The sequence below is a fragment of the Canis lupus genome, chromosome 18 (assembly GCF_011100685.1).
Source record: "Canis lupus familiaris isolate Mischka breed German Shepherd chromosome 18, alternate assembly UU_Cfam_GSD_1.0, whole genome shotgun sequence".
Taxonomy (NCBI): domain Eukaryota; kingdom Metazoa; phylum Chordata; class Mammalia; order Carnivora; family Canidae; genus Canis; species Canis lupus.
The window spans coordinates 31,631,534-31,919,891 of NC_049239.1; the positions used below are offsets into that span (position 1 = coordinate 31,631,534).

Below are 288,358 nucleotides of genomic sequence, written 5' to 3' on the forward strand. Positions count from 1 at the left end.
TGTTCAAGTAAAAGGGAGAGTTGCATATCTCTCACTTTTAAATCAAAAGCTATAAATAATTGAACTTAGTGAAGAAGTCATGTTGAAAGCCAAGACAGGTCAAAAACTAGGCCTTTTATGCCAAGTAGTCAGCCAAGTTGTAAATGCAAAGGAAGAGTTTTTGAAGGAAAATAAAAGTGCTACTCCAGTGAACACATGAATGATAAGAAAGCAAACATTCTCTTAAACCAAGGCCTAATCCAGAGCACAGCCCTAACTCTTGAGTTCATGAAAGCTGAGGGAAATGAGGAGCTGAGAACAAAAGTTTGAAGCTAGCAGAGCTTGATTTGTGAGATTTAAGGAAAGAAGATATCTCCATGACATAAAAGCGTAAGGTGTAGCAGCAAGCATGATGCGGAAGCTACAGCAAGTTCTCCAGAAGATCTAGCTAAAATAATCTATGAATGTGGCTACATTTCACACTTCTAATGTAGACAAATAGCCTTCTATTGGAAGAAGATGCCCTAGGACTTCCATAGCTACAAAGGAAAAGTGAATGCCTGGCTTCACAGCTTCAAAGGACAGGCTGATTCTTTTGTTAGGGGCTAATGCAGCTGTGACTTTCATTTGAAGCCAGTGCTCATTTACCAGTCTGAAAATCCTAGGGCCCTTGAGAATGATGCTAAATCTACTCTGTGCTCTAGAAATGGAACAACAAGATCTGGATGGTAGCACATATGTTTACAACAGGGTTTACTGAATCTTTTAAGCCCACTGTTTAGACACACCACTCAGTTTAAAGGAATCCTTTCAAAATATGAAGGCTCATTGACAATGCACCTGGTCACCCAAGAGCTCTGATGGAGATACCCAATGAAATTAATGTTCTCATGCCTGCTAACATAACATCCATTTTGCAGCCCATGGATCAAGGGTCAAGGAGTAATTTCAACTTTCAAGTCTTATTATTTAAGAAACACATTTTGTAAAGCTATAGCTGCTATAGACAGTGGTTCCTCTGATAGATCTGAACAGAGTAAACTGAAAACATTCTGAAAAGGACTCAGTATTCTAGAGGCCGTTCAAGAACATTTGTGATGCATGGGAAGAGATCAAAATACCAACATGAACAGGACATTTCTTCCATTTGGAAGAAGTTTATTCCAATTCTCATGGACAACTTTGAGGGGTTTAAGACTTCAGGAGAGGAAGTAACTAGAGATGTGGTAGAAATAGCAAAAGAATTAGAATTACAAGTGTAGCCTGAAGATGTGACTGAATCACTGCAATCCCATGACAAAACTTGAATGGATGAGGAGTTGCTTCTTATGGACGAGCAAAGAAAGTGGTCTCTTGAGATAGGACCTACTCCTGGGGAAGATGTTATGAAGATCACTGAAATGACACCAAAGAATTTAGAATACTACATAAACTTGGTTGATAAAACAGCAGCAGGCTTTGAGTGGGTGACTACAAGTTCGAAAGAAATTCTGTGGATAAAATGCTATCAAACAACATCCATTCCTGAAAGGAAGTCAACCAATGGAGCAAACTTCACTGTTGTCTTATTTTAAGAAGTTGCCATAGCCACCCTAACCTTTAGCAACCTGCACCTGATCTCTCAGCAGACATCAACATCAGGGCAGGAGCCTCCACCAAAGATTATAACTTGTTGAAAGCTCAGATCATGACAAGCATTTTTTTTTAGCAATAAACTATTTAATTAAGGCACATTCATTGTTTTTTAGACATACTGCTATTGCACACTATATGACTACTGTATAGTATAAACTTCTATATGCATTTGAAAACCAAAAAATTCATTTGAGCTGCTTTATTGTGATATTCACTTTATTACAGCAGTCTGGAACCAAACCTACAATATCTCTAATGTACATCTGTATTAATAATATGCACATTTTTGTACAGGTCTCCAGAACTTTTTTGTCTTGCATCACTGAAATTCTGTATGTATTGAACAACTCCCCAATTCTCCCTACCCATGATTCTTAACAACCACTGCTCTACTTTCCACTTCTATGAGTTGGAATACTTTAGACACCTCATGCAGTATTTGCCTTTTTATGGCTGACTTATTTCACTTAGTATAATATCCTCGAAGTTTACCCATGTGGTAGCATATGACAGTATTTCCTTATTTTTTAAGGCTGAATATTATTCCTGTGTGTGCACGTATGCCACATTTTCCTTATCCATTCATCTCTTGATGCAATTTTAGGGTTTTTTTCGACTCTTGACTCTTGTGAATAATGTTGCAATAAACAACCGCTATGGAAAATATTATGTAGCTTCTTCAATAAATTAAAAATAGAACAACAATATGATCTAGCAATCTCACTTTTGAATATTTATCCAAAAATTTTGAAATAAGGCTCTCGAATAGATATTTGCACTCCTGTGTCCACTTAATTTTCTTTTTAGTACTCATTACTATCTGAAATTATCTTAATGGCTTGTTTCTTTATTTTTTTTTATCACCCCTGCCAAAATAAAAACCCCATGAGAGCAGAGACCCTATATGTCTTCTTTACCACTGGACTCACAGCTATAATACAATGCCTGCCACTTAGTGAGTATTCAGTAAATAATTGTTTAGCAAGCAAATGGAGATGCATTGCAAGCCTAAATAAGGGAATATCCAAGTTGCCTAGGAAGACAGAGAAGGTAGCATTCCAGATTGAGGGTATTTGGTTAGGTTCACAAGTCAGAAGGGATTCCATCCATCCTTCTATCCAGCCAACCACCTTGCTATCCATCTTCCTTACCACTGGTTCATTTGCTCAGAAGACATTGTGTAGCACTTATATGTTTTAGGCATTGTGCTAGTTGCAGAGAGATACAGAAGTGAATAAGGGTAATCTGGCTCTCATTATTAAGCAGCTTACATCCTAAATGGAAAGACCAATGGTTAGGTAATTACATAAAAAAAAATACTTAATTACAATTTTAATGAGTGTGAGGGAGTCAGAAAAGATTTGCATGGGTAAGCAGTATTTATACTAAGACCTGACAGATGAGGAGTTAGTCTGAACAAAGCCCTAGAGAGACTGGAACAAAGGGAAATTCAGAGAAACCCAAGTAATTCAGTTGTGCTGAAGCATAAATCATGTATGTGACACAGAAAAAGTGGCTAGCAGAAATGTAGGTAATTTTATAGATAGTCTATTTTAAGCTAAAGAAATAAATGTTGTTGTAGAATAAAAAATGCAACAATGACCCAAAGTTTGAAGTCAATGCCACATGCCACCAGGCCAATCATGTAGGAGTCAGATTGAAATGAACATTGACTACCTATAAGTGGAATTTTAATCACCTTAAAAATTTGATCAAATAATCAAATTTATTTTTAAAAATTCAGAAAATGTTACTAAAAGGAAGTTAAAGTTATTCCTGTTCCTACTTTCCAAAGATAAGTACCACTAAGACTTTGGTTCATCTACCTTGACTATTTTTTCTATATGTATATACACATAGATTTTACAAAATGGCCAAGTATAAATAATAATTCTTCTGTAGTTATCGGTATCTCCAAAACAAGAGTAGGAACAAGACTCTAGTAGACTTGTAACTATTATTTTTCTGGGAACATAAAGAAATTTTAGAATCTGCTTTTAAGAACTAAATTCTCCCCTAAAATTTAGAAAGTAAAATTAGTAGTTTTCACCACATTCCCACAAAGCCAGCATGTCACTGAAAGTTCTTTGATTCAAAATCAAGGAAAGATGATATTCTTCCTTTCAGATATATGGCCAGACACTTACTATGAAGTCTTACTATAAATAAGTAAGATTCCCCTAGTAAAATACATGAACCAAATATATTTATGGGATGCAGTACCTAAACTGATTATCATGTGCTTATTCCCTTACCTAATCAAGATTGGTTTGTAATTCAAAACAAATGTCACAATCTTTAGAGCAAAGGAAAATTAATGAGCATGAATAGTCTATAACTCTAACTTAAAAAAAATTTTAAACCAGGCCAATCAAACCATTCTCGATCAAATCACAATTTCCTAAAAACTGAACACTTTGGTAACCAAAATAAGAAAGGTCTTGATAATTTGCTGTGTTCTATTCTACCCAAGTATGCAAATAACACATTTTATAACCCCGAACTTTCTTTCCTTATTAACTATAACATTTCTCAGCCTGGCATCTATAGTTGATTAAGATCCCACATTTTTCACCCATCCTTGTATTCATACACTTTGCCACGTAACTTTGCAGTACTCTTCTATTCTGGATGGGATGTTCTGCTTCACCTTTTGACTCTGGCTCAGTCATGTCAACAAGCAAATGTGAATCCAGTAGAGGCTTGGAAAAGTGCTTGCTTGTTTTAGTTTGTTCTATTGCTTCTCTACAGTAGCCACAAACACATGCTTGAGCTAGCTTGTTCCATTCATCCCAGCCAAGACTATCCTAAATCAGCCAATGACCAGATGATGCCCAGGTGGACAACTGAGCCCAACCCAACCTCAAAGAACTGCCAAGCCAATTCCAGACTGAATTGCCAACCTCCAGACTTGTAAGCAAAATAAAAAATGATTAAATTGTTTTATACCACAGATCTTTGGAGAGATGATGCAAAACACAGCATTACTGAGACAACAGACAATTGACAGACACAGTAATCAAACTCTAAAGTAACAAATATCTTCCCTACTACCATTATTTTCACTCCTCAAAAGAAGTCAGAGTATATTAGAGAAGACAGTAACTAACTAAATAAATAATAATTTCCTTCTTTTTTTTCTAATTAAATTTTCTACAAAGAAATATCTTGGTCATAAATTACAACTCACTCATAGTAAAGCTTTTGTAATTGTTACTAGTGACAGTATTTTGACCATTTCCAAACTTCCATGATGAATGTACAGGAAGAGAAAAAGAGCTTATTACTCTTTTCAGACTGGTAACTGGTACTTTTAACAGTTGCTGTTCTTCCAAATTGGTTTTCTTTAAAATTAAAAAAAAAAAAAAAAAGCACTTCTGGTCAAGTGTGCTTCGTGAAATAGAATGTGAAGTCAGAATTGTCCAGACAAATGTAACAGAGAGATGTTTGGAAACAACTATTTTAACAAATTTAAAGAAAGACTTTCTAAAAAGTATTACACCATTATTGCACCCTTAAAATCTATGGGAACAATAAAGAACCTAAGTAGAATCAGCAATATGAAGGCTCTAACAAGATGAAGTTTATCAAGAATATGTGTCATATTTTGTGCTTGGGATTAATTAATCACCTACACTTATAAAGTATGGTGTGGGAGAGATGTAACTTAACATACCAATTACTTAAAATTCAATTATAGCTAATAACACAAAAAGCATGGGGGAGTAGATGAAATTAAACTGAATTGAGGTTCCAGCGTAGCCTGAGAAAAGGAGAGTACTCATTTATAACTGACAATAAGTCAAAATGCATGTTGTAAAATAGCCACTAAATGTAAGCAAAAAAAATGGGTAACTAATAAGCTAGTAAGGGGAAAATGTGGAATTAAAACATCTGATTAGTCCACAAGAAGGCAAAAGTGGAAAGAAGAATAAAGTAGGTGAGACAAATTGGAAATAAATACTAAACATTAACATAATACTAAATATGCCAATGATTGCATTACATATAAGAAAACAGAATTCTCCAATTAAAGGCAAGGATGGCAGACCAGCTATGATAAAAAAAAATGGTTTGCAAAATCGCATATTAAATATAAAGACACAGAAAAGTAAGAAATAGCTAGAAGAAGATATGCACCAAATATCTCTATATTGGGGGTATCTCTATACCCCCCAAAATAGATCACACAGCAAAACTCATAGCAAACAAAAGCGATTTTAAGGCAAGAACCATTTCTAGAAATAAAGGCAGTGAAGTCGAGGCTAGGAATGGATATTCACTGATAATAGGACCAATTCGCCATGAATATATGAATATAAATAGGTAAAAAGTATATGCAAAAAATAACAGAACAACAGCTTCCAAATACATAAATAAAAATCGAGAGAAATAAAATGAGAAATTAAATCATTTTCAATCATTGCAGGACTTTTATATATTTCAGTAACTGCTAGAAAAAGCAGACAAAATTAGTAAGAATATATATAAACCCTTGGGGCACCTGGATAGCTTAATCAGTTAAGCATCTAACTCAGGTCAGGATCTTGCAGTCCTGGGATCCAGCAGTGCATTGGGCTCTGCATGGAGCAGGGAATCTGCTTCTCTCTTTCTCTCTCCCTCTCCTCCTGCCCCTTCTCCCACTCATGCTGTCTCTCTGAAATAAATGAATCTTTTAAAAAAAGAAAAATCTATATATAAAATCTTAACAATCTGATTAACAAATCTAATATAATTAAAATTTATAGACATCACACCAAACAGTGATAGAATACACATTCTTTCCAAGTGCATATGGAACATTTGCCAAAAAGTAAAACTGCAATTCAAAAGATTTCAAGAAATTTATATCACTTGAAGTATGTTCTCCGACCAAATTGAAATTTAAGCTACAAATCTATAACATAAAGTCAACTAGAAAAATCACAGTTACTTAGGAATTATTCAAAACCTTTTAAATGATCCATGTAGCAAACAGGATATCATATAAGAAATCTAAAAATATTTGTAATTTAATGACAATGAAAATATAACAAAGCAAATCTTGAAGGATTCAGCTAAAGTAGTACATATAGGAAAATTTGTAGCCCTAAAATATACCAATAAGAAAAAAGCTTAAAAGTCAATAACCTAAAAATATATATTATAAAAAGTGATAAAATAAGAGCGAATTAACTCCAACTAAGCACAAAATAATGACATAATAAATATAAGAACATAACCTAATAATAAAGGTAAACAGGCATGTAATAGAGAAAATAAGCAAAATCAAAAGTGCTTCCATGTAAAAACTAACAAAAATGATTAACTGTTAACAAGACTAATTTTTAAAAAAGTATAAATTACCAATATCAGAAATGAAAAGGAGGTCATTACTTCAGATCTCTACACATTAAAACCAAGAATATATGATAAACAACCTTATTAGAATATTTTGTAAGCTTCCCTTTAGATATATTAAACAAAGTTTACTTTCAAAAATGAAGAAAATAAATTATTATGGTGCTCAAGCAGCACACTGCTTCCTTCCTGACCCTTAAATTCTCAAAGGCAGGTACTGTGCATTACTATTTTTCTCAAGAGCTACAAGAATAGGGAAAATATACCCTTATTAAAAAAATTTTACTGCTTCTATTTGCAGGTGACACAATCTTATATATAGAAAATTCTACACTAAAGACTCCATCAAAAAGTTGGAACTGATGAACAAATTCAGTAAAGTTGTAGGATACAAAATCAATACATAAAAATTAAGTTATAAAAAAATTAAGTTATGTTTCTAATACTAACAACAACCTATCAGAAAGATAAATTAAGAAAACAATTCCATTTACAGTTGCACCAAAGAAAATAAAAATACCTAAGCATAAATTTAACCAAGAAAGTGAAAGATGTGTACGCTGAAATCCATAAGACATTGATGAAAAAAATGAAGAAAACACAAACAAATGGACAGAAACTGGATGCTTATGAATGTGAAGAATTCATTTGTTAGAATGTCCATACTACCAAAAGGAATCTACGGATTTGATACAATTCCTATCAAAATCCCAATGGCATTTTAAAAGAAATAGAACTGGGATGCCTGGGTGACTCAGCGGTTGAGCGTCTGCCTTTGGCCCGGGGCATGGTCCTGGGATCCAGGATCAATTCCTTCATCGGGCTCCCCGCATGGAGTCTGCTTCTCCCTCTGCCTGTGTCTCTGCCTCTCTCTTGCTGTGTCTTTCATGAATAAATAAATAAAAATCTTAAAAAAAAAAAGAAATAGAACAAACAATCCTAAAATTTATATGAAACCACAAAAGACCCTAAATAGTCAAAGCAATCTTATGAAGAAAAAGAAAGCTCAAAATATCAAACTTCCTGATTTCAAACTACAGTACAAAATGTCAATAGTCAATAGTATGGACTTGGCATAAAAATACACACATAGATCAATGGAACAGATTGGAAGCCCATTAATAAACCCATGCAGATGTAGTCAACTAACTTATGACAAAGGAGCCAATAATATACAATAGAGAAAGAATAGTTTCTTCAATAAATTCTGGTAGAAAAACTGGATAAACCACATGCAAAAGAATGAAACTACACCTCTTACACTCTACACGCAGGAACTTAAGACCTAAAAACAAAAACTCCTAAAGGAAAACATAGGGAGTCAGTTCCTTGACATCAGTCTTGGCGATGACTTTTGGGCTTTGACACCAAAAGCGAAGGTAACAAAAGCAAAAATCAACAAGTGGCGCTGCCTCAAACTTCTGCACAGCAAAGGAAACCATCAGCAAAATGAAAAGGTAACCTACGGGATGGATTAAAATATCTGCAAATCATATATCTGCTGGGGGTTTATATCCAAAATAAAGAATTCATTTACAATTCTATAGCAAAAAAAAAAAACAAACAAAAAACAAAACAAAACAAAACAAATAGCCTGAATAAAAACAGACAAACAAACAAACAAACAAACAAACAAAAGGCCCTGAATAGACATTTTTCCAAACAAGTAATCGAAACGGCCAACAGACACACGAAAAGATGCTCAATATCACCGCTCATCAGGGAAATGCAAATCGAAACCACAATGAACTGTCACCTCACAACTGTTAGAATGAATAAAATCAAAATGACCCAATGATCACATGTGTTGGTGAGGATGTGGATGAAAAGGAACCTTTGTGTGCTACTGGTGGGAATGTAATTGGTCCAGCCTCTATAGAAAACAGTATAGAGCCTCCTCAAAAAAATTTTTAAAAACTACCAGGTGATCCAGTAATCACACCTCTGGTTATATAGCCAAAGGAAATGAAAATAGCATATTTAAGAACTATTTGCACCCCCATTTTCACTGCAGCCTTATTCATAATGGCCAAGATATGAAAACAACCTACATGCTCATTGACTGATGAATAAAGTTCTGATATATGTATATACAATGAAATATTATTTTGTCATGAGAAAGAAGGAAATCTTGCCATTTGTGATAATGTGGAGTATAGATGAAATTATTCTACATCACATTCCATTCATCACTCTGTCCCCACTGTCACAGTCCACAGCACAGCATTAGGATTCAACAAGTACGTACTAAATAACTAAATGTGTTGCTTTGTGTACTTACACTGTTATGTTAATTTCTAACACTGAATGTCACTATATTCATGGTAACAATTCAATTTGAAAATTATAGACCGAAACATTTTAAGAGTCACATATTTGCATACTTATTTTTATACGCCAAAAATTGCTATTCATCTAATGGTACTTAACAAAATTTCTGAATCTGTCAAATATTTAAATGATCTGGGGAAGAACAGAAACCATATCCTGCTATTACATGCAAGTTCAAGGTCAAGTTCATTTACCAATCCAATCGTGTAAATATGTAACATTCATGATGGTAGTGAGACTCCCAAAGAAAGCTAAAAATTAATTGAATAAACCTATTTTTGATAAGATTTCAAAGATTATGTGCCTATATACCTTTAGAGAAATTATTTTTGCCATCACAGTGAACACAAATAATACAGTGACTGACTCATTTTAGAAATAAGTCATATACGTATGTATATACATACACGTACATATATATGCATATCCAGGTATACAAATATATTTGCATTAAGCAAAGTTTATGCAAGGACAAAAATTAATTCATAAAACAATTTAGAGGCTGATGATTCATGTTTCTGAGCTTTACTATAAGGTTCACTTAAATACCTCTTAAATACCTCACTTAAATACCTCTTAAATAAGAGGTAGTTGCAGGTCACTTAACTTAAAGCTCTTTTGATTCAGAGTTTTCCAGAAACATTGTTCCATTACCAGAAGTGTGCAAGTGGAATGAATATTATCAGGGATAAGATTTCTTTTCTGAACTGAAAAACAGCAATTTCCCTAAGATTCTTGGATTTCATTATCATTACAGAGCTCCTTGAGGGCAAATCCTTTGTCTCATTCACTTAAGAGATTTTTATAGACTGGACACACAGTAGGACTTTAAATATTTACCTCTCAGAATCAGCAAACTATGTTTGTGTGAGTCCCCTTGTAGTTATATTTTGAGATAATGCTTTAAAATCTGTCAATGTGCTGCTTTCTTTTTGTACTATCTGCTATTCAGCAGAGACCTCCATTGCCTAGGGAAGAATTAGGATGTTAGAGGTGGAAAGCATAGAGAAAGGAAGTGTCACTATTTAGCATCTGACTTCCAAAATAGTCACTTGACGCCTGTTTCAAAGTCAGTGCTCTTGAAAGCCACAGTGTTTAAGTGAGAACTGAAATGTTAAAGAGGTTACAAAAAAAAAGTTGAAAAAGGATTTTGTGTCAAAAAGGACAGCCCTAAAGAAAGAGAACAGAGAATGTATTCACAATTACAGTTAGAAGAAACACAGATGAAAAACTAAAGGACCCCACCCAGATGGAAAAATTAAGGTTGCTCTGTCTAGGAGGATAAAGAGAGAGTGGGGCTGGCAGGACTGCCAGGAGGGGAGGGAGGATTATATGAAGAGGCAAAGTGTAGGATCTTCTAACCTATACTTTGCCTGAGACTCGAGAAAACCCAGCCAATGCCCACAGGCCACCCTTTGTCATTCTGGTGAGTGCCGAAGGGTTAGTTTTCCCCTATAATGTTTCCATCGCTCTGCCGAAGGGTAGAAGCCTCTTATCAACAATTGCCTGCATCACTGCCCAGCGGAAGTGGTGGTCCACGACTGTTGGTTTGCAGACTCGGGAGTTCTCCAGGTGAAATTCAAAATTGGTCCTCACCCAGGGAAGGCAAGAAGAGACCAAAACAGAAGGCAGAGCACTCCCGAGATTTAATGAGTAAAGGAGCTTACTTACATATGGGGTTTGACTTAGGTGGCCCCAAGATGAGTAGATCTCCATTTCTGCCCACCAGCATCTTAAGCGTTGATGTAGAAGTCTTAACATAGCTCAGTCGCGTACACAGCCCAGATGGGCTCAACAGCACATTGCCCTCTCAAGGCTGCATCCTTGAAAGAGCTCCTGAGGGGGGATCGGTGGGCAGATTCTACATTCCAAGGACAAAGATGTGAGTGGGGTGAGTGGGGTGAGTCAGGAGGCTCTAACTGTCCAGGTCCAGCACTCAGGTCAACTGGCAGTCACGTCCTCCCCAGTGAACTCCTCCAACAACTATGATGCACAATTTTGTTCAGGCCACAAAAGATCCTATGTTTATAATGGCCTCCTCCATGGCCCAAGCAATCCTAAGCCTCTACAACAGACACAGGAACTCTGAATCCTTAGAAAGAATGGTGTGAAAGAGAAATCCCCCAGCACATATGCATAGTCAGGAATCCTCAGAACCAGTTGGGAGAGTCTTCCTTGCCCCAAACCAGGACAGGGTGAAACTGACCCACACCACATTGCCAAGTCTGGAAACCTATAATTTCTGAAGATCTACAACTCTACTGTGTTTTTGTTTGTTTGTTTTAAAGAGAGATCCTTCTGTCTCTGGAGAATGAGTTCACAGATCCTGAATAAATTCATGTGTAAGTTTCTGGTTTGGGGGAGTAAGAACCCAATCACAATGCCAGCCTGTGCTGATTAGGAATCGGACCGGCAGCCCTATAGAGTAGTCAACATCACTAATCTGTCATTAACAGAGACAGGGAGCCATAGGCAGGTGGCTTAGGAACTCACTGAGGCCAGACAATAAAGGGATGGACAGGTGTCACATACACGCACACCACGGTTGGAGAGAAAAATCTCAAGGCAGGCCTTCCACCATGATAAAAGTTTGCAGAGGGGAGATGAAGCCGACTTAGGGGTGGGCCTTGGAAAGACATGGTCGGACAGGCCTGCAATCTCCTGGTTGCTTCCTCAACAGGCTCAGAGTGGATCTGAATATCAAATGGACCTTGTGGGCTTCCTGGGTGGCTCAGTCAGTCATGTGTCAGACTCTTGATTTTGGCTCAGGTCATCATCTCAGGTCCTGGATCCAGCCCAACACCAGGGCTCTGTACTCAGCGGGGAGTCTGCTTGAAGGTTTTTCTCTCTTCCTATGCTCCTCCCTTCCCTTCTCCCCTCCCACTCTCTCTCTCACACAGTGAATAAATAAATCTTCAAAAAAATAAAATAAAGGACATCTGAGTGGCTCAGTGGTTGAGCATCTGCCTTCAGCTCAGGGTGTGATCCTGGCTGGGGTCCTGGGATGGAGTCCCGCATCGGGCTCCCTATAGGGAGCCTGCTTCTCCCTCTGCCTGTGTCTCTGCCTCTCTCTCTGGGTCTCTCATAAATAAATAAGTAAAATATTAAAAAATAATAATAAAATAGATCTTGCTCTGTAAGACAGGAAATGACACTGAGAACCTGAAAGAACTGCATTTCCTGGCCTAACCAGTGACTTCAGAGAGATTAGGAAGAATGCCTGCATTGGAGGAAACACAGCAGGGAGCTGAGTGGGAGGCCTCACGCACAGCCCACATCCTGCCTGACATCTCATAGCCTGTGAACGTACCCATTGCGTGACCATCTCTGACAGGATGGAATTCAGAGGACCAATCCAGAAAGAATAAGAGGACACTTCTGTGACCTCTAATCCCATCAACTCTCTGTTCCTTCCTGAAATCTGACTTTGTATGTCCTAGTACTCAAAGGAAATAGAGAGGATACAAAAAACTACCTTTAACTAGGTAGATTCTCATTAAGGAGCGTCTGCCACCATTAATGTGGGATGGGTTTATTCCATTGGAATGATCCTGAAAGAGAGATGGTACATTCTCTTAGGCTGAACAACTGACTCGCCATTCTCACTCTGGACCTTCTGTTTTTCTCAGACCATAAGATCAAAGTGGAGTTATTAGACACCCTCAATGCATCATGGATAGAAACAAATCAAAGAGAGAAAATATTTTAAGGGGACTTAAAATCTGTTTAAATCTTAAGAGAGAAGATCTTCCTAGGCTTTGAATTAATGACTGGGCTCCCCCAACTGGAGCTTCAGAGTATTTCAAGGCTTCCTGGGCGGTTGTCATGATTTAAACCTACGTGTATAAATAAAATGTGTGATTGTTCTTTATAATCTTCATAAACAAGAAGACTTCATTAGGGGATTTCAAGGCTCTTTATTCTTCCATTCTTCTTCTTTTCTTTGATTAACTGCATGATTGATCCATTTACCCTTTAATAAGTATTTTCTGAGCACTGCTATGTACTAGGTCCTATGTGAAACTGGGTAAGAGCACAAATGGAAAATTGCAATTTTGAACATGTAATTATGAACAGGACTTTGAGAAATGAAAGGGACTCCCAAGGAAGGACTCTGGGGACCGCACCTTGAGAACAATAGTTGAACTAATTATAAATGTAATTACAAACTAATTACCGTATTTAAACAAATTACAAATGTTTAGTCTGAACAAGAAAAGGCTAAGAGACTCTAACTGTCTTTACACATCAGAGGGAGCCTTAGGCAGAAGAGGGCTTAAACTTATTTTGTATTGTTCTACAACTGGGTTTCTCAGACTTGGCACTATTGATCTCTCTTGCTGGATAATTTTTAGTTGTTGAGGGTTGTGCTGTGCATTATACGATTTTTAGCAGTATCCCTGGCCTCTACCCATTACCTACCAATGGCACCCAGTTGAGAAATTAAAAAATGTTTTCAGACAGCGCCAAATGTTTGCAGGGGGCCAATAACCCCATTGAAAGCCATGGCCCTGGGATCTCAAGTGGTGGTTTTTCCAAAGGGATTTCCAAAATGGGTATTCAATCAGCAGGATTCTACATACCCTCTTACCAAAATGGCTCCTTTAGTCTATATTTTTATATGGGAGAGGAAATGCTATAGAGATCTTTTACTCAGGTCAATTTAAAGGAGAAAAAAAAGTCCAAAAACCAACATTTGAATACAAGTGGGCTCAAGATGCAACAAGCTCTCTTTTCCTGGAGGAATTTGAGAGAAACTTGGAAATATCAGTAAGATAATCTGTAAAAAGATTCTATTCAATGAATAGGTGTTGAAAGGGGTCATTTCTAAGGTCTCCGTAATTGTGATTCCTTGTCATGATGATATATGGTTTTATAACCCAAACACAGAAATCATGGCCACACAGAATATCAGGCACTAATTAATTAGCGACAAATTTGATCAGCTATTTCCTTTAAGAATTTGAGGACAATTGTGGCCATCATTTAAACTATACCACTTATTTTTTGTATTGATCATCTAAAATGCTTAATCATTTTCAGAATCTATGATTAAAACCCACCTGCCTTCTCTTCCTGTTATGCAAAATAGTTAAGACTATTTTACACTTTTTTTTTTTTTTTCTGCCTCAGAACCACTATGCAATGGTTGTTTTGGGCCTCACTGTTCGCCTGTCCTGGTTAGAATACATTTTAATATCTTATTGTGCTATTAATTGCAATATCATTTTAGAACATTCAGTTAAGTATGTTCCCTCGACCTTCCAATGGAGAAATATCTTTGTTTGGCAACACCCCTGCGTTTTATGCAGAGAATTAATCAGTCCTTTTGGAAACCACCCTAATCCAAAAGCTATTTCCAAAAGGTGGGAAATTTTTCAACATTTCCCAGCATTTTCCCAGCTCAGAGAAGTCAACAGAAACAAAAATGTAGGGATGCCTCTAGGCCATGTGTTACTTTGAATCATGAGCATAGTTAGAAGGCTTTTCAGAATGGTCTAAAAATGAGCCATTTTAAACTGGTAATTAGAAGATTATCTGCATACCAGTATTTTTTTTTAATTATTTTTAAGCCCCAGAGGGCTTTTGAATGGTTGAGTAGCCCCATTACTGAGTTTTTTAATGCTTCAGTTATTAGATAATTTTTTAAATTAAAAAGACAGTGGAGAGCTCCACTGATCAAACCTATATTAGTTCCCCAGATTGTTTCTAAGCCTCAAAGGTTACTCATTTAAGTTGGCTTTCCTCAAGTCCAAAATGGCCATTTCTAAAAAAAAAATAAAAATAAGATTTTTTAAAAGGTCATTCCTTGGAAATCAGAGATGAAGTCTCAATGGTGCCTTTGGAGTCTGTCTGCTTATTGCCACCCCTAAACCACAATGTCCCCGTGAAAGCCACTACCCAAAGTGTCAATCCCATTGGTTTATTTAATAAGGCTTCACTTATTTCCAAGATACCTAATATACTGGGAATACTCAAATTAAACTTAATACCTTGCAAAATAGGTTCTGAATATAAAAAGCACTGAATAGAAATTAAAGTCACGGCACCTTGATTTTCTTTCCTCTTCTCTCATTAGTGAGTTGTGTGATTCTGAACAAACCATGCCCTCCTCCATGGCTAAGACTTAGCCTCTCCACCTTAATATTATCAGAAAGTCCTTATTTTTATTTGTTTGTTTGTTTTTAAAGGAGACAGAAGTTTATTGAATACATTGCAAGAGAGTGGCAAGCAGGATGGCAAAGCAGAAACTGTCTCTCAGATAGTCCTTATGTCTATTTTTGTTACTTTTTTCTTTTTTAAGTAGGTTCCATGCCCAGTATGGAGCCCAATGTGGGTTTTCAACTCACAACCCTGCAATCAAGACCTGAGCTGAGGTCATGAGTCCGATGCTTAACTTAACTGAGTCATCCAGATGCCCCTCAGATAGTCCTCACTTTTAAATGAAGTTCTAGGATTCCATATTCTACAAGTGAACTAGGAGATAGAAAAAAAAAATGTTTGTTTGAACAAAGTACCAAAATTATATCTCCATTCTAAAGAAATTTGCTGTGGTTAACTCGTTCACTGAACTCACATTGTCTTCCATTGACTCAAGATATGGAAAAAGCATTTGGAACTCAAAAAAAAGTCAAGAAAAAACAGAGTTGAAACTCTGTTTGAAATTAGTTCATTGTTATTTGGCTTAGGTTGTTGGATGACAGTTTTAGATAAAGATGGTTGTACTTATGCAGAGCTGGGCTTTACACATACACACACACACACCCTCTTCTCCAAACCTGCTTTTGCATCCTTATAAATGTGTTGCTGAAAGCCTGAGGTAAAAATAAGCTCATTCTCTGATAAAAGCAGATAGAAGTTTGAATAAAATTAAGTAATGGCAAGTTCATCAAAATTGATGTAGCTGTTATAAAACTGTTTTGGCTCCACAGAAAGCTCACTGGGTTTTGTGTCTTTTCCCTAAACTCAGCTGTGCATCTTCATAGGCAAAGGGGTAAAACTTCTGAGTTACTAAAATTTAATTTTAAGAAAAAAGGCTTGAGTAGGAAAGATGCTTGATGTGTTCTGACTCCCCCTGTAAGAGAACCACTCATTCTTTGGGCACATTCCTCCCACCAAACCCAAAGTCCACCTCAAAGCTTGACAGGGCATGACACGATAATTAATACTGAGTATGTACTGTGCACATATGTCTAAGCACTTTTCACGTATTAATTCATTTAATCTGAACAACTACTGTGATGGTTAATTTTATGTGTCCACTTGACCAGTCTAAGGGATGCCCAAATAGTTAGTAAAACATTATTTCTGGGTGTGTCTGTGAGGGTATGTCTAGAAGAGATTAGCTTTGAATCAATAGACTGAATAAAGATTGTCCTCACCAACGTGGGCATCATCTGATCTTGACAGAACAGAAACATGGAGAAAGGGTAAATTCTCTCTGCTGGAGGTGACACATCAATCTTCTACTGTCCTTAGAAAATGCCATTCTTGGTCTTGGGTGTCTAGACTCAGACCAGAATTTATATGATCAGCCCCTCAATTCTCAGGCCTTTTGACTTGGACTGAATCATACCACCCTCGTTTTCCAGCTTTTGGATGGCTGATCGCAGATCATGGAACTCGTTGGCCTCCATAACCACATGAGAAATTCCAATAATCTCCTCTTATTTCTATCTATATATCCTATTGGTTCTATTTCTCTGAAGAACTCGGACTAACACAACTTTATGAAGTAAAATCAATTATTAACTTCAATTCATAAATGAAGAAATACAAGTACATGTAAGTTCAATAAGGTGCCTTTGGTTATACAATAAATTTCAGAAAAAGAAGGATTCAAGTTTAGGCATTCTTACTCCATATTCCCTCCTTCTTAACCAGTGACAATAATAACAAACCAACAATAACAATTAATACTATGATTAACCATTATTGTTTGTTTATTACATGGCATACCCTATGTTATATTTTTTCTCATTCAATCTTCACTTTCTCCTTATAAACTAAGGGTTAGTATTCCCATTTTACAGATTCTTAGAGGTTAACTAAACAGCCTGATGTCACACAGTTGCAAATGAGAGAGCCTACGTCTAAGCCTCTGCCTTTTAAAGCACTGTCTGGGGGATCCCTGGGTGGCGCAGCAGTTTGGCGCCTGCCTTTGGCCCAGGGCGCGATCCTGGAGACCCGGGATCGAATCCCACGTCGGGATCCCGGTGCATGGAGCCTGCTTCTCCCTCTGCCTATGTCTCTGCCTCTCTCTCTCTCTCTGTGACTATCATAAATAAATAAACATTTAAAAAAAAAATAAAGCACTGTCTGTCCTGTTTTAGGAAGATCTGAGAAATGCTATATTCTAGAGCTGAAAGAAAATCAAGGGATGGTAGATATAGTCCCAGGTGGCTAAGAGCTCATCCGTCGACCATCAGAGTGTGAATAGACTCAGCATAAAATAATACCAAGCTAAAAAAAGCTGCGATATAAATTCAACAACTTAATAGTTGAGAAAAAATCTGGTACTACTGTTAAAACCCTTTTCCAGCCATGCCTCACTCCATACTCCAGGGAGGACCTGACCATCAAAAGCCTCTGCCCTCTCCCTAAACCAGTTGGATTATCTAGGACTCCAGAATTCCCTACCAAATGATTTTCAGCCTGAGATCCAATCTCCCCAGGACCAGACACATGAACAAGGTTGGTCATGTACAGTGAGTTTAAGGGGTATAAATGGAGCAAGGTGGGGTGTCTGCCTCTCTATGTGGAAAGAACCTGGAGATACAAACAGAAATGTGGCAAAACCTGGGTTTCTAGGATTATATGAAGTTCTTTTTGTGGAGAGAAGAGAACAAAGCAAATTTTATGAAAACGTGTAAGTCTGATTCATACCTTGACAGACCTATGTCCTTTAGGTCTCCATTAGCACCCTTGCCCTGACTCCAGAAATGCTAAGAGCAGGTTCAAACCAGTTTATTTCTTATCTTTTCCCCTCAACAGAGGCAAATACGCTTCTATGAGCTTGTTGTAGTATTTAATTAATAGTTGTTATCAGAGTTACTCTGTAGCTCCACTGAGGAAACTTGTCAGAGTCTCATTCAATCTCAGGTAAAGATGACTTCCTGTATTTCCCTCCTCAGTCCCTGCTGGGGACAAGGAAAACAACCATTACATGGTGTTGTGTAGGAATTGCCATTTACATGCCACGTTAGTGTTTACTTCATTGGTAACAGCTGTTTCATTGATTCACTTCAATGTTCATTAGCTTGACATGTAAGATTATGGTGTGCTGTCTACGTGATGCCAGAACCACCAGATGATTTCATCAAACTCAGTCCAAAAAGCAGACAATTTATTTTGAAAGAAAAATTAGCCCATTTGTGTTCATTTGCTTGGGGTTTTTTATTGTTTATTTTTTAACTATCAATTCTGTTAAATCAACAGGGAAATCAGTCATGCTCATTCTCATTCTTTCCACTGAAGCCAATCCAATTCATGTAGCAATTAAAAAAAAAAAAATCCAGATATAAAGTCAGGCTATTAGTCAGTCAGTGTTGGTTCCAGTCCATGTCTTCATCAAGCGCCTACACTGATATTCCATACTGATGAGACGTCTGCATGGGAATGCAACAAAGCATGGGTCAGAATGCCAAAGCCAACAGACACACAGAATGCACCAGGATAGACACATACTCTAAGGAGTCCTGATGGAGGTAGCCAGGCTAGATTTACCAAGTGTTAGTGACTGCAGTCACCTCTTATTCCGGTGTGTGTAAGTTCACGAAATCCAAAATGTCTCCATATCACATTCCTATGAGCTTTCAGCCTTCCTCCACTGCTTAACACACGAAAAGGTTAAGTAATGGTGATCCCAGAACCATCTGTGCAATCATTTGATGTCCAGGGATGACTTGCCTCAATCCACTTCCTGCTTGGAGGGAAGGGGCAGGATGTCATGTAGCAGGAGATACATAAACAGACTTTGAGACCCAGGATCCAGTTGCTTGGATACTGTGTGAGAGTCCCATCACTGACAGCCACACCGTGGCTCGTTAATAAATTGAGCATCTAACTGAAACCCATGTGAGAATAAACCTGATTCATTTCCTGTGGGTGGCTGCCAAAAGCAATGCAGGGTGATGAAAAATCATTAAAGAGGTAGCCTCCACAGCCTTGAGAAAGTGCCCGCTGATTTGGGGGAAGGCACCTTAGAGGAGTGATGCCCCTCCATTTAAAAGCAGAGACTCCTCTGGCCATATGGAGCAAGTTATTTTCCAATCTAACCTGCAAGTCAGTTGGGTCATAGTACAAATTTGGAAGGCTGGGTGCAAGGAGTGAATTTTACTGATCATTTCCTCTTCCTAAGCAGCATCGCCTCCCAGGATTGCTTTGTTAGAACACAGTAGATCACAGCTTGTGGTAGGTAAGGCCGCAGCCCAAGCTAAACGATTTCATTAGGCACATGCTGACTTAGCCCAGATTGTTCCCTTCGGGTCCTGGATCCTACATGGAATTGAATCATCCTCCATCATAATTACCGGAAGCATCAGAAGCAGCTGTTGTCTCCTCCCCAGTGCTCATGCCAGACAGCAGACAGCCTGAGGGTCCCATCATCTGACAATGATACGCTTCATTTCAGCATGCATGCCTGTGCACTCCACTGCCTGGGCCAGGAGCCATTACCTGCCCACTCACTGCGGAACATGGTGTGGAAAGTTCTCTCCACAGCAAGAGAGCAGAGTGAAGACAGGGATGGTACTCCCACTAAATACAATAGGCTCACAAACACTAACCTTCACTGAGACTATGGAATACTACTGTTAATATCAGTCATTAGTTATTTATCCCCACTATGTGCTAAGGGTCACACTAAGTGTTCTGTATACATCATTTCACTTCATCCTCCAAAAATGTCTCTGAGATTAAAGGGTTATAAGGTCATTCACCAGAGAAGAAGGGAACGTGAGACAGACTCTCTTCTTTGCACGAAGTTTATGAAAATAAAAAGGAGAGAGAAGACGTGGAGCCACTGATTCAGAAGCTCTATATGGAAGGAATTACAGGCTATCTATAAACATTTATGATCATCTGCTACGTGGTAGGTCCTGCAGTGGATACTGGGGACTCAACAGGAGACAGTGACATGAGCTTTACACTAGTGGAATTTAAAGATGACTTTTAAACAGTGTTTTGAGGATGAGGAGGGACACAGCTTGGGGAGTAAGGAGGATGAAGGGTCTAGCTAGGCCCTGCAACATCCCATGGTGGGGAGGCAGGGATTTCATGTAAAGCTGAGGCGCACAAGAGTATCTACCAGATAGATAGATAGATAGATAGATAGATAGATAGATAGATCTGGAGAAAAGACTAAATTGGAAAGCTATTTTATTATATATTCTGTATATAATGCAGGAAGGAGTCTAGAAAGACCTGAAGGGACTGGAGTCTCAGAGTTTTGGGGGTTAAGTCAGCTCTATGTCCCCTAATGTAACCTCCTCCATGACTCCCACTGGAGGGTGTTGGCCAGAAGTAAACAACAAACCAATTTAGTTCTCAGGACAGACAGAATGAGATTATTACCCCAATTTTAATGATAAGGAACTAACCTGTCCAAGGCTATATCGCTAGAAAATGACAAGCTGAGAAAACCCATGTCTCTATGTCTCCAGAACCTGTCTTCAGAATCACTACACTTCATGGTCTCCCAGGCACTGAGGATTCTAGGCAAGTGAAAGACTACATGGAAAAGGTGGGACAGGAATCTTAACTCAGAAAACATCTGCTTTCCCCAGTCTTTGCCTCTCCGTGGAATAGACATGCTGGGGGCATTTTCCTTGCTCCCATGGTTCCTGTCTACCCCGCCACCAAGTGCCCTCTGGTAATATAAATCATGCTGGAAATGCTACCTTTCCCAGGACTCCTTTGTTTGTCCCTGCTGAATGTTCTTTCTTTTTCTGTACAAGGAATGCTTATCACTAATGCAGAAATTCAATTACCGTTTGGATTTACTTATTCATTAGCTTGATGCATAGCACACACCACTCAGTGCTATACTAGTAATGAAATCACCATATCTGACAGAGAGAGACAGTTTACATGTTCAGAGGAGACATAAACTAGGCTGACTCAAGCCCAACAATCTTGTATTACTGCCGCCAGCGTGCTGTGCTAATCATATGACCTGTTCTTTATGCATATGTGGTGATCAATGATAACACACACTGGGACTGCATAAGCAGAGGCTGGAGCAGAAAATGCACTTCCTGAGGCTGCCTTTCTGATTTGGCAAATGAAACAGAGATGGCCTTGCCCAGCACTCGACTAAGAGAATCCTCAAGAGAATGTGAGCCTCTGCCCAGTGGACTTATGTGATGTAGGTTATTTTACTTCCAGATAACAGGTTGACACAATCATAAATACCACAAGTTAGGCCAAAAATAAGGCTAAAATTCTGATTTTTGTCCAAGTTGCCTTCGCATTTACACAGGGCCTTGAATACTTGACTCTCTTTGCAGTTCTTGTCGGCACATAATGGTCCATTCCTGCCTGAATTCCTGGCACAAACAGACTCTGGGAAATGCCGAGTCATCAGCAAGAGTGTGCAGTTAATCAGGTGTCAGACACAGCAGGCTGGGGCGGGCAGAGGTGGCACCCAGAGTCATTTATGTAGATGCAGAACTGAGAAGAAGGGGGGAAACCCTTGTCGGGTTGACCCTTGACCCCATTGTCGGGTCAGATATACCTGGATTCAAATATCTGCTCTGCCACTAACTTACTGTGAGACTTTGAACAAGTCATTTAATTTTTTTTCTTTTATAACCTGGTGATAAAATCTACCCCAGATGGAGTGTATGTGGATTAGAGATGGACGCGGTAGGCCCTCAATCATTCATTGTGATGATGATGATTCCACAAGGAACAATCAAGAGCCACTACAGAAAGGAGACATAAATCTGAAGTCTAGGAGATGAACCAGAAATGTGAACTGAAGACCATAAATCAATGAGTAAAAAAGTAATAAACCAACAACAATTCACAGAAAGAAAAGGAAGGGCAGCTCGTTTGATTCACCATCCACGCGGAGGCTTAGAGGAGCCTGGTTGCCTCCCGGAGCCACTGGTGTTCCATCTCTCTTCTACAATGGTATCAATGACTTCTGACCACCCTGATTCCTGAAAGTTTCCCCATGGCCCCCAGTGGCAGCAGGATGGTCCTTCTCTTCTTGAAAGCAGAAGCCCTTTCTTATGCTGAAATTAGGAAGAGCAAAGAGGCACAATAAAGATGTCTCTACTCATTTGGAGTTTTCCTGCCAAGTTTGTAAGCAGGAAACTTTAAGCCATAGTTTTAAATGATGCCTGCTCTAATTGGATTTGATATCTTCCCAAATCCTTTCTGGGTCAAAATATATCATTTTATGTTCCTCCAGCAGAACACTCCATTGTCTCTAACTCGAAGGCTCTTTATTTCCTTCTTCCTATTCATATCTACACAAGACCTGACTGTAGTATATCTCATATTACATGGCAATCTTTATTTGTACCTGTAACCTGTTATCTGGAAGTAAAATAACCTCTGTCCATCCACAAGACTATGAATTCCTTGAGGGCAGAGACAGGATTTTATGGGCCTAAGACCTAGGCTGCTTCCTAGGATACAACAGTCATGCAATAATGCAATTATCATTTCCTGAGGAGGTACTATGAGACAGCACACAACAGTGTTATGAATAGAATGATTTGTGTCCTAGTTTCCTTTTCAACCCAAACTCTAATCAAGCCAAAAGGTACTCGCTAGATTATATTAGTGTGAAAATATCACCATTTGGCTATTACATCAAATGAAGCTCCAAGAATTAAAATTGTGCAAGAAGATAAAAGCTGCCATTTTTGGGGGGGACAAGGGAGCAGCCCAGGTGGCTCAGCAGTTTAGTGCCACCTTCAGCCCAGGGTGTGATCCTGGAGACCCGGCATCAAGTCCCACGTCGGGCTCCCTGCATGGAATCTGCTTCTCCCTCTGCCTGTGTCTCTGCCTCTCTCTCTCTCTCTCTCTCTCTCTCTCTCATGAATAAATAAATAAAATCTTTAAAAAAAAAAGCTGCTATTTTTATAAGCAGAGTTGTATAATATGTTTATATTAGAATAGTCCATATGAATTACCCAAAAATAACTGCACAATCCAGCATGTCCTTCTAAAATAATTTTATTTCTGGTTGCAGTTTCCCTCATTGATCCCACTGGTAGGTAACAACTCAATCTCCAGTTAAATCATATAATTCCAACCTGCTTTAAGGCTACACATTGCATCTCTAACCAAAGCTGTACTGTGCAATTATATACCAATCAACCACAAAAAGAATTAATAGTAGTAGTAGTAGTAATAGCCATCATTTATTAAGTGAATATTACCTGTATTTCATTACTTGACATGAATTACCTCCTTTCCTCTTCAAAATGACCCTCTGAAAGATCCCTACTGATATCCCCATTTTATTGATAAAGACACTGAAACACAAAGGGGCTTTGTCACTTATCCCATAGGCATGTAGATCTGTTCAGCCCAAGTCAACTGCCATCACTGCAGCTGAGGAGAAAGACTTCGAGAACAAGACTAACAATGGGGCTAGTTACTACTTTCATTTATTTTGTAGGAACTCTCTCAGCTATGACATTTGATATCATTTTGTTATGATGATCTATCTTGGAATTTGCATATCCTACAAAAAAACAACCCTCAGTTACAAGCAGAGAAATGATGCATTTTAATATAAAGCACTAGTACATCATTAGCTATCATTGCATTGGTCTAGAAGCACCATAAGACACCAAATTTCAACACTTCCAAAATTCCCACAAAATCTGCAAGAGAAACACAGTGTAAGAATGCATAAATCCCCAGACCATGCTGCAGAGACACTACTATTAAACAACCAGGGAAGGAGCACTGTACCTCATGTGGAAAGAAAACTATACTTCACACTTTGTCCTATTTTTACATGTATGAGCATCATCATTATTCCTAAGTTTATGCATTACAGTTCTAAACTTTAAAGTGATCATCTTTAATAATACTGAGCAAAGTTTGTTGTTCTGAGAATGATGATGTGTGAACCTGGTTGCGGGAATCCCATCATTTCATAGAAAGGTGACACCATTGGCTCACAGTGAATCTCAATGGTACCTTGACTGTGAAAACAACTGTTTCTTATCTATCATTAATTCCACCAGGAGACCCGGCACCTACAACTAAGAAAGAAAATTGGAGATAATGGGATTGAACCTAAAATAAAATAAAATAAAATAAAATAAAATAAAATAAAAATGGCTTTACTCACCCAAACTCTGATAATCCAGTTTCAAAAGAGATAAATATGTCAGAGTACAAGAGGAGGGACAGAAACCAAATTAGTTGTATTGAAAAACAGTATTTATTTGTTTAATCATCCCTGAGAAATCCCTTATCTTAACTTGGCTTTTTTTTTTTCTTTCAAATTTCCATAATCAACTCGAAACAAGAGAAAAATGATCTGAGAAATCCCTGAACATGAAGTTATCCTAAATTCTGCCCCTAATTAAAGAGCCCATGTCTGACTTAACCTAGTTCACAGTATAAAACACTTGGAGAAAGTGTTTCTTACTCCTTTTAGGTAAGTGCTCATCTCCTAGCACCAATTAGTACCTCATTTTTTGCCTCCTGACTTGGTAGATGCTGCTCCTTGCCTTCCTGACAGTGTCTCCCAAACTTAGATAATTCCTTAGGGCTCATCTGATTTCTCTAATCTCTTGTTCACTCACAGGGATAGGACATAAGGAATTAAAATCCTGGAAAAGCACGTAAAAATGAGGCAGATGCCCAATGTCAAAGCCAGCCCAGAAGATAATCAATGGGTTGTGTCAAATCAAAGTCATTAGTTGGACATGAGAAGGACGGACATCAAAAGATCAGTATGCTGTGCAGAAGAATTGAAAGGATAAGCCGGGGCATATGAGAAAACTAAAAATGGAAATACAGGGGAGATTTTGACAACACAAAAAATTTGGCAAATGATGTTTATTTAATAACAATAATAATGGTAACACATACTATTTATTAAGTGACTATTAGGTGCCAGATATTGTTAAACTTTTTATATAGCTATGTGATTTAATCCCATCATTAATTCTATGAAAGAGGGATTATTATCTAATTTTGCAAATGAAGGAACTGAAACTCAGAGAGATGAAGAAACTGGTCCAAAGTGAGATAGCCATTAAATGAGAAAGAAATCAAACCCAGTTCTGTTCAATTCAAAAGCCCATTATTCTTAACACCATATAAAAGCTCTTTTGCATTTTTTTTATCAGTAAGTATAAAGTGTCTCCTTTAAAAGATATATTAGTGGATTTTTCAGACAATGTTACTGTTCACCTTAAAGGTTCAAACCTGCTGTCTCAGCTGGACTCTTGGTCCACTCCTTCTGAAGGAGCCTAGTCCCATAGCAACTGTATTTTTCTGGCTTTCAGTTCTTTATTCGGAGGCTAACCCCAAATCCATATCCCCGTTAGCCAGTGCCATTTGCTCGGTGCAATGGGTCATTCCCTTTTCCCATTTCCTGGCTCCCTTCAGAATCTTTATAGTATGTTATTTCTGGACCAGTTGTTCAGTGTGACTGTGTGTAAAGATTCAGAGCATCTGCCAGCTCCCTAGCAGATGGCTGAACTCTAGTGAATGGCTACTGACCTGTGGACCACAGACAGAGCAGTAGCTGAATACATCTCTGCTTAAGCAGAAGCTCTTCCAGAATTTCACATGGGGCAAACCTGGATTTTGACTGATCTCTAGAAGATGCTAAATCTCAATGATGATGATGATGATGACAATAATACAACATTTACCAAGTATTTCTGAGTGTTTACTGCGTGCCAGGTGCTGCTCCAAGTCTTTAGATGTGTATCAGTTAATCTTCCTAACAACTGAAGAAGGCAGGTATTATCATTAGTCCCATTTTACAAGTGAAAAACCAAGGCCCAGGGGAATTAAATTACCCAAGTCCACGAAGCCAGAAAATAGCAGAGCAAGGATTTGAACCCTGGTTATCTGATTTCAGAATCCGTGACTGCACCATGTCCTGGTTAGGCAAAAGTCTGGGTTTAATTTGCTGCCTCCTATTTGTTGCACCGAAGGGATCTAGAACCCAAAGCATTAATCTGGGGAAGCAAGAGGCCTCTCATAGAAGCCAGCAAGATAATAGTCGATTCATAGTAGAAAAGAAAACAGTAGTAACAATGAGCTTATACTGAGATCCTCCTGTGTGCCAGGTACATGCATCCTGTCACACAGTCCCACACTAATCCTATTAGAGAGGCCTTAAAAGTAACATTCGCTCCAAAAGAGGAAGAAGTTTGTTATGCAAGGACACGCTTGGTAAAAGACAAAGACTGTGTCAGATATCTACTATCATAGTAATGCTGCCTGACACACCAAAATTGGCTAGCTCAAAAAAGTCACACTTATTTCACCCCCATTTTCATATTAATACTTGGCATGGTTAGGCTGCAATTTCTCTGTTCTTCCTGGGATTGATTCCTCTTGCATCTGAGGTCAGCTGTGGGTCAGGTAGGCAGCTTTGCTGATCTGGATTGGGCTCTCTAATCTCTGGGACTCAGCTGGAACGAGTGAGCTGACTCAGCTCTGTTTACACAAGAGAGGCAGAGGCCCCAGAGAACCAGAGAACTCTGATATGCGCAAGACCTATTGAAGGCTATACTTGGAACTAGGATATCATGTTTTCTATCACCTTCTGTTAGTCAAAGCAAGTCACAATGCCAGCTCCAATTCAAGGGCTGGAAAATAGATGGGAAGGGATACAAAATCATACTGTGAAGAGCACAAATCTAGGAAGGCAAGAACTCTTGTGGTCATTTTGTAATCATCTACCACAAAGGCACAATATGAACCCAGTTCTGACCAACCCCAGAGTCCTTATACGTGTGCAAAACTGCCTCCAATACAAAATTCAAGTGCATACCTTTAAATAAAACATTCAGAAAGTACATCTAGATAAAAAGATGTCATGGTATATATGTACAATGAAACACTATTCAGCCACGAGAAGGAAGGAAATCCTGCCATTTGCAACAAATGGATGGATTTTGAGGGAATTGCACTAAGTGAGATAAGCCAGATAGAGAAAGACAATATTGTATATCACTCATATGTGGAATCTAAAAAAGCTGAACTCGTAGAAACAGAGAGTAGAACGGTGGTCACCAGGGACTAGGGCATGGGGGGGATGTTGGTCAAAGGGTACAAACTTGCAATTAGAAGATAAGTTCTGTAGATCTAATGTATAGTATAGTGATTACAGCCAACAATACTGTATTACATACTTCAAGCTTGCTAAAAGATTAGATCTTAAATGGTCTCATCACCCAAAAAATGATAATCATGTGATGTGATAGAGGTGTTAACTAAAGCTATCGTGGTAATTATATTACAATGTATAAAATGTATCAGATCAATATGCTATACACTTCAAACTTCCACAGTATTATATGTCAATTATACCACAATTAAAATTAATTAATTTTTAAAACAACATTTTATATATTTCACTCCAATCTTCATGCAAACAAGAGGTAAAGTTTCCTCCCTTTCAACTTCTTGCAAGATGTTTTCTTTACCTTTGATTTTCTGCAGTTTGAATATGATACACCTATGTGTAGTTTGTTTTTGTCTTTGTTTGTTTTGCATTTATCCTGCTTCACGTTCTCTGCGCTTTCTAGATCTGTGGATTCATGACTGACATTAACTTGGGGAGATACTAAGTCATTATTGTTTCAAATATTTCTTCTCTTTTTCTTTTTTTTTTTTTCTCCTTCTGACAATTTTGAGTCACATATCTTATATCTTTTGTCACTGTCCAATAGTTCTTGGATATTCTGTTCCATTTTTTTTAAGTCATCTTTCTCCTCTTTTCAGTTTTGAAAGTCTCTGTTGACATATCTTCAAGCTCAGAGATTCTTTCTTCAGCCATGTCCAGTCTATTAATGAGCTCACCAAAGGCATTTTCATTTCTGTTACAATGTTTTTTACCTCTAACATTTCCTTTTGGTTAATTCTTAGAACTTCATTCTCTGCTTATGTCATCCATCTCTTTTTGCACATTGTCTATTGTCTACTTTTTCTGTTAGAGAGCCCTTAGCCTATTAATCACAGCTATTTTAAATTTTCTGTCTGATAATCTCAATCTCTACCATATCTGAGTCTGTTCTTATGCTTGCTCTGTCTCTTCAAACTGTGTTTTGACTTTTAATATGCCTCATAATTTTTTTGTTGAAAGCAGGATATGAGAATGGGGAAAAGAATTCCAGTAAATGGGGCTTTAGTGATATGGTGACAAGCTGTAGGGGACAGGGAAAGCATGCTGTAGTCCTTTAATTAGGTCTCAGTCTTTTAGTGAGCATGTGCCCTTGGGCTGTGAAGTTCATAAGTGCTTCTCCACTCCACTACTTCTTAGATGGGACAAGATGGCCAAAGGAGACTAGGAAATCCCTTCTCTCAGGTCAGTTAGGCTCTCATAAAACTGCAGTAGATTAGGTTTCTGGTAAAAGTTTCCCTTAAGGGTAGACCTTGTTAAGAAGAACAGAGTGCTCTAGTATATTTCCAAAATAGTTCCTTTTCCTTTCCTCCTTCTAGATGCATGAGAAAATTTTCCTCCAATATTTACTGTAAAATCCTGGTAGAGATTTGAGAGGTAAAATTCACAAAAGTGTGGGACTCTCCTTTGTCTTGACCTCCAAGGAGTTCTTAATTCTCAGACTTGTCCACATTGTCACTCCAGCAATTTGCTAGTTACAGCTTAGGTTCTCCTGGCCTGTACTGGTTCCTAAGGAGGTTTCTGCCCATGAATTTCTTCTCTGGTAACTTAAAATTCTCTGTATCACCTATCTCTCTAATTTTAGGGGGCAATAACTTGTCCTGTGACTTTACTTCTCATGAGGAGCCAAGAAGAGTTGTTAATGTATTAATTTTCTTTCAGTTTTTTCAGTTTTCTACTTGTTGTTAGGACAGACTAACAACTTCTAAGCTTTTTATATGCTTGACCAGAAACCAGAAATTATCTTTTCATTGAGGTATTACTATTGAGGTTCTTTTCATTGAGGTATTAGGTCCTACTATCTACAAGTATCTAGTGAATTGGATTTATCTTTCAGTTGACTTGTTAGAGGATTCAAAGGAAAAAGGGACATGATAGATATAAGACAATGGTAGCTTCAAGGAAGAAAGATTTCAATTGTGCTGGAATGAATCTCAAAGTGTTTTCCTATGGATTTTGCATGTTTTTTTGGAGAAATCATTTGGCTCTAGAGACACAGTGAGTAATAAGACTAAAACCAACTTTTACTTATGGGGATTTATTTCAGGTCGTAGTGGGTCTAAAATAGCACATTTGGTAGGACCCAAGAAAGTGGAAATTCCTTGAGGAAAACAAAGAAGCAACAAAAGTCTCATGGGGTTTCCAGTTTCCTGCCCCTCTCTTAGTCTCCATGTATGCCAAGCATTGAACTAGGCATTTCACATATACACTCATCATTTTAACTTATATTTCATATTCATAAAGAGCACAGTTAGATAAGAGACAGCCCAAGAACCCAACTGCCTGAGTTATATTTTAAGTTTCAATATGGTTAAATCCTCCAATCTCCCTCTGGCTTCGAATGCCTCAACTTGCACCATCCGTTGCTTGAGTATCACCCAAAACTATTTTCTCATCTTTCTCATAAAAATAAGAATTAAAGCAGCAAGCTAGTTTTGTTTGGTTCATTTCCATTTTACATTATTATTATTAATTATTATTATTATTATTATCATTAAATTAATTATGGCTTCAGTGCAGAATTCTTCAAAAGAGAAGTCAGGATATGAGAAAAAAAAACAATTTCTTAAAATTCAAATAACAAAAAAGTAACCATGAACTAAATGCAAAAATCAGCTAGCCAAGAAAATAACTTATTTTACATCTAAGTTTGCTTTTCTCTCAAGTTTGTGAAAAGTCTTCTTTAGCTGACAAATATCCTCATTCAAGGAAAGGAACATTTGTTTCAGGTAATGTTCTTATTCCTGAAGGAAAAGGAAAGGTAAATTCTAAAGTGAAGGATGTCCTGGGGAAATGATTTGGCAAATGATATGACATTTTCCTGTTCTCATTTAATATCATCCAGGAATAAATACAGATGACATGGAACCAAGTAGAAGAAAAGATTCTTAGAATAGTAGAATGTGAAATCAGAATAGTTCCTCAGAGATCAGCTAGACCAATTTCTTTATTTTCCCGATGAGATCTGAGACCAAAGAAGCAAATTTTATTGTCCAAGTCACCTAGATGGTTAGTGGCAGAACTGAAGGGAGAACCAAAACTTAGAACTCCCTGTTCACCAACTTTCCTAATCAATTTTGCAGGACTCAAAGAATCTTCTTCCAAGGAGTGGCATCTATCTGTCCACAAACTTATATTCTCTTCTGTCAAGCTACCAGGTAAGGGCCACGTTCCACTCTCTAGCAAAAAGATGATATGTGAAGTTTTGCCACGTGGGTGTATCACCTGAGGAGGTCCAGGATATAATTTAGGCTATGTTGAACTTCAATGGAAAAGTATTTTCTTCAGTAACCTGTAAATGAGACTGAGCATTTTCTTCAATTACATACAGGTACAGACAACAAACCACAGTAGCATTAGTAGTTCCTGTGACTCTTACCATAGAAATCAGATGCCTTATATCCTTCCACAGTTTTTAGTACACTTTGAAACATCATTTATGTTTATAATGATTCTGAGATTATGATACTTATCAGACTTGTTCCTAGATATTAATATTTAACGCCTCTGTAAAAAGGCACATACATTGCCATTTCATAAATGTGGTTTTTAACAGTTGGCCATTGGTTTCCTTAGTAACCATATATAATTTATTTTACAGCAGGCCTTGAACAGGCAGTCATATGAAGTTATACAATCCTCCCCCTTGAGTCTTCCATATCACAAGATACTTAAGATCACTTCTGGGTCTGGCTACGTTCCTGATTACAATGTGGTCCCATGGCCCATGGCAGGGGAGAAGATCTCTAAAAATGTATCTACAATGAGGGAATGGACCAATGTGTGACCTCCTGGGATGACTAAGCCTAAGTAATTAAGAAGTCCGCTTGAATATAACCCACTTCAACAAGGGCTGAATTTCAGGGCGGAAGGCTGGGCTTCCAAGCTCAAATTAGGACTAGGTTTACAATTCTTCCTATGCAGTCCTTCCTGCTACCTCTCTCCTCCCTTTACCTACCCTAGGATGTAGCAAATCAGTGAAATTACTGAATCTCTGGGGACCAAGTAACTCCACTGTGGGACCTCAGTGTAAAGGAAGATGCAAAAGGATCTTTCCCTATGGCAAAGAGGATGTCAGTGGCAGTGTGAGCTAAAGCCCTGAGCAACTCAGATGGGCAAGTCAGATAAAAAAAGGGAACAGCGTGGACTGTGAACCATAATTAGCAGAACATCAATTAACAACTGAGCAGAAAGAAAGCAGCAGTATCACATATCACAGCAGGGACCATGTCACGTATTATTGCAGAGTGTGCTGGTTAAGAACTCGAATGCAGGTCCCAGGCTGTCCAGGGTTGAACCAATTCAGCCTCTTCCATGATATGTGATCCAGGCAAGCTACTTCACCTTCCCATGCCTCTTTTCCCCTGTCACTAAAATATGAATAGCTATACCTTCATAGCATTTTGTGAGAACAAGATGAATAAATGTGAGAAGAGTGTATACAACAGAGCGAGGCACACTGAAAGCACTCAACGGTAAATGTTATATATTAATGATAGTAGTGATTGAATAGAGACAAAGAACAACTATGTCCTTCAGCCCATTGTACAACTAGCCTTTTTTGAATGTATAAACTGGTGTTAGCATTAGCATACTATGTAAGACCTCTTGGAATCCTGGGGGATTTTTGAGGGATGTATTTCCTAGAAATAACTTGACTCTTTATTAGTCAACTTGATGAGGCCTCAAAATATCAAATTCAAGGGTACTATTAGAAAAGTGAAGTATGAGACAGCCAATCCTTCAGAATGATTGTTATTCTATAACCCTTTAAGATCAAGAATAATGGCAATCATATGTACAATAAAAATATTTAGCAGATTCCTAAATTACTGTGATTTTAAAGACCAAATTTTAGTATTCTAAGTCTTATATTTTGGGCACTCATGCATACCAGAAGTCACCTACTACCATGTCTGATCCATTGCAAGAATGCAATAAATACCATCGAATAAATGAAGAATGAGTTTATGAGACAACTCTCTGCTGTGAAAGGTAAGTCTTGGAGAATTCACAAAACCTGGGCAATCTATATTACATTTCATTTTGAATGCTATTGATGACTTGGTATAATATACATTCTAACGATATGTTGAAAATATACATGTCTATCTGAGGTGTAAATAAGAGTGTCATTCATTTATTTGCTAATTCTTCACTCCTACAGATGTTACCTATGGCACAGTGGTCTGGGCCATGTTATTATATTTCTGGATTTTTATTCCAACCTGGCACTGTCAGATAACTTTAGTCACAAAATTTTATGGGTCAGTTTCTGGAAATAATAGCATACTTACTGTATGCAACAGGGACATGCATTCACACTCCTTTTCCCCCCAATTCCCATGGTAACTTCCATTCTTTATCCAGGCAAGAGTGACAATAGCAAGTCTAAAATAACTGTTATTCACTTCTTGGTTAGATATCCTGGGAGGCCCAAGTGTTTACAAATGCCCAGGATTGTAAATAGGATGCAGAATCTCTTCTGCTACTAGGATGTCTAAAACATTTGTAGAGTTCAGGCAAAGTTGTGGCATCCCTGAGAAAGTTATCACCTGTAATGTGCAATCTGGGATGATCCTCTAGTCTTCTCTGTTGCTCTATGTTTCCCCAAGTCATCCTATCTCTTGCTTATTGGCTCTAGCAACCCATAGCCTAAGGATCCCCATACATAGAGTCTAACCAACCCAGGCATCCAATCAATCACAAACTCTGACTCAGAACAACTTCCTTTCTCATTTTCTCTTAGGGTTCTGCTATACCTTCTTTTAAGCTTTGAAACACAAAATTTAATCCCTAATAAATAACGGAATTTAGGAAATTATGCTTGATGTCCTCAATGCCAGTATGGAATCACCATTTTTTTAGCTAACACAGCCAGAAAAAAATATGTCTGAATTTTGGTAACATATATGGCAACAAGTGGAATATTATGAAATATCCTAATTAATTCAAGAAAGCATTTATTGAGAACCAGTCTTGTAGTGGATAAGATAGAGGTTATAATGGAAGTAACTGATAACTTTGAGGGTCTCACTGTGAGTGATAAAACTAACACAAATGAAACACTCAGATGATCTTAATTAAGGGTAAGTTTGTTGGCACCGGCACAAAGCAGAGAAAGATGCATCAGTTGCTCTTGATGTAGATTAACGAACATCACAGAAATGAACTTGGATTGGACCATTAACTGAATCATCAAACTTGAATCTGCATAAAATATGGAGAAATCAAGAATTTGAAATCCTCAGTCACAACACACACACACACATAGAGCAGTATCTTAATAAACCTTACACAACTACTTTTCTTATTTGCATTCCTGATCTTTGCTAATCTGTTAAGCTGTCTTAAGGTTTCTGATAGATCTGTTGGTCTAGAAGTAATAAAGTGAGCATATATCAATTCAGTCATTTTTCTGTATGGAAATGTACAGTTATACAAATCTCCCATTGTCCCATCACACTCACCATTCCTGGAATACAGCCTTGACTACATTGTGGTCACATTCTTTCACACTGAAAAGTACACTGTCAGGAATGCAAATAAGTAATAGGCCCTTAACCAGGACTATGGTATTTTTCTTCTGATTTTCCTTTTAGAAATCCACAGGCCTAAAATCATAAGCACAAATATCCTTACCAGCCTCTTATAAATTGCAAGAGCAGAAACATTCTTCTAAGTCCTTACTATGTATTAGACTCAGTAAGTTAGGTGCTATAAATTATCCCCATTTCACAGACGAGGAACCGAGATTCAGAAACGTTAAGTCACTGTCCGAGGACATACTCCTATTAAGTTGTCAAGTCCGGATTTTGAACAAATTCTGTCTGAATAGCTGCTCTTAATTTTTACATAGTGGGACATGAGAATGCTTTTAACAAAGTTCTCCAGTTTTCACGAGGAGGGATTATCTCAAATACTACTAATTACCTAGAAGACTCATATATCTCTGTACAAATGTGGAATAAATTGCCTGATTGGAGGTGACAGTCATTGATCTGTGTTTCTCTACTGAGTAAATCTGACATATTAAATGGCTTGAGCATGAAGGAATTAATCTCTTTCTCCCTCCTTCTTCATCTGGACCAGAAGGAGGCAGTGACCTGCATCCTGAATCCAGTAGGAGGCAGTGACCTGAATCCACAGAATTCAACTTTGCTTCAGGTGGGCAAATTAAAAAGTGCAGGGTAGGTCTCAGCAAATTAACTTTAGTACTCAAACTAAGACAAATTCTCTAACCTGACCAATACTGAAAATCAAAAAAATATTTTGATTTTCCATTCTCCTGACTCTTTAGTCTTATTTTTCTATTGATTCAGAAATCTGTCCAGGAGATGCCTGCTGTTTAGTAATCTACTGCAGTATAACAAATCACTCCAAAATTTGGTGGCTTAAAATAAAAACAATCATGTTTCTGGCTCACAAATTTACAATTTGGGCAGAGTTTGGCAGGTTGGCTTATTGTGATCCCATAAAGCATCAACAGTCCAACTGGCCTGGAAGACACATTTCCAAGATGGCTCACTTACATGGCTGGCTAGTGGGTGGGGGGTTGTCAGCTGGGAGTTCATCTGGGGCTGCTGGCCAGAGGCAACTCCCTGGGGCTGGTTGGGCTTCCTCACAGCATGATGGCTGAGTTTCAAGAGCAAGTGTTCCAAGAAACCCAGATGGAAGCTGCAAGAGTTCTTATGAACCAGCCTTAGAAGTCCCAGAATATTCCTCTGTAGCATTCTATGATCAGGCATACTGTTCTGGCAAACTAAGATGCAAGAGAACTGCCATGTTTCTATAGAATGAGAAGCAAAATAAAGCTGTGCCTATTGTTAGTCTATCATAGATGTTATAGATTGAGCTTCCTCTAAAAGTCCAACTTCTTAAAAGGTAAAACCATTTGAAGAGTAAAATAAGAAACATATAAGAAAACATAAATCATAATTCAACTTGCTAGTTTTTCAGGAAATTTTAAGAACAGTACCAAAAACATAAAAATTCTGTTCCCAAATCCCAGTAATTTTCAGCTTTATGGAAATGGCTAATTCATGGAAGAATCGGCAACTAAGAATTAAATGTTCCAGGGTCTAATCAGACCTCAATATAAAGCTGATTTTCTATCATTAAACTGAAGTATTTTTGCCTGATTTCTAATTTCTAAATTGTTCCTGAGAACCATAACCAGAATGGTTTTTTAAAAGGGGCTTCTCATCTACTTAGTATTTTTCCATTCATTTACTGTTCTTTTCAAAATCCATTAGGGAAAAGAAAAATGGCACTCTAAACTTGAAGATGCCATTTCAATGCCTAAATTAAAAAGGCTGAACCAGGTAATCAAAAGATTCTCTGAACTCCTGTATTCTTAAATTAACTCCAGCACAGTTGTAAAAAATTTTCACCAGACATAATGGAATTAGAAAGACTATGTCATGCCCTACCAATGTAGGACAGGTGAATGCTCTAGGTTACTACTGCCATCTGTCTGTTTTGTTATTGAAAACATTTTCTACCACTGGTCATAAAAGTTAGACGTGCACATGTGTAGATATTAGGGTAATAAGTGGATCTTTTAAAAATAGATTTGTGAGAGAGTCAAAGTGAGACCATCATCTCAAAGGTACCTTCTGATACAGGAAAGAAAAAATATGGGTGCTTATTCTTTAACTTTATAAAGTCCAGGAACACAAAACTGCCACGTGAAGTTTATGTAGATGCTAGAGAAAGATTCTGTTCAATGACAGCTTTTTAACAGCAGAAGGGAAGTACTTTTCCAAGGGGAAATCACAAGATCTGTCTGGGAGAACTACAGCCATCCGGGAGATATCTCACATGCTCTTTACTCCCTAAAAATGTTACAACTCAAAGGCTGCAACTCTTTTACTACATTTATTATGGATGCATATTTTTTTAAAGATTTTATTTATATATTCATGAGAGATACAGAGAGGCAGAGAGACACAGGCAGAGAGAGAAGCAGGCTCCACACAGGGGAGCCTGACATGGGACTCGATCCTCGGTCTCCAGGATGACGCCCTGGGCTGAAGGCAGCACTAAACCACTGAGCCACCTGTGCTGCCATGATGCATATTTTTTATATTTTTGCCTGATTTTTTTTATTATATACTTTTATATTTTTATATATTTTTATAAAGAACTTTTTAAAGTTCATCAACTGACAATTATACCAACAATCAAAAGGAAAAAATAACACTGTAACATTTTACTGTTTATTTCATTTAAAAAGCAGATTAGCAATACATAGAATAATGAGATCTAATAAATAGCTAATCCTGTATTCCTCATTTCAAGAAATATGACACAATGGAACTTAGCTATAAATACAGAAAATGATATTAACTTGGATGCAGCTCATATCCAACTGCTTATTTGCAGGAAAAATAGAAAACAGACAAATGCAATGCTCAATTAGCATACTATACCAGGAGTATGTATTAGTAAAATCTTGATTTTGATAAATAATTCATTTTCTGAAATTGATAAAATATGAAAAAAGGAAGAAGAAACCATAGATGAGGAGACTTAAAAGACATATCAAATAAAAATAATGAAATAGGTAAGATTATGGTCTAGAAATGCAAATTGGATTGGTTAAACTATAAAGAAATTCAAGAAAGTAACAATTTTAAAATTTATGATAATGATTATTTTGGAAGGAGAGAGGGGTTTAAGGAAGAACTTCTGAGATGACTGACAAAGTGTCCTTAATGGATGCTGATTTCAGATGTGTTTGCCTTATAATATTTCATTAAGCTACATATTTGCGTGGCTTTGAATCCTTATATCATTTTCAAAAGAAAAGGCTGAAAAACAATAATTGAAGAATAATGCATTTACATTTTTTAAAAATACACTTTCTTATACTCATAGATTTAGCAAAATCAGTAAGGAAAACAACATATAGAACTGAATGACAACAAAAACACTTTGTATCATAAATTCTAATAAGAAAATAATGTGGCAAACAAAGGGAACTGTAGAGCTGTAAATAATTACTATAGAAAAGAAGGAAAGTTTACTTAATTTGTGAGTTAAATCTCCATATCAAAAGTTAGAAAAAAGAAAAACCTAAGGAATGGAGAAAATGAGTAATAAAATGTGAAATCTAAATAGAAAAATACCATATAGTATAGAAGAAAAAGCTGGCAAGACTAACCCAGAATAAAAGAGAAAAGAAAACTAAGCAATAGTGACAATTAACCGGAAGCCTAACTACACATCCAGAAGATATTAAGAGATAATAAAATATTATAACTTGATGCAAAGACTTTGAAAGTATACAAATGGAAAATTCCTGGAAAAATACAATGTACTAAAATTGAGCCAAGAAGAAATAAAATATTTGAATAGCCCCATATCTATGAAAGAAATGCAGTTAGTTATTTAAAAAAAAAAATCTTTCTACCAAGCAAACACCAGGGCCATAGATTTTTATAAGGCAGTTCTACAAAACCTTGAGAGATAATTCTAATTTTACACAAATGCTTAAGAAGAGAAGAGGTATATATAATCTTAGCACTAAAACTAATAATACATTCAGAGAAATGAAAATTTAAGTCAATCTCACACAAAAAATGTGAATGCAAAGTCGTAAAATTAGCAAGTAAAACAGAGTGATGCAAATAAGATAAAACATTATGACCAACTTCATTTTATCCGAGAAGTGAAAGGCTGATGTAACACTGGAAATATTTTCATATGCTTTAGCAAAATAAAGAACTGAGGGAGAAAACTCATGTGATCATCTAAATATATGTATTGAAAAAATCACTAGATAAAAACTGAAAACCATCCACTCATGAAAAAGAAAGAATTCCTAAGGGGCTAGGAATGAATTCTACAAAAAAGCAACATACTTAATGGTAAAGTATAATAAAGCATTCTCCATTATTGTGAAAAGACAGGAATGTCCACTATCACATCCTCTAGGTACCTTGTAAAGGTGAACTAGCCAGTGCAACTAAGAAAAATGGAGAAATAAAAAAATGTAAATCTAGAAGTTAGAAGCAAATCTGTATTGTTTCCAGACAAAACACACATACATGAACAAATTTCATCATCAGAAAACACAAGAAGAGAGTCGAAAGACAAGCCACACTCTGAAGGAAAATATTTGCAGCATATATAACCATTTTTTAAAAAGATCAGTATTGAAAATACATATAGGACTCCAATAAATCAAGAGGAGAAAGAATTTAATGGAAAAACAGGCAAAACACATAAAAGCCATTTTCTTGATGAGAAAACAAGCATAGCCAATACATTTTATGAAAATATGTGTCAGTTAATTAACAATTGGGAAAATACAAAATAAAATCACAATAAAATGCAATTTCATGCTCTAAATTGGCAAAAACAATAGTCTAACAACAGCAATGCTGTGAAGAATAAGAGGCAATGAGACCTTTCTCACATACAAACTGGTACAAGCACCATGAAAATTATTTTTCATTATTTAATACGCTTACAGATGCTAACTCTTGACTTCTCCATGCTCATTTTTCTAATCTGTAAAATGGAGATAATAAAATACACCTCACAAGGCGATTTTAAAGATTTAAATGAGATAGTACATGTAAATTGCTACCATTCTAGCACGTATGAGCACTTAATAAGTTAGTTGGTGATACGGTTATTAATATTACTGATTAGACATGGGTCTCTTTCGTTGGTGTGCATAATACAGATACCACGGATGCTAATGACATGCTATTTTTAAACATACCACAATTTCCAGAAGGAGAAAAGTCATTGTATTGGCGTTGGAAGTAGGCCATAGGGAAAGAGGGAGGCAGGAAAATGAGGTAGAAGCCTATAGAAGGGAGAAGAGCATGATTAATGAGAAGTGGGTACTGTCAGAGAAGATATATGGGTAATTAGACAGGAGGGATTCGATCCAGAGTCCTCTGAGTCAGGATTACATGAAGTGGTAAGCAGCAAAGTAAGCCAATTCAATGAGTTTATCCTCCAGCAAAGAAGAGAGAAAAATAAGCAAAGGAAAGGAGGAAAGAAAGGAAGGAAGGAAAGGAAAAAGGAGGAGAGGAAGGAAGGAAGCACATTTTGTCAGAGATCAAACAACTCCGTGAAAAGAATGTCGAACTGATGATGCCTCAAAATCTTTGCTTTCCTCCTCCATAAAGAGACGGGGTCCATGTCCCTTCCCTTGAAGCTGAATCAGCCTGCAAGTACTTTGCACAGCCGAAGTGCTGCCCTGGCAGTTGTGGGCTTATACTCTTTGAAACAACTGGCAGCTTCCCCCTTCTTCCTCTTGGAGCCCTGAGGTGCCATGAAAGGAGTCCAACCTGCTCTGCGGGAGACGGTGGGGACAGAGGAGCCCTGAGCTCCTGACACGGGTGTGAAGAAGCCATCTGGGAATATCCAGCCCTGTGGGGCCTGCACATTCCAAATCCAGCTTCTCTGAGTGTAATCCCATGAGAGCTGATAAGGAGAATTGTTCAGCTCGGTCTAATCAACCCACAGAACTGAAGGAGACAGAGACAAATGGTTGGCGAAGCCACTAAACTTCAGGGTGGTTTGTCACACAACCACAGATAAGCACGACAAGGCATATGGTGGGGAGAAAAATGGTATTGTGTTGAAAGGAAACAAGAAGTGAAGACACAGGTGAGCCCGTGTCATATGCTAAACCATAGCATCAAGGTCATAGGGCGCCCTTAACCCTTGAAGCTTCCTTAACTGCAGGATTTTAGTCCTTAGGTAGTTGAAGTAAATTTTCTTTTTTTGCACAAAGCAGAGACAGGACCCAACCAACCAACTGTCCACCAGAAACTGTGACCACCGGCTGTGAATTACTTTTCCCCGGTCTCGTGTGATGCGGTGAAAATGCTTTGGAGATTTTCTCCCCCCTTGATGTTTCCCTATAAAAGTCTAGTGTGCTCCTACAAATGCACTCATTAAAGTCTCAGGATTCAATTTACATAATTGAGGCAGTCCAGCTAATTTTAGGAAAATTACAACTTTGTGAAAAATAACTGTTATACAATAATTATGGCAAAGATGTTCTGCTTTGTGTCAGGCACAATGAAATCAGTAGGTTTAAAAATTAAGAACAAGCGCCTCTAAGCTCTCAATGTCATTTTAAAAGTGAGAGAGTGCTGTTAAGAAATAGCTTTGCATGTTAATCACAGAGCTCGGGAACATTCTCTGTTAAGATATATGATTTTCAACCTTGTTAAAAGAAATATTGAAAGAGGGAAATTGATTTTTTTTCCCAGAAAATTTGCCTGTCACACTCCAAGATAAGTTACTGTTATGTGTGTCCATTAAATAAGTTTATTATATGAAAAGTCACACTCTAGGAAAAAAAAAAGTTCAGTCAGCATTGACTTCAGTGAGGATTTATACAATCTCTTAATTCAAGGAATCAGGGTTAACTGACTTGATTCTCATTAATGTGCGACTGAACTAGTTAGGGAATGGACAGTGTATGGAATAGGAACGAGTTTTAACTGCATTTGGAAAACTGTGTTGGTTGCCTCAGAGGGGGATTCTTAAAAAATATAACTTCAGGGAAAGAGTAAATAGATGTACTGCTATTGTATGCGCTAAATATCTGGAAAATTAGCACGTAATGTTTGGTAGAGGAAATCAGTCAGAGCATGAGATAATTTTTTTAAGTGAAAGAAAACATTTATTCTTAAGGTTTTGAAACTTTTCCCAAGAAGCTCTGTGTCCCAGTAAGGTCTTTAGGGACGAGGAGGAGGGAAAGGAGGCTGAGTGGGGGGCTCGACTCCTTGATCAGTGCCACACCATTCTGTTACCCCTTTCTGGATGAAAGCAGCCCCTTCCTGGATGTTTTCTGTCCAGAGACGATTTAAATGACTTAATGATTTAAATTATTGCATTTAGAAACATAACTTAGAGCCTAAATAAAGCACCTTAGGGGAGTTACCCTCACAAGTGAACGCGGAAGTGATTCCTAAAATAGCAAAAGCCATGAAGGGAAGAAAACCAAGATGTGTGTGGAAATAAAAGGGTTTAACACTCTGTGCAACTGGGATTCCATCTTCCTGACCCTGGGGAAAAGAGGGAGGACAGACACATCACTGACCAATTTACTTCAGAAGGGTGAAAAAAGCTGGGGTATTTATTACTGAATTTCTTTGATTGTTGATTGAGGGCTGCTCTCAAGGATATTGATTTCCCAAAAATTGGGCTTGTAATGTTCACAAGCCACGACTTTACCTTTCTCTTTTCTATTCTCTTTGCCACATCCCAGTGAGCACCCTTACACATAGGCTCATTAAAAAAAAAAAAAAAAAAAGTCATTATCTAGAACACATGCTCAATATTCTCAATACTCTCCACAAGGAAAAATTTTAGAGGCCTAAAGGTTTCAGCTCTTTTTTGTGGTCTCTGGTTAAAAAGTAAAAAGTGAGGGGAAGAAAAGAGGAAAAGAAAAAGAAAAGATTTATTTAGTGATCATCTCTTCCATGATTTAGAATTCCAATATATTTTCAGAAAAAAAATATTTTAATTCACTATGGACACAACCACTTAGAACTTTTTTTTTTTTTTTAACCACTTAGAACTTATTAAGAGCCATTCATCATCATATCACACTTGGATATTTTAGGGACACATGGCTGGTCGAGTAAGTTCTCTCATGTTATAAGTTGGACAACTGGTATTTTGTTATTCAGTCAAATGTTTAGTTTTAAAAGATAAATATCTAGCGGTTATTGATCATCCTCTTTTTGATCTCCATTTGTTTGATTTTTATAGTAATTATCATGGATTGTTTAGATCTACACTGACATGCAGCATATTTTTCAGATAAATTCAACAATAAGGTAGAAGGAGGGAGCCACTAAATTACCCAAATAATTGCATTTTTCTTTCCATTTCTCAATATCATAGACATAGACATACTTCTTGCTGATGATCACGTGGGCAGAGAGGAAACGGTCAATTTTATTATCAGCTGAAAACATTTACAGAATCCTAATGCACTGGCATAACCTGGCTGCTTTCTAGCCAACCACACCTATAGGGCAAATGTGATCCTAAGTTTACAATTTGCCAAAACCACAAAGCATTTAAACTTTTTTTCAGGCTTACTTACTCTTTCATAATAAAACAAATATTCAACTACCTTTTCTAACTGGGAGGATTAATCAGTTAATATTACTACCAAATGTACCATTCAGTATAATCACCTCATTAGAATTAGAGGAAAAATGTATAGCTTCTTAGATTTACCTTTTGAATTAATTTAGTGGTACATTTCAAATCTTCCAAGACAGGAGAATTCTGAATGCGACAAGCAGAGAAGGGTCCCAAAGGGTGTCACCAAGCCATTTTTCCAAGTAAGGACATACATATAAAAAATAAATAAAATAAACTTATTACCACACTTCATCTTCATAATCTTCAACTTATAAAAGAAAGGCCATTTTATTTTTCTCCTTCCCCTATGTCCATCTGTTTTGTTTCTTAAATTCCACATATGAGTGGAATCATAGGGTATTTGTCTTTCTCTATTTTGCTTAGCATAGTATACTTCTAGCTCCATCCACATCATTGCAAATGGCAAGATTTCATTCTTTTTGATGGACAATATTTCATTATATGTGTATATATTTCATTACATATATATATACACATACATTCCATTTTGGACAGATAGAAGATTGATAGATAGGTGATAGATGATAGATAGATGATAGATAGATGATAGATATATACACCACATCTTTATCCATTCATCAGCTGATGGACATTTGGGCTCTTTCCATAGTTTGGCTATTGTTGATAGTGCTGCTATAAACATCAGGGTGCATGTATCCATGTATCCATGTATTTTTGTATCCTTTGGGTACATTTGCTGGATCATAGGGTAGTTCTATTTTTAACTTTTTAAGGAATGTCTATACTGTTTTCCAGAGTGGCTGCACCAGTTTGCATCCCCATCAACAGTGCAAGAAAGCTTCCCTCTCTCCCCATCCTTACAAACACCTGTTGTTTCTCTTGTTCATTTTAGCCATTCTGGCAGATGTGAGGTGATATCTCATTGCGGTTTTCATTTGTGTTTCCCTGATAATGAGTGGCGTTGAACATCCTTTCATGTCTGTTAGCCATCTGGATGTCTTCTTTAGAAGAATGTATGTTCATGTCTTCTGCCCATTTCTTAACTGGATTATTTGGGGTTTGGGTGTTGAGTTTGATAAGTTCTTTACAGATTTTGGATACTAATCCTTTATTGGATATGCCATTTGCAAATATCTTCTCCCATTTCATAGTTGCCCTTTATTTTTGTTGATTGTTTCCTTCACTGTGCAGAAACTTTTTATCTTGATGAAGTCCCAAAAGTTCATTTTGGCTTTTGCTTCCCTTGCCTCCAGAGATGTGTCTAATAAGAAGCCGCTATGGCCGAGGTCAAAGAGGCTGCTGCCTGGGTTTTCCTGTCTCACATTTAGGTCTTTCATCCATTTTGAATTTATTTTTGTATATGGTGTGAGAAAGTGGTCCAGTTTCATTCTTCTGCATGTTGCTGTCCGGTTTCCCAACACCATTTGTTTAAGAGACTATCCTTTTTCCATTGGATATTCTTTCCTGCTTTGTCAAAGATGAGTTGACCATATGGTCATGAATCCATTTCTGGTTTTCTATTCTGTTCCATTGATCTATGTGTTTGTTTGAGGGCCAGTACCATACTGTTTTGATGACTACAGCTTTATAATAGAGCTTTATGTTTGGTATCATGACGCCTCCAGCTTTGCTTTTCGTTCTTAGGGTTGGTTTGGCTATTCAGAGTCTTCTGTGGTTCCAGACAAATTTCAGGATTGTTTATTCTAGCTCTGTGAAAAATGCTGGTGGTATTTTGAGGGAGATTGCAATAAAAGTGTAGCTTGCTTTGGGTAGTAGAGACATTTTAACAGTATTTATTATTCCAATTCATTAGCATGGAATGCTTTTGTATATCTCTGTGTCCTCTTCAATTTCTTTCATAAGTGTTCTATAGTTTTCAGAATACAGATCTTTTTACTTGTTTGATTAGGTTTATTTCTAGGTATCTTATTGTTTGGTGTATAATTACAAATGTGATCAATTCCTTGATTTCTTTTTCTGCTGCTCTATTAATGGTGTATAGAAATGCAACAGATTTCTGTACATTGATTTTATGTCCTGCAACTTTGCTGAATTCATGTATAAGTTCTAGTAATTTTTTGGTGGAGTCCTTTGGGTTTTCTACAGTAGTATCATGTTGTCTGCAAACAGTGAAAATTTAACTTTTTCCTTGCCAGTTTGGATGCCTTTTACTTCTTTTTGCTGTCTGATTGCTGAGGCTAAGACTTCCTAGCACTATGTTAAATAGTAACGGTGAGAGTGGACATCCTTGTCTTATTCCGGAACATTAAGGAAGAGTTCTCAGGTGGGGATATTAGCTGTGGTCTTTTGTGTATGGCCTTTATGATGTTGAGGTATGTTCCATCTATACGTACTTTGTTGAAGGTTTTTATCAAGAAAGGATGCTATATTTTGTCAAATGCTTCTTCCTACATCTATTGAAAGGACCATATGGTTCTTATCCTTTCTTTAATTAATATAGTGTATCACTTCGATTTGTGAATATTGAACCACCCCTGCAGCCCAGGAATAAATCCCATTTGATTGTGGTGATTTTAATGTACTGTTGGATTCGATTTGCTTGTATTTTGTTGAGAATGTTTACATCTATGTTTATCAGGCATACTGGTCTCCATTTCTCCTTTTTACTGGGGTCATTGTCTGGTTTTGGAATTAAGATAATGCTGGCCTCATAGAATGAGTCTGGAAGTTTTCCTTCCTTTTCTATTTTTTAGGAACAGATTGAGAAGAATATTCTTTAAATATCTGGTAGTCCTCAGAGCACAGAGGTCAGTTTTCAACAACATAAGGAAAATATGGGACAACGATCGGTGGGTACGTGCAGGTGGGCCGCAAAGGTCAGGTTGATCATTGTCTAGGGTCAATCACAGGCAGGGTCTTGCTGGTTCATGACAGTCTTTACTGATTGAGTGGGTAGTTTCTTTTCTGGGGATGCTTTGCCCACAGGGTCTTTTGCCTGAGTTAAGAGATAAGCTGAAAAGAAGAAGATAATGAATTAGAACGTATAGACTGAGGTCAAAATAGAAGTAGCTGAGGTCCTTTTTCATCATAAATAGTAGTTGCTTTTCCTCCCCCGATCAGGGTACTTCTGTGGCTTTTTGATCTGCCTCCTTAGCTAGGGCGGCTTAACCAGGAGGCATATTAGAATCACCATGATGAACTTTTTCTAAAGCTTCACTTGAAACCTCCTTGTTGGTGGAAACTGTACTTCTGTGTCAAAGACCACTCAAGTTATTAAACCATAATAAAATGTCTGAACACCTTGCGCTACAGAATTTCTTCTTGCTTCTGAGAGATCAATATTTTGTTCTCTTCAGGCTTTCATCTACTTTACTCAAAGCCCACCTATTTAAGAGTTGATTTCATTTAAAAGCACCCTCACAAAAATAATGGAATAATGTTTAAGCAGGTATCTGGGCATCATGACCCAGTCAGGTTGACACATGAAATCAATCATCACATTTACAGTAAAAATCACTTGGGATTCAAAAAATTTTTAAAGATTTTATTTATTTATTCAGGAAAGACACACAGAGAGAGAGAGACAGGACATAGGCAGATGGAGAAGCAGACTCCCCAAGGGGAACCCAATACAGGATTTGATCCCAGGACCCCAGGATCAAACATGCCCAGAGCAGAAGGCAGACACTCAGCCACAGAGCCACCTAGGCATCCCTGGAATTCAGATTTTTAAGAAATAAAATAAAGAAATAAATGCCTGACAAAATTCCCCTGGAACCTATCTGGTCCTGGACTTTGGTTTGTTGGGAAAAGAAAGATCATTTTAAAACCAGCAAGGTAGCAAAAACAATCTCAAAATGAAGAACTGTTGTCTTGTGAAAGGATGTTTGAAAGAATTTAATCAAAACTTCCAAGAGCAACAATACCTTGAGTGTAGAGGAAATACTTAATTTGAGTTTTCAAACCCATTTTCCCCTTAAACATAGCAACTATATTAACTTTTGGGGTGGGGGACATTCTCATGAAGTTTCCAGGGTATATTCAGGAACACTAGGCTTATAAAATCCTGTTTGGTTAAGCCGTTCTAAATTGAGTTTACTGTTACCAAAAGCCAAACATAATCCTCAAAGATATATAATATCTCTTTCACTTGAGACGATGAATTTTAGTTTGATGATGCACTTATTTAGAACCATAATTATTTAGAGAAGCCAAAATGCAATGGAAACCGAAGATATATATAGATATAGATACAGAAATGGATGTGGATATCTATATCATCATCTTGATAGATATTTTTAAAATATCTATCTATAGATATCTACATCTAGATAGATATATATCTTAAAAAATATGTCTGCGTATTTCTAAATTCTGAGCCTCTATTCTCATCTTTAAAAAAGTGATAATACTACCTATCTTAAAGAGTTTCTGCAAAAATTACATGTGATAATGCATGCAAAACATTTTGCACAGTGCTTAGATGTAACTGTTCAATATATGATAGCTATTATTGTTGTTGTTAGCCACTATTACACAAGAATACAGGTTTTGGAGCAAACTGTGTATTAAAAGGTAATCCAATCATGAAATGGGCAAAAGACATGAAGAGAAATCTCACATAGAAAGACATAGACATGGCCAACATGCACATGAGAAAATGCTCTGCATCACTTGCCATCAGGGAAATACAAATCAAAACCACAATGAGATCCCACCTCACACCAGTGAGAATGGGGAAAATTAACAAGGCAGGAAACCACAAATGTTGGAGAGGATGCGGAGAAAAGGGGGACCCTCTTACACCGTTGGTGGGAATGTGAACCGGTGCAGCCACTCTGGAAAACTGTGTGGAGGTTCCTCAAAGAGTTAAAAATAGAGCTACCCTACGACCCAGCAATTGCACTGTTGGGGATTTACCCCAAAGATACAGATGCAATGAAACGCCGGGACACCTGCACCCCGATGTTTATAGCAGCAATGGCCACAATAGCCAAACTGTGGGAGGAGCCTCGGTGTCCAACGAAAGATGAATGGATAAAGCAGCTGTGGTCTATGTATACAAGGGAATATTCCTCAGCCATTAGAAATGACAAATACCCACCATTTGCTTCAACGTGGATGGAACTGGAGGGTATTATGCTGAGTGAAGTAAGTCAATCGGAGAAGGACAAACATTATATGTTCTCATTCATTTGGGGAATATAAATAATAGTGAAAGGGAATAGAAGAGAAGGGAGAAGAAAGGTGTGGGAAATATCAGAAAGGGAGACAGAACATAAAGACTCCTAACTCTGGGAAACGAACTAGGGGTGGAGGAAGGGGAGGAGGGCGGGGGGTGGGGGTCAATGGGTGACGGGCACTGAGGGGGGACTTGATGGGATGAGCACTGGGTGTTATTCTGTATGTTGGCAAATTGAACACCAATAAAAAATAAATTTACCATAAAAAATTTTTTAAAAAACGGTAATGAAATTTACCCATTTGTAAGTACTCTTCAATGGCAGAGATTTAATACTATCCTTGATAAAAAAAAAGTTTATGAAATATTATCTAACAGAAATGTAGACAGTTAGCTTCCCTTTAATTATATTAGATCCACATTTTCCTTATTTTTGACATTTTAGCAAACCCATGACAACCGCTATCTCTTATCCCTCCAAAACTCTAAGCAGAAAAGTCTAATAAACCAGCAGTCCTCATCAAAAAATAACAAAGACTATCTAATCCTGACATGCTTACCCTGATCCAAAATTCAGGAAGTCCATAAGAATATAAAACTGTGAGCAAAATTTTCTGTGGAGGTTTATTTAGATGAGTCTACAATTCTCAGACATTAAGAACCACTGATTCTGTCCCACTGTAATTTTATAATTGAAGGATCAAGACAAAAGAACTGAGTGACCTGCTCAAGGTCACATGCTAAGCTAGCAATAGAACTGTGAGTAGAACTGAAGATCCTTGTCACTGGTCCTTGATAACCTGGACAGAGATCCTGTGACCTGAGGCAGAGAATGGTCAAGGAAAGCATGGCGGATCCCAATAGAAACAGGCCTTGTCAAAGTTGCTGGACAGCATAGTTGCTGGACAGCAATGTCCTTCTCCATTTCCGTGTCCAGGAATGGTCAACACTAGTCCGGATTTCAATTCCACCACTCATTGGTTGACTGAATGAGGGCATGTCACTTAACCTATATGAGCCCCTGTTGCCGCACCTATAATACAGACGTAAGAATTGCTCATAGTCAAGATTTGGTGAGGAATCAAGGAGATAATATGTATATAGCCACTAGAACGATGCTTGGAAAATAATAAATGGAAGTTATTACTGTGGCTGTTTTACCCTATCTTCCTTTACTATAAAGTCTCTTTTGCCCGAGCCAATTCAGTTCCTCCAAATCCTTAAAAATCAGGATTTAAGAAGAATAGTTCCTTCTATTTTTTCCCCCTATTAACATCCAATCCATGGATATAATTCAATGAACATTTGCACAAAAATGTTTAAAGACTGAAACTCTCTTGAAGATCTCCTTTGAACTCACAAGCAAAGCCCCAAACCAGAGCATGGAGCCCAGTGACAGAGCTTTAGCTCTAGCAGTCTTGTGGGAGAGAAATTCATTTTCCTATTTTGCGATGGATGAGAGGATTCCTAAGTCTCCCTCCCCTTCCCACACCTGTGGGTGGATCCCTTCTCCTCCTACTGGTTAAGGGACTATGTGCTCAGGGACCAGTGGAAAAGAAGCAGAGTATCCCTGGCCAAAAGCCTTTTCCTGAAACCCCCCAGGAAAGCAGGAAGCATCTGAGCCCGGCTGATGAAGTCCACGCAACAGCAGATGTGACTCACGTACCTGAATCCGCCTCAGCCTAAATGATTCATTACCGCAGTAAAACAGCAATTCCCTCCACTGACACCAAATACCATAGCTATTTGCTCATTGGAAAATATTACCATCTCAAAGAAATAGCAGATGATTTGTCCTCCATATGCTTGACATCTCTGCTCAGTTTGTCTGCAAACTAAGATCTCTGCTAGTTTTACAATTCCAATCGCATTTATTTTAGTCTTCTTTTTTTGCAAATTGATTTTATCTGCCTTTTCTTATTCAAATATGACTGACTGCCGGTATGGGGACAGAACTGAAAAATGCATTTCGTACTCTCCCTTTGGTTTCAGTGTGTATCTTATCTGATGCGCAGGTATTCATGGTAATTCAATGAACAATATGCAAAAGCCACATGAATTATACAACAGTTCCTAAAAATGAGCTAGTAGCAGATTATCAGCTCCTTTTTTTTACAAAAATTCTTATTATGTATGCAGTGTGTTCTTACTGACATTAATCCGCCTCAATTCATGGGGCACAAGTTGATACAACCTTGTAACATATGGTTTTAGGCCTTTATTGATAACTTACCTTTTGCTGATGCTTTTTGAATTTAACTAGAGTCAGGAGATAAGGGGCAGAGGGAAGAGATGGGGGTTGCTAAGAACTCATTCTGGATAAGGTATGGACAGAACTAAAGTGCCGTAGTTGGATACAAATCCTCATGTTTATCCCTCGAGCATTAAACTGTTTGATTTCCTGTCTATCCAGGGTTGATTAGTGTTGGGAGTCTTTGGGGGAAGAACTCAAAATCCAGCCTCAAATGCCTGGGTTACTTGTACTAGTGCTGCACTAGCACTGCAGCCCTCATGAAAAAAAAATGAGCCTTATGCTCCTCCTCTGGGTAGAAAAGTTCAAAAAGTACTGGTGAGAGGAAACCCCGGGATTGGCATTACTCAAAAGTGTTTTCTACCTTTGAAAGAGAGATTGGGATCGCACTGATTACGGCCCTCAGAATGAATTATCTGCTGCTTATCACTTTTTTAGGAACCTGATATATTGGGTATTTTAAATAACAAGCACATTCGCATAACGACCCATCAGACACATAATATACATGTACACTAATTTTCTCATTAAAGTACCATCACTAGGAAAGGAAAGCACGATCTACTGGAACAAACAAATGCTCTGTCTGGCAATCTCTTAACCAGACGTGATAAGCGATGCTCACAGCTCACAGCCCTGAGTCACTGCAATTCCACTACTTTCTTAAGTTTAAAGGTGGCCAGGACTTTATAAGGTTTGAAAAGAAAATAAATCACCTCTGCTGGGTATTTCCTTACCTCTCTATAATGCCTTCCACCTAGGGTAAGTTTCCTGCAGGGGAAGAGCCATCCCTAATTCTCATACTGCAAATACCTCCCAAGCCCTCCCATGCCAACCTGGGTCCCCACTGTGAGCCATGTCAACAGCTTCCTACATCTCAACCTATAAAAGGGATTCATGTTTCCCAGGCCCCTTAACTAAATCCTTTACCTCTCTCCTCCTCCCTCCCCTTCACTGCCACACTCCAGTGATGCGAAATCCAAATAGTTGTGCCATTTTATGCCTTGGTGCCCATGCATGTGTCCCCTGCTCCCCTAATGCCTTTCCCAGGAAGGTCCATGCATTTCTCTAAAAGTCCTTTTTAAGTGGTGCCTGGGTGGTTCAGTCAGTTAAGCGTCTGCCTTTGGCTCAGGTCATGATCCTGGAGTCCCGGGATGGAGTCCCACATTGAGCTCCCTGCTCAGCCAAAAGCCTGCTTCTCCCTCTCCCTCCTGAGCCTCCCTCTGCTCCTCCCTCTGCTCCTTCCCTCTCTCTCTCTCTCTCTCTCTCTCTCAAATAAATAAACAAAAATCTTTTTTTAAAAGTCCTTTTTTAAAAAAATTTATTTAAGTAATTTCTACATCCAGTGTGGGGCTTGGACTCGTGACCTCAAGATAAAGAGTCATGTGATCTCCTGGGAACTGCAGCTGAAGCATCCTCTTCCCTGTGAAGACTCACTTTCCCTCCATATACTTGCCCTCTGGCTCAGCAGAGCCAGGCCCACCTCTTTTTTGTGCCACCACCGTACTTGGGGTGGTGTCTTCATCCCATGGCACATCACAAACATCGTAAGAGAAACTGCTGTCTCCCCATATTCATGTCCCCCTTTTCTTTCTGCACAAATAAGACTTGTGGAACTCCAAAGAAGAGGAAAAACGTGTTATGGGGTGAATAAATGAGGATCAAATGATATGAAGAGTGAATCAATGAAGTGCAAGAAATGAAGGGGTGAATGTGAATGACAGAGATTAAGGAAATATTTTCCACATTTGGGATGAAATTAATTCTATTCCTCTACTCAGTAATTAACCTTCCTTTTATTCCCAGATGTGGCTTACTTCATGGTAGCATATAACAAATGTTCCTTCTTCTTTTAGCAAATGTTTTCTTTAAAATATAAAGGAGGTAATTTGCGCCCGATTTCTTTCCTTAGAATTTCTGCTGCAGCATCTGAAGAAAGATTATCCTTTGCTTTGCTGTCTTGTTAGTGTTAGGTTTTAAGTGTTAAACTTCTTTCAGGAGATACATTGTGGAAGTCTTCCTCGTTGGTCTCTTTTCTGAAATGCTTTAGTTTTTGTCTTATAATGACAATGAATTTGTCTGTGACATTGTTTGGGATTGCCATTTTCTGGGAGGTTTTTAAATCTCCTCCTCTAACTTTTAGGGTTAGCAGTCTATTCTGATTTTAGGCCCTTCCTTGAATCAAGCTTGAGAGCTTTTCTTATCCTAGGAATTCATCAAATGTATAGAGGCTTTCAAATTTATTAACAAGTAGTGAGTATGAACATATAGAAAAATCAGTCTTAAAATTTTTAATTTCCTGGCTATTTACAGTGACAGTCTGTGATGATGCTCTGTGATGAGTATTTGTATTTTCTCATTCATTTTATCTTCTTTCCATTCTGGCCACAATGATAATCTTTTAGTCGAGTCCTTGTACTGGTTGTTCCAGTTGCCCCTTCACCTACTGAGTTCTTTTACTTCCTTCAATAACCCTTTCTTCACATGTTTTAATAAACTCTCTAATTAGTTCAATTCCCATTATTTTGCACTGTAATATCACATGAGTTAAAATATTACTTTCAGTTGCGTTTTTATCTAATTAATTATGTCTTCCCAACAGATACTAGTAGAGTCTATCCTGTATCTGGTTTCTAAACTTTACATACCAACACCAAACTAGTTCTTGTTCCTTTTCTAGGCGACTTTCTTTTTTTTTTTTCTGGAAGAGTGACAATAGCAATATTCTTTATCATTACAGATTTAAATTTTTAGTAATATGTATTTAAAAGTCATTGACATTTCGTAATTTTGATAGGAAGACCATGAAGCATTTTATATCTGCATGCAGTTATTTTTTTTCTTCTAATTAAAACAAATATCTTTCATTTTATCTTTAAATATTTTTCTATTCCTTTGGTCTTATCTCTGTGTATGGAAGACAAATTAGCTACACAGTATTTCTAGTGTCTGCCACTGCTATTATGTTCTCTTTTAATGATTTCCACACTGCAGGAGTGGTTCTCAATTTCAACTTCTGAGTTAATAATTAATTACATTTTCTACAGCATCACTTCTGATTTTTTTGCTGTTTCAAGGTGGATTCTAACTCTGCCATTTTATTAGTGCTTCCTTCAGAATCCTTGCTTATATAACACATCTTCTCTTGGGACACCTGGGTGGCTCAGTGTTTAGTGCTTGCCATCAGCCCAGGGCCTGAACCTGGAGTCTCAGGATCGAGTCCCACATCGGGCTCCCTGAATAGAGCCTGCTTCTCCCTCTGCCTGTGTCTCTGCCTCTCTCTCTGTGTCTCTCATGAATAAATAAATAAAATCTTAAAAAAAAAAAACACATCTCTTAACAGCTCACCTAATCATCCCTTTTTCTAAATGGCCATGCTGTCTTGTCCTCTTTTATACTGTCAATCAATTAATAAATATTTTTCTGGATCTTTGATAATGTACAGAGGTATATTATTTTATCCTGAGTCTTCTGAAATGTATACTTTTCCTATAGACCCAATGGCTACACATGAAAACCTAACTCATTCTTTATGAGGGCCTCATAATATTCCATAGTATGGATGTGCCATATTTTAATCTCTTAAATTATCTTACTAATGCATTTCAGGTTATTTGTAGGGTTTGTTTGGTCGGCTGGTTTGGTTCGTCTTTCCTCCCCCCCGCCCTTTCAAACAATGATGCAATTTCCAGAAGTGGGGAAATACCACAAGCAATGGACAATACCATCTGGTGCCCCACATCACTGCCAGGACTCAACCCTATCTAAACTTTTCATTTGGCTATTTTGATAGCTTAAAAGTGGCTTCACATTGTTTGCTTCTGACTCACAACAAGCTTAAACATCTTTTCATGTGCTTATTGGTGTTTTACATTTTCTCTCTTATAAATTGTGTGTTCATATTATTTTATTTTTTTCTTAGACATTTGTAGGACTTACCTGGACATTAGAAATACTAGCTTCTTGTCTGTTATAAAATTTGCAAAAACTTTCTTTAGTCTGCAAATTATCTTAGTTCTTGTTTATTTTTCCATTAGGAAAAATTTTATTTATATGTAGTCAGATCTGCCAATCTTTAGTTCTGGGTTTCCCACCTCATTCAGAATATGTCTCCCACTCTAAAGTTATATAAACATTTCCCTAAAGTTTTTAATGGTTTTATTGTTTTAATTTTTGCACTTGGTTCTTTAAATGATCTGGAATGGTATTTTAAATAAGCTATGAGGGGGACACCTGGGTGGCTCAGTGGTTGGGCGTCTGCCTTCAGCTCAGAGCGTGATCATGGAGTCTCAGGATCGAGTCCCACATGGGGCTCCCCGCAGGGAGCCTGCTTCTCCCTCTGCCTGTGTCTCTGCCTCTCTGTGTGTGTCTCTCATGAATAAACAAACAAACAAACAAACAAACAAACAAGCTATGAAGTAGAAATCCAACATTGTTCTTCCAGATAGGTATTTAATTATTTATCACCGCTTATTATGTGAACTATCACTTTATCACTGAATTCAAAAGGCATCCTTATTATATATTAAGGCCTCCTCATGTTTAGTTCTATTTCCAGACTCTCTTTTCTGTTCCAATGATCTATACTTCTGTTCTTCTCCCACTCTCATACCATTTTGATTTTAGGAAATTATACAAAGAATTACGTGTTCTATTCTGCACACTTATCCTGTCATGTGAACTTTAAAATGTTTTATTACAGTTTGAAAAAAAAATGAGATTCTGAATGAAATTGCATCAACCATGTGTAATTTGAGAATAATTTATTATTTTACATATTTACTTTTCCTATCTGAGAGTCTCCCTAAGATTTCTTTTCTTGAGAGCCAAAAATATTTTAAAAATATATTATTACAGCAAACATATTGTTTTGTAACTTGCTTTTTTTCATTAAATAACATATTATTTTTTTTAAAGATTTTTATTTATTGATTCATGAGAAACACAGAGAGACAGAGAGAGAGAGAGACAGAGACACCAGCAGAGGGAGAAGCAGACTCCATGCAGGGAGCCCGACGTGGGACTTGATCCTGGGTGTCCAGGATCACGCCCTGGGCTAAAAGCAGTGCTAAACCGCTGAGCCACCTGGGCTGCCCTAAACAACATATAATTAATACTTTTTATGCCTGTGAATACTTTTAAACAATTATGTGGGCTTCGGGGTATTAAAGTACCATAAATCACGATATGATATAAAAGACTACTGAATCTCTAAATTTTCATTTTGTTATTATAACTAGCATTACATTTTCTTCTTATTATTATTAGCTAACTGTATATTGAACTACTCTACAGATAAATTTCTACTTACATCTATGATTTATTTTCATAACAGCAAGCAATTTATGTCCCACACAGAAGACACGAAAAGTACAGAAAATCTCAATGGAATAAAAAATGTCCAAAGTTAGTTGTGAATCTACCTTCTACAGATAATTGCATAATGAGGATTTGTTATATGTCTTTTTAGTATTTTCTTCTTTCCCTCTCTCTCCCTTTCTTCTCATATATGTGTGTAAAGTTATAAAAATAGTGTCAAACTGCATACATAGCTTCTTTTTTCTTACCAATATACTGTGAATGTATCAAATCCTTTTTCCATTTGATTTTTATGTCTGTTTTAATGTTCATATCTTACATGCTTCTTTAGCCCCAACTGTCCCCTCACACTTCTGGCTCCTCTCAGTCCCAGCCGCTGCATTGGTGGGTCTATGGAAACCAACCAGCCGCATGCTTACTGTCTCTGGTTTCCCCTCACCATTTCCAAACCTGATGAAGCACACCCAGCATGCAGAGTGTGGCATCCATCCTGAGTGAAGAAAGAGCCAGGAATAGAACCCAGAAGTTCAGAGAATTTAACTCCTTGAGGGGTAAACTTTGACTAGGAGTAAACAGACTGATTAAGGTCAAAGGATAAATTCTAGTCTCAAGTCTGAAGGCAAATCATGGCCAGTGCTGCAGCATCACTTTGCATTAGCTGCTTATCCTTCTTTGCTTCACTCCTCTGTGCTCTACGCTTGCTGCCCTGGAAGTACACCTTCCAATATTCCAATAAGGATTAGCATGTTAACTTGATCTCAGGATCTCTTTGCTATGGACTCCAGGCTGTGTCTGCATAGTATCTGATATCACAAGGGCATTATAACTTAGTAATTAACTTCCCATTGATAAGCATTTACAGATTTTCAAATATTCCTTGTTACAAAGAAGGGCTCATATAACTATCTTTACACAAATATATTTACATGTATCTTTGATTATTTTCTTAGGATAAAGTCATATATGTCGAAACGCTGGAAAGTGGTATAAGACATCTTTAAGGGTAAAAAAACTTTTTAATCGATCACATTGAAGTCGTCTACCTCTAGATTGTATGAGTCACCAAAGAAATTAGGTGGGAATTGCTGCATATACAATTTGAAATGGGAATCTTTTTTCAGTTTAATATGTTAAAACTCAGAAACTATACAGGATAAGGAGTCAGCTCTGAGGATGGTATTTTTAAGCCTCTGTCTCATTAAGAAACAAGTAATGAGTTGTAATGTCTGTAAGAGTCTCCAATATGTTCAGTGGGGTTTCTTCATTTTCCAGATAGCTCATATCTTATGTCCACAGGAATACTTTCTTCTTCCTTCAGTAATCTGGTTTTTTTAAGCATGTAGTTTTTGCTGATGTCTTTGTTTCATTTGTATCTCCGAGTTCCTTTGGAATACTTTCAGAAAACAATAACAGCAGATAGGTTTTGCTTCTTTCCAGTATACTCAGAAAAATCTTAGATGCTACCCTACCTAATTAATGGAAATATCTGTATGGTATTACAGTTCACTATTTCTCTATAGTCCATTCCAAGAGAGCACAGAGTGACTACAAGGGTCCAAGAAGTTACATGTGCTCCTGGCACTGTCCATGATAAAGTAAATAATATACCTGTGCTATTTGGTGCCATTTTGTTATGTGTTTTCTCAGATGATAGTCACTAAAAGTATCACTCTGCCAGGAGGGTATGTGAAGTTTGGGAAGTTAGAGTGTTCTTATATTTGAAAATGAGAAGCCATTGCTCCAACTCTAGCCCTTTGTTATGTGTTTGCAGGATTTCAAATTCTACCTGTGACCAACATCGTGCATATTATACAACGAGGAGGACATTTTTAAAACTTTTTTGATCAGAATATCTGTTTTAGCTCAGTATCCAAAACTGGAAAAGATCTGCTTCAAAGCACCAGACTAGTGTGTATCTATATTGTGTACTCCAAGTACCACTTTTTGGCCATAAGTCGGGCTCCAAAGTCTAAATGCTTGTGTTCAAATTCTGGCTCTACCACTATGTGACTTTGACAAATCGCCTAGCATTGCTACTTTTTTCATCTTCTCTTCATTAAAACTGGAAAATAGCCATATCTATTTCATTGGATTATTGAGAGAATTGAATATGTTGATACATATGACCAAGAAGAGTAGCGGCAGCAAGCATGCATAGAGTAAAATGAAATAACAGCAAAAATAAAAATAAGTTTTTATTTAATCACTTTATACCTCATATCATATTGACTACCTGGATAACAGCCAACTTAAATGATGTGACTTTGTACTTCCTCCCATATTTCAAAAGAGACTTCTATGTAAAGAAATGAAGAGGAAAAGAATTAATATTACTTCAATATCTAATATGTTCTGAACACCCTTCTATTATGTTAGAGTCTCCCTAAGCCTTGTTAATTTAGAATGTTCCATATAGTACCACATTATCACAACCTAATTATTAAAATGCACCCATATTCCTTATTACTTCACTTTTGGCATTTAAAAAATTGGAAAGACTTTTGTAATTGTGGTCTTCAAATCCTTCTAAATTTTAATTTTTCAGTTTTTAAATTTATAGCTTGAAAAAAAATATTTTATATCTCAAACATCTTAAAAGGCCCTTACAAATCTTACAGGTTGTAGGTACCCTACCCATAGTATCTAATAGATGATCCGGCCCCCTTTTACACATCACATCTTTATCATCAAAATAAGAGTCTCTGTTTTGTGGATGAGAGCTGAGGAATCTTCTGCGATGTCATCTTGGAAGAGCATTAAAACCAGAGCTGCCCAAGATCAAAAGCACTCTACTCCATATTCTGTGGCATCTAGAATTCCCACCTCTCTCAGCTTCCAGTGGGTTCCTTGAAGTAAACATACAGACTTTAGGGTTCCTCCTCCCCAAGACTGCAGTAGTATGAATCAGAACTCTCCAATTCTACAGCTTTTCTGGCAGAAAGCCCAGATTTCTGGAGCTTCATTTGCTCTCTTGTCAGGCTGCCCATCAAGAATTAAAGCCCCGTGACTTCATGTGGCTGAGACCCCAGAGTCTTAACATTTCATTTTATCTATAGTTTAAGCACCCTTTTGTTTCTGTTCTTATCAGTTAGACGTGTGTTTTTTGTCTTGTCCTTTAAGTTTAAATCCCTTTTCTTTCTTGGTATCTTTTCCAGCGACTGGCAAGCCTGGCAGTGAGAAATAGCCTCCTCTCTGAGCGGTTTGAGACAAATTCTGAAATCCGAGTCTATGGCTCGGAAATTGTACAGATAAAAGTCATGTGTTATCAGTATCAAAATACATCCTGGTGAAATGTGTGTCACCTACATTTTGGTTCTCTGCCAACTTTTTCTGATATACTAAAACTATTTCTCTCAGCTCCATAAAAGTTTTAATCTGGAAAGAATATTTGTTATATGCAGACAGAGGCTATGGGTGACCCACAAATTCATAGATACAACTTAATCTTAGCTATCAGAAATGTCAGGTAGGTCTAGGCATATAATAACAACTAGTGTTTAATCACAGATTTTATAACACCACATATAATTCAAAGTATTTTGCACGTATTAATTCATTTGTTCCTCTCAACAAACCTAGGAAATCTAATCCCAGTGGTAGAGAGGAAACTGAGGCACAGAGGGATGAAGTAGGTCACCTAAAGTCACAAAGCTAGTAAATGGTAAAGCAGAAACTTGGACCCAGGAAGTCCAGCACCGCACCCACAGCCTTAACCACTGTCTCATCCAGGAGAAGGGGATCTTAATGGAGGAAGGACCTATGTGAAAGAGATGCTGATATGATGATGAAGAGGAAAATAGAAGAAAGCATTTTTTTGTGCTGTCACCCAAGTCTATGGACGCACTTACGAGCCTATAGCAAAAGCTATAGAAACCTTTTCCTAGAGGACTCAGTGTCACTTTGGGGACAAATCGTTGTGTTTAAAGGCAGACACTGATACAGAAGGAGATATGCCTCTACTTAGTGACAAAAAACAATGACTTTTGGTGGCATATGGAGCACTAGAACAAATAAATCCTTTATAGAGATGATGGTATTTTTTTAAAATATTGCATTAAAAATATCTGCAATGGCAGATATATTGCAAATGTATCATTAGACATGCTCAAGTGACTCCTCAGAGAAAGCATCAAATTTGGGGGTCAGAGCAAGAGAAGAAATATAAGTATCCCGTTCTATAGAGACTATAGTTGCCAGGCTGACGTGAATACAATGTATCCCATGACTTCAACAGGAGAGGTCATGTGGGCCTGAGCCAGGACTTTTAGATTATTATTTCTATGTAAACCATCCATAAACAAATGCTTGGGAAAACTCAGAACACTAATAAATAGATTCAATTCTATCATACAGGTAGGAATAATTTTACCAGGAGAAATTTTATATATACATATATATATAATTATATATTAATCAAATGATATAACATGAGCACACAACATAAAAAAGAAACTAAATAAAGACTTAGAAATAAGGATCATAGGCTATGTTCATATGTTTCCATTTTTTGTTATTGTTTATACCTCTAATAAGTACTATATAGATAAATATGGATGTAAAAAGTCTCAACAAAATAACTACCAAGATGAATTCAACAGCACAATAAAAGAACCGTACACCATGATCAGTACAATTCATCCCTGGAATACAAGGATAGTTCAACATAAGTAAATCAATAAATGTGATACACCGTATTAATAGAATGAAAGATAAAAATCATCTGATAGTCTCAATAGATACAGGAAAAGTTTGACAAAATCAACATACTTTCAAGATAAAATCTCTCAACAAATTAAGTATGAAGGAACATACCTCAATATATTAAAGTCATATATGACAAGCCCACAGCAAACATCATTCTCAACAGTGAAAAGTTGAAAGCTTTCTCTCTAAGATCAAGAATAAGAAAAGATGTTCATTCTTACCAGTCCTTATTTAACATGGTACTAGGAACTCTAGCCAGAGCAGTTACACACACACAAAGAAAAGAAATCAAAGCCATCCAAATAAATAAATAAATAAATAAATAAATAAAGCCATCCAAATCAGAAAAGAAGTAAAATTGTCTCTTATATATAGAAAACATAAACTTATAAGATAGAAAACCTTGGGGCACCTTGATGGCTTAATCAGTTAAGCTTCCTGAAACTCATGGTTTCAGTTCAGGTCATGACCTCTGGGTCATGCAACTGAACCCCTTGTCCAGCTCATGTGCTCAGCATGTAGTCCACTTGTCCCTCTCCCTTCTCTCTCTCCTCCTCTCCCTCTCCCTCGGCCACTCCCTCCTGCTGATCCTGGCTCTCTCTCTCTCTCTTTCTTTCTCTCTCATAAATAAATAAATAAATAAATAAATAAATAAATAAATAAATAAATAAAATCTTTCTTTAAAAAAGGGAAAGCCCTGAAGACTCCACCAAGAAATTGTTAGAACTAATATATTCAGTAGTTTCTGGATACCAAATCAACATACAAAAATCAGTTATGTATCTATACACTAGCAGTGAACTAACTGAAAAAAGAAATAAGGAAAAGAATCCTCTTTACAATAGTATCAAAACAACAAAATAGTTAGGAATAAATTTAACCAAGGAAGTAAAAGAATTATACACTGAAAACTGTAAGACACTGATTTAAAAAATTGAGAAAGACATAAATACACAACACGATAGCAGGTATTCATGAATTGGAAGAATTAACATTATTAAAACGTCCACATTACCCAGAGCAATCTACAGATTCAGTGTAATTCCTATCAAGATTCTAATGGCATTGTCTACATAAAAAAAGAAAAATCTTAAAATCCATATGGAACCACAAAGACTGAATATCCAAAGCAATCTTGAGAAAAAAGTATAAAGCTGGAAGCATCATTCTTCATGATTTCAAACTATATTACAAAGCTATAGTAATCAAAATGATACTAGCATAAAAACAAGCCATATACCAATGAAACAGAATAGAGAGCCCATATATATATATATATATATATATATATATATATATATATATAACTAATATTTAATAAGGGAGTCAAGAATACTCAATAGGGAAAAAATAATATTCCCAATAAATGGTGTTGGGAAAACTGCATATTTACATGCAAAAAAATAAATAAATAATACTGGATCCCTATATTATACAACTCACTTAAACAAACTCAAAATAAGTTAAAGATATAAATGTAAGACCTGAAACCATAGAGTATCTAGAAGAAAACAGAGGAAAAGCTCCTTGACATTGGTTTTGTGCATTAGCACAGTAGCACAAGACATTGGCAATGATTTTATGGATGTAACACCGAAAGCACAGGAAACAAATGCAAAAGTAAACATATGGACTGCATCAAACTAAACTTCTGCATAGCAAAGGAAACCATCGAGAAAATAAAAAGGCAACCTGTGGAATGGGAAAAATATTTGCAAATAATGTACCTGATAAGAGCTTACATATAAAGAACCTATTCAACTTCATAAGATAATAACAATAAAATTCAATTAAATAGTGGGCCGAGAACCTGAACATACACTTTCCAAAAAAGACATACAAATGGTCAATAACTACATGAAAAGGTCCTAAACATCACCAAGCATCATGGAAATGCAAATCAAAACCTTGATATCACCTCACACATGTTAGAATGGCTATTATCCAACAGACAAGAAACAATAAATGTTGGTAATTATATGGATAAAGGGGAACCCTTGAGCACTATTAGTGGGAACATAAACTGGTATAGTTGGTACAGAAAAGAGCATGGAGGCAACTCAAAAAATTAAAAATAGAACTATCACATGATCTATCAATTCCACTTCTTGGTATGTATCTTCAGGAAATGAAATCACAGTCTTAAAGAGATATCTATACCCCTCATTCTCATTGTTGCATTATTTCCAATAGCTAAGACATGGAAAAAACTTAAATGTCTATTTGTTAGATGAAGGAATTTAAAAATGTGGTATATAGAGATACATATCTATACACAATGAAATCTTATTCAGCCATAAAGAAAGAAAGGAAACCCTGTCATTTACAAAACATGGATGGATCTTGAAGGCATTCTGCTGAGTAAAATAATTCAGAGAAAGACAAATACTATGTGATCTCACTTACATTTAAAATCTTAAAAAACCCAACTCATAGAAACAGAGAGCAGATTGGTTGTTTCAGGTGTGAGATAATGGGGAAATGGTTGAGGATGGTCAAAAAGCACAAATTTTCAGTTATAAGATAAACAAGTTATGTAGCTCTAATGTGCAATATGGTGATTTCATTTAATATAATACTTCACCTTCACACTTGAAAATTAGATCTAAAATTTCTTATTGTCTTCCCTCAAAAAGTGGTAATTATGTGAGGCAATGGATGTGATTATTACAATAATTCACAATATGTATGTTATCCAATATTCACACCACACATATTAAACTTACATAATGTTAAGCCAATTAAGTCTTAATAAAGCTGAAAAATCTTTAGAGAAAATGGAAAGGCAAGCTACAGAAATAATAGAAAATGTTTATAAACCATGTATCTCATAAAGCGTTAATATCCAAAACACATAAGGAACTCATAATAACCAAACGGTAAAATAAAAAATAAATTACCATGGTTAAAACATGGGTAACAGATTTGAAGAGACATTTATTCAAAGAAGAAAAATAAATGGGCAACAGGTATTTGAAGATGCTGAACATCACCAACCAAAAAGGAAGTGCAAATCAAAATCACAAGGAGATAATACTTCATACTTGTTAAGATGGCTATTTAAAAAAAAATCTAAAATAACAACTAGTGGTAAGGATATGGAGAAACTGGAACCCTTGTATAAATTGCAGTTGCTATGAAAAAGGGTACAAGGGCTCTTCAAAAAATTAAAAATAGAACTACCATGTGATCCAGCAATTCCATCCTAGGTATAGCTACAAGAACTCAGAATAGGATGTGGAAGAAATATCTACACTCCCATGTTTTTTTGCAGCATTATTCACAATGGCCAAGCTATGAAAACAACCTAAATGCGCATTGATGAATAATGGCTTAGCATACATTGGAATATTATCCAGCCTTTAAAAACAGAAGAAAATCCTGTATGAGACAACATGGATTAATCTGGAGGACCATATGTTAAATGAAATAAGCCAGCCACAGAAGGCCAAATACTGTATGTTTCCACTTACATGAATTATGTAAAATAATCAAATTCATAAAAGCAGACAGTAGAATGGTGGTTGCCAGGAACAGGGGGAGGGGTAAAGGGTGACCTGTTTTTGATAGGTACAGTCTCAGTTATGCAAAATTATAAGGTGAAGAGCTTCTAGAGGTCTTCTATATAACACAGTACACTTAAAAAATTTGTTAAGAGGAGAGATCACATGTTAAGGGTTCTTATCACAGAAACAAAAACTAAAACACTGGGACAAGGAAATTTGAAGATGATAAATATAGTGATTACCTTGACTGTGGTGATGCTTTGTGTGTGTATACACATATCCAAACTCACAAAACTATTTTATGTTGAATATGTGTGGGGTTTTTGGTATGTACATTAACATCAATAAAGTTGCTAAATAGATTGAAAAATAAATTTCCCAGAAAGAGACTAATAAAATGGATAATCTGTATCAACACTTGTCAAAAGAAAATATGATGAGATACAAAAGTGTATGCAAATTCAGATAGAGCACATAATTCTGGAATAAGAGAATGATCTAAAAGCTGGCTGCCAATAAATTTAAATATTTAAAATATGCCATGAAATAAACAAAGTCCTTGAAAATATAATCTCAAAAATTGACACAAGAAGCACTAGAAAACAGAAGCCCCGAAACCATTAAAGAAATTAAAACAGTATTTTAAAATAGCATATCTAGATAGTTCTACAGGGCAATTCCTACTATTTACAGAACATATAACACTGATTTTTTTTCTTGTATTCATTTAACACATAATGCTTACCAAGTTCTGAGTATTTTGAGTCCTTTCCATATAGCATTTTCATATAGCCTTTATTTACTTCATAACAATCCTATAAGGTAGGTATTATAATTATCCATAATTTATAGGTGGAAAGATTTAGACACAGAGAAATTAAGCAATTTTCTAAAGCTCATACAATTATCCAGTGACATAGATAGGTACAAAACCAGGTAACCTAGCTCTAAAGACTGAGCTCTCAACCACCACACTACTGTTTCTTTGCTAAGAAAATCATCAAACTGTATATACAGATATAAAAAAGTACAGCATAGAATTTTTTTTTAAGATTTTATTTATTTATTCATGAGAGACCCAGGCAGAGGGAGAAGCAGGCTCCTCATAGGGAGCCCGATGTGGGACTTGATCCCGGAACCCTGGGATCACAACCTGAGCCGAAGGCTGATGCTCAACCACAGAGCCACCCGGGCGTCCCGCATAAAATTATCTATATTAGTAAAACATTGGTTACAAGCTACATTGGCAATCATAGAACGATTAAATTATGATCAATCACTATGTAACCGTTTGAAATTTTTTAAGAGAGTGCTTAAAGAAATGTAAAACACATGTCAAAGAAAGGAATCAAGATAGAAATTTTAAAATCTGAGTTATTTATATCAATTTAATTCATATACCTATGTGTATAAATATTTAAAAGGGAGGAAGAATATTTGCCAGCATGCTAAAAGAATTACCTTTGGAGGGTAGAAATATTAAATTTTATGATTTTCTTATTTCTCTTTTCCTGAAATTTTCCAAGTATTATCTACACATTTTTTGAATTAAGGGTAGTCTATGGAAATTTTCTTAATGCTTTGTACTAGATAAAAAGGACTTCACATTCTTTTCATCAATCTGAAGTACCCAGTTTAGCATTCATTCTATAATAAATATAGAATTAAGAACATTGTTGTTTTATTAACCACGATCTGGAAATGGGTATGTTATTTATTTTATTCATTCTAGTTTTAAACAATAAATAAACTCAAAATAGTCAAATAAATGAACGATATATTTTTAAAATTACATTCCCCTGCTAGTAACATCAATTCCAATGAACAGAAAACTTGGAGATATATAGTGTTAAGTTCACAGACACTACTCCTCATTAAAGAACCTCTTAGTCTTGTCAATAAAATAAATTAAGTAAATGAGATTAGCTGGCTGAACAAATATGGATCTGTGACATTTAGACACCATCATTCCAAATTATAGATGTAGGAAGAATTAGGGAAATAGATAATCAGCATCAGAACACCACAGCGACAATCACTGTGGGCAAAATCCACTAATGGATGAGAAACGTTAAAGATAAATAGGATATGTGCATGGAAAAGTACCTCCCCAAAAGTATTTATTAATAACGGGGTGGTTTTAACATATATCCACCAATTATTTGATAGTCTCTCAAGAAAACAGAGCTTATAGTCTCCTTTCTTTGAGTGTGAATTTATTGGGAACTTTGTGACTGCTTCTAATAAACAGAGTATGGAGAGGGAAAAAGAATTACTGAGATAGAGAAAACCAGCATATGCCATGTTAACCAAGCCGCATAATAAACTATGTTGTTGAGGATTTTTTTAAAGATTTTATTTATTTATTTATTTATTTATTTATTTATTTATTTATTTATTTGAGAGAGAGAGACAGAGCACGTGAGTCAGGGGGGAAGCAGAGGGAGAGGGACAAGCAGACTGTGCACAGAGCCTGATGTAATGCTTGATCCTCATGACCCTGAGATCATGACCTACCTGAGCAGAAATCAGGAGTTAGACGCTTAACCCACTGAGCCATCCAGGTGCCCCAAGCCATGCTGACATCATATATCCTTTGATATGATAGGTTGAAAAGGGTACATAATCTCTGAGGCATTTTTGCCCTATTCCATAACCCCAGCCTCATCATGAAAAAGATATCAGATAAACCCATGTGGACAATCGTTCTACAGGATACTCGACCAGAATTATACAGCAGGGTCAAGCTAATGAAAAACAAGGAAAAGACCCAGGAAGTGTTATAGATTGTGGAAAACCAAAGGCACAATGCAACTCTGTGTCCTGGGTTGGATCCTGATCAGCTATAGCACATTTGTGGAAAAACTGGTGAAATCTAAGTAAGCCCGTAGTTTAGTTGATAGCATTGTTCTGATGCTAATTTCTTAGTTTTGAAAAATGTACCATGGTTATGTAGGATGTTAACATTAGAGCAAGCTGGTGAAGTTTTCGTTACATAAGAGTTTTACATAACTTTTTACATAAGAGTTTTTAAAAAAAAAATATCCTTTAGCAATATAGAATATACTCCACATTTAAATAACTGATACCTTTACTCATCAGGCCAGAAACCTGGACCCAGGGACAACTTCAACTGTTTTGTCTCTAGATTCCAGTGGATTCTATCTTTGAAGTTAAATAAGAAAATCCTCAACTTTTCTGTGTTAACTGCTATCATCCCAAATTAATTCTCCATAATTCCTTGCCAAAATTACTACAGTAGTCTTCTTCTAGTTCTCCGTATTCTCACTTGCCCTCCTCCCCAATCCATTCTCCATATAACACTTGGTATATTCTTTATAAAGCACAAATCTGTGATGCCATAAATCTACTTAAAGCACTTCAGGTAGCCCACCATTGCTTTTAGGATGGGGTTCATTGTCTGTTGCATAATCTATGAGTGAGACTTTGCCTAAGCCTGACTTCTTCTCCGTTTCACGTCGGACCACTCTCCCTCCTTCGTAAAGCTCCTGACCACACCCTCTTCCTACCAACTTGCACAAAACTCATTCCTGACTTCGACGCTTTTCTATGCTAACCCCTGTACCCGAATGCTCCTCTGTTATCCTCCTCACTTTCCTTGCCTGGCTAACTCCATATCCCCCATGCCTATGCTTAAATATCACTTCATCAAAGAGGTCTTCAATGACAACCCTCCCCCCAATTCCTGACCTCCTACACTAGGTGATGGCCACCTACTACTAAACACCAGCCAGCTATGATTTCACAGACAAATCCCTTAAATTTTCTCTGCCTCAGTTTCTTAATCTCTAAAACAGAAACCTCAAAAAGTTGGCCAAACAGTAGTAACATGTATTGATCATTTAGGATACCCTAGGTGTGTGATTCAATCTCACAAGAGCCCTATCGGATAGGCACTGGATACCTGCCTCTCAAACTGAAGCCCAGCTCCCTCTTTCGTGTGATGTGAAGCACGTCTGAATGAGCCTCACTTGACTTACATCGCCTCGGACACCTGCACCTGAATCTCATAAATGCATGTTAACACTCATGACCTTTCAGGGCCAAATTTGACAGGTGACATAGAAACGTGGGAGAGTTCTTCTTGAGCAACTGAACATCATCATGTGTTCACTATTTCACACTGGCTACAGAGAGTGGACCTGTGAGTTAAAATTTTCAGTTTTCTTTATTTTCTGGAATATTATATTACTCCCTGTCCCACCTTACTGTGTGGCCAGCTCACCCGACGTCTTCTCCAAGGTTTCCTATCCTATTTCACTGTGAAATGTAGAACTGCTCCCTCGGTGTCACCCTGATAACCATCACAGGTGCTGTCCTAACGACCTGTAATTTCTCTCAGCTCTGCTCCAAAACTTTACCTAACTCTCCACTGGCTTTTTCCTTCCCCTTTGTATCCTCATTTATAAACAGACACTGATCTCTGGTCTTGTACATCCACCACTTCTTGCCCACTTTTGCATTTCTTTACATTCTGTTGACACGAATCTCTTGCCTTGCCCCATTTGGTCCCCTCTCTCTGTTAGTCTTTCTTGATGAACTTTGTCATGGGCCGGTCTATGTGCCACAAGTCTATGTGTTCCCCTGCATTTTCCAGCCTCTCTGGCAGTTAGGCCGTGGCAATAGGATTAGTTCTGGCTTATGGGGGAAAGGATGTGTGTGATTTCCATGCTAAGATGATGTTTCTCCTCGTGCTCACTTGTTTTCTCTCTCTCTCTCTCTCTCTCTCTCTCTCTCTCTCCCTCCCTATCTCCTTCTCTCTCTCTCTCTCCCTTTCTCCCTCCTTCTCTCTTTCTCTCCTCTTATTCTTATTTTACCTCCAGCTCCAGATCCATCTCTCTTTTCTAGCTCCAGAAATCTTGGACGCCAAGTATTTCACACTGCATATTACAAAATGGACAAGAACCACCAGAACCATATAAGATTTTGAGTAGGAAAAAAAAAAGAATCTAGGGACTCAGGGAATTGAACATCGGCCTTTGGCTCAGGGCGTGATCCCAGAGTTCCGGCATCAAGTCCCACATCGGGCTCCCCGCAGGGAGCCTGTTTCTCCCTCTGCCTGTGTCTCTGCCTCACTCTCTGTGTCTCTCATGAAAAAATAAATTTTTAAAAAAGAAAAATCTACATATGTCAAGTCAGAGAGACTTTTATGTTTGTCTGTTGCATCAGAAATTATTAATTACATCAACTGGAATAAAGCATTCCCTTCTTTTGCTCTAAAATATTGTAACAAAGGTTTGTTCTCTAGACCCAAACTATCTCATGTTTCTCAAAAGGAACCACCTTCTCCTGGTTGCTTTTTAGCATACTTCCTATTCAGCCTAAACTACTCCCTTCATTTTATCTTTCATTTTTACCAGCATTATAATTGATCATCGGAGAAGCGAGTCCCTCTTGAGCTATGCTGTCTTTGCCAGGTTCTCTACAGAACAGTAACCCACATTTAGTGTTTTATCAGGAGGAGAAATCCCAGAGCCGCAAGATTAAGGGAAAGGGGAGTGAGGCAGAAAAGTAGGGGCAACCACAGTCCACTTCTCAGCCATGTAAAGCATCTCTAGAGATGCTGTATGGAACCAGTGTCCAGGGGAACAACCTGGAATATGAAGGGTACAGAATTTATCTTCCAGCTTGTTTCTGTCCCCCATCTCTCACTGGTCAAAGTTTGCCCCATATTTTGTGCTTGTGTAAACTGCCTCCTGTAGGCAGTCTTTGGGAAAGCCAGTTCTCATGCCCCAGTGTTCAGTGTTTTATCTAAGACCAAAGGTGATGGAAGGTACCATATCTTCTGTGGGTCTGGTCAGTTTTTTTGAGGCACTGAAGCTGATGTGATCCCTGCCATGAAGAGACTGTGCTAGAGCCTATTTCTCACCCAATAAGACAACTAGTGGTATTAGGAGATGAGGAAACTAGAGCAGTGGTGGCCAAGGACATCCATCTAACAACAAAAGGACTCAAGGGACAGGTAGGGCTGAGCAGGTATGGTAGAGGAAAATAAACTAGGTTTGGTGCAAACGGCATAACTCTTGGGTCCCAACTGATGTGTCAGATACTTTCTCAACTATTTATTGGTCCCTAGATGTAAGGGTTGCCAAAACCTCAAAAAGCTACAGAGGCCCTTGTTATATATAAAAACCCAAATACCAATTGACAGGAAGATCAAGTTGAAAAATTATAAATGACCAGTGGGAAAAAAAATAAAGTGCTGCCATGTAACTAAAACCTTTTAAAACCTATTTTATTCCTATGCTCATTCGTCCTTTACTGGAAACAAAACACAAGAGCCACAAAGCCAGCTGGAAAAGCTCTTCTCAAAATATATATCCTCAATGGTATGCAATTCAGCAATCTTTTGCATAAATACAAAATCTCCAATGCAAATATAGGATCATTTCAATTACCTCCTGGAGCTGGCTAACAGTTATCAACAACTTAGACATGACATTTCATTCAAAACTATTGCAGGCCATGAGTGTCAATGAGCAGAAAAGAACCAGCCAGAGACTCAGGAAGCCCCAGAGACTCAGGAAGCTCACAATTATGCCAACAACTCCAGACTGCAGCTGAAATGCCCTTAATGACGGTGTATTTTTAAACCATCTCTACCCGGATGGCAGAGACAGAGGAAGAGACAATCAGCCTGAACAATTCATTCAGCTGCCACTGTGGGCCACGTCACGTGCTTCTCTGTAGACTAGTGAAGTGAATTGAATGAGACATGGGGTTTACTGTTCAGACTCCTGATTTAAAAATAGAAGAAAAGGCCGAGGCCCCTGATGGCCTCCCACTCTCACCCAGCAGGGTGGTGATTAGCTGTGCTTTCTCTGAGCCATTCCCTCTTAATATCTTTATTGGCCATTTTCCATATCCGTGTCTGGAGCCTTGTTATGATATAATGCTTGCATGGAGTATATGAGTTATTGCAAGGTCTGCAGCTGTATGAGCTCAGGGCTGTACAGGGCACACAGTATGACTTTAGATGTGAAAGGCATCTAGACACCTGATAGACCAGAAGCTTCTAGGAGTGTGGGTCTGCTGATATTCCACTCCAGCTTTGGGACCTCTGACAACACAAGATGTCTGTGTTCTCAGGGCATTTTCTAAAGACATAAAGAAAAAAAAGGTGCTAACTGGTCCCTGCCAAACTTGGGCTGGGAAGCAGATGCTTAGGTCCAGGGTGTCTTCCCTCTCCTGGGAATGTTGATTCAAAAATCAGTTGTCTGCCTAAAACTAGAATGTGGTGAACACTTCCTATTGTAGTATAAGTTTGGTTATCAGGAATAAAAAAAGAAAAAAGGCATCTGTGAGGGAATGAATTTATGTGACCTTGGACATGTTGCTTAGTGTCTCTGTGGCCCAGTTTTAGTAACTGTAAAACAGGTTTAGTAATAATCCCCACCTTATGAGATTGTTATTAGTATAAGTGAGTTATTATCTAGAGTATCTGCATGTACAAAGTGCCATGTAAGGGTTCAATAAGCAAATGAATGAGTACATGAACCAAGGAGCCACTGTGCCTCATTCTCCTTCCAGGCAGGAAAGACCAGTACCTCCATCTCCTCTCTAATCCCTCAATTCTTCTTACCTCTACACTGGTCCTATGCTAATAAGGGCCTTTCAATCTCCTAAATAAAGAATTATCTTTGCCCCAGAGTTGGCAGCTTTTCTGTATCATGACTTGAGTATGCAGTGATCTACCAGACATTCTATTCCCCTGCACACCTATCTTTACTTGAAACCGGGTCCACAAGATTCCCTCCTAGCGGTTCAAACTTAGAGTCTTTTGAAATACTTTTTCCCTAATAGGCATTTAGATAACCCTAATTTCTTTTTTTTTTTTTAAGATTTTATTTATTGATTCATCAGAGACATAGAGTGAGAGGCAGAAACATAGGCAGAGAGAGAAGCAGGCTCCATGCAGGGAGCCCGATGTGGGACTTGATCCTGGGACTCCAGGATCACACCCTGAGCTGAAGGTGGCGCTAAACCGCTGAGTCACTTGGGCTGCCCAACCCTAATTTCAAAGCAAACTACAGAACTAGGATAAAATCGGTAATCAATAGGTCATGATTGAATGAATGAAAGCATGTATTGACCTCAAGTTTGATTCTCATGATTGGGATTATGCTTTCCATGGAGTCTACATGCCTACCTTATACAACTTTATGATAACCAACCATTCTCCTTTCTACTGCCCACTACCATTGCCCACCTACTTTCATCCTAGGTTTTATGTGTTTCACGTACTTGAGGATTTATCTTCAGCCATCCTTTTGCAGAGTGGGGCCAACAGAATAAGACTTCATGCTCTACCTCACCAAGTTTTGTTGTATTACCAAAAAGCTATCTTTAATGTTTCTGTACATGAAGGTGGAGTGGTAACTGAGGGAAGACATTAATTTTTCTTGAAAGAGTAGTTGTGAACAGTGAATAAGAGGACTCTTATTTCAAGAGTCCTCTCCTTCTATAAAGCTAAATAAATCACTTCTTCCTTTGTGGTCAGCACAGTCCCATGATAACATTTAAATGTCCTACTGGAAATCAGATTGTGTCTCATTCAGTGTTGTATCCATAACACCTAACACATTGCTTCATACTCAAATAGTTGTTTGATGTATAGTTGAATAATGAGAGAAAATTACCTAACACATTTTCAAAATTTTATTTTTCCCTTTAGATTTTTCAGAACAATAAATATCTTCACCCCTAGACCTAAAAGTCTCTGTGTTCATTTTATTAAACTGTGGCAATATATTAATTTAAGAACCCTACTTCCTGGCTAGGTATGCACACATGCACACACACACACACACACACACACACAATTATATTTGAAGGGCAGCAGAGGAGGAGTTTGGAATGAGAAATACCTAGGTTCCCACCCCAATTTCACTATTTGTTAGCTCTGTAAACTTGAAGAAGTTATTTTATCCTTCTACTCTTTTTTTTTCTTCATCTTTAATAAAGGTGATAACTCTGGCGTGAGTTTAAGATAAAAACAGACAGTAGATTCCAATCTAGACACACATTTTAAACTCTTTACAAAAAAATGGACTCAAAATGGATCATAGACCTAAATTTAAAATCCAAAACTGAAACCCATAGATGATGATAATGAAAGAGAAATCATAAATGGTTTTGGATATAGCAATGACTTTTTAGATATAATATCAAAGGCACAATCCATGAAAGAAATAATTGATAAATCGGGCTTCACTAAATTTAAATTTTTTGCTTTGTGAGAGACAATGTTCAGAGAATGAAAAAATAAGCCAGGCTGGGAGAACTTATTTGCAAAAGATATACCCGATAAGGGACAGTTACCCAAAATATACACAGAACTCTTAAAACACAAATCAAATAAAAAATGTGTTCAAAACATCTGAACAGACACCTTCCCAAAGAAAATATACAGATGGAAAATAAGCATATGAAAAGATGCTGTGCATCATATGTCATTAGGGAAATGCAAATTAAAACAATGAGATACCAGTACATACCTATTAGGATGGCCAAAATCCAGAACACCGAAAACGCCAAATGCTGGCAAGGATGTGGAACGACAGGAACTCATTCATTGCTGGTGGTATACAAAACAGTCCAGTCATTTTGGAAGACAGTTTGGTGATTTCTTTTAAACCTAAACATACTCTTGCCATACAATCCAGTAATCACACTCTGTTGTATTTACCCAGAGGGACCAAAAATGATGTCCACAGAGAAACCTATACGTGAATGTTTATAGCAGCTTTATTCGCAATTGCCTAAATTTGATAGCAACCAAGATATACTTGAGTAGGTGAATGGATAAACTGTGGTACATCAAACAATGGAATATTATTCAGGACTAAAAAAGAAATGAGCTATGAAGCCACGAAAAGACATGGAGGGAAAAAAAGAAAAAGAAAAAAGAAAAGACATGGAGGGAGCTTAAGTGCATATTACTAAATAAAAGACCAATCTGAAAGGCTACATACCGTATGGTTTCAACGTTATGACAACGTGCAATGGGCAAAACTAGGGAGACAGTAAAGGTCAGTGATTGCTAGAAGTTAGGGAAGAAGGATGCCCATTTTTAGGGCAATGGAACTTTTCTGTTTGATCCTACAGTGGTGGATGCAGGTCATCATGCATTTGTTGAAGCCCACAGAATGTATAATAAACCCTAATGGAAACCCAAGTGAATGCTGGTGATAATGATGAGTAAGTGTAGGTAGGTTCCTGGATTGTAACAAATATGCCACGGCTGTGTGGGATGCCCACAGACGGCGGGCGAGGTTGTGCATGTTTGAGGATAGTGGGTATAGAGGAACTCTCTGTATTTAATGTTCAGTTACATTGTGAATCTAAAAATACTATAAAAATAAAATTTATTAATTAAAAAAACAAAACAGGCAACATAGGTACCATAGCCTGAGATCGTGTCAGGGACATCGTGGACAATTACTAGTGGTTGCTAGCATTTTATTTATCAATATGGTGTTATCTTACAAAAGTCTCAAAACCGTCAGATACTTCCTAAAATAAGTGCCAGGCATTGCAAAGACTTGAAAAATTTTGAAGACCAACGCACACACGCATAACTCGTTTCTGCCTTGCTAATGTGATGACGCTGGTACCGTGCAGCTGAATCCTAATATTACATACCAGGCACCAAGATTTAATTGGCATGCAGAAGCCTCTGACGGAATTACTAATTATGATCAAAAAACCATGAACAACCGATTTTAATGATCAGATAAGGAACTTATTTCCAGCCACCCACTGTGAGAAACTAATCTTCCTCCACGTCCTAATCTACTGACACACACAGTCTGGGCTGAAATAAGCTCTTAATAATGAATAATCTAGCTATGAATATAATTCTGCTGAGCAGAAAATGGAGGATTACAGAACATTTCAGAAAGAATTAGGTTTTTTTTTTCTTTTCCTCATTTCCACACCCTTTCAGTTATTTTTCCTTAAATACTGTTTTGATTGTTGCTGCCACCTTAAGGATATAAGATGTGTACACAAGTGTAAAAGAGTATTCAATATTGCCCAGAGAAAATGCCCATGGGAGGGGCATTAGGGTATAGGAACAAAAGCACACGAGACCGGCTGATATTTATATTAATAATTCTTGAAGAAAATCAATCTGTTAATGCTGATTCATCCATTCTGGAGCCTTAGGGTAAAGTGGTAAAGATAGGCCACGTGTTCATAATTTACACCAATGACCCTATGTGTGCACACAAGCACACAGATACCTACAGCACCCTGTAAGCTCAGCAATCAACAGTCTAATGATCCTGAGTATTCCACACCACCGTGCAAGGAGTAAAAGCAAAGCTTTTCTGGTGTTAAGGGATGTCTCTGCTACATTAGGCAGTTTGAGCCAAAAGTTTGAGACAAAGTCTGGGCAATTATAGCTGTGGATCCATAATGAAGACCATGAGTTAACTGAGTCACTACTGAAGGAGAAAAGACAGGAAAAGAAGTAACGGAAGAAGGGAAAAAGAGAAGAAAGGCATAAAGTAATTCGTTAATTTGCTCATTCATGAAATATTGAGCACACACTATGTGTCAGGCAGTGCATTGGTAGCTAGAGATACAAAGGTGACAGTCTCTGCCTTCAAGAAGTTCAAAATCTCATGGGAATGAGAGCCAAGCAATGAAGGGATTTGTCCCAGCCAGACTCAGAGGGAGCTCCTGCATCCCTCTCTGCTCCTTTAACCTCCTCGTTCCTACTGCAGGACCCACGAAGGTATGATAATGGAAAGGCTCAGGCTGGGGGTTTGGGAAAACCTGGGTCTAAAACCCTCTCTCCAACCATCCTCACTGTCTGATGTTGGCCAAGTGTTTTAACTTGTCTGATCTATAGTGTCAGCTTCTGGAAACGGGAAGGATAAATCTACTCAGCAGCACTGTCCTAGGGAGTAGTAACCGTAAAGAATAAGCTTGCTGGTCTTCACGGTCCTCACTTGCAAACATCCTCACTTGGATGGCCCAGCCCTCCTCTGCAACCATGGCTTCACAAGCAGCACCCCGGAACCCAGCACAGTACCAGGAAGGGGGTCCTGGATCCCAGAGCCAAGCTCAACACCAGACCTTCCCAAGGAGAACAGCAGAAGCAATCTGTCAGGCCGGCACTCTGTTTGCCCCCCTGCTTCCCCGAAGCACCAGACTCCCAGAGCGTCTAGTATCACCAGCTCCCCCCCCCCACCTCTGCTGCCCTGCACATGCCCCACCTAGGCTCACCCTTGCTCTTCTCTCTGGACACCCACTGTGCCCTCTGGGATAGCCCATCTCTGGTCAACAAGTGTCCCCACGTCCATTGGTTATTATTCCGGCTCCTTTCATCTCCTTGTTTGATGTGGCTGCCCCATAAACACTGCTTCCCTAGCAGCCTTCTCACTTTTTCTCTCGTCCTCCTTGTTCCTCAGGGTGAGAAGGGAGGGGCTGTGTGCTCCCCTTCCCCACTGCAGCTTCCTGGATCACTATGCCTGGCTTTCTCTCCATCCTGCAAGGCCCCCTGCTCCTTTAAGGCATCTCCCCCAGCTGCCTGACTCTCTTCTAACTCCATCTCGCTGTAGTTGTCTGATCACATCCCTCTGTCACTGAAGCTTTCTCTCTCCTCACACTCACACTCTTCACAAACAACTTCAGTGACTTTAATGCTGGCCTCTCAGTTGCTGCACTTGGCTTTCTGCAGTGAGGTCCTCCCTCCACCCATGAAGCTACCCCAACTCACAGTGAGACCTGGCCCTTCATCACCAGAAACTGCCCCATCTCTCACAACCTGATTCAGACTCACCTCTTCCTGGACCTGACAGCTCACTTGCTCCAACACCCACACTGCAGGATTCCTCAAGCTTAGCAATCCTGGTACATTCTCATCACCAATTAGCCTCATCCTGCTTTGACCTTCCTCCTTATCCAACTCCAAATACATGCTTTATCATTATAATCACTCGATTGCATGGACCTGCATCCTCTTTTCATTCTTGCCTTCGGCCATATTTCCAGACAAAATCCTAAACTTGCATGATGAACCCTACTATCCAGTACCCCTATACCTGCATCTGAGCAGAACAACCTTTGTTGGAGGAAAGCATGCGTCTGGACTGATTGGTGTCACCCTCCAGAAATTGAATTCTATTTCTCAGATAAGTTCACTTTCCCATTCTGTGAGACATCTATCTTTTGTTACCAGGACCGCTCTGCATAAACATCTCCCAACTCAACCTGCAGCCTCCCTTATTGCTCCTTTCTTGTCCTTTCTTACAGTTCATCAGCATGATCTTTAAAAAAAATATAATCCAAATGAAATCATTCTCTCATTTAAAACCTTTCAGTAACTTCCCATTATACTCGGAATAAATCCCAAACTCGTTGCCCATAAGTCAGATCTATCTCCTTGTCCTCAGAACCCATCAAAATCTCTCATTCATCTCCCATTATACTACCCGTCTTTGAGTTCCTCAGACACGTCACACTCTTCGCTGCTCCAGGCATGAACTCATGTTGTTCCATTTGCCTAGAAAGCTCCTCCTTGGGGAGCTCCCAACTATATCCTCTCCACTATTCAGGTCTAGCTCACAGTCATCATCTTAGAATTTCTCAGGCCAGTCCTCCCTGATGTTGTACCTTCTTCCACTTACTTCCCATCCTCTGATTCTTGTATAGAACTTATCTCACTTAATCAAGCATAATTTATTTTTATGTTGACATATTTACTTTTAATCTTCCTCATTCTCCGTAAGTTCCATAATGGCAGAGCCATATGATGGTCACATCATTATGGACAGATAGTAGTTTCTCAATAGATATTTTTTGAATAGCTGAATGAATGAATGCTGGATGAGTGACAAGAGTGCTTCAAAGAGAGGGTAACTGGGTGGCTCAGTGGTTGAGTGTCTGCCTTTGGCTCAGGTCATGATCCCAGGGTCCTGGGATGGAGTCCCGCGTTGGTCTCCCTGTGGGGAGCCTGCTTCTCCCTCTGCCTATGTTTCTGCCTCTGTGCGTCTCTTATTAATAAATAAATAAAACACTTTTCTAAAGTGATTCAAAGAGAAAATGAATCTATTTTTACAAATTTACTAATGTGATTATTAAAAAAGTTTGTTTCCATCTTAATTTTTTTTAGAAAAAGCCAGTATATAAATATACACTCGGTGCTTCTTAAACGTTCCCACTGAAGTAGTCAGAGGGAAGTAAATATGTATATGTGGGAGGTCATGACCATAAACAGCTAGATTTTGTGCTCTCCATGCTAATCCTTCACATGATGTTTTCAAGTTATCTATATTTGAAGCTGATGATTCAGAAAAAGGCAACATGACATACTGTGGTTCAGGGTGCTCTCCTGAACACAGCAATAAAACCCCAGTTGGAGAAGCATGAATACACACTGCCCCTGCTCACACCTCTTTCTTATTGAATTTAGCCCACTTTACTCTGAATCAGTGTCTAATGTATAATAGATACCCTGCCCATATTCCCTTTTTAGAAATTTCAGCTCAAGCTCCCTGCTAAAGGAGCTGCATAAATGGCTGAGTTTCCTACCTCAATATCTTGCTCCCTCTAACCACAGCAGAGTGGTCAGGACACAGAACTCTGGCACAGAAAAGAATCAACCTGGAAACTAGGCTAAGCCAATTAGATCCACCATCTTTAAAGAAACTCAGATGTTGGTGGACACATAGCTCCGAGAATTCACAGAGGATCAAGGCTGACTCTGTGCTATGGAAATTCATGGCCACCTCCAAAACACTTATGTGGTAACTAAAAAAGGAGGAAAAGCCAGCCTGCTGAGACACAGGAAATGAACAGGTGCATAAAAAGAAAGCATCCATGTGATAAAGAGGTCCATGAGAGAAAGTGGAAGCCTCACTTTCTAGGTTAATCCCAGCTGTTCTTCATTCCCAATTTTCATATCTGCGTTTCTTAACTTGGTTTCTGTAAGATCATTTATTGTCGCTTTTTGATAATCCTTTATCTTTTAATGGATTTATTTGAGAGAGCGTGCCTGTGCGTGCGTGCACATGCACATGCACACGAGTGGGGAAAGGGCAGAGGGAGAGAGAAGCAGACCCCCCTCAGAGCAGGGAGCCCCATGTGGGGCTCAATCTCACAACCTTGAGTTCATGACCTGAGACTAAATCAAGAGGCAGATGCTCAAATGACTGAGTCACTTAGGTACCCAATAAGCCTTCTTTTAAATTTAACATCTGAGTGGTTCTCCCTGATATTAAAAGTCCCTGACTGGGCTTCTAACACCCCTACCGATTTTCAAAATTGAAAAAAAATTGGAGGTAGCTTCCTTTTTTGAAAAATTTGTACTAAAAAAACCCTCTTCTTTTGTAGTAATGTAGACATAGCCTTAAATCCTTTGAAAATAAATACTTCTCTGCTCCTGGTAGGAGCCATTAGGACCTAGACCCCATGGCCAAGTCATACCATATTTCAAAACATGTGGATTAGGTAATGTGATGGATTAAATATTTGTATCACCCAGAATTCATATGTTGAAGCCCTAAACCCCAATGTGATGGTATTTGGAAGGGGGATCTTTGGGAAGTATTTAGGTCATGAGGATGGAGCCCTCACAAATGAGATCAGTGCCCTATAGAAGACTTAGAGACCTAGTTAGCTCTCTTCCCAACATATAAAGATACATTGAGAAGCCAGCAATCTGCAGACTAGAAAAGGGCTCTCACCTGGACCCAATTATGTTGGCACCCTAATTTGGGGCCTCCAGAAAGCAATACATTTCTATTTTTTTGTAAACCACCCAGTCTATAGTACTTTGCTATAGCAGACCAAACAGACTAAGACAAGGAGGAACCAGGAGTGGCAAAGTAGACTCACTTCCAATCCAACTTCCCAGATACTGCACAGAGCCTTCCAGGATCAAAGGGTTGAATTCAAATTACAAGTTGCCACAGAGCAGGAAGCACCACCTAAGAAAAAGGCACAACTATCAGGAAGAATGAATTAAGAATTTTTTAAAAAAATTTCTAAATTATCAATTTTTTAATTGATAAATCATGGTATAAGAAAAATGTGTTTTCTATTCTCATTGTAGAAATTGTTGTCATTCAAAGAAGTGATCAAAAATACACAGCCACAATATATGAAAAAAATATATTACAGATGTATTGGGTAGACACATATTATCAATAGTAATGAGATTATCTATTTTTTATTTCATGATGCTGACGGTATTACAAGCTTTGAAACTGTTTAAATATGTTAGTTATGGTTTCCTTTCTCGTTCTAAAGATATGTTCATTTTTGCAGCTAATTTTATATTCATAATTTGCTATTATTTTTCTTAAAGATGATTTCCAAAACTGCAGAGGATGTAGGCCCTGTAACACCTGAATTCACCCATGTCCACATGTTACATATTAGGAAACTGATGTACAGGAGCTGAATGTGGAGCCAGAATTTAAAGCAAGGAAGCCTGGATCTACTATATTTCATATTATATTACTCTTGATGTGTCATAAAACTTAACAACTCCAACTATAATTACTGATGTACATTTTGAATGACCTTAAAGTTGTTTTGCTTTGTTGTTGTTGTTGTTGTTGTTTTTTGTGGGTTTTTTGTTTTTTGTTTTTTGTTTGTTTGTTTGTTTGTTTGAGAGAGTGAGCCATTGGGGAAGGACAAAGGGAGAGACAAGGAGAATCTTAAGCAGGCTCCATGCCCAGTGCAGAGCCTGACATAGGGTTTGACCTCCCAACCCTGAGATCATGACCTGAACTAAAATCAACAGTTGGACACTTAACCAAGTGAGCCACCTCAGCATCCCTTGAATGACTTTAAAGTTTTTGCACACCTGTTTCCCTAGCCGGAATCTGAGCCCCTTGGGGCAGGGACTGCAAAAAAATCCTTATGCGCATCTCCAGAAGTTCCTTCAATAACATGCACTGAAAAGCTCATTTAGAATTTGATCAAAGGATAAGTGCATAAGAGGATGCATAAGTGAATGAATGAATAAACCGTTTTTATTTCCATTTTTTTAGGTGACACACTGATTCAGAGGAAAGCAAACAGTAACTGGAGGCAGCCTGGAGATAGAGACCTTTAGGTCTTTGAACCTGTGGCTCCCAGTCCTTTGGCTGAGAGCCCCTGAGGAAACAAGACATTAATGTGGAAGCTTCCTGTATGTGTCACAGCATCTGTCAATAAATGGGTGCATAATGCCCCTTCCATGAAGGTAGGCAAGTTTTCTGGAAATCAAAAAAAAAAAAATTTATGTATGGAAAACACTGAGAACCTACTACTTTGCACTACAATCCTGAACACTTTTTCCTATCATGCTGAACTGAGGGGTCAGAAGGAGACACAGCAGTTTCAGAGCCCAGGGAGAGAAGCAGACACAAAGAGTCAAGAATAAGCCATCATGTCAGGCAAAGTAGACAGTCTGAGACCAGAGAGTGGAAGCTGGTTCCTCGGAATGAAGAGAAAATCAGAATCAAAATATGAGGAAGCATAGGGACAGCAGCAGCCAGTGGATAAAACAGATAAAAGGTTACAGAATATGAGCTAATACCTAGAAACCTGTTTTTAAATGGTTAAATCTGCTGTTAAATTTTATACAGCATTCTCTCTCTCTGTATCATAAATTTAAAAAAGACTGTTTCTGTTAAAAAAAAAATTTATACAGCACTATCGGCCATGCCTGACTCCTCCACGTCCTATTTCTCAGCAGCCTTTGCTGTCACCAGAAGTATGTAGGATGTGGACAAGGGAACCACTGGCACCACTTTCTTTCCAAATAGCCATGATATCCCAGGACCGTTCTTTCAGACTCACACAAAGGCACATGGGATGGGAAGCTTGAATCAGCCAAACACAGGGCAGAGAACCAAGCTGAGCAGCACAGAGAGGAGAAGAAACCAGGTTTCTGGCACTCAGGGCCAGATCTGACTATCTTCCCATGTCAACTAGCGTTAAAGTCAATCAGCATGGAAAACTGTCAGCCCAGCATGACATTTCATCTTTATTCCCTAATGCTTTTTTTCTTTCTTTCTTTCTTTTTTGCACTTATGTGGGGAAAATAGATAGAAATATGGTTAACTTGTGGTTCTTTTTGATTTGGAGTTTGAGGGATTTTCCAAGTAATGAAAAAGCCTGGCCACCCGGGGCAAAGATATTCACTCAGTGAGCAGAAAATGTATTGTTTAGAGAAAAATGAATTGAGGGCTCCCTGAGAAACGACCTACTACTGAAGACAATTTCTCTCCTAGAACTACACAAAGCCTAGAGGATAAAGCCTCAGAGTCGTTGGGAGCCTGGGAGCCTTGGGAGACACAGGCATGGCCATTTGAGAATTACGTGAGCAGAATTTCTATGCCTGTGAAGTCTCCTCTTACCTCCAGGCCCAGGCTGGGTGCTATGGGTTGAATTCTGTCCCCCAAGAAAAGATATGTTGAATTCCCAACCCCCATGTCTCAGAATGGGACCTTATTTGGGAAGAGGATCATTGCAGACGTAATTAGTTAAGATGAGCTCATCCTGGATCTAGGTTCCCAATCCAATACGACTTGTGTCCTTATAAGAAAAAGGCTGTGTGAAGACAAGGTGAATGCCTTGTGACAACGAAGGCAGAGATCTGGAGCCACACAGCTGCTAGCCAAGGAAAGCCAAGGAATGACTTCGCTATCGGTTTAAGAGGGAGTATGGCCCTGCCAACACCTTAATTTTAATATCCAGCCTCCAGAACTGTGAGATAATAAATTTCTGTTGTTTTAAGTCACCCATTTTTGGCACTTTATTCTGGAAGCCCTAGGAAACTAATACACTGGCCATAAGGTGAACCTAAATGTCCTGGGTCAGGTGAAAAAATTAGTAAGAGAAATGTCCAACAGGAGGAATGCTAGATATTCACTCTAGATTGGAAGGGAGGGAAATAATATCACGTGTGTGTGTGTGTGTGTGTGTGTGTGTAATTTTAATAAGACCAAAATACATCATAGAAAGTCCAAATTTTTCTACCAATAAGATATTGTCTACGTTACCGAATGGTGATCACTAGTTAAAAAGAATCAGAAGTTAAACAAAATTTTCCCAAGGGCAAGTTTTTTTTTTTAAAGTCATCTCAAAGCAATTTAGCATCTTAGAATCCTGAACCTGAAGAAGCACTATCAAACAGCATCTTGTTGGTGGGCTCATGCACCAATTAGTAAAGAATATTAGTAATTATGGCTTTAGATTTAGCAGGCCCAGGCTCAAATCCTCACTGATCCAAGAACTGATGTTGTAACTTCTAAGCAAGCCGTAAACTTCCTCTATCAGTTACTTATAGTCAATAATGTATGAACAGCTATCATTTATTCTTGCTCATGCATCTGAGGGTTACCTAGTCCGGTCTAAAACAGATCGGACTAAGTTCAGCTTCAGGCTACAAGTGGGAATCATACCTCCACAGGGCTCTCATCTTCTGTGGACCAGCAGAGCAGCAGGCACATGTTCTTCTTGTGGGAGGGCAGGAGGAAACCTATGCCAGGCCTTCTTCTGGCCTTGGCTCATAAATGGCTTGTGGAGGAGCCATGCTGCTCATATCCTTGAGCCACAGCAAATCAAATGTACAACATCAATAAGTCAGGGAAATGTGCACTGTCTCTAACTGGAGAGTACAGATTGAATATTTGCTACATAATTCAAATTAGGACATTATCCCAAGTATGTTTCATTACCTGTCAAATGAAGATAATATTAGTACTTACTTCATGGAGTTGTTGGATTATTTGTCTCTATTGAAAAATCAGAAGATTTCACATAATGACCCAGATTTTTCTCATTAATTTTTTTTTAATTTTTAAATTCCACCAACCTACAGGTATATGGAGTGGGGTTATGCTAAAGCTCCCTCTAGCATGTCTCCCTAAAGAACCTCACAGATGAACTTCACACTGGGAGGCCAGAGCAAAGGACACAAATGAAGCTCAGCAGTGACTTCTCCATGAACGTCCTCTAGCTGGGCTCCTGACTTACACATTTGGAAGGATATTTTATAAGCCCTACGATCCAATAAATCTTTAGTGTCCAATTATCAAAATTCCATTAACATCTCAAAATGCAGAGCTTCTCAGGAATCTGTAGGTAAATACTGTGCACCATAACTTTCTCTTCCCCAGATGGATGTCTCGGGTTGTGACCTGCAAAGCAGGTATAAGCTGAAGGTTGAAATTCTGACAGCCAAACTTAGCTCTATATTAGAAAAATAAACAAACAGATTTGGGGGACTCCACCCCTACTGAATCTCTTAGGATGCTATGCTGAAAATCTGACTTACTTTTTCCTGTTGATTCTGATGAGCAGGTAATTTTAATAACTACAGATGAGGGTGAACCCAGGGAATGTTGTGATGCAGCAAAGAGCTCAGAGGAACAAAGGCTTCCCATCTCTGCCATGAACATCACGGACAAGCAGTGTCTCCTCTGCCTTACAGCCAAGGTCCCTTATCGAATTTCTGATGTTGACGAGAGCTGGTAGACAGAATTTGCACAGGACTTTGAGCCAACTATAATTGCAATTGCCTGGGTAGGATTTCTCAAAGAATAAATAAAAACTAAGTGATTAATTTTCAAACTGTTTGAAATCACTATCTTGAGCGCTATTCAAAGGAAACTATGCTGTGAGCTAAATAGTAGTGAATTACATGTGATAAGACCGCAGGCTGTGGCACAGGATGCTCTTGATGCATTTGGTAAAGCATTTTGCCTAGAGACTCAGCATTTGCTGGTCAGGAATCCATAAATCTGTGATTGCCTGGGTATTTGAATGTCTTGGGATGTGCATTTCTCACTGGGAAACCAGTATTCAAATTTCATTTTCATAATCGAACACTTATGACCAAGTTATATGGCAATGACTTCAACTCTGAAAAGTCAATAATACTTCATAAAAGTAGTATCAAAAGTTATTTTAATAATATAGATTCTCAGTCCCTTATCTGCAATTCCAAAACTTTTCTAAAAAGATTTCAAAAAAATCAAATTTTTTTCATAATGTCTTTGGTAGCAAAACCTGACCCAAAGTGACCTGCTTTTGTGGAAAAATGTGACAAGATGTGAGATTATTTATAGTCTCTGCATGTCTCACTGAGTATAAATATTCACACATTTCACTAAAGAATTATTAATGTGTTTGATTATGGAGTGTTTTCTTCAGACCCCACCAGGGGTGTTAGATGCTATATATTTATATTTATATTTATATATATATATATATATATAGTATTATATTTTTACCAACTGAAAATTTCTAAATTATTCAATACATCCAGCTCCAACAATTTCATGTAAGATTGAAAACCTGGGTTACTGAAATACCTTTTAATTTTACTTTTATACAGTGATGTCAAGCATGGCAGTTTGACTGCTTATATAATCACGAATACTGTCTGCACTTGCCCTTCAGTGATAAAGAGGCTAAATCCATTCATTTTCAAAGTCAATAAACCTTAATTGAGTACCTACTATGTGTAAGGAACTTTGGTCCTTATTAGCAATGAGAAGACCAAGGCTCTGTGATGTTCGGTCACTTACTCAAGGTCACACAACTGGTAAGGAGTGCAGCGAGACTTCAAACTTAAGTTACCTAGTGATAATTTCAAGATCTTTAAGGAGTTGGGCCCATAATTAGATAACCTTCATAGTACCCAGAAATGACAGAGGCAGGGGCATGTGAATTTCTGTGCTCTGCCTTTACTTATTCTCTACCCATGAAACTTCTATCTTAACATGTAGTCATCGCCCATCTAAATATCATCTGGTTTCCAACCCTCCACTCCATACCTCTGATCAAAGATGCAAGAGAATAATAATACATTGACTTTGATGAAAACCCAAGAACCTCACCGTGTACCCTGTCATCAACCACTCTTGGTTTCTTCTCACTTTAAGGGAAGAAAATTTAAAATTCAAATGACAAACCCACAGATATATTTGGAGGTGGCAATCAACCTGGATCATAACCCACTGTGCTGCAAAACCCCTTCCCTTAACCACTGCTCTCACTCAGATTAACCCATTACTATATAGAAAACTTTTATGTCAACCAATTCTGATAGGACCTCTTTGTGGGTATTACAGACTGAATTCTATCCCTCCAAAATTCATATGCTAAAGCCCTAACTCCCAATATTTGGTATTTGCAAATGGTGCCTTCTGGAGATAATCAGGTTTAGATGAAATTATGAGGATGGAGCCTTCATGATGGTAGTAGTGTCCTTATGAGACAACAGAGGGCTTGCTTGCTTTCTCTCTCCAACATGTAAAGACATAGCAAGGTGCCCATCTGCAAGCCAGGTCGGAAGCTCTCACCAGAACTGAATCATGCGGGCAGCCCAGGTGGCTCAGAGCTATTAGTGCTGCCTTCAGCCTGGGGCCTGATCCCGGAGACCCGGGATCAAGCTCTATGTCGGGCTTCCTGCATGGGGCCTGCTTCCCCCTCTGCCTGCATCTCTGCCTCTCTCTCTCTCTCTCTCATGAATGAATAAATAAATAAATAAATAAATAATTTTTTTAAAAAAGAAGCAAATCATGCTGACACTCTGATCTCAGACTTCCAGCCTCCAGAACTGTGAGAAAGTGAATTTCTATTGTTTAAGACACCCAATCTCAGGTTGTTATGGAAGCCCAAGCAGATGAAGATATGTGGGATGTCAAAAGACTAAAGTATGTTGGTTTCATTGGAATTCCTTAGATACCCATAAACATTAAAAAATGTTGCATGGGTATATGGCTCTCTAAAATAATAATGATTAATAAAATAGCAACAGTTATCAAATGCCTACAATATACCATGTAAGTCACATTATCTCCAATTTCCACCATCACCATGCGTTTTGTTCTTGCTGTGAGCCCAGAGGCTTAAAAAAGCTGTCCAACAGTGATAGCAAGTCAATGGGAGAGTGGGGGCTCAAACCCAGGTATGTTTGAATTCAAAGCCCATGTTCTCTAACCCTATCAATTTCACCTTTGTATAAAGAGAAGAAAAACACACATTAGGCTTTAACAGAAGTCAGAGGCAACCTTTACTTTAAACACAAAGTTGCTTAGCAGACATGATAAAGAATTCTACTCAGCCCCAAATATCTACATTACTCATACCTAAAATTCCATTTATATTGGTTCACTCCTTTACACTGAGAATTGTCAGTTCCTAACTTTTAACTTGCAAAACTCACCGAGGAATAATAAATGAATCTCCAGATACTTTAGGTCCAGTGCATTGTCTGTCCTGTTCAACTAACAGACATTAAACACATAAGGGGTTGGGCTCAGCTTGCTAGGAATGCAAAGGTACATCAGATCTTTTCTACAGTCCCTCATGATATACAGCTATCAGCTAACAAGAAGACGGACATGGCATTTATAGTGTTGAAACATATAAACATATAAAATTTACTTCCAAAAAAAACTAAATTCCAATGAAACCAACATACTACACTTAAAAAAAAAAAAGTGGTTTGACAAGTGGTTAAGAAAATGTCCCATCAATCTTAAGGCCCTTACAAATACGAGCACACGCATGTTAGTTCTCATTATTTGAGTTTGTGGTTTCATACATGTTCTACTTTTGAAAAAAAAATTAAAGGTGAAAAAAAAAAAACTAGTTAATTGGGGAAAGAACTGGCTAACTGAATCAGAATCTGAATCAAATCTGAATGTCTTTCAGTTGATCTTGCTGATTGCAACACAAAACTCTTCCTAATTTACTCTGTCCAGTACCTACCGAGACAACAGAACTTTGTATTTGCCCTCATCATGCATTTATTCACTTAATTCCATATTGTGCAGACCTTTCTGAACACCCAGGATGTGTAAAGCCTGAATTAGAAACTTGGTCATATTCGAGGATCATTCAAATCAATAACCTAACAGATTCACAGACAATGTGCTATGAGGTTACACAACAGAGGGAAGAAGCGAATCTGGCTAGAGTGTGACCAAGCTAGTCCCCCTGCCTGCCTGCCCACCTGTGATGCACCCCACAGCCCGCCGGCATCTGGAGGACCCCACCCCGCAGCACATCAGCACACAAGTACTGAGAGTCCCAGGGCCAGAATATTAGCAGAACATGCTACCACACGGCGCGCTGGCTCATAGGTGCAGTCACCTAGGGGACAGGAGGAGCAGTGTGATGCCCTTGGTGCACTGTTAAGACCAGGTTTCCTCTGGGAAAGGAGGAGGTAGAGATGGTTGCAAGCTGATGTGAATGGGGAAGGACTTTTCCCATTTCAAACCAGACTCATGCTTATTTAGACATCTGCTAAGGCTTAGTTTTTTTCCTCTCTCGCTAGAGCTATTCTCCTGACACTTATTACAAGTCAAGTAGCAATATAGCACTGTCCTCAAGGAGAAATATTCTCTCATTTTGGCTGTCATGTCAGGGAGAAGGCAGAGGAAGGAGGTTATTTGTTCATGGTGTGAATTTCTTCTCGATTCCTCCATGGCCAAGAAAAAAAGAGTAAGGCTGTGGAACTTGCAAGAGCCGGGCCCAGCTGGTGAAGGCAGGCAGTGTTTTCTGGACAAGCAGCCCACTACCTAGCAATTAATTTCTAAATCCATCATTTAATTATTAGTCCAAAAGAACACTGAAAATGAACAGCACTGCCCCATTTACATATTTAATCGGATTAGACTGCTGACTTTCAGATCCTGGCAATTAACTGGTCTTCGTGTCCCTTTTTCAATACTTAAATGATTAATCTCTCCTATTTGGGTGCCTGTATTCATTCCCTGAAATTTTATGTTGGAAAATTAATTGTTCTATTTCAGCATCATTATATGGGTGATTGCAGACAACTTAACCTCTTGCTGTCCTAAATAATAATGACTTCGTGAAGAAGCTGTGTAAGATTCTACTTAATGAGATATGTGTATATAATTACAAACCTCCTATTTTCCCTTAAAATATGAAATCAATTAAGGGAAATCAAATGAACCTGTTCCCTTCACAGTTACGTGAGGTAAACAAAGAAAGTATTCTAACAATTGAATACCAGATTTGATCATATGTTTGCTAAGGAAAACCAGCATCTCCCATACCCCCCTGATGAGGTTCTGTATTCCCTGGTACGGTCTAAAAGGAGGTTCAAGTTTAAACCCAGACAGGCTAAGTTAGAGATGCAAAACAACGCTGGCAACTAAAGCAAAGCAGGCCTAATGTAATCTTTATGTAAAATACCCCCTTGCTGTTGGCAAAGGCCTTCACAAAGTCTCCAAACCTTTCTGGAATGATCCCAAACCAATTCATCTTGAAACATATGACATAAGGTCACCCAACAACCAGAACGGACGAGGATTGTGCACAGGGTAGGTAGTTTCATTAATGGTGTGACTGACAAATTATAAAACAGAAAAACAAAAACTGTCTAGAATGGGGATTTCAGAGAATAGTGTCTGGAGTAGGAGAGAGCTGGCTGTGTGTCCCAGGCGTGTCATATAATATCCATACAGCTGACTTCAAGCAGGGTACTAACTGCTCCTTAAATTAGAGGTGCCTCATCCTCTAAAGTGGGTTAATAATGGCACCCATTTCAGAGGGTATGGCCCAAAAGGATTCAATGGTGTAAGACAAGTAAGGAGTGTAGCCAGTGTCTGGTACATAGAAAGAGGAGAAGTAATGTTAGTATTTATTTTAATATCTCACTGTTAAGCAATGCAGCCCACTGTCCTGAGGCCACAGATAATTGTGGTCTTTATTAGATTTTAAAATCTCCAAGCCCATGGGTATCTGGGTGGAACAGTCAGTTAAGCATCCAAATCTTGGATTCAGCTCAGGTCGTCATCTCAACATCATGAGATCAAGCCCCGAGTCAGGCTCCAAGGTCAGCACAGAGTCTGCTTAAGTTTTTCTCTCTCCCTCTACCCTTCCCTACCCCATGCTCTTGCTCTCTTTCTCACTCTCTGTCTCTCTAAAATTAATAAATATTTTTTTAGAAATTAATTAGGGGCACCTGGGTGGCTCAGTCAGTTAAGCATCTGCCTTTGACTCAGGTCATGATCCTAGGGTCCTGGGATGGAGCCCCACATTGGGCTCTCTGCTCAACAGGGAGCCTGCTTCTCCCTCTCCCTCTGCCTGCTGCTCCTCCTGCTTGTGCTCTCCTTCTGTCTCATTCTTTGTCAAATAAATCAAAAAAGTCTTTTCTTAAATTCATTCATTATTAATTTTTTAAAAAATATCCAAACTCTATTAAAACTCAGAAGACAGGGTGGGTAGCAATGGTTATCAGCTCAACCTTCAAAAGCTGTGCCATCTGGAACTCAGTCTAATTCTCTCATAAACTACGTTACTGGTTCCCACATTCAAAAGCATCAGTCTCGCCTCCCAGATCATTCTCATTCATTCCTGCCCAACCTAGAAGGGTCGGCTTTTGAACAAGTACATTTGACGGGGTAAATAAGACCTGAACTCGGGGGGAACCATCGTGATTCTCCAGGATACCACAGATCGACCTGGAGTCAAGAGGCACCACTTCAGCAGAGAACAAGCCACGTGGAAGTTTCCAGCTGTATTCATTCCTCTTAAACAACCGTGTATTGAGAGCCTACACTCTGCCAGAAGCTGGAGTTTTTCTTATTTTCCTTCTGAAGCTCCAGAAAGTTCAACCCCATACTGATCGAGCAGAAGAAATTATTTGGATACTTCTCAACAACCTCGAGTGCCCAGTTTCGATTGCCTTGGGCGGCTGGAACATATGAGAGCTGGGACACAGGCTTTGAAGGAAGGTTTTAGAAGCTCAAGACAAAACAAGGGAAGAAAAAAGACAATCTATTTTTAAAGAAAATCATCTTTACTTTTCTGATGTTTAAAGCGATTTGTGCTTCTACTTAAATTTTTCAGATAATACAAAAGGGCAAAAGAAATAAAAATCTCCCATCGACCCCCCCCCAGAGATTGTGACTGATATATGTTCTACAGATTTTTCTACACAAATATATATATATGTGTGTGTGTGTGTGTGTGTGTAACTATACCCACATACATACACGTAACTATGAGCATATGTGCAGAAGATAAACACACTGCTTTGCAACATGATTTCTTCACTGAATACATAATGTATGTGTTTCCGTGTTAATAAATAAGGACTTAAATTTGCCTTATCGTTTTTAATGGTTCCACTGTAGAAAGGTGCTGTATTGTATTTTAACAAACCGTCTCACTAGACAGACAGTGAAGTGATGTTTCTTTCTGTTCCTTTTTTGTTGTTGTTTCATTTCTTTAATCAACAACTCAGTAGAGGCACCTGCCATATGCCGAACTGTTTCCGAGACTGGGGCTACAGCCGTGAGCAAGAGGGGCAAAATCTCTGTCCTTGTCAACCTTACAATCTAGAGAGGAAGGGACTTAATAAAATAAAGCAGGAGAAGGGGATAGAGAGAGACAAAAGGTGACCATGTTTGATAGGAGATACACATATATTTAATTGCATTAAATACAATACTGCTTTGCGTTTGTCCAGTTACAAAAATCTGACAGTCTTAGCTTTATTATTAAGTTGCCATTAATTTCCTACTCTCTGATAACCTGGACAGGATGGTCCTGACATTTATAAAACGTCTTCAAGGGGGCTCTCACTGCCTGTGCCCTAGAAACCTCTCTGGATAGGGTAAAAAGAAGGGAAAATGAGTTTTCCTCAACCCCTGGCTCCTGGCTGCCCACGATGAATGTCAGTCTTTGAACCAGCAGCCGGAGGCATCGCCCCTCATTCCAGATGGAAACCCAGGGTGTTTTCATGGGCATTTTTCTCTGTGGAAACTAAAAGGTTACATAAGCAGCTAACAATTTGCATCGTACCAAACATATGCTACTATTAATGAGTTGTGGTGGTGGCTGTGGGTACCATTTGAGAGCCCCCCATCTATTGTCCTTGTCTTTTTCTATTAGTGCAGTATGCTGGGGGCCACCTCTGTTCTTCATCAGCCCAGCCAGGTTTCTGGAAAAAAAAAAAAAAAAACAGCTAACGATTTTGTGTGTTGTTGGAATCTACAGTGAATGCAAAGATGAGCAGTGATGCTGGAGATCAGCGAGGACATGAAGAAGAAAACTCTTCTCTGTTAGCTTGGATGTCACGGCTCTATAATAACTGTCACTGCTCGCTGCTTCGAAGGGCCCTTGGCCAGCAGAAAGGGCAGGGAGACCTTTAACCTGAAAACCTGAGCATCTGTGATGTGACCGAACAGCAGCTGACGTTCACCGGGTACCATCTATGTCGTAGGCATTGTTCCAAATGCCTTATGGGTAGGGGCACACTGGAAGTACCACTTGGAAGTAGGCATCCTCATTACTCTCTTTGTAGAGATAAGCAAACTAAGACACTAAGACATTAAAGATTTTGCTTACACGGTAGTACCAGTCATCGATTCAGGAGGCCTGGCTCCACAGCTAGCGCTCTGAAGCATCACAGCCCAAGTTCACAGGTGTGTGTGCACACGCCTACCCCACTCCCCACATGTACACCCCGCATCATCTAGGCTTACGCTGAGACCACACCACACAGACGTCTCTCACCCCCACCCAACACACCAACCACACACACCCCGTTCACCACACACACACCCCACAAATCTGACACACATCCCACATAGCACACACTCCCCAACTGCCACACACACACATACACTTTGCATGTACGTACACGTACCCCACACGTTCCGTGCATCGTGCACACATACAGGATGAACACACCACACACATACATCTCTCACTCACATATCCCACACACACAGTCACAATACATTGCCCCTACATCCCCAAACTGAGCTAATAACTAAGGAGTAAACACCAAGGACAAACTGTTTATAAGAGAATTTCAAGGTATGTGAAGGTCCATTTCTTCTCCTATGAAGTGAAGGTGGTAGCACACATGCTTCACAGGCGGAGTCTGGGAAGTATCCGTGGTGTATGGGAAAGGTTTGGTTGTGTGTCAAGGGAGCTCTGCAATGGTGCTATTCTGCTGCTGTGGAGCTCAGAGGAGACCAGGGTTCAGGGGCACTGGTTGCAAGCACACACTCGGCCCTGGAGACTAAGAGCTCACAGCACATCCAGGGGCCCCTTCCCTGGGACTAGGAATGTGGTCCTAACTCTTCAGCCTGCCATTCAAAGCCTTCAGCTATTCCATGTCCCTGGGACTTTCCCTCACAGACACCCTCCTCAGGCATCCTGAAGGACGCCTCCTGCTTGCTCCCTTGCATGCTCCTACTCCTGCCTGACATTACATCCCTCTTGTTTTTTCCTACTTGAACCCAACCGTCCACCCTGGCTAGCTTAGTCCTTCCAAAACCATGAAGGTTCCTTTAACTCTGCATCTCCCACCAACCTCTCTATCCTCTAAACTCCTACAGCCTATATTATCTGTATGTACCACCTGCTTGGCATTTTGATCCATGTTGTACCACATTGTTAGCTATGTCAAAAGAGTTTTAAAATGCTGTATTATATTCCTTGCCCGGAGACCCCACTACCCATTTATTATTCAGTGGCTGTCATTGCTTTAGAAGGATAGCAAAACAGCCTTTATTGGCTTTGAGGTTCAAAATAGGATTTTGAAACTTGGAAATAAATGGAATCTTAAAAGAAAGGTGCTTCTGATTTGTGAGAAACCAGCTTTTTGAGAGAGAAAAGATTTGTTAAATTCTAAAAGCTTGCCTGCAGCTATTAAAAACTAAGACCCGGGAGATATATAAAGTTTATTTGATAAACACAGTCTTAGGATGAATGTATAATGACATAAAAGCAAGTTTTCCCATCCCCAAAAAAGTAAAATGCAATGACTGAGAAAGGAGAGGAAAGTAGAGAGGAGAAGTGATCATCTGAATAGCAGGAGGGTGTAACTGCACCCTGCAGCCTCAGCCTGGGTCTTCACAGACACCCAGAGAAGCTCGGGGGCTAGAGAGCAGCTGTGCCCCATTTTTTGGAGGCAGAAACCTTATAGGTGTCCCTAAATGACAGAAGGTATGACAGCATTAAAATCAAAGTGGTAGCGCCGTGAGAAGGATTAGGGTCTTCCCCACAAGTCTACCAAGGTATTAAGAGGGTCACGGGGAGTGTGTGCCACTAAGTATTTAACAACTAGCTCTCTTGAAAATAAAAATCTCTTTTTTAGGTTAGGCAGAGTAATGACCCCTCACAGGTGTCCATGTCCTAATCCCCAGAAGCTGTGAAGGTGTTACTCTGTATGGCAAAAGGAACTTGGCAGATGTGATTCAGTCAGGGACCTCGAGATCACCCTGTATTATTCAAAGGAGAGAAAGAGAGAGAGGTCAAAACAGAGAATAAATTTGTTTTAAGCCACCAAGCTAGCAGTAATTTGTTATAGAATCAACAGGAAACTCATACATGGAGCTTTATTAGGCTAGTTTCAAGCTACCGAGGTGACGTCATTGAACACAAGATGGTAAGACTCACACAGCTCTTGTGAGCGGGTATTTGCTGACTCCACCACATCATCTCCATGAGGGAGTTTGTATTTTCCATGTCTCAAAGAGTCCAGTAGGGGTGGGATGGACTGGCAGACCTGATGAGATCCTACAGTCATGATGAGGGAGACACCAGCAAATACAGTATGGAGCCGCAAAGACAAGAACTATGCCCAGGACTACAGGCTAACATCCGAAGACCAGGTACCCAAGCCATAGCCAGTCCTGATGGAGGAAAATGATAGCCACCCGCAGGAGAGTCCTATTTCATCTTCCTTGGTGGAGAGCCTCTTTCTGGGGGAGAAAAAGAGAGTGAGCAAAAACACTGAAATGATGTAAGACTTAAATTGACCAAATTTGAATCCTGATTTGACTGACATGACTTGGTTCCCTAGAGGTGACTCAACTGCTTCGTAATCCCAAAGAGAATGAAGATGGGGCTCAAAATAGAGATTAGCTTCAGTTCTCTGGTATGAAAAACTGATACCCACGATTCAAATTACTTCCTCCAGATAATGTATAAATGCCTTAGGAAATGCAGCAGGTCTTCTATCTACCCACCATTGAATCTTTTTTTTTTAATTTTTATTTATTTATGATAGTCACACACAGAGAGAGAGAGAGAGAGAGAGGCAGAGACACAGGCAGAGGGAGAAGCAGGCTCCATGCACCGGGAGCCCGATGTGGGATTCGATCCCGGGTCTCCAGGATCGCGCCCTGGGCCAAAGGCAGGCGCCAAACCGCTGCGCCATCCAGGGATCCCCCACCATTGAATCTTAAGGGGCATCACAATGTTGCCTGACAGGAAGCATAACAGAATCAGGTGCATGGTTATTTCAGCATGGTTCTCCACCTGGGATGTCCACTGGCATCACATGGAGAGCTTTCCAGTGTGCTGATGCCTGAGTCTTACCTCCCAGAGATTCTTATTTAAGTGGTCTGGTGTGAAGCCTGGGGACTGGGGATTCTAAAAGTTCTAATGTCCAGCCATAGTTGAAATCTACTGCTCAACCATCCTACTTCTCCTGGAGACAGTTTTGGAGTCAAATTAATCCAGGTTTGGATATTGATTGGATATGATTCTACAAAATGAACTTGGATAAATGATTGAATTTTTCTAAAGCTCAGTTTCCCCACCTGTAAACAGACTAATGATATCTAAGTAGAGGGTATCGAGAAGATACTGTGTATATAGAGCCTTATATATGGTGCAAATTCATTTCTGCTAGGTAATGACTACCATCCTATAATATTATGTTAAAGACTGCCTGTGAATCCTCTTTCTGCAGTCATTGGATATTCTACTTATATAAAATCAATAGAGTCTTCCCATGCACCTAGAATAAAAATATTAAGGCACAAATCTTTCATCTTATATAATTATCCCATTTGGAAAATAAAAAGCACAAATGGTACTCCATGGTTTGCTCGTGTATCAAAAAGGAAAGCACCTTCTTCATTGAAAACCATGTCAAAAAGCTCCCAAGACTCATTCTCATTATGGACCAAATGAGGTTTTTCTGGAGTAGAGGTGATAATATGTTCTCAGGCTTCTGAATATCAAACATACGAAGGCACTTAGGGACCTCCCAAACATATATTTCAAGGATAAAAAATCTTTTCATCTTCAAAGACTCCACTTACTATTCAACAAAGATGATTACAAAATAAGACAAATGGAATTACTCTGCCTCAGAGGTGCTGTATAAAAATATATACATGTATATATACAAAAGTAGTTGAGAAAGATCAGAAGATACAGCACGGAAGGTATAAATGAAGTCTCCAGAGATGACCCTTGCTACTGTTTCCCATTATTTTATTAATGAATATGGGAGAGGAAAGATCAAAGGGGCAAGTCTACAAAACAGAGGGCTATGGTTAAAAGCAAAAGCTCTGGAATCAAACCCTCTAGTTCCAGCCTAATTCCGTCCCTTACTTAACCTCTGTGTGCCTTGGTTTTTCTCATGGATAAAATCAAGATAATGAGAGTGCCTGTATCAAGTGGCTGTTGGGAGGATCATAATGGTACTAGAATGCTCAGTGCAGTATCCGGTACAGCAAATTACCAATAAGCATTAACTCACTATGGCTACTAAAAATATTCATAAAGAATACACTAGAACCGTACAGTCCAATGAAGTATCCCCTAGCCATATGTGGCTGTTTAAATTAAATATAGATCAATAGAAACTAAACAGAATTAAAAATACAGTGGCTCAGTTTCACTAGCTGTATTTCAAGCCCTCAGTAGACACATGTGGATAATGACCACCATAATGGCAAGAGGAACATTTCCATCACCACAGATATTAAAGTGTCTGCTCAAGGGACAAATAGCAAGCTCTGAAGTCTCTCTCATTTGGTTGAAGGTGAAAGATAAACCTCTCCTTTTCCTCCTCCACTGAGTAGGGAAACACACAAGGCAGTGGTATTACTCCAGAAGAAATCCTCTCTGTCAAGGCCATGTCCCCTCAATCTCCAGATGGATGCTGCTGCTGTGGCTCAATGCATTTGTTTTACAATCACCAAGCAAGGTCCTGCTAGGTGGTCTTGCATTCAACTTAGGATGTAGAGACACTTAGCAACTAGGATATTACTGGCAGGGTTTAGGGCCTCTGACAGAATTTGTATTGTCTCAGCTGTCCCTTCTTGGTGTATCAATGTCTTTAAGTCTCCCTAAAATTTCTAACTCACTGGTTCTGATTTCATGTGAACTAGAAAACTAGATAAACAAAGTTCTTATATAAAAGTAAGACTCCAGAAAGGGCTTTTAATCCTTTGCAAGGATGTCAATGCACAAACACTTAGGGACTTTTGTTTGTTTTCTCCCTTTCTGACCCCTGCCTGTATGCTGGAGAGCTGGGAGTACCACATACGCAGCTAACGGGCAAGGCTTCATTTGAAATATCACAGGGCAATAAGGATGTATGAACTGATTCTTTGGGAAAGAGTAGAAGAAATAGAAAAAATAATAGAAGGAGTAGAAAGAAATATCTCCAACTAGCAAATCTGTGAGGAGTACAAATTTAGACAAATGGCCAGTTATATTCAGTCATAAGCGAATGATATCAAATCATTCATGGATTGGCAAAATCCTTTCTTCAAATATAAGGCACCAAAAAATCTATTGTAGAGACTTGGGCAGTATATTTAATCATGTACACATTTTAATGTGTAGCTGGATACTTTTTGGCTGTGTCTGTACACATTGGTCAGCTTAAGGGGAAAAGACGAAATCACCCAGATGGGCATTCTTCATGTGAACCTAAGTATAATATTACTTGCTAAGCTGATTTGTCTATAGGAGTGCGTGAGAGATCAACTAACTCGGGCCATGCAGGATACAAGAGGTGATCCTGAGTTGTTAGGTATGCTGTATCAATCCCTATACACATCCTAGTGGTACAAAGAACCACTCTTCCATTATAGCAGTAGAGTCCATGAGTGCCTAGAAAGCAGAAGGACTTAGAATCAGATTACCTGGATTCAAATCCCAGTCTCAAGTCATTTTCTTTTTAGATTCATTTATTTATTTGAGAGAGAGAGCAAGCATGTGTAAACAGGAGGAGGGGCAGAGGAAGAGGGAGAGAGAGAGAATCCTCAAGAAGACTTCCGATTGGGCAGAAAGACCAATGCAGGGCTCGACCCCAGGACCCTGGGATCATGACTTGAGCAGAAGGCAGACACTTAACCAACTGAGCCACCCAGGAGCTCCCTTAATTTTCTAATCTACAAAATGTAGTTACTAATAGTCCTTGTCTCACAGAAGTTTCATTTATAACAGCTTTATTGATCTATAATTTATTATATACTATAAAACTTACCATTTTAAGTGTAAAATGCAGTAGTTTTAGGATATTCACAGATTATGGAACCATCGCTACTAACTAACTCTGAAACATTTTCATCACACCGAAAAGAAAGAAATCACTAGCAGTCACTTTGCTTTCCTCCTTCTGCCTCCCCATCAGTGGCAACTAATAATCTAATTTTATCTTTCGGGATATGCCAATTCAGGACATTTCATATAAATAGAATCATACAAGATGTAGTTTTGTGACTAATTTCTTTTACTTAGCAGAATGTTCTCAAGGTTCATTTATGTTGTAACATGTATTAATACTTCATTCCAGGATGTCTGAGTGGCTTAGTCATTTAAGTGTCGGATTCTTGATTTTGGCTCAGATCATGAACTCAGGGTCCTGGGATCCAGCCCCAGTGGGGCTCCGTGCTCAGTGGTGAATCTGCTTCTCTCCCTCTCCCTCAGCCCTCCCCCACCAGGTGCATGTACACACACATGCTGTTTTCTAAAATAAATAAATAAATCTTTTAAAAAATACTCCATTCCTTTTTATTACAAATTAATATTCCATCGTATGGATTATTACATTTTGTTCATCCATTTATCAACATTGATGAACATTTGGGTTATTTCTACATGTTGGTTATTCTGAATAATGTTACGATTAATATTTTGGTACAAGTTTTTATGTGGACATAAATTTTCACTTCTAAGATTTTATTTATTTATTCATGAGACACACACACACACACAGAGAGGCAGAGACACAGGCAGAGGGAGAATCAGGCTCCATTCAAGGAGCCAGATGTGGGGCTCTATCCCGGGACCCCAGGATCATGCCCTGAGCCGAAGGCAGGCACTAAACCGCTGAGCCACCCAGGGATCTCCTAAATTTTCACTTCTTTTGAGTATTTACCTATGAGTGGAATTTCTGGGGCATATGGTTTGGGTTTGTATTTCCCTATGACTAACGATGTTAGACATCTTTTCATGTGCTTATTAGCCACTCATATATATTCTTCAGAGGAATGTTTATTCAAAACCTCTGCTCATTTTTTAATTCGTTGTCTTTTAATTGCTGAATTGTAAGATTTATTTTTGTATATTCTTGATATGTCTCACCTCAGATATATAGCTTGCAAATATTTTCTCCTATTCTGTGGATTGTCTCTCCACTTTACTGATGGTGACCTTTGAAGCACAACATTTTTCATTTTTATGATTTTCATTTTATCTCTTTTGTTGTTGTTGTTGCTTCTGTTTTTGGTGCCACATTTAAAAAAACCACTGTCCAACCTAAGGTCATGAAGATTTACTCCTATGTTTCCTTCTAAGAGCTTCCAGGTTGTAGCTCTTACATTGAGGTCTATGTTCCATTTTTACATCATTTTTGTATGTAGTGTGAGGTAGAGATTCAAATTTATTCTTTTGTATTTGGACATGCAGTTGTCCCAGCACAAATTTTTAGAAAGACTATTATTTCTCCCACTGAATTATCTTGACTCTCTTGAAAATCAATTGACCATGAATATAAGAATGAATTTCTGGATTCTCAGTTCTATTCCATTGCTATCCATGTCTATCCTTAAGCCAGTACCACATTGTCAATTAATTACTGTAGCTTTGTAGTGTGTTTTGAGATGGGAAAGTGTGAGTCTCTTTGTTCTTCTTCAAGACTGTTTTGGCTATTCTCTGTCCTTTATATTTCCATAAGGATTTTAGGATCAGCAAAGACATCAGGGCCTGCAAAACAGCTGGGATTTTGGTAGGTATTGTGTTGAATCTGTTTATTAAATGCTCTGTAAGAAGCTGAATGGTATGGGGAAGAAAGCACTGGGCTAGAACTTAAGAAATGTAGGTTCTTGCCCTTTAAAAAATCACTTCTATTCCTAGGGCTTCAGTTTCTTCAACTGTAAAATGTAAAAGTTAAGCTATGTTGATTTGGGATATCCCACTCAAATTCAAGATTCTAAGGCTCTATATCTGTCTCAGGTTTGAGAATACTCTCGGTTGATAAAAAAAAAATATCAACAGGAGCACCTGGGTGGCACAGTCAGTTAAGCATGTGACTCCTGGTTTTGGCTCAGGTTGTGATCTCAAGGTCATGAGATTGAGCCCTGCATCAGGCTCTGTGATCAGTGAAGAGTCTGCCTGATATGCTCTATCCCTCTCCCTCTGCCCCCGCTACTCATGCTTGCTCTCTCTCTCAAGTAAATAAATCTTTTAAAAATGAACAAATGGGGATTAAGGAGCACCCTTGCTGTGATGAGCACAGTTGTTAAATCAGTATCATGTATACCTGAAACTAATATAACACTGTATATTAACTAACTGGAATCAAAATTAAAACTTTTTTAAAAAGTTTTAAAAATCAACAGTTTGGACCCATCAAACCAAAATTCCTGGAAACCTGGCAAACAGACTAATTCTGGAGATAGAGAAGATCCTAGTTTGGAAGGATCCTTTCTTCTACTAGATTAAATATAAGCCAATTTCAACCAAACAGCTTGTTATAAAACCTGCAGTTATTAATGGGCTCTCACGCTGTTGTTCATATGAATGTGTTTTTAAAACTATATTTGGTGTAGAGCCACTTAAAATAAAATCTAGTTATATGTTAAATATCTATAATTTCATCAAGCAGTATAAACCCAAAGGGAACATATGCTAATTACTGTCTTAATGAATATAGATTATCTCAATGATTAAATATTAAATACATAATTATTTAATATATAACCCATTTTCCCCCTAATTTTTAAGGTGACATTCATAACCATAAACATCTGGCACAAGTACGTCTATTTTTTTACTTTTTTACCCTCCAAATACTCTCTAGTACTAGCTAGTTAAATATATTGGAGCTCATGTTTAAGTTCTCAAGAGGTCTAAACATCTGTTAGGCATATATCAGTCATGGAAGGCACAAAGATAAGCAATATATAGTCCTTATTCTTAGAATGCACTATTATCATTGGGAGGTCAAATATTTAAGAAGAGAATCACAGTACTATGTAAGAAGCATATAACAAGAGCATAAGAACTGTTTTAAGAATACAGAGGTACTATCGAGGCTATTGACTTCTGTAGGAGGGTAAGGTGGATCTGGGAAAGAGTGATAAATGAGGCCAGACTTCAGAGCTGAAGACACAGCTTGTATTGATGTGGGACATGGGAAAACAAGAAGAATTGTGGATAACTCCAAGATGTCTAGCTTGGGACTTGCTTGTCTAGTTTGTCTCGATGGTGATGAAACTTTAGAGAAGTTATTCTCATCTACAAACAAGTTCTCATGATGTCAGTGGAACTGAACTCCAAGCAAAGAAAAACACTAACCCATATTGCCTCCTCCCTCACTCTAAACTAGAAAGCAGAATTCCAAAGTATGATTTTAAAGTTCCTTTTTTATATTTCATCCAAAAGATTATTGCATCACACAGCTGTCCAAATAGCATAGCTTCACTGACTAAAACAAATAAGAATCAATGATGAAGGTTAGTTATTCCTAATGATACAATGTTTCTTTTTCCAATATTGGTGGTGTTTTCTGTCTCCTCCCACATGATGAATTTTTATATAGAAATAAAAATGATATTGATTGTATTCTATGCAATATAAGACCAATAATTATCACTTTCCCTGGAAAGTATCTGAACTGGAGCAGTGACACTAATATCAGACAAAATAGATTTTAAAAACAAAAAGGTTATTAAAGATAAAGATGGAAATTTTATAATAATAATGATGAAAGGGTAATTCCATCAGGAAAATAAAACAACATATATGTACCTAACAACGGAGACCCAAAATACACAAAGCAAAAACTGATAGAACTGAAGAGACAAGTGAACAAATCAATGAAAATAGTTGAAGAGTTCAAAACCCCACTTTTGATGGTGGATAGAACAACTAAGCAAAAGATCAATGAGGGAGGGAAGGAGAGACTCTAGCAATGTGTTCCTATCATCCCATATGTTTCTGTAAATTTGGGAAAATAATATATTTAAGTGAAAGTATTTAAGATCACTGTCTCTTCACACTCTGACTTCCCCTGTGTCACATCTGTTCTCATGTCAGGAAGCAATGGAATAACTACAGGAATCATGGGATTTGGGGGGCAACTTTGGGAATCTAAGGAAGAGTTGAATTTAAGACACATTTAGTGTGAGTCGAACATACCTATGTGGTTTACAGTTATCTCTAGCTTTCCTCGGGGGCAATGGCTTTCAGGAATACTCCCACTGTCCATGGTGCCAACTCACCCAGGATCATAAACACAAAGGTACAGAGGCAGAGATTATAATGAAAAGTGAATCTGTCCTATAGCACCTAGCACCGGAACTGTTTAGGTAGTGGAGGAGAAACCAGATTCAAAATGGAAGAACCCGAACCTAGCTTGTAGAAAATTTCTCAAATCATCAAAAATGTAAAATTGCAAGCAGAGGAAACAGGGAAATCCTTTCCTTTCTGGAAAATATTTAATAATCTGTCATTTGCAAATATAAAATTACCATCTATTTTTGCCTTTTTAGTGGGAAACATGGATTTATCAGAATTCGTTTATTTTTAGGGCACAAACTTATCAAATGATGAGCGTATCTGTAAGGTAAGTCATATATTTTATGCATCACAACTATTAACAATAAAATACATTTTTAATCAACCATGTTAAGGCTGAAAATATGGCAAAAATCTTATGTTTTTCCCATGAAGAAATGCTCAATATATGCAGCCAAAAACTATATATGGAAAAATGCTATTATGAACATGTCTTACTCTGCTTATGCTGCCATAACAAAATACCACAGACTAAGCCGCTTAAACAACAGACATTTATTTCTCACAGTCCTGGCATCTGGTAAGTTCAAGATCAAGGTGCTGCCAAGCCACATTTCATTCAGAGGCCTTTTTCTCTTAGCTTGTAGGTGGCTGCCATCACACTGTGTGCTCACATGACCTAGCCTTTGTGCACATGCTAAGGAGAGATTGAGAATGAGCTCTCTGGTGTGTCTTATAAGGGCCAAAGAGGACTCCACCCTCATGACCTAATCTAGCTGAAATTATCTCCTAAAGGATCCATCTGCAAGTACCCTCATATTAGAGGTTAAGGTTTCAACATATTCACATTACTGTGTACAATAATTAATTAAGAAAAGTATTATATATTTAATGATGTTTGTGATATTTGAAAGCTCATTAACATTTGCAGTTTATGGTGATTTATTTTCTCTTCCTAAATAAGCACTCACTTTCATACCTAATTTTGTTTTTTTACAGTTTCATACTCTTTCTCTCAAAGAGGATCCCAATAATTGTATAAGCTTTCAGCCACATAAAAATTGGAACCCCTCCTGCCCTCAACAGCACCTTTCCATGCTCCATATCCTCCAGTTCTTTAAGTCTTCATTAAAGCTGTCCATCTTAAACACAACCTTCAACTTGCTACCAATCATTTACCATGAAGTTCTAACCAAACATGAATTTCTACCTATTCTCAATATCCTAAATTACGCATCTTGAGAACAAATCTGATAAAAGCAGAAAGAAGTTGAATAAGCAATCACTGTCACTCTTACAGAGTCATAAAGAGGATAAGATCAAGGCACTTGTACATTATTTGTTTCTATATTTTCAACATATCCAACCTTCTCCACCAGAGGGTGTAAATGCCAAGAGTTACAGGCAACATATTTTCCCCAGTGCCACTGTCTTCTCCAACCCTCAGTTCCCATGGCTGAATTTAGCTTATCTTCACTCAGGGTTGATTGCCTCCCACCGGTCCTCCAGTCCACCATGGCAATTTGGCTTTTTTTCAGGCGTCCTTCAGTCCATCAGTTGTTCCTGTGTGGGTCTGCATTCCAGGTGTCAGCCCCAAGTAAATCTTTTTCCAAGAGGGCTCCTTAGCTCCAAAGTGAATCAGTCACTATCAATAAATTCAGGGGGGTGGGGGGGGGGTAGGAAGCAGCCTCACACTCCCACGTTGGAAACACAGCACACATTACACAGAACACAGCTCACTTGGACTTCATAAGGGCTCACTACTATCCATGGAGAAAACTGCCATGTGAACACACAAAGTGTGAAGCTTTATTCTCTCGCTGGGACTCAGAGGCAGAGAGATTTCTGAACAAAAGAGCTCACTGTGGTGTATAAATGATATTGATCTCTGCAGTTGGCACTGAAAGCTGGAGCAGCTACATGGCATTTTTTAGACTTTCATCTCTAAATCCAAGCTGGCAGTCTGGTGTCAAATACAACAGAACCCTTTTCCATCAGTACCTCACCCAACAGATGGAGGAATATTCTGATTTACTGGAATCCAGGTAACCATGCCTTTCAGTGTACTGGAATATTTCACTTACTCTTCTTTCAGAGAAAGGCTAATCACAAAGATACCCCCAAGACAATGAAATGAAAAACAAAAACACAACAAAAAATCTTGTGAGTGACGTTAGCAGCCCCTAAGAAGTGTTCTTAAAATGTTTGAGGGTCATTGATTGTCCATCTCAATAGCCAACCTTTCTTGCAATTCCGTAATTCCTATAATACCTTGCTGTTATTTTGTTCACAATGCTCTATTGTTTAAGGCAGGAAAACAAAATGTGAACATTTTAAAAGGAATTTCAGCAAGGGCCGAAGCATAAACGATCATTTAACTTAATCCTCAGCGGGCCAGACAATCCAATTAGAACCTTGTTGCTTTAACATTTTGAAAGATTATGCTTTTATTGTATAAGTATCAATGGTTTAATTTAAAGGTGGTTTCTTTGGCATAGATAGTTATTTGGAATATTTCCTAATTTAAATTATTTGAATAGAATTATCTTTAGTTATCACTGAAAGGTCCACTTTGGGGCCATCTTCTTTTTCCCTGTGAGTCATTATTATTAGTGCTGATAACAGTGGTGACAGTCTACAGCACATATATATGCCTCTCTAGATTATATGTCACTTTTTTATAGTGTGTCTCACATTGATATTTAAATATTGTGCTCTTTAATTTTACTTATTTATATCCTGTATCTTCAACTAAAGTTTAAGTAACTTGAGAAAAGATAATGAATCTTATTCATTTTGTATTCCACCCACTTCTCACAAAATGCCTGAGATATAATAGATTCCAAAAAATATATATATTAGTTTTCTTCATGCACAGAGGGACGTACGTATTCATTGTGTTAGATAATGTGAGTTGTGGCTTAGCCAAAATTGGTCAAATACCATTTAAACATGTCATGAACAAGGCAATAAGAAAAAGAATCTCATATGCTATCCCATTAAATATCACAACAGCCTTGGAGAGACCATTTGCAATTCTCATTTTACAGGGAAGTTTGAGAGTCACAGATGAAAAAAAAAAAGTGTTCAATACTACACTTCTAGTATGTTCTGGAACAGTAATGCAAAATTACATCCAAAATCCATTTCCCTATCCTGAAACAAGTGGCTTCTGTCAGAAAATATATCTTCTGAGCCCTCCACCAATTCATTTGGAGTTTCTATGCTTTAGTAAGAATCCTGAGGGCACAAAACAGAGAACCAGGAGAGGGTCTGCATTCTTAGACCAAGGATGTAATATTTTTGCTGTCCATCCTTTATAGCCTGTAGTTACTTCTGGATGCCAGTTCTAGGATTAATTGAACACCCAGTTCTGGATGGGCTAAAGGATACTCGCAGTGGTTCAGCCTCAGAGTTCCTTTCAGTCCTATCAGGATCCTTACTGGTATTTTCCAGAGCATTCTCTATGGTGTATAGTATGCACAGTATCCAAAGCAGCCCAGAGCATCCAGATAGCTACATACAGTTGAGGATAGAAATATCCCATGGGGGGGAAAAAAAAAAAAACTCTTCTCAAACTCAATTTCCACTCTTAGTCTCATTCCACAAAATCTGACCATTTTATGCCTCCTCACACCAAATATATGTGTTCATCTTGTCCCCTTGGGAGCCACCAGCAAAAATACCTTCAAAAGGAACAAAGCAAAAGCTCTTGAGAGACATATACATATCTCTCTTTTCTGAGGGAAGGATAGGAAGAGTTTTATCATAAGGTTGGATTTATTTTCATGATCTTAATTTTATAATTAGGAGCTTATATGTTTTTTTCTGGGTATACTAATAGGTAGAGTTGTGGATTTGGTACAGTTGAGTTTTTAATTTTTTTGTGGGAAGAATAACGGTCCAAAAGATCTCCATGCTATAATCCCCAGAACCTATGAATATGTTACCTTAAATGTCAAAAAAGGATTTTACAGATTGATTAAGGTGATGGACTTTGAAATAGGAAACTTCTCCTGGATTATCCAAATGGCCCAACTTAATTACATGAGTCCCTAAAATCAAGGTATTTTCCCTGCTGTGGTCAATCATAGAGAGACAAATTGAGAAAGAAAGAAAGAGAGAGAGAGAGAGATCAATCTGATGATGAAAGGAGGATCAGAGACATTTTATATTGACGGCTTTGAAGATGAATTAAGGGGACTATGAACCAAGAAATGTAAAAAGTCTCAAAAAGCTGGAAAAGTGAAGGAAATGGGTTCTCTTTCAGAGCCTTTAGACAGGAACACAGCCCTGCTAGCACCTTTATATGAGACCAATGAGACCAACGTTAGACTTCTGAAGTACAAAACTGTAAGACAGTAAAGCTGTGTTTTTTTCTAAACCACTAAGTTTATGGTAATTAGTTATGCCAATAATAGAAAACATATTTTGACATAGATGTAATCTTGACAAATTATAAACAAAATTTTATAAACAGAAACACTGCCATGGAGGAACCATTAAAATTTACTTAATTAAATTTTTCAGAATAATACTTGTACTTCATTTTACAAATCAAATAGTACAATAGGACTTGTAGGGGAAATAAGTAGTTCCCTGTCTTATACACACCTCCACTCCTAGTCCTACTTTCAGAAATAACCACTTTTTAAATTTTTTAAATTTTTTTTAAGATTTATTTATTTGAGAGAGAGCATGAGAGGAGGAAGGGGCAGACGGAGAGGGAGAAGCAGGCTCCCCGCTGACCAGGGAACCCAACGTGGAGCTCAATCTCAGGATCCCGAGATCATAACTGAGCTGAAGCCAGATGCTTAACAGACTGAGCCACTCAGGTGCCCCAGAAATTACCACTTGTAACTCCTGACTGCTTTTTGTAGTTTTCCATTAGAGCTTTGCATCATTTAATGATATGCTCACTCCACTATTTCTTGATTCATTAATGTCCAGCATTATTGTTTGACTTTACGATATGATGAAGATTTAGCTCATTTTAGACCATTTTCTTATTCACCTCAGAATATAAATCACTGTTTTGGGGATTTTTTTTAATTGGTTACATTTTCTGGCTTGAAATAATGCACTCCAACATTTCAGCCCCTACCAACAACCACAGCCAGGTCCTTTTGTCATTTATACTTTTTAAGATGCCATGCCGATGTTCCCATCCACCTTTCCACTCCTCACATGCAGTTTTGCCTCCAAGATTTTGTCATCTTAATTTTATTTTTACATTTCAAAGTTACTAATATTTGAAGTCTTTTTTTTTATTGTATTTATTAATGGTAGACACACACACACACACACACAGAGAGAGGCAGAGACACAGGCAGAGGGAGAAGCAGGCTCCACACAAGGAGCCTGACGTGGGACTCAATCCTGGGACTCCAGTATCACGCCTGGGGCCGAAGGCAGGTGCTAAACCGCTGAGCCACCGAGGGACCCCTAATATTTGAAGTCTTAAACCAAATTCAAGTCTTGAGATTTAGATAATAAAGTTTATACTATCATGACTATGTAAATATTATTTGTAGCAGGGCCAAGAAGTCTTCTCTGATTATAGTTTCTTTCTTATACGGCCTTTTGTCCTGATATTTCCATTGGTCTTTGTTATCTTCTTGCATTCTTTGCCTTCATTGAATTCATAAGTCTTTCCATTTCTCTGGGATAATATCAAATCTCTTAAATGCCCTCCTGGAGTTTTTTGTTCTCCTGCTTCCATAGGACTCTTATTCTCAAAGTTTGCTGAACTTCCCTTTATTATTCTCCCAAACAATTCTTTCTTCCTAGATCCTAAATCTGCATGATTCTTGGTTTACTTCTTCATTTTCCAGGATGTAAACATGGAGTCGGGACTTTTCTCTATTGAAAAATATCAGTTTTCTGATTGAGAAATAAAACAAAAAATAGAAATGTTTATAAAACCATTTCTTCTGAGTAGTTCGCTCTACATCTATTTAAATTGTAGTACTTCCTGTGGTTAATAATGGACCTATAAAATGAATGTGTACAATGCATGAAATTGCCATAACTCTTAAAATAATCATTTTATTCATAGACAAGCTGATGGGCTGCATTTGGTTACAACTTTTCTTTCTAATATAGTACTGATGCTTACTTATTCCTATACTGAGAATTATCACCCTAGGGATCTTTCCCTTGAGGTCTAAAATGACAAAAATGCAAAACCAATGGTATGGGAATTTACTTCCACAGTCATGACTTTCGTTTCTACAGTACTGTACAAAAATTGCGAACACATTCACAGAATTTATCTCATTTGATTCTAAAGGTGATCTGAATTGAACATGTTCATTATTGTTCTTGTTTTATAAAATTACAAGGTTCGGAGAGGTTAAATGAAAGCTCAAAGCTATGCATATTATAATAGGTGAAACTAAAGCAAACTTTCTTTTCCCGATTCAAGTGTTCTTTCTATTGAGTAATGTTGGCTTTCTAGTGACCAGGTAAAGCCAGTGACTATTTGGAGAAAGGCTTTAGTCCATGAGTATGGACCTCAGTTGCTGAATTTACAAAGAGATTTGATATAATTTACAAAACATTTTATCCAGTTCTTTTTTTCTTCTGCCCATCTTTGAAGACAGAAATATAAATAAAATAGCAGGTGAGGAAGAAGGTGAACTTTATGCCAACCAACTGTGTTTTCTTCAACTACTAAAACTAGAACAATTGAAATTAATGATGAGTAAATGGTGGTAAGAGACAGAGGTCTTGAGTATGACTGGGACTTGAAAAATCACCTAAGGAGGACATAAATGATAAAGCCAATCAATCATTGGGATTCAGAGATCAAGAGACAGAAGGGCTTTTCTTAAACTGAAATTAAGTCATGTATGCAAAAGTTTTAAATATAATATAAGAACAGGGTAAATTGGGGATCCCTGGGTGGCGCAGCGGTTTGGCGCCTGCCTTTGGCCCAGGGCATGATCCTGGAGACCCGGGATCGAATCCCACGTCGGGCTCCCTGCGTGGAGCCTGCTTCTCCCTCTGCCTGTGTCTCTGCCTCTCTCTCTCTCTCTCTGTGACTATCATAAAAAAAAAAAAAAAAGAACAGGGTAAATTAAATACATTGCCACAGGTTAAATTAAATATATTGGGCAATGTTTGTATAATCTGCCATGATAGCCATTGTTGACATTTAAACTCTTTAAATTTAAAGAGGGACCAGTGGAATCTTTAACATGATTAGGGCAATGGACATAAAATATTTTCCTTCTACGTTCTCTATTACATACCCACAGCTAGTTCATAGTATGGTACATTAGTTTGCATAACTTCTACAGGGACCAAGTGTCCCTCCAATTCCCCTCAAAGAGTAAACAGGCTGTGCCAGAACCTTTCAGGAAGATAAATAAATCATTGCAAATAATTTAATTTCCTTTATCTGTCACAAAATAATAATAATAATAATAATAATAATTAATAATTAATAATAATAATAATGGCTTTTGCTTAATGAACACTTGTCAAGTGGAGAGAAGGTAGCAAAAGAAATAGCATATGCTAAAATATATTTATTTATATTCAATTAAATAAAACCAGATGAAGCTTAGCAGAGAATACTATTTTTTAAAAAACTGTCTTTTCTCCAAAGGTTTGTCCACATAAATTGTCAAGCTTGTTGGACACAACCAACTTCCCAATTTCAATAAAAATAAGCACAGCTGATTCTGTTTTGACAACTTATCAATAAATAATGTTCTTATAAAAAGTTCTGCAGTTGGTAAAATAGATACAAGACTCCACATTCGTGAAATATTTGGTCCCTTCTTAATCCTTTCATCATTTTTTCACCACTGCGATGGCAGAGACCATTTCTATCTTATTCAAAATTGCAATCCCTGTAGCTAGCACTTTATAAGTATTCACAAGGAAAGAATAAGGAAAAAAGGAAGGAAAGGGGAAAACCACAGAAAGCCAAACAGGACCATCTTCATAAAGTACATCATGAGTTGGCTGGTTAAGGACGTCAAGACAGAGATCCACCTCTAGTGCTTTGGCTTATTCTCAGCTGCATTCACAAATAACAATGCTAAAGCAGGTAATGTACCTATGTCCATGGGATGTGCGTGTGTGTGTGTGTGTGATACATTTCAATGGTTCCCCATATCTTCTACTGTTTTTCGAATCTCCCTATGCTATTTATAGCCAATAACCTATAGAACTCAATCAAAAGCATAACAGCTTTTTGAAAGCAACTTCTCATAACATTCATGAAAAAAATCAATGTAACAAGTTGATTATGTGTCACATGATGGGTAGCTTTTTTCCTGTTGTATAAAAGTTATCTTAGCCATTTCATACCAATTTCCTCAACTCTACTTCTCCCCACATCAACATTTCTCTCTATCTCTAGGGTTATCATCTTCCGTTTTCTTCAGCATCTGAGGAGTATCTCAGGCAAATCCCTCCACTTCATCTCCTAGAGCTTCCTCTGAGACTGGATTTCATCAGTAGACCCATTTTTGCCACACTTCCAGTCTTATTTTTCACTCTGGATTTTTCCTTTGCATACCTTTTTACTACTGTTGGTTAAAATTTAGAGTTACATTTAGAATTAGATCCAAAAGTTCAAAAGAGTCTTGACAATCTTAGTCTGTCACTCTCCTCTCTGCCTCTTTCTCGGTGTCTCTCTCTCTCTCTCTGTCTCTTTCTCTCCTCAGACCTTCTCTCTCTCTCTCTCCTGTCCTCTGTATGTGTGTGTGTTTGTATTCTTTACTTCTGGGTCTTTCATTTTCAAACATTCTCATTGTCCTTAGTGCAATCAATACCAGAGAGGGGGAAAAATGCCTCTTCCCTAATGACTGCAGAAAAAGTCCCAGGGAGAGCTCTTAATCTCTTGGCCAGAGTAATGTGCTCATCCCTGAACCAAAAGATAGAATGCTCTTATTGACTAGTCTGAGTCACATGGAAATCGTAAAGTACAAGGGAAGAGAGAGGAGAGAATTATCTGCTGCCACACAACATGGGCAGAGGCGAAAAGAGAGGTAATTCTGCAAAAGAAAATTATACAGCACAGGAAAAAAAGTTAATAGCCATCACATGTGTAAATTTAATTAACTTCCTCCAACCATAAAGCATTCTTTTTTTTTTCAACAGTGTTTTCCTCTTAGGATAACAGTCTCTCTTTTTATGACTCCAGGTTTCTCAAAGGAAGAATATAAACTCCACTTGCCATGCATCATCCACTCCCTTTTTTATCCCTTGGAAACTGGCCTCTATTCCAACGCTGACCTTGTCCTCTCAACAGTCACTAATGGTGCTTTCTGCTTTCTCTTCATCTAATACCTCTCTCTACAGCATTTGGCAGTTTATCACCCCTTTGTAAAGTTATTTCCTCTTAAAATTTCCATAACATTCAAATAGCCTCCTTGATTTATCCCTATTCTTCTATAATTAGCTCATCTCTCAATTACTTCTGAACTTACAAAGCACAGAAAGGAGTATTACTTATTTTCCTCTTGAAAAAAACCCAACATGCAGATTAGGTGCTCATAAGTTTTTCCACAATAGCACCTATACATCAATGACCAAAGCAAAAATTCTGAACATTTCTTGAAAATGGATGGGGCACAAAATTTGTATGCCTTAAACACAGAATCCTGTGTGTTAGAAAATAAGTAGGCTCAAAAGGACCTAAAATCATTTAACTCAACTCCATCCTTTTACAAATGAAGTGACTTATCCAACTTCATCCAACTAACTGTTCAGAGACCAAATTGTATCCAGAACTTAGATTGCTCTACTTGAAGTTCAGTGCTTCTTTACTTTATACAACATGGCCTTCCAAAGGGTAATGATTCTGGCTTAAGAACTATACCCCCCCCCCCAAAAAAAGAACTATATCCCATCCATGAAGGAATCAATAATGCAGCAGTATGAATCCCCCATAAATATAGCTAGATTATATCATTAAAGAAATTCCAAGTGAGTGGAAAATACATTTCCAAATCTTTGACAGATTCTATTGTCAAATTATCTCTTTTTTGTCAACATAGGAGGAAAATATTCAAGAACTGCCTTCTAAGACAGGGATTTACCCACAAACTGCTATGTAAAGCAAGCCATAAATTTTTAGGCAGTGCCTTAAAATTATCGAAGCTTTCATGGAATGTTTTCATCCAGAACTATATTGTATAACTTCTAGAGTTGTATAAACAGTCCAATCCACTTCATATTCAAGTTTTCAAGTTTGCAATATTTAAGTAATGTTTCTTTTGGTGTTAACTGGTATCTGGTAATTGACCCACCAACATCCAGCAGTTATATTCTTTGAAAAAAAATGGGAAAAAATAGATAAGTCAAAAAAAGTGACCTATTATTGAACTGCCCTTTGTTCCCATGGGAACTGGCTGAGAAATGATCACTAAAAGGTTTTCTATTAGATCTGACTTTGTGCGTGCATTCAGGTTCACTCAACTGTAAGAAGTAGATAATGGCTAGCTAAGAACAAGAGAAAGGTAATAGAATCAATAGGTATTTCCTCTGAAGAGATACACAAAGTTAGAACTTGAAAAGCTGTCACTGAAGAGTTTCAGGCACAACTGGAAGATGATCTGACCATAGCCAAAGCTTAGGAGATATCACACCCTCTGGATCCACCACTTGGACTTTGGAGTTAACTGGATCTAGATATTAACTCACCAATGAAGAAACTCAGTGAATCTGAAGCAAAATAAAGCAAAAAAAAAAAAAAAAAAAAAAAAAACCCACACCTAAGTACATAAGTCTAACTGTTAGAAACCAAAAAGCAAAAGGAAAAAAGAAAAAAAAATCATAAAATCATCCAGAGGGGAACAAAGAAACCTTGTTTTTCAGGGAAATAGCAAGGAAAATGGCAGCTGACTTCTCAAGAGAAATTATCTTGCCATTAGAAAGGAGAAAAAATGAGTGGGAAATATCAGAAAAAGAGACAGAACATGAAAGACTCCTAACTCTGGGAAACGAACTAGGGGTGGTAGAAGGGGAGGAGGGCGGGGGGTGGGGGTGAATGGGTGACGGGCACTGAGGGGGGACTTGACGGGATGAGCACTGGGTGTTATTCTGTATGTTGGCAAATTGAACACCAATAAAAAATAAATTTATTTTAAAAATAATAAAAATAAAATGAATTATCAAAAAAAAAAAGAAATTGTACTGGCTTTTTTAAAGTGCTAAAAGAAAAACTGCCAATACTAGAATTCTATACTTGGTAAAAATATCCTTGAAAAATGAAAGCAAAAGAAATCTATTTTCATATAGTCATGAAGAAATTCATTGGAATGGACTTTTACTGTAAAAAATAAAGAAATTGCCTTAATCCAAAGGGAAATGATTCCAGATGACAGTTCTTCCAGATGGAGAACTAACAAAGAATAAACAATACCAAAAAGGGATATATGAAAGATTATTGACTGCTTAAGGCAATGATAATAACAATATTTTGTGAAGTTTACAATTTATGTAGAAGCAAACATTATAACAAAAATACCAAATAAAAAGGAAATTATTAAAAATAACTTTAAATCATAATCATGATCATTGTAATCAGGTGAGCAAGTTTTTTTTTCTTTCCCTCCAAAAGTCTGACTCCAGAATATCCCTATTTATAAACTGTGCAGCCAAGCTTTTTCTGATAATCTATTTGGTGACTTCCTTTATTTTTTGTTTTTATATAGTCCTTCTAACATGACATGAGTGAATAATTTAAATTTGTCCTAGGCATAAGTAATACCGTCAGAAATCAATGTTTTAGATCACAGGGTTTTTGTCCTTGTTCCCATTTTAAGGCATATACTGGATAATCACATGCACTAAAAGAAATAGCCCAGGGAGATCTGTTTATGGAGAATGTAGTTTGCAGCAAATCTTGTTTCTTGGGACATTCTTCTGAAAAGGTGTTGTTGTTGTTGACTAACAATGTGAATTATGTATCTTATCATATTAACTTCTTTATTTTATTTACTAGAAAACTTAAAGCCAAATTTGTGGTTCTTTTCTAGATAATGTAGAAATATATATACCCTGTAACTTATGTACATTTGGCCTTCATTATACTTATGTTTTTCCCCATCTTTAATTTCCCTTTACTAACACTTTCTCCTCTACTTTTATTTATTTTTTTTTAATTTTTATTTATTTATGATAGTCACAGAGAGAGAGAGAGAGAGAGAGGCAGAGACATAGGCAGAGGGAGAAGCAGGCTCCATGCACCGGGAGCCCGACGTGGGATTCGATCCCGGGTCTCCAGGATCGCGCCCTGGGCCAAAGGCAGGCGCTAACCCGCTGCGCCACCCGGGGATCCCTCTCCTCTACTTTTATATGCAGTCCTAGAAACTTGGATGTTTCTGTATGTTACTTCAAATCCTTTTTTAAATAAAGGAGGAAATAGATACACAGGTATGTATGCATAATCGTATACACACATTTACCTATCCTGGGATCTTGAAAAGTATTTTCTCATTAACTCATCACAAGCAAAGAGGGAAATGCTTATTATATCCATTTTACATATGAGAAAACAGAATCAGTGACTAGCCCCAGATCACACAATAAATAGGTGAAGCCAGAATTCTCCCCTTTGCTCTAAATTCTATAATTCTTCTTTCATGCCATACAATCTCTTTCATTTGCCTATCATACCATTTATTCATTCATTTCATTAAATGCCTATATATTTATTGCATATTATGTACCAGACTGGGGGTATCATTCAAGATGAATCATTCTAGATATCCCTCTCATGCAGCCTTGCAGGCTCTGTTCTATAACATTAGGTTTCTTTTACAGGAAAGTCTGGTTTGGTAAACTGGATTATAAGTGCATAAGACAGAGATATTTTTGTGCACAGCTCTGTATCATGTCCTACACCCATCCCACACTATCACAGGTCCTCCATGAACTGTGCTACGGTGCTTATCTACATTCCTTCAGTTGGCTTTAGAGTAAATGAAGTTATGAAAACAATGAGGTATCAGCATGGCAATTAGTGGAAGATTTTTCTAAGTAATCCAAAAATCATTACCATGATAGCAGGATGTTACAAAGCAACACTGAGCCTCACTTTTACACAGTGAGAGGAAAAATGCACAAAGTCTAACTGAACTATGTCAAGTTACACTGAACAGGAGGTAGTTTTAGAAACTTAATCAAGTACGTCAATCTGCTATGGCTCTGGGGAACCCAAGTTCCCTTCATAACTCAATGTCTTGCAATTACCCTCTTGAAGAGTGGGACTATGCCCTGAACAATGGCTGAATATGGGTCTGAGTGGTTAATGGGATGCTGTCAGAAAAAAGAAATGGTCTCATTTCAGCCCATTACTCAAATTCTGCATACCAAACTCTTGTTTCTGAGGGTACATGTGGCCAAAGGACACTCAATAACTTACTACAAAGGGCTACTAAGGTTATATAAGAAAAGAACCTGGAGATTCTTCTTAGGGATCAAGGAACAATACCCACAACTCACAGCTGTGTGCTTTGTCAAGAAGAGCCCAGGACCAATCAACACACAGGCCCTCACACATGCTGTCCTCTGTACAACCCTTTGAACCACTCTTCAAAGAATAAAAATTAACCATATCAAGGAAAAATCAGCTCTCTGAGCATCCCAGGAAGTCTCTTTTCTGAATGGAAAGAGATAATTTTCTATTATTCATAAGCATTAAGGATTCCCAGATTCTATTCTGTCCCACTTTCAGAATTGACCTTTTTATCTCTCAAAACAGAGGGAGAAAGAATTGGTTTCATTAAAAGAGCAAGTGTTTTTCAGAGATTTAAAGCACAGCATAGAGAATATAGTCAATAATATCGTAATAACTTTGTATGGTAACAGATAGTAACTACACGTCTCTTTGGTGATCATTTCATTATGCACATAAATGTCAAATCACTCTATTGTACACCTGAAACTAGTAGGATACTGTATGTCAACAATATTTCAATTTTTTTTTAAAAAAGTGCTTTTTTTGTTAGACACCCTGGCTCAAACCTTCCAAGCCTTCATTTTCACATCTGCAGAATGAAGATATTAGTAAAATTTTCCTCACAGAGTCATTGTGAAGATCAAAGAAATTCTTTCTTGTGGACTATCTGCCAATAGTAGGTGTTCAAAAAATATCCATTCTAAGTTGTTTCTCTCCTTATCAAAAAACAAAACAAACAAACAAAAAACCTAGTTAATGAAAAAAATGTGGAAACGGGACTGTTTAGCATAAGGTAGGTCTCACTGGGATAGTCATCTTGAATGATTAAAGTCTAAGTGACCCCAGAAAGAAAAAAAAAAAATATGTTCCTACCTTAAAAAACAAGTCTAAGGATAAAATATGTTCTATGGTAAAGCAGAAGATCAAGCTGTAATGTCCTCAGTAAATGGAAATAGTGGTGCTATTTTAGCAACTAGCATAATCCACCAAAGACACAGTTTGGGTGGGATTTTCTGGCCAGTCTTGAAACAGGATCATGTACTAGAAATTGTGCTGATGTTCTTCCTACATTATCTCACCCCCCCCCTTTTTTTTTTTTACAACAAGCCCCAGAGGTGAACATTATCTCACCCGCTTAATATTAGAAGAAACTGCAGCCTGGTGTAATAAGTAACGTGCTGATGTTCCCACAATCATGGCAGAGCCTGAATTCCTTCCTGAGCTTCTCTGAGTCTCCACAGCCTCCAAATGTCCCCACACAGCCTCCCAGATGCAAAGGCAAGGAATAGGAAAATAGTAAGATGATTTTTTTGGGAAGTCTCAAATACAGTCCTGACCCAAAAGAAAGCTTCCTGTTCTAAGAATCCTAGTCATTCTGACCAGGCCAAGCAGCTCAAAAGTATCTGTGAGCCCCAAGAGGAAAATGAGATGTGTGCCTTCCACAGTGAGAGGGAGAGATTCCAATTATCATCAGAATTCTGATTTTGGAGATGACTGGCTCCCACGTGGTCACAGTTGGTCCAGAACATCACTTTTCTCCTTCTTCAGGGGCTTCCAGGAGACAAGGAGATCCAGCTCCTCCTCCCCAGTCTTTACCTCTCCCAGGTCGACCTGTGGAAGCTCCCCAGGCTTCTTTAATGACTGGAGAGACCCTTGTGGCAATTTTGTCCAAGCGTCTACCCAAGAAACGTAAGGGGGGAGGGAACATGGGCACCTAGGGAAAACCCTGGAAGCCCACTGGCCAGAAGAGACACAATAAGCAGATATGGAAGGATTGGGGCCATAAACAGTTTAATGAATTTTCTGCTGCATTAAGTGACTATCAAAAGAACTTAGCTTATCATGAACCCTCCCACAAAAGCAAAACCAAAAGCATTCTTATAATATTTTTTTATTTTGCTAATAACCCCAGTCTCGTCTTTTCCAGTTTCCCCTCTTCCTACCTTTCTTTGCCTTTCTTTTCTGCAAAGGGCAAGCAAATGACTTTCAGGACACAGCTCCAAGTCTGCAATATGACTGCGGCTTCACTCCTCAGCGCTACTGTCAGAATGACACAGTGAACGTGAGATGGGGAGGAAAAACAAATCTCCATTGTTTTTGCACAAGAATAAGTCAATGCTTAATCTAATGCAAACATAATTACTTTGACTTAAACAAAAGGGGGAAACAAATAAAAAGAAAAAAAAACTTGATGCTTACAGCATAAGCTGTCTGCTCAGAAATAAACAATTATGTGGGCATCAGATAGTCCTCACACTCCTCCCCTCAGCTTCTGCTCTTTGGAAACAAATCTGAAAGGCATTTTGAAGAGAAGGTTAGAAACAAAAGCTCTGACCCCTAACTATTCTCTACTTATCTTCAGCGGTTTCCATTTCAGGTTCCCATCATTGCTTAATTCTTTACCTTGAATATGAACAGAAGGTTGGCACTTTAGGAAATAGCATTGAAATTGGGTGTCAGGGACAGAAATATTTAATTTTTTTTTCCATTGGTCTTTGCATAGCATTGATTCTTCTGATATTACCAAACAGAGAATGAGCCAGAAGGGATATTCATTTATTCATTCAACAAATATTTATAGCCCACCTGCTGTGGGATAGGTGTTGTACCCAGGTGAATAATACAGAAATGAGGACTGCCCTCTTAGACACTCTAGTGGAAAGGGGAAAAAAAACACAGAACAAATATATGCTAATAAGTACAGGAAATAATATGTTGCTGCGAGAATATGTAACAGAGAAGCCTAAACTATTAGCAGAGTCGTAGAGGAGGGTGGTCGGGGATAGCCTTCCTAAGGAATCAACTGAGCTGAGACCTTCCACATGAGAAAAAGTCAGCCAGGCAAATGGAAAGGGTTGGGGAGAAAACTATATGAAGAAACACACAAATTCCAAAATGTTAAGAAGGCGCAGAGAAAGGAAAGGTTGCAACTCCCTCCAGAATCTGAAGTCAGTGTGTTGATTTCCTAAAACTTCTGTAACAAGTTATGACAAAGCAAATGGCTTAAATCAACAGAAACTGATTCTTTCACAGTTCTGGAAGCCAGAAGCCCTAAATCAAGGTGTTGGCAGGGCTATGTTCTTTCAGGAGGCTGGACAGGAGACTTTTTCCTTGCCTATTGCTATTTCTCGAGGTTCTAGATGTTTCCTTGGCTTGGGACAACATAATGCCAGATGTTGCTCCTATTTGCATTTCCCTTTTTTTTATGGTCTTCTCTTCTGTCTCTTATAAGGACATCTGTCATGGATTTGGGGCCTACCTGGTTGACCAGGTATGACCTCATCTTGAGATCCCTAATTATATCTGTAAACACCTTTTTCCCAAATTAGGCCATATTCATGGGTACTGGTGGCTAGGATGTGGACATATCTTTTGGAGACTGCAATTTAACACAATACAGTCAGTGTTGCTGAAAAGTAGTGTGTGTGGCAGTGAGAAAAGTAGACCAAGGTGAAGCCGGAGAGGATGTTAGGGCCAGATTATACATGCCTTCAGGGCCTTGCTGAATATATTAGTTTTCTATTGCTGCATTCACAAATTACCATAAGGTTAATGGTAAATTATAAATAACATAAATAACATCTATTATCTCAGAGTTCTGTGGGTCAGGAGTCTGGACGCTGTGGGTTAACTGGATCCTCAGCTCGGGACCTTGCAAAGCTGAAAGCAAGGTGTCCACTAAGCTGAGCTCTTATCTGGAGGCTGTAAGGAAGCCCATGCAGGTTTGGGGCAGATTTTAGGTCCTTGCAGTGCCTTGACACATGGGCGCCTTCAGGTTCAAGGCAACAACAGCATCCTGAATCCTCCTACTTCAAATCTCTGACTTCCCCTTCTGCTACCATCCTGACAAATATTTCTCTTTCCAAGGTCTCATGTGATTTCACTTGGCTCACCAAGATAATCCAAGATAAATTGTTATTTTAAGGTCAGATGAGTAGTAATTTTAATTACATCTGCAAAGTTCCTTGTGCCATGTAACACAAATATAGCTTCCTAAAGGATGTGGCTAAACTTCCATTTGGTAGCAATATCAATAAGTTTTTAAGGAAATTGGAAATATTCAGAGAAAAATCCTAACCTTTGATGTCACAGGAAACAGATAAGATTTTCTTCAATATACTTCTTGGTCGGCAACAAAAATACTGGACTTCTGAAACCTGGAGATGATTTATTGTATCATGTCGATAGTTTCAACAAAAGACTTCACTTCTAATAAAGCAATGGAATTCTTTACTACCATAGTTTGAATTAACATCCCAAGTTTTCATCATCCAAACCAGCTTCTAAGTCAAGACTTAAATATCCGTTTTTAGCCTATACTGTTTTTGTAAATATTAAAAACATTCACATGAAAAAACAGGTGGGAGAAGTAATTTGGAAGTGAATTCGGAATCTTGTATATATTGATGCCATTAGCCAAACTGAAATTTGTAAAATCAACTGCCCTGAATCCTGGAAAATGAAATAGATTGTTTAAATCCAAAGTTAGAGTAAAAGCAAGAGCTTACACGAAGAGATACATCAAAAATCTAAGCTTTTCTACATCTTCATGAATTTTATGAAGTGAACCAAAGTACTACCAGAAACGAAAAAAAAAAAAAAAAAAACATAAAAACTACTCAAATAAGTCATGGAATCTCAAAGAGCTACAGTCAACAGTTATATATATTACATTTCCCCTTTCATTTAATCCTCATACCAAGTCACATAGTCACTCCCTCATTGATACTTTTGTTTATATATCAGTTCCTACCCTGAGACTATGAAATCTTTGAAAAGAACTATGATGGGCATTCCAAAAATGCTTATAAGTGTGAATGAATTTCCTCCCCCACCAGAGTATCAAAGATGTTCCTATTTAGCCCAACCCAAATTTATGACCTCTCTTTTCAACAATGTGGTAGTTACATTGGAAATACTCATTTGATAATCATTACATATTGCTTTATATTTTTTATCATGTGTGTATTTCATTTGCCAACTGAACTGTAAATCCCTTGAGTACAAAAATTAGAATCTATAGCCTCCTTGCCATTAAAATGAGAATGATCTTATCTATCCTGGAAGACTGTCATGAGATAATACAGGTGAAAATACATAGCACAGTAACTAGAACAGAGAAAATGATGATTAGCTTTCATTTCCTCTCCATTTTTATTATTTTCTTTTCTTAATGGTTCCTATTACAGAGTCTTACACATAATATGTGCTCAATAAATGCATGCTGATGCATTGTGAGTACTGCAAGTTCAAGGAAAAGTTAATGTAGGCCAACAATTAAAGGGCAAGGTCTAGGGATTATGACTTACCTGAGGAAATAGGAGTTTTATTCTTGATATTGGCTCCAGCAATCAATAATTGGATGATTGGGCTATTATCATTGTTTAAAAGGTGTTAGAACACACTGTTAATGCATAATAGTGCTGTGATGTTACCTTCAAGACCATCCAATGATCAGGACGTTGCAAAGTGCTAACATTATGTACTATAGCATATAACATAGCTGGCTCTCCACTCCACACTTTTTCTCCACATTATGAGTAGATAACCTCATTCAGTGTTGTTGTTGTTTTTTAAAGATTTTATTTCTTTATTTTAAAGAGAGAGCGTGCAAGGCAGGGAGGGGCAAAGGGAGAGGGAGAGAGAATCTCAAGCAGACTCAATGCTGAGCACAGAGTCCCATGCAGGGCCTGATCTCAGAACCTTGAGATCATGACCTGATCCAAAATCAAGAGTCAGACACTCAACCAAATGAGCCACCCAGGCACCTCCTTCCTCAGTGATTTTTGATGGCCACCTCTACCATTGCAGAAAGTAGTGCGTCTGAATGTGAAATTGGGATTTCATAACAATAACTTTAAAAATCACACACAAATCAACTCCATCAACATATTGCAACTTCATGTTTCCCTAAATCTACTATAAATGAATATTATGATAAAAGAACTCTCATAAATATACAAATGGCAATCTCAGGAAAATCATGTTATTTGTAAAGGAAGCCTTCTTTGAGAAAGTAATCATTGAGGCTTAAGATAAGACAGGGCAACTGTCCCAGAAGACACTGAGAGAGCAGAAATAATGAAGAGGAATAGTGATATGGCGGCTGGGGGGGGGGTGCGGGCAGGGGGCAGGGAAGAGAAGACTTAAAATGAGAGAGAACACACAGAATCCATGAGACGTATTTAAATCTCAGAACCAAACTAGCTATCCAGGGGGAACTGCTTTTCATCTTCTGAATTGACACAGCCTTTTGAAACCTCTGTGGCTTTGACCTTTCATTATTGCAGAACACAGCCACCTGCCTTGACCCCTCCCCTGAGCCTCTCAGCTGAGGTGCCAGAGACGGTGCCCTCAGCCACTCTGCAATAGCATGAGGCTTTTGCTGCTCTCACTTCAAAACTAGCCAGATCGGGAGCTGTGAGTCTTGCAAGAAAAGGTTTTTCTCTCAGCGCCAGTGTTTTTGGTGAGAGATGTAATACATCAAAGCAGAGAAGAGATGCAATCATGCAGGGAATGATTTCAAAAACTTTAATGAACCGTTTAAAATAAACTCATTTGAAGGTAATTTAACAACACCACTTTTACAATTAAAAATACTATTTTAGCATGCAAATGCAGAACATTAGTCCCATGTCAGGATGGAAAATGAAGTGAAACTGAGGGGCTTTTGAAACATGAATGCCATCTCAGTAATTTCTCATCACTCCACGGTGCTCTTAGGCAGCCTAATGAAAGAATGAATTGATTTAAACAACATTTTGTTGGAGCAATGGGGTTTGAGGAATTAAATTAACTTGATGGTTAGCTGTAAGAGCCAGGCTTGGAACTGGCATTATACTGTTACTAAAATTAATTTCTATCCTTTCCTAAGTTTTATTTGGATATTTTTCCATTTATTCCTAAAATATCAACCAAGGGGTTCAGCAATTAGCAGAATTCTTCATCAGTCCTCTCTGATGTATTAACATTTGCTTGAAAATGTGTATGTTAAGGCAAATTATACTCCCTGGAAAAACAAAATGGACTCCAGATGCTGCCCCCAGGAATTGTAGTAGCAGCTGAGTCTGACTTTGAAGGGTAATAGGAATAACAAGCTGGCACATGGACTAAGCCAAAACAGCAATTCTCAATCTTTTCCTTCACTGTGACACAGTTGACAAATCACATTCACATAACACATCCATGGCTGTTTCAGGTTACAGATCTCAGCATTGCTAAAATGGGCTGCAAATTATGGCCAATCCTCAATGCACTGGCTTCAACATGGCTTTAAGTTCCTTACACATTTGAAGTGTATCAGAAAGCTGGTAAGTAAAAGTGATATTGTGTAAACTTATAGATGTTCAAACCCTTAAAAAGTAGGTCATAAATTTTGTACATTAACTGCTACAAAAAAGAAAAGAGATTTTTTTAAAAAAATAATAGATATTAACACATCAGGTGATAATAATGACGTGCAAATTTTCTGCTCCAAAATATATCTTTCTATAAATCGTTTTATTTATTTATTTACTTACTTACTTACTTACTTATTTGAGAGAGAGAGCAAGCAGGGGGAGGGGCAGAGGGAGGAGAGATAGAGAATCTTCAAATAGACTCCCCAATGTTGGGCTTGACCCCAGAACCCTGAGACCATGACTTGAACTGAAATCAAGAGTTGACCGTGCACCCAGCTGAGCCATCCAAGTGCCCCTAATTTTAGTATTTTAATATCAGCTTCACAAGAGAGTATGAAATTCAGATGCCCTCTTGATAGAAACAATATTCTTGGTAATAATTTTTACTATGATTGAGCAGTATTGAGTAGCACATTCCAACCACAGAGTGTGCACTCTCCATTAAATTCCACATAAATTGTCCAAGAATAATAGTTCCTATTTTAAGGAAGCAAACTATGGTTCAAACTTGCCCAAGACTCTACAGTTGACAAATGGTAGAAGTAGATTTTGGTGAAAGGTCTATGTCTGTGCTGTGATTTGGTAGTCAAATATCACCAATGTCCACTGTCTCATGAAAGAAAAAACTCAAGACATGAATATGATGCTTTTTTAAAAGATTTTTTATTTATTTATTCATGAGAGGCACAGAGAGAAAGAGAGAGAGAGGCAGAGACACAGGCAGAGGGAGAAGCAGGCTCCATGCAGGGAGCCCGATGCGGGACTCGATACCGGGACGCAGGATCAGGCCCTGGGCTGAAGGTGGCGCTAAACCGCTGAGCCACCCGGGCTGCCCGAATATGATGCTTTCAATTTTTTTTTCTCTCTCATGCCAGACCTCATGATCCAAAGAAGCACTATTCTCTTTCAAAGAGCTTTCTTGGGAAGCTACACACAAATTCCCACCAGGATTTGCTCTTTGGAAAAGACCTTCAAATCCAATTTATGAGTCAAGTGAGAAAAGGTCTCATTTCCTCCCCATCTTCCGATGACTACACAAATGTAATTTAAAAATGGTATTTCCATCTTGCTCACCCACCTAATCTCTGTAGAAAGTTTTCGACGAGGACTTCAACATGTTTTTAGCAAAGACAGAATCATTAAAACATGCACATAACATCTGAGGAGACTATTTTGAAGGACATAACAGATGTTCAAAAATTTAAATTCTACTATATCTATTTTTTATAGTCTTTACTTTTAGAGCAGTTTTAGGTTCACGGGAATATTGAGCAGAAGGTACAGAAAATTCTCATATTCCACCTTTCCCAATACAGTTTCCCCTATTATTAACATCTGCCTTCCTGTTGTACATTTGATACAACTGATGACCTAATATCAATACATTATTATTAACTAAAATGCACAGTGTACATTAGTGTTCACTCTTGGCATAGTACAGTTCTATGGGTCTTGACAAATGTACAATGTCATGCATCCATTAGAATATGACATAGAATAATTCCTCTGCCCTCTAAACCTTCTGTGCTTCAGCTACTCATTCGTCTCTCCCTACCCCCAAGCCACCAGTAACCACTGATCACTTTACCGCCTCCACAGTTTTGCCTTTTCCAGAACATCATAGAGTTGGAATCATGCAGTATGTTGCCTTTTCAGATTAGATTCTTTCACTTAGAGATATTCATTTAAGTTTCATCCACATCTTTTTATTGCTTTATAGCAACATGTTAAAAGAAAAAGTACAAAGATGTTTATCCTCCATCTTACATCTACATTTCAAATAAGTGCCTAGGGCAAAAAGAGTGAGAGGGGTTGGATAAAAAGCACTAGGATCGTGAGGTCATGGTTTGTGGGGGGTTTTGCCTATATCCGGATTTTGGTTTCTAAAATTTTACAGAGATGTGTTTTAAAACATTGCTCAAAAAAGCAAAGAAGGAAATCGATCATGTCTCCTTATTGCTCCTTTCCATTTAATTTGACATTCTAGTTAAATGCTTTTCTCTCCCATCATATCTGGTTTATTTGAACTGAGAGTTAAAATTACATGCATCCTTTGATAGAGAGAGAAAGGAAAAGCCAAGAAAGAGAATACCAAAAAAGGCAAGGTCAGGAAACACATTTGGGAAGAGTCAGTGATGTTTCAGATAAACCCATGAGTATTCATAGCCCCCTTGTGAATTTATAAACACTTTGGCCAAAGAACACAAACATCAAGGCAATGAATTAAAGGTAACTTAGTCCTGCCTTGCAGTGCTTCCTGTTCAGGAAAATCAAACCTCTCGGCCCAAGTCAAGTAAAAAGTAGTTGTCATAGCTGTGGCACACTGAGCCCTTTCCTCATGTCTGACATCATGCTAAGCACTTTGCACACTTTATACACTCTCCATTTACTCCGTTATACAATCCTCACAGCACCATTATGTGACAGACATTTAACAAATGAGTTGAACAAGAAAGCTGGATTCAAACCTAGATTGGACTCAAAAGCCTGCTCATATCTACTAGATAGTGCCACAGGTTACAACATATAACCTGTTTGAAATCCATAAACCTTCTTATCACCAAATTGTATCTTCTCCTCTAGAGCTGAGAGTTACCATGGGGGGAGGAGGGAGAGTGTCTGAACCAAAGACCAGCATTTAGACCTGTTCAGAGGCTTCCCAGGCTCAATAGGAGAATTCAGTAATAAATGTGTTTTAAAAAGCTCTTGAATGGAGATACTTCAGACCCAAGATTCCCTGCCTGGCGCAACATAAAGGGTTGAGGACAATTAAACCTAGACGCAAATCCCAGGTCCATCTCTCAATTTCCATGTGCCTGCTCTCATCTTCAATTGTTTAATCTATAAACTGGAGATCAAGTAAAGAGGTTATTGAGTAAAACCCCACTCAACTGGTCCTTTCATTTAAAAATATAATGAAGCTCTTTGTGTTGCAAAAAATAGAAACTCGAGGCTCAAAACATTTGTCACTGAGTGGCATTTCTGCCCCAGTTCCTGTCTCCACTACCTAGTAGAGGGACTTTGGCCAAAATCTTTTTTTTTTTTTAATAGAGAAAGGTTAGGGATCCCTGGGTGGTGCAGCGGTTTAGCGCCTGCCTTTGGCCCAGGGCGCGATCCTGGAGACCCGGGATCGAATCCCACGTCAGGCTCCTGGTGCATGGAGCCTGCTTCTCCCTCTGCCTGTGTCTCTGCCTCTCTCTCTCTCTCTCTCTCTCTGTGACTATCATAAATAAATAAAAATTTAAAAAAAATAGAGAAAGGTTAGGAGGAGAGGGAAAGGGAGAGAGAATCTTAAGCAGGCTCCGTGCTCAGCACAGAGCCCAATGCAGGGCTCAGTCCCAGGACCCTGAGATCATGATCTGAGCCAAAATCAAGAGTCCCACACTCAACCAACTGACTTGGATGCTCAACAATTCAGGCACCCCAACCTTGGGCAAATCCTTAACCTCTGCATCTCTATTGCCTCATTCCCAAAATGGGGATATTAGTGCCTGACCCTGCAGATTTTTATGGGGATTAAAATGGGTAATCATAGCCCTTGCAAGGATTGCCCAAAGCCGCCCGTGCCATTCAGCCATGCTCAACCCTACTATGTTCTTTGACATCACCATGGTCAGCAAGCCCTTGGGCCAGGTCTCCCTCAAGTCATTTACAGACAGCATAAAACCCTCATGCTCTGAGCATTGGAGAGAATGGATTTGGTTATAAAGGATCTGGCTTTCACAGGATTATTCAGGGATTTATGTGCCAGGGTGGTGACTTGACACACCAAAACGGCACTTGGTGGCAAATCCCTCTATGCTATGAAATCTGATGATGAGAATTTCATCCGGAAACACATCTTGTCTATGTCAAATTTACTTATTATTGAACTTTTGTGAGCCTCTTATTCCTCGTCTATAAAATAGAAATAACAGTCCTGGAAGAGTTGTTTTGAGGATCATATTTAGAGCACTAACACATGTATACGACCTAGAAAATGACTAGCTGACCTAATTAATTAAGGCATTTATTATCTTTTTGCCTCTGTGGGGCTAATTTTGCCAAGAAGAGAAGACAAAGACCCATGAAGATATACAAATCATCCCCATCAGAAAAATTATATTATCACACTATTTTCTCTGCTCAAATCCTGCTTAACAAGCTAGAACATTGTGCGAAACCTCAAGTCATGTATTTAAGAAAGACAAAGAAAGGAGTTGGCTACCTATATAGTACCATGACCCAGTGGGAACAATCTTGAGCCATTCATTCAATCAGTCCTCTCAATCTTTAATTTCTAATTGAGATGTGCTTTTTCTCGCCAAATTTCTGTAACTCCACTCTTCACTCACTTCTGTAGGTAAGTGGGACCCGGAGACCGCGGGAGCACTGAATTTTGACTTTCATAAATGGAACCAACACTGCAATGTTCCCCCCTTCCCACATCAGGGGAAAACTTCTACTTGGCTCAAGAAACTCAACTCAGATCCTACCAAACTAACTTATTTTAATTGAACTCAGTTTTCCAATACTTAATTGAAATGGAAAGTAGACATAACCCCCAGTGTCTGTGAGAACCATCTGGTGGCAGCCTCTCTGCTGAAGCCCTAAGCCGCCTACTTAGATTTCTGCATACATCTTTTGGGTCTGGGATGGAGATCTCACTGTGAATTTAAACTGTGGGTGAGACCAACCTTTTCACAGCTTTCTCTCAGCCCCTTATTTCAACATTAAGTCTTGGATTTATCTGCTTATATTATATCAGAATCCCTTGATCTAAGACCAGGTTTCCGGAGGAGGAGCAAGATGGCTGAAGAGTAGGGTCCCCAAGTCACCTGTCTCCACCAAATTACCTAGATAACCCTCAAATCATCCTGAAAATCTACGAACTCGGCCTGAGATTTAAAGAGAGACCAGCTGGAATGCTAGAGAAGAGTTCGCGCTTCTATCAAGGAAGGAAGACGGGGAAAAGAAATAAAGAAACAAAGGCCTCCAAGGGGGAGGGCCCCATGAGGAGCCGGGCTGAGGCCGGGGCGAGTGTCCCCGGGACAGGAGAGCCCCGTCCCGGAGAAGCAGGAGCTGCACCAACCACCAACCTCGCAGGGAGTTGGAGCAGGACCCAGGAGGGCGGGGATGCCCTCGGGCTCCCGGGGACACTAACAGACACCTGCGCCCCGGGAGAGCTCGCCAAGCTCCCTAAGGGCTGCAGCGCGCACGGGGACCCGGAGCAGCTCGGAGGGGCTCGGGCAGAGGAAGAGGCTCCGCGGAGGGGGCTGCGGGGCGGGAGCGCGAATCCACCAGCGCAGGCTCCGGAGCACAGGGCGCCGGGACACAGCCCAGGATCCGGCCTCCCCCGGGACAGGCAGAGGCCGGGAGGCCCCAGGACAGCGAGGACGCTCCTGCCCCGAGCTCAGCAGATCAGCGGCCCTGCCGGGAGCCTTCAGGCCCTGCAGACGGAGAGCTCCGGAGTTCCTGCGGGGGCTGAATCCAGGTTTCCAGAGCTGCTGCAGCCACTGGAGTTGTTCCTCCTGGGGCCTCACGGGGTAAACAACCCCCACTGAGCCCTGCACCAGGCAGGGGCACAGCAGCTCCCCCAAGTGCTAACACCTGAAAATCAGCACAACAGGCCCCTCCCCCAGAAGACCAACTAGACGGACCAGTTCCAGGGGAAGTCAAGGGACTTAAAGTACACAGAATCAGAAGATACTCCCCGCGCGGGTTTTTCTTTTCTTTTTTTTTTTTTTTTTTTTTTTTTTTTTTTGATTTCTGATTGCTTCCCCCACCCTTTTTTTTTTTCACCTTTCTTTCTTTTTCTTTCTCTTTTTCTTCTCTTTTTTCCTTTTTTTCTTCCTTTTTTCTTTTTTCTTTTTCTCTTTTCTTTCCTTCTCTCTCTCTCTTTTTCTCCTTTTCCCAATACAACTTGTTTTTGGCCACTCTGCACTGAGCAAAATGACTAGAAGGAAAAACCTCACCTCAAAAGAATCAGAAACAGTCCTCTCTCCCACAGAGTTACAAAATCTGGATTACAATTCAATGTCAGAAAGCCAGTTCAGAGGCACTATTATACAGCTACTGGTGGCTCTAGAAAAAAGCATAAAGGACTCAAGAGACTTCATGACTGCAGAATTTAGATCCAATCAGGCAGAAATTAAAAATCAACTGAATGAGATGCAATCCAAACTAGAAGTCCTAACGACGAGGGTTAACGAGGTGGAAGAACAAGTGAGTGACATAGAAGACAAGTTGATGGCAAAGAGGGAAACTGAGGAAAAAAGAGACAGGCAATTAAAAGACCATGAAGAGAAATTAAGGGAAATAAACGACGACCTGAGGAAGAAAAACCTACTTTTAATTGGGGTTCCCGAGGGCACCGAAAGGGCCAGAGGGCCAGAATATGTATTTGAACAAATCCTAGCTGAAAACTTTCCTAATCTGGGAAGGGAAACAGGCATTCAGATCCAGGAAATAGAGAGATCCCCCCCTAAAATCAATAAAAACCATTCAACACCTCGACATTTAATAGTGAAGCTTGCAAATTCCAAAGACAAAGAGAAGATCCTTAAAGCAGCAAGAGACAAGAAAGCCCTGACTTTTATGGGGAGGAATATTAGGGTAACAGCAGACCTCTCCAAAGAGACCTGGCAGGCCAGAAAGGGCTGGCAGGATGTATTCAGGTTCCTAAATGAGAAGAACATGCAACCAAGAATACTTTATCCAGCAAGGTTCTCATTCAAAATGGAAGGAGGGATAAAGAGCTTCCAAGACAGGCAGCAACTGAAAGAATATGTGACCTCCAAACCAGCTCTGCAAGAAATTTTAAGGGGGACTCTTAAAATTCCCCTTTAAGAAGTTCAGTGGAACAATCCACAAAAACAAGGACTGAATAGATATGATGACACTAAACTCATATCTGTCAATAGTAATTCTGAACGTGAATGGGCTTAATGACCCCATCAAAAAGGCACAGGGTTTCAGACTGGATAAAAAATCAGGACCCATCTATTTGCTGTCTACAAGAGACTCATTTTAGACAGAAGGACACCTACAACCTGAAAATAAAAGGTTGGAGAACCATTTACCATTCAAATGGTCCTTAAAAGAAAGCAGAAGTAGCCATCCTTATATCAGATAAACTAAAATTTACCCTGAAGACTGTAGTGAGAGATGAAGAGGGACACTATATCATACTTAAAGGATCTATCCAACAAGAGGACTTAACAATCCTCAATGTATATGCCCTGAATGTGGGAGCTGCCAAATATTTAAACCAATTAATAACCAAAGTGAAGAAATACTTAGATAATAATACACTTATACTTGGTGACTTCAATCTAGCTCTTTCTACCCTCGATAGGTCTTCTAACCACAACATCTCCAAAGAAACGAGAGCTTTAAATGATACACTGGACCAGATGGATTTCACAGATATCTACAGAACTTTACATCCAAACTCAACTGAATACACATTCTTCTCAAGTGCACATGGAACTTTCTCCAGAATAGACCACATATTGGGTCACAAATTGGGTCTGAACCAATACCAAAAGATTGGGATCATCCCCTGCATATTCTCAGACCATAATGCCTTGAAATTAGAACTAAATCACAACAAGAAGTTTGGAAGGACCTCAAACACATGGAGGTTAAGGACCATCCTGCTAAAAGATGAAAGGGTCAACCAGGAAATTAAGGAAGAATTAAAAAGATTCATGGAAACTAATGAGAATGAAGATACAACCATTCAAAATCTTTGGGATGCAGCAAAAGCAGTCCTAAGGGGGAAATACATCACAATACAAGCATCCATTCAAAAACTGGAAAGAACTCAAATACAAAAGCTAACCTTACACATAAAGGAGCTAGAGAAAAAACAGCAGATGGACCCTATGCCCCGCAGAAGAAGAGAGCTAATTAAAATTCGAGCAGGACTCAACGAAATCGAGACCAGAAGAACTGTGGAACAGATCAACAGAACCAGGAGTTGGTTCTTTGAAAGAATTAATAAGATAGATACCATTAGCCAACCTTATTAAAAAGAAGAGAGAGAAGACTCAAATTAATAAAATCATGAATGAGAAAGGAGAGATCACTACCAACACCAAGCAAATACAAACGATTTTAAAAACATATTATGAACAGCTATACGCCAATAAATTAGGCAATCTAGAAGAAATGGACGCATTCCTGGAAAGCCACAAACTACCAAAACTGGAACAGGAAGAAATAGAAAACCTGAACAGGCCAATAACCAGGGAGGAAATTGAAGCAGTCATCAAAAACCTCCCAAGACACAAGAGTCCAGGGCCAGATGGCTTCCCAGGGGAATTCTATCAAACATTTAAAGAAGAAATCATACCTATTCTACTAAAGCTGTTTGGAAAGATAGAAAGAGATGGAGTACTTCCAAATTCGTTCTATGAGGCCAGCATCACCTTAATTCCAAAGCCAGACAAAGACCCCACCAAAAAGGAGAATTACAGACCAATATCCCTGATGAACATGGATGCAAAAATTCTCAACAAGATACTAGCCAATAGGATCCAACAGTACATTAAGAGAATTATTCACCATGACCAAGTAGGATTTATGCCCGGGACACAAGGCTGGTTCAACACTCGTAAAACAATCAATGTGATTCATCATATCAGCAAGAGAAAAAACAAGAACCATATGATCCTCTCATTAGATGCAGAGAAAGCATTTGACAAAATACAGCATCCATTCCTGATCAAAACTCTTCAGAGTGTAGGGATAGAGGGAACTTTCCTCGACATCTTAAAAGCCATCTACAAAAAGCCCACAGCAAATATCATTCTCAATGGGGAAGCACTGGGAGCCTTTCCCCTAAGATCAGGAACAAGACAGGGATGTCCACTCTCACCACTGCTATTCAACATAGTATTGGAAGTCCTAGCCTCAGCAATCAGACAACAAAAAGACATTAAAGGCATTCAAATTGGCAAAGAAGAAGTCAAACTCTCCCTCTTCGCTGATGACATGATGATACTCTACATAGAAAACCCAAAAGCCTCCACCCCAAGATTGCTAGAACTCATACAGCAATTCAGTAGCGTGGCAGGATACAAAATCAATGCCCAGAAATCAATGGCATTTCTATACACTAACAATGAGACTGAAGAAAGAGAAATTAAGGAGTCAATCCCATTTACAATTACACCCAAAAGCATAAGATACCTAGGAATAAACCTAACCAAAGAGGTAAAGGATCTATACCCTAAAAACTATAGAACACTTCTGAAAGAAATTGAGGAAGACACAAAGAGATGGAAAAATATTCCATGCTCATGGATTGGAAGAATTAATATTGTGAAAATGTCAATGTTACCCAGGGCAATTTACACGTTTAATGCAATCCCTATCAAAATACCATGGACTTTCTTCAGAGAGTTAGAACAAATTATTTTAAGATTTGTGTGGAATCAGAAAAGACCCCGAATAGCCACGGGAATTTTAAAAAAGAAAACCATATCTGGGGGCATCACAATGCCAGATTTCAGGTTATACTACAAAGCTGTGTTCATCAAGACAGTGTGGTACTGGCACAAAAACAGACACATAGATCAATGGAACAGAATAGAGAACCCAGAAGTGGACCCTGAACTTTATGGTCAACTAATATTCGATAAAGGGGGAAAGACTATCCATTGGAAGAAAGACAGTCTCTTCAATAGATGGTGCTGGGAAAATTGGACATCCACATGCAGAAGAATGAAACTAGACCACTCTCTTTCACCATACACAAAGATAAACTCAAAATGGATGAAAGATCTAAATGTTAGACAAGATTCCATCAAAATCCTAGAGGAGAACACAGGCAACACCCTTTTTGAACTTGGCCACAGTAACTTCTTGCAAGATACATCCACGAAGGCAAAAGAAACAAAAGCAAAAAAAAAAAAATGAACTATTGGGACTTCATCAAGTTAAGAAGCTTTTGCACAGCAAAGGATACAGTCAACAAAACTAAAAGACAACCTACAGAATGGGAGAAGATATTTGCAAATGACGTATCAGATAAAGGGCTAGTGGGAACCCTGGGTGGCACAGCGGTTTAGCGCCTACCTTTGGCCCAGGGCGTGATCCTGGAGACCCAGGATCGAATCCCACATCGGGCTCCTGGTGCATGGAGCCTGCTTCTCCCTCTGCCTGTGTCTCTGCCTCTCTCTCTCTCTCTCTGTGACTATCATAAATAAATAAAAAAAAATTAAAAAAAAAAAAAGATACAGGGCTAGTTTCCAAGATCTATAAAGAACTTATTAAACTCAACACCAAAGAAACAATCCAATCATGAAATGGGCAAAAGACATGAAGAAGGAAGACAGAGGACATGGCCTCACAGAGGAAGACATAGACATGGCCAACATGCACATGAGAAAATGCTCTGCCTCACTTGCCATCAGGGAAATACGAATCAAAACCACAATGAGATACCACCTCACACCAGTGAGAATGGGGAAAATTAACAAGGCAGGAAACCACAAATGTTGGAGAGGATGTGGAGAAAAGGGAACCCTCTTACACTGTTGGTGGGAATGTGAACCGGTGCAGCCACTCTGGAAAACTGTGTGGAGGTTCCTCAAAGAGTTAAAAATAGACCTGCCCTACGACCCAGCAATTGCACTGTTGGGGATTTACCCCAAAGATTCAGATGCAATGAAATGCCGGGACACCTGCACCCCGATGTTTCTAGCAGCAATGTCCACAATAGCCAAACTGTGGAAGGAGCCTCGGTGTCCATCGAAAGGTGAATGGATAAAGAAGATGTGGTCTATGTATACAATGGAATATTCCTCAGCCATTAGAAATGACAAATACCCACCATTTGCTTCAACGTGAATGAAACTGGAGGGTATTATGCTGAGTGAAGTAAGTCAATTGGAGAAGGACAAACAGTGTATGTTCTCATTCATTTGGGGAATATAAATAATAGTGAAAGGGAATATAAGGGAAGGGAGAAGAAAGGTGTGGGAAATATCAGAAAGGGAGACAGAACATAAAGACTCCTAACTCTGGGAAACGAACTAGGGGTGTTGGAAGGGGAGGAGGGCGGGGGGTGGGGGTCAATGGGTGACGGGCACTGAGGGGGACACCTGACGGGATGAGCACTGGGTGTTATTCTGTATGTTGGTAAATTGAACACCAATAAAAAATTAATTTATTAAAAAAATAAAAATAAATAAAAAAGGAAACACCTTTAAAAAAAAAATAAGACCAGTTTTCCCACCTGATGCCAAGAACTGCTGCTGGGCAATATACACTATCTTTCTCCCCTCAGATTAACACCTTAGGGAGAAATTCTTATTACAAATTAAACTTTAATTTTTTCCAAACTCCTTAAAATAAGCTATTCAGTCTCACACTCATTAGGATGTTTACTATCAAAAACAAAACAAAACAAAATGACAAGTGTTGGTGAGGATGTGGAGAAATCAGAACTCTCGTGCACAGCTCTTATGCATTGGCAGTAATGTAAAACAGCATGGCCACTATAAAAATTGACTTGATACACAAAAAGATAAACTCAAAATGGTTGAAAGACCTAAATATGAGACAAGAATCCATCAAAATCCTAGAGAAGTACACAGGCAACACCCTTTTTGAACTTAGCCACAGCAACTTCTTGTAAGATATATCTATGAAGGCAAAAGAGACAAAAGCAAAAATAAACTATTAGGACTTAATCAGGATAAAAAGCTTCTGCACAGAAGAAGAAAGAGTTAATTAAACAAAAAGTTAACCTACCGAATGGGAGAAGATATTTGCAAATGACATATCAGATAAAGGGCTAGTATCCAAGATCTATAAAGAACTTATCAAACTCAACACCCAAGAAACAAACAATCCAGTAATGAAACGGGCAGAAGACATGAAGAGAAATTTCACCAGAGAAGACATAGACATGGCCAACAAGCACATGAGAAAATGCTCCACATCACTTGGCATCAGGGAAATACAAATCAAAACCACAATGAGATACCACTTCACACTGGTCAAAATGGATAGAATTAACAAGACAGGAAACAACAAATGTTGGAGAGGATGTGGGAAAAGGGGAACCCTCTTGCACTGTTGGTGGGAATATGAACTGGTACAGCCACTCTGGAAAACAGTGTGGAGGGTCCTCAAGAAGTTAAAAATAGAACTACCCTATGACCTAGCAATTGCACTGCTGGGTATCTACCCCAAAGATACTAATGTAGTGAAATGGCAGGACACCTGCATCCCAATGTTCACAGCAGCAATGTCCACAATATCCAAACTGTGGAAGGAGCCACAATGTCCTTTAGCAGATAAATGGATAAAGTGATGTGGTCTATATACACAATGGAATATTACTTGGCCATCAGAAAGGATGAATACTCACCACTTGGTTTAACGTGGATGGAACTGGAGGGTATTATGCTGATTGAAATAAGTCAGTCAGAGAAGGACAGTCACAGAAAGGCAAATACTGTATGATTCTACTTATACTAGGTACCTAAAATAGTCAAATTCTCAGAGACAGAAAGTGGAATGGTGGTTTCCAGGGACTGGGGGAGATGGGAATGGGGGCTGTTGTTTAAAAGTATAGAGTTTTAGTTTAGTAAGATGAAAAGAGTTCTGGAGATTGATTATACAACAGTTAAGTACTAACACTACTGAACTGCATACTTAGGAATGGTTAAAATGCCAAATCTTATGTAATGTGCATTTTATCATCATTAAAATTTTTGAACTATTTTTTTTTAAGAAGCTATTCAACTTGCCAGCTGGTCACGTTTCCCTTTTGCATTGTTGTCTCACTAAAGTGTAAGTTGGTCTACAGCTCACCCTGTGGACATTCCCACCAGGTCAGGCAGCTGGAACCACAGTGAGTTTTGACCCATAGTTCCCCGCAAAGAAATAAATTGCCACTGAAGACAGAATAAAAATTGTGGAAAGAAGTCACGCCATTTGTCAGGTTAAAGAATGTCAAGGAATGAGAATACAAACCTAAAGAATGAAGGGAGGAGGGAGGGAGGGAGGAAGAAAGGATAGAAAGAAGGAAGGAAGGGAGAGAAGAAGGCAGGGAGAGATGGTAGAGAGAGGGAGCGGGGAAGAAGAGAGAGGGAGAGAGGGAGGGAGGGAGGAAGGAAAGAAAAGTGAGCCAGTGCTCACAAAAGGAATTAAGGAAGACTGAGAAGGACTTTGCAGATATGCTGAGAAAGAGAAGCTCAGGAGAAAATGAGCTTCCTAATGAAAGAGGAGGCATACTAAATTAATTATGCCTTTAAAATATTGACCTCATTCCTTAAAGCTATCACAACCCTGAAAAGAAAGAAAAGGCATTTGTATGAGTTAGAAGTAATGGAGCCTGTGAGGAATTAGCCGTCTATCAAGACCAATAAAAGGATGTTTAGAGAACTGGAGCAAATGCACATCAACAGGTCCCAGTGTCTCACTTACAGGCAATCTATTGAATTAGCACTTAGAATTTCTCTCCTAAAAAGAAATATAAACACCTCTGAAAGATCAGGGAAATAGCAATGTAGACTGCACAGCCCAAAGTAAAAAGAACCTTAAAACTGCAGACCTTTTATTCTGATGGCTCTAATAAAAGAGATAAAATGTATAAATATCAAGGCTCTCATTTTTTAATAAAGATTTTTATTATTTATTTTAGAGAGACAGTGCAAGGGCAGAGGGAGAGGGAGAGAGAGAATCTCAAACAGACTCCCCACTGAGTGTGGGGCCCAATGTGGGGCCGATCTCAGGACCCTGAGAATCAAGAGTCAGATGCTCAACAAACTGAGGCACTCAGGTGCCCCTATCAAGGCCCTTATTAAAATAAACATTACATTGAGTCTCAGGGTTTGTTTTTTCAATCAAACAGATAAAGAGTGTTCATCGTTGGAATTCTTATTAAATCCCCTCTTTATTATTAATTAACTGAACACCCTGAGCAAGTTACTCTTGAAATTTAATTTTCTTAGTTCCATTTTCTTCTCTTCATGTTTGACTTCAAGAGTTTTTCTTTAATAGTGCCCGGTACGCCAGAAATGTCAATCACTATTGATCATTATTATCATTCCGTCTAGAACCAGTAGATCCTCCCCATCTCTTCCTCGAGTCCCCACTTCCTGAATCTGTTCACTTGAATCTGTTTCTCTGAGAAGTCACTGTACTCGCCAGGTGTGGCAGTCCACTCTGGGCACAGGGTGAGTGGCTTTGGAAAGCTTAGGTGCAAATCCCAGCTTTCCACTTACTAACTGTAGGACTTGAGGCAAGTCACTCAACTTCTCCACTTCTCTGTATCTGTGTTTCCTCAACCACAATATGGAGAAGATGAGGCCTATCTCTCAGGGCTATTGTTGAGGACTAAATGAGATTATGTATGTAAAGGATTTAACAGAGTAGACCATCAACAGCAAGCACTCTTGAAAAGGTATTATTATTGCTGTTATAATAATAATATGATCTCTGGATTTTATAAAAGGGAAGCTCTTTTGTGAAACCAGGCTGGCTGATGTATTCAGAGTAAAAGGGTAACATGAAAGAGCAAAGCTATATATTCTTTGGCCTAGTGTATTTGTTGATATCAAACCTAAATCTTTATACCTTCTTTTTAAAACTAAAAGTAGGCATAAGAATTAATTTAAAAAATAAAAAACTGGGGAGAGAGTGGGTTATTCACAATTTAGAATAAAATGGTTTACATTCAAATGTTTTTTTTTTTTTTCCCTAACAGCTATTAAAATCAGTGCAGAGAAAAGGAGGAGGTGATTTTAGTGAGGGAGGAAAAAGTTATGAATGATAAGTGGTGGCCTCTGAAAATAGGCCCAGGTCTGAGATTGCAGTAGAGGACTGCAGAGAGTACAGAGCTGCAGGGAGTCAGAAAATTAACAGGGGTACCCATTCACTTATCCATCCATCCATCCATCCATCCATCCATCCATCCATCCACTTATTCAACCATTATCATTTAGCATCTACGACATGCAATGTCAAAGTCCCTAGCCACAAACACAAAGAGATACCATTCTTATATTAAGTCCAGATGACAGTGGGATAAATAAGCTTGTCATCAGCTCAGAGCAGTCTATAAGTACTATAACCTCAAAGATATTCATTACTTTGGAAACACAGAATGACTGAGTGATGATGAGGGGAAAGGTGGGAATAAGGGTAAAGTCATTGAATGGGTCCTAGTAAAAGTATATGAGCTATCTCCACGAGGTCTCAACAGGAGATGTGAAGGGGCGAATTTCAGGAAGAGGGAATGAAGGCATGAAGAAGTCTGACGGACTGGAGAGCCATAGGTATTCGGTGTGATTCTCGCACAGGCCAGTTCCAAGAAAGAAGGGATGGGAAGTACACCAAACAGGTGCCTAATTGGACTCACTGAATGGTTTTTGGGCAAAGAAGTGACACAATCATATTTGCCTTTTAGAAAGAAGATTCTGACTGTCTTGGAAATGACTGGCTAGAAGAGATCAAGACTGAACACAGGGAGACCAGAGCCTGGAGGCTGTTAAAACGCATCACAAGATGCTGACCACCTGAACTAAGGCAGCGGTAGCAGTAATGGAAGGTGGATGCATTTCAGAAAACAGAATTGATAGGATTTGCTGACCACAAGTCTGCAGGAAGAGCGTGGAACGAGAGTCGGGGTTCTGGTTTGGGTAACAGGGTGGACAAGAGTGATTCTAAAGTCAGAAAGACGGAGGGAGGAATGTAGGCACAGGGCAAGTCTTGAGCATGTGCCAAGTGCCAGCTTTCTATAGGAAAAGCGACTGGACTTAATTCATGTGAAAGAACAAGGGGAATAAAAAAGACTATAATAATTGCAAAAGACTGCTTTCTTATTCTCTTGTGTCACACAAATAATCTGAAGTCCGCATCCTTCCGTGTCCCAACTGCTTCCTGTAAATGAAGATTGGCAGGACAGCCCAGAAACAGCATCAGTGCATAAGCAAGAGCACCATAAACTTCAATGAGCTTTAAAAAATAGCTAAATAAGCGCTAATTCCTCTCAACAGCTGGAACTTTCCCTCCTAGAGTTGTTAAGCATTGGCAACATACTTCTGTGGGTAAAGCCACGCAACATGAGTTGGAAGAAAAGACCCTTCTCAGATCATCCTGGTGAATACTCTGTGCCCTAAGGCTGGCCAGAACCTAGAGACAAGTCAGAACGTATACACGTCATGCCCACACCAACAGGCCCTCTACGCTGGGCAACAAGGAACCAAAAACGCCGTGAAGAGACCCCTGAAGTCTTCAAGAATCTACAGGAAGAGACCAGAAATCTTCACGCCGTAAGACAGCAGTCACCAGGAGTTCCAAGGCCAGGATACGACGAGCCATCCAGGCTGTCTTCCAATCATTCCCACACATTTATCTGACCTCCACGTGATTATCTAGCAAGAAAATAGTGTAAGAAGCTGCTGTTTACTGCAGGTTTACTAAGTACCAGGTCTATGCTAAATGCTTAATATTTAATACCGAAATTAATTCTCGTAACCACCACCCTGTGAAGGGAATACTATTATTTCCATGCCCATTGTAGAGATGGAGAAACTAAGGCTCAAAGAGGAGAAGTGATTTCTCCAAGGTTTTGCTGTAAGTGGCACAGCCAAGATTTGAGGAGGGATCTCCTTGCTGCCAGAACCAATTCTCTTAACCACTATGTTATAATGTCTTTATAATGACATTAGACCAGGCCCAATTTTTAACTTTGTCAGAAAAATCCTAAAACATGTGCCAACTTTGTTCAGAAACTGTAATCACCCTGGTTCAACTTTCCGTTTGGAGTCTGAAGACCTGACCGTTCATTAAGCCCACCCCGAGACAAACCGCCAATAAATGGGTGATTCCAAGTATAGGCTTAGGTTTTGGTGTTTGAACTAGAAAGATAGATAAATATTATTACTTAGAGTCATACAACTCGCTAATAAAGTATATTTCTGTAATACTTCCTCTGGGCTTTTTGCAGTAATGATTTTTTTTTTTTTAACATTCCTGCACTTTCCCCATTTTAATCTGTCCTGAATAGAACAATATTCTCGGTCAGTCAAAAGTGCCATTTCCTTTTACGGCCAAGGTTTTTCACAATGATACTAAATAATATAAATGATGTTTTATTTGATGGCTGTTTTATGCTTTCTGAAGCCTCTGGTGGGACGAGATGCTTGGGCTTCCCCTATAAATCTTGCCAGCTCCCAGATCGGTTGCAGCTGTCAAGATCCCCCCTGGAAAATTTAAATCTCTGCTTAAAACATTAACTTCTTCATTTAATTTTTTATTGCTAAGGGTTTACAGCTGACTTTATGGCCCTAGGATGATTAATTTTTAATGCCTTTCTTTCTTTCTTCTTTGATCAACTTCCTCCATTTTCAATTTGAATGCAATCGTACCTTTCCGAAAAGCATTTGTCACTTGCTGGTTTGCATATTTCAGGCAACCAGAGGTGGCTGGTGCAGAGTGGAAGGCAGGCACCCCAACACAGAATAAATGAAAGACAGTAACTTTATGCCTTTCATGTGACTCCTGTTGATAGCAAATTCTCCAGCACAAGTAAATCTTATAGTTCTAGGTCTTGGCAGGCAATGAATTCCCTGAGAGGGTTGTGCTACTAAAGCCTGTCATTGTCATGCACAAGGTATGGATTGAGTCACGTCTTTCAAACTCTGTGAACCATAATTAGGGGAAACAAATATGAGAAACATAACCTAAAAACAATTCATACCTTCTCCCACCCACCCACCAAAACACAAAACACAACCAAACAAAGCCAAAAGTCATTGGAGATTTGGTTTGCAAGTCAAAAAGTCCTTGGCTTTTACTTTCCACACAGCATATAGCCATTTAAATGTTGTAGCATATTTAATGACAGAGGGAAAATGTTCACTATAAATTCAGGGGAAAGAAGCAGGTTATAAGAGAAAATATGGAATATTTCTTAAGAAGGTATATTTATGCATAAAAAGACTGGGAAAATTAATAATCATTCTCTGTAGGGATGAAAGAAATAAGCATTGATTTTGTTCTTTGTTTCTCTGTGCCTTCCAAGTTTTCTATATGACTACATATTTTGTAATTTAAAAAAAAATGAGAAATATTTAAAATAAATGAAGAACCTGAGACCAAGTTCTTGAAAGCATAAAGGAGAAATGAGAGATGTCAAGAATAAATTCGTGATATTTATCAATATACTGAGGGCACTGATAGGAGCATTATATTCCTAATTGGTAAGGTCGTAGAAGTTTTGCCCACATTTTGCAAGCATGAAAACGGGCTCAGAAATTGCCAAGTTTGCAAAGATTAGACTCGAGGTAAATAAATCCCAGATCCCTATGACTTCAAAATGCACGCTCTTATCGCTGTGTTCTACCGCCTTAATAAGTACATTTCTACACACAATTGAGCTACCACATAGATTCAATTATTTTATAGGGAAGAACTATTGACTCCCAGCCCCAGTGCTAAATCTAGAGCATATTTCTAACCACCTTTAGCATTGCATTTTAAAAATATATGTGCATGTGTAAAATAACACATTAATGCTTCCCATTACAATTTATGGGCACGTTACAATTTATGATGCATTTTTCACAACCATCAGTCTCCTTAACTATTTGATTTATTTCATTATGTAATTACAGTATCAGCTATATTTAACATATCTAATATCCTGTGTAGAGAAATAAATATATAAATCAAAAATGAAAACCTCTCCTCTGTTCCAATTTTGTCTCTAAATAAACTAAACCATATATATTTATGGAACCAGTTACTGAGCTGGTAAGTTGTGACAACTGCTGTTTGCTGATTAATATTTTCCCCCGATATTATAAATTATTGGTGTTCTCCTTTGTTGGGTGGAGCTGTTACTAGCTGGCACTGGCCTGAGCCCATCTAAGTCACCATTTGACAGAAAACCCATAAGCAAACTCTTCTAAGTTGACAACCATTGGGTCATTTGTAGTCTTAAATTGTGAACTTCTCTTACCAACAGTAATGTGTTATTTATGGCACCAAAACCTCTCAGCTTCTGCTCAAGTAACAGCAATTACATCCCAATTTTTTTGCTAGTTCTTATAAGAATGTCTAAATATTTTCTGTACTCAATTACTCTATAATCAACTAAGTCACAACAGAAATCATTTGGTGGCTTGTCATAGTTAATTAGGTCAAATCTAAGCCTCCCGGCTTGTGTGCTTGAATCCTCACTATCCTACACTTGTTATGAATGTCTTCAGTTTCCTCATCTGTTAAATGGGGATTATGATGGTTATTACAGGACTCAAATAAGTCACCATACATGGTGCCTGGGAGTAAAGCCTCATGTGAACATTAGCTCTCACATTTATTAAAATGAACATAGTTGGTACTCACGATAGGTGGGTATTCCACAGATTTTCAAAGAGTTAAGTAACTAAATGGAAATGCAATTCATCCCCCACGACTCCAGTCATCCCCACCTTCCTCTTTATCTCAGGAGTACCCCGGGTGCAAGGAAGCCTGCAGTGTCTGGCCATTGCTGCAATGTCCACTATTTTGGTCACACTCCCACTCCCATTCTTCCTGTTTCTCCAAGTCTCTCAGGTCCCAAATCCCATAGATATTGTAGTTCCTGCAAGCAAAAACACAACGGTGACTCCAGGGTAGAGCACCCTTCACTGCAGCGGACCACTGCAATATACCTGGACTCCACCACCAGTGATATTTGCTTGTCAAGGTGTAAAGCATCCCTGCCATGCCGTCTACCTCCCCTACCAAGGTCGAGGCTTGCTCTGGCATAAAGGAAACATAGCAGCAGAAGCCAAGGGACAAGAGCCAGGGGACAGGAGCCAGCCAGGCCAGCTGGCGGGCACAAAGGCAGCCCCCAGTAGTATCCACCCCAGATCTGGAGCTAAGACTGTGTAGTGGGAGAAAACAAGGTATAGAATTGTGTGGTCCCGGGAGGCTTTTATGGGAGAGCTCTGGAGCAAGAACTCCAGGGGTGTGTAGGGTGGCTCGGATACCAACCAATCAGATAGAACACCGAAGCAGCATCCAGGGATGTCCTCTCCACCAGGCATGAACCCTGGAGATGATGGCATGCAGGAATATCCAGGAAATTCCAAGGTTGAGCAGAAAGGGCAGCCTGGTAGCAGGAGACATGTGAGAGAAGCAATAGTGATTTACCAACCACCCACCGGAAGACCACACCGGTGTGTAAGAACCAAAGCTAAGCCTGCTCCTTGAAACCCATAGCCTTCAATTGTACAACCCTCCAGTTGCACCCTCCCACCACAACTTCTGCACAACTGCCTACCATGTAGATGTCCATCCATATGAACATGAGAAATTTGGTGACAACACAGAAAACAAGATGCAGATTTTCCACGATAAGGAGAGGAAAAATCCAATTTGAGTCCATCAGTCATACTGAAAAGGACTTTTAGTTATTGCCACATAACTGACTTTCCTTAGTGCCTATAGTCTTTACTCAGAGGTCCATATGTTTTGTTTGTTTGTTTGTTTGTTTTTTCTGTAAAGGGTCAAAGAGTAAATATTTTGGGCTTTGCAGAACACATGGGCCTTCTCTCAACTGTTCCACTCTGTTGCTAGGGCAAAAGTAGCCATAAGTAACAATAAATGAATGGGTGTGGCTGTGTTGAAAAAAAAAAACTTTATTTAAACCGCTGAGTCCTCACAGAATGTCCGGCACAAAATAGACACAGGCAGATGCCTATGTGTGAAGAATGGCTTATTTGACTATTTGTCCTTTAGTTTTGAGAACAGAATCCAGCTCTGTTGCTAGATAGAGCTTTTGCCCTTCCCCCTACAAACGGAAATACAAAATTCAAAGTTTACTGGTCGAGGGGAGGAGTGGTGCTGTGTGTGAAGTTTGCATAAGAGCAAAAAACAGCCTTGAATTCTATTCAAGGTTCAAAATTTTGAAACCTCAAAATATTTGGGGGAGGTTATAGGGTGTCCCTGATTAAGGCCTATTGGCAGGAAAGCTCTCAAGAACATGAAAATCACCATAAGTGTGAGGGATGACATTGCTTCTGGATTTGCCAAGAGGCTAATCCCAGACCATGTAGTCTAGCAACATACGCACTTAGAGTCCTCAGGCAATGTGTTGAGCTAATTGAAAAATCTGGCTGGAGAAACTGCTATTCTACTGAGTCAGTGTTGGCATGGGGCACCTACATCTAAGCAATACTCCGGACCATTTCCCCCCTAACTCCTTCTACGCTGTCACAAATCAGCTTCCACTCAATCCCTATGGACTGGACCATGCAGGAGGCAGCCTTTCATGAAGTACCAATAAAGAGCAGGCCTTTGAAGAGAAAGACAGAGCCAAGGCTCACCATCTGCAACCACTTAGCACCCCAGGCTTCTTGTATCCATCATGAGAACATTCTCAGAGAAAAGACTGCATTTCCTGTTACTCTGAGCAAGGAGGATACTAAATATTGCATACTGGTGTATCCCTGTCTAGTGACATTTATTCATCCTAACAAACGAATAATATAGGCTCCCTCTAATTACAAACTTATCAGTAATTTTTTTGTATGAAAAGATGAATGAATGAAGGAATGATAAAACACGGGCATGGTACAGCAAAACGACATCTGCAACAGAATTCCAAGTCTTTGGCTTCAAAAGATTTTTAAATCCAATGTCCCCGAGATCTTCTCCTGGCCTGACTTTCAATGCATGCCTTGTATGGTTTTGTGCATCATGATGTGAAGTACCTGGCAATCTGGTTACATGAGAGTCGACACAAGCTAATAGCTTTTAGAAATTTCTTTTTCACCCTTAATGAGCACAAGTTCACAGCACACAGGCCTTGCAATCTACACATCACCATGGAAATACTTTTGGCATAGCACTGTGTCTTCTCCTGGGAAGCTGTCAGAACCGAAACAGTGACAGCACTACATTTTGTTACAGTGCGTCTGTCAGGTATAACCCAGTGGTTTTGCTCGGTGGCCTCTAAATCTGCCTGTCAATCCTCACAGGTTTTTTGGAGCCACCTCACCCCCATCACCCCTCCAGCCTCCAACACCCAGAAAACACTACACCAAACTCTGTCAAAGAAAATCATACAAACATTTAAAGGACCAAAGGGCTGATCAGAACAGACATTTGATATTATAGGACTTGTAGATCAACTTATGAACTGTGTGATATATGGTCTAGGAATCAAGGGGCAATAACTGTTTTATGGGGAAGATCATAAACCTGTCAAATGCTCTAACCCCCACGTGCATAAGAGACCGCTGGTGCCAAGGAGGGTTATTGTCACAAACAGACCCTGTACAACAAAGCTAATGCATTTCTAATATTGCTATTGTCTTTTTAATAGCCCCCCTCCAAAAAAGAATTTCATTTTTTTCTGACATTTCCAATACGATCGTTTACACAGCTGGGTAGAAGTAACTCTCTCTCAACAGGCCAGCTGAGAGATTTGTCCTATGATTCTGACATTCCTGCTACACCCCAGAATGCCCAACCCCAGCATTCCCGGGGACCTCAGCATGTGTTTTCAATCTCTGGTCTCTTTATCTCCATCAGATGCTTTCTGCCATTTGAACACTCATCAATTTTTTCCAGAAAGCCATATGAAACGGCATTCTGTGACACAGCGGTACAAGACCTACTGAGACTTCATCAAAACGTATAGGACAAATGTCTCATTAGGCAAGGAGTGCTGGCTGGACGAGAGTCTCTGTTGCACACAGAGTCATGCTTTATTGGCAGAATGATAGTAGCTTCCAGCAAAATCTCCCATCTATTTTGGTGTTTTGACAGTTTCAGTATCAAGGTAAATGTATACGTAAGACTCAGACATTCATCCAAGTTGTTTGACCTTGGGCAAGTCACTACATCACTCAGAGGATCTGTCGGAGTGGTAGGGATATTGATACCTGTCAGTCCACCTGAAGGGATGTGGGGAGTATCGAAAGAGAAAACAGAGCCAAGTGCACTCTGTAAACTATACAAAGAAAGCAGAATAACACAGTAGATGACGAGGGGAGGCCCTGGATCAAGCAAGTGGGTGAGAATCCTGACTGCCCGTTACAGAGCCAGAGACTATTTACTGCACCTCTCTGAGCCTCCATTTCTACCCCTATATAAAGGGACAATAGTATTATCTTAAATATAAGCAAGTGCACTGCTTGGTGCATAGTAGGTACACAATACATGAATGAAAATATATCTTATCTATGAGTATAGATATTCTTTTAAATGGGGTTTGAGGAGAAAGTAGATATGAACACGTGTGTTCAGACCTCCATATTTAACCAAAGGAGGTTACATTCCTTTTTTAAGCCTGCCTTCATAATATACCCACTTCCGGCTGGCAAAAATAATTTTATATTGTTTCCTCCTATATTGCGGATATGACCTCCCATTGGCTCCACTGTGCCATAAGATGCCTTTGTGTGAAATCGAAAAGTCCACCCCCTCTAGGTGAATAAAGCACCATGGGAGAAGAACTCAGATTTCAATTCCCACTGGCCACCTCAACCTGTGCAAGAACCCAAGCAGGACAATCTTACAAAGTGATTCTGAAGACCATTACATTGTGTAACGCTCTATGAAATCTAAGGGCAAGAGGCAAGTCAGGATTTGCAAAAAGGTTAGAAAAATGAAGTCCTTCTTACACCCACAGAGTGATCCCTGAGTTTGCCTATTGATTTATCAAAAAGTCACCCCTATGTCACTAGCCTTTTTTTAAAAGCCACTCATATTTAAAGTGAGCTTTCACTTTGATCATTTTCCTTTTTTTCTTTTTTTTTAAGATTTTATTTATTTATTTGACAGAGATAAAAAGACAGTACAAGCAGGAGGAGCAGCAGACAGAGGGAGAGGGAGAAGCAGGCTCCCCTCAGAGCAAGGAACCCAATGTGGGGCTCCATCCCAGAATCCTGGGATCATGACCTGAGCTGAAGGCAGATGCTTAACCAATTAGACCAACCAGGTGCCCCCGGTCATTTTCCAACAAAGAAATCTTGAGCTCTCATCTGACAATCTAAAGAGCTTCCAGATTCCCTAGCCAATCTGTTTGGGTAATTTTTATTTTTGAGTAATTTTATTTTTCAGAGGCATTAATTCATTGCTTCTCTAGTAAGGGTACAAAAATTAAGCCATCCTTAGGACCAAAAGGAGAGAAAAGATAAAGGGAGTCTATACAGCAAGGTTCTCAATATACTGAGACAACTCGTTTTTCTTGCTTAGTTCAAAAAGGTTATGCTACAACCTCACGAACCTCAAATATGGTTCTAGGCAGTTGAGATGTAAATAATAAAGGTATGTTCAACTATTAATATTTTTCTAGTCCTTTATTTTATACTGTATTAGATATATTTGGATCTTTAAGTTTTACTTAGATTCAATTAACATATGGTATATTATTAGTTTCAGAGGTAGAGGTGATTCATCAGTCTTATACAACACCCAGTGCTCATCCCATCATGTGCCCTCTTTAATGCCCATCACCCAGTTACCCCATCCCCCAAAACCTCCCCTCCAGCAACCCTCAGTTTGTTTTCTATAGTTAAGAGTTTCATGCTTTGTCTCCCTCTCTGATTTCCTCTTGCTGTATTTCTCCCTTCCTTCCCCTATGATCCTCTGTTTTGTTTCTTAAATTCCACATATGAGTGAAATCAAATAATTCTTTCTCTGATTGACTTATTTCGCTTAGCATGATACCCTTGAGTTCCAGCGATGTCTCAATTATTAATATTAACAGTAATAATAAGAAGAATAAATGCCACTTGTTTCTACATATGGCAATTGCAGCTAACAGGTATTTTCATATTCTTCTTTTCTCACAAAATCTTCCCAATAACCTCTGCAAAGGAAGAGCAGGAATAGTCTCCTGCAGATAAGAGACCGAGGCTGAGAGAGGAAGAATGACTTGCCCATCATACACAATTGTTATCGGCAAATCTTACTAAAGACCCCTGGCTCTAAATCCTATGCTTTGGGGGCTATCCCATGATAGTTCTGTCACATTTTAGATTTTAAAAATTATGCTCACAATTCTCCCAAAATACCCATTTACATTTGTAAGAGAACTTATAGTTCATAGCCAGAACCCATTCATTAATCTCTTCCTGTAGACTTTGTTCCAGCACCCCCCCCATTCATGCATTCCACCAAAAAGAAGTCCTCCTGGCAATCAAACAAAGGCTCTGTGCATCTTCGTTCATGCACTACACACACATATCAAAGCATTCTCCCAGAATAGTGAATCCACCATTGCATCCAGAGAGTGTTCCACAAAGGGAAGCAGTGTTGAACTAAATGCTCTTTGTTTTTGAAGAGGGCCAAGGTGTTAGTCTAACCAGGCCAAATGGTCAGAGAGGAACAGGGTTTACGATTTCCTTTGAAGATGTCAAATAAATATGAAATGCTACAAAGAACATCACTTAAGGGCTCTTCAAAGCCTCCAAAGTACTAGCCATTTTACAATACCATCTGAAGTGGGAAACATCTCATTAGGAGAACCTATTTTGACAACAAAATAGAATGCGTGCATAATTCATCTTTGGACCTAATCATACTGACAGCTATTTTAATTTAGCTTGGTTTTGAATCAATTTCACTACCATATTCATAGTGAATTACACTAAATAGTTCATAGTGTCCTGGCAAAGCCAGTGTATGATTTAATGACACAAGACGGTACTTACTCGGCAGCTGGCATCTACATATGCTGCAAGGCTACTTCATTGTCATTCTGAGAAAGGGCTATCATAATGGTTCCCGTTTTGCAGATGGACAATTTGACAGCAAGTAATTAGTTAAGACTACATAACTAGTTTGAATACACAGTCCAGCTAACTTTGTCTAAGATCTAGCCCAGTAATCTTGGCCAGTCACCTCCTTTGTCTAAACCTGTTCACACATCAATTATGTCAAGAGATTGGGTTAGACAACCTCTAAAACAATTTCCAACAACATTATTTTTAATTTTCTGACTCTTCTCAAGTCACAACTTGGAAAAGTACTGCGCACAAATCTAGGTGGGCAAAAACTATGGTAACAACCTAGACCAGCACCGTCTCATAGAAACTTTTGATAATGGAATGTTCTATAATTCATGATCCAACATAGCCACTAGCCACTAGCCAATGACATGTGACTTGTGAGACTAATAAAACTGATTATTTAATTTGATTTCATTTGTATTAATTTGGATTAAAATTTAAATAGCCACATGTTACCATTGTCTGCAGTACTGGACAGCACAAGTCTAGACAAAGAAAGGCATTTCCACATCAAGTCTGTCAGAGGACTGGTAATGAGGAGGAAAAAGAAACAAGAATTCCTAAAATCTGAAGGATGACTTTATTATACTTTGGGAATGGTTAAAAATTTCCATAGCAGAAGCCCTGAGCCAGGAGGCAGATTCCCACTTCATCCCTTTCATATAAGACTATCTTTTTATCCCTAACAAGAAAGCTGTGTATAACAGTTTCTTGGGTGAGATACCATCCATATAGAGTTAACATATAATACATCACCCAAACTGGGACACTTTTGACAGTGAAAGGTGTCACCATGAATAATGAGACAGGAAAACAGGCATACACCAGGCAAAACCATACTTTGGTTTGCTATCCAAAGCAAACCTGGATACAGAGTCACCTAAATTCAGAAGATCCTGCAGATGCAGATTCTCTGGCACCCCAAACCCTAAAAGTCAAAATCAGGGCTTATAATATCAGACTACACTCTACCAAGTATTTAGCAAAAGGTGGTACCTGGAGTGCTTTTTAAAAATGTGGTTGAGCATCTGCCTTCAGCTCAGGGCATCATCCCAGAGTCCTGGAATCAAGTCCCGCATCAGGCTCCCCATGGGAAGCCTGCCCCCATGGCTCCCCATGGGTAGCCCTCTGCCTACGTCTCTGCCTCTCTCTCTTTGTGTCTCTCATGAATAAATAAATAAAATATTTTTTTAAAAAATGTAGTCCCAGCTTAACCTTAATAATCAAAATCTCTAGAGGCAGAATTATTGAGTTACTAAACGATTCTGAGTTACTGAATAATCTGAATGATTGAAAACTGGGTTTCAGTACAATCTGAATGATTTTCTAATTCTTATATACAAACCAAAACCTAGTCAAAGATGGTGTCTAGAGTTTCTAGCCATAGCAAAAGTTACTGCCACCAAGTGATAGAGTACAGGCACTGTTACTTCCAATGTGTATTAATGATGCCATCTCTGAACGGTCTTTGACAAATATCACTCTTGCACTCTGTGTTCAAAAATGTCCATAGCATGGGATCCCTGGGTGGCGCAGCGGTTTGGCGCCTGCCTTTGGCCCAGGGCGCGATCCTGGAGACCCGGGATCGAATCCCACATCAGGCTCCCGGTGCATGGAGCCTGCTTCTCCCTCTGCCTGTGTCTCTGCCTCTCTCTCTCTCTCTCTGTGACTATCATAAATAAATAAAAATTAAAAAAAAAAAAAAAAAAAAAAAAAATTTTAAAAAAAAAAAAAAAAAAAAAAAAAAAAAAAAAAAAAAAAAAACAAAAATGTCCATAGCAAAGGAGATCAGCAAACTCTGCCAACTTTGATCCCTGATGTCTCCAAACCCTTCTAATTTTAAACTCCTTGAGACTGATCACTGTAGGGATCCTGAAAAGACTAAAACAATTTATTCTTCTCTATATTTCTAGGATTGAGATAGAAAGACTAAAACATGAAAAACCAATAAATAATTCAGATAGATGTTAGCGCAATGAAGAAAATCAAATAGCCAGATGGGACACCAGACTGTAAGACAGATGAAGGCAGGAACTTGCTATTTGTCTTGTTCACTACTTTATTCCTGGCATCTCAGAAAGTTCCTGAAATAAAGCTGACCTTCCATAAATATATGTTGTATGAATACACGTAATGGAAGGGCAGAAGAGAACTACTTTAGATGGAATAAACAGGCCTCTCTGAGGAAGTAATCTTTCAAATAAGATTTTTACTAAAAGGAGCCTGGCTAGGAAGCCCATCTCAAAGAATTTCCCTGGTAGATGAAACAACAAGTACAAAGGGCCCTGAGGTTATAATAAACTTGCTTTATTAGGCAAGCAGAAGAAAGTCTTTTGGCTCAATATGGTGACCAAGGAGTGAGTGGTACTGGGTGAGGTTGATGAGATAGGCCTGGAAGCAGGTCATATAGGGCCTTGTGAGAAGCCAGTGTTTTCAAAGCAGAGGAGTGAAATAACCTGCTTTATGATTTGCAAGCTTATTTAATCTGTAGAGAATGATTAAAAGAGCACAAAAGAAAAACTAGGTACACAAAAGAAAAACTAGGTACACCTCTTCAGAGGCTATCGCAAGACTGCAGATATGGAGATATAGACCAGGGTAGCAGGAGAGGAGATGGTAAAAAGTAAACAGATAATGAATATATGTTGGAGATAGATCTAGCAAGAGTGGCTGATAGTTTGAATGTGGATGATAAGGCAAAGAAAGAAATACAGATGGATGAGGTCTAGGTTTCTGACCTGAACAATGAGTATTTTCCATGTCATGTTTCAATGAGATTTTTTTAAGTAAGCTCCACACCCAGCATGAAGCCCAACACAGGGCTTGAAGTCGTGACCCTCAGATAGAGACCAGAGCTGAGTTCAAGAGTTGGGACACCTTAACTGACTGAGCCATGAGATCTGGTCTTTCAAATGTCTGTGTGCTCTGGAAACCTGACTCCACACACATACCTGGATTAAAGATGCCCCCTCTCGATCTCATCTCCCAAGAAAACAAAATACTAGACCTTCAGCTTAAGTACAAAAGGGTCCATACTGTCAAAATCCCAGGGGCACTTGCCAGGTTTGGAAATCTGTAATCTTAGCTGAGAGCCCTCTCATCTCCCTTTATATGAGTTATGGCAAAAGGACTAACCAGCCTCATCCATGGGGATGTTCTCCCCACTTAACCAACTTAGGAACACAGAGTGTTAATTATTAAAGTACCAGGTACTAGACTATAGCAAGTAGGGAGTTGGATATAACCCATGGGACAGAGTTCTCAGGATGATCCAGGTGGGATTCAGGAAGTGGCACTGAAATCAAATGAAGAAAGTGACAAAGCCATGGTCAAGACTGGCAACCAAGAATCTTAAACTAAGGATAAATGACCAAAATGAAAGGATTCCAAAATATGAGGAGTGATCACCAGGGTGGTCCAATGGATTTTTATCAGATGGCTTAATTACTTCCTGGGACCTTACAGCTTTTGGTCCATGCCTTAAAGGCACTCAAAATTGGCTGACCTCTTAGCTCACCAGCAAAAAGAGTAGAGAAGAATGAAAGTGTTATCTATCAACACCAAATTAATTCTAGGAAACCGACTCAGTTTTTACATTGTTCATGTCATCACACACAAGTATTTAAAGCCACACTTTCTCCAACAGAAATGAATAAAATTGGATACTGCCATACGTCACCTTTGTGTATGAAAGAGACTCAGCTGCTATTTGAAGGATGTCCCTACTGATTGCCTATTGTCGTACCCTGACATTAGAGGGGAGAGAAGTATGGCTTCTGATTGTTGCAGCCACGACAAGAAAGGCCTTCCGTCACATCTTATTAATTTACTGTGGAACAGAATGTCACATTGACATTTCAAATTGTCCTGTTGCTTTGTTCACAGGATTATTTTGAGCTTAAACTCATTGAATTTCTAGCTTGGCTATTTATATGAACTAATGATTCTAATCTCCTGTCTTGACCTATAGACAAGACTAGATTTTACTATTTATAAAAAATGATTAACTGCTCAATCTTTGGGGTCAAACAGGCCTGGGTCTCCTAGGGCAAGTGATTTATTCTCTGTGTGCCTTGGCTTCCTCATTTCTGTAAAGGAAAATAATAGTATCTACCTTATATTTTTCTTATGATAACTAAGTGCAATAATATAAGGAAAGGCATCAACAACTATACCAACACAAAGCAACTCATAATAAAACAGGAATAACAACAATAATGACGAACATTTTTAGCACTCCCTAGAACCAGGCCTTTAACTATGTAACTTAAATATATTCACAAACTTCTCACAGCAACTCCCTAGACACTATCATTATTATCCTATCTTATAGGTGAGGAAACTGAGTACCTGAAGGTTAGATTATTTGCCAATACTCCAGCCCAGGCAGACTGGTTTCAGAGCCTATGCTCACGCACTCTGCGATTTTGCATCTATCCGGGTTTCTTGACATAGCTACCTATCTAAATTTGGATCTCCAGCTCATACCTGACTCTGGAATCCAAGCTCATTTATCCAACATCCATTTGCTTCCTCATTATTTCCCTGAAATGTCTAATAGACTCTGAAATTTAACAGACTCAGACTCAACACAGTGCTAAATGAGTTCCTCATCCTCTCCCTGTAAATTGCACTAGCTTCTATATTCCCCACATCAGTTTATGCCAGCTGCATCTTTCCAGAAGTTACCAATCCCTCACCATGCCTCTCTTTGTCTCAAACTACATATCTACTCCATTAGAAAGTAATCACTGACTCTACCTTCAAAATACCTCCAGAATGCAATGATTTCTTACCACCTCCTCCATGCCACCTTGGCTCAAGCCACCTTCATCCCTTGCCAGGATCACTCTAATAGCCTTCTGACAGGTCACTTCAAGTCTGCCCTCATGGTCCATTCAACACTCAACCCAGCAGCCATCATCTCAATATGTTCCAGTGACTCCCCATCTCACCCAGGTTGGAAGGCAGCATTTGCACAAGGCCCTACATAATATGGTCCCTGCCATGATCTCTGACCTTGTCTTCTACTCCTTTACCTAGATCTTACTCTATGTTGGCCCCACTGGCATCTGCTATTTTCAGCACACACCAAGACCATCCACCTCACAGTTTTGCACTTACTAGTTCCCTCTTCCTTGAATACTGCTCTGCTTGATATTGACATGGCATCCTCTGTAAATTCCTGCTCTCTCCTCACTGGGGCCCTCACCTCCATCCTCCTCCAATCCTACCATCTTCCCCTGCTTTATTTTTCTCCGTTGTTTTTATCACTACCTAAATACTATGTATTTTGCTCATTTGTTTTATTATCTGTGTTCCCCCTAGAGTGCAAGCCCTGTAAGGGCAGGAACTTCTATTTTGCTTATTGCTGTATCCTCCTATAGCTACACTACTCGTACCACATAGATGGTGCTCAATATGATGAATAGATTATTGAATAACTCCCCCTACCATTAGGAGCCAGACATACAGCAACATGCCGAGTATAATACAGTGAACTCCATAATGATATCCTTGTCCAAAGTATCCACTCTTGCCAAGAGTCCAGCCCAGGCAGACTGGCTTCAAAGACTATTACTTGCTGTATTTAGGAAGGATTTACAAGGAAGAGAGGAGCCCAAGGTTGATTTGCAAGCAGAAATCAAAGACAATGAAGAAAAACCTAGAAAAGTCAGACTTTGTAGAACTGCTTCCAAACTACAAACAATAGGAAATAAGACTAAAAATAGGCCTCGAAGGATCCATGTTAGTTAAACAGAGATATTTAACACTGTGGAAAATCATTTTAAGTCTGTTTATTTTTCACTTAAGCTTTTAGTTTCAAATGGCTGCCAGAGAGCCACCACTAAGTTGAGGGAGAGAAGTGTGTGGTTAGGGAAGTGAGGAAACAAATAAGGCTTATAGATTTTGGCTTAGGAAAGAATTCTGAGGATGACATTTCCCTCCTATGGCAAGTGATTAGAAGCAAATAGATCAGAAGCCTCCTAACTATTTGAGGAAATGAGGGCATCAAAGAAACCTATGCCTAAACAACAGTAACAACAAAAAGCTTTTGACGATGTAAGCCTTAAAAAAGCTCTCACACCCCATCTTGGCACAGGCAGAGAGCAAGCCGAGAATGCTGTGCAGCCCCTAAGGAAGGCGTGTCCTTTGTGCTCACTTCACATATGGCCGTGAAGGAAAATGGGCAAGGAAGAGGCACTCAGAGGGAACTAAGGTCAATCAGTAGACAAGGGATTTCCTCCACAGTGGCAGAATCAGGATTTTTCTTTTTTTAAGGAACTTCCCAGCTGCTGGGAATGGGGCCTTCACAATGCCTACACAGCAAGGCTTCATTGTTGCCTTGAACCAGAGATTGCTATCTGACTCCCATTCTTCCCCTTCCTGAATGGGAGTCCTTACTCTTGCTATCTGGTCCCAGCCCCATCATTGTATAATTTGTGTGTGTGCATGTGTGTTTGTGTGTATTATTGAAAGGAGAAGAGGACTTGTCTTCTTACTACACAAGCCACCAAACCTTCTGAATATGAACCAGATACATCACCCTGGGACCCTTGCTTTTGAATCTTATACAGTATTAAGATGAAACTCAGAATCATCAGAGAGCATAAGTACATTATCTATATAAACAGAAGGGAGAACCTGATATCTGACCAGAGAACCTGATTATGGTAGGAACTTCTAGCTGTTCACCAAAATCTTTGTTCTCCTCTTCCTCCTGGGAATACAGACAGATTCTGCTTCCCAGCCTTCCTTCCAATTACATGTGGTAATATGACTGAGTTATAGCAAATTCTGAGCAAAAGTGCCACATCTAGACCTGGCTCATCAAACACATATACCATCACCATATCTCCAATGAATAGCCATATATATTTATTTTATTTCTTCCACTCAGATGTCAATGCCCAGAGAACTGGATCTGATATCAGAGCCAGGAAAACCTTGTAGAGTTTTTCTATTTTGTGTTGAAACACACAGCTGAATGACTGTGTGAAGTAGAGCTCCTTCCTACCTTTCCCAGCATCTAAGAGCTGCCTTAGATTGGTTACAGAAAGGAAAATCAAATTTCTATGTTCTATGAGCCACCAACTCTATTCAGTATTTTGTTACAGCAGGCAGCCTACTTTGACTACTCCAATTCAAAAGCATATAAATTGTGAAAATGAGAGCCCATCTAGTCTATCTAACCACAGCTCTTTGGTGATCTGCTGTAAACACCTTTGTGTAATTTTTCTCTGATTTTTTGTATACCTTCATATATTACAAATATTGATGTATGTATACACATACATTATTTAAAAAGAGATCAAACTACACTGAGTTACTTTTAGAGAGTTTGAGTACCAATTTTAGTAGGATACACTAATGGGACTAGCTAGCACTCTGTACTTGGACTACCAAAACAATTACCCATGTTTGATTACCAAAAGCTATGAGATAAAACTATAAAAATATTTATTCTTTTAAAAAACACTTTGTTTGATAGCTGGCAAATAGATATCCAGAAATGTGAGTATTCTCCCCAGAAATATGTAGAAATAACAATTTCTATCCCAGTGTCTAAAAGTAAAATCAACAGCAAAACTCCACATGTGATTATAGAAAATAGAATTCCCTCCATCTGGTCCTCTAACATTTGTCTGCTGAGGGTATTTTTTTCCCTGATGAACTGAACAGATCAGTATAGATAAAGGCAAACAGACTCTGCATTTAACCATATTAGAAGTACAGATACTGGTGAAAAATTAATACGTTGCTCAGTGGGTTTTTTTTAGTTGTTCATCCTTCTTACTTATAGATATTTTCAGACATGCCTTACAAAAACACTGAGCCCAGAGCTAGCACATGGTAAACTATTTCAATCAATTATTGTCACAGAAAGTAATACTTGCTCTGAAATTCCTAGAATAATGTCACATTACCGATGACTTCTCTAACTGAGCTTAAGAACACCTGTACCATCCCCTAGTTTTTAAAGGTCAAATCTGCTTTTGTTAAATCACTATTATACATTTTCCTATAAGTTCAGCATAGCTCAGACTTCTCAGAGGACTGCCCTTCACACACCCTTCGCTAGCCAGTCCCTCCCATTCTCCCATGAACTGGTCCGAGTACAATGACCCACTTCTGGGCTCCCATAGCATTCTCACATGCCTCTATCTAATAAATCATTGTCATCCCCATCTATTTATGGAAAGCCTATGTGCCAGACAAGAAATTAAGCATTTTATGTATGCTATCTCATTCAAATCTAATATCCTATTTTATAATGAGGAAACTGAGACAAAGTTTAGTAAACAGCTAGTGTCAGAGCCAGATTCAAAGCCAGTCAGTCTAACCCAAGGGACAATATTCTAAAAATTCAGTGATAAATATGGTTTCCTTGCCTCTTTCTCTTCTTTTCTTAAAAAAACATTTATTGATCAGCTATTACAGACCAGGCTCACTTTCAGAGTACACTATGAACACCTTGAAGTAAGGGACTATGTTTTTCACCTTAAAATTTCTAGTGCTCACTACCACGCCTGAAAGCCAGTTGCTGCTCAATAAATTTGTGATGCATCACACAATGCAAAGCCATTTAATAATGTTCTCTGCATATAAAGCTGTGAAATCACTCTGTTATATGTCTGAAACCAATGTAACATTGTGGGTCTATTATACTTCAATTTCAAAAATAAAAATAAGTTTTGAAATGAAAGACCGTTCTCTGTCCTGCCTCTATCTTATAAAAGAAAGACAGATAAACCAAAGAAGCCCTTCTGAAACAAAAGGGAATGGCCTGAGTTCTAAAAAGACGGCAGAGTAGTAGGATCCTGAGCTCACCCTGTCCCACGGACACAGCAGGATAACCGACCCATCAGTGTAACTAATTCAGGAAATGACCTGAAGACTTGCAGAACAGAATCCACAGTTAATCACAGAGAAGAGGACACACAGAAAAGAGTAGGAGGGCTGGGGACATGGTAAGAAACCAAACTCAAGGTGAGTCCAACCACAAATGGAAGGAACACCACAAACATGGACAAGGGAGATGATCAGACCCCATAGCTGGTAACCCAGATATAGGGAACCCACACTAGGAAGCCAAGTCCCCATAACATTTGGCTTTGTGAACCAATGGGGTTTAACTTTGCCAGTTTTTGCAATCAGCAGGGCTTCTCTCTGAGTACTTGAAAAATCAGTAGGCTTGGTTCTATGAGACCCAGAGGGACACAGGAAACTAAGCCTCCACCCTGAAAGAGCCAGCATAATAAACTGCCCTGCCAAAATACAAGCAGTCGTTTGAAACCTGCCTAGGGTATGGGTGAAGCTCATGTTATTTGCTAATCTCAGTCTGCTGGAGGGGCAGGGATCTTCAAAAAACTTCTCACAGAACAAAAGAGCAGGTACCATCTTTCTCCCTGCCTCCCACCCACCAATCCACAGAAAGAGAGCAGGACATTTGCAAGAACCAATGTGAATACTTTCCACCTATCTTGCTAGTATCATGACATCTGACTCTAACATTGTCATGTAACCTGTCCTACTCTGCAGTTCATCTCCAAAGCGACTCCTATTCCCAACACACTCTGCAAGACACCCTGGCAGGGATCACTGCTACTCCAAAGTAACTCTGCCCTGGAGAGAAGGGAGGGTAACCACATATACCAGTTGAACAGGAGCCCCAGCAGCTAAACCTTATAACTGGCAGTGCAACAATAATACCCTGATAATCACTGTGACTACAGCCCCAGCAGAAAGGCTGATGGCAAATCAGACTGCAGGTTTGACTGCAGACACCACCCAACTACAAGCCCCCATGACAGCCCCAGACTGGCTCTTTAACAGCACAAGGACCAAACCCTTACTGGTGCATCCACGACAGGCAAAGTAGGCTATTGCAGCCAACCAGACAAAAAGCAAACACAGCTCAGCCACATCAGTGTGTATGCAACCAATATAGGAGATACCCCTGAAGTGCCTGGTTCTGGTGAATATGGAACACAGCACTACAGGGTACTAAGAACCTCTTCTTCATAAGGCACTACTTTCAAGACATGAGATGTAGCTAACTTTCTTAATAGATAAAATAAAAGCAGAGAGTTAGACAAAATGAGAGGGCAGAGGAATATGTCCCAAATGAAAGAATAGGACAAAACCGCATTAAAAGAGCTAAATGAAATGGAGATAAGTGATATGCCTGATAAAGAATTCCAAGTAATAGGTTATAAAGATACTTACTGACCTGAGACCTGGATTTCAGGGAGACCTTCAACGAGGAGATAGAAAATATAAAAAAAGAACAGAAGAGTTGAAGAATTCAGTAACTGAAATAAAAATACACTTGAGGGCTTAACAGCTGATTAGTAGATTCAAAAGAATGTATCAGTTACCTGGAAGACAGAGTAATGGAAAGCAACCAAGCTGAATAGTGAAAAGGAAACAATAATAAAAACAGAATAAGTTAAGAGATTTCAGTGACATCATCAAGCATAATAACATTTATATTATAGGGATCCTGGAAGGAGAACAAAGAAAAAAGAGGGCAGAAAATTTATTTGAATAATAATAACTGAAAATTTCCCTAATTTGGGAAAGAAAATAGACATCCAGATCCAGAAGGAATAGAGAGCCCCCCCAAAAAAAAACTGAGCCACCCGATGTCTTTTGATTGGAGCATTTTGTCCATTTACATTTAAAGTTAATATTATTGGGGTTCCAGGCCCAGGTTGAGCTTGTCCCTCACCACCTTCAAGCAGAACTCCTCCCATTTGGGTTCTGAGCCCCAAGCCAGGAGGCTGACTGAGATACTGACCTCAGAGTCCACCTAATAATACTCAGTGGTCAAGAACAGCTTGGAGATTAGGAACAGAAGACCCAGGGAGGGTGCCTGGGTGGTTTAGTGGTTGAGGGTCTGCTTTTGGCTCAGGTCGTGATCCTGGGGTCCTGGGGTCAAGTCCTGTATCAGGTTCCCCACAGGGAGCCTGCTTCTCCCTCTGCCTGTGTCTTTGCCTCTCTCTGTGTGTCTTTCATGAATAAATAAGCAAAATGTTTAATAATAATAATAACAATAACAATAATAACTTTAAATACAAATGGAAAAAATGCTCCCATCAAAAGACATAGGGTCACTGAATGAATGAACTTAAAAAAGCAAGACCCATTTATATGCTGCCTACAAGAGACTCAGTCCAGGGGTACCTGAGTGGCTCAGTCAGTTAAGCATCTGTCTTCCACAAAGGGTCCTGGAATCGAACCCTACATCAGGCCCTGCACACTGGGGAATCTGCCTCTACCTCTTTGTTTGCCCCTCCCCCCCACTTGTGTTCTTTCTCTTTAAAATAAATACATAAAATCTTAAAAGGAGAGAGAGAGACTCACTCCAGACTTAAAGAAACATGCAGATTGAAAGTGAAGGGATAGAAAAATATTTACCATGCAAATGGAAGCAAAAAGAATCCTGGGGTAGCAGGATTCTCTGGATTTTTTCTTGTGAGAACAGAAATATATGGAGGCTAAATTACAGGTTACCAAATAATGAATGAATGGATCAACCAAGAAATCAAAGAAGAAACCAAAAAATACATGGAGACAAATGAAAATATAACTGTCCAAAATCTTTGGATTGCACTAAAAGCTGTTATTAGAAGAATTCAAGCAATATAGGCCTATTTCAAGAAAGAAGGAAAATCTCAAATTAACAACCTAACTTCATACCTAAAGGAGTTAGAAAAAGAATAACAACAAATCCCAAAGCCAGCAGAAGGAAAGAAATAATAAAGGCTAAAGCAGAAATAAATTAGAGATCAAAAATAATAATAGAATAGACCAATGAAACCAGGACCTCATTCTATGAAAAGATAAGTAAAATTGATAAACTGGTCAGACTCATCATGAAAAAAGAGAGGGCTCAAATAAGATCAGAAATGAAAGAGGAGAAATAATGACAAGCACCTTTTTTAAAGGTTTTTTTTTTAATCCTCTTTTAAAAGATTAAAAGAGAATAGTATGAATAACTATATGGCAACAAATTGGACCACCTAGGAAAAATGGATAAATCCCTCAAAACATATTATCCAAACCTGAATCAAGAAGAAATAGAAAATGTGAACAGATTCATTACTAACAATGAAATTGAATCAGTAATAAAACAAAACAAAAACAAAAACAAAACAAAACAAAATAACAAAAAACAAACAAAAAAAAAAACTCCCAACAAACAAAGATCCAGGACCAGATGGTTTTATAGGTGAATTCTACCAAACATTTAAAGAAGAATTAATACCTGTTCTTCTCAAACTATTCCAAGAAATAGAAGGAAAGCTTCCAAATTTATTCTTTAAGGCCAACCTTACCCTGATACCAAAACCAGAAAGGATACAACAAAAGCAAAATAAAACAAAACAAACTATAAGCCAATAACTCTAATGAATATACATACAAAAATCGTCAACAAATTATAAGCAAACCAAATGCAACAGTACATCTTTTTTAGAGAAAGAGCATGAGCAGGGGACCAGGAGAGGGGAGTGAAAGAGATAATCTTGAACAGGTTCCATGCTCAACACAGAGCCCAACATGGGGATCAATCTCATGACCCTGAGATCATGACCTGAGCCAAAATCAAGAGTCAGACATTTAACTGACTGAACCATCCAATGATACATTTTAGAAATCATTCACCACAATCAAGTGGTGCATACCACGGTGCTCAATATTCACAAATTAATCAGAATGATATACATATCAACAAGAGAAAAGATGAAAATTATATGATCATCTCAGTAGATGCAGAAAAAACAGTAAGTACAGCATTCATTCATGATAAAAATTTTCAACAAAATATGTTTAGAGGGAACATACCTCAACACAAAAAAGGCCATATATGAAAAACACAGCTAACATCATACTCACTGGTGAAAAACTGTTAGTTTTTCCTCTAAAATCAAAAACAAGTCAAGGATGTCCACTCACTTTTATTCCACAGTACTGGAAGTCCTAGCCATGGCAATTAGACAAGAAAAAGGAATAAAAGGCATCGGAATTGGTAAGGAAGAAGTAAAATGTTCACTACTTGCAGATGACATGATATTAGAAACAGAAAATCATGAAACTACAAGAACTGATAAATGAATTTAGTAAAGTTGCAAGATACAAAATTAATGTACAGAAATCTGTTGCATTTCTATGCACTAATAATGAAGTAGCTAGCAGAAAAGAAATTAAGAAAACAATCCCATTTATAAATGCATCAAAAAGAATAAAATACCTAGGAATACACTTAACCTAAAAGACCTTTATTTCAAAAACAAACAAACAAAAAAACCCATAAAACACTAATGAAAGAAATTGAAGATGACACAAACAAATGTAGATATTATAAGCTCATGGATTATAAGAACGAATATTGTTACAATGTCCACACTACCCAAAGCAATCTACAGATTCAATGCAATCCCTATCAAAATACCAATGGTATTTTTCACACTGTGTTAATTATACCTTAATTTTTAAAAATAAATAAATAAATTTTAAAATAAGCAAAAAAATATAAAAATAAAAACAAAAGGGATTGGGCTGGTATTTTCCTGGCACTGAAAATATATTAAACAAATGCTGGACTGCTACAATTTAATATTCTTGATCCTTTTAAAGTAAAACTAGAAGTGTGATTACAAAGATTATAACTCAGCATGTTCCAGTCTCTTCAACATTCTCATGGATTAGTTCTTTCTAATTCTATGCTCTATTTTTTCAAGTTCTTTAACGGTCCAAAGAAAATAGAGATCTTTCCAGGTTCATACTGAGAAAGGAAAATTCATGAATCAGGTGTGGATTGAGATGGATTCTGAAGAATGAGTAGAATTTGGATCCAAACCAAAAAATTAGCACTTTCCAGGATAGGGAAACAAGAATGGGTCCATAGTAACAAGAATGGTTGTGGCATCATGGAAGTCAGTATGAAGCCAAGTCTAACTAAAATAAAGAACAGAGATCTCTAATGGTGGGAATTCAATAAGATGATGATAAAGAGTTAAATAGAGAAACAGAGTGAGGTAGGCAAGGGAGTTACAAAGAGTAAAGTTGGAATTAAGTAGTTTAAAAACAGAAAATGACATTACAATAGTGGTATATAAGCATACTGGCTTGGCGACTGTTTGAAGTTCCAAAAAGGGTTCCACCCTTATTCTTTCCTGTTTTTTCTCTTTCTTGGACTGGGGAAAGGCAACCTCAAGATGACTGCAACTCAGGAAGAAGAGTCAGAGCAGAAACTAGCCATATTTAGTAAAGGTACAGCCACAAGAACATTCATTAGATTTTGTTCTAATGAACAAATAAACCTTTAGATTTTGTTCTTTGGCAAAGAAACAAGGTCCTCTATGAAAGTTTCTCTTGACCTTAGGCAGACACTCCACAGAGGGTAAACTTCTTTACTAACCTACTCTCTTTTGTCAGCCACAGCAAGCTCCACTCCAAGGCCTGAAAAACATTTCCTTGAAACTTAATCCAGAATTATTCTCTACAGTGAAGCAGTCCACACTTTATTCCTAATTGATGACTTGCACAGCACTGCCCCATACACCATGGCCATGCATGTCCTAAGACCATAGTGGCTATGAACATGGCAATTGACTCTCTCCAGCAGTTCACAACGGTCTGCAAAAAGAAGCCAAGATCCTCAGTTCCATTTCTACAACCTTATAAAATTTGACCATCACTCTCTGGCTCAGTCTGACCTCAAAATCAGAGCTCCACCTTGTAGACTTCACCAGCCAAGCTCACTAGCCTAATCTACTTATGTCTCACCTTGCTCTGAATTTAGTCCTCATGTCCTGGCCTCCTCTCTTATCCATTCTTCACAGACCAGTTTCCTTTGACTTCCTAAACCCACAGCAACCTCCACTCACTAAGAACTCTCAAAGAAATTATTGTTTCTGCCAATTTCTTGAACATCAATTTTAAACTCATATCATTCCTTAACCATTCTTGTGAAGGTGTCCTTTCTTATCAACTATATTCCAAAATGCAAAGACTTAGCTGAAAGCTTCTGCATCCTTCCCAGGCCCAAGCACCTATAGATACACAATAAAGACTCCCTGATTTATGATAATCATATTTTATGATTATAAATTATTATAATAATTTATGATTATTAATTATCATCTAGATCTTTGATGGAATGGCAGTGGAGAAGCAGATTTGAAATGGATAATTCTTAATTTTTCCCATTTTGTCATGTTGCAGATTTGTAACTAGAGTGATTTTGGTGTTACATGTGGCCATTCAGAAAATTAGAATGTAATTTTTGCTCTAGGGTTTGATTTGCCTGAGACTGAATGTAGATGACTACATTATTCTAAACTAACCACATACTGCACCTTGAGATAACTTTCCTTTTACACTCTGCTCATTAATGCTTAGCAAAGCTAGCTGGGAGAACACATCAGACCAGCATCAATCTGATAGACCATTTCCCACTATCATTTTCTTCATCTATTGCCAAACAAAGATGCTAAACTGAGTTTGCTGTCTTAGTGAGACGAACCTGGTAATAGCAAAGTCTCTCTAAAAACACCTCTGGTCCCTCAAACCCTGCAGAATATAGCATGTTCATACTCACTGCACCTGGGGAAGGCAAAATGAAGGCAGGCACTAATTTTTAAGAAAACTGAAATGCAGTAACCTCCTAAACCCCTAAACAAAAAAAAAAAGTTCAGAAAATGCCTAATAAATCACAGAATTGCTTGCTCTACAAAAGAATATGTTGCAGGAAAAAGATTTAAATATAAGAGACCTAGTAGCTGCCATAGGGGATGGGGCATTGGACGAGCAAAATAGGTGAAAAGGATGAAGAGGTACAAACTTCCAGTTATAAAATAAATAAGTCACAGGGATGTAAAGTACAGCATAAGTAGATATAGTCAATAATATTATAATAGCTTTGTGTGGTGACCAATAGCAACTAGGCTTATCATGGTGATCATTTTCAGAATGCATATGAATGTAAAATCACTATGTTGTACACCTAGCATTAATATTAAAAAAAAAGAATATGAGGCAGAGTCCTTTAAATGTATCCAATTCTTGGCATTCGTGAATTTAGCAATCATTATTTTAATCACTGTACTCACAAGCAAATAATATGCAGTAATCTGCAGTGTTGTAGAGGTACAAGCTTGAATCATACGTGTTGATGTGATGTGATTCTTACATACAACACGAGTGCCTTCAACATCAGAAATAATTCCTCCAGGTACTCCCACTTAACAGGTGAAAATAACATGTGAAGTATATGCTTTAGTGGCATTCACAAATTTGGGCATTATTGAGGTTGCCTGTTCTGTTTAATCCCAGTCTTATTCCCAGGAATAAAGCATCTCAGATAAAAGCTTCCTTTAATGATCTTTTTCTCATGTTGGGCTTCAGATCTGTAATAATTTTTCAAGCTTCCCTCTCCTCAACCCAAGCTGAGACTTATACCAACACTGCAGGGGCTTCATTTGATGTTGCTTCATTAACAAAGTTCATTTGTCTTGGGAAAGCTGCTGATTCTCTAAAATTCACAAGCAAAATCTGTATGTGGTGGGGAGAAAGAGATAAAGAAGGTAACAAAAAAATGGAAAAGGAGACAAGTCCCATATTTCCAGATCAGTCCTGTCCTGACCCCTGACAAAAGTCAATGCTTACCATCCCAAAGTCAAAAGCACTTCCTGGTGGCCCTGAGATCTGGCTGAGAAACACAATCTGGTGAATAGAATCCTTCCACTATCCAAAGCCCAATGAATAGTCTAAACTGCACCTTAACCAAACTAAAAAAAAAAAAAAAAAAAAAAAAAATAGGAAGGAAGGAAGGAAGAAACAAAATATTAAACTATTAAACTAAGGTCAAAAGATTCATCTTTCTGTCTCCCCAAAAGTCTTTCTACAAATACAATATTCCAGTTTTTTATGTCCCCCTGTTCTTGACAAGTGCATTAGTATCTAGTGAATAGGTCCCTCTTCCTAACCCCACCTACCACTTCAGGACCTACAGTTTGAGAAATACAATAAAACAGTAAAGATAGAGGTTGAAATACCACTTTTAGTAGTGGTATAGATAGATCACAGGATGCACTCTGGTGTGAGAGCCAGATGGGCCTAGCAACTTCCTACTGAGATCCATACCCAGACCTGAGACAGCACCCACAAAAGAGTGACTGTCCGCAGACCCAACACACCTGCCCCCATCATTGCTTCCCACTGGGAAAGAGAACAGGAAAGGAGAACACACTCAGAACATTGACAGATCCTCTCTAGTCCACAGACCATTGCCACTCCATAGCTATCATCCTATAGAAAGGGCATATAGCAAATGACCCCATGACTTCACAAGTGTCACCTCCCATTGAGGCCATGTCAGCTGTACTCACACACCCAATATCCTCAGGGCAAAAAGCAAAAGGAGATGTGAAAAGCAGAAAGAATGAAGACCTCAGTATCTACTTTTATATAAAGAAACTATGAAATTTTCTGGATTAGACTAAATACATCGCCTTTATCCCACCCAAAATGTGGGGCTCATATAGGATATTACTAGTCAATAATATCAGAAAAGTAAAATTCATTATCTATGCACATCCGAGTATGGAGAGGGGAAATTCTCAATTACCAGATATAGCTTACAAAACCAAGCAAATTAAAGTAGACCAATGAAATTAAAATGACTAAAGAAGTAGATATAACTAGCCTCCTGAGATAGTTAATGCCAAAATTAACCACAAAACTTTGCTTCAAGGTTCCTAGAAACTAAGTCAAAGCATTCTTAGCATCTAAAAAAAATTCTTAAGTATGCAAATCAGTACTTCAATTCAAGGTTGACTTCTCCTCCATCTATTAATTTGTGGTTTCATTTTGAAAGCTGTGATTTTTTAATCTAGAGGTTTAAAGGAAATAAAATTAGCAGGCCCAGATTTTAGAGTATAAAACCTAGTCCTTGACTAGAAGTCTCTGGAAGCTGAATTAACATTTAGGCCACAAGGGTACAATTTAGGAAATTATTGCTTCACAAGCTCAAATGGTATCCTGATGGAGTAAAAGATTACACTGAGTCTAAACTTTACTAAATTGCACCTTGGAGTTCTGTACTACTGGATAGTACCCTTCAGGTACTGGAATTTACCTGTTTGCTGTTTCTCTCTGTAGAACTAAAAGTAATTACCCATTAGAATGAGTGTAGAAAAAAAAAAAAGAAAAAAAAAAAAAAAAAAGAATGAGCGTAGAAGCCAAACATTTTTTAACCAATCCTGAGGGAGAAAAAGAGGTTAATTCTATTGGAACAAAAGCAAATATCGCTTCCTGAAGTTGGTCCCTATTATATAATATTTAATGAAGTTAAGCATAATATATTAATTTCTAAAAGTGAGTTCACATTTCACATAAATAAAACAGATTAATTAGTAAATTCAGATGGATATTGTTCTTTCAGGTGCCTCAATTTGATATCAATTTACTTGCTTAATTTAGGACTCTTGAGCCTCTACTTGAACCTCTGAGAATTTTTCACTAAGTACTATAAACCTCCACTATCCCGTATAACAGACATTAACCACATATGACTTTTTATATTTAAATTAATTTAAACTAAATAAGATTAACAATTCAGTTCCTCAATCACTATGGCCCCGCTAAGTGCCCAATAGCCACTTGTGACTAATGGCTATCATATTGGACAGAATAGATATTTCATCTTGCATAAAGTTCTATTGATACTACTGCTAAGATCACTACTTTTTATTTTTAAAAAAATTTTTAAAGATTTTATTATTTATTCATGAAAGAGGCAGAGACACAGGCAGAGGGAGAAGCAGGCTCCCTGCGGGGAGCCCAATGTGGTTACTGGGATCACAACCTGACCCAAAGGCAGACACTCAACCACTGAGCCACCCAGGTGTCCCATACAAGATACGTTTTAAAGTAAATGTTAAAATATTTATTTAATAACATGGTAAAAAGTGAATTATATCTATTATCTGTTAAAGACAAAAAAATGTTGCTTGTTTTTATTTTAATGTAAACATCATGTTCAGTGTTTTATGCTTACACACACAGTCATTCCAACATTCAGCAAAAGTATGTCCTGGAATCCTTACATGTTCCTGGATCTGTGTTAGGTATTAGAGATATAAGAGTTCAATCTAGTGGAGGAGAAATTCCAGTAACAAATCATTACAGTCCAATGAAATAGACACTCTAATAAAGGTACAGAAATAAGAACCTAGAGGGGGTGAGTTGTGGGGGAAAGGAATGATATTTTTAGCTGCATCTCAAACAGGATTAAAGTTTCCCAAATCCTGTATGAAAAAGATAGAGGAAGAGGTGCCTGGGGAGCTCAGTTGGTTGAGAGCCCAACTCCTGGTTTCAGCTCATGTTGTGATCTCAGGGTCATGAGATCAAGCCCCCTCTCAGGCTCTGCTTCGATGGGGAATGTGCTTCAGATTCTCTCTCTCCCTCTCTCCCTCTCTCTGCCCCTCCCACCTGTGCTCGCACTCCCTCTCAATGAATAAATAATGCCTAAAAAAAAAAAAAGAAGCTGGATGAAACAGTTCTGCAAAGGCATGAAGATATTAAATAGTAAGATGTGCTTGAGGACAAAAGAAGGCCAAATCAGGGCATGAAAGCAGTGCAGACGGCTAGATGGAAAGGGTTGAGACTTGAATCATGAGTTGGGGCCAAACTGGAAGCATGCCATGCGTGAAGATGGGGCTTACTCTGCAGGGTCTCTATGGAGTTAATGAAGGTTTGAGCATAGAGTGCATTTATGCTTTGAAAAAAAAATGAAACTAGTTTGTTGTAAAAGATGGACTAGAGAAAATAAAAATGGACAATTTAAAGTTGGAAATTTATGCCACTTAGCAACCTCCTACCAGATGCCAAATAGAAATGATGTTCCTATACACATATTCACACTCATATAAAAATAAACACATATATAAACATACTTTCAGATAACTAAAAATAAATATAATTGTACAATGCTAATGAGTCTGTGTAGATGTATGAGCATGTACATCTTCAATTTATCCTAGACTCCAATTTATTTCCAGATTCTATGGTCTCAGGGAGCCCATAAACACATACACACACACACACACACACACACACACACACACATCATTTATAAAATTCTTATTCTGTGTCAAAGCCTGTGTTAACTGTCATTCTTCCATTATTTCATTTTAACTCTTAGTAACTATTCCAGGAAACAGGGACTATATTCTCCTTTTTCTAAAGATTTTTTTTTAAGTAATCTCTATATCCAACATAGGGCTCAAACTCACAACCCTGAGATCAAGAGTCCCATGCTGTACCGATTGAGCCAACCAGGCGTCGCTATTTTCCCCATTTTAAAATTATGTTCCAGATGGACTGTGTATCTTACCCTACACCAGACAACTACAAAGGGGCAAAACCAAGGCACTGAAGTAGGACATGTACAATTTTTTAAGCCTATGCTTTTAACTTCTAGTTAATATTGTCTTCCTGGATGATAGAACATATTTGATTCACAGAGGTTCCCATCCAGCATTCTTGAAACACACTTAATAGAATGACCTAAAATACAAAGAAAACATTAAAAATAAAGGACAAGTTTGATAAAGCTTGGTGCCGTAGCACAGTGATCATGCTTTGATAATGGCTTAGTTTTAAAAGTATGCACACCTGGCAAGACATTTAAACTCATTTAGACAAAGATGCATCACTGGAGAAAAAAAAGGCTGAGCTCCACAGACCTGGATGCTAAGTTCTCTTGTAATGGCCCTAACAAGAGGTACAATAATGCAAGAGGATATTATACAAATTCTTTGCACACCTTCACTTTTGTTGAGTCTAATCAAGAGGGCAAAGATGACTCTAAGTTTGTTTTTTTTTAATTTTTATTTATTTATGATAGTCACAGAGAGAGAGAGAGAGAGAGGCAGAGACACAGGCAGAGGGAGAAGCAGGCTCCATGCACCGGGAGCCCGACGTGGGATTCGATCCGGGGTCTCCAGGATCGCGCCCTGGGCCAAAGGCAGGCGCCAAACCGCTGCGCCACCCAGGGATCCCCAAAGATGACTCTAAAGTAACTGTCCGGGATCCCTGGGTGGCGCAGCGGTTTAGCGCCTGCCTTTGGCCCAGGGCGCGATCCTGGAGACCCGGGATCGAATCCCACGTCGGGCTCCCGGTGCATGGAGCCTGCTTCTCCCTCTGCCTATGTCTCTGCCTCTCTCTCTCTCTCTGTGACTATCATAAATAAATAAAAAAAAAAAAAAAAAAAATTAAAAAAAAAAATAAAGTAACTGTCCTAGCCGCCCCAATCACCTTACCTTCAGATACTAACTGCAAAAAAAAAGTCCCACCTGAAACTCCAAAGAGGAACTCAGAGATAAATAAGCTTTGTACCCAGCCCAGGAGGGAGAGCACGAGGAAGAGATAGCACCGCTGCCTCATGAAAAATAGAGTAAACGGGCCTGATAGGATGTGGAAGGTCAGGTAGTGGTGGAGGAGGTAGGAGAAGGAACATAGTTTATGAGCAGGCTTGGTAGGGATAACCAGACTGAATAATCCATGTTGGTTTTTTCTCAGTTTGAGCAACAGTGGCAATCAACATGGGTTTTTTTCATCTATTGCTAAACAACAACACTGACAAATACCTTCAAAGCTTCAGCACACTGATAAGTATCTCAATTGGCAGCTTGCTTTCCTCAATGGCCCATCAATATAGAGGAAGAGGCTGTCCCCCTTGAGAGCTCCCACTGGTTGGATTCAATTATACTGAATAGAAGCTCAGAGTCCTGGAAGACACCAAGGTCATCCCTGGTGTGGATGGTTTATGACCTCTAACGGGTCACAAAGCCCTGCCTGCATCTCTAAGCAACAGCTGTGACATCACACACAAAGCCCAGTCATTCTGATTCACTGCACTTCAGCTGCATGGTGCCACAGGGTATGTGGATTGAAGAACCAGGGTCCAATCACAGGTGCAGTTCCCCAAGTATAAAAATGTTATAGACCTGTCTATCCTGGTCACATAGCATGGCCCCCACCTTCCTTAGATTGCAATAACCTTAGATCTCCATGAAGCTCAGGCAATTCTTCAACATTAATCAATTTTAATGCAATTCTTGGGTAGAAAAACAGAATACATAACAGAAGTGCCGTAGTTGAATCCAATGTAGCCAGAGAAGACAAGCAGCTTCACCCGAGAAACACAATAAGAAGCAGCAGGAAAATCAGCTCTGTTTTAAAACAAAAACCCCCTTCATGATTACTATTATCTGTCACAGGCATGCATTATGTGTTTTTATATATATATATACATTTTTTTTTTCCAAAGTAAGGGGCACCCAGGTGGCTCAGTCAGTTAAGTGTCCAACTCTTGATTTAGGCTCAGGTCATGATCTCAGTGAGGTCATGGGATCGAGTTCCCGGCTTAGGCTCCTCCTCAGTGGGGAGGTCTGCTTGCCTCCATCTCTCTCTGCCTCTCCCCCTGCTCACATGCTTGCTTGTGCTCTCTCTCCCTTTATCTCTCTAGAATAAATAAGAAAGTAAGCATTTTACCTTTTAATTCTAAACGTTACACACGCTCACATGTACAACACCCAGACCTCGATTTTCTTTGAAATAGCAAATCCTCCTCAGAAATGAGTTAAAATTAGATTAAACCTCTTCAACCTAACACAGATCTCTATCTGCATTAGAACAATGAAGTATTCTTTATAATATTTGCAAATATGACTCTATTTATAGAGTTCCTACTGCATGCCACATCCCAAGAAGAGGCGACTGAGCACTTGCTTTAAAGAGGATATACCAGAAGTTTCCAAGAGAGGAAAAAAGCAGAAAAGGCAGTCCGGAACACACTTTTCTAGGTTTCTGCTATAGTATTCTCTCCACTATATCATGCTATCCTGAGTCAATTAGGAAGCAATTACTTGCAAGAAACAAAAAACCCTACCACTGTAGCTACTAACAAGCTTTAACCACGACATCTCATTTCACAAAAATTCTGGAAGCATGCTTTCGTTCAGCAGCTTCACAATGCCAGAACTGATGCTGTGACACTTCCTCGGCCTTTTCATCACGTGTTACCTCCTGGTCACAATAGAGCTGCTGCACCTTTGGGCACTACAATATCTTTTCAGTGGGAAGGAGTGATAGGGAAGCAAAGGGCTCACCTGCCTATACCGCACTGGGTCACAACTGTACTGCAGGGAGAACCCAATGTGCAAGGGAGGCTTTGAAATGAGGTGTTTTGAACTCCTTGTATTTCTGCTTTGGACTAAATTAGGAATCTGTAAGCAAAGAGTGAGGGGGAGATTAACATCAGGTAGGCAGTTTACACTCCCTTCACATACACACATTGACTGTCCAAAGAACTGTTTCATCCTTTTGGATCAGACACAAGATTTAAGCCAAAAGTCTGGTTACTTGGTGATTAGCAAGGATGGCAGGAAGAAGAGGAAGTACACTTCATTCCTCCACCTGGGGTTGGCTGCCTCCCCTTCCCCCACCGAAAACCCCCCATATCTACTGCTCTGTGGCTATGAATGTGAGGTCCTCTGAGATTCCTCAGTGCCTACGCATCATCCATAAGCCCTAGGGAGAACAGATAAACAAGCCACAGTTTAAATATCCTCCAGAACAAAAGGTGTTTAACATTTGCTTCAAATAAGGGTCAATAGCAGAGCTAATAAATGGTAAAATCTGGGGGAAAAAAGTCCTATCATGCAGTTTCTCTATCTCATTCACACACACAGAGCGAGAGAAAGGGATATAAAATAATCTTGTTTTACCAACAAAAGGAAAAAGCTCTTGGTACAAGGTTAGGAGATTTTAACACCAATTAACTATACACCTTTGGCAGGGGTGATTTATTTGTCAAATATTGACGATCTTAAAAAAAGAAGAAGAAGAAGAAGAAGATTGTCAACTGAGAGAATTAAAAATGCGTATGTTCACCCATCTTTGTTTTGAAGTTAAAATAAAATAGGAACTCACACAAGTAAATACTGTTTTATAAGGTATATATAAGTGTAATTAGTCATTTAGCTTTTTAAAGTCGGGGTTTATTTGTTTTTGGAATAAGATTATTGCAATCAGTTTGCCCCTAAAGCCCATTAGAGATTGACCCGCCCTATGCAGGAATCACTTCTTTATCAATGCAGGGAAATGGCCATTCAACTTATTTACTGCTGCCTAGTAACTGGGTGTCATCACCAAATAAGGGAGCCAGCCTATTCCTCAGGTGACCAGTTGTGCAGGTTTGCCTTCCCCAGGGGAGCTTTTCAGGATTCAAGATGGTCCAGTCCCTGCTAAAACTGGGAAAATCTCAGGCAAACCAGGTTGATTACTCACTGTACTGGTCCACTTAGAATGTGCCGGCCCCTGACCTGCCCCCATTCCTACCTCTCTAGCTCTGCCTAGAGAGAACAGAACTAGGTTAGAGCCCTACAGTGTCATCAGACACCATGACTAAAATGAACTCCTAATTATTCACAACATCCTTCCACACACTTCCAAAGCCTTTGTTACTGTTTATTATAGGACATCTGTTTCTGAAGGAAAATTTTAGGGCCATCGCTCACAAAATGCACTTTGCTGACAATTTTCTTTAGATTTTACCACCTGCTTTACAGCAGCAAGTCACATTTACAGAGCTGTGACCCATCCGCCTTTCCAGGGCTGTATCCAGTAGCCACAAGACAGATGTATCCAGTGCATTTGATTTGTTTTGGCATTTTGGGCACAAACTTAATTATAATAAGCCAGTCCAGTTCTTTCTTACCTACCCTCCTCCTCAGAGTGGATCACGCTGATAAAGTGTGATTTAAGTATATTTTTCAGTAATTCTAATAATTGACCCAGGGAAATTAAAATAATATTTTCCTGTTCTACTTGTCAAAACCTGTTGAGATATCTTTCAAAATGTGCTACTGCAGAGAAAAAAAGAAATTTTATACACATATTATTGCTGAAATTTCCTGGCTCTTTGCCTCTCAGAAGAGCAATGCATGAAATATTTATTCAAAAATGGAAATATTAAGAATTAAATGAATTTAAACCATCCTAATTACTTTATAGGCATTTCTTCACTGCTTAAGGAAATTCCAAATGATCTTCAGTTCTGTATAGTCTGTGCCAACCAGAACATCTTGTTGGAAAAAAAAAAAAAATGAAACTCCTCTCAAATGGCCTCGTTGACCAATTTACTTCTATTTAAATAATCGTTTTCAGGATGAAGTGACTGGTTTAGTGTCGCAGAGACAAAGTCAGAGGAGTTGAAGAACTTTCAACTATGTAGAACCTGGGAGGTCGTTCACTCTTTCACTGAACAAATATTTATTGAGCACCTAGTATGTGCTAAGCACTGTTCTAATTGCTATGAACAGAAGAGACAGAGTTTCTACCCTCACGGAATTTATGTTCTAGCAAGAGAGATAGACAACCACTCTCATGATGGGGATGGTAAGTAATATGAAAGAAAACAGGAGGGCAACCATGAAAAATATCTTTATATCTTAAAGAAGGATCATCTCCCAGAAAATGACATCTAAATGGTGACCAAAAATGATTTGAGGGAGGAAAGAAGACTCTCCCTTTCCATCATCATCTTTACATGTCAGAACAGTGATTCTCAAAGCATGGTCCCTAGACCAGCTGCTAAACTTACTAAAACCACCCATTTTCAGGCTCTACTCCAGAGCTACTGAATATGAAACTCTGGAGGTGGGGCCCAGCAATCTAAGTTTTAGTGATTCTCATTCATGCTCAAGTTTGAGATTGACTGCCCTGACAATCCTATCCTTTCAGGCCCCATTCAAATGCTCCCTCCTCCATGAAGCCTTTCTAGATCTTCACAGTCAAAAGTGATCTCTACCCTTCTCTAAAATCCTGCAACACATTTCAGATAACCAGGCACTTTGAGTCTCCTCTTTGCATTATAGCTACTCATGTGCCTGAAGACTTTGTTACCAGTTGGCTTGCTTCTTTAGGGCAGGATAATGTGATGGTTAATTCTGTGTGTCAGCTTGACTGTGCCATCGGGCAGTCAGAGATTTGGCTAAACATTATTTCTGAGAATGCCTCTAAAAGTGTAAATAAATGACATCAGCATTTGAATTGGTGAACTTCCAAAAGCAGACTGCCCTTCTCAGTGCGGGTGAGCATTACTCAATCTGTTGGGAGCGTGAATAGAACAAAAAGGTGAAGGAAGGAAGAATTCACTCTTTCTGCCTGACTGAGCTGGGACACTGGTTTTCTCCTGCCCTCAGATTTCAACCAGAACGAACACCATCAGTCCTCCTGGTTCTTGGGCCTTTGCATTTAGACTGGGACTACAGCATTGGCTTTCCTGGGCTTCCAGTTTGCAGATACCAGATTATGGGACTTTTCAGACTCCATAATCACATGAGCCAATTTCTTATTTTATATATTTATGGTTCTGTTTCTCTAATACAGACTGTAACTCTTCCATTTTATATTCCCCACAGTTTGGCCAAGTCCCAGGCATGAAGCAAGCCTCTAAAAATACATGGAGTTGGTGTAGTAGTCTGGGTAATAGTCCACAAAGATATCAAGTCCTAATCCTTGAAACCTACAGATGTTAGTGTATATGGAAAAACAGTTTCTTTGTAGATATAATCAAAGTATCTTAAGATGGGGAGATTATCCTGTATTATTTGGGTGGGCCCTAAATGTAATCGCAAGTGTTCTTATAAGAGAAAAGGAGATGGAGATTTGATGCTCCCAGAGGAGAAAAACGCAAATGTGACCATAGAGCCAGAGATTGGACCAATATGGTCACAAACCAAAGGAATGCCAGTGGTCACCAAAAGCTGGAAGAGGTGAGGAGCCTGTAGAGGGAGCATGGACCTCCTGATACCATAATTTTAGCCCAGTGATACTGATTTCAGATTTCTGGTCTCCAGAATGGTGAAAGAATATATTTCTGTTGTTTTAAGCCGTCCAAGTTTGTGGTGATTTGTGACAGCAGCCACAGGAAACTACTACAGAGAAGAGCAACTAACAGTTGGTGATAGCTTTATAATGTGTCTCCTTGACCAGGCTATGGTCCTCAGTTATTCAATCAAAACTTCATAAAGGTGTTGCCATGCCGGGATTTTGCAGGTGTGATTAAAGTCCCTGATCAGTTGACGCTAAGTAAAGGAGATGATCCTGAGTGAGCCTGGCTAGCCCAGTTGGAAGGATGAAAAGTGGAACTTAGACTTGCCCTGGAGAAAGAAGAAATCCTGCCTGTCAGACAACAGCTTCAGAACACATCCGTGAACTTCCAGCCTTCTTGTGAACTTCCACCCTTCCCACAACTGTGCATCACATCTTCAGCCCGTACCTGTAGGATCAGACTTGCCCATGATCTCAGCCCACCCATCTTGGTTGAATCCTGCCTAATACGGTGCAGAGCATTTACTCTGCAGGAGGCATTATGCATATATTACTTACCCTTCACAACGGCCTGATGAGGTAGGTATGATTGCTATCCCATTCTATAAATAAAATCATTCACACTTGAAGGGGTGAAGTGAATTACCCCCACATCACACAGCTAACGGCAGACCAGATGTGTGATTCAAATGCAGGTCTAATTCTGAAGCCTCGATTACTATATTGAAGTGTCTCCCACAAAATCATAAATGAGTACAAGACGAAACAAAAGAAGCACCACAAGGAAAGTTCCAGTCCTCTTACGTGTTTCAAGCTTACAGGTTTCTCTTAATAGAGAAACGGCAAACAAAGAAATTTGCTTTAGACTGAGCATGAGTCTCATTAATTTGGAACATTCAAGGCAGACTGGACTGTACAGAAGAGGGTACTTTTCTAAATAATTTTGAGAACTGCAGTCTGGCTGGGCTCAAACCACCCCCCCTCCCCTGCCCCCATAGGTGGGGTCAGTTGGCTGACCCCTCCTGATCACACTTCCTCTCTGAGGCAGCAACGGGAAGTGGACAGATGCTCCAGACAGCAGGGGATGGACAGCCCTGGTGATAAAATAGAGAAATTTAGGAGCCCTCCACTGGGCTCCCAATTTGCTTTCCCATATTCATGAGAAATAGAAGAACTTTATCATTATTTGCCCCAGGGTGCTAATTAAATATGTTACAAAAAAGATTTTCATATCTGGCATCACATAGCTGAAAAGAAACGTGCTCACCACAAAAGAGGATGCTCTGCCCAGCTGAGCAGCTGTTAAACAATGAAAACTCGTTATAGCAGCCTTCATTATAGGGAATTCAGCATAAGATGGTTCTAAGTCAGTCGGGGGTGAGGATGGAAACTTCCTCACAAAGAACTAGAAGGACCTTATAATAAGGAAGCCTCTCCTCTAAGCCTAGACCCGCCTGCGTGGTGGTAAAGAGTCTGGGCCTAGGAATCCATCCGAGCAGGGTTCCAGAGTCAGCTCATTAAACACATGACTTTGGTAAAGCACTTACTTTTCCACAAGGAAAACAAGCTTATTGGGTTTATTATGATCATCACATAATGTGTCTTCATTTAATGAATTCAAACAACATGTAGAACAGAGGAAAACAGTAACGGCCACTTGAAATCTCATTACCCACAGATAACGGGCACTCACGTTTTGCTGGGCAAGGGAGCGACCCTCTTTTTGCCTGGCTACGCTCATGATAAGATGGCAACAGAGGCAAATAGAGTCTGTGTCGGAGGTGGTAGAGGAGATGCATGAAATAAATCAGCGAAACTGCTCATCCCAGGGCGCCGCTGACAATGCTCTCCCATGCAACGGTGACCAGTTGTCCCGATTGGCCAGGGTCTCTCTTGGCTTTAGCACCAAATGCCCACAACCACCAAGGGAACCCCTCGGTCTCAGACAAACGGGGATGGTTGGCCACGGTGCCCATGGCACAATGACGACAGAAGGATAACAGTGAGGTATCCTTTCATTGGCTTCCAGGCAGTCCTGAGGTGGGACATGACAGCTGTCTTAATGACAAGGAGTCAGCGGGCCATGTCCCTTTGGTTCATTTTTATTACCGAACATGGGACCGGCTTGGTCTGAACAGGGAAGTCCCGATGCCAGTGATTCAACCTCAGAAAGGCACTGTCCCCATATAGAACCGTCATTCATCCAGAAGCAGTTCTGAGTTTCCAGCAAATTGCATTTCCTTTCTGCCTGTCTACACACTCAAGCTGCAGGGACAAACCGGAGAAATCTGGACTTCTCTGAGCTACAGGCCGCTCCTGACAAGCAGAGGGGAGGCAGAGAGTACTTAGCAAAGAGCTCCCCTGTGGGCTGCTTATCCCCAGCCACGTCGAGGCCAGAGAATATCAAACTCCTGGTTCTGCTCCACCTCCGTCTTTAATCGCTCACGTCCTCTGGATGGCACCTGGCACAGCAGGACACAAGACTTGTCTTCATGGGATCCTTCTGCTCCAGAGCTAGCCTTGTTTTGACTCAGGATGAGAATTATCGGGGCCCAGAAAGGTGTTTTCTTAACCAGACGCTCAGCCTGTTGATGCTCACCCACCGGGAGAATGCTCATTCCTAAGGAGTTAGATGACTCACTTTCGGTGCCCCCAGTTTAATGGATCACTCAGTTTAGACATCCTGACAAATGTTCCAATGAGACTTCCTTCGCCTGCAACTCATCCCGTCCTTTCTAGCTTTCCAGTCGGCCCTTCTATCATCTCAACTAGGACCAGCCAAACTCCTTGTGAGTTATGGCCCTTCATTTCCCTTTCTTCCCCCCATTATTTTTCACTTGGCTTCTCTCAATTACTCTTCTCTGTGCTCTCCTGGAGATTCCTAATTATCTGGCCTCTAGTGCATTCACACCTTTGGACTTACAAGTGCTCTGAGCTGCTTTCTTCCCCCTGAGAAACCAACTGGAAAGTCACCCAGATGTGCTGCCCCAGCTATATTTCAAATAAGCACCAGAGAAGCTGAGAAAGAGCCTCCAATCTCCAAGGATACCTGGAGTCCTGAGTATGCTTGAGTTGGCATAATGTACACACACACGTACACACACACACACACTTCCACAGCCTGTAGCTCCGACATTACATTAACAGTAATAACAACTTTTCTGTCCTTGTCCTTGGCTGATAATGCAGAGCCTCGGCCTCTGACAAAGACCCCCCAAACTTCATGAGCATTTCTAGGGGTCCATTTATAGGTACACATGCAAATCCAGTCAGTACCATGTGGCTTTTTCTGGGCACACTGCCACCCCACTGCTGCTTCTGTCTCCCTCGAGTACAAGTCTCTCCGCTGACACCATCACTCATACTCTGGAACAACCAAAACTGAGAAGTGGTGCATGGCACACTAAGGTGGGATAATCAGCCCTGCCAGGACCGCCCCATTGAGTGCAACATCAAGTAGAGAAAACAGCTTGCAGGTTTTCCTCTTCCCCCCACCCCCCCCAGCTCAGCTACAAGTCCATACGACTGATCTGAACACAGATCTGAGAGACCAGCACCACATTCTACTCAGAATCACATACATACCTGCCCGCCACACACATACACCAATGACCAAGACTGTATAAATGAGTCAGGTTCATCATGCACTGGAATTTTTCCTCCTAAGTTCTCATCCCAGATGCTTTTCATACAAACAGGTCTCCATTAGCTGCCCTCATGTTACACCCTCTTCTACTCACCTTGCCCACCCCAGATCGTTGATTCACGGGCATGCTTAACCCTGAAAATGGGCAGAGCATAGGTGACACTGCATTTCCACATGTGTGTATCATTTTAAATAACTCATTTCAAACCTTGGGTACAGGTTTAGATGCTAGGGATTCAAAAAGTAAAGACACGCAGCACTACCATTAAAGAATGCACGTTCTTGGATCGTGTCCCATCATCCTCAGACTTGTGAATCCCCAAAGCGCAGCACAGGACATAAAAACACATAACAAGCCCAGGAGCTGGGGTGTTATGTGATGGGTGATGCTGGCCAGCATGGTTGATTTTGTGAGTTTCCCCTTGAACAAAAGCTTGTGTCCTGCCATAAGACCCATGGAACCTATTAGAAGAAATTGATCCTAATCGTATGCAGAATTAACACAATAAGGAAAGTGGCTGGAACAAATGGATCTTGACACCGCGTTAATGGCTTTCTCATAGTAAAAAATAAATTCAGGAGCAAATAATGGAAATTAATGAAGGTACCCTAGACACAGCCCTCGTCGTCCTCCTAAATAATGGCATTAGTAGAGTCTGCTCTCCCTCCAAGATGACTAAGGGTACTATGGAGGAGCCTGGTAGATAATGTACAGTGTGAAAAAGAGGAGCAGCCACAGATGCCTCCACAGGCTCAGAAGGCTATGTGCAGAGGCACTTCTCAAGGGAAGTGGTAAATTTCCACAGCCTTTATAGATCATTTAGCTGATATTTCAATACCAACAGTCTATGTCTTTAAAGGGTATTTATAGCTCTAATGGCATTAAGGTGACTGAAGTCCCTGGGACTCCTGAACTTTTACCTGTCAGTGAAACATATAAATCACTTTGACAACAGATTACCCTTTGGAGGTATTTTCCCTTGAAATTAATGCCTCATCCTCAGTTATTTCCAGCTCTGGAGCCTCAGCTCCAGCAAAACCAGATTAGCCCAAGTGGAAGTGAATGCCTTTCGAGCAAATAGCAAAGGTTATGCAGGAGGTGTAGGGAAGATGTGATAAGTAGGATTTTCATCTTTCCTTGGTCTTTGGCGTACCTAAGGCAGATCTGGGTCACCTGAGATCTCCACCAAAAAACATACAGATACCCAATATTATAAACTAAAACACCCCATTCTCCTAGAACCCTCATCCACTGCCATATTTTGTTTACCTCCATAGCACACACCACTATCTGATTTATGTGAATGTGTATGTCATACCCCCCCCCCCATTAAAAATATAGACTCCATGAGGCAAGAGTTTGTTTTTGTTTTTGTTCTGTTCACTAACATATCTCTGGCATCTAGTATGTGCCTGGAACATGGTAGGTTCTCAATAAATATTTGTTGAGAGTGAATAAATGATAAGAATCATAAAGCTCAAGACTGGAAGGAAACTGCAAAGCCATTTGATGGCCAACCTCCTTTCCTTCACTTACTGGCTGTGATAACAATGGACAAGGGAGGTTACAGAGGAAATAGTTCAAGGACTGACCTGAAAATGTACCTGAGAAAATGGAATCTTCATGCCCCAAGGGGAAACATAGAAGAAGACTGTTTGGAGCCTGAGGATATAAACAGCCCCATGTCTTGGCCTTCCTGATGGGCCCAGCTAGAGAGACACAAGAATTGTAATACAGTATATACTCCTCAGTTGGACAGTCAAATATTTATTGGCTACTTACCATATTCTCAGAGACATTACTGATCACTTTCCATATGCCAGCAACTTAGTAGGCACATGGGATAAACAGTGACACAGGACAGACCCAACCCTTGCACTCATGGAACTTAAAGGGTATTAAGGAAAACCGCCATCCAGCAGATCCTTAAAATACGGTAAGAAGTGCTATTAAGGAGAAGTGTAGAGTGCCACCAGGACATGTAAAAGGACCACCTGAGCTGCCTGCAGAATCCGGGAAAGTCACCTGAGGAAACAATACGTAAGTCCTTCCATGGTCTTTTAATATAAAATAAAATGCAAAAGCAAGTCTGAAGATAAGACCCAAAGGAGCAGGGAAGAGTCTGGATTAGGAGGCCATGGACCAAGATTTTGGACCCTTGGTTAACTCTGGGACCTGGAACAAGTTACTCTACAGCTCCAATTTCTTCACCTGGTTGGTACTTTCAAATCCTGATATTGTATCATTCCTGGAAGACAGAAGAATCTGCGTAGTCAGTGTCCAGAGTAAACAATAGATCAGAACCTTGAGTCTTACCATAGAAAATATATGTAGGGCACTGGGGGTTATTCTGTATGTTAGTAAATTGAACACCAATAAAAAATAAATTAAAAAAAATAAAAATAAAAATTAAAAATTAAAAATTAAAAAAAAAAAAAAAAAGAAAGAAAATATATGTAGGGCAGCCCGGGTGGCTCAGCGGTTTAGCGCCGCCATGAATGAACAAATAAAATCTTAAAAAATAAATAAATAAATAAATAAATAAATAAATAAATAAATAAACTATATATATATATATAGTTTATTCCCACTACATATCTCTGGCAGTGAGTAGTAGGTGAGAGAAGGAAACTGGAATGCCATGAGAAGGGGCTTGGGAATGGGAGGCAAGAGTGAGGGGGATGGAATGGGATTGAGGATTCTGCCTGGGATGAGCCTGGGAAGGAACTGAAAAATGAACTAAAGCCAACCATCCTAATAGTAAATAATATTTGTTGGTGTTCAGAACTTTAATACTCACCCTATCGCATTTAATTCTCTAAAAAAGCCTGCAAATTATGACTGCCTCTGTTTTTTAAGAAACTGAGATTCAAAAGCACAGAATTCAAATATGGCACAGCAGAATGGATGACCAGACCTCCCCACTGGAGAATCCCGAGACAGGACTGGCAGAGATGCTGATAAGCTGCTCTCTGGAGGTCGCTCTGGGCAGGTGCTAATCTCAGATGCAGCAAAGGACATCTGAGGAGTAAAAGGTCACCGTCAGAGTCTTAGCCAAAATAGGCTAATGGAAAGCTGTCAAAGATGGGCATAGGAGCAGTAACTGCACCACAGGCCACCCCCCTCTCCTCCATGCTCCTCAGTAAGAGGCATCCATGTAGGAAAGGAGGCTGCCCCTCCTCCACTCCATGTGACTAAGACTGGGGAGGCAATTCTTACACTTGTTCATTCACTCAACAAACACTCATTGACAGTCTACTAGGTGCCAATCCTAGAGCAAGCACAGCGAAAAGAGAGCCCCTTCCGTCGAGGTGTGCCCGGGTGGGCCAGCACAATAGAGAGGGGCACACTCCATCTCCCTAGGACTCCTGGCCCCACTACCGACCAGTTCTGTGACTTTGAGTAAGGTTCTTAAGCTCTCTGTGCTTCTATTTCCTCATCAGGAAAGTGGGAATGATGACAGTACCTACTTCACAAATGCCTGGGGATTAGGTGTAAAATACACAAAAAGCACTTTTCACAGTCCCTGACACATTACACATTACAAGGGTCAATGAACGTGAACAATCACATGTGATTGTGTCTTGAAGGAAAGACAGAAATTTGTCAAGGAAACAAGGAAAGTAAGAGCAAGGCCAAAAAATATATTTAAAATATATAAAATAAATATACATAAAATAAAATATACATAAATAAAAATTAAAATAAATATATATCATATAAATATAAAATATATATAAAATAAAAATAAAATATATAATATATATAAAATATATAATATATAAAATATATAATATATATAAAACATATTTTTACATATTATTTTACATATAAATATGTAAAATTTACTAAGTCTCAGCATGAGAATGGGACATTCAAGGAACCGCAAAGTGGAGTCCCAGGTACAGGTCTGGCAGCAATGGAAGAGGAGCTGAGAAGGTGAGCCCCTCATAAGCCCCGGTCCAGGTCCCCAGTTTAGGACCCCTAAACCCTGCTAACAAGTCTGGCCTTCATCCTGGAGACACTTTAAGCAAGAAAATAACATGATCTGATCTGCCTTTCATAAATACTGTCTTCTGCTGCAGGTTGGGTATCCCAGGAGGGCTCCAGTCGGAGATAACCTTGCAGATATTTCTTAAGGGGTGCCATGGGACCAACGCCTGTAAAAAAGGGGAGGATGGAAGCAGCATTGAGCAGAGGGAAAAGTCAAGCTGTGATGCTACCGCATGAGGCGTTCCTGACCCCTGGGGTGATCAGGAGCCAGAATGCCCTTCGGAGCTGTCCAGAGAGGAGCTGAGATGAGAAAGCCAGGACATTGCGCCCTGCCACAAACAGGAGGTGGGTCACTGGACGTGGGCCACCCTGGGTAAAGAGACTGAGCCTGAGTGAGGGGACTGACTGTGGGTACCCTCTGTAACCGAGGCACTGAAGAGGTAACAGCCGAAGGACGTTGAAGATAACACCCCACCCCCCCACCACTGGTGCAGTAATTCCTGCACTGAAAGGGGATCTGGGGGGTGCATGTCCATGTCCTGCACACCTTTCCCATTGAAGACAAAGCATAATAATAACCTACCAGGAGACCAGGACTCTGGGCTGGAGGCCTCAGATGACCTGCCAACAGTGCAGAGCCACACAAAGCGACTTGCACATCCATGCACACACCACACATGTGCACGCATGTGTGCGCACCAGGGTCTAAAAATAAAGAATTCCTAGGAGGCAGTGTCATCTTTTCATTCCGACTAGGGCTGCCCAGCAGCTTTTCCTTTCTCCCTAGGCCTTCAGCGCCTTTCCAGCAGAGACAATTTTATTTATGATACTGAATTACACCTGAAAAGAAAAAGAGCCCAGCCAGGGAAAAATGAGAAGCTCGCCAGGGACCTTCAAGGCTCCTCAATATATTTCTTACTCTTTTTCTGGGCAGAAATTTCCATTTGCCAAATTCTTACAGCTCAATTTGTCTTGTGTTAGTTTTTCATTATTCCCACTCTTTTAAGTACACACATGCTTGCAACCAATCATCATTTTCTCTGATTCATGTGTTCAATTAGTGGCGATATTAACTTGAGCTGCCTGACCCATGACAGTGAGTAAATGGGCACCTCCAATTCTGAAGTTACCTAAATTTTCCAGTATTAAATTAGCCTTTTACAGACATCAAATGGCCGGCATAGGGGATGACTTCTTAACGTTTCTATTTGTGTGATATAGGAGCCTGAGAGTTGCTGGTTCCTTGAAGCTTATAAACTTGCTGGGATGAGCTAAATCACAAATGACGGTTTGGGAGAAAAGGCCGTAGCCTCAGCATCAGATCCAAAATGCCAAAGACAAGAGTGAAACAAGACTTAGATGTTCAAGAGCTAGAAGGCATCTGAGACAAGATATCCCATTCCCTCATTTCTCAAAAGAGGAAAAATAAAGCCGAGAAAGGTGGAGTGAATTACCCAGATGGCTAAGTGTGTCAGGGGCAGAGCTGAGATGCAAGTTCTTTGGTACCCAGCACGGGGACTCTTCTCCATTCCACCTAAATGGGAACTGTAACGGAGTGTCAGGACATTTGCTAGAATTGGAACTATTTCATTGCACGTCTGGGCAGGAAGTTATCAGAAATATAACTACAGCTTCTCATTTTTACTTTATGAGTCACCAATGAAATGCTGCATTGTTTTAAAGCCATAATGAGAAGCCCCACAAAGGTTTATGGGAGGGTGGGAGAGATCAGTCATTGCCCCCCATAGGAGGCTACCGGGAAGCCTGATCCCCTCTGGGCCTCTGGAGAATACATCTTCACGTCCTAGGAAACTAGAATCAGTTCTAGGATCCTCTATCACTAGACCCAGTTCATTTCTTTTTACTTTTCACAGCTTGTTGTCATGTGTTTATTAGTCTGTTTCCTTATTTATTTTCCATTTCCCCACGCCCAGATAAAGGGAGAAAAGGGCAGGAAGCTTGTCCATTCATCCCTCTGTCCCCAATGCATATAAGCACAGAAAAATCATCATGGAATACGTGAGTGAATGAACCAGTGAATGAACAAATTGGACAAAATGATGATCATTAGCTACTTGACACGGTGGTTCCTTTTGGAATCAAGTACCTTTTCCTGCCTCTTCCCCTTCCTCGTCTCCTGCCCACCTGCCACTACCCTGTTGCATCTTCCATTTTTTAAAGAGGAAAACTCAGATGTAGAATGTTCATATTTCTATTCATTACTGCATAGGTAATTAAAGACAGAACGAGGGACACCTGGGTGGCTCAGCAACTGAGCGCCTGCCGTCAGCCCAGGGTGTGATCCTGGAGACCCGGGATCGAGTCCCATGTTGGTCTCCCTGCATGGAGCCTGCTTCTCCCTCTGCCTGTGTCCCTGCCTCTCTCTCTCTCTCTCTCTGTCTCTCATGAACAAATAAATAAAATCTTAAAAAAAAAAAAAAGACAGAATGAAAATCAAACCCTAACATCTCTGGGCTTCCATCTCCTTCCATTGGACCACACTGCCTTATGAGCTATTTGATTTCTCTTCTCCCTTGTACTACATAAGTGCTTAGACAGTATTTCTCTATTTATTTATTTATTTCCACAACGTAGAAAGAAAAACATCACTGAAAGCATGTGTGTGTTTTATTCTGGGGGCCACTAAGTCTAATAAGCTTCTCTAGGGGAAAAAAAGCCATCAATAAGTTTGAGAAATGCTACCTACTTTTTACTCCTTGTGGATGTTCACAAAGTACTTCAGAACCTTGAAATGAATCTACTTTCATTAGACCCAATCTCCTCAAATTTATTTGACCAAGGAAACCCTTTTTTGAACCTAACCCCCATTCCCATATCTTGTAACTAATGTTCTAAGGCATAGCTTGGGAAAAGCTAAGGTAGAAGCACATAAAAAATCAATGTAGAATCGCTGACAGAGGTGTGACTCTCACATAAATACCGAGGTTGCACTAACCAGAAGCTTCAACCCTGTGAACAAATCTACTTGTCCTCTTTAGGTAAGCTGGATTCCCATCTGAAAGACTTTAGAAAAGCGACAGAACCAGGAGGAAAGTAACTGCATAGAGGAGAAGGTGATGATGGAATTATAACTGCCATGGCTTTCTGGTTTTCACCATCTTCCTACTGGGCTGAATTCGATGCTTACAAGGATGTCTTGATTCTTTACTCTTTTTTCTCTGAAAGCTCACTCGGCCCTTAATTATCCATCTAATCTCAAAACCAAATCATGAAAATCCCACAACAAAGTACAATGCCATCTTGAAGTTCACACAACTTGCATCCTAGAACATGTGAGTTTCCTTGAAATAAGTACTACGCATCCCTAAACCTCTGGTTCCTCTACCTGAAAATGCAACACAACTAATTCTTCTGATTTATAACATATCCTTATATTTTTATGGCCTATCAATCTCTACTTCTCCATCTACCTGTTCTACATGTGATCTTGGGCAAATTAACCAACCACTCTGTGCCTCCTTTTCTTCATCTATAACACAGGTGGTACAAGGACTAAGTTAGTTATTATGAGTACAAAGTTTATCATAGTATCAGACACATATTTATCTCTCAATTAAATAGCTATTATTTTTATAGTCATCATCATCATACAGAATCTCTCTGGATGATTAGTTTCTAATTTATTGTTTCAGCATTCTGTTAGCCAACTGAGTGAAAATGGAGTCATTATCATTCCTGTCTTAAAGATTAGATCCTACAAGCCAAAGCAAAATGAATAGAATGGGGAATCCACATATACGTTAGTACTTCTTAACGAGCATTCAGGACACTAATCGGTAAGAAAAGGGCCAAATAAACCATTGTTTCAAATGACTAAATAAATCTGATGATTGTAATTAATTAGTTAATTTCCGTATGGTTCTTTTAGATTACCAACTTCAGCCCACAAGTAAACATTTATCCTGATTATAGGAAAGTTTTAAAGAGAATCATTATGGCAGCAAGATGGTTGTCACCATAAATTTTGTTTAACCGGCCATCATCTGCCAGAAACTTTTCAAAAACACCGAGGGTCTACTATGTACCATCCAACAGTTATATTCATCCAAAGCACTCCTGGGAGTGCTAACCCTCTAAGGACAAATTCATAGATGCATTTTGCATCTATATTGATCATGCACCATGAATCAGTACCAATCCAGACACGCATGACCATGAACTAGACAGGCAACGTATTGCCTTCATGAATCTTGGAGTATAGTGGGGGAGAAAGTCAATTAGAACATGATATTTTGACAGATACAGTGAATTTCATTGGGTCATAGCAATCATAGGAAGCAATGCACAAAGCAATGTATGAAGTACATTTTTTTCTGACCATTTGGTAATAAGAATAATTCTATTTCCAAGAACCACATAAATACAAAAAGAAAGTTTTTGGAAGAGATAAAATTACGTTTACAAGTCCTTAAAATGGCATATCATTCTTTTTTTAATAATAAATTTATTTTTTATTGGTGTTCAATTTGCCAACATACATAATAACACCCAGTGCTCATCCTGTCAAATGCCCCCCTCAGTGCTCGTCACCCAGTCACCCCCACCCCTGCCCTCCTCCCCTTCCACCACCCCTAGTTTGTTTCCCAGAGTTAGGAGTCTTCCATGTTCTGTCTCCCTTTCTGATATTTCCTACCCATTTCTTCTCCCTTCCCCTCTATTCCCTTTCACTATTATTTATATTCCCCAAATGAATGAGACCATATAATGTTTGTCCTTCTCTGATTGATTTATTTCACTCAGCATAATACCCTCCAGTTCCATCCACGTCAAAGAAAATGGTGGGTATTTGTCATTTCTAATGGCTGAGTAATATTCCATTGTATACATAAACCACATCTTCTTTATCCATTCACCTTTTGATGGACACCGAGGCTCCTTCCACAGTTTGGCTATTGTGGACATTTCTGCTATAAACATCAGGGTGCAGGTGTCCCAGCGTTTCATTGCATCTGTATCTTTGGGGTAAATCCCCAACAGTGCAATTGCTGGGCCGTAGGGCAGATCTATTTTTAACTCTTTGAGGAACCTCCACACAGTTTTCCAGAGTGGCTGCACCATTTCACATTCCCACCAACTTTCTTCAGAGAGTTAGAACAAATTATTTTAAGATTTGTGTGGAATCAGAAAAGACCCCGAATAGCCAGGGGAATTTTAAAAAAGAAAACCATAGCTGGGGGCATCACAATGCCAGATTTCAGGTTGTACTACAAAGCTGCAGTCATCAAGACAGTGTGGTCCTGGCACAAAAACAGACACATAGATCAATGGAACAGAATAGAGAACCCAGAAGTGGACCCTGAACTTTATGGTCAACTAATATTCAATAAAGGAGGAAAGATTATCCACTGGAAGAAAGACAGTCTCTTCAATAAATGGTGCTGGGAAAATTGGACATCCACATGCAGAAGAATGAAACTAGACCACTCTCTTGCACCATACACAAAGATAAATTCAAAATGGATGAAAGATCTAAATGTGAGACAAGTTTCCATTAAAATCCTAGAGGAGAACACAGGCAACACCCTTTTTGAACTCGGCCACAGTAACTTCTTGCAAGATACATCCACGAAGGCAAAAGAAACAAAAGCAAAAATGAACTATTGGGACTTCATCAAGATAAGAAGCTTTTGCACAGCAAAGGATACAGTCAATAAAACTAAAAGACAGCCTACAGAATGGGAGAAGATATTTGCAAATGACACATCAGATAAAGGGCTAGTATCCAAGATCTATAAAGAACTTATTAAACTCAACACCAAAGAAACAAACAATCCAATCATGAAATGGGCAAAAGACATGGCATATCATTATTAAGTCAGCTTTTTCCTCCTAACCTATCCTTACTGGGGTAAGTTAAGAGGTCGACTGGCTCCATGGGCCTCAAGTCCATATTGCACCTTCTCCTTCAATGAAGATTCCATCAGGTGTACTGACACCAGAAATAAGTATTTCAAAGTAGAATGAAAATAATAAATTCTAATACATGTCTTATTCCATATAATATGGTGATTTGATGATGAAGGCTGCATGGGCGGTACTTCCTCAAGGAGAAGTCATGACAATTTGCAAATTTCAAGACCTGACCTGAAAGAACAGTGGAATAAGGCTATGATGATCTTATTTTCCAGGTCAGAAATCAGGACACGAAGTCTAACAAAGGACTTTTTCCACTTCTGGGAATTAAGCTGTCTGAGAGATGTAGTTTAAATGTCAAACTATTGGCATTTCTGGGACATTGATAGTATATGGAAACAACAGAACAAAATAATTGAAATTAAGACTGTCCTGGAAAAACTCAAGAAATAGTTACCTAAAAGAATCTGTATAAAATACGGAACCTTGATACCTGTGGAAACTGAAAACAGAGAAGGCGTGAGTAGATGGAGTAATTTCTAAGAGCTCAAGAAGAGAACAAATGAATCTTGAATATCCTTAGGGCAAAGAAAGAGGGAAAGAAAATCTATATTTACTTTATAATAACATTAAATCAATTGATCTCTTTTATCCCTCTGATTTAGAAAAAATGTGTCAAGATATTTCAAGATAAACCAATACCTCCTTAATCAACTATTTAAATGGAAAAATGAATCCACACATATATGCTTTCTGTTACATTCTTTTATTTACAAGCAATAGAGACCCACTGAGGTTATACCTTAAAAACAAAGGGAGGTTATTTATTGGAAAATAAACATATGGATTATTAGGTTTCTCTTCCACTTTAGTTCAATCCTAGCAGAAACTGGCTTAACCTAGGAGATTTTCCGAGTTTCACATTCAAATTTTCAGGAGAGTATCTGATCGTTTCTCTTTTTCTTTTTTTCACACTAGCTCATGCCACGGGTGGCTGACCCAAGTATGGGTTTTTACCCACCCCAGTCTCATAAATCATGCCTTAAGCAGGACTCTGGGCTTGCTGGTTTCACTAAGAGGGGACTATGGGCAGGCCAGCAATGTATCAATGTCCTGCACTACTCTTGAAGTTTGGATACCTAACCTTCAAGGAGAATTTTGCAACTGGTTCCATTCCAAGTCTACTCAGCTGTTCCAGATGTACCCACAGGTGTCTGCAGACTACACCATCCATTAGGAATGTCATTCTTAACTAAAAGAAACAAAGTGAGGGTTGCTAGAGGGGATGTGGGTGAGGGAAGGAGGTAATTAGGTGATGGGCATTAAAAGAAGGCACTTGATGTAATAAGCACTGGGTGTTTATGCAACTGATGAATCACTAACTTCTACCCCTGAAACTAATAATATACTATATGCTAACTAAATAGAACTTAAATTAAAGAAAAAAAAAGAATGCCATTCAGGAGATAGTAGCTGATTCCCTCCAACCTCAGGTGATGCTGAAGTATTTGTTCTGTGCCTCCAATAGAGAAGCTGTTGAGCCTCCTCTCTTATATCCTTTCAGATTAGCAAAATTCCCACAGAGCTAGGGGTTTATCCAACCTCCTCCAGGAAAGATGCTCCTTGTGGCCAAAGCTGTTGGTGCCCTGCACTCATATTATCTCAGTGCATCCCAGATCCCACCTATGCTCAGGTCACATCCCTGTCCATGACATCCTGTGACTCACTGCCAGATGGAATTCCCTGGCTGTGGGACCATGCTCAGCTCCATGTGGTTAAGATAGGCCAGAAGTGCCAAGGAGATCATGCCTACAGGATTGGCCCCCACCAATGGAAATGGAAATTGGTGGATAAATATTTCAATCTCCTCACTTCAGCAGTGGGGAAATTGGTGGATAAATATTTCAATCTCCTCACTTCAGCAGTGGGACAATTCTGGGTGTTTGCTACATGGTCTCTTAGAGGATGCACAGGGGGACTAAACCCCAACCGTTCCAGATAATATGCTCATCAATATCCTCTTTATTGGTTTTGCTCCTCCCTTCTCACTTCTTTCCCAGTCTTCCTGAGATCAACCCTCAAAGAAACAATTTGCACCCAAATAGTCTGAGGATCAGTTTCTGTGAAAACAAAACAAAGGAGTAATCAAGGGAATATTTTACCCACTATCTCCAATCTGCTCCTACCAATCCCACACTCCAGCCGCAACTATCCTTGCTCCTACATTTGGCTTTAAATGATTCTGACCATGATCCACACTCCCAAACTCATACCAACCCTCTGCCTTCATGATTCTCCAAGAACTTGTCCCTCTCCTCAATCCTGCATTCTTAACTAGCATTACCTCACTGGCATCTTATCTCACTTAGTCTTCATACTTCTAAGCTTCCCCCTGAAAGGATGAAGTGTGCTGCATGTTCTACTCCCAAAAGCTCTCTGGTTTTCCTCCATGTGCTTCTTCCCATGAGCTTTTCCCCACTGTGTCATGATGTCCGCAGTACCAATTTATGCCAACTCTATGCCAAGGACACACAGGAGACACTAGCATTTAGCTACCTGAAGTCATTGCCAGCAGCCTTACCTCCTACCATAGAAACAGAAAAGGGCAGGCACTTATATTTCTAGCCTCTCTTGAAACTAAGGGTTCCGTGGAGCCTGTTCTTGCCAAAAGACATAAGAGAGTTTCTGAGATAGCTTTTTCCATCCCTGATAAAAGAATGGAGAATGACGCTCAATGAGATCTCAATTTCTGTGTGTGTGTGTGTGTGTGTGTGTGTGTGTGTGTACATGTTTCTAGGGCTGCAGAAAAAATCTTGTAAGCATGAGAAATATAATAAGCCAGAAGAATTGCAAGATGCCAACTCAACACCATGACATCATGGAGTAAGGAATGAACAGTAGGACTGCCTCCCTCCAGGCTTCTTGTTTGGTAAACAAGTGTTCTTTGCATTAATCCACTGTTAAGGGAGTTATGTTTGCAGCCAAAATTATTCCCAACTGACACAGGACAAAATCAGACAGAAGGTGTGTAGGATTCTCTCCCTCAAGCAACAACTATTTATTAACTACCTACTCTTTGCAAAGCATGGTGGGAATACAGAACATGTATAAAGTAATGTCCCTTCACAGGATTAGAAGAAAGTGGGAAATTGTGATAAAGTGGCTGCCAAGTGGTGGGATCACTGAATATGCTGACAGAGGCTAGGATGGGAGCCCCAGGAGGGGGGCACTGCTGTGAATTGCGGCAAGAAAAAGAGGCTTCCTAAGGCAAACTTAAAGGCACAGAGGATTTAAGTAGATGGAGAAGACTGGGAAGAGAACCCCAAGCAAGGGAAGCCGTGTAAGCAATGATGCTTGACATAATTTTATAAAACAAAATGGGAAAAACAAGGCAACTAATGTGACACCACAAAGCGGTTGGTGTCTTGGGCCTCTCGCACTATTCTTGTGAATGCTGGGCTCACAGTTTTTAATGTGTACCAGCCAGGAAAGGGGGAAAGCATCATATCAGAAGGCAGAGACCACAGAAGTGGCCAGCTTAAGGAAATAATAATAATAAAATAACCACTAATTGAACCCTGGAGATAATCACTATAGCAAACATTTGGTACAAATTATGTCATATGACGCTCAATACAATCTTACACATAGGAATTACATTTTCCAGTTATTGTGAATAAGAAAAATAAGGTTCAAAAATGTCCTCAAAAATCACAGTTTATTCTTTTTAGGAAAAAAATCACACCGTTATTGAGGGACAGAATGCAATTTCAAATGCATATCTCCCTGATTCTGATGCTAAGTTAGACCTGGGCTGGATGACCTGCATGGGCTTCGCAGCCCTCTACGCTTCCCTCCATCACAGCACCTGCCACACTGATCCACTGACTGATCTCATCCACTAGACTTCAGACAACAGAAGAGCAGGGATGGGGGTTCATTCACCTTGTGATCACCCACCTGCCTCCCCAGTGCCTAGCAGAGTTCACGGACCATAGCCACATGGATAAATGTTTGCTAAATGAATGGAAGTCTTCACTCAAGTGCTGAATTGACTCATAAATTCAGATAATCTCTTTAGGTTTAAGGTACAACATCTTGGCAAGGAACAGGTAAAACTAAGGGGTGGATGGATGGCTTTGGCCAACTCCGCTGAAAGGTCTCCATCACCACAACATAGCCTTTACCCTCATCACCTACTTAGTCCAAGACTGAAAATGAGTCAGGAAATAAAGCTTTTATAAAGAGCAGATTGTAAGGCTGGCGAGCACTAGCAAGACTCTTCCAATAGCCCTGAGAAAATCCACAAGGGAGAAACCAAGAGGATGAAAAGGGCAAAAGTGAGCCCAAGAGAATCCATGGGGAGATAGTTATCAGAGGCTGGTCTTTATCACCAGAGGCCAGCCTTAAATAATGTGGATTCAGCCAAGTGGATTAAAGTCAAAAGAAGGCCTGAACCATGAAGGAAAAGGAGCCTGGAAATACAATTTTTCATTCTCTACAATCCATTAAAGATTGTATAAGGAGGGACTGGTGATGCTAAAGTGAGACAACACAACACAATATTTACAGCCACATACACAATGAGCACACTGTTCAAGGCTCTAGCCCACCTGGGGCAAGGAGAGGAAGTTGTAGAGCTTCTCATATACTAAGCATGCCCTCAACTCCTAACTTGGAGCTGATAAATATTTTTTTTAACTACTCAACTGTAAATATTTGTCAGCTTAGCCTTTTTTTTTTTAAGGTTTTTATTTATTCATTTGACAGAGAGAGAGAGAAAGAATGCACAGAAGCAGGGGAAGCAGTAGAGGGAGAGGGAGAAGCAGGCTCCCCCCTGAGCCAGGAGCCTGATGTGGGGCTCAATCCCAAGACTCAGGGATCAGGACCCGAGCCTAAGGCAGATGCTCAACCGACTGAGCCACCCAGGCATCCCTCGCTTTAGCCTTCCTAAGTAATAAGTAAGTTCAAGTGTTATCCTTAAAATATGACACTTTGTCAATAGGTGGGGCATAGCACACATTTTCCCCTCTATACGGTGTTGAAACAAGTACACAAAGGAGAGCTAGCAACAATTATTAATTATTATGAGCCTTGAACACCCACTTTGGATTCATCTTACCTTTACAAGGAGATTCTCCTTGGATTCTCCTCTTTCAAGGAGAAAAGAATTATACTTCTTGCATTTAAGAAGTTCTCACATTGTTTTATAAATACTGGGTTTTTCCCATTTTCTCCTCAACTAGTATCTCACCTTCAGGACAATTTAATGATTTGGATTGTCCCCATGTGTTATGAACTTGTGACTAATCGTTATTAAGCAGGAAGCATGTGGTACGCACTACCCTAGGCCCTTTATATGCATTTCCTATTTCCAGTTTCGCAGCCACCTTAAGGAATAGGTATTGCTGTACCCATTTTTCTGATGAAGATTCTAAGCCTCAGAGAGTCGAAATCATTAGTTATCACTAATAAGTGAGAGAGCTAGAATTCGATATGACTTCTACTGAGTCCAAAACCCACTATTTTAACCACCAGACTACACAATCTCAATTTCAGTGCCAGGAAAAGGAAAAGTCTGCCTGCAAGCTTTCATCACAGAGAGAGATATGTTCCCCTTTTTGACTTGACAGGCAGGAGGTTCATGCACAAGTTTAGGGCATAAGGTCATGAACTTTAGTCCTTCCTATATGATCTCTAACTTCTGTTTTCATATCTATGATCTCTGCCACGTATAAATGTATATATTTCTGCTGACAAGTATTACATATCACTAAATAATACAGTAAAAGTCTTTTTCATTTCTGTTATCACGGATCTATTTTAAATCACTATCATTTAAAACAGTAAGAGAACATCACAAGTGATGAGAAGAATTTCTTTTCAAGTCCAATTTAATAATTAATTCACAAATTACTGATTTGAATTTCTGATTACTATGTGTATTATCTACGTGCACACCTAGAGTGTTGCCTTTTAAACAGTATTTCAAGAAAAAAGTGCACCAGGCAATTCTGTGATAAATAATGCGCATTGATCATAAGTACCTGCTCTGAAAACGCGTTAGACATATTGATCTGATTTTGAAAGAGAACCTGCCGTTCATGGAGCAAAGTGATTCACTACTTGCACGAATAATGAAAACAGATGCAAAGTAAATGAGTCTCCAGGCATCCCGAGGACTAATGGAAGAGATTAAAGAGTGAATTATATAGTGAAAATCAGATTGTATCTGCTGATATTACCAAGTTGGTGACTTCAGAACCAATAGATAAGCCATTCTGCTGGAATCAGCTGGTTGTTAGGACAGCCTGCTGCTATCAATAGCAAGTATATCTATGGAAACTTTGCTCAAAGGGTGCCTGAGTATGTGAGAAACAGACTCCTGATGATCTTGGGAGTGATTATGTCCCCATCATCCAATCACAGTTATTTTCTATCTGGATTTGAGCCTTATATTCTGGTGTAGTGTCTCTATTTTTAAACTTTACATGGTTCTCCAAGATATCTTCCAAAACTGGAACTCTGACTTGCACTTGCTTGTACTCTCCAGCATCCTGGAGTCTGCCTGTGAAGCCTTGCCTGCGACATGAGTCCTGAACAGTCTTTTTGATACAACTGCCTGTCTTGACTTCTAAGAAGCTCCCAACCTTAAATTCACCATCTCTTGGGTCCACTCTCCTGTTAATATCTCATTACATTTCCTTGGACCCCCTACTGTCTCTTCCTGCTCACTGTTCACTGTTTGCCTAGACTACCAACTATGCCTGTCACACCCCCCCTTTAGACATGGCACTTGGTCCCCAGATGGAACTTCTAATGTAAGCATCTGAAACTGGTCCAGGTCCTCAAGCCCTGATTCTGTCTGAGGATCAGCTCTCAGAACAGACCACACCGTTCCCCATCTCCTTTGGTCAGCCATGACCAGAGAGTCCTCAAAGGTGACTCTCAGAGTTTTTATAACTGAATATTTACATTTCAGTTCAGGTATACCCATAATGTGTTTCTTCAGCTTTTTTATGCAAACTTTAACATGTTCAGATTTAGATGAACATTGAACTTTTTCAACTGCTATACAGTTCTCCTGTGAGTCTTTTCACTCCACATAGGAATGCATCTTTCCTACTGACTGAAACATCCATCTGTGCCCTGGTCTAACAGACCATATTAGTCACAGTGTATACACTTAAATTGACTCATCAAACCCTCCAGGGATGTGAAAGCATCTCGCTCTCTGAGAGCCATGGGGGCAATTCAAGTTTGCTGGAGTCCCATACACTTGGAATTCAATTCTTTTCCCTTTCACAAAGCTCTCGTAAATATTTCTTTCAAAATTGATCCCAGTTAGAACCAGTTGCCCACTTCAAAGAAAACATCTATATATCCTCTTTAAAATGTGGATGTCTGTGCAGGTCTTACCAAAAATTTAAAGGAGGTCAATATGCTAATTGAAAGCAAAACTGGAAAGGAAAAAAAAAGCCCTAAGTGTTTTAGAAATACTGCACGCAGATGCTTCCTTTTCATTAAGGATGCCTTCATCCAGAATTGAGGTTATATATTTGCTTCCTGTACTAAGAGGCGTCATACTTCAGCCTAATGGGCAGGGCTCACTCCTCACTCACTGAGGCTATTTGCACTTGGCTTTTAACACTACCTTAATGTTTTACAGTTTAGTTTGGGTTTTCAATTGCTTTACTCACTTAATTCTTAGGCCAACCCACTGAGACTTGAAACTGGTAGGGATCCATAAAAGAATTCCCTTTTGAAGTCTGGGCCCCCAGGAGAACACCATTATCAATAAGACTTTTCCACAGTGTCTGCCACAATGTCTCCCAACTTAGTTGCAGCTGTAGGCCTTAAATTTAAAAAGTGGATGATGTAACTAAATCATGATGTAGGAGCTTGAATTGGGGCACAGGTGCCATGGTGGAAATACCAGAGTATGAGCAGCTTTTAGCTATATGAGAGAGTATTACTGGGTTACTTGCACATGAAAGAACCTGCCCTGACAGCCTGGCAGATCTTCATAAAAGCCGTGAGTACAATCAAGTTAGTGCCATTAAAAGGAGAGCTCGTGGCTCATGCTCTAAAGCACGCGCTGTGGGCAACGCCACTGCTATCACACCTGCTGCAACCAGCTGGCAAAACTGAAGTGTGTCCCTTGCTGGGCAAAATCAACCCAATGCCTCGGACATCTGCAAGCTACAAAGGAACTGCTATTTCTTAAGGTAGACTTTGCTAATGGAGCTACATTTTCTCTTAATCATAACAGTATATGCCAAACCAACTCTCCTAAAACAGTGTTAAAGTAGAGTAAGGGCCTTAATGAGTCACATCAGGACATGAGGCAACAGCACTACCCTCATCTTGTGCCTCGTTCTGGTGGACATTTCTGCCTAAGCAGCTCTAAGCATACATTAACACGATACAATCTGGCACAACCTCAAGGATTCACTGTGCAGGGCACAAAATAGAGCTTTATTATCATCCATGCACTAGTTAATGGGAATACATAATTCCATAATAACAGTTTCAAGTGAAATTGGTCTTTAAAATGGTAGTTCTTTGGTGGGAACCTGCCATGGTCTGAATGTTTGTGTGCCACCAAAATTGATGTGCTGAAGTCCTAAAGTCCAATGTAATGGTGTTGGGAGATGGGGCCTTTGAGAGATGATTAAGTCATGAGGGTGGAGCCTCATTAATGGGGTTAGTGCTCTTATAAAAGAGACCCTGAAGAGCTCCCTTCCACTTTCCTCTGTGTGAGGACTCAGCAAGTAGAGTCTATGAACCAGGAAGCCCTCACCAAACAACAAATCTGCTGCACATGATTGTGGGTTTTCAGGTTCTAGATTTGTAAGAAATAAACATTTGGTGTTGATAAGTGACCCAGTGCTATTTTGTTATAACAACCCAAATGGACTAAGACAGAACATGAATGCTATAAAATGTGGCACAAACTAGAGGATAACTGTGCAAAGTACAAAATGGAGCTTTACTGCCTCTACCCCGGTTAATTGGAATATATAATTCCATAATAAAAACTGAAAATCAAATTGGTCATTAGAATGGTAGTGCTGCAGTGGGAACTCAACCACTATAAAACTAAAGCATAGTTCTCCTCTATCTGGAAAAGTTGTCCTCTCTCATGAAGAACATGGCTTTGCTGGAACACACATGGAGCAGTAAAGTAGGAAAAGGGACTATGGTCCAAATCAATCCTGGAGATTTAGATGGCAACTTTTGTGAAAATATCACCCTGAACCCAGGGTCCTATTGAGTCAACTTTCCAAGTACTATTGTTCATCTCAAAAAATACTTAATGAGCACTCCAGATGGCACAGAAGTCAGTGGAAAGACTTATAAAAAATAACCCCTGACCCTAAATGCTGCAGGTAAAAATTTGTCTGGAAAGAGAGTACAACAAGGAGATCTGCATACAGGAAATTTTTTGGAGTAGATTATTAGGATCAACCCCTGGGAAGGAAGGAGGAAAGCAGAATTGTATGGGGTGGGGGTGGAGGATAATTGTGCAGTTAAACTGCATTGCAGTCACAGCAAAGGCTTCCACTGATCCTACAGGGAATCAGGGAGCTGGGATGACCTCTTAAAATTGCCTCAAGTGGAGGTCAGGCAGCGAGACCCATATTTGTATAAGGAGGAGGTGGCAATTCCCAGGGAGTAAGTCACTGAAGGCTGTCTATCACCAACACCTCCAATAGCTGGAGAAATAGATACCTTCATCCTGAAAGGAGGCAGGGGAGATGGGAGAGGCACACAACAGCATCCCTACACCAAACAATAGAGACCGGTTTTTGTTTCTGAATTAAATGAAGGGCCAAGTTATGTGTTTAAGCCAACCAACCCAATCACTGAACATTAGAACAGCTATGAGCAAGGCATACTCCTGAATATGGAGAGTAAATTCTGTTTTACAACATCCTCAAATCACAGCCCCCTGCTCTCTGCCCTACTGGAGAACAAATCAACCAGGAAAATCAACTACTAACATTTGCTGAGCACTTACTATATGCCTGGTACTAGTATGAGTACTTTACCTGCAGTAGCACTCCTCATCCTCAAAACACTTATATGAGGTAGAGCAAAATACAGAGGGAACTAATTTGTAGAAAAGTTAAGTAACCTGTTCAAGGTCATACATATTATGTGTAGTACAGCCCGGATTCCATGTTACCAAACCCAAGGAAAACCTGTAAACATAGTTGTTTTAGATATTCTCCATTTTCCCCTACAGACCTCTTCTCTACCCTGTTTCAGGACTACTGAAACGTAGGCCTCTAGGATTCTGTTAACTAAGCTCTTTTGCCTTCTGGTTTCCAGTTGAGTTTACCAAAAGGGAATTACCAGCAAGAGATCAGAGGGTAGGAAGAGACCAATATCAGGGTATCTAATCCCTGGTTTCCCCCCTACCGGGCCACAGGTTGGCAGGAACTTCTTTCTCTAGTAAAGCTCCTTCCTACAGCTAGAGATGTCAATGGGTTCCAATAACCACACCCTTCTGTTCCCTACTTCAGACCGTGTTGTTATCTTCAAGACACTTTTCCATCCCACCTTTATTTCTGCTAATCCTGCTCTCAGCTTTGTAAATAGGTCCTTTATTAAACTTGTCTCCTGTGGTATATGAGAGGTGCATATGTCGTCTCCTGCTGGGGCCCTGGTGTATTTCTGAATCCATCCAGCTGGATGTCCCATGCAGTAACTCACTCTCCATCACAGAGGCCAGGAGTCTCATGGACAGCATCATGACACACAAGACACTGATAAGCGCTCTTATCACATCTTCTCCTTCCTTCCAAGTACCCTCTAGCCTCTTTCCTTTTCCAATAAGCATCTGCTTAGATAGGATTTCTTAACCTCAGTACTAATGACATTTTGGATCAGAAATTCTTTCATTTTGGGCAGGGTCAGCAGTGTCCTATGCATGGAAGCATCCTTGGTCTCTACCTACTAAACGCCAATAGCAATTTCCCCAGTCATGACAATAGAAAATATCCTCAGATACTGCCAAATGTGCCCTGAGGGGTGGAAATTACCCCAGTTGGAAAACATGCCTTAGAATTAATGGTAGAAGTGTTGCAGGGGGGATAAATACAAGAATAACAAAGAAGGAAAATAAGGGAGGGAGGGAGGGAAGGAAAATAAGTCTCCTGACTTACTATTTTCAAAAACTATTATCCTGCCCACACTTCTGCCACAGGTGATTAACGTCCTTCGCTAAAGGTACTTGCTTTCACTTCTTTGTTATTCCCTTCCAAGAAGCTGGGAGTTTTATTCTCTTGGAGAATCTGTTTCTCCCGCCAATTTCCTCCTACCTCACAATCACAGCCTTCCCAAGCAGATCGCTGTGGTTTTTCTCAACCACACTGCCCTGCCTGATAATCCGGGGGATTGGACAAGACCTTCTCTAACCTTCTCCCAGCCCTGAGAATCTAGAGCTTTAAAGCAACACTTTCACTGTTCAAGAATGATAACCCTGAAGGTCATCTTCCCTCCTGCATCTGTGGGAGCTAAAGAAAACCAACCACGTAAGACTGACTTTCTTATACATGCGACTATCATTATCTCCTTTTGTTCCCACACTGTATCCCCCACCTTGTTTTTGCCTTTTTTTCAAATACATCTTTGTCATCCTGAAAAAAATGGAAGCCTGACTTGAGTTGAAGGATAAAGAAATAACAAGAAATCTGAATGGTTTATGCCCGACGACGACTATTTGGACCACGTTCAAGGGCCCGCGGTAGAAACTCTTCATTAGCACCACGACGTTTCCATTATTGCTGGTGTCAGGAAGGAAAGTGTTGCAAGTATTTGAGATCTAAGGTTCCAACATTTGTCAAATGCAATTACCCAGACTTTTTAGCTCCAAAGTTGATTGGAATGTTATCTTCCACTTCTCGTTCACACGATATGTAGAAAAGGAACCCAAGGGGTAGTTTCTAAAATAGATGCAGTAATAACAACAATATTGTGTTTAAATTAGAGTGACATGAATGAGTTTGTAGCACTTTGAAACCACATAACCCTGAGAGAGCTAAAAGGTCTATTAGAGATAATGAGGCTGGTAGACGCAGCGTTCCAATGAGAAGGAAGGACGCTGTGTACATATGAATCACAAGACCGAATGCAATTCAAATACAGTTTTCAAACCACAAATAAAATGCTGGCTTAAAGCACTGCATCTCTCTGGATGAGACACAGAAAAGACTATTAGGGGCTGAATCTTACTCTTCAAAGGACTAAAGCTAACCTGCTCCTGAGGACAAGGATGAAACAAATGACAGTTTTCCTGAGCAGCATCCCAGACACCTGTCACTCCGAAAACAGACCAACAGATCCCCTAGTAATCACCCTTTCAGATGCCATTTTCGGGCCCATGACATGCAACAGAACCCCCATTTCTGCTGTATCCGAGGTTTAGAAATGTTAGCTAGCTTTCCAGTGTTGTGTCTTAAAAGAAGTTGCAAGTCAGGAACTATTTGGGACAGTAAAATACACTTAGGTCACAGAGCTTCCCAGGGAGCCCCTTCTCTGTGACATCGGGACAAGGATTTCCAGAGAAGAGTGCTGCTATTATTGGCCAACAACATAGGAAAGGATTCTTTTCTTACTTGTTATCACAACTGGCCTCACCACAAGGAAAACCAGCGCAACCTGATCTCCACAAAACCCCAGAGCATCCACAGAGTCACAGGTCGTGTTGCTAAGATGGCAAAATATAGAGGTGGAAAATGCAAAGTTCAAAAGAAGACAAGGAATTATATCAACTATATAATCTCAATTCCTTTCAACCTGAGTGTCAACACCACACACTGGAAGCCCCATAAGCCAAATGCAGGGGCAGCAGATGCAACCATGTTAGCTTTGGTGAAGAGAACGTTTTTAGACATGCACTTTCCTCCGCCCACCTGCCCCACTGCTCCCTGATGCCCATACTGACCCACATTGGTCATTTTTGGTATTTGACTAGTCCCTGAGGCATGTATAAACATAAGCCTGTGTTGGTCTGGTTTCTGAGTTGCACAATATAAAATCTGCTGTGATTAAGAAGGAAATAAGAAAGCATTTGTTAAAGGATCCTGGGTACTTCATAGAATAGCTGAGAGGGTGAGAGGTGCAGAGCTACTCAAGCAGGAGCATCGCCAACCACAGAACAGGGCTTCTCCACTGAAAACACCACTTAGCAGCAAGAGTGCCCAGAACTGTATGAGATGGGCCCCATCACACTCCCCTCCAGAAACCACCACTCTCATCACAGCTCTGTGTGCAAGCTGGACTCCCTTTTGCTGCCACCGTGTTACTTTGCTCACTTCCAACTCCAGTTCTGAGTAGCAGAACCAGGGTCCCATGCCTTGGTCCCAGCTGCAAAATTTTATTCAACAATGTGGATGAAGATCAACAAGGTATACCTACCTATTTTATTCTAAAATTATCAAAGGAAAATATTTCAATCTCCTGTAACTAGGCTTTCACAATACAGGTGGGAAAAATGAAATAAATATTCCCTGTTTAGCTTAGTAAAACCTTTTCTCACACATTTAAGAAACGGCATTTTGCCACTCACTTCCAAGAATATCATAGTTTAAAATATAGAAACATAAAAACAAGAAAACCACAAGAACTACTGAAAGAAAATTAAGCAATCACCAAAAAAAAAAGATTAAAAGAAAATTAATGAAATAAATTCCAAGTAATGAAATGTACTACCAAAGAGAAACATAGCAGCAAACTTAGGCTAAGGAGAGTTACTATATAATCAATCATAAAATAGCTGTGTTTCCTAGCAGGCAAAGCAAAAAAAAAAAAATGTTACACATTTCTTATTGTTTATTAAAAGGACATGTGCCCAGTGCACTAGGGAAATACATCAATTTCCTACCTTTGAACTGAAAAGAATTTATCATAATGAAAGAACACTGAACAACAACAAACTAATGGCGCCCCTGACAATGATTTTACAAAGGCTGATAGATGTAGTTCTATTCATGACCATTCCTCATTTCAAAGTTTAGGGAATAATTTCAAACTGTAGTTTCATCAAGGAATTTCTACACCGCATCACAGTAATAAATTCCAGGAGGTAGCTAACCCATGGTGTGCTTTGATACCACAATAAAGCCTACAGATTCTGGCAAAATAAATGGTTCAACTGTCTCTAATATTGGAATATCAATTTTCTCAGCAGGACTCTGGTGGAGCAATGTGGAATAGTCAAATTCCCACTGAGACCCTTCCGTGCAAGTGCCCTGTGCTGCTCACAGAAAGGAAATGCATAAGTTCCCAAATGGAGAAGGCATCACTAGTACTTTACTAAAAAAATTAAAATCCTCAATTGTCCTCTGACTCAGATACGAGACAGTACATAGCAAGAAGAGAAAGGCCAAAGTTTGTTGTGATTTGTTTCCAATAAGTAGTTTTGAATTATTTCAAATACTTGAACAAGCGTTCCAGGAGATTAGCAGAGTTCTGCATGTAAATAATGAGAAAAAGAAGCAGATGTGGATCTAAGAGTAAGAAGACCAAATTTCAGTCATAGTGCTCTTAACTGTGCAACCCTGGTGACCTGTCCACCACCCCAAGCTAAAAGATAAAGGCCCATTGCTGTGATTGAAATTTACCTTGCAGTGGGGACACTGTATCAGTTATCTGTTGGTGCAGAACAAATTACTCCAAAACGTAGTGATATAAAACAGCACCATTTTAATAGATAGATAATGGAAATATATTACTCAGCCATCAAAAAGAATGAAATCTTGCCATTTGCAACGGCATGGATGGAGCTAGAGTATGTTATGCCAAGTCAGTCAGTCAGACAAAGACAAATACCATATAATCTCACTTGGATGTGGAATTTAAGAAGAAAAACAAATGCACATATGGGAAGGGGGAAAAGAAAAACAGGACAGAGGGAAACAAACCATAAGAGACTCTTCATGATAGAGAACAAACTGAGGGTTGATGGCGGGAGGTGGGTGGGCGATGGACTAGATGGGTGGTAGGTATAAAGGAGGGCACTTGTGATGAGCACTGGGTGCTGTGTGTAAGTGATGAATCACTGAATTCTACTCCAGAAACCTATATTGCACTGTATGTTAATTAACAAAAATTTAAGTTTAAAAATTTTTTAAAAAATAAAAGCACCATTTTAATCTGAATGTTTCTTCTTCCCAGCCTTTCCTTGGCTGTGACAGTCAAATAATCATGAGTTTACAATATATTTTCCAAACCTTAAATGTAAATTAGGTATTTATTACCGACCTAAAATGTATAATTACACCAAAACTAGTTTGAAAATCACTGGGGTCACAAACCACGTAACAAGTGAAAGAATGAAGCTGTGTAAGCCAGGAAGTGGAGATCTATGGAAGTGAAACATCAGGACTGGGTTGGAGTGGGAAAAGGTTTAAACCAGATCAGAAGCTCATTTGACTATCTCAGCCCAACTGCTGGGCTTGGCTTGTGTGGAAGAAGGTTCTTGAAGCAACAAAACCACACGAAGATGGAGGTGAATTTTATGTAAGGTGATCATGTGCCCTGATTTCACCAGGGTAGTCTGGTTTATGCTTGGGTCACTACCAACAGTTCTCTTCTCCATTCTCACAAGTGTCCCAGTCTGGATAATAAATGATCTCTAACTCTATGGGCACTAAGCTTCAGTTAAATATACCTTTCAGACCTGGGTTTTTAAAACTTGCCTTGCCCACCATTTTTCTGCTTCTTTAATTTCCTTTTGAGCACTGCCTTTCTAATGATTAATCCTCTGCTCAATAACATCCTGCATTCCCTTCCACCAAAACGTTTTATACTTTTCCATTTAGGAATGGGTATAGTCAGACAGTCAAAGTTAGAATCCTTGAGCTTGATGTAACCTTGAGGTTACCTGGTAATCAATACCAGCAGAGTTTTGATCCAGATGAAGGCATTCAAGTGATAATTGGCCATATATCACAAAGACTCAAGCCTCCGGAAGAAGAGAAGGTGATCACTGTGTGAGACCCTGAAGAGAAACATCAAGAAGTATCTCTCAATAATGGCCTGTGGTAGCTATTGTGGGGTGTAGACAGAAGGACGCTCATTTAGATGACTTTTAAAAAGGCTTATTGACCAGGCCTCCACTTCTATTCATTTTTGAAATCTGAGCTGGGGTAAAGACATTCCAACATCCTCTCTCATGATGCCAGTTTTTAATGTCTTGTTCAATAAATAAATTTTCCTGTAAATTTGTGAGCCAGATGCTCTTGAGTCTGGGGAGTCGCAGGGAGGGAAGCTAATGCTAAGACACAGCAGGACGAATTGTAGCTTCCGGTGCTGATAACAGACACTGGACAAAGTTGTGAGCTGCTCTGGGCTTCAGTTTCTTCATGCACAAAATGAAGGTCTTGAGCCAGGTGGTCTGAGCATCTCCTTTATACCAAGTTCCCAATTTCCCTGTTTGCAAAAGTGCATCTGATCAAATGTTTTTGAACCACTTCCTCATGCTAGAGACGCAAGTGCTGGGCCAGACATAAATTAAGACATAGCGCTTTTCTTCAAGGGGCTTATGATTTAGTGAAAGAAATGGAATATTAAAGTGGTGGAAGTACGTTTAGGTCTCCAAGGAGCACACAGAAGCAGCAACTGCCTGGCCTGGGGGAATCAGGTAAAGGCTCACTAAAGGAGGAAACACCAGAACTGAGTCTTTAAGGACATGAAGGAGTTCACCTGTTAAAAAGAGAGAGAGAGAGAAAGACAGAGAGAGAGAATGAACATTCTAGACAGAGGAAACAGTATGAGCAAAGTCTCAGAGGCATAAAATAGCCAATTCAGTAGTAACAGAAGTGCATAGAGTCAGGCATGGGTACTACTTGCAGGTGTGTGATGATGGATGAAGTCAGATGCATGCCAAGGAATGTGGACAATGCCCTGTATGTAAGGGTGACCTCTTGAAGGACCCTAAGCAAGGGAAAGAGATGCTCCAATATGGATATAAGACAAACTGAACCAAATCTGGATTTTTCCTCTAGACAAGTGTCTCTTGAATGTTTAACATGAGATCAGGATGAAATTCAAATAAATGTTCCAGGCTCAATACAACATTCAAAAAAGTAGAGCTCACAGAAGGACAGGAAATGGCAGAGCCATCCAAAAGGCAAAACAATAGGAAATGTCATTATTTTTGCCAATTCGACATGAAGAAAAATAAAATATGAGAATGAGAAAGAACTCAGAGATTTATTTGGTCCAACAGTTCTATTTCAGGGAAAAGGAAACAAGGCCTTGGGAAGGGAAGTTGTGAGACCCTGGGCAGCTCACCTCTCTCTCTGTTATGTTTCCACCTTCAATCCCATGGGGTTTACGAGTAAAAGCCCTCTTATCTGGCTTGGCTGGTGCCTAAAGATGGTTAATTATTTGGAAAAGTAGGGTCAAATAAACCCTACTAATATCTTTTGACTTCTTATTTTAACTTAAAATATATAGATGTACATTCATTCTCCAGTCTCTCTATCCAAGTCTGCTCATGCAGGGCCAATGCGCTCCCTTGAATAGAGAGACACATAGATTAGTGAACTCTGTCTTCTTTCGTGAACAACACATACCCACGTGGATCACTGAAGACTAACAGCTGTGATTTCTTTAAAGTAAAGCGAGAGGCTAAAGACAGTTGCAAGGGAATCAACCATGACATCCTTCTAAATTCTTATTATTTTTTTAATCCCTTAAAGTGGTCTGACCTCTAATTCAACAGCAATTTTCTTTTTATCAACACATTTCATCAATGATTTTCAAATCAAGCAGCTCATTTTCCATAGAAACAATAACCCCTTTCTTAAAAATCATACTTTTAGGTTTCCTTGATCTTAAATTTCGTAACTGAGTACAAGTATAATGGCAAACAAAAGTATGGAGTCAAGCACAACCGAGTCCTGGTAAACACACCTCTCACTCCTGGGACAGGGGGTATGAGAGGGACTACGGGGTGGCCCATGACCCAGGAAAGGTGGTGGGTCACGTAGGTTTCGTGGAGAAATTGTTCAGCTCACGTGGGGAGCAGAGTGAGCAGAAGTCAGTTAAGAGAGCTTCTGGTGAATTTATTTCAATTGCCTCACAGGTAAAAATGAGTCCATTAACCTGGGATGTGATTCTAGGAAGATCAAAGGTAGATGTATTCTAGTTTACTTAATGTCACTGTTCACATTTTTAAAACTTCAATTACTCAGTAGGGCACCTGGGTGGCTCAGTCGGTAAGAGTCTGACCCTTGATTTTGGCTCAGGTCATGATTGCAAGGTTGTAAGATCGAGCCCCACGTTGGGCTCTGCACTGGGCGTGGAGCCTGCTTAAGAATCTATCTCTTGCCCTCTCCCTCTGCCCCTCTCCACCTCAAAAAAAAAAAAAAAAAAAAAAACTTGATTACTCAATATCATTCTTCTAATGCCCAACACAACTCTCCTTCTATCATCCAGCTGAAGAGAGAAGCTATCTTCCCACAGAGCTTGTGACCATAAAGAAAAAGAGCTCCACATACGGAAACAGGGCACAGACCGATACACAGAAGGTTAAAAACATAGGGCTTTGTACTACAGAGGATTCACTGTTGATTCACTGAAGTTCCCTATGCATTTTTTGTCTTTTTTAGATGAGCATCTCAGATGATGAAATCATACTTTCTTCTTCTGACCAGATTAGTGCCACATCAAGGTCTCTCCTTTATTCAAACACAATACGGACACAGGTAACGTGAAAGATGTAGATTCTCGTGTGAAATGATAACTTCATTCCTTTCCACAGACTTCCCAATTATTTCCCTTCTAATTGGCAAACAGAAAACGTGCAGGGTGTCCCCTTCAGCTGCACCAAATCCAAAAGATGGCAGCAGATGGCATATATCCTCCTGATTCCTAAAATCTATGTGTATCTTTGTTTGAATTTTTCAGCTTAAAGGCAATACTGAAAACTGATACGTTTCCATCGACATGGGAAATAAGATAACAGAGCATGCTAGGATCAAGAGGTAAACGCTCAGGAGAGACTGATAGTGGATAATTTGGCCTGAAAGGGGAAAAAAAAATCAGCTTTTAGGAAGGGTGTCATCATAATCCCATAAATAAGGATTTGACAATTTAAAACCTAAGTGGAAAGCAGAGGCTCTCTCAACAATACACTTTTTCACTTTTGCAATAATTTAGGTGGAAAGAATCCATATATATTTGAAATTTTGTCAGATAGCTTCAGGGCAGAAATTGGGTTTGGTTAGGCAATGTATGACAAATGTTAGGGGAAGCAATAGGGACAAATCTAGATTCTAGTTTGTCCATAAGGAAATTGATGACAGGGATAAAACTACTTAAAATTTGTTGAAGATAACATGGCCTCTGGATTCATTTAACCAACATTTTTAGGCAACTACCATGCCAGGACTGTGCTGAGGTACTAGAAGTACAAAGATATAAAGAATAACAGCAGGGACGCCTGGGTGGCTCAGCGGTTGAGTGTCTGCCTTTGGCTCAGGGCATGATCCCGGGGTCCTGAGATTGAGTCCCACATCGGGCTCCCTCTGCCTGTGTCTCTGCCTCTCTCTGTGTCTCTCATGAATAAATAAATAGAATCTTTAAATAAAAAAAAAAAAAAGAAGAAGACGAAGAGCAGCAGGCTGCTTTGAGTACTCACCATATGCTACATTCTAGGTTAGGGACTTCTTATGTACTAATTCTTCTAACAATCCTCCAAAGTACATATTATTATTACGTCCATTTAACAGATGAGAAAATTGAGATTGAAGATTTTTCTGGGGTCACAAAATTAGCAAGCAATAGACCCTAAATTAGAGCTCAAATAGTGTTAAACCAAAGATTGGCTGAATAATCTCTATTTAAATATCACCACCAAGATAGTCTTGTGCTCAAAAAGCTGTCTACTTACTAAATGGAGGGTAAGTAGGACTTGAGAGGTAGAGAGAACCAAGAAAGACACCACCAGGCAAAGAACAGTAAATGTGTTAAAATGACATTTCCAATCTTATTATGTCAACATTTCTCACTAGGATATGAATGGATCCCACACTGGAACTGTCTGAACAATAAGGAAATCACAGAGCTCCATGAAAAATACACTGATTATATGCTTTAAGGGAAAAAAAAAAAAAAAACGGATCCAATTTCTGAGCACCTAACTTCTCCTTCCCATCAGTTATTGTGGGATCAAATAGGCACCATCTGAAAAGCTGCACCATCCAATATTTTTCTTCCAAGAGTTTTTTTGTTTTTTTTTTTAACCAGGGAAACTTCCTTCCATCAAGGAAGAAGCAAATTAGAATGGAAATAGCAAGCATCTAGGAGCCAAGAGGCTGAAGACAAATGTTTGAGACCCAAATGTGCCATTTATATGCTTTATAACAATGGAGAATGTCACTCAGCCTCTATAAACCTTGAGACTTCCTTATCGGTACAATGAGAATGATGCATTCTTTTAACAAACATGTATTGTGGACCTGCTAAAAGGCCCTAAAAACACACCAATAATTAAGACACCAACCCTGGGGGGAAAAGCAACACTGTCCACTTCAGAGAGTTGTTGGGAGCCTCACTGAATCAGTGGAAGGTGATCCAGCCACTCACACACACTCAGTCTTTACTAAGCCAGGTGATCCAATATTGACTAACAATCCATCATCCAGTGATGAAGCTTCCGTGGTAAAGTCTGCAAATAACTTATTAAGAGAGGGTCATTTTAGAAAGTGATCAACACTAAAAAAAGAATAAAAGTGGGTAATGCTTTAAGAGTGACAGAGAGGATGGTGCTGCTTTTTAAAGTTTGGTCAGGAAAAGTCTCTCTGAGGAAGTGACAGGTGAGCTGAGACATGAGTGGTGCAAAGGACCTGGCTGTAGAAAGATCCAGAAGCATCCAGTCTACACAAAGCAAGCATAAAGTGCAAAGTCCCCAGGTTGGAACTCAGACTCCCAGAGGCAGAAATAAAGCCATCATTGCTGAAGCCCACTGACCAGGAGCAGAGGGGTAGGGAGGGGGAATAAGAGAAAAAGACATGGAGGCCATCCTGCTCGGCCTTGTTGGCCTGGCAAAGCCCACTCTGTGTCACATCCAAGTAGAATGGACACCAATGCAGGGCTTTGAGAAATTGTGTGACAGAGTCTGATTTATACCCAAAAGTTCATGCTGGCTCCTGGGGGAATGAGACGGGGAGGCAAAGACAAGAAGTACAAACCAGGATATTGTCCAGAAAGAAAGCCTATCTGGTTTGAGGCTTTGGGAATTTCTGGGAATTTTGTAGTGCTGTCTACTGAAATGGAAAACAGAGTTCTATGTTTACCATATTAAGTTCAAGATATTTCTTAAACATCTTAAGGTATTTAAGTGGAATATGCCACTCTGGGGCTCACGAGAGAGGTAACAGTCAGTTATACAAATTTAGGAGCTCCATACAAATAGAAAGTGGTATAACTGCCTTTTTAGATAATTCTACTGATGAGAAACAATGGGAAGAAATGTGGAAGAAAGGAAAGCAGACTGTCAATTTTAGTAAGACTCTTAAATTATTAATTCAGTCAAATATATTCAGTCATATGTCATTATTGTAATTGTTCCTTTCCCACTTATATGTGTTGTATTTATTTATACTTCTCTAAGTTCTAAAAAAAAATGAATTTAAGGCTACCTTGACAAAAACGTATCATGTACTAAGAATTTCTACAGACTATAATAGTATTTAGTTTGTTTTGTGTCTCATCCCCACCACAAAGTAATGATTAGCCACTTACTACTGGTTACACATTTGTGGTCTCATCTTGAGCTTAGTCAAGTAATTATTTAGGAATTAACCAATTTAGATGGAGTTAATCAATTTAACTTTAAAAATTTATCTTTGTGATACCACCAGGCATATGAAAAGAAAAGAAGAGAAAAGAAAAAAGAGAAGAGAAGAGAGAAGAGGAGAGGAGAGGAGAGGAGAGAGAGGGAGGAGAGGGAGAGGAAGAGGAGCAGGACGAGGAGACTTAGAGTATCGGCTACGTTCTTTGCGGGGCATTTTGAGGGAAGAGAAGAGAAGAGAAGAGAAGAGAAGAGAAGAGAAGAGAAGAGAAGAGAAGAGAAGAGAGGGAGAGGGAGAGGGGAGAGGGAAGGGAAGGGAAGGGAAGGGAAGGGAAGGGAAGGGAAGGGAAGGGAAGGGAAGGGAAGGGAAGGGAAGGGAAGGGAAGGGAAGGGAAGGGAAGGGAAAACACTGTGACTTTCTGATACAGCCTCACTGCATTTTTCAAACTGAAGTATGCATCCTCCTGGAGAGAGTAGTGATGCATTCCAGAAATACCAGAAGTCACAGAACAACCATGTTCCCGAAGCTTTGTTTTTCTTTGAAAAACTGGGTAGGAAAAAAAATGTTTTTCTATTAAAACAAACACAGGTAGAGGGTAAGAAGATGGGCAAAATGGGCGAGGGGAGTGCATGCTATGGGCTAAGAGTCATGAAGTGGATAGTCTCAGGGATGAGGGGTACGGCCGGTATTGTAATCATGATCTATGAAGACAGACGGTAGCTCCACTTGGAGTGAGCGTAGCTTGATGTACAGAGTCGTCCAGTCCTGATGTGGTACATGTGAAACTAATGTCACATTGTGTGTCAACTATAATCCACCAAACAAACAAACAAAGGTGTACAATGAAATGGAAGGGAAGCTTCCATCGGTTAAAGAGGAAACCATGCTTCCAAAAACTGTCGCACTGGCAGCAACCACTTTGGATTATGATGCCAGAGTTCTCTGGACTCTGCTGCTAAAGTCTGGGGGCCACTGGCTTAATTTCTCCCCGGGGCCCTTGGGAGGGTACTTTTCACTCAACATCACAGAGAGGTAGGGGTCATTCATTCAAATTTCTCCCCATCAGACCCGAAGAACAAAGTTTTGCCAGTTGGACCATTCCAAGTCAAAACATCAGAAACAGCTCACGACGCTAACCTCATCTCCCAAGCACACCTTTCTTGTCATCAAAACAGATACGGACCAAGAGAAAAGAGGGCCTGAGCTCCAGCTCTTTCCGGTAAGCTCACCCTTGCACTTTATGATATGCAAGTTTGCTCCTTGTTATTATTCAGACTTGAAGTCAACAAAGGCCAGGCGTTTAGGAAGCAGAGAATCCCAGACACAGGCTTCAAACATGTCACGCTGTTTGCTCTCAGGTGGCTCACAGCGCCGAGCTGTGCCTCTTCTCTTGGCCTATCCCTTGCTCTGGGCCTCATCCCTCCTCACTCACCAGAGCGAGGAAACAAACAACAGACATGAAAGAGGAGCCACTGGTAGAAGAAAGGATTATCTTGGCTTTTTTCCATGAATTTGAAGGATGAGCCTCAGAATCTGTTGCTTTTTTTCCACTCTGGGTTTCAGCAGGACTGGAGGGAACAGACATGTGCCCAGGCTTTATTTCTTTTCAACAAAGTCCTACAAAGGCTATCTCATGGCCTTACCCCGTGGACTCAAATACAAATAGCAATGTCTTGGCCAGAAATCACAGAGCGAAAAAGGCTACAGAGGACACATGCTATCAAATAAAACAAAAAAACATGTAAGGACTTTTAAATAACAGTTTCCAACTCCTGGGTCATACTATGTGGGGTTTTTTTTTAATTTTTTTTAAATTTATTTATGATAGGCACACAGTGAGAGAGAGAGAGAGGCTGAGACACAGGCAGAGGGAGAAGCAGGCTCCATGCACCGGGAGCCCGACGTGGGACTCGATCCCAGGTCTCCAGGATCACGTCCTGGACCAAAGGCAGGCGCTAAACCACTGCGCCACCCAGGGATCCCCAATACTCTGTGGTTTTTGCTCAGCACATCCTGCTCACTGGAATTTTGCTTCCTGCAAAACAGTGGCTCTATGAGATCATTCGTTTAGAAAATATTATTCTTTTCTTCCCTTGGACCTCAGGTGCCCAGCCTTGGATTAATCATAACACAATATTATCACTGGGCAACGCATGGCCTTCTTTTACTTTTTATTTTTATTTATTCATTTATTTATCACTTAGAAATGAATATATCAATGTATATATAGAGAGAATTTTACCATATACACATTCTCAAATATATCGTTTCGGTTTGTTTTTAAACATTATAAGAAGCACACCATTCCATACGTGACTTCTGGAATTTGTGATTTTATTCATCATTATGTTACCAACACACATTTAAATTGTCTCCTATTGCCATAGTTCATTCATTTTTACTGCTACATAATATCTTGCTGTATAAATGCCCCGCAATTTGTTTCTCCATTTTTTTCTCAATGCTCATTAGGCTGCTTCCAGTTTTTTGTGATCATTAACAGAGCTACTGTAAACATTCTCTCAATAGATACATTTTGTAGAACCATAAGGTGAAGTTCTTTGGACTGAAGGAAAACTAGTATAAGCCATCAGGCTTTTCTTTGCTGGATCTCATCTTTGAATTCAGTGCCAGAGGACACTGAATCAGCAGAGTAGCAGATTCATTCAACCAGTTTCATATTCTTCTCAAGACAAAACAGAGAGAATAACTAATAGATGTAAGTTCATGTTAGGTGCTTACTGCACAGACAAAATGAAATCTCAGTCGCTGTGTGACTCAACTTACTGAAAAAAGTGGCTTCCCCTAGACATGCCCCAGTAATGCATATCATGATGTGCACCCCACAAGATCACATGCAAATTCAAAATGGTTTACTGATACATGCGGTTGAGCAACTTGAGAGTGATGAAATGTGAGTCAGTTCCCACTTAGTTCAGGGACACATTGGATGACCTTATTTAATAGCTGTACACAAATGATAAACACAATAGATTTGAACCCCTACCTAATGCACATACACATGCATATATACATATGTGTCTAAATTGTTTAGATGCAAATGCTTACCTGAGTATATTTCTTCTCTTTAAGTCTTTTTTTTTTAAGATTTTATTTATTTATTCGTGAGAGACACACAGAGAGAGGCAGAGACACAGGCAGAGGGAGAAGCAGGCTCCCTATGGGGACTGCAGGATCCCCGTGACCCCGGGATCATGACCTGGGCCAAAGGCAGATGTTCAACCACTGGGCCACCCAGGTGCCCCTCTTTAAGACTTTTTTAAAATTAAGATCACATCGACTTGGGGGAAGTGAGTCACACACTGTAGTAGAGCAGTAGGGTAGTAGCGATGGGGTAGTAATGTAGCACCACCTAACATTTCATGAGTGTTTACTACTTACCAGGCATTCTTCTTCTATGAGATTTATATGAATTTACTAATTCAATAAACAGAGCAGCCCTATGGAGCAGTACCTTTGTCTCCATTTGCAGTTGAGGACACTGGGGCACAAAAATATTAAACACATTCCCCATTGTACAACTAGTACAGAGATGCAATTTAAGGCCAGAAAAATCTAACTGCATATGCTACTACTTGCTACATCGAGATAACACACAAGCAGGATCATCTCTTATACTCTGAAGGTTCGAGTCCCCGTACAGGACTAGACAATCTCTGTGGCCGTGGACAAACCATTCACCCCCTCTAGGTCTAAGTTTTATCATCTGAAAAACAATAGAGATGGCCTGTTATGATCCATAATACCCCTTCATGCTGTCTTAGTCTATGCATTTAAGTCCCTGATCCAATTCATCTCTGATCATCAATTCTCTCCCTTGGACCTCAAAAAATTAACCCTTGAATATTCAGAGCCATGTCAAAATACGAATATGTAATTGAAGTAGTCTTAGTCCAACTGGGCTGCTGTAATAGATACCACAGACTGGGAAGCTTGTACACAATAGAAATTCACTCCTCACAGTTCTGGAGACTACATGTTCAAGATCCAGGCACGAGCATGGTCAGGCGAGGGCCCTCTTCCTGGTTGCAATGTCTCACTATATCCTCATGTGGCAGAGGGAGCTCTGGGTGGTCTTCAATAAGAGCACTAATCCCATTCATGAGGACTCCGTTCTCATGACTTAAGGACTTTGCAAAGTCCCCACCTCCTAATACCGTCACATTGGGGTTAGAATTTCAATATCTGAACTTGGGGGGCACACAGACATTCAGGCCATGCCAAATGTCCACAGGCACACTGCCATGTGGTGTTATCACCACTCCTAACACCTAACAAACTTACTTACCAAGGGACACCTACTACAAAGGACAATATGTAATTGGAAGCCAAGAGAAAGGAGATTGGGATGAAAACTTAGATTGGGTAGCCTCTTCCTTAGTGACGGGGGTTGAAGAGTGGTTGAAACGCTGTAGCTACCCCAGAGATCAGGAAAAATGGACCCCAGTGTTGGAATGTGTGCCTGGAGAATACCTTTTTAACCCATCCATGGATCTTGGAAGCCACCTGAATCCTGTATGTAGCACAGTCAGTATTTAGAACTCTGTGGCATTTAGAACTCAATTCCATAGGCATATTTACACAGAGTGGCTACTGAAGGCCCCCAGCTGCAGAATCCTGAGGCTGCAAGCTGTATTTATGTGCAGGGTTGCTAATCCCTGGTCCCAGCTCTGCTCAAGTCTGTAGAAACACTTCGTCTCTGTAGACAAGTCCTTGTAAATCTCTCCTTGTCAAAGGATTTAGTTCACTGATTGTCAGCCATGAGCTACTTCATAAAACAACTCACAGAGGAATACAGCCTTCTGCTCTGCCTTTGGCAGGGAGCTTGTTACACTAGATAACCTTTTAATGACTGTATTCCATTTTAACTCAGCTCCTGAGAGGGAAGGAAAAAAGAAAGAAAAGATCCTTCCTTAATGCTCTTCTTTTTTCATATTGCATCTTCTGAAGCAAATTAGAAAAGATGGATAGAGCTTGCTTTTGCTTCTGGAATCCCAGGGCCTTATAACATAAAAATGGGCCAGTTGTTCATTGAAGTGGTGACGTTTCAGGGCTAAAGGAGCCATTGAAATATGCAAAGACAGAGTTTCTAAACTGAAAGTGATACCAAGTCCACAGCAATGCTATTTTTAACACCTGTTTCTGGCTGAAATGTTATTTTTTAATTCTCTGCTATACTTTGCAGTGATTGTCCTCATTTCAATAAATTAAAATTAATATTCAGGAGAAAGAATATTGGTTCAAGGGAGCACAGAAGTATATGACTGAAAATCTAAGGAGATTTTATGTCTACTCCCTGATGCATTAAGAGATTACGAGGGACTATTCTCTTTGAGGAAAGCACTGAAAACAACTACAATTATTGACGGCATTCTGCACAGAGTGGGGTGAAGTATTTCACTTTGATACTGGCTAGAAGACAGGATTTCTATGAAAGTCAAATCAGAGTTCTGAGAACTCTAGCAAGAAACTCTTAGAGATGTGAGCTTCTGTAACATGAAATACTTCCCCACATTAGTAATGCTGAAAATTCAAAATTCTAGATGCAAGTCATCTTGAGTAAGGGATACCTATGTGGCATCTACAGAGCATGGTTCTAGTTACAATATGCAAGTTTATGTATAATTTGAACTAAATCTTACATGCAGCAGACATCATCACCAACCTCCACTAGACCTGCCAGCTTATTAACCAGACCTCTCCATTCCTTCATAAAATGTAGAGACAGAAGACTCACTTATTTCTATAACTGAAGACTAGCAGGCTCCTCTCCAGGGCTCCCTGCTGCCCCCCGCCCCTCACCTCACAAGAGATGAGCACTCACCAGGAGTCAGCTGTGTTCATCTACAACCTGATTTTTTTTTAAATCCTAAGAGTTTGGGTTTTTTACTTTTTAATTTCAGCTTTATTGAGGTATACTTGACATACACAATTATAAGATTAAGATGTACAGCATGGTGATTTGATATATATATATATATGGTTTATGGCAGTTTGCACCTGTTAGCACTGCTGCATAATTTAATTAAGAACAGTGTATACTGATGAAATTAATTAAATAAGAAAGAGAGCTATTCCTATGAAAAATAAATTGGATGTCTGGTAAAATATGATAAAGTGGAGTCAGTCATCAAAAAAATTATTGATAGGTAAAATCCTATCTTACTGCCCCACCACCACCATGAGCATGCTCTCTTCATATACATAAACCACCAAGAAAATAATTGGGAGAGGAACCTAGTAAGAATCTTCTGCACTCAATTTATTTCTCACATATCTTGAATAGTGGTCAGCAAACTTTTTCTCTAAAGAGCCAGAAAATAAGTATTTTAGGCTTTGCAAGCTATATGGTCTCTGTCACAACTCTTCCACTCTGTCAGAATAGCACGAAATCAGCCATGGGCGACAGCTATATGACTCTGAGCATGGCTACGTTCCAATAAAAGTATATTTATGAACACTGACATCTGCATTCCATATCATTTTTACAAATTACAAAATATTATTCCTCAATTTTTTTCAACTGTTCAAAAAATATAAAAGCCATTCTTAGCTTGAGGGCACATGGAAACAGATGGTAAGCCAGATTTGGCTTGGGCCACAGCTTGCCAACCCCTGATCTTGAGTCCTCGCTCCGTTTTAGAGAAGAAAAACTAAAATCATAGAAGATGCATTTGGGGTATGGTTTACATAATAAGAAGGAAGAGGAATAACTTCAAAGAAGATGCGTAACTTCACTCAGTGAACCCTATTCAAAGAAAATGTCTTGACCCTATATTAAAAAATATTAATGGACAATTGTACATTTCCAGTGAAAATAGAATGGAAGGGTATGTACACTGCTTTAAAGATTCTCTCTTTTGTCCCCATTTATAATTAATTGTGTGATGTCTAAGGTCAGGCAGTCAGGTGCCAGGTCTGTCTTTTGCACTACTGAACTCTCAAGCACTGCCAGGTACTATCAAGGTAGTTGTTAGACAAGTATTTTCTCCAATAAATATGTATCAAGTGCTTATTGAGAAACCCCATGCTGGGCCCTCTTTTGGGCTGTATGGATACAATAGTGAATGAGACAGGCACTGTCTGTTTTATGAACTTACATTTAATTGGCAACTGATACACAATATGCAATTATACATTTCTTCCACGAATAAATGTAGGATCACCATATAAGCCAATATTTTAAAAAATCAACAGCTCATTATGACGCACCCTCTCCCAAGAATACCCACAATTTACTTAACAGAAATTAGCTTTTTCTCTGCCTATTGTAGCATCTTGATCTATGCTAGACATTGAAGCCTTCAGTTGTCCTGGTTTGCCTGATGGAGTCACTCAATACTCCAAAAGGCACTAGTGAGTGCCCTCATCCCAAAGGGAGAGAGATTACTACTATACTACTACCATCTCTGGGAAGCAGCAGTATATATGCCCAATGAAACACCTGCGTGGCTCTGGCTCTGTGGGAGGCTGACAATGCGCCCCTTCCACAAGAAGTCCATGTCCAAATCCCCGGAACCTTACGTGGCAAAGGGACTTCACTGAAGTGATTATGGTTAAAGAATTCGAAATAGGGAGAGTATCCTGGATCATCCAGGTGGGCCCCAATTAATCACGTGAGCCCTGAAAGGAATTTTCTCAGCTGAAGTCAAAGGAATGCTCCAGAAGAAAAGGCAAGAGCAATTCAAAGCATTAGAAGGGCTCAACCTCCCATTGGTCCTTAGAAGATGGAGGGGACAGGAAGCAAGGTATGCAGGAATCCTCGAAAATCTTGGGATGGACTTCAGCTGACAGCCAGGGGGGAAACCAGGAGCTCAGGCCTAGGACGGAAAGGAGCTAAATTCTGCCCACAACCAGAACGAGCCCGTAAACAGGCCATCTCTTAGCACCTCCAGAAAGGAAGGAAGCCTGCTAACCTTGACTTTGGCCTCTGGAGTCTAAACAGAGACCCAGTCAGGTCTGCCAGACTTCTGTCCTACAGAATCAGTGGGTAATAAATCTGTGTTGTTTTAAGCTGCTAAATTTGTGGTTTTCTGTTACAGTAGCAATTTCAAACTAATACAGGCTCTCCCTAAGAATGCCTTTGAACAGCACTGCCCCTTCTGTGGAGAAAGGTGTTGATGCCAAGAAAAACCTAGTCCCCGGTGCCAGGTAATTCATTTAGAAATCTCTCTAATGATAGTATTTTTAAAAGAAACTTGTAATGCTAATTACCACCTAATTATTTTTCAAACAGGGTGTAATCATGGGCAATATTTCCAGAACATGCAGTACAATTAAAGTTACAAAGTCACTTGGATTATGTGAGCACCGCAATTGGATGATAAATACCACCTTGCCGAGTCAAGATTCTCACTTAGACTAATAATGGATTAATCTGTATGTAAATCATATGGCCCAATTACAACTTGTGTTTGACATGCTGTCTGCTTTCAGGTGGGAAAGAAAACATACTTTCCTGAGAGTCAGAACTGTCAGTCTTACACAGTTGAGGAACCCCCTCACTACAATTCCCCATGTTTCTGATTGTTTTGTCATGTGCATGATTCTCTATGTATACTGAGCCTGCTTGTTTGATTTAATGTTATTTCAAGGAGATATCCCAAAACAGCAGTTTTATTCAGCAGAGGATATAAAGGGTGTTTGCTTGCTTCTTACCTGAGGAGAGCTGCAAGGCTCTCATCTCTGCAGGACCCCTCGTTTTTTCTTTTGCCGCCATGGGGCTGACTGAGGGTGAGCTAACCCAGGCATTCATTGCTCAGAATGTCAAGAGTTTGGAGCAGGGATGAATGGCAAGCCAGGACTTGGTAAGTGGAAGATAAGATATGCAGGATGCCATGTGGGACAGAAACAAAAAGGAAAAGAACAGAGTGCCACTTTGAAATCTAAAGCCATCTCTGAAGCTCTGGAGGGGACGCAGAAGCCACATTTAGGAAAAGACCAATCTGTTGTCTTGTCTGTTTGCTCCTCTGTGGGTGTTTGTAGGGAGAGGGGACTATCTCAGTGGCTTCTGTGACTGTATAAAGGAAATGTTCAAAGCCTGGTCCCAAAGGAAAAGATGAGCAAAAGTGGTGCTGAACCACCTCACGGGACAGCAGAAGAGGTGGAGGGGGGCTCATAGGCTCGCATAAACCAACTCTCAGCCCCTATTCCTAACTCTGTTCAATGCTATCCTGTTGGTAGTTCGATATGGGCTGAGAAGAGAGTATTTGCATCACGGAGATCTACAATCCTTACAACTCAGTGTCCTTGTTCTGAGGAAACCAGTGGTTAAATGCTAAGAAAGAGAAATTTTATCACACACTTGTAGTGACCATGCAATAAATAGCTAGAGGCTTGATGTGCTCCCTGTTGTTGGAAGCAGAGGGCTGGTGCCCGACGCAGGCCTGAAAGGGCAAAGCAGTCTGCAAGGATACGGGTGGCGATGGACTGGCTGGCATGACCAGATGGCGCCACTCATGGAAGTACACCAATGTGAGGCACCTCTGGTCTTGTCCAACAGGGCTGCCCAAAAGGGCAGAGGAACCACTGAAAAGCTGGAAGTAAATGCTGGATTTCTAAGGGCTATCGAGGGATCCTCCAGGGGAGGAGGAAATGTATGCTCCTCAGTCAAAAGAACCATGGAGCAAGGTCCCCCAGGATGAGAATCTCCGAAACAAGCTTCACTATTGCCCTAGAAAGAATCAACATGAAGTAACTGCCACAACAATAAGTGAGAAACAGCTTACGACAGACTAGTCCAAGTAAGGCCTTCCCTATTTTTTTCCATTCTTCTCTCTCACCACTCTGACATTAGGAGGAATTAGCAGCTAGCTAGCAAGTTGAGGAGAAACACAAAAAAGACGCCAACCATATACCCTGCCACCTACCAGCCTGAGGAAGCCCCAAAAGTAAAAAGCAGAGAACTTGACATAAAATCTTCCTTATTTAACCCATTCAAGCTGACATTCCAATTTCTGTGTTCAAGTCTCGTTTGAAACTTAAGCAACCTGAGAACTTTCTATTACCTAAGAGGGATAGAAGTCAAAGGCATAAGGAGGCAGGGAAGCTTTCCACACTGAATATATTTCAAAGGGACTATGGGCGACACAAAGAAATCATAAAAATAAATTGTAGTTGTGTTACAAAATTATTTTTCTTGTTCAAAAGACCAACTACATAAAATTTGGGAAAACCCGTGCCCACCTAACCATATATTTTTGCAAAATTGGAAAGAAATAAAATATATTTAAAGGAATGATACTTTCCCTACTGAAAACAAGAATGGTTGTTTGGGGAAGAGATGATAAACTATATTTTAGTGCAAAGTGACAAAGCTAGAAGTGATCCAAAAGTGATCTTGGAAAGTCAAATATCGAGAATCCTTGGTTAGCACTACAGAAGATAAGACACATTCCTAACAATCCCTTATGTGCTTACAAAAGAAGAATGGACTCTTCAGAATCATTAAGATTTACATGCAAGAATGAAGCAGTAAAATGCCAAATGAAAGAGAACCACCACCACCCCCAATCAGGTCACGCTAAGGAAAGAGCAAAAATTAATTGCTCTAGAGCTGGAGAATTTAGCATAAATGTATACACAATGAGCAAATTCTCCGGTTGGGTTAGGAAGACATTTTCAAATATGATTAAAACCAATGATCAAAACTGGAATGGGAAGGCCTCCCCCTTTTCAAAACGGTAGAGAACAGCACGACATGGTTTTCAAAATAATATAGAGAAAGCTCTCAAGGGGAAAACTAAAGCCAGAGGCTTCAAAGAGAAAAATCTATTTCCCCTGCTGCAATATACTTAGTGAAGTGAAGAACCAGAAGAGACAAAAATGGCAAAATTGGAGCTGGAATAGTGAAAATCAAAGAGCTAGTGAGAGGTGTATAGGGACAGAGTAATAACAGAAGAAGGACGGCTCACAAACCTAAAGACACCACGTACAGGGTCTTAAAATCACAAGATCAAAGAGAGAGAAGATGGACGGGGAGCTGGTGCGGAAAACAGTCACAAGTGGGGATAGCATCGAAAAGGAAGCACAGGTTAGTTTTGAAAACAAGAAAGGGTAACCTACAAGGAACTGAAAAGGGACACAAAAACAAATGAGACATGTTCTTGCCACCTAGATGCTTTTAACCTGGAAGTTGAAATCTATATGTAATTACCTTTAATAAAAAGCAGACTTTGAGACTTAATATAGGAAGACAAACTAAGAAACTGTGAATTGAAAAAGTAGACTTTGACATGAACCTTAAGATATATACGGTTTGGGTTGGAGCAGAATTTAAGCAGGAACACTTGGATGAAAGGGTTTTCTGGAGGCGACAGCAATGTGGACAAGGCAGGAAATTAGAGAAGAACTACAAGAGGCCTATTGTAGCTAGAGCTAATCCCAAACACAAAAGAAAAAAGTGGTTTTTGGCCAGTTAATAATTTTTTAAAATAGCTGATAAATTAAGTAGACTGACCCCATTATTGAATAGGAGCAGAGTTCCTGAGTTATGAGGGATTAATTACTAAAATCTAACAGAACTTTGAAAGCATTTACCAAGATCACAAGAAATACAAACTCCTGAAGTCCATCCAAGGAGATTTGAACTCAATAATTTTAGGGTAAGTCCTAATGGGAACAATTAATGAGCCTGAATGTGTGGGAACCATGGAAGATTTTCAAGGGAAGCTGGGAAAACTCCTGACTGTATTTCTGAATGGATAAAAAGTGAAAGGACAAACACATCAAAACAAGAATATATTACTGTGGTAAATTAGACCATTATTCTCAATTCTTCGCAGTCTCTTGTCAGAAGACCTTGCAGTGCCCAGCAGTGAACAGAGTGTATTTCTCTACTCCACTGGCAATGGATTTGGCCAAAGGAATGTGGACGGAAGAGCGGTGTCTAGTTCTGAACTAAGGACATCACATGTTTTGCTCTCTCTTTAGCATCTGCCATTGATCATGAGAATACAGCAGTTGCTTCCTTCAGGGAAGACTATGGAGACATTTGGAATGGACCTAATTCCAACAGGCAACCAAATCTAGCCAACCAGTAGCCAGAAGTAGAAATGTCCCAGCTAACCTGTGGGCCCATGAATATGAGAAATAAATGCTAATTTATTATAAATGCTAATGATGCAAGTCACTGAGTTTTGAGTTTAGTTTTTTATATATTATTACAGCAATAGCTGAGTAATATAATAAATTAAATCCAAGACTATGTCTCATCCTAAATTCAATTCCCATCCCAAATTATGCAGTTACTCTATTCAAAATACTCCTCAAATGTCATAGAGAAATCTAAAAGCAATATAAAGACCCTCCAATACCAGCAATATCAACAAAGGGTGAATTATGACCTCTTCTCATTATCAAATTGAAAGGAAGCAATTTAAGTTAAAAATTGAATTTTTCATTTATTGCAAATTAAAAACCATACTAATTCCAAAGACCAAAGACTTTAAAGCCCAAACTCCCTTCTGTTTAATCTCATCCAGAAGTATCTCAAAATAATTGCAATTCCTTCAACAAATGTAGCCTGGTATCTTCCAAGGGAATGGTATCCATAAGAACTTCTGAAATTGAATCTACTCGATCTCTAGTTCTCATAAGTCCAAATTACACTCCCACATTAAATAGAACACAAGCCAATCCCAGGCCCTAGCACAGTTGCAAATTGACATTCCCCAAACCAATGCTTGGAGCAATCGAATCTCATCCTAGTGTCAACAAAGACCAGAACAGAGTCTCAGGATTATCTCAGTGAAGGAGGAAGGACAGAGATGATCCTTTGGTTTCAACCTCATTGGGATTCAGGTCATCTACTGTCATTTTTAGATTTCTACATTTGACCCTACACTCAAGTATGAGAAACCACTCACTAAGATGTTGACTATAACCCTTTGGCCATGTTCTCTCAGAGAACAACATTTGAGATATTCATATCTTTTTGCAAAATTTAAGAATTTGTAATAATGTCAGCCCCAATCATGAGATTCTCCATTAGAGGTGCTTACTCTCTTATTCCATAGATATAAGCCTTCTTCATTTCTATTTCCTCTTTGAGCCCTGTGTCCCAAACACCTCCAGGCTAATTGAGAGTGGGCAGTCAAGTGAATTAGCCTTAGAAACAGATGCTTTGGGATCCCTGGGTGGCGCAGCTGTTTGGCGCCTGCCTTTGGCCCAGGGCGCGATCCTGGAGACCCGGGATCGGATCCCACGTCGGGCTCCCGGTGCATGGAGCCTGCTTCTCCCTCTGCCTGTGTCTCTGCCTCTCTCTCTCTCTCTCTGTGTGTGACTATCATAAATAAATAAAAATTTAAAAAAAAAAAAAAAAAAAAAAAAAAAGAAACAGATGCTTTTCATCCTATCCCAAAGGCTTTGGGATTGTTCGAGCAATGAAACTTGTCTCCTCATACCCACATTATTTTTCTGCTGGAGAGTCCCCTTCAACAGATTTCTGAACCAAAGCCATCATAGATGGTTCTAGAAGCCTGTGCCCCTAAGGGCTCAGTGAGAACCAAATCTCTGTCATCATTCTTTTCAAAATCTTAGACCTTGCTTGGCTTTTTAATGCTCACACCATGAATAACCATTTCGATGAGAGCAGGAATATTTTCTTATGTCATATATTTTCTTGCAGCATTAGGATATGCCTCTGGTCTACTTCACGCTTTTATTTCCCTGTTCCTTCAAGAAAACTCAGCTGTGTTTTTAACAGCTTATCTTGCTTCTTAGGTTGCTCTCTTTCCTTCTCTACTGAGTCTGGGGTAACCAGTCTGTCCAAAGAGAAATATTCTCAAAGTCTGAGGAACTATAGTCCCACCTAATACTTTTCAACTGGGTTAGGGAGGTTGAGACTTTCTGTATTTATTTTTACCTTGCTTCCCATGCATTTAAGCTGTTAAGATACTTAAATCATTTGGAGAACTAGATAATGTATAATTCATTTTTAAAAAACAGCCAACCAAAGGATTGAGTACCACACAGATGAGAGGAATATGGAAAAGGCAAAAGAAAAGTGATGAAAACTTAAGAATTCTGAGACATTGATATGCTATATGTGTGAAAGTGTTTTGGCTTTGAGGGTGAGAATAGAATAACAACTATATATTTAAAAACACAAGAATCAAATACGATAATATATGTAACAGTGCTTTGGAAAGCATAAAGTGTTATGTCAGAATAAAAGACTATTAGTAGTCATCACTGTTTTATAAGACATCACTAATGATTAGATTTAAGGAAAGATGTTGGCAGAAGTGCTGACATCATGGAAACTTTTGGGATGAGAGGCTGTCCTCCCCTTCAAGGCTGGTGAGAGTAAACTAGGGCTCGTCTCAATGCCTAAGGCTCTGGCAAACACAGATACTTTGTCAGAGATAACACACGGTTTTTCTACTGTGAAAGAGAAATGTCACCTGATCCCTGCCTCTGGCCTGAATTTAGTCAACAAAGAGCTGTCTCCAGCGCCCAGGATAGAGAAGAATAATGGTAGGGATCAGGTTGTCAGATCTCAAAGCCAAGTTAGATTCACCAGCTGCATCTACACAAGGACCCTCATGGCTGCTGCCAAAAATAAATCAGACCCTCTGACTCCAAGGCTACTAGGACACGTAGGGTGGGGAAAGAGGTGGAGAGATTCATCATCATCATCCTCATGAGCACTATCCAATGTGGGTTTGGATCATCCTCACTAATGTGCACAGCCAAACTATAGTGTGAACCCTGGCAGATACTAACACAGACACTGTTAGGACAACTCCTCAGGGTGCTCTGCTGTCCCTGCTTTTGTTGATAGATGAAGTGAGTACTCGCCAGGGGATGAGACATCCAGAATGAACACCAGTAGGCCCTGCAGTGCCTGGAGATGATCCAGGGAGAACAAGTGTCCATCTCCAAAACCACAGGGCTAAGGGTCTGGTAGAAAGGCATGGCTAGCCTCCAGCCACATCAGTGGGAGGAAAACACAGAGTATGTCACAAAATGGCAATGAGGCTGCCTGGGGTCAGCAAATCCATCAGTCAGAACTTCCATCCAAGGATCAGCTACTCTGGTTGTTTGATAACTTTGTTTCTCCTTGTGATTGGGAAAACATGACTGAGTTGTGTCCAGACCCCACCACATTTAAGCTGCCTGGCTAGATATCCCATTTTCCCCTTGAATACTACAGAACAATGGGGCATCTGTCTTAAGAAAATCAGTGCCAGGACTCCCCTATGATAGAGCTCTATCTTTCCATTTCACTTTCTCAGTGTTGTATACTGTCATCCAGGGCCCAGCCACCTGGCAAATACTGGGTAAGCTTCAAAGAACTCTCTGATGAACGACAGCACCCAGTGTCTGCATAATGTGTTTGACAACACAACTGTTTCCTACTGTATCCATTCTGTTGTTGTATCACCCTGTTATTTAATTCTTCAGTAATCTGTTTTGTGTCTATCTCACTGCACCAAATAGATTTTACATTCCTTAAAATCAAATTGTGTAATGTTGTCATCTGCACTGAGGGTCTTGATGGTGGTATTCAGTTAAAGCACCCAGCATTTCTCCGCCTTTAAAAGTCACTAATCTAAAATCTCCCTCCTCCTCCATTTTATTTCTCTTTCTCCTTTTCTTCCTCCTTCCCATTCTCCTCCTTCCCTTCTTCTTTTCTTCCTCCTCCTCCTCCTTCTTCTCCTCTCTCTCTCTCTCTCTTGCACACAGACAAAAGAACAAAATAAAGCACCTATAATTGCTGACATATATAATCTTTGCCCACGAGAGTTTCCTATATTGTAGAAGAGATTAGCATAAATAAGAATTAGTCATAAATGTGTTTCTGATACTGGATAGCGACACTCAGCAGCTATAGTGCATTAGACTCCCAGAAGGGTAACAGTCAGTAGCTGGTTCAAAAAACTTGGAAAATTATGTTAACCACATAAAACTCCACAGAAGAATTAAGTAACACCCAAAGCTGCTGGAAAAAGGGACAATCAGGGGCACCTGGGTGGCTCAGTCAGTTGGGTGTCCGACTCTTGATCTCAGCTCCAGTCACAGTCTCAGGGTCATGGGATTGAGCCCCGCATCAGGCTCCACGCTCAGCATAGAGTCTGCTTGCGATTCCCTCCCTCCCCCTTCCTCTGCCCCTCCCCAAGCCCATGAGCTCTCTAAATAAATAAAATCCTTTTTTTTAAAAAAAAAAAAAGGAGTTTTCATAAAACTTTTCTTTCTTCTCTAGTCTTCTCATGACTCTAGCCCTCCCCACTGCCTCGACACCCATCATAACAAAGTGACAAAGAGAGATTTCCTGCGTCTGTATTCCCTGAGTCCCACATCATCAGGAGATACTCCATTGTTGAGGAGATCCCAAAATGGGCCTCCACAGATTCCTCAGCAACCAATCTGCTTGGAAAAGTCAGATTACCTAAATTTCATATTATCAGCAGACTTATGGAAACACCTAAGGAAGGATGCAGAAAATGTCAAGCTTATTATAAAGCAGTTACTTAGGATATCAGAAGAAAGAAAAAGATATTATGCAAATATATGATCCCTCACAGCTATTCTCTCTCGAGAGCAATGATATTGGATCCCTCCCTGGGAATTCTGCTTGAAGAGGAAATCCTCGTACAATTAATATTAGGCCGCAAGGGCATCCAGCCTATTAATGCACTTCAGCATTGCAAACCATGTCTCTACTCTGATCCTTTGGTGGTTGCTGCTGCCCACAGTGCTGTACTGAGGATCCTCATGCAAGGATTGGGTTCCATAGGGAGCTGCTATGATAGATTAGCAATGTCTGTCATGGACAAAAAATATGACAGCATCTGCATAGATACCAGGGGGTTAATTGGCACTAAAATCCAGGTCCCAAACTGGAATTATCAATAAAGTGCATGGAAAATCTGAGGAGGGGGTATTAAAAAGTATTCCCAAGGGGATCATATTTGAGCTCGGCCTTAAAGAGGGGTGGGATTTCAGCGTGTGGGTAAGAGGCACAATCTGAGCATCTGAAACAAACCAGCACAGTAAAGGCACCCAGGCAGGGAAATCGAAGGCTTTTGCATCTTTTAGAAACAGTGTGCGGTCTACAGCAGGTGGCAGGTCCAAGAATGCAGCTGATTCGGGGGCCAGGCCAGTGATGTCCGATAGAAATATAATATAGCCACACGTGGAATTTAAATTTTTCTAGTCGCCACGTTTTTAAAAAGTGAAACTTTTTAAATTAATTTATTTTCTTTCAAAAGTGTTCCAAGTGGCCAAATCATTAGAGAACTTCCAGCAAACATGAAAGGCCTTAGATTAAGAAAAAGTGATGTAGCCTCTGAATTATGCCAGCTTGCATGGCAGATACAAGGGGAACCATAAACTATGTGATAACAACAGTATCGTAAACAGGGGGAAAAAATAAAAAAAGATATCCCCAGTGCTCTGGTTCTGATCGGACTTGTGGATAATAGGAGAGGTGATAAAAAGGAGAGGGTATCAAAGCTGTTAGCTTGCTCAGGAGGAACATCACCAACTGCCTGTTTGGTCTCTTCTTATATGCAGAAGAAATAAGGAAGAATCTGAGCTATTCCTTGCAAGATAGTAACATTGAGGAGATTTTATGGTTGTTTAGTTATTGTTTTGTTTTAATCTCTTTATTTTACAGTGGGGCCTTTACAGTGAGGGCGATTATTATCTCCTGGTTCCTTCTCCCTGAAGCTTCTCCCTGCTACCTCCTCTGATACAAAAATGGTACAGATCTGAAACTCTACAAGGAAGCCAGCTAAACTGTAATTTGGAGATTATCAGGGTGTTAAAATGCTGCAAGTGAGCAGCTACTGTAGAAAGGACACAGACTTCAGAGTTAGTCCAAAATGGGTTGAATCTTGGTTCTGCCTGTTGTTGATTGTGAAAATGTGGGCAGTTTCCTAAAGCCTCACTAGTCCCTGTTTCAAGATCTCTCAAGTGGGTAGGATAATGCCTGTCTTTTGGAGTTCTTGTGAGGATTAATGAGATAATGTATGCAAAGCCAGATAACACCAAAAGTTCTCAGTAGTAAGTAGTTCTTTCTTGTAATCAGTGAATATTTATTAGGGCACCTACCATATGCTAAGCTACGTCCTGGGTGCTACGGAAACAGACATGAAGAAAGATAAAGACTAATGTTGTCGTCTTATTATAACATCAACAATAATTTCCATTCGTATAAACCCTCACTATGCCAAAAAAGATAATGTGACAGCTATCACAAGCCTCCCCCCAAATTGATACAAAACCTCTGAAGCTAGATGTTTTCCTCAGAGGTCATTCAGTTGTGTTTCTTTATTTTACCTATGAGAAGACTTAGCTTCCAGAAATAAAACTGCACTGAAGGCTGGGGATAAGAGGAAGAGGAAGACTAAGTGCTGTCCTCCTCAACTAGCTGACAATTTTAGATACATGAAAAGGCACCAACAGGTGTTTAGCCATGTAATATCACACTTTCACTGGAGGCAGCCATTGGCCATGATTAAATATGAAAACACAAAGTTCTCAGCCCAGAAATGGTGTAAGTGGTGGTCATAGCAGTGGTTATTGTAAAGGCAAACGAAGATTGTATAACAGGTCAAGTGGTAACACTGCAATTGATCACCTGAAAGGGGATCCAAGTCTATTACAATCATTTTCTACTTCAGTTGGAAATGTTTCAGCAAATGTGGGTCTCTGTTACTGGGAGTGAAATAGAAAACAGGAACTCTTAGGCACTGTTGGAAGCTACCTTGGAATAGCCATGGGGGGCTGCCATAGGATAAAATGGCCCTTAGAAGTCAGAGTAGCAAGACGGAATGAAACCAAATCATTGGTGACAATCAGTGAATTACTGGATCTAACCTCAATTGAAATACACTTTTCTGGTTTTCAGTTATGAGGAACTAGAAAATCCCTACTGTTCAACACAGTTTGAGTCAGTTTTTCTGATGTATTTCACTGAAAATATCCTAATTGATACAGCATAGCCAAGGAGTTCATGTAGTATTTGTTGTGTTGTGGCAATACAACATGCATCCCCTTTTTGGAGCTTTAATTTCCTTATGAGGAATTACCCCACAATCACCACTGTTTGTATTTTCAGTAAATCCAGGTATCTGCCTTTCACTGCCTAGATCCCGATCTTTCCATGGCCAGGAAAAGGGCACATTACTTAAATTCAGACAATAAGACACTCTCTCCTGGGACTCTAAATCTTGAAAGAGTATTGCAAGGGCAAAAGGAATGCTTACAGAGCATTTGTTATAGCAGTGGCTATGTATTATCTAGTCGATTCTAGATACAAGCTTTCTGTTTCTTGCTTTCCAAAAACCCTTCACTTCTTGCTCATCCTAAACTCAATCCTCAAGCTCTTCTTCAATTTGGAATCCTCCCATGTCCTTCCAATAAATTCCCTTTTGTTTCAATCACCTGGAAGTTGTTTCTGTTACTTGCAATCATGACCCCTACTTGGACAAGTTTTTCTAATTGCGTAATCTTGGTCAATCTTCAGGATCACCCTTTGTTTTTTGTTTTTGTTTTTTTTAAGATTTTATCTATTTATTCATGAGAGACACAGAGAAAGAGAGAGAGGCAGAGACACAGGCAGAGAGAGAAGCAGGCTCCATGTGGGGAGCCCGACGTGGGACTCGATACCAAGGTCCCCAGGATCATGCCCTGGCCGAAGGCGGTGATAAACCACTGAACCACCTGGGCTGCGCTACTCACCCTTTGAAGTAAACATAATCACCTGGCTTTCACCAGTGAGGAAACTGAAAATCAAATGGATTAATTTTCCCTGGATGAATTAAGATTTAAGCCCATAGTTTTTTATTCCAGGGATCCATGCATTCCATTATACCTCTGCCAATATGTGAAAAGAGAATCCAGCAGTGTGAGGCAGAGGGCAGTAGCACTAGATTTCCCTTCTGGCTCCATGAATCTGTAGTGCTGAACTGTTTTTCTCCCTATGTCTGAGAAGGAGTCTTATGCCATCCGAAATCCTCAGATTCTATATTAAGGGCTTTTACCATGTCATTCATCTTGTGAAAATGGAGAAAGCTGTATTAGACAAACAGGAGAAAGGTCATGCAAAGAAAGATCTAAATTCAGTGATAAAGTCTCTGAGGATGAAGGGGTAAACATCAGAGACCCAATCATATTCAATCACAGAAAACAAACAAACAAACTGCTTAGCAGACATACTCAGAAATGCAGTGGGACGGCGAGGTTGCAGAGTTCAGCTATATTTGGACCTTCTGGTCAACTGTCAAGTAAAGTTGCTTTTAATTTCAGTGTTTAATGATTTTTTTCTTCAATTTTTCTTCTTTTTTTACTTTGCAGAAATATCCTTGAGTGTTACTATCTATTGAATTCTGTAATGCCACACCAGCATCACAACAAATAGTAATTCTTATTTTATACTATTGTGGATTCACTCATTTATTCATTCATTCTTTGTATAACGGCTATAGAATACCTTGGAGCTGTGGAGCTGATTTACACAGATACGTTACAGTCTTTGCACTCACCAAGTTTATGGTAAAAAGGGAACACGTACAAGTAAGGAAGCACTCACAATATAGCAGGACACACATTATGGCAAGGAAAGTGGAGGACTCATGGGAACACCATGAGCTCCAGAGGGACCCTTAGGTACAGTGCCTAACTCAGAATTCAGGAAGCAGGAAAAGTTTCCAAGAAGCGTGATGTCCAAACATGGCTTAAAGATTAAGAATGCTCAATGCAAAAAAAAAAAAAAGAATGCTCAATGCAGAAGGAACAGAGATATAAACTTGAAAGAGAACATGGAACTTTTGAAGAACTAAATTCAATTTGTTCGAAGTATTAGGTGCAAGGAGACAAGTGGTGAAAGATGAGTCCTGAAAAATAAGCAGGAGAAAGATCATTTGATTCTAAAAAGACTTGTAAGATGTAGGCGAAAATGATGGTGGATGATGATGATGATGATGATGATGATGACATCAGTAGGCTGTAGTGGCGGCCATTTGTCATTATAGATGAACAGGTGGTAGTGGATGTGACTGCAGCAAAAGAGTGGGCATTTATTGAGCACCTACAATGATCCACACTCTGTGATAAGCAATTCCTCAGGTAATACTCACAATCCCACAAGAAGGCATGCATAACTTCATCCTGGCTGCCATGTTAAGAGTAGATTAGAGGAAGGCAAACTTGGAAGAAGGAAAACCAATTAGGAGGTTGCCATAGAGTTCAAGTGCAAGATCAGAGTGGTTTGGACTAGAGTCCGTAGAATAACGGTGGTGGGAATGGGAGACTTTTGAGGAATATTTATGTGTGAGATTCCAGATCTTATAGTACCCTGTGGTTATTATTATGAATATTAATTCCTACCACCCATGATGTAATCTAGAAAACTTAGAGGAGTACTGCATCTGTTTCAAACCCTGGTCACACACTGTACTTCCTTGTTGATCATATCTTTATAAGGATTATTGCAAATTGTTCATTTCTTATGACAGTCAAATTCAGAAATAAAAATTGTTCTGTCTTTTCTGAGCTTGGTTTGCAGGATTACAATTACAATTACTGCCCATTTCACCATCAACAGTGAGTGAATAGAAAGAATTAGAAGATCCCATGGAAACCCACAGACTGGGATAAGATTGACCTAAATCCTTCTTCTTCAAGAATTCCAGCATTCTAGAGCATTGCTATAAAGAGGGATATTGAATTTACCAAGGTAATCACTATACTTAATGGGCAATATGGGATAGGCTACAATCATAAACTGACTGTAATCTTTCTCCCAAGCCTAGTTAAGCTCATTCTGAATCCTTCATGCCCAGCCTGGGGCAGCTGTCAGACAGGTGCCATAGCTTCCCTATCACTTCAAGTCAAGAACAATTTCACTTTAATTGTGAATTCAATTTAATTATAACAGCTTATCCTGGGGGCCTGGGTGGCTCAGTCCATTAAGTGTTCAACCATTGATTCCAGCTAAGATCATGATCTCAGGGTCATAAGACTGAACCCTGCAACAACAGGCCTCACGGTCAGCATGGAGCCTGCTTGAGATTCTCTCTCTTCCTCTGCCCCTCCCCTACTTGAGTCTCTCTTTCTCTCAAATAAGTGAGTAAATAAAAATTTTGAGACAGCTTATCCAATGTAATCAAAACTTCATTCAATGTAAGATTTCTCCCCTCTGCCCTCCCCCCTCAGTTTTATGCTCAGAGCCTGCAGTGGAGGCAGGAGCATAGCTGGCCACCTCTGTCCTAGTCCCTTCTATTCCTCCCTACACAGTGTGTTTCTAGAAATGGTTTCTGAGCTCTTTGGTGTGGACTTATAGGGAAAGAGCAGGAGAGGGAAGGGCACAGTAGTCACAATCTTGTGGCAAGGACCATTTAATGTGATGCTAGGTCCCCCAGGGTGGGGAGCTGGTTCTTCTGTGGGGCAGTCTTGCAGGTTTTTCAGAGATCCTCTTGCTGGGAACCTCTACAATGCTCTGAGGAGGAAGATGCCCCTTCCCCATCTGTCCACTGCACAGACTCCCTCCCACGGGGTCTGTTTGTCCCTCTAACCACAGAGGAAGCCCTCAGAACGCACATGCATAATACATACAACACACACACACAACAACAACAACTGGCACCTCCCTTTTGGCTCCAGGAAAACAAACACCTTGTCTCATGCTGCTCACCTTCAATGCAGCCACGCTGACAGCTCCAGCCAGAAGAATACCCTCTGATCTTCACTCAAGAGAGAATTCAGAGGGACCCTTAGGCTTTCTAAATTGTAGAGACCACAGTTCAAGCTTTCCAAGAGTCCCTGAAGCCCCTCTCCTCAGGTGTAAGGTAAAGGGAAGCAAAACCCCAGGCTCTCCCAGTGTGTGGGACAACGTACAGCACCGACGACTCTCTCCAAGCCTCTCACATGGGCCAGAGGTGGATGGATGGTCACCAGCGCTGGCAAAACCCCTTTCACAATCTCATTGCAAGCCCTGCACCGAGAGCCTCACACTTCGTATTAGGTTGGCATTTTACAGGGAACCTAATTGTGTTTTCCCCACCCTCTAGGGCCTCTGCCCAAACTCTGAGACAACAGGAAGAGATGCACGTAAGAGCTGTCATTTTAAGAAAGACTGGGGACAATTACTGGGAATTCTAAGTAGAACTGTGTCCTTTCTGACCCTGCACCCTGAATGATGACCTGAATAGTGCACATTCTATATGAATGACCCTAAAGGAGACCCAGACACTGGAGGACTGGAGGCTTTGCCAGGTTTACAGCCATGACCCAGGACCTCTCCTACCGCATTCCCTAAATGTTTCTCTCCAGCTCTCTCTGTCCTCACCCTTGAATCCTTCTCCCTTTTGCAGCCCTACTCATTTCCTTTGCATCTGTTGACTGGTCTTCAATACTCTGACTTATCGCTTCAATGCACATGAATAAATCTAGTTCAGATTCATGTTTTTCTGGAAAAAAATAATAGGACAATTGCTTTATGCTCTGGGCCTGCTCTCCCCAAAATACAGTAAGAGGTGTTATGTAATATGACATTGAGAACTTGTGAAAGTATCTCCTTCACCTAGTACCTGAAAGTTTCATATTAAAGATTCAATTTATAAATTTGTCTTAATCATCACCTTGTTTTAGGAATATTTCTAAAGTTAGGTAATCTTGATGTGTATTTCACCAGTGATACATTTAGGCACAAGCCTAGGGGAACAGAATTTGCCCTTTCTAGCCTAAAGTTTCATTTTCACAATTGTATACATAGGTTTAAAAATACTTCAATCACTGGGGTTCCTGGGTGGCTCAGTTGGTTAAGCATCTGACTCTTGATTTCAGCTCAGGTCATGATCTCACTGTCATGAGATCAAGCCCTGAGTTGGGTTCTCCACTCAGTAGGGAGTCTACTGGAGATTCTCTCATTCCCTCTCCCTCTGCCCCTCCTCCTGCTCTCTTTTTCTCTAAAATAAATAAACCATTAAAAAATACTTCGGGGGATCCCTGGGTGGCGCAGCGGTTTAGCGCCTGCCTTTGGCCCAGGGCGCGATCCTGGAGACCCGGGATCGAGTCCCACATCGGGCTCCCGGTGCATGGAGCCTGCTTCTCCCTCTGCCTGTTTCTCTGCCTCTCTCTCTCTCTCTCTCTCTCTCTCTCTCTCTCTCTGTGACTATCATAAATAAATTAAAAAAATTAAAAAAAAAATTTAAAAAATACTTCGGTCATTGATTTAGCTGTAGAATTTTTGATAAACAATAAATAATTTTTAGCATAAGTATATTCCAAATATTTCATGAAACAGACACATATTTTTTAAATATGTACTGTTTAGCTGAAATTCAAACTTTGCTGGTGATCCTGAATTTTAATTGCTAAATCTGGAAACTCTATTCTCCAGAGCTTCCAGTCTCACTGCCCGTTAGCAGCCCCCAGATAAAATAAGTGCCTTCTAAAATACATTGACAAGTTTTTAAATGGCGAAAATAGACTGGCATAGTCATACACCGATGATCAATCCCTTCTCAATTCTGAATCGAAGTGATTAGTGACATTTTCATTCTGGTCTCCCTAAGAAAGGAAAAGAAGTTTGACTCCAGATTAGCAAATATGGTAAAAAAAAAAAAAAAAAATACACCAACACATAGTTTTTAGAGTTCCCAGAAAGCCTCTGAAAATACATGGGGTCATTGAAAATATCTTTTGCTTGCAAGTAACAGAAAAGATTGACCCAAACTGAAGGAAATGATGGAAAGCCTATAACTGGAAACCCAAAAATACAATGATGTCATAAAATCCAAGATTCTCTCTGTTATCTTAAATATCAACTTCCTCCAAGGGCTGCTTTCCCTCATGGTAGCAATATGGCTGCCAGTGACTGTTGGGATTAAATGTATCCCTGTCTACACAGAGCAAGAAAGAAAGAAAAGCCTCTCCCCCTGACTGGGCTAGCTCAGCACGTCCATCCAACCTTGGATTAATAACTGTCATTATGGGAATGGCATGTGCTTATCCCTTAGAAACCAGGGATCGTCCTGGAGCTAGGACCAAAAAGGGAAGCATTAGGATTAGGGAGAGTGGAGGCTGAGTGGGCCAACGGGGCCCACCAACAGTTACCGTGGGTTCTTTAATTTCTTGTTCTAATAGGCCATTGATCTGATGGAAAAGCTACACTTAGTGTGTCTATAAGATTGTAAACCCACTCTGGTTGGTTTATAAATCCCAGTGAAGCAAAACCAAGATGAATTAAGTCTGCCTCTGGGAAGACATACTAATATCTAGATAATAAATATAAATAAACATTTCAAGAATTTAGTATAAAAGGATTTTCCTTTCTCTCTCGGACTTAGAAACGTAGACCTGTTTAAAGACATTCCTGGGTTTTACTTTTATGAACAATAGTAATAATGACACATTAAATTTGAATAGATCCTTATGAGAAACCATTCTAAATAAATCCCATTCGAGGCTCACAATAACCGGAGACAGGACACGTATTACCAACCCCATTTTCCTGACAAGGAAACTGAGCCCCACCCTGATTAAAGGATCTGTCTGAGGTCATATTCGGTTACACTGGAAAATGAAACAAGACTGCAGTTCTTGTCGCACCTTCTTGCTAAATGCAATGGAGACTGTTGCATCTTTTTAAACTCACACAGGAGCCTGGAAATGAAACAAGACTGCAGTTCTTGTCACACCTTCTTGCTAAATGCAATGGAGACTGTTGCATCTTTTTAAACTCACACAGGAGCGTTGGCCTATATGTAACCTGGCCTCAGATAGCCATGGAGATTGAAGAAGTTGCGGGTAGGAGGTACTTTTAGAAATGCCACTACATTTGAATTAAAAAATTACTGTGTTACACTTTCAGCAACCTTAACATAGCATGATGACATGGGCAAGGATCAAGTCAGTATCCACATGAAGGAATGTTACCTGAAGTTTTTACAGCTCAGTCTCTTTTCATCCATGAACACTGTGTCCATTAGAAATATTTTCCCTACGGGGTGGTGGAAGGGGAGGTGGGCGGGGGGTGGGGGTGACTGGGTGACGGGCACTGAGGTGGGCACTTGACAGGATGAGCACTGGGTGTTATTCTATATGTTGGCAAATTGAACACCAATAAAAAATAAATTTAAAAAAAAGAAAGAAATATTTTCCCTACACATACAGGGGCACCTGGGTGGCTCAGCTGATTAAGTGTCTGACTTGGGCTTAGGTTGTGATCCTGGAGTCCTGGGATCAAGCCCAGTGTCAGGCTTTACGATCAGTGGTGAGTCTGCTTCTCACTCTGCCCCTCCTCCTACTCATCCTCTTTCATTCTCAAATCAATAAATGATCTAAAAAAAGAAATAAAGAAAAGAAACATTTTCATTACACGTACAGACACACATACATATACATATACATACACATACAAACAAACCACAAAACAAACCCTGAACTGGTTTAAACAAAAAGGGAAATGCATTGGCTCACAAAACTTAAAAGGCTATGGTATCTCAACTTCAGGGGCTCAAAGAGAGTCACCAGTACTTGAGGGCTACCTATGCATCCCCAGGTCTGTTCTCTTACACACTGGCTTCATTCTCAGACTCTCTGTGGTGATATAGTGGCCACCGTCTTCCCCAGAACAAAACCTCCAAGTATCAAATTCAACCCAAAGGAGAGTGTGCTTCTCTGTCAACATTCCCAGAAATGCCTTCTCGTGCCCACCTGGCTCGTACAGGGCAGCATGCCCATCTCCAAAAGCAGTCACTATGAAGAGAATCCATATCTCTGGTCAGTCGAGCGGGAGTTAAATGCCCACCCATGAGGCCAGAGCGTCAGTCAACTCCATCCAAAGCAAACAGATTAATAGTGAAGGGGAAGAGGTTGCCTAGATGAGAAACAGAGTCCTGTCTAAGAAGGCTGATTCGGGACAGGGAGACACAGATTAATGCATCTCCTACATTCAGGAGTGAGAACAAGAACTTACTCAACATCGTGATACTATCTACCATACCACTGCCTAAGCAGTGTCTTTTTCTAGGTCTTTTAAGACTGCATTATCCATCTGGATTACTCTTTGTTGGGCATCATTTGCACAGGCAATCTGGCCCAGGAACAAAAAAATACAAATTCTGAAGTTTGAGGTCATATTTGTATCCAAAGAAATAGACGAATATAGATTGCCATTCTTTATCCAACCACTTAAGAATCATTAACTGGCAGAAGGAGTGAACAAGAGGAATGGATGATGCCTCCATGATTCTCAAAAGTTACCAGTATATGAAACATAGAAGGGCCCCAGTTTATGCTGATGGTCAGAAGCATTTGTCTCCAGAGCCGAAATGATCTGACTGACAGGTATAAAATTTGATCATGGGGAGTTTGTGGAAGAAATCAAGCAGAAAGAAAAATCAAAAGCAGTAAAACTCAAGCCAAACACACACACACAAAAAAATACTTCCAGGGCTGGTCATTACTTAAGAGATTGCTCTGAGAAGTCACTTGGCCTTCTTGGCAGAACTAACCAGCTCCATATTAAAAGACATGGTCACTATATCACTGGTGCCCATCAAGTCTGAAACTTTGCAAATGATAGTCACTGTGAAGATGTTTCAAGTGCCTTCACTTGATCTTGCATCATTTCAGTCCATTTTCCAAATTGCTATATAATTTATCCTACAGGGGAAATCATTTTATCTCTCCTTCACAATATAAGGAAAAGAAGAATGAATTCCTACCCTCTGGGGTTTCAGGGTCTGGACCAGAGGTTGAACCAAGGGGAAAACAATGAAATTCTCAAATGGACACCATAGACAATAATATAAAAATATTCAAATGACAAAGACTGTAATCCAACAAACGATACGTAAGACTTCTATACAGAAGACTACAAAATATTATGATAAGAAATTTAATATAACCTAAATAAATCCAGGGATATTTGGCCCAACATTATAAATCTGGCAGTTCTCCACATATTGACCTATAAATCTAGTGTAATCTTTTTTTTTTAAAGACTTTATTTATCCATTCATGAGAGACACACAGAGAGAGGCAGAGACAGAAGCAGATTTTCTGCAGGACTCGATCCCAGGACCCCAGGATCATGCCCTGAGCCAAAGGCAGGTGTTCAACCACTGAGCCACCCAGGCCATATATTCTACAAAGAATTCATATCACATATCATATATAGAGAATATTTGTAAGAAAGAAGTACGTAACCCAATAAAAAACCCACTTCACAAAAAATGATATCCACATGGCCAGTACACACATGAAGAAATACTCAACACCATTAGTTACCAAAAAATGCAAATTAAAAAAAGAATATGGCTAAAATGGAAAACACCAAAAATGCTAAGTACTGGTGAGGGGTAAGCATATGGAGTATCTAGAACTCTCTCATATATTGCTTGAGAGACAAAACAATCACTTAAAACCTGGCTATATCTACTAAATCTGAACAAGTACATACCCTCTGATTCAGCAATTCCATCCTCAAGTAGATATCCAATAATGAATACATATATTCATCAAAAGATATGAACTAGAACCATCACAAGAACATGATTCATAACTGCCCCAAACTAGAAAATCCCCAAATACTGATCAACAGCATAATTCATACACTGGAAAGCTGTATTATGGTGTTTTGTTAAGACAGCTATTATGTTGGTAGGGATAGTGATGACTAAGAGGGAGCCTAAGGGAGACTTCTGGGATGCGAGTTAAAAGATATACTCGATGTGGGTGCTGTTACACTTTGACACTCACGTGGTGAAAATTCATTGAGCTATTCACTCACTATCTATGTACTTTTCCACATATATACGTATATATGCTATATTTCATTAAGAGGTTTTCAATATTGGGGATAAAAAAAGGCAAAGAATCAATAGGAAGTAGTGCTTACAGAAGTTCAGAAATAAGTGAATTGAAACAAGTCCAACACTCGCCACTATTTTTCTGCCAATTGGACATGACTTCATGTGACATGCCAAGCAGAGAGCAGCCCCATCCTGAAGCAGTTCAAACATTAGTACCAAACCATGATAATGCCCACAGATGCAGGATTCTACTATTCTCTCTCAGGGTTTGAGGCAGACACAAGAAAATGTTTTCCCAGGCTGGTGAAGAGGGCCGTTCTGCTAGCATACTGTTTTGGGTTTGCCATGGCCTATTCACCTACACACATATCCTCAATGACCTCATCCAGTCTCATGGTTTCAAATGACATCTAAATGCTGATGACTCCAAAATGTATAAACCCCCCAATAAATAAATAAATAAATAAATAAATAAATAAATAAATAAATAAATAATTTTTTTTTAAATGTATAAACCCAACTCAGAACTCTCCACTGAACTTCAGACTTATACAGGGTGAGTCATACATTTCTGATAGGTCAAAATTGGGTGATTTCATGTAGCTCAACTTATCTACCAACTGCCTTATCTGTATTTATAACAAGCATCTCTAATATAACTTTTCTGAAACCAAACCTTTCCTTTCTGCATCTTTCCACCTCAGTACGTGGCAATCCCATTCTTCCTTTGCTCTGGCCGAAAACCTTAGAGTCGTAATGGACTCCTCTCCATTTCTAAGATCATATATCCGATCCATCAACAAATCAACCCTGTCAGGATTATCTTCAAAAGAGATCCAGGATCAGACAACTTCTCAACCACCTTCACAAGGTTGTCTCTTGATCTAAGTCACCATCATTGACTGAATGACTTTTTGCAATAATTCTGTGTGTCCACCTTCCTCCCTCAGCCCTCAATTTAGTTCATCCCAACAGCCAGTCATCCTTTAAAATGTTAAGTCACCATAAAGAGAGGAAAGAGCCACAGGCTGGAAAAAACTTCGGTGGCGGTGGGGGGTGGAGGGTGGTAAATATGTGTGTGTGTGTTTACATCTGAAAAGATTAGTATTCAAGATATCTAAAGAACCTTGCAAAACCAGTAAAATTTTAAAAAGACACATGTAGAGAATCCTGTGCTTAATTTAGTTTTTAAATGATGGCATTGGCTCAGGATAGGGCGTTCTTAGAACAATTCTTAGATAAAAGATTGACTTAGGAGCAATTCTCAGATAAAAGACCACAAGCTTAACTATATAAGTCAGTATGTGATCTGACTTACAAAAAAAGAAGCAGATGAAAATTTCAATCACAGTAAGAGAAGAGTGATAAAAACTATACTGTCCAGATTACACCCAGAGCATTGAAGTTTTTTATAATTAGCAAATATACAACCTTTTAACTTAAAAAGAGGGGGGGGGGAGATGTACATGAGCCTGTAACCTGTGTGTCAAGGTGTCAAGTCTGCTAAAATACTTATTACCCAACTTTCCAAAAAAATGTCAGATTGTGTCATTCTTCTGCTTAAAATCCTCCAGTGCTTTCCCATCCCAGAGTAAAAGCCAAAGCCCTACAAATGCCCACAAAGGCATACACCATTGGCTCTCCCATCACCTCTCCAACTCACACTCCTACTCCTTCTCGGATTCACTACACTCCAGCCACTCTAGCCATCTTGCCAAACAACATGCCAAACAACTCCTACCACAGGGCTTGGTATTTGCCGTTGCTTCTGCCTGGAAACACTGCCAGATATCCACCCTACTTAGCCCTTCCTCTCCATTAGTTCTTTGCTTTTCATCAAGAACTTTCCTCACCACCCTATTTAAAATCCAAAGCATCCCTTAACAGACATTCCTTAACCACTTCCCCATTCTATTTTTCTTCATAGCCTTTAGCAACACCTAACGTACTATATATTTGACATAGCCATTGTTTTATTATAAACAAATTAAAATAGAAGTTTCTCAAGGACATGGATTTTTTTGTTCTCTGTCATATTTCCAGGATCAGGAGCAATGCCTGGCACATAGTAGACATGAAATAAATATTTGGTAAATAAATGGATAACGGAAGAAGGAAAGAATACACTGGAAACCAGGCTCCTCCCAGGTTCCCACTCCATTATTCTTAGTCGTCATGGTCCTGGGTGACCGACTCAATCTTAGACATCATATTCCACAATCTAAGCAGCAGGACTGGGACAGAAGGAAGAAAGGCAAGCCCTCCTTTAATTTAAGGAGAATTTATAGAAGCCCCACTCATGATTTCTGTTTATGTCCCATCAACCATAACTTATGCCATGGTTCCCCAACCTCAGCAATGCTGGCATTTGAGCCAGGCAATTCTTCACTAGGAGAGGCTGTGTGTACACTGTAGGATGCTTAGCAGCACTTCTGCTAGCATTCTACTAAATGCCAGTAGAAGACATCCCTCACCCTGGCCCTGAATTGTGACAACTAAAACATCTCCACACATTGCTAGACTTCCCATGGGAGGAGGCACATCTGGTTAAGAGCCATTGACTTGAGCTGAGGGGTAGTAAATACCAGAATGGTAAATCTCAGGTGGTAAAGTCAGGATTCCATGTTCTGAGATAGAACAGGAGAATGAATGTTCAGTAAGTAGCCAGCAGTCTCTGTTCAGAGGGAAAAAACTTCCCTTTCCCAGAGGCAAGCACTGTTGCCAGTTTTTGGAGATAATGACAGAAATATACAATGCATTTTAAAAATATTATTTTATGTACATAAAGTGTGGTCTCTGTCACGATAGTCTATCCTTGCCTTTTTTTTTTTTTTTTTTTTTTTTTTTTTTTTTTACTTAACAAGGCCATTTTTTCTGGGTTGTGATTTACCCTTTCTACCTGTAGATTCATATGTTCTTTTATTTCAGAAAAGTTTTCTTAAATTACATCTTTACATATTAGTTCAGTTTCCTTATTTAAGTTACCCTCAGCATTAACACCAATTAGGGGCATGACTTCCTGTGTCAGTTTTCTATATCTGTTAGTTTTGTTATAGTTTTTTTAAATGTTCATGTTAATTTACATTTCACTTTTCTGTACCTTATTTTCCCTGGTGTCTATCCTTTTTAGGACATTATTCACTCATGTGTTAAACTTATTTTTCTTTTCCATCTCTTCCCTGAACTGTGTCAGCTCTTCCATCACCTCTTTCTAGGATTTCACCTGTTTGGTCCTTGTTTTCAAGGGCAATTACTGCATTATGTTTTTTCCTTATTAATGGTGATATGTTTAATCAAATTTTTGCTTCTCGAAGGCAGTATGTTTTTTAATATCTTTTACCTGCCATTAGATTTACTCCCTTTTTTCTTCTAAGTGTCTTTATATAGATTCTGTGGTCATCACTTTTCCATTGTTACTCATAAGTAAGATTCAGTCCTAATCAAATTAAAACATTTGCAGAAAATATCTAGGGGACTCATCATGGACTAGGTGCCAAGTTAGAAAGAATTCTCTTTGTTATATGAAGTTAGGAGTGGAATTTAATTTTTTATACTTTTCTTTCCCTCAGTCAACAATGACTAGAAACCATCTGGTCTTTTCACAATACAGATTCTCTCTCTCCCACTCTACCTCCTCCACAGTGTGTTTCCTGTCAATATGCCTCCTCTGTGTAATTTCTCATTCAGTCCTGCCTGCCATCCTCTTTACCAGCAAGGCCTAGCAAAGTTCCTGTAGCCAATCCTCACATATCCTCCCTTTTCCAAACAAAAAAGCTGGCTACCACTAGTTGCTATTAACATTCATTCTCTTTTCCTCTTATAACGGAACTGTTATATTAGTAAAGGTAGCAATATAAATTGCTAAAAGATTACTTTTCCTGGACTCCTTGGTAACTAGATGTGATCACATAGTCAGGTTCAAGTGGCTATTATTAGGAAGGAATTCTGGAAAACATAAGGGCAGAAAATTTTCTTTCTTTCCTTTGAACTTCTTGGCTGGTCTAATACTTAAATTGACATCAATGAATAGGAGACAAACAGACTTTCTATGTATGGGAGCCCCATATATAAAACTATGGGACTCACAGGCAGTCAAGTAATTGAGGCTGATATACTACCCTGAGCTAAGGAAAAGGGGGATAGGGTTCTGGGGCTTCAATGAGAAGGAAGACAATTCACAGAAAGATGAGAAGAGCAAATGTTTGGTAAACAAATGTTGGACATGCCATGCATTTAAATCTTTCTGATACAAAAAGTTATCTCTGGTAGTAGGCCTCTTGCTGGTACAAGCTCTATAAATTCTTTTAGGCAGATAAAGGGAGGTAAAAAGCTCTTCTTGAGTCTTCTGGGCCCCAGTTGTCTTTAGCTTGAAATAATTCACATGCCAAAGTGACACATTCTGGAGTGCCCTATTCATCCCTTCAAAAGTCTCCATAAAAATAATACAGAAAGCTGAAGAAAGCTTTTGTTATCCTGTCTACTATTTTCCAAAATATGAACATATAGGGAAGCAAAATTTGCCACCCTAAAATGTGTCCCTTTGTCATGTGGATTATTTCAGACTGATTATGTTTAAGAAACAGAAGACTTCAGAAGTTATGTTACTACAGAAGTGTATGTGTGTATTCCGTGTCTGGATCAGTGATTACAATTTATATTTTATAGTGGGCTATTGTTAAGAAAGTTTGAAAATCACTAATCTGGAACATGCATGATTTTTTGGAAACTTATTATTTTGAAAAGTCTCAAACCTCCAGGAAAGTTGCAAAGATAAGAGAGTGAACACTTTGGCCATTCACCTCAGTTTCCCAGTTGTTATCATCTTACTGTATTTGCCATATGTAGTTTGAGTTAGTTGTAAACATCACAGCCCTTCACCCCTAAAAACCATAGCATACTTCCTATCAGGAACACTATCATTGGTAGGATACTATTATTTAAAATATACTCTGTATTGAAATTTCAAAAAAAAAAAAATGTTTTTGCCTCCATGCTAACAGCCAGAATTTAGATAGAAGATCTGTTTGAGGAGGGGAGCTTGCACCATAGATACCTAGAGTATCTAAAGAACCAGATGTGGTAGACTGGGAAGCACTTACCAAGCCCACTTTGATAAAAGTCCTCTTATGTCCCATCATTTCTGGAGGGCCCAGCAAGTACCTGTTAACCAAATATTTGCTCTTCCCATTCTTCCTGTGAATCACCTTCTTCCCTTTGAAGTCCCAGATGCTTACCCCCTCCTTAGTCTAAAATGACATATATACCTCATGTTGCCTGGTTGTAATTTGAAATCTCTCATGTTTTTTTTTTTAAATATTTTATTTATTTATTCATGATAGTCACAGAGAGAGAGAGAGAGAGGCAGAGACACAGGCAGAGGGAGAAGCAGGCTCCATGCACCGGGAGCCCGACGTGGGATTCGATCCCGGGTCTCCAGGATCGCGCCCTGGGCCAAAGGCAGGCGCCAAACCGCTGCGCCACCCAGGGATCCCCGAAATCTCTCATGTTTATGGAGATTCCTGTACATATGTAATCAAGTTTTATTTTCTCCTGTTAATTTATTTCATGCCAGCTTACTTCTTAGACCAGCCAGAAGAATCTTAAAGGGTAGAGAGAAAAATTTTTCCTCCCCAACAGATGTGATAGTCAATGGTCCAGCAAATTATTGGATTGAGAGGTTACCATAAAGATGGAAGCTACACATCAGGACAGTGAGGCCAAAAAGCAGAAAACTGATTTCTTGGTAACAGTGGAGCCACTGCGCCAGCAATAGGTGGCAAACCCCTAGACTGCTCTTATGTGAAAGAGATACTAACTTCTGTTACTTTGGAGATTCTGTTAGATGCGCTTGAACTTAATCCTAACTAAAACAACAAAATTTCATCCCTAAGGGTATGTTATTGACTTTGAAGAACTGCTCTGTGAGCCTTTTCTGAGATCAGCAACTGAAGACACCCTCTCTTGATGGAAGAACCACTATTTGGCTTCTTTTACTACTTTTGACAATCCTTCCTCAAATATTATGGTTCAGTGTGACAAATGTCTCCTAGTGTTCTTTAGGATGGAAGATCAATGTTCTGTTTCTCAGTCTCCTTTTGTTCTGAAATGCAAGAGTAGACAGGGAAGATACTTCTCTATTCTATTTTAAAACTGGAAGGAGGAGATTTTCTTTTTTAAGACAGGGAAGAAATAGTTTGGAAACAGCAGAAGGAAATATGAAGGGCACATTCTCTACTTCCAGGCTCTGATTTGTGAAGGGCACAAGCTTCACGTAAGAAGTCTACAGAGTAAAGCGATATCATCAGGGGACAGATTGTTTCTTTTAGGATAAAAATACAGTACTCAAAAGATGCTGAGGAAATAGAGGCATTAGCTAATGATAACCTGAGGGTTCCAAAGGCATAGCTAAAAGGAGGGATTGAAAGGGCAGCGAAATGCATTGGGTAGATCTGAATTATATGGTATTTAAGGGTCACAGTGACAAAGGGTGACCTGGCAGACTGGGCTTTTGTGGTGACTGAAGAAAACTAACAAGTGTCCGAAGAGCCTCCAGAGGAAGACAGATTCATCCTTTCATACTCCATTTGAGATTAAATATGTATGTATGTATAACTTGGATCCAAGTTCTTATAGGTACAAAGGGCTATTGTCTTCTGAGGTCTTAACACCTCTTAGAGCTTGATGTTCAAAGACTTTTAGTTCTCATCTCCTAAAATTTACAGAAATCTCTCTACTCCCCTCCAGTGATTTCCAAGATAGTTAACATAATGGCATCAACTAAATGGAATTTTTATGGAAAACAAAAGCCTGGAAGAAAAGTGCATCATAGGCAGTTTTCATTGTGACACAGCCTCTCCTGAGGTACGGAAATTTAGCACTTGGATTCCAGCTTCAGTGGGGAAATGAAAGGGTAAAATTAGGGGAAAACGCAAAGTGCTGTGTCAGATACTATCCTGCCCCCCAAAACAGACCCTTCCCTTTGATTCTGCATTCAAGGTAACCCCTCCTTCCTTTACTGTGACGACACTCAAACCCTGTACTTCATGTCAGCAGAGTGGCAATGATTTCTTGGTGAAAAGAAGGGAACCTCTCTGCCCCCAGACATCTCCCCTGCTCTTGTCCCCTATAGATGCCTTTTGACCCACATTCTTTGAAAGTGAGATTTTTCAAATGCCTTTCAGGGAAAATGTTGTCCACAATTTCAAAATGTAAAACATGAAAGTTTTTGCTCTTCTGACTAAAGCTAAGCCGAGGACCCCAAACTCTGTGTTCAGCAATCCTCACCAGACACCACACACACACACACACACACACACACACACACACACACACACTTACCTCTCCTAGATACCCTAGATTAGGGCAACCAACTCATCCCACTTTTCCCAGAACTTGGTGTGCGTTAGCACTGAAAACCCCACATCCTGGGAGCCCTTCAGACCCCTGCAAACTCAGATGCTTGGTCACTCAAACCTAAATATGTCTCCATAGTGGTTTAAAACCACTGGTTTAGGGGGAAAAATGCATTTTCCTAGTCAAAAATATAAGTATTCCTAATACAAATCACACTTTGAGCCATGTCTGGTCATTGCCAACTTGGTATGAATTAATTCATCAGCTGTTTCCAGATGGTGGCCAGGAAGAGAGCAGGATTTAAGGAACAAAGGGATGAGTGTGGCTGCTCTAAAAGCATGCCCTGTGATGCTTCATCAGAGTCCAATTCATTCACAAGGTTCTAGTATCCAGTTCCCTACAGGGACACACTAGCTGAGCACCTCTGTGATTCACATAGTACACAGAGCCATGCCTGCCTCAAATGGAAGAAAGGAGACAGATGGTTGGGACATGAGTACTCACCCCAAAGCCTACATCCACTCCATGCCCATGAAGTGCGTTCTCTCCCCACAGGAGGACATACACAGTCAGAAATGCAGTCTAGACTAAAACTAAGGGCCCACCTGGGGATTCGCCTTCGCCGCATTAGAACAGTGCTCTGACTGAACTAACCAGCCAGAGAGAAGCCTGTGTAATTGAGTTGGAAAGGCTTTTGGGCACAGAAGTCTCTTACAGCAGCTGGAACCAAGGCCCAAACCAGCAAACGAGCACCCAGCAGAGAAAAAGACCATTCAAAGATACCCACATGATCCCCTTTGTTGGCAAAGTTGTCCAGATGCTCATGCAGCTTTAATTAAGCCCAATTCTAATTAATCTGTGACCTTATTCAAACCAACTGTTTCCCTGAGCCTCCAGCCTCTCCAGATTCAAATGCCCTTTCCATCCGAGTAGAATTCGAGGTCTGTTTTTCTTATTAAGTTTAATTGAAAGATGACTGAACCATGGTCTTTCATAAACAGAGGAGTCTGCCCCCCAAATAGAACGTGTAGAACAGAGGGATGGCAAGAAGGCAGAGACGTGACACAGCTTCCACACCCTGACCACTGATGGAAGCCTGGCTCCGGCATGGGCTGCTTCAAAGGCAGCCTACTGGATCTCAAACACTTGACATTCTGAAAGCAGCTCATTGTGCTTAGAACAGACACACCCAGTGTGGCAGCAGTGGGGCCACCGAGAGAGGGACTGAGACCAGCAGGCACGTGAGAGAGAAACAGTACCAACAGAAGAGTAGCTGTCAAAGGGTTGACGTCTACCCCCTGCCCTGCAACCCTGCGCTCCCCAGGTCCAGTGCACCCTGTGGGCTGCAAGTGACTTACAGGTGTCTCCAGATGGCGCCTGCACCCCTCCACACTGCTGAGTACCCGGGGGACCTACAGAGCCCTCCCACTGTGAGCGGCCCTCCTCGTCCACGGTATGCTGTAGGAACAGAATCATTGTTGCGTGCGATGTCAAATGATGTTTGAACTGGTGCTTAAGATGTTGGGAATAGAACTAGGAACCCATGTATGAACCCCACCTAACCCCCAAAACGCATCTGTGCTTCTTAATCAGAACCAATGCCCCTACCAACCACAACTTACCAACAGGGTGTAGAACACGCGCGCCGCTCTTGCGTCACCAAGCCTGTTACATGCTACCAGCCTAGGATGTGTTAGAGTGGCCTGGTTTTCGAAGGTCAATTTTCAAAACTTGGATGCACTTGGGTGGATGTGAATCTCTCACTTTCCCCCAAAGCTTCTAATTTAAACATTTATGTTGCTTCCTACCATTTTGGGGGCGGTGAAGATCAAAGTCTTCACCAGGACTTTCAGAACCTTCTACGGTCTGGCGACCGAGGCAGTTAAGGAGTCTTAGTTACTGGCAACAGACCCACTCCCATTGGACTAGGCAGGAAATGGATACACTGGAGGTTATTCAGTGACTCCAGAACCTCTGGGAGAGACAGTGAGGAGGCTGCCCAGCCATAAAGAACAGCCAGCTCGCCCAAGTGGCCCCACGAAGGCCTCCCCGACCTCACCCCTCACACAGACTGGCCGCTTCACCCTCCCTTGCGGAGCCCTGGACACCAGAACTTCCTCTCCCGCTGCTGCTGGAAGCTGCTGCCACCGTGGCCACACTCACCAGACAACGGATTCTGCTGGCACCCACACCCTCACCTGCTGGCTCCCCTCTGAAAAGAAATGGCACTGGGCTGGTGGCCCTGACCGTTGGACTTAAGAACACGGCTGTGTGTCAGGGACATGGGAATTCTGAGGTCTCCTTTAGGAAAAGTGGGGTGAGTGGCAAGGGAAATTCCCCAAATGCAGGAAGATGCTCAAAGGGTGTGGACAGTTATAAACTTGACGAATGCCCATTTGCTCCCCTGCAGATCACTCCAGCTTCGCCTGCCTTGGTCCTCTGCACTCCAGCCACTTGGGCTTCTCTCCGGTCCTCAAAACATCTCCAGACCTCCTTTTGTAGAATGACCCCCCGCCCCCAAGGATGTCAAACCCTAGTCCCTGAGAGCTGTGTACGTTGTCTCCCGGAGCCAAAAGCAACTCTGAACATGTGATTAAGTCAAGGACCTTGAGATGGAAAGGGTATCCTAGATTATCCCGGTGGGCCCAGTGTGATCGCAAGGGAGGCGGGAGGATCAGAACCCAGAGGTGTGACAAGCTGTGATAACAAGCAGGGACTGGAGGGACGGCAAGCAGGGGCCATGAGCTAGGAGACGCAGGCAGCCTCTGGGAGCTGGAAAAGACAAGGAACAGATCCCTTGCCGGAGCTCTAGAAGGTAAAGCAGCCCCACCAGCATGTTGACTTTAGCCCCATGCCCCCCATCCCATACTTCCTACGTTCAGAATTAGATGATCAGAAATCTGTATTGGTGTTTCAAGCCACTGAGCTTGTAGGTAATTTGTTACAACAGCCGTAAGAAACTAATACACTCCTGCCATGGCACGTCTGGTCCCCTCTGCCCGGAGCGCCACACCCTCAGTTCTCCCCTACTCTGTAGCTCAGATCCTTCATCCCTTTCTCAGAGAAACTGCCCCTAACCTCCCAGACTAGGTCAAGTGCCCCCCTCCCCATGTCCTTTCTTATAGCCCATGAACTTTTGCTTTCCAGCACTTACTGCAATTATAATCTTATGATGGAATATACCATTTGATTCTCTGCTCAGTGGGCTGTAAGCTACCTGAGGACAAGGGCATGTCTGGTTTGCTCACCACTGAATCCCCGTCACCTGGCACCCAACAGGTGCTCAAGTAGTTTCTGTAGAAACGATGGATAGATCTAGCACATAGACTGTCAACCTGGCAGCAAAGCATTTTACTTGGCTTAAGAAGTTGCTTATTCAGGAAAAAAAAAATCTAAACATAGCTTCTAAAAGTAACATGGCAGAGAGCAAGCACTCAATAAACACTGGATGGATGGATACATGGGTGCACGGAGCCAGGGATGCATGGGCGGTTGCACGGATGGACAAAAGAAAGGATGGGATGCCCTGATAGCCACACGTATATTTGTGAATCTTGCTGGGCACTTATTCTGCAGAAATGACATTTTCATCAATCATTGCCCAGATTATAAAACAACTAAGTGATGGGGATGTAATGTACAGACATAGTGACTATAGTTAACAATATTATTTTTGCATATTGGAAAGAAACTAAGAGAGTGGATCTTGAAAATTCTCGCTGCAAGAAAAAAAAGTGCAAGTATGTGTGGTGATGGTTGTTAGCTGGACCTACTGCGGTGATCATTTTATAATATATATAAATATCAAATCAGCACAATGTGCACATGAAACTACCACGTTGCACGTTGCATGCCAATTAGACCTCAAAAAAAAAAAAAAGAATATGTGATACCCTTAAAACATGACCTTGAATGCTAAATGATCTTCCACGCCTCAAATGCTCTCCCAGCCTGTCATTTGCTCACTGCACTCAGAAAACCTTTCCTGAACTCCTAGCATGTGGTAAGCATTTCAGAGACACCAAAAAGAACAAGACAAGGATCTGTGGCTGGTGAGATCACAGCAACACAGTCTTCTAGGGCAACATGTCTCATCCTTCCCTTCATTTCGTCCTCACATACCCTGTAAGGGATCATCTCCTGCCTTTGCATCAGGTTGACAGCCCAGCCTTGTGGGCGTCCGCTCCTGGCTCCACCCCGATGGAGAAAGGGGGATATACAGGATGCTCTCCGTTGGCATCTTCCCAACACTATTCTAACAGGGATATAAAATTGGGACTCTCTTTGTACAGAAGGTTTGCCCTTTCCTGACAAAAGGACTGTTTTTGCCATATAGCCCTTCAGGGTCTGTATCACAGGGTCCTTAGCCCTTTCTAGAACTTTCCTCTGTTGGCAGCTAGCACTCTACAAAATTGTGATGCACGTATTATCTTTTGTGCCCTTCTCTCTCCGCTAGTCCCCCTCCTGAGGCTTGTCTGTGCCGGTCTGTACCCGGCACCTGATCTCCTGAAGGCTTTGGGAATTCTCAAGGGTTATGATTGATGGCCCCTGAGGTGTTCATCCTTACGTTTTCTAAGATCTTCCCCAAATATTAAAGTTCTTCAAAGTTCAAAGAAATGAATGGCCAAGGATGAATATTGGGGCATGATGCTGATGAAGAGAGAAATAAATATAAAGGCACTAAGTCTTCATCAGTGTCTCAAATTATATCCCAAAGGTGACGGCCACTGCCAGTCACACGGACACACCGGCCACATCAGCCCAAGGCTGAGCTCAGCAGAGAGGAGAAGCACCATGGCAGGCACATGCTAGGAGCTTGATTACTACCTGGTGATCCGCCACCAAAAGAGACGTGTGCAAGCAAAAGCTGAGAGCACCCAAGAAGGGCAGGATGTGGCACTTCACAGCCACTGCCCAGAGCCACATCTGGTCCTGGCGGATTTTGGAAGCAGCTGCAGCCCTGAGCTCGGGTGCTCAGCCGGGCTTGGGTGCTGGGGCAGGAAAGAATGGCTGGCTCCAGAGGCCGTCCTCCAAGTCCCTGGAACGTCTTATTTTCTTCTTAGGGATTTTATAGCCAGATATTGAATATACAGTGTGAAGATGAGACTCTATCATTTTTAACAAGGCCCTTTTAAATCTGGAAGGAACAGCCCCATCGATCAAGAAATTATTCTCATTAGTCACTTTCTACCCTATTGCCTCAGGATTATGCTAGGCTGCCAGCAGAGATGTAGGGCCACAATTAATAAAATATTATTATAGATAAAGGCCGCAATCACAGTGGGCACAATTAAAATTCACACATGCCCTTCCCCCTTGGCGTCTCCAGGCTCCCCTGGAACCCACCCCCCTCCCCATGTCTCCAAAACTAATCCAAATGAGAATCTAAGCCCACTACTAGTCAGAATGCATAAAATCATTTTAGCCCTTTTAAGAAAGGGACCTGGAAGATGCCAGCTGAGTTTGATAACCCAGAAACAGCACAATGCGTAAGGAGCTTGGGCTCTGAAAACAGACAGAACTGGGTCTGAATTGGGTGTCTCCATTTATAAGTTGTGTGACCTTGGGCAAACCACTTGACTTCTCTGGACCCTGGTCTTCCAATCACCAGAACAGGTGGTGAAGGTTAGAGAAAATGTACTTAAAACACATATCCCAGTACCTGCTGTCACTTAATAAATGGTAGCAATCACTATTTGTAATAACGAGCGCTGGATATAAAGGAGCATGAAGTGCTTGCCCCTCTACCTCTCTGCCCTGCTCCCTCCCTCCTCCTCCCTCCCTTTCTTCCTTTCCTTCTCCCCCCCATCCTCCCTCTCTCCCTCCCTCCATCCTTCCATTTCCTCTCCCTCGCCCTGAAGTTGTACCTACCACCGTCCTACTGCTATTTTCCCTTCCAGATGCCTACACGACCAGTCACTCAAAAAAGAATTTATCAACTCAGACCAGGTGCTGAGCAATAAACTAGGTCATGTTCAAGACACCATTATCACTGTTGTCAGCAATAACTGATTTCAGCTTTCTGACATAAATTTGGCTGTTTGGGGTCCTACTGCCATCAGGGAGCAATCTTGCCATGGGGACCCTTCCCTCCCTAATGGAAACATGTGGGGGAAGTGGGAGGGAATCGCTACAAAGCGGGCATAGAACAGAACAGCTGGAAGTGGCCTCCCTAATTGACAGCTTCTCATATTATGACAGGTTTGAGGCAGATTATGACAACACGAAGGGTGCACGCGGGGAGTGACAGACAGCACTGCCTTGGATGGAAGCTTCTGCAGGATTCCAGGGGCAGCCGCTCCCTTCACCCTGTGTGTCCATAGCAGCTCCAAAGCACCCTTCCCGGGGACCTCTGGGGCCATATATCATTGTCAGTCTGGCTGCCAAGTCCAGCTCTACAGAGGTACCTGGGGAAGACAGGACAGCTAATGAGAGCAAGACAATCAAGGGGACAGACAGCTGGGCTGGGGGCCAAGGGGCCTGGGGTCTGGCTCCTGTCCTGCCACCAGTGAACTTCTGACAAGTCCTCATCCCACGGAAGGTTGCAGTTTCCTGCCAGCAGGAAGGCCATCCTGAGCCCATCTCCCTTCTATGAGAGGAATGCTGTCACGGGTGCTCACTTGGCTCATCTGTACTTACAACTTCCTCTACACTATATATATAGAGAGAGCACAGAGCCTGACAGGGGCTCAATGACCCCAAAATCATGACCTGAGAAAAAATTGAGAGCTAGCTACGCAACCAACTGAGCCACCCAGATGCCCCCTCAATGAATATTAATTGGCATTCCTATGTGTCCAGCCTGGTGTTGAATGCTTTACATTCATTATCACATTTAATCCTGCCAACAATGCTGAGAAAATGTTGACTGGACAAACCTGCTGTTTGCTGCCCAAGGTTCATTTCCCCCTGCCTCCTGGTAACAGGGGGAACCAAAGACGGCCAGATGCCTGGCCATCTTCCCCCAAGTGGTTTTGTGGCACTGGCCTCAGCCCCAGCTGGAGAAGTAAATCTTGACTGACTTCGTTGGTCGATACATGGCCTCCTGCCCCTCACCACAGTGACTGCTTCAGAGGCAGATGAGACCTGAGCAGTTGGATCAGAAGAAACCTCAGGAAATTTTCCAGGGATGTGGAGATATGGTCTCCTTCTACGCTATGGGACCTGAACATAGGGCATGTGGCCCCATCATGTGCTGTCAGACACTCTGGACACACAAGACAATATACTTCCAAGAACAACTACTGAAGAGTCAAGAAATGAAGAGCGTCAAAATGAGGGACTTGAGATGCTAGATCCAGCCTTGCGTGAGGCTACATTTACTCCCGGAATTTACGGTTTTAACAGTTTGATTTGAACGTTTCAGTCTCATGCAACTGAAACTGTCCTTTCCCAATGTAGACAGGTGTTACTATTATCACGTTTTACACATTTGGAACCTGAGGCTCAATGTGGCCGAGCAACTTGCCCTCGGTCACACAGCAAGTAGATAACAGGAACATACCTGAACCCAGGTCCATTGGGGTTCAAAAGCCCAAGCTTCTTAACTACTACACTCTGCTACCATGAAGTAGTAGAAACTAAAAATACCTTTGAAGTTCAAATGTTCGTAAAATGCAACTTTTTAAATCTCAAGGGCAAGTTCAGAATTGTCACTTCAAACCCCAGCTGAAATGAGTTTTTTAGTGCTTTCACAACAGGAAATCTACCCATCGCATCCATCTCATCCGGCTATTCAGCAGTGACCGTCAAACCCTGGGCAGCGCTCCAGTGTCCTGGTAGCTGCTCCTACAGATGGCATTCCGCTCAACCTGGGCCCTCCACTCTCAGGCAGACCTTTTACTTGCTTAGGAAATTGCAGACCTGTTTTCCTCGTAAAATCCACCCTGGCCGTCCCTCACCTATCGAGTAAAATCAAAGTTCCTGGCCCAATCAACCTTCACTATTAAGCTGCAACTCATGGAAACCTGAAGCTCACGTTTTAAGCCAAAGGGAGGTTTTGTCTCATGTGACTGGGAAGTCCAAAAACGAATCTTCAGGAGGCCTGAATCCAGGGACCCCAACAACATTACTGGATTGTGTGTGTCTCCCTCCATCTCACATCTTGTCTTCACCCCACAGGCAGCCTCTCTCTGAGGGCAACCTAGCCAGTGGCCACAGACCTACCTGCTTTCCAGGTCATCCGCTGCAGAGGAAAGAAAGCGTCTCCTACTCAGTGAACAGGCATCAATCTCAGAGAAGACTTCGATTGGCCTTGTCCCTGTCACGTGTCCCTCCCTCAACAAATCACTGTGGTGAGTAGGGGCGAGACATCATTACCGACAATGCCATCAGGGCCCCATGGAGTTGGTCATTCGCCAAGAGGAGGACAATGGCAAAGGGAATTGCAGAGCAATTAAACAAAAACTACTGAACCATCAACCTCCTTGGCTTTCTCAACAATCTCATCTTCAACCCTCAACAAGGCCATTGCAGAGAGGCCAAACATCACACAGTCTCCCCTAAGCTCCGTTAGTTTTCACCCATCCGTGCTCTGGCACATACTATCCACTGCTGGGAGCGCCTCTGGTGCCTGGCGAATGCCCAGCTCAGATGTTTTTCTTCCAAGAAGGCTTCTCTGATTTCTAGCAAAAAGTAATCAGGGCCTCTTTGGGGACACCTTTGTCCCTGGCACGTGCTTCCATTGTTGCGTTTCCCACACCACAGTCTAATATTTTGCTTCCATGTCTGTTTCCCAACAGACTCTAATGCCTGTGAAGACAGAGACTGTGATAGCCATCTTATTCCCAAAACAAAGCAAAATTACCCACCCAGAAGAGGCACTTATTATTGTTTACTAAATGAATGATAAGTGAATTAATTAATTAACAATGAATGGCTCCCCTTGGGGAAACAATTAGCATGGTTGAAGATAAGGACCACTGAACTGGGAACTAGGGAATCTAGCTCTCCAACTAGTTCTTCGCTTACTGAGTATGAGGCCTCCAACGAGTCATTTCCTACTGATGACTATTCGCCTCATTTTTAAAAAAGATTTATTTGAGAGAGAGAAAGAGTGCATGATCGCATGCGCGCATAGATGGGGGGACAGGAGGAGGGGGAAGTAGGCTCCCCTCTGAGCAGGGACCCCGATGACTTGGGCTCCATCCCAGGACCCTGAGATCATGACCTGAGTCAAAGGCAGATGCTCAATCGCCTGGGCACCGATTGTCCCATCTGCACCCCATTCTTAATGCAGAATGCTAAGATGAGATCATCTTTACAGGATCTAAGGATCAGGATGCCCCTGAAAACTTTCGGGGAATATTAGTGACTTACAGAATTTCCCTCATGTGGGTGAATAGAATAGATTCCTCCAAAAATTTAAGTAGTACTGTGTGATAGTGTTACATGCACGTTTGGTTGTTGTTTGGTTTTCGGTTGTTTTCTTTTTTCTTTTTCTTTTTTTTTTTTTTCATTTTAATTGCCTCTACTTTCTAAGCTTTCCATACTATGTATTACTTTTGCAGAAACATTTTCTGAAGAGTAATTAGTGAAAAATGACCCACTCGGCAAAATAGAAATACCATGAGATAGTCAGCAAAAAAGAAGACTCTTCCAGTCCGGACATGTTCATTTGTGGTAGGTGAATAACAGCCCCCGCCCCAGGATGCCCACATCCAAATCTCAGAAGGCATAAGCCTTACCTTATATTGTAAGAAGAATTTTGCAGAAGTATGGATCCTAAGAGGGGGAGATTTTCCGGGATCATCTGGAGGAGCACAAAATCATCACAAGAGTCCTTGGAAGAGTGGCACGGACAGGTCTGAGTGAGAGGAGGAGACAAAGTGATGCTAGAAGCAGACACTGCGGGGAGACGCTCTGGAGATGGAGAAAGGGGCCACAAGTCGAGGAACACAGGTGGCTCCTGGAAGCTGAAAGGGGCCTGGAAACATGTTCTCCTTCTCAGAACCTCCAGAGGGAACCCCCTCGAATTCAGCTCAGGGAGACAGATTGCAGACTTCTGACCTCCAGAACAGTAAGAGTGCAAACTGAATTTTAAAATAAATGTTTATTTTTCAAGAAATGCTACTTAAGCCACTAAATCAGCAAGCAAATTGTGATGGCAGCCATGGAAAATTAATATGTCACTCTAGACAAAAAGACTAACCAGAAAAAAAAGAAGGGGGAAGAACTATCGTTATTTTCCAAATTCAGGAAAGGAGAGAAGGCTGTGATCTTCACCTATATAAAGGATGAGAGGGAGGTGAAGGCCAATAATTTTCCTTCTCTCAGCAAAGTGATGTGGGGAGGAACTGGACCAAAATGAATCTGGAGAAATCCTGATTGGACGTAAAGAGGAACTTGCTACTAGTCACAGTTGGTAAGAACGAGAATCCATTTCCAAAGGCGAGTGTGCAAAAATTTAATAGGCTTCCTGAAGGAGAGCACTGGCAACAGTTAGGAATTGAATTAGATTTGCTGAAAGGTTAAATGGTGACCTCAAGCCCACGGTGCAGTTAGAAGAGGCTACAAGTGTGGGACTTCTGCTAGTAGGGCTAGGGCGCCGGGGATGCCGGTGGTTTGAGTAGATGTGTTTCTAGCACAGCTGTTAAACCCGGGGGCTTACGCAGAGCTGACCTGGCTGGGTTCTACGTGCGGTTAGAAGGGGAAGCATCAGCTATTAGAAAATGCACCACCTACCAGGACCAGGGGCAGCTAGGACGGTTGGCAGGGGCATCCATACCTTCTCCAGAGGCCTGAGTACACCTATGTGTCAAGACCAAGCAGTTCAGTGTGAGCCCATAAATGGTCTCCAGTAAGCCAAGCACATGGCTTCTGAGGCCAGGCGGTCCTGAATGTGAATCTCCATTCCGTCACCTACTCACTAACTGAGCGAGGTAACATCTCCGTGCTCCAGCTTCCTCCCCAGCAAATACTAAGTATTGATCCCATTAGGCTCCTGTGAGGATTAAATGAGCTACTCTAGGTAAAACAGAATGCCTAGAAGGCAGTAAGCCTTCATTAAAGAAATATATTATCTTTTTTCAGCTAGGTGTCGTCACATTGAGCTGTGACTTAGAGCAAGGTAATCAGACAAGAGTGTCAGGAATATGATACAAAAGGCCCAGAGCAGCAGAGGAGTCCGCAGAGCAAAGAGGGAACCTGGGGCCAGGAAAACAGGCAGGAGAGCAGCACCAAAAGGGCAGCATCAATCTTCAAAGCCTCGGAGTCCTGGGAGCACCAGCATTTGAAGCACTTTGCAGCATCACCTACAGCTGCCTTGGCTTGGAAGAACAAGGCAGAGATTGAGAAGCAACTTGCTAAGGATAGGAAGTCAACCCCAGTGCCCAACCGAGGCTGTTCTGAGGGCCTCCTAGGCTTTCTTGTTCTGCTTTGATCTCTTTCCTGGGGATGGCAAGTGCCTGATTTTCATGCCATCATTTCCTCTCTTCCAACGCTCGTTCCTTCAACAAATATTTATGTGCTGTGTGCAGGGACCTAGCAGTCAATGCAACAGGCATAAACAAATCCCTGCCCTAATAGACTCGATAATCTAGCCTCATGGCAGACGTCACTCATCAGTGAGTGGCACGCTGTCCTTGTGAGCCCCAAAGCCCCTTCAAGTCCTTCTCGATGCAATCCAGCTCTCCAAAGAGCCACTGCCAATCAATTAGAGTTAGTACTTAAGATGAAGACTCACTGGCATTCCAGCTTTGAGCTTCTGTGATTGCTGAAGAGACACACTGATCCCTTCACGGTGGGATGTCATTGTGTCGCAGCCTGGTGCTAACAGAGAAATGAGACCCCAGTAACAACCACCACCAGTGAGGACACTGAGAATCGGATGAAATGACTATTTGGACTACTAGCACTAAAGTGGCCCTTAATATTTCACTGGTTATTACGCTGATCTAGGCTGAACTGATGAGGGCTTTATGTATCATAATCCCAATTTCATTCATTATATTTACGATCTCTCATTTTACAGCTGCTCCAACCCCAGCCTTCATTCCACAGGATGTGACGGGAAATCATCCATGATACGGTGGAGTCGGTGGGGCCAGTTTCTAGGCTCAGCTCTTCCACTGATCCACTATGTGGCTGCTAGATACTTTCTATTCTGAAAAATGGGAATAATAAAATTCATACCATAATAACTTTGCACCTTTCTCACCTAGTTCTTTCAAAACTTCAATATGATAATATGCTACAAATCAAGACTTCTAAAGGCCCTGGTGACACTCGGGTGCTAGGAGGAGGCAGGGAGGTCACCTCCCACCTCCTCACTGAGCCAGAGGTACCAGGCCACTATTCAATGGTTACTGTCAAGGTGGATGCTGAGCATTCCTCTAAAGAGAGCCCATCGTTCTCCTTGTCTTATGGCCTCAGAGAGAAAGGCCTGGGCCAAAGTGCATTTTAACATTCCTCTCAATCTATGAAGAGGTAGGTTCACTATTAAACCACAGAAAAGTAAAAGAGCAATGTGGTTCCTGGAAAGTGGATCACGGGAAGTAAATGTAGTAAATGTATGACCTCATGGTTCTATCTCCTTGTGAGACCAGCTCTCAAGCTGAACCCCCCTGACACCAAATAACATGCCCCAACCTCTGCATTAGGATGTAACTGTGTCTCAGAGAAGAGGGGTAAGGCGAGGAGTCTGGCCTGGGACCAGGGCGTCTTGACATTCACTCCAGGTCCAGACAAGCAGACCTGCCACTTGACTTTGCACCTCTGTCTTATCTTTTCCTTCTTAGGCTAAATAAGAAGCTGTTTCCCAGTTAAGCCAGAAGGCAAAATAGAATACTATAAAATACAGTGATCACTAGCCACGAGTGGCTATTTAAATTAAATTTTTTTTAGATTTTATTTATTTATTCATGAGAGACACACAGAGAGAGGCAGAGACACAGGCAGAGGGAGAAGCAGGCTCCATGCAGGGAGCCCAACGTGGGACTCGATCCCGGGTCTCCAGGATCACGCCCTGGGCCGAAGGCGGCACTAACTGCTGAGCCACCCAGGCTGCCCTATTTAAATTAATTTAAATTGAATAAAATTAGATATTTTCTCAGTTGTACAGCTCAGCAGCCATATGTGATTAATCACTGGCCAGCACGGTCTAGACCCCCAAGGAGTGGTGAATGTACCACGTATGTTTTTCAATTGTTTTACAATGAGCTATGTTTTTGTTAGAAAAATTGGTGGAAAATAAGGAAGGCAATTCAGAGGCACAAAAAATATTATTTAAAGGGAAGTGAAATTTTAGGAGAAATTATCTACAAAGTATATTAGGAGAAAATTGTTAATACCCTTCATAAATTAACCTACAGTGCTGGACACGTAAGCATAACAATAGATAATTCAAGGTAAAGAAATTAAAATGACAACAAAATACTCAAACTGATCATCAGCATATCAATAAGTTTTTAAATGAAAATAAAAACAATGAGATAAATTACATGAAATGAGCAAGTTAAAGTAGTTTAACCAGGTGATGATATTTTTACATAGTAGTATATATTTATTTGGGATATGCACATAAAATGTGAGATAGATTTAAAAACTGACATTTTGGGGGCACCCGGGGGGCTCAGTGGTTGAGCATCTGCCTTCGGCTCAGGTCATGATCCCGAGGTCCTGGGATTGAATCCTGCATCGGGCTCCCTGCAGGGAGCCTGCTTCTCCCTCTGCCTGTGTCTCTGCCTCCCTCTGTGCCTCTCCTGAATAGATAAATAAAATCTTAAAAAAAAAAAAAGAAAGAAAGAAAGAAAAGAAACTGACATTTTTTCCCAATAACAAAGGTTTAAAGTATTTTACAAATTTTCTTATCATGCTTTCAAATGATGACCATGCTTTATTTTCCGTTATCATCAATATTATTTCTGCATTAAACTTCTTCTCCGAAGCCAACAAAATCAAAAGGAACAAGCCTGCTAAGCTTCTTAAAGACCTTCTTAAAGCAGGACGCCGGGGTGGCTCAGTGGTGGAGCGCCTGCCTCCAGCCCGGGTCGTGATCCCAGGATCCTGGGATTAAGACTCTCATCGGGCTCCCCATGGGGAGCCTGCTACTGTCTCTGCCTCTCTCTCTCTCTGTCTCTCATGAATGAATAAATAGAATCTTAAAAAAAATAATAAGAGCTTCTTAAAGCTTCTTAAAAGGACGTGGGATAGTTAATACGTATGAGTTCTGCTGAGTTGGTTTTTTCTTTTACTCTGGACTTTTCCCAACCCATCCAAGTTGATGTACCCACTGGTCTATGAGGACACATTAATCACTACGTGACTCTGATTGTGAAAAATAGTACATTTTTTGACTCATGGAATTAATGAGCCCAAGCATGGATCCCACTTCATGTTCAGTTGGATCCAGAGGCTCAAACTACATCACCAAGGCCTTTTCTTTCGAATCTTGCCTCTGTTTCCTGCCAGGAATGTTGGTATCATTTTCTCCAACAACAATCTTCTTATACACACTCAAGAGAATGATCGCCAAAGCCCCATTTCCCAGCATCCCTGTTCAGCAATCCCACCAGAAAGGGAGATTTTTCACTTCTACCTTCCACAGATTAATTCTAGGCATAAAGTCTGATTAGTCCTCGATCTCATGCCCGCACGCTAGGACCAGTTAGTTTCCAGGAAAAGGCTCTCCTGACACACAACACCAGGGGGCACCATTCACATTCAAGTCTAGGTCAGTGGTGGCATTTGGAGTTGCTATAGCTGTGCTACATGGTGACCCTATTCCCACCGATAGGATATTATGAACCGACAGGCCTGTATCATATAGTACCCCTGTGTCCAGGAGGGTAGGGCATGTTTCCAGAAGAAAGCAAATGATGGGAGAAGGTTCTGGAGAACCAAAATAAACCCATAATCCACCTCAATATATCACCCAGGGTGAGAAGAAATGAAAATTCCAAACCAACCCTCCCTACCCCTTCTGTGTGTATGTGAGTAGGGTAGGGCAGGGGAGGTAAACACTGCACTCTTCCGCTCCTCGGAAGATATCAGTATGTGTCTGCAAGATATTGCAGTGAGGAGTCGCCTCTCCTTTAAGGAAAGAACACACACACACACACACACACACACACACACACACGAAAACCTTCTGCTGATTTGTGATACAAATGACAAAAGTCCAGCCCACCTCTTGAAATATGGCTAGTGTCTGCCTCAGAAGTCACTTTCAGTCCTAAGAACATTTTTTTAAAGAGCTGAAACTCTAGAAATAAAGCACAAAGACTGGCTCAAACGTTCACAACATTTCATCTTTTCCAATTCTCAACTCTGATGGGTTCCTGGGTTTCAGGAGACACCCTCAAGAACCTGTGAATTGACCCATGCCAACCACTCCAGGGGCGGCCTTGGCAGGCCACGGGGGAGGCAGCCGGGTGAGTACAGGTCGCGTGGCTAGGTGCACGGTGTTCCCTCTGACCCCCACAGTCAGCTCCTCCCACCACTCCCCGGGCTCCCCCACAGAGCTGCCAGGAGGAGGTCGGCATGCAGGGTGGAGACAGGCACCTGCATGCGCTTCCCACCATCTGCGGTCCAACCCTTTGCAATTAAATGGTGTCCTGTCTTTGTGCCTCTTTGCATGTTGTGTAAAGAAACACCTGAAGCACTTTTTTAAAAATACAGATTCCTGGAACTCCTCTCAGACTGTATCATGCAACTATCTAGGGCCTGAGGCCTGGGAATCTCCATTCATGCCTAATCCTCTAAGTTGATTTTGGCACCAAGGCTGAAAACCCACTGTGATCGCACCTTTGCTTGGCCCTTGTTTGAGACTCAGACATTATGAACAGAAAATAAAACCTCAGAGCTCCTCTAAACCAGGTGTTCCTCCAGGAACTCTTTGCTGACTTACATCACTATCTTCTGCTGGGGACCATTCGTGCTCGTAAAGCCTACTGCAGGCAAGAGGAACTGAGTAACTGAGTACCAGAGCTTTAGTTCATGTGGGCTGTGTCTACTGATGGGTAACATATTAGCACGAGAATGGAGATGCTTTAAAATACCTAATAAATTCTTTACATGCTAACATTAATATATGTTATTTAAAAAGCTCTAATTTGCAAAATTAAAAATAAGTGGTGAGAAGAGTGGCACGGTTTGACATTGTTAGAAATCCCTTTAATGCGTGGTTTAATAGAAGACAACGCCTTCTTATTTTTGCTTTTACATTTAATCTGTTGCTGTATCACACCTCATGCTGCCTCTGGAACACTACGCTGGACACGCATGACAGAATGAGATCAGGAAAGCAAACAGTGATTTATTATAATTAGGAAAATAAATCTGATGTTATGAAGACCCTTCTGAAAGGTCTCCAGGGTCCCCCGGTAGTCCCCAGATCACACTGTGAGTGTCCCTGTCCTAGTCCATCCCTCACACTACATCTCCCCTGCCTTCACACACATGCTCATTTTTCTAATTTCCGTGTTTGTGGATTTTGATGCCTTTTTCTTACAAATGTTTAACTAGTTTCCCTAAGTGTGTGTATGTGTGTGTGTGAAATCATTAGCTTTCAGAAACAGAAAGACACTCAAGCTACTCAAGCTAGGTCAAACCAAGGGAGGTTTATGGTGAAGACACAAAGCTCCATCTGGAAAGTTCAGTTAGGTCCCCACTGTGTTTCTTCCCAGACCTCACGGCTCTGCACATGGGCCCACTCTCCGTATCGGTGTCCTCTGCAGGGCTCTTCTTCTCTCAGAGGAAGGCTTTGGGTTGCCATAGAGTTCCATGTCCAATAACTTACCTGAGAGTCTTGATTTTAAAATCCTAGATGAGAAAATCTGACTGGCCCACTGTGAAGATGTTCCCAGGAGGAGGGGTGGAACATTTCTGATGTTTTACTTAATATCCACAGAGACAAAGCCCACATTGAGGACCACACAGGTAACCAAATATTGCAGCAATGGTTCTCGATTCTGGTTGTTCAAAGATGGTCTAATCAGAGAAGATCATAAACAAGGGTTACTGGTTTATGGCATTGGGCTGTCCTGCTCAGGTTTTGTGGTTCCACCTAGAACAGAACACGTGTGGCCGAGAGGTAACAGGCATTCCCAGCACAGACTGCCAGCACCGACCAGTAGAAACAGCATGTGAGCCAGGTATGTAATTTCGGGATTTTTAATCACCACATTTAAAAAGTAAAAATAAGCTCGTGAAATTAATTTCAACATATCTTAACCCAACGAACGTAGCCAAAACATCATTTCAACATTTCAAAAAGCAATCATGAGAAATTTTACATCCTCTTCTGCTGCAGTCTTCAAAATCAGTGTGTTTGAAAATACATCCTCAGTGGTACACGAAAATTTTCATCAGTAATACTTGGATCTGTAGTTAGAGCTCACAAAATTTATAACTGAAAACGCAACCCCGTGTACCCAAGTTGTTCCAAACGAACTTAAAACTTGCCTGGCAGCTGAATCAAATATGAGTTTTAAATGTTTAATTAACTGTAACATAATTAAATTAAATTAAATTAATAATTCAGTTTTTTCAGCTGCAATAGCCACATTTCAAGTGCTCGGTAGCCACACGCGAGCAGGGGCTACATTTCAGACACAGCAGGTGTCGGCTGAGAGCCAGAACCGGGTCTTGTCCATTGTTTTATGCCTCTCCAAGGCAGCCCATGGAGCCCATCTAGCAGGTATGCCCCACAAGCACTGGGGATGGAAACTGTCCAAGTTAGAAGCGCTCAAGTCTAATTGAGGAAGGACTCTGAAAAGCTGCATGTCAATGTTTTTCTTTAACAAATCACATCATTTTAAATTCATTAAAGAACCTTGTTAGTTAAAGGACTCCTACTGTGATTTAACTTATTTATCAAATAAATCACCTTTCAGTCATTTACGTAAAAAAAAAAAAAAAAATCTTATACCAGGTTTAAGGAAGGCACAGACATACAAAAAAACTAATTGACAGGCACTGGACAAGTGAGTCACCTGAGAGGCCCTAAATCACTTCCTCCACCCTCAGGAAGCTGAAGTGAGTTTTTACAAAGGTCCTGGACAGCATGAAACAAAAAGCTGTGATTTCTGGTTCTGGTTGGCTGATACTGGCTCCACTGAAGTATGCTGGTCCTCTGGCTTGCTGTGAGTGGGGATGGAAATCATGAACAAAGGTTGGTAAGTGAGCTAAGAGCCTTAAGCTCTTTCCAACAGATGGCACTGTAATCAAAAGGACTGCTCCGTGAAGCCACAAACCAGGTTTCCACAAGGACTTCTGAGAGAGGATGCCTTTACATCTGCCCATTATATTCTAAAGCTGGCCTACAGGTACATAGGCCGTTTTGACCAGAGCAAACGATTTAAAGCCTCCCTTTGCTCAATCAAATAGACATATGAATGTTTGGTGAAAGCCAAACAAGCTGTTCCTTTGTTCCTTCCTTCATTCATTTACTCATCAAACCCTCCCTGGCTGAGTGCTATCAAATGTCAGGTGCAAAGCCAGGGGGCTAGGGACACAAGGAACTGGACTTCCCAGTTAGGAACGTCAGACGTACACATAAATAACCATGAAACAGTGAGATTTAGTACTTGGAGAGAGACAGTTCTGTCAGGAAGATGGAGAAGAGAACAGAAGGAGGTTTTTGCAGAGATGCCTTTGAGATAGGCACAGACAGGCGGAGAGCCGTCCCCCGACCAAAGTGAAGAGAGGAGTAGGGAATGGACATCCCTGCAGTGGTTACAGGAGACGAAGTCTCCTAAGTGGTCTCCCTGCTTCCAGTTGGCCCCACCGCTGTCTGTCCACCAGCCACACAGCTACAGGCAGGATCCTTCTAAAGTGTCAATCAGATTCCATCATTCCCTGATCTCAAACTTCCAGTAGCTTCCTCACACATCTGGAATACAACCCAAAGTCCTTGCTATGGTCTAAGGACCTTACATGATGTGTCCTTGCTACGTTAGAGACCTCCTCTCTTCTTTCCATGTTCCCTGGGCTCACTATTTCCACCATACTGGCCTCCTTCTGGTCTTCAAAGATTCCAGGCAAGCTCCCATCACAGAGCCTTCACTAAGTGCCTTTCTCTGGCAATCCTACAACAACAGAACTCCCCTATCACTCTGTCCCCTTGCCCTGCCTTATTTCTCAACCTGGCACTCAGGACTATGACATTAGATCACACATTTAGCTGACTTCACCCTGAGAATGTAAGCACCGTGATGGCAGGAACTTGATCTCTTTCGTTCACAGTTACATCCCCAGGGCCTAGAAGAGGCCCAGCACAAGGCAGGCTCCCTAAAGAATGGGTGACGGGCACTGAGGGGGGCACTTGACAGGATGAGCACTGGGTGTTATTCTGTATGTTGGCAAATTGAACACCAACAAGAAATAAATTTATTATAAAAAATAAAATAAATAAATAAATAAATAAATAAATAAATAGTTGATCCCCCTGAAGTGAAATGCTATATAAAATACATAGTGAACAAAAAAAAAAAAAAAAAGAATGTATAGAATGAATAGGTAATTGAGTGAGGTGAGGGAAAATATGCATATTTCAAGAGGTGTAAATATACAGCATGAATAGTAGATGGTGGGGCAAGTGGCGGGTAGGAGCAGCTAGAAAGGGACAAGTCCTCAGTGCCCGGGTCATGAAGGGCCCTGTAAGAGTTAGGGCTGTTTTCTGAAGACAACAGAGAGCCAGGAAAGCCTGGAAAGGAAGAGAACAACACAATCACATCTGCAGAGTTAAAAGATAAGTCAAGCTGCCATGTGGTGGGGAGGGACTGCAAGCAAAGAGGCATCTAGTTTGCTCATTTGTAAAACGGACATAACACCATCATCCCGGTCAGCGACCACAGTGATAACCGAGAGAGTTTATGCATGCCAAACACCAAGCACGGTACCCAACAAGCAGAAGCTATGGCTAAACGGTATCCGTTACCACCCATACCGGGGAAACTGGGAGGATGATGTCCACAGTTCCGCTCAGGTGGCTGACTGCTTGGAGCCTGGTACCTCTGGTCCTGATAGGATCTACAGAAGCAAAAACTCCTTTCTGGGAACAGAGAACACATCCTATTTTGGGCAAGTGCAGCTTGAAATAGCTGGGGGACACCCAGGTGAGATCCAGTAAGCAGTCTGATACAAAGGTCTCCAGCTCAAAAAAAAGGAAGTTGAAAACAAAGATAAAGATTCAGGGGAATCCTTTACCTTATAAGCAATCGCCCTGGTCACTTACGAGCAAACCCTCAATCCAAATACTCAAAGCAAACTCACCGGAGTTAAAAGCCCCAACAAGAAATCATCTCATTGAGTTGAAAAGCAAACTATTGTTATAGGAATTGACTTCAATTCTGAGCTTCTTAGTAACTCCTGCACATGTTCACATGGTCCTCCTCTGCACTTCCTCCAGGCACAGAGAAAAGAGTTTCACGCACTTCGGCTTTTTCATATCCCCTTCCAAGGCCTTCTCTGCTTTCCTATTTTCCAGGGTGCCCTTGTAAGACAGAGCTGAGTAAGCTCCAGGAGACGGAAATATTGCAGCGAACAGACCTCTTAGCTTTGAAGGAATTTTTTTTTTTTCCTGAGCTGAGTGAATTTTTTAGACTCACAACACTCCACTCCTACTCCTGCTTCAAGAGTTTGCAAACACATGCATGAAGGATGGTCTAAGGTGCTGGGGGACGTGAGTCTGTATGAGTTCCCTGGGGCTACAGTTTCAAGAAGACCAGGAAGCATTGAGATGGAGGTGGCTCAGGAGCTAGTGCAGAAAAGGAGGCCTGACTCTGTACTATCCAAAGGACAGTGGAACTAGGCTCATACATGCATCCACACATCGCTCAGTCACTCAACAAGCAGCTACTGAGTACCTACAGCATGTGCCTCCTGCAGAGGAAGCAACCGTAAACAAGACAGACCAATGGTCTCTCATGGAGCTTTGTGTCTTATTTCCTGTTTCCCAGACCCACGGGGACACCTAAAACACAGATATTTCTTGTATCTTCTTCAATTTCATTCATTCATTCATTAAACAGAGATTTACTGAGGAGGCTGTGCTGGTCTCTAGGGTTATAATGTTGACTAGGATTGGGCAGTTATAGTTCAGCTTAAATGTCACCATGAGGTAAACACAGTGTGCAGGTACTGGTTGTAGGAAGGGCTCTGTGATAGAGTAAGTCTGTCCACAAACTTTTTGAGATTGCAAACCCCCTCAGTGAAAGAAAATGCCTATGTCCCCTCCCCTTGAATCTGGCTTGGTTTTGGGATTGTGTTGACCAAGAGAATACAACAGAAGTGATAGCTTCACCTGAGCTTTAAAGAAGTGGCAGTCTCCTCTCTTGTAACACCTGCTCTAGGGGAAGCCAGCTGCCATGTGATGGGCCTGATTCTTCTCAGACCACCATGCTGTGAGGAAACCCAAGCTAGCCACGTGAAGATGCTGTGGGGAGAGAGAGGTCCTGGGAGCCCTGGTTCTTCAGCCATTCCAGCCAGGTGAAGACGTCACCTTGGGTATTTCATGTTGGATGCTACTTTGGTCTGAATGTTTGTCTCTCCTAAAATTCATAGCTTGAAATCCTAATGCCCAGTGTGATGGTTTTAGGAGGTGGGCCTTTGAGAGGTGCTTAGGCTTAAGGGTAGAGCCCTTGTGCATGAAATTAGTGTGCTTATTAAAAAATAAATAAATAAATAAATAAATAAATAAATAAATAAATAAATAAATAATAAATAAATAAATACCTCGCAAAGCTCCCTAGCCCTTTCCACCAAGTCATGACACAACAAGAAGGAATCAGCAACAGACCAGGAAGAAGACCTTCTCTGGATCATGCTGGCACCCTGATCTTGGACTTCCAGCCTCTGGAACTGTGAGAAATTAATTTGTTTTATAATCAGTCTGATCAGTCTGTGGTATTTTGCTACAGCATCCCAAATGGACAAGAACAGATGGAAAGGGCCTCTCTGAAGATGTGGCATTTAGTTTGAGACCCAAGGGACGAGAAAGTTTTGATATACAAGAACCAAGGGGAAGAGCATTCCTGGCAGTGAACAGAGATAGTGGAGATCCAGAGTTGGGAAAGCTCTTGAGGTGTTCAAGGAGCTGAGATTCAACCTGTGAGGCAGAAGCATGGGGAGCAAGGTCAAGAGCTGAAGATTAGACCGGCAAAGGCACAGGGGACAGATTGGAAAGGCGCTGTCAGCCATGGCACAGTATCTGAGTTGTGTTCTAGGGAGAAGGGGAACACCTTAAACAATGCTAACCACAAGAGCAGCACAATCTGTATTAAATTTCTCAGAGGATCCCTGTTGCTGTTAGGCTAGCTCTGTGGGTACCAGCTCTGTGACTTTGATCACTGCTGTAGCTCAGCACTGAGAACAGTACCTGGCATATACAGGTGTTCAAAAAAACAAATGTTGAATGAATGCCTTAATAAGGACGGACTGGAGAGGATGAGAGTAAATGAAGGGAGACCAGTAGGGAAGCCATGCAATAATCCCAGTAAAAGACAGTGGGCTTGGCTAGAGGTGGAAAGAAAAGGGAAGTGTTGAGAAATAGTCAGAAGTAGGAGAGATAAAACTCAAGGTCAGGCTCTGAGATGTACGGGTTGTATGACTTTGAGCAAATCAAACACCCTGAGCAGCTAATTCTTCACCTATAAAAGCTTTTCAATAAAAAAAAAAAAAAATCTCTCTTTTGCACTGGTAGTGTAAGGATCTCATGAAAAAATATAAGGAAACACTTGGTGAAACTCTGTGTTGCAAACTCACATGTAGAGGCATGACTATCATTGTTCCATTCTTTCCCTAATGGCCTGAAGGATCCATCAGAAACAGTCACTGGTTTTCATCATCTCTCTCAGTGTTCTAGGGAAGTGAGTGTATGAGCCCCATCCCTCTGGTCTCTGAGGCTGGCACCAAAATTTCATGACCCATGCTCCCTCCCGAAGCTCCTCACCACGGTCATGAGAAGCCCCTTTCCATTTAGAGCAGCAGTTCTCAATTTGAACATACATCAGAAGCTCCTGGAAGGCTTGTTAAAATGCAGACTGTGGAGCCTCACCCCTAGAGCTTCTGATGCAGTCAACCTGGGAAAAGAACCAAGAACTGGCATTTCTAACAAGTGCCCAGGTGAGGCGGATGCTATTAATGTGTGGTCAACTTTGAGAACAGCCTTCAGTGAACATACACTCGATTGCCTTTTCTGATTGGAGGGTCTCCTACACTTCTCAGGTGAGATTCCCAGGAAAATCTAAGAACCAAAAGAAAAATTTCATCCAGTTTCCTCCAGATTTCTTTTAAGATTTTATTGATCTATATGAAAGAGAGAGAGAGAGAAAGCGAGAGAAAGCATAAGTGGGGGAAGGTAAAGAAACAGGCTCCCCACGGAGCAGGGAGCCCAACACAGGGCTCAAACCCAGGACCCTGGGATCATGACCTGAGCCGAAGGTAGATGCCCAACAGGCTAAGCCACCCGGGCACCTCTCCTCCATATTTCTTAATATGAGATCTAGTTGTTCTTGTTTTATTTTTATTTTTTGTTGTTGTTGTTCTTGTTGTTGTTCTTGTTTTAAACAACAGGTATGTTTTAAAAGCATGAAGCCAACATGCCTGGCTTCAAAACTGTGTTGCATGACCTTGGCCTAGTACCTACCTCCTAGGATCAATGTGGGGATTAAGAGTTAATGCATGCAAAGCACTGAGAGCCTCAGCTGGCCCCCAGGAAGGACTTGATAAATGCTAGCTGTTAGCATTATTATTCCAAAGTGTGACTCATGTAATTGGTTGTTTTATGGTTTTCACATAAAAACCAATAGAAAGTTCAGCTTCACCTCTGAAAAATGTATAGGACTGCACAGCAAGCATTTCAGAAACAGCCCTCACTCCCACCTTCATCTCGCTTTTTAACCTCTATGTTTCTTAGGACTCCGTCCCCACGCTTCACTTTGTCTTAGTGAATTATTACATGATTCTCCGTATACCACTTTTTTAAACAAGGTGAATCCTATGCATAAATAAATAGTTCTCCATTCATGTATGCAGCTTCTTCATGAATAATCGAGGTGTTTCGGGCTCCAGATCCCCACACCCCAAGCTCTCTGGGAATCTGGTCATTACTGCTTTACGTTTGCAAGCACCTTCAGCACCCAGGAATAAACCACATATGAGAAGGACACAGAGGAAGGGAGGTATGTACACTTATCCTCCCAACCCGCTTCTGTCCTTTGGATTCTCGGAACGATGGGGAGTGGGCTATCCAGCTTTCATTGTCTTGCTCTTATGAAGACGTGATTGACCTTCCATTGATGGGACACAGTCTTTCTGCTGTTCTTGTGTTGTTCTCTCATTCAGGAAGCAGCTGAGTGTCTAGTATGTGTCACACGTTGTGCAGGGCATTCGGCAGGTGAGGGTGCTTAGGACACTGTCTGTCCTCAGGAATTCAGAATGCGATGAGCAGACCCATAAACAGGAGGCTATCACCATACTGCAAGACACATGCTATGAATAAAGGTCAGTGCCCCTTAGTGAATACCGGCAACATGCCAGGCACTGTGGTGTGCGCTGAATGATCTCTTTTATCCTCGTGCTGACCCTCTGGAGCAAGCACTGCCGTTTCCCTTACTTTGGAGCCGAGGCCGTGGAAGCACAGCGAACTACAAGGTCACACCGTAAGAGGCGGAGGCAGACTTCAAAGTCAGGCGGTCTAACCTCGAGGTCTGCACCCAGAATCTCTCTATTATGCGGCCCTTCTGCAATGTAACATGAACAACAGTTTGGGGGATAAAGGTTTGAGGGATCTTTGGACTGAGTAATGCAAAGAAGTAGCTCAGGACAGAGAAATACAATTAGCTGAGAAGAGAGAGAGGGCAGGAACCCCGGCAAAGCAGGTCAGGCAGCTGAATCAGGAAGGTTCCTTGGCGTGGAGGCGTGGGTTGAGGAGAGGCTGAGTAAGCGGCCTGTGGCAATGACCCGGCGAGTCTCTGGAGGCTGGCCAGGGCAGCAGGCTGCAGCACCAGCCCCAGGAGACCAGGGGGCCCCACTCAGGCAGCCGTTTTATGCAAGGTTCAGAATCAGCACTTCCAGGGAGTTCATCCACAGAGCAAGGGCTGTGAGACCTCAGTCCTAAAGAGGCACCCACCTCCAGGCCTGAAGACAGAGACTGGATTTTGCACACGGGCATTGTCTGAGACTTCGGTGTCTACTCTGTTCTACGCTGTAATGTTCGATCTGTGATATATATGATCTTCTGAGTCTAGATCAGGGTCCTGTTCCAGCTACCTATTACCTCGTGACATACCAGCCCAAAACGAAATAGTAAAATAGCCACCATTTTATGAAGCTCACAATTTTGCAGGTTAGGACCTTGTGCACACAGACCTGGAATCACTTTGGGGTGGCCTGAATAACTGGAGACGGCCGGGACGACTTGCCTGGGGCCACATGTCTGAGGTCACGGTTCTGGATTCCAGTTGAATTCCTAGGTTCTTTTCCACACTGTACAAGCTGGGGTTAAAAACCCAAAGACAGCTTCTTCACTCAGCTATTGGCACTTGGCAGGATGGCTGAAGGGTCAGGGCTCACTGGGCAGCTCTCTCCCCAGGGCCTGTGTGGGCCTGGGCTTCTTCATTAAGGCCTGGGTGAGGCATCACGTCTACCGTATTGCATGGTCAACAGAGCCTCAGAACCAAGCCAGATTCAAGGGGAGGGGATAGACACTTCCTCTCAATGGGCAAGAGAGTACAAGGATTTGTGGACAAACTTACTCCATCACAGCATCTTTCTTACATTGTACTTGCCTCACCACAACATGCCAACTAAATTGAAACTGCCCAACCTTAGCATTACAACCCCAGGGGCCAGCACAACACCCTCACTGAAGTTCTCCTGAATGAATGAATGAAAATTAAGAAGGCTTGCTTTATATTGTAGATACCCCAAGGGTTCTGAGAAAAAAAAAAAAAGACCAAGAAACATTATTTGAATGAAATCACTAACATTTTACCAAAGAAGGGGCCATAGAAATGTGTATTTATACTTCTACATGTATAATAGACACATTCTGTCCATATGAATACGGTGGTTTTGTAGCTGCCTGAGAAAACAAAAATAATTGTACTATAATAGAATAACTCATTGTTTATATAATGCTCACCATGTGCCCAACATTATCCTAAGCCCTTCACAAGAATTACCTCAGTACGGGAAGCAGAGCTCTGTTATGGGTTGAACTGTACTCCTTGCCCCCAAATTCACATGTTGAAGTCCTATTGAAGTCCTAATCCCAGAATGTGACCCTATCTGGAGATGGGTTCTTCAGAGAGGTAATGGAGTTAAGAGGAGGTCATCACGTGGGCCCTGATCCAATATGACCGGTGAAAAGGAAACTATGACATAGATGGATACAGAGGGAAGACCATGTGAAGACACAGGAAGAAGCCGCCCATCTACAAGCCACGGGAGAGACCTCAGAAGAAACCAACCCTGCCAACCCCTTGAGCTCAGACTTCTACCCTCCAGGTCTGTGAGAAAATAAATTTCCAGTGGTGAAACCACTCAGTCTGTGGCACTTCATTAAGGCAGCCCTACCAGACTAATCCAAGGTCCCAGAGGCAATGGGCAGTAATAGCACCCAGCAGGATGGGACCTTACTTCATTCTCTGCCAAATAGCCTTGGGAATTAAGGGAGAGTTGTGGTTCTTGCCTAAAAGCAGAAGAGGAGACCATGGCCTGCATAAGGAGATATGGTAAAAAGAATCTCATCTAAGCTGTCAGAGCAGAAGGAAACAAGAAACCACCCCCAAAATGTCAGAAGGCACCAAGTCCTGTGAGGATTAGAAGACTGGAGGGCTTGATTAAATGTGGAACAGGGAGGTTTCTTCCAGTATAGTGGGGAATGCTGCCAGTAAGACTTGCTTCTATGAATGAAGTAAGTTCACGGTTCCACCTCGGCGTAGGAAGTGCCAGAAAGCCAACATTGCCTTGATACGGGCTCAGGGATTGACCTCCTCCCCCGCCACCATCTGCCCCACAACTGACCACAGTAGGCAAGTGGTTCCACTCCAAAGGGAAGACGGAGGGCAGCTGACCCTGGAAAAGGAATAGTGTATCAGTTTCCCGTGGCTGCTCTAAATTACAGCAAATTTGGTGGCTGAAAAACAGAATTGTATTCTCTCACTGGACTGGAGGCCAGAAGCCCTCGGTATCCCTGGGCTGAAATCAAGGTGTAGGACCTCTAGAGCCTCTGGAGAATCCGTCCCTTGACTCCTCGGCTAATGGTGGCTGCCGGCATCCTTGGATTTATGGCTGCATCACTCCAATCTCCGCCGCTCGTTCATATCGCCTCCTCTCCTTCTGTCTCTGGGTCAAATCTCTCCCTGCCTCCCCCTTACCGGGACACTTACGATGGCGTTTAAGACCTACCCAATAATCCAGGATGACCTCCCCATCTCAAAGTCCTTAACCTTATCACATCAGCAAAGACCCTTTTTCCATTTGTAATATATTCTACAAATATCAACAACGACATATTGCATAACACAATCCATTTGTAACCACAAGACAACATTTACAAGTTCCCGTGGGAACCTGGTATCTTTGGGGGCCGGTATGCAGCCTACCCCAGGCATCCTCCACTTTTATCTGGCAAACAGCACTCCACCAGCCCCAGAAAAGCCATTGTTGAGGCTGGCTGCGATGCCCTTCATGAGAGCTACCTGACATATGTTTCTCTGTCTGCATATATTCTTGGCTGAACACCAAAATGCTAATTTTCCTAAGGATATGATTCTAAATATCTTTCACTCATGTTACCTCTACCACCTTCTAATTGTTTACCTCTGGCAGGTAGGCTCTAGGATGCAGTTCACTGTGTGTATACCAAGTACACTCAGGTTTGCAAGGAGTTGCAACTTCTTCTCCTGTTCGAATTCTCTCCAGGGTGCTCCTGAACTACACAGAAACCCTAAAGTGAGAGTGACCGTGAGTCTGGCACTCTGAGGCCTGAAGCCGCAGGATGGAGAGGGCACCGCAGGTGTGACTTTTAGGGCATCAAGATGTGTCAGAGTGTGCTATGTCCATCGTACCAAAGCTAGCAACTGTGTTCTCAAGTAGCTGCCTCCCCGCGGGGACCAGCATGAGAGCTGTTCAGAAGAGGAACTTGCAGGAGAGAGGAAGAAGCCATTCTCAGGACACCGTGCACAGACTTGGTGACAGATACAGGCAGAGGTAACTGGCAACCTCCTCTTTCTCACGCTGGCCTCCTCCAATGAGAGCAGCCCCCAGCCAACCTCCAGAGGCAGCAGCTCCCCCCAGATTTTTCTATAGCCCTTCTTTGCGAGTTGACTTCAGCAGCCAACACACACAGGCTGTGCGAGGTCCTGCAGGCTGTGACCTGCTCACCTGTCTCCATCATGTTCCGTGAGTGCCTCTCTGGTTCCCCGACACCCCCTCCCCACTTTCACTTCCTCACTCCTCCCACACTGCATCAGCTCCAACTGCTGCGGTCAACCCCTGGTTCCCACAACACTTTTGGTGGCCCAACTGATGCACGGGAGATGGCTTTTCCCAAGCACAACTCAGCTTCTAAGGTGACGAACCAAGCATTATTTCCCAAAGTTTAGTCCAAGACCCTCCTACATCAGGAATACTTGAAATTTTAAACATTTATTTACTTATTTTAGAGAGAAAGAGAGCATGGTGGGAATGGGGCAGAGAGAGACAGGGAGAGAGGCACTCAAGCAGACCCTGTGCTGAGCATGGAGCCAGACATGGGGCTCGATCTCACGACCCTGAGATCACGACCTGAGCCAAAACCAAGAGTTGGATGCTTAACTGACTGCGCCACCCAGGTGCCCCTACCTGAAGAGTTTTTTAAAAATACAATTCTAGAAAGAAAGAAAGAAAGAAAGAAAGAAAGAAAGAAAGAAAGAAAGAAAGAAAGAAAGAAAGAAAGAAAGGAAAGAAAGAAAACAAACAAGTTTTTGGGGTCCCTGGGTGGCTCAGTCAGCCTAACATCTGACTCTTGATTTCAGCTCAAGTCAAGATCTTAGGGTTGTGAAATTAAGCCCTGAGTCAGGCTGCAAGCTTAGGGTGAAGTCTGAGATTCTTTCTCTACCTCTAGCCTTCCCCCCTGTCTGTCTCTCTGTCTTTCTGTCTCTCTCTCTCTCCACCTCTCAAATAAATAAATCTTTATAAAAATACAAATTCCCCTTTAGACCTAAGATTCAAAATCTCAATAATGGGGCCCAGGATTCTGCATATGGACAAGTATACCAGGTGGCTCTTGGGCACCTACAAGTTAAAACAATTACATTATTGCTCAGATTAAAAACATTCGAGATCACTGAAAACAGTAGTTCAGTGTACATATACTAGCAGTATATGCAAAGAAACATTAATTTGTACTAAAATTTTAGATTGTCTTTTCACAACTTACAATATATTTTGCAAGGCATGTTATCGTCATTAATGAGAGGTCCCTGAATCTCCATCTTTTCATAGGGAGCTAAGGGACGGGTGTGGCCTAATGTGGTCCAGATAAGTGCAATAGTCTATCTCCTTATTCACTGAATTATCATTGGCCACTTGTCATGTGCTACAGCCTATACGAAGACCTGGAGATAATTAAGGGCATCTCTTGTCCTCGTACAGTGTATGCTCCAGTCTGGGAAATATAAATATGATAACATCTCACATGTATTGGGTGTGGACATTTACAGGCATGGTTTCACTAAGAACTCTTTATTTTTATTTTTTTAAGAACCCTTTAATAAGACAAATTCTTAGTAAAGTCATTCCCTAAGCAAAAAAAGTTGATGCTTACAAGCTGAAGCCCCAGTGTCAATAACCCAAGACTCCGCATCTCTGTGCCATCCTGCATCCTGCAGAATAATGTAAGCTGGTCACGATTTACAGGCACCTTGGGTGTGCGGGCTGAAGAGTAAATCAGAATGGCAGAAACCATAAAGTGAGTAAGAACAATTTAAACCATAAAGTGATTTTGGAACAATCTTGAAATCATCCATATCTCTTCCGCTGCTTGGGATTTGGTAGTCAGAAGACAGAATTATTTCAATGCCTTACAAATCTGCAGATAAACGCCTGGCTCCTTTTATTTTTGGCAGAGATAGCTCTGTTAAGACATCCTGACAACCCTCCATGATCCCCTATGGTATGTAAAAGTTAGACAATTTGGATATTTGGAAATCTGATGCAGGCCTTGACTGCAGAAGGCCTCAGGCAGTAGGAATCTGGAGGAACTGTTTGCCTGTTATCTAAGTTTTGATATCAAAAGTCTTCCCTCCTATTAGAGAAGAAAGATTTCTCCTGGGGACAACATCCTTCTGTGATTGCTGTAAGCCTGGATCCAAAGCTCGAGACATTACACGGCTCTTTCCCCTGGAGGCTCCTGACATTCTGATAATGAAGATTGCCAGTTATTATGAAATGACTTTTTCTTTGTATTTCTGAGGTGACTCTGGAAACTCCAGTTGGCCATGACTATGAGGAGACTCTTGAGATTATAGGAATAATCATGAGGCGTTAACTAAGGTTTCCAATTCTGGGATCCAGGATCCAGTCACAGCTGCTACACTCCCTTGGAGCCACCTAAAACTCTCATACTGCCAAATTCCCAGGAGTGTCCTCAGAACCATGACACACCCCCTGGGCCCTCCCTATAGGGCTGAGCTTCTCTTCTCCCCCATTACCAAACCAAGTACCTTTGGGACAAATTATTTGGTACAAAAGACCCAGATTCTGTTTCCCTGCTAAACACCTTCATGTAAGGTTGGCTACACCATCCTGATCTCCACCTGGTTCCATCCTCTGAGACTTGGATCTTATCCTTCCTTGTAGATCTCCAGTGCTGGTCTTGTTCATTCTTTTTTTTTTTTTTTTTTAATTGATGGCATCCTGGAATATTTTTTATCTAGACTGGTCTTCCCAGTATCAAACACTGTCTGAAACATGCCAAAGATGTCTACAGCCTTCCACCCTGAGCATTATCCTCACTCAGTGTGACCATGGTGGAGAGTCTGTAAGACTCCAGCATGGCAGCAGGCACATAGTCCCAGAATCAGTCCTTTTTCTCTGGTGGGTTCCTAATAATTCAGCTTCTTCTTTCTTTCCCATTTCATTCTCATATGCCTTTGCTGGAAATATATTAGTCCCTATTTGGTGGATGTGTGACATTTTAACTAACAGAATTCAAAGTAGGGCCATTGCTGTGAATGGAATTGTGCCCATCCCCCAATAAAGTCCATATGCTAAACTCCAATGTGACTCTATTTAGAGATAAGGCTTTTAGGAGGTTAAAGTTTAAACTTCCTAAGGTTTAAGGTTAAAATTCCTAAGATTTAAGGTTAAAATTCCTAAGGTTAAATAAGGCCATACGGTGGGATCCTAGTCCAATAAGATTGGTGGCCTTATAACAAGAAGACGTGTCTCTCTCTGTCTCTCCACGCACAGGAAAGGCCATGCGAGTGCACAGAGAGAGGGCAGCCAACTGCAAGCCAGGAAGACAGCTCTCACCAGAACTCAACCATCCTGGCACCCTGATCTCAGACTTCCAGCCTGCAGAAGTATGCAAAGTAAATTTCTGTGGTTTAAGCCACCCAATCATGATATTTTGTTACGGTAGCCCAAGCCGACCAAAACAGTCTTATTCTAAATCATAATAAATTAGGCTAGCAAAATACACCATGATGGGTGCTATGATGTAAGTCTAATGCAAATTATGCAATGTTGGACTAACTCGGCCCTCAGGGTAGATAATCTTTCCAGAAGAAATGAGGTCTAAAGCTGAATCCTCAAGGATGAGAGGGGTAGGAAGTGTCCTCAAAGGAGAAACGGCCATGTGCAAAACTCAGAAGATGACAAAGGCCGTGGCTTCACTGGGCCCTGCAAATACTTCAATATGGCAGAGGAGTAGACTAGAAAGAATTGAGTGGCCCAAAGTGGGACTGACAATGTCATCAGGGAGAGGTTGAGAAGGCCTTCCGGGCCATGTAAAGAAATCTGAAATTTATTTTGAAAGCAAAGAGAAACTACCTGAGGATTTTTAAACAAAGGACTAACAAAAGGAAGCATATTTTAGAAAGATCATGGGAATAAGCAACATGTCCATGTCAGGGATCCCTTCAACAACAGCAACCATACTAATTCAACTAATATTTATTAAGGACTTATTAGAAGCCAGGAACTTTTCTAGATACCAGGGATACAGAAGTGAACAAAAGATACAAAAATAAAATAATAAAAAATAATTTAAAAAAAAAAAAAACCCTGCTCTTATAGTACCTGTATCCTAGTGTGAAGATACAATCCACAAAAATGTGTCAGATGGCAACTGCAGTCCTGGATGAGTGTAGGTTTGCAAGTTATACGCAGAAAAACTTGCTAGTAAAATGACATTTGACCAATGACCTAAAAGAAGTGAGGAATAGACCGGTAGAATCTGAAGTCCGACCACCCCAGGAAAAAAAAAGAACAGCAAGGGCAAAGGTCCTGAGGTAGAGGCAGGCCTGTCCCAGAAATAGGGGACAGTGCGGCAGGGGGAGGTGCAGAGCTGATGCCAGAGAGGCCTCTCCCGTGGCTTCTTGGGATATACCCAAAACCCTCAATTCTTGAGCGGCCAGAGAGCACTGCTATGGCCCAGGAAGAGGTGCACAGAATATAAACCCCGCCCCATCTCTCTGCCACACTTGGCACCACCTCAAAGAAGCTCTTCTTAGATCCAGAGTTTCTCTTGAACAGTTCTACTAGCTGCTGACCACCATCCCTCCACCAGTTTTCTCACAACAAACAGGTCAGTCTTCATCCCCGCTCCACTGACCAGAGGAATTCAAACCCAACCCAACGGGTCCAAAGGAGACTGGCACTAAACCATCGCTCCATTTCCCACGCTCCCCTTCCTGCCCCAGCCACAATTCCTCCCTCCTTCCCCACAGCCTGGAGCCCATCCATGTCTGGGAATACCAACAGGTACTCAGGACTAAGGGTGGAATCCTCTACACCAGTGGGTGTTCACACATCTCCCACCAGCTGGGCCAGGAGGTGAATTTTCTCTAAATCCTTAGTGACATAAGAAGGGGAAGAAGAAGAAGGAGAAGGAGAAGGAGAAGGAGAAGGAGAAGGAGAAGGAAGAAGAAGAAGAAGAAGAAGAAGAAGAAGAAGAAGAAGAAGAAGAAGAAGAAGAGAAGGAGAAGGAGGAGAAGGAGAAGAAGAAGGAGAAGAAGAAGAAAGAAGAAGGAGGAGGAGGAGGAAGAGGAGGAGGAGGAGGAGGAAGAGAGAAATAGAATGAGTTTTCGTGAAATTAAACGTATTGCATTGAAATGGAGTGTGGGGACCCGTTTGGATCGGCTATTGCCACACACGCCAAGAATCTCACCTGTGAAGGACTCTGCTAAGGAGGCCACTGTCTTTCTTCTCAAAACTCCAGCTCTCCACACTGGGCCTTAGGATGCTGGGCTGGACACCACCAGTCGTGGCCGTGGGGCAGCTGGAAATGTAGTCCAGCTGTGTTGCAAGTGCACCGATCCCTGCAGCAGTGGCCTTCCTGCACTCCCTGCACTCGGTGTGAAAACTTCCCGTGAATTAGGGTGATAGTAGGGAGGCCCGGGTGGCTCAGTGGTCGAGTGTCTGCCTTCAGCTCAGAGTGTGACCCCGGGGTACTGGGTTCGAGTTCTGCATCGGGCTCTTTGCGTGCAGCCTGCTTCTCCCTCTGCCTGTGTGTCTGCCTCTCTCTGTGTGTCTCTCATGAATAAATAAATAAAATCTTAAAAAAAAAAAAGAATTAGGGCCGTAGTAGATGATAGGTTTTCACATCGACAGAATAAAATGTTACTGGTCTCCCAAGCCCCAGTGCTCAGCAGGTCCGTGAAATCCTAAGGCTTGAGAACCACCGTGCGGTGATAACACCTGCTCTCAGATGCCTTCTCTGTGCTCACACAGAGGATCTGTTCTCCAAAGTTTCCAAGTTTTACTTTCCTTCCTCCCGAACACAGTGATGCATGAAACTTCTCTCCCACTACGGGATGGAACATCTTGCATCATATGTCATCCCTGATTTCTAATATCAGGGTTATGACTGTTCCTTAGTGAACTAGTATCTCAGAAGCTCACGATGAGTGTGGAAACTGAGACCGCGCAGGCCCAATTCGTTGAGCTCCCCAGAAGAAATTTTCTGTTTAAAAACAGATGAAGAGGAATACAGAGTTTAGAACAGGCTCCAAGTTGGTTTTGTACTCGTTTCTACCTTTTGTTAAACTTGCTTTCCAACGGGTTAAGTTAGTGTACTTACACTTGGCTCGTTCATTAATCTTTGCAGACTATGGAATGTTTTGCATGAGTCTACCCATAATTCCTGTTGAATCCGTATCAGGTAAGACCACGGTAAAGATATGGGTCATCTGACCTTTACTAGGGGACACTGATTATGAGGCCCTCAGGATATCATCCTCTTGCCTGCAAAATGAAAACAAATTTCATCTCCAGCGCTATTTCAATTTTTTTTTAAATAATTGAACCAGAAGTTTTCAGGGTAAACAGACAGAACCCTTAATTAATGCAGGAAGAATGTTTTAAACCCAAGCCAGGACTGTGGGAGGTAAAGAGGCAATTAATAGTCTGTCTCTCTTTCTTTCTGTCTCTCTCTCTCTCTCCCCCCGCCCTCTTTATATTCATAACAAAAACATTTAAAAGGAAAATCATTATGCCAGCAGGGTTTTTTAAAGACAACTACTGTTTTTTTTCTTTTTCTGTAACTCTTGCACATCCAGGATGAGCTAGACTGTGACTGACTATTGCTGGAAAATCTGAAGTTGCAACCGCCTTGTGAACATCGAAACCAATGCATGCAAGACCTCCAGAACCCTACTCTTCTTCCATTTTCCCTCTCTTATTCAAGAACACATCAGCTGTGTTCTCCAAGTCACTGGAGCTAAAAATAAAAATAAAAATAAATTAGAATTGTTGGCAGCCTCTCGTGCACAATTTCAGTGCACATACCATTGCACACATGGCTTTGCACTGTGTGTATTTATTATGACCCTTGCCACTCCTCCCAGCTACTTAAGCACAGGCGCCCCCACCCCCTACTTGTTTTTGGATCTCTAGTGCTTAGTGTGGTGCTCACACAGAGTAAGCACCAAGTAAGTGAATTGTAGTTCTTCCTCTTCCCTAGCCTCATCAAGCTCCCAGAGACACGGACACGGCCTCCTCACTTGGTCACCAAGTCCTCCTCACTTTATCTCTGAAATGTCCCTTGCATCCATCTATCCTCCAGCTTCGGCACCCTGTCACCCTCCCCTGGACTATCCAAATTCTTCCATTGACTATTTTCTCTGACTCCAGGTTCACCCCCTTCTCCATCCACCTCCCATGAAAGTGCCAAGTTACCATTCTCAAACACAAGTCTAACCTAGTAATCCTTTTATCTAATGCCTTCAATTAGCACTTGGTATAGGGTCCAAACTTCTTAGCATAATTCTCAACACAGCGTCTCTGCCCAAGTTCATTTCCAGAGACTTGCCCCTGTGTGTCCTAAGCTCGAGCCGTTCCAAACAACTAACCATTTAATCAAGAAATACTCCTCCAGGGCTCTGTGTTTTGTTCTTTTTCCTTTTCCATTGAAATGCCTCATCTACCCTCCTCAGAAAGCTCCTACTCATCCATCAGCGCTTAGAGAGCCTTTTCTTCCACTAACCATTGTGCCTCTCTAAGGTAGGGACCATGTCTCATTTATTAGCATTCTCCTGGTGCCTAATAGTTTCTGACACCATTGCCATCAACAAATCTTTGTGATCCAACCAGTATCTAGGATTCTTTAGTATTCTGAAATCCTAATTGGTATCTTCACTTCTATAAAGACTGTATTCCCGCTCTTAAGGACAACTCCCCAAACGTGTTATTTTGGTACGAATTGGAAACCCTCCAGAACCTCTGCTAAAAGTCACAGGCATGATAGCATCCCTTTTTAAGTAGCTGAAGAAAGTGAATTTACTTACTCAAAAAAAAAAAAAATAGTTGGTGTGATAAATCTGAGACAAAGTTAGCACATAGTCCTTTTTTGCTGAAGACGATTATGATAATCTCATCTTGACTAAATTTTCAAATCACTTCTGTATACATTATCTTACATGATAACATATTGACATAGCTGGATAATAGTCAAACTCATTAGCAAGGAGTCATTTGGACTTTGGCATCCAAATGATAAAATCCAGACCCAGCACCTCCTCCTACTAAAAATATCTGGCCTTGGGAACATTATTTAATCTCCTTAAGCCTCCTTAAAGCCATGTCTCTTCACCAGCAAAAATAGAGATAATGACAGTAAGAATAATTATTGTTTCTTCAAGGAAGTTTTTTTTGTTGTTGTTTTTTGACAAAATTGCATTTATATAAAGTGTACAACTTGATGTTTTATTTTTTTTTGATGTTTTAATATACATATACACTGTGAAATAATCACCACAATCAAGCTAATTACCATGTCCATTACTTCACATGGTTACCGTGTGTGTGTGCGCGCGCGCGAGCGCTGAGAACACTTAAGGTCTAACTACTCAGCAAATTTCAAGTACACAACACAGTATTGTTGACTCTAGTCACCGTGCTACACATCACTTCTCCAGAATTTACTCATCTTGTATAACTGAAACTTACCCTTTGGCTGACATGTCCCCGTTTCTCCCTACCCCCAACCCTAGATAATCATCATTCTCTCTGCTCCTAGGAATTTGACCTTTTTTGGTCAAAGGATTGTTTTTTAATTTGTAACTTTTTAAAATTGAGGTATAGTTGACACACAATGTCATATTAGTTTCAGATTTTAGGGGCTTTTAGATTATACAGGTAAGTGCACTCAGCCAGTGTTTGTCTTTCTGTGTCTGGCCTATCTCACTTTGCATAATGTCCCCCAGGTTCATCCCTGGTGTCACAAAAGGTGGCTTTCCTTCTCTTTTAAGGCTGAATAATATCCCATTGTATATGTACCACATTTTCTTTATCCATTTATCCATCAGTGGACGCTTAGATTGTTCCCATGCCTTTGCCACCATGAACAATGCTGCAGTGAATGTGAGATTGCAAGTATCTCTTCAAGATCCTGATTTTATTGCCTTTGGGTGTATACCTGGAAGTGGGATTGGATTGCTGGATCAGATGGCCGTTCTGTTTTAAATATTTTGAGGAACTTCCATTCTGTTTCCATCCTGGCTGTACCAATCTACGTTCCCACCAACAGTGTTTAAGGGGTTCCTTTGCTCCACAACTTCACCAACACTTACCTTTTGTCTTTTTGAGACATGTGAAGTGGTATCTCATGTTTCTTACATGCAAACTCTATTTTAAGTGATTTCCACATAATTCATTTCACCCAATAAGAAGTGAAGTAAATACCACGAACGGCCTCTAGTTAGGAAACTGAGGCACAGCTAGTAAACGGTAAGGCCAGCATGGAGACCTCCACTCTTACCCACCATGGAAACTACCCAGACTTTGTGTGTGAAGTACTGAAAGAGGTCAAGCATATGCAGGCCTCCGTCCAAATCCTGGCACACAGTAAATCCTTAATAACCAATGGCTGTTTCTACTCCTATAACCATTAGCTAGGAGGACAACAGCAATCATTCAGTTGAACTATAATGTAATCTAATCACCTGCCTACACCAAGCACCAAAATAGAATTATCCACTTCTCCACAGCTTCAGTAGGAAAACAAAGTGGGGAGGGGAAGTAGCAACAAACTAAGAATATAGATATGAAGACCACTTACAAGTAAAAGGTACTCCAGAAATGAATGAATGGAGGTGCCGTGACAGAGGTAGGAATTTTTGGAAGGGTGTCACATCACTGGCACTTACTTGTCCTGTTCCAGGTATGGAGACTGCTTACTCTCCTCCTTAACTATCAGCTCAATCCTATGGAAAAGTGAAAAAGGCCCTAGATTGTGTTTTCCTGTGGACACAAATCATGTGATAATCTTGTCTGTGTCCTGAGGGAGCCAGCATGATACAGCCTTCCTCCCTCCAAGCTCCTGGGACCCCTCAACTGGGCTCCCTCTGCAAATTTCAACCACCTTCCGTGTGTTACTCTGACCTACTTTCTTCCCTCCAGGTCACATGAATTCACTTCCTTTCCTCATGGTTTCACTAAAAGCCAATTAACAACTGTCACTTAAAATAACAGATTAATTACTTTTAATTGAAAGAAAACATGTTGCTATAAGCATATTATATATGTCAATAGAAGATCCCCTTTCAGAAGGGAGAAGAAATGGGTAGGAAATATCAGAAAGGGAGACAGAACATGGAAGACTCCTAACTCTGGGAAACGAACTAGGGGTGGTGGAAGGGGAGGAGGGCGGGGGGTGGGGGTGAATGGGTGATGGGCACTGAGGGGGGCACTTGATGGGATGAGCACTGGGTGTTATTCTGTATGTTGGTAAATTGAACACCAATAAAAAATAAATTTATTCAAAAAAATAAATAAATAAAAATTTAAAAATTAAAAAAAAAAAAGAAGATCCCCTTTCTGGAAAGCTCTATGGCATGCTGTCCAACAGAACTTTCCACAAGGATATTATCTTCACTGCCCAATATGACAGCCACTAGCCACATGTGCATGTTGGGCTTTTGAAACATGCCTACTGTAGCTAAAGAAAGAGTTTTTATTTCATTTACTTTTAGTAAATTTAAATAGTCAGGGGGCAGCCCGGGTGGCTCAGTGGTTTAGCGCCGCCTTCAGCCCAGGGCGTGATCCTGGAAACCCAGGATCGAGTCCCACTTCGGGCTTCCTGCATGGAGCCTGCTTCTCCCTCTGCCTGTGTCTCTGCCTCTCACTCTCTCTGTGTCTCTCATGAATAAATAAATAAAATAGTTTTAAAAATAAAAATGAATACATTTAAATAGTCATATTTAGGAAGTGACTACCATGCTGAACAGAGCAACTGCATAGACGATTATCTACTTCTACTAATCAGTGTGGCGTGGGCACCACTCAAAATTCAGCATCTGACCTCCTAAGACCAAAAAGTCACCTCGGCAGAGGCTGGTCCTCTGAAAGCATAATTGACATATAGAGCCATAGCCCAAAACCAAATATTTCTAGAATTTGCTTTCAGAAGAACTAGGAAGTCCCCACTCTCAAATTGGCCCTGTGCCACTTTATCACTCTTCAGTTCAAGCATGTAAAACAATTACTCTTCTATCAGTTTTACAGAAAGATGAACATTTCAGTGTCAGGAAAAGTCCAGACTTGACTGCTGCAATCACAGCAAGTCCCGAAAGAAGAAATTAAAAATCAAGTATTGCTCAAGGAAAAGCAAAATAATTTGACTCTAGTCTTTCTCCCTCACAGAAACATATCCCCAGCCATGCGTTGGCCCGGGAACTGGAGTGATTTGCTTGCCTATGAAGGTCAATTTGCTAAGGAAGAGAGGAGGGTGACAAGCGACACAAGGCATGTAAAAAGCAAATGCCAAGGCTCTGCGAAAAGGCAAGTGTGTGCAAAGGAATGTGGGCCTGGTATCTTGAGAACAATAGGAAGCCATGGGACTATCTGGAGCCGGGAGGAGACGGGATCCGTTCTGGGCTGTGGGTGGCTGATGCGAGACAGAGAGATCCAAGTGGGCCAAGGGGCTATGAGAGACCAGGGAGGAGGCCTTTGCCATTGTTATGGCCAGAAGGTGACAGAAATTGAAAAAAACAAACAAACACATAGATAAGTAATAGAACTGAGGACTCTGGGCAGCAAAGCCAAAGAGAAGGGGTCACAGTCAACAGCTCTTTGGGAGTAAAATCACCAGGCCTTCGTAACGATTGGCAAGGGGTAAAAAGGAAGCAGATAATGAGCAAGAGGTTCCCGGTTTTCAGTTTTCACAGCTGGAAGGAGGGAGAGGCTATTCCCTGCAGGAGACAGCAGAAAGGACAGGATTTGAGGGAGCACAGACGTTTCATTTGGGGCAGGATCTTTGACATAATTGGGATGGCGAGGGGACAGTTGGACGGGGGACTTGAGAGCTCAATATCACAGATTCCACTTTTTTAAGAAGGTAAGCTGGTCGTTTGCTGAAATGTCTCATTTTTCAGCCTATAAAAAACGATGCCCGGAAATCGCATGAGTAGACCAAGGAGGACTCTCACCTCCATAGAACTTCCGGCTGCCTACCCTTCCAGAAAAATCTATTCTGGACTCAAAATCTGCACTCAAAATCTATTCTGGAAATGCTGTGAACCCGGTCAAGTCCTCACACACTCTGCCAAATGACCGTTGGCATTTGTCCCCGGTCAAGTCCTCACACACTCTGCCAAATGACCGTTGGCATTTGTCCTGGGCGATGTACTGCAAAGTCCACAGGACTCAGGCATGAGCTGAATGCTCCACTGCCCAGCTCCACCTCATTCTTAAGCGGGAATGATTAGTATTACTGGAATTTACAACTTTTTAAGAGATGCTGAAAATGTGAGCGTTTTGTTCTTTTAATTAAATCTCAACTTTTAAAAGTTTCACTCGTCTATATATAGTTTTTTTTAGAAGATCATCTGGGCAAAACAAAACCTGCCACAGTCTGCACTTGTCCCTTGGGCCACCAATCTGTGACTATCTCAGGGGTGGCACAGTTATAACATTCACATATTAATGCATTAATCGTTCCTAACTAATGGCCTTTTCTACGGAGTCTGAACGCACCCTCAGAATCCATCTCAACACAATCCTCCAAGGGAGATGATGTTCCAAAATATTCAGAGCTGCATGAGGTAAAACTTATCCGCCAGGTGCATTCGAGCCGTAACCAATGCTGCTGCACAGAAACGTGGAGACATCACAAAACGCCCCCCCCCCCCAAAGACCCTCTCCTCTCTTCCAGGGAAATTGCCCTGGGGCACGCACACACAAATGCCAGAATTCGTTTGGCGCCTGTTTCTATTAGCGCTTATCATGTTCCCTGGGCCTACAAACTCTGTGTTCCCATTTCTTTTGCAGCCTGTCTCTACTCATGACCTTTTCAACGCCACTGTAGCTCAGCTAAGTCAACATCTTTTTCTTTTTCTATTCACTCTTGGCCTTCGTCTCTCCTGGAAACTTTTTTTTTTTTTTTTTTTTTTTGAAATCTCTACAGCATTTCCCTAAATACCTCGCCCTAATTAAAAGCAAGACCTGGACACTTTTCTCCGCATAATTCTCTAATGTGATGATCATTGATGGAAGAGCCTTTTCATACACTGACCTGGGAACTCAAGTGCAGTGAGAAGAATCTGC

General features: G+C 40.2%; 2 long non-coding RNA genes across 30 annotated transcripts; both read right to left on the reverse strand.

Annotated features, from left to right (window-relative positions):
• Nucleotides 1-45,389: 45,389 nt before the first annotated feature.
• Nucleotides 45,390-170,614, reverse strand: LOC102151911. Of its 29 annotated transcripts, none has more exons than XR_005373325.1 (10): nt 170,437-170,614; nt 143,025-143,142; nt 142,392-142,629; nt 119,714-119,792; nt 117,835-117,926; nt 117,579-117,672; nt 83,989-84,181; nt 79,551-79,642; nt 73,199-73,278; nt 45,390-45,730 (listed from the first exon to the last, which is right to left on the reverse strand). It is a non-coding gene; the product is annotated as an uncharacterized LOC102151911 (long non-coding RNA). The 29 variants fall into 29 exon arrangements; XR_005373316.1 differs by having other exon boundaries at nt 45,392-45,730; nt 117,579-117,675; XR_005373333.1 differs by lacking the exon at nt 117,835-117,926.
• A 105,620-nt stretch (nt 170,615-276,234) lies between these two features.
• On the reverse strand, nt 276,235-282,889 carry LOC119877216. The gene is made up of 3 exons (XR_005372943.1): nt 281,397-282,889; nt 280,485-281,279; nt 276,235-279,520 (listed from the first exon to the last, which is right to left on the reverse strand). It is a non-coding gene; the product is annotated as an uncharacterized LOC119877216 (long non-coding RNA).
• Between the last annotated feature and the right edge of the window lie 5,469 nt (nt 282,890-288,358).